The sequence below is a fragment of the Petromyzon marinus genome, chromosome 1 (assembly GCF_048934315.1).
Source record: "Petromyzon marinus isolate PM22_M1 ecotype Great Lakes invasive population chromosome 1, UKy_Petmar_22M1.pri1.0, whole genome shotgun sequence".
Classification (NCBI taxonomy): Eukaryota; Metazoa; Chordata; class Hyperoartia; order Petromyzontiformes; family Petromyzontidae; genus Petromyzon; species Petromyzon marinus.
This window is the reverse complement of record NC_133667.1, coordinates 13,922,748-14,145,351: the sequence shown is the minus strand read 5'-3', so window position 1 is coordinate 14,145,351 and position 222,604 is coordinate 13,922,748. Positions and strand designations below refer to the sequence as shown.

Here is a 222,604-nt window from a genome sequence, read left to right as displayed (position 1 = left end):
TGCACCGCGGCGCCGTGACCTGATTCTAAAATTACGTGGTCACGGCGGAGGCCGTAGAGCCACCGCGGATGAAATCACACACACATGGTACGGGGCGTGGGAACAGCGGTACGCCTTTGTCATAGGTAGAATTAGGGACCCCAATAACAACGAGACAGGAGCATTCCGACATCTGAATGGACAGGGCAGCCCGGGGTGTGGGAACAGTGGAACGCATTTGTTATAAGTAATATTACAGAGCCGAATGTGAAAGGGACGAGAATAACTTGGCCTCCAATTGGGCAGGGCGGCACGGGAACGGAAGCATCTGAATGCCTTTTGTCATAGGTGGGATTATGGACTCGAATATGAAAAGGCATGGGCGAGCAAGTGCAGGGTCCGTGCAATACCTTTTGTGATAGGTAGGATAAAAAGCAGGTGAGGGAGACAGTAGAGGGGTGTTCTTCAAATCATCCCGGTCCACGGAGCAGAAGAGTCAGCCGTTCGAGACGTCCGTGTGACGAGCTCCAGCGCAGCCAGGCTCAACCCTCTACGGAGACGACCCACAGCCTCGTCCTTCTACAGCATTCAGCACAGCAGAGTGGAAGTAAGCGCGAGTGAGAGAGAAGTGAGTTTGAGTGATTTAATCGAGAGTGGAGAGCGGAGCGACAGGCAGAGTAAATTCAGTCTAGGATCCCCGGGGGAATAGGCTGGCACCCACTGACCCACACAATTACGCGTAGCTTAACGGGTTACTCGCGGTAGATAAAATCACTAGTAGGGGGATAATCTGTGTCGTGTGGTCTCTGGGAGTGTGAAGAGGAGGGCAGAGCGTGCTTGGTGTTCGTGTACCTGTACAATCGTTTACAGTAGTGTTTAGCGCCCACGTGCCTACGCGACTATTTTCGGTGGAGTTCAGCGCCCGCGTACCTGTGCAATTGCTTACAATAGTGTTTAGCGCTCACGTGCCTGTGTGACTGTGTTGCGGTCGCCCGCCTGCGCGATTGTCTAATAGCGAGGTAGCGAGCTAAGCGCCTGGCGTGCGCGTATTCGCGCGGCTGTTTAAACGGCCCTTTAAATCGGAGCGAAGTGACCCCCCTCCAATCAGCAGCACGCGCACGGCAGACGCCTCTGGCCTCCCACCCCCGACCCCCCACTACCTCGCGTGTGATTGGTGCACGGGGCTCGGCAGGTGGTAGCGTCGTGTTTGTTATTGCCTGAGCGCGTGGAGCGTGTGTGTGAGGGAATCACACGTCGGCGCGCCGCACCTGTTTGTTCACGTGCGGGACGGGGTTTTACTTTGCGAGCGCGCTCACCGCGGCACGCCGCCCTGAACAGCGTAGCACGTCGTAAGCGTAGAGCAGGCGGCCGCATCCAATTGAAACATGCCTACGCGGGCAGCCACAAAGTCGGGGGCGCAAGGAGGCGAAGAATTGGGGGTTGGTAGCCCGGACCTCACAGAACAGCCGGGGGGTAGTGGGACGAATTTAACGGGGGAGTCGGGGGATAACGGCCCCGACAATTCGGTGATGGCGGGGGACGGTAGCCCCCACAAGTACAACATATAACGATGCAAGACATCACAGCAATACCCTCTGCTGCTCCTAATGCGGTTGTCTGGCTTGGCCACCTTGAATGTGAAATTATAGTTCCTCTGCAGCTACATCAGCCGTACGAGAGAAGAAGTAGGCCCGACTTTGATGATGTGCGGTTAGGTTGTGTGCAACTGGTATGTGTGAGTGGTGGTTTATTTGATCAGTAGACTCTCTCGACTATCCGCGTGTGGTTTATCCGATTTGTGATTTAATCGCGCACCTGAGATTTTGACATAAATTACTAATTGCTCATGGTTTTTCCCTTAAACCCAAATTAATCATCGAAACACAGACATATATAGAGACCAGAGGACGCCAACAGGCGAACAGCACAAAGACAATAATGTAATACTGGCAAAGGAGGTCTCGTGATGTAGTTGCTCACCCCGAGCTCTCAATGTCCTGGTAGTGGCGTTGTCTTTGTGCTGTTCGTCTTTTGGCATCCACCCTCTGATCTAACACCGTTTTCACCGCAAGTATATGTGGTTAATGCAGACATGATTCCTTGCAAAGGTTTCGGTTTGGTGTTTTAACATCTGAACACCTGTTTTATTGCCAGAAAGGGGAAAACCCTATTGTCATGCGGGACGTCCATAAATGACGTCAAGCACCTGGGGGGGGGGGGGGGTCAGACATTTGTGACAATGTGTGACGAGGGGGGGGGGGGGTTGAGAAATGTGACGCCACATCAAAATGCGCAACTTTAAATATAGACAACACGTTCTACTTAATTAAATAGACTTTTTAATAAATGTTTTCTCCTACAACATCAGAGTGCAGCGCCAGATTAAATACGCACAATGACAATAATTGAAAGTTATTTGAAGCATGTTTTATTTTCAAAATGGAAATATGGTTTTGGGGGGGGGGGGCAGAGCTTTGTGACGTCATATTTGAGAGGGGGGGTCTGACTTTGTGACGCCGTGTGACAAGGGGGGGGTCAAAAATCGTCCAAAATCGCGTGACGTCATTTATGGACGGCCCCATACACTAACAACTACCCATAGACTCAACACTGCCCATCAACTCAACGCTGCACCTCCGATTATAATGATCACGGTTGGGCGACGTGCTGTGCGAAAGAAGTTCAACGTGCGTCCCTGGGTGTTGGGTTTCATCGACACTGCCGCAGAATCGAGTGGGTGTCAAATTGCCGCGGTCCCTGACTTTTTTTATATAACAGGTCCCTGCAGGGTGGGCTGGTAGGACAAGTCTCTGCGCTGTCTATTGCTGATTTTACACCCAACAGCACGAGATTTCACTTCGTTAAAGTATTGAAAGGGGACGGACGGACACATTAATCTATTGCAGGCTGGTACACTCAGTTTACAACTTCGTTCCTACCAGTAAAACGTTATCATCCACATCAGCAACAACACCTACTACTACTACAACAACAAATACACATCATCCGTTACAGTAACATCGTCGTAAGCTTCCCTGGGCCCGGAGACTAAACGGAATCGCGTACATAGTCTCTGTCTGTCTGTGTGTGTGCGTGTCTGTGTGTGTGCGTGTCTGTGTGTGTGTGTCTGCGTGTGTACGTGTATGTGTGTTTGTGTGTGCGTGTCTGTCTGTGTCTGTCTGTGTGTGTGTCTGTCTGTGTGTGTCTGCGTGTCTGTCTGTGTCTGTCTGTGTGTGTGCGTGTCTGTCTGTGTCTGTGTGTGCGTGTCTGTCTGTGCCTGTGTGTGTGCGTGACTGTCTGTGTGTGTCTGTGTGTGTGCGTGTCTGTGTCTGTGTGCGTGTCTGTGTGTGTCTGTGTGTGCGTGTCTGTCTGTGTGTCTGTGTGTGTCTGCGTGTCTGTCTATCTGTGTCTGTGTGTGTTTTTGTCTGTGTGAAGAGCGATTGTGTAGCGGTTAGCGCGCTGCACTATGAACCTGGCGACCCGGGTTCAATTCCCGCTCACGGCCAACACCCCAGTGACGATTATTTGAACCGGTCCTGGGCCTCCCCTAGATCGACTCAGCCTTAAATGAGTACCTGGTGCGATGTGTAAACATCGCCACTGGGGAGACAAAGGCGGTCGGGCGTGGTGCTGGCCACCCACCCCCTCGTGTACCGTTCCGGCCTTCATAGGTGCTCGCTAACAGCACTTGCCCCAACATTCTGTTACAGGCTACACGGGGGATCTTTGTTTATGGTGAATAGGGACTGCCTCCAAATGCCCAGCTGCGTGTTAAATTGACTTTGTTAAAAAAACAAAACCAACTGACTTCACCGGGGGCTCTGTCGCATGGGGGTGGTGATTCGGTGCATCAACGGCAGCCATATTACATCAGGATGAATTTCCTGGCAGCTAATTGGCTGGTGTAGTGATGATGTCATCCCTAGCGACCACTGTATGGCTGAGACACAAATACAAATATCGCTGCCTGCTCGGAATTATTATTATCTCGGTCCGGCTATCCGGAGTTTTACTGCAGCTTCAAAGACCAATTCTATCGATGCTACCTCCCCTTGCCCATTACATGCATTTCAGTTAACCTGTGTTAATATGTTTAACTAGACAATGTTCTAAACCTGATCATGATTTTCAGCTGTTTGTCAATGGCCAGGGGACCAGGTTAGACATCATTCGGCACTGATGCTGGCAATTTCCTGGAATGAAATTCGGATAGAAGGGCTCATAAGGCCATCTATCTCGCCCTTAAAAGAGACAATTAGTCTCAATGTGCACTCAACATCATCAGCCATTCTCTATTCACTGCTGGAGGAATTCATCCACATGCCGTCGCCATCCCTCGCAGTTCAATGCTGCTTCCATCCATCTTCGCGTGAACTGATTTCATCGCTGCACCTCCACGGTGGTTATGAGAAGTTTCTTGTCTTCAATGCATTCATCACTGTTTTCAAATATTTACGTCCCATCAGAATGGCATGCATGGTGACCACCCCAGTGCTGGAGCCAAGCGGGGACTTCCCAGCGTGGCTGAAGGCACAGGGCGTGAACGCGGAGGTGGCCCAGGCCATGGACTCGGAACTGGGCATCCGGGACTACGGAGTCCTGCGCGCCTGCGTCGGGGACGGCCTCGTGCGGGCCGAGCTGCTGGCCACGGCGCGCGACCGCCTGCCCTTCGGTTTCTACGCCGTGCTGCGGCAGGTGGTGAAGGCCTTGCAGGGTGCCGAGCCCCGCGACGCTGGGATGCTGCGCTTGGACGACGCCGCCACTTCCTCCCCTGGCGACGTGAACCTGGGAGGCCTGGTGGAGGTGCTGCTCGTGCTGTTCAGCGGCTTGAGCCGGGAACTGCTGCTGTCCGTGCAGAGGCTGGGAGACATTGATAACACTGGAATGTGCGCTGTTGGCTCCCCTTCAGCCAACACTGTCGTTTTCCCTGAGAACAGTGTGATGAATGAAATTGAAGATTACAAAGTGAACGGTAAAGTTGTATTCTTGTTCGCCGACCTTATTTTATAATCTTGGTTCTTTCAGTAAAGTCACGTAAATAGAAAGAAAAAAAAAGAAAAAATGAAAATAAAAGTAAAAATAATCATAAGAGCAAAAACCCACGACGTTTCGATTGCAACACAAGCAGTCTTCATCAGGTGGAGAGAAAAGTGGGGGCAAGCTTCCAAATGTAGCTGCTTATGAGGCTTGTCCCCACTTTTCTCTCCGCCTAATGAAGACCGCTTGTGTTGCGATCGAAACGTCATGGGTTTTTTGCTTTCATTACTTTCAATTTATTATTTTAATTTCATTATTTTCATTTGTATTTTATTTTAATTTATTTTTTACGTGACTTTACCAAAAGAACCAAGAATATGAATTCCTGCAGTCACGAAAGTTTTAAGTATAAACTTATTTTATAACATTAAATATCTCATTATGAGACCTCTTTTGCCAGTAACAAGATATAGGAATAGGTTTTACCCTTTTAACTGGCACAAAAACTGACACCTTTATTCAAGGCATCATGTTTGCAATAACCACAACACAAGCAGTCAAAATGCAAACAAAAAAGACAACTATGATAATAATATGCACTGTCCTTGCACTGTCCTTGAAGAAAGCCGTCTCGGGTGTGGACCAATCAAATTCAAGGACAGTGCATATTATTATCAGAGTTGTCTTTTTTGTTTGCATTTTGACTGCTTGTGTTGTGGTTATTGCAAGCATGATGCCTTGAATAAAGGTGTCAGTTTTTGTGCCAATTAAAAGGGTAAAACCTATTCCTATATTAAATATCTCATTTATGGTATTTAGCCATTGGATTTAGCAAACTTGTAAAAGAATGCATAGGTTTGGAAAATAAACCCGCAAATGCATTATGCTTTATACAGATGAAGGTGAGAAGAACTTCATTCCAGATATGGGAGAATCGCAAGCTGTGGACGCATCACCTTTAATAAACACGGAAGCCCTTGAAGGTAAAACCAAATTATAAACCCAATTTTAACGTTTCCCATTCTCCTCTAATAATAATATTCATCCTTTTGTCAATCTACTTCTGTATGAAGGCCTCCCCACCACACGTTGGTCATGATAATTGTTGACCATACTTCAACAAGCTCCTTGATGCAAGTTGGTGAAGGTGGTTCTCAGGACTGCTTCAGATTTCACCTGCCACAAGTGTAGAGGTGTTACGGGAGGGGGACATGCGGTTATAGGGCGGTGGCCACACACACGTCCGCTACGGCCACCACCCTGGGGGGCTGTGGGGGACGCTGTGATCCCTCCCAGCCCCAACCCTCAGTGAGGAACTGTATAAAAGGGGGGACCCTGAGAGCTGAGGGGCAGTTCGACTCGAGCAAGATGAAGAGCCAGTGACGAAAGAAGATCAACTAGCTAGATCCTGGAACTCCTTTGGCCCGCTGTCCTTTTGAGACCCGATGTCCTTTTGAGGACCGGACTTGTGTGGCCGGTGATCGGGACCTGCGCCGAAGCTGGGCCAGGTCAAATTGCCTCTTAAGAGAGAACCAGGATAGAGGGAACCAGTGAGCTAGCGTGGGCTAAGGCTCGGGAAACGTTCCCTCTATAGAGTACAGGTGAAGAGGCTGTTACCTCTTCAAGTATCAGATTAGCCACTGTAGAGTGAAGTGTCTAATAAATACATGTTGCCTCCAAAGAACAAGTCTCCGTAGTCAATAAGGCCACTACAACTGGTGACAGAAGTGGTTTTTACCTGCACGAGATGGTGTTGCATATGTAGGTGTCTGAAAATTTGATGCAAAATAATGAAAGTTAAATGAAATTTGAAATCTGCCTAATTTATATGAAATTATGTAAATTTATGTAATTATGCTAATTTGAGGGATAACCATATTAATTTATGGGAGTGGGTGTGGCTATGTTAATGACAGCCTTTATGATAATAAGGCCCTGCCTCGTTGACAAGGGTCTGTTATCAATCGGGACAATGCAATTAATCGTATGCTGTTATGCTAGTGTCAAGAGTCAACTCTGCTTCGTGGTTTAAGTTCGTATTATCGATCAGGATAATACAATGATTCTCGCTTTAGCATTTACCGAGTATGGATTAGAGTTTATGTTAGGTCCCCAAGTTCCTATAATTCTCGCTTTAACATTTACTGAGTATGGATTAGTATGTTTATGTTAGGTTACCAAGTTCATATCTCATCGCAGAACCAGATCTTATGCATAGATTTCAGGAAAGAATCACACGACCACTTCTGCATTAATCAATTTATTCTCTAATTAAACCTTAACTTTAAAAGATACAACTCTCGGCTTGGAATTACAACACAGTATCAACACAGTCTCATCAATGACTGGGTTGTTTCACTTTGACAACAGCACCTGTGGTTAATTCCACCACGTAACGCGAGCTCTGTTGGTGAGAGAGTCGTTAAAACATGCATATGCTAATCTAAATAAAAACCTTAACCATATAATAAATGATTATACTTGAATTGTTCACGCAGTACCGCACTTATTCATAGATCCATAAGCAACCCTTATCACATTGTTAGCACATTAGGTCACGGAACAGTTGAGTATTCTGTAGAGTACGCGAGTGCGTGCGCGATCAGTAACGAGAAGTACTTAAAGATTATATGACGATATTAATACGAAAAAGGCGATCAAAAACAGTTATTATTCCCAAAGGCACAAATATCTCAATAGATCCATTGGGTAGATTATATGATTACCAGAATAGCTTAGGGTGAGGGGGTGCAGTGGGGTGTGCTCTCTCCCCTGATATCCTTATCTTGGACTAACGTTTAATTAATTGTGGACCAGATCGCCTGATAAGGAAGCCGGTTGGATACACTATCCCCCCCCCCCCCCACGTGAGCGTTGCTCCGTGGTGAAGGTGTCAAGGATTCATTCGTATTGATGGATCAGTTGGTACTTATGCGATTAGAAGTACAGCCCAAAACAAAATATTAAGGAGGAAATATTACGAATATACTTATAAACAACGGAGTGTTCACTCGATCTGCCGTGATGCCTTCACAGCCACTGATGGCCTATGGACTTGAGTATTGGCTTCTGGTTAAGGACCAGTGCATGTTTGAGTGATATGAATTGTTTTGAATAGTCAGTATTTGGAGTTGAGACTTTAGGTCAAGCGAACGCCTGATTTGTCGTGTAGTGGAGCAGTGTGCGTCATACGTATCAGTTGATTAAGCTCGGCCCACACTGGTTGACGTAGGCTGACCAGCTGACGTTGTTGTAGTTGCGATGGCCTGTCGGTAGATGGCGCACACAGCACACTTGTAGCGTGCGCGGGAGGTGAGTTGGCTTGGCAGCTGGCCCACGTTGTTGTAGTTGCGATGGCGTACACAGCACGCTCGTAGCATGCGCGGGAAGTGACGTTGGCTTGGCAGCTGGCCCTCATTGTGTCGCTGAGTGTTGACCACCGATTGCGCTATCGGCGCTGGCGATGCACGTTCGTAGCCTCGTCGCTAAACAGCGACCCTCGCCACCCCGGCGGGCGGCAGAGACCTCCGCGTCGACAGAGGCCGACCCACGCAGGGGCGATTTGAGCTGTCAAGCGGGTCTTGCCCGCCTGCAGATGAGATGAGGAGCCGCTCCGATGAGTTGAGCCCCGATGAGCCGGCTCCGGTGAGCCGACCGAACTCAGCTGAGTTCCGGACGAACTGAGTTGAGGTAATGAGCTCCTTGCTGAGCAGCTGAGGAGCTCTGTTGAGGAGCCCCGTTGATGAGTTCCCCCGAACTCTTGCTGATGAGATGGCGAGCTCAGCTGATGGGCTCAGCTGAGCTGAGCTCAGCCGAGCCGAACCGGACTCCGATGAGCCAGCCGAACTGAACTTTCAATGCGGCAGCGTCCTCTTTTATGCCAAAATCCTTCCTCTTGACTCCTCCCCACAAGGTGAGGCTTCTTTTGGATTTATCGGTGTGTCTAGGTCTGGAGCGTGTGTCCGTATGCGTGTCCTTGTGTATGTGTATCCTTGTGTGCGTCATTTACGGCCTTGTTCTATTGATTTCTCTTTCCATAGACCATCAAAAAACAGCAGGTGTTACAAATCGTCTCAAGACGTCTTTGTCTGTGTGGCACAACCTTAAGGGAGGCGGAATTCTCCCCTGTGTGACCGACTCTCACCGCTTCCCAGACCCAGGCCCCCTCTTTTCATACCATCAAAACAACAGGTGTTTCAAATCATCTCACAGGCGTCTTTGTCTGTGTTACGTAATCTGGAGGGAGGGGCGATGTTCTCTGATACGACCTTTACCGACGCACGGAGAAATGGTTAAGTTTTTTTTTTAAGTTAACATTTCCATCACAGACTTACAGTTATGATTCTGCACGTGACTCGAGGTCTGCTGTGTTTGCTGTGTCAGTCTTCCATCGTGGCGCTTGACTTTAGCTCCAGGGAAAGTGCTCTCTTAAGCGTATGTATACTCTGAACATGTACGGCAGGAAGACAAAGGTGGCTGGGAGACCCTCTTTTTCCTTGGCCCTCGGTTTAACATCGCTCAAGTATCCGCAAGGCCATGCCAGCGGGACATAGCTCATGGCGAATAGCGTTAACATTAACGCTCTATGAAATTACATGGTTCCTTTAACTGAAACTCCCTGTCTCACTCTCTCTGCCCCATTATCGTGCAACTGCTAGCTTTAGTACAGACACCCGATGGGGTCTCTCCCGCCCTCGCTTCAGGGCTGCGCCTTGAGCTGCTTCTCGGTCTACACACGCCGTTCATCTCAAGGTCTCCATTAATTTCGTCATTCCGTCTGGTTGCGGTGGGGGAGTGTTATCTCCAGACTCTCCCTTCTCGCGAGTACAGGTGGCAGCAATAATGAGTTGGCTCTGATTCTTTCCACTCTTATCTCTAGCGTGCCGAGGTCAGTTTCACATGCTGCATTCAGTGTTGCCTCTCTCCACGCCCTTGGTTTTTCTTAGGCTCTTTGGCTTACGTGTTTTTCCTTCTCTTGCTCTTTGAATTAACACTGCATTATTAGTCGCTTATGTCCCGAGGTTAGAGAATTCGTTTTGACTTAGAAAAATATTCTGTGTCATAAGCTTCGGTCAGGTTGTGCAAAAACTACGAAAGGTGAATTAACATGCAGTATTGGATTAGCAAATGGGCAATAGTTCATTGATGTAGCTCATAGCCTTGTCTCCAATTGGAGCGAGCACGAGGATCGATAGTTTAGCCTACTCCTGTTGTTGAATTTCGAACTTTAACGCTAGAAGATGCAGAATAAATGGTTGAGCTTTTTGACTCACCTATGTCTAGGCTAACGCGAACTCTCCACGACCCTAGGCTCCGCTTACGTCAACCTTGCAGCTTGCGCTCAGCTGTTTTTTTTTCAAAGCGGCCCGTGCTGAGGTTGGGGGAGGTTGTCCTTGGAGCCTATTATTTATTTAATTTATTTATTTAACTATAAGGTGGATAGTGTTAGTATCAACGCTCTGTGTGATCATGCCTTGCAATTTCCCCAACCCAATTATTGCCAAGGTCTGCTGCTGAGTTCGTTAGCACGCTCTTGTCTCCGCTTTCACACGCTACGGGAGGACAAGGCGTCTTTTTGGCTTACGTGTTGTTTTTCAGTTTACTATGCTCTTATATGTTTTATTCATAAAAATATATATAGGTGTATCGGTTAATTTCTTGTTAATATTAATTTTGGAAAAAGGTGCATATCCAACAATGGACATGAGGAGCACAGTTCGTGGGCGCGAATCAGGCCAAGTTGACGACCCTGCAGAGGCGGGTCCGCACGAGCCGGAGACGGAACCTGGGGCGATGCCGGTGCTTCAACAGCCATAGCAGCCGCCGGGCACGCCGCCACAGTCGGGGGATGGGCTTCGGGATGCTCACTCCCGCCTCGCCGAATTACTGCTCGCCGCCGCCTCCATACTTAAAGAAATTACCCATACGGGAGGAGCGGGGGTGGGAGAGAGGGGGGAGAATCGGCGGCAAACTACCGTTCCCGCCATTAACACGGCGCCGCAAATTGAAATTGGTGCCATTTCCGGGGTGGACTCCGGGGGTGGCAGGGGCCGGGCACGCCACGTGGGAGGCGGCACCCAACCACCGCTCGCCACGTCATCCCCAAGCGATGGCCACGGCCGTAGCCAACCAGGAATCTCCGCGCCAGAAGCGGTGCGACCTACGGAGGGGGCCACCATTGCACTGTACGAGAGTCCTGTACGGGACCATCATCGGCAAGCGACGGAGCAGACGTTCCAGCAGCAACTGTCCGTTTTAACAGCGTTCACAGCTGACGCAGGCGACTGGGGAGCCTTCCAACGACGCTTCCTCGCCCACCAAGAGATGTCGGGCTGGTCCGACGATGAGGCGCTGCGCGCCCTCCCAGCGACTATGGACGACGACGCTCTGGCTACCCTAGTGTCAGCCCCGAGATCGCGTCGCTCTACACTGCAGGCAGCGCTACAGTTGATGGCCACTGTCTACTGACCGCCATCTGTGAGTCGCAACCATTTTCACGAATGGAGGAAGGGCGCGAAGGAAATGCCTCTCGCCTACCGCACAGCTCTTTTGGCCCTCGCTAAGGCGGCTTTTCCGCGGATGGACTGCGAAGGCATCGATGCCATGGTAACGGAGAAGCTCCTAGTGTTGGCCCAGGAGCTGGGCATCGTTGTCCTGGCAGCAGATGATGCGGACATATGCTCGTTGCGGGTCGCCAAGAACATTCATGGTCACGAGGTCTTGAAGCGAAACCGGCCTCTCATCACTGCCGCCTCCACCTCGGAGCGCAGCGAGCCCCAAGACGCCCAGCCATCGGAGGAGGTCTTCGCTGCGACTCGTCTGGGGGATTGGAGGTCGGGTGGCCGACAGCCTCAGTATCCGGCGCGCAAGCTGGAGCAACCGAGACCATCGTCAGCCCTCGTCACCTGCTACAAATGTGGCCTCCGAGGCCATGTTGCATCGGGGTGCCGGGCTCCACGGCTGCGTGCACCAGGACCTCGGCCGAACGACGCCCAGGCTTCCAAGTCATCCCAGCAATATCCGGCAAGTCGCGGCACCACACATGCTCGGCCCCCCCACACACTACACACGACTCACCGCGCCGCACATGACACATCACGCACCACGGGCGCCAGTTCAGTGAGGGGTGGTGCGTTTGGACGAGCGCTCGGTCCGGGTCAGTGGTCCGAGTTGGCTCATAGGGTGGTTGCTGCGTCGGCCGGATCGTCTGTGGTTGCGGGTTCCATTGAGGGAGTCGAGGTTCGGGTACTGGTTGACACTGGGGCGTCGGCAACGATTATCTCCGACCTTATCTATAACATACTCCCTGTTCAATGTCGACCATTACTGCCTGTTGACGTCCCGTGCTATGCGGCAAATGCAGGATCCTTGGGCATCATCGGTCAAATCCGGGCGAGAATTTGAATTGGCGATATTAAGCTATCTGGGCCAGTCTTGGTTTCATCCTCTCTCGCAGTCCCATGTTTGTTGGGAACGGATTTTTTGGCTGAAATGCCGATTAAGATCCTCATTGATCAGGGCTGTGTTGAACTTCCTTCGGGCCGCCGCATAGCGTTTTTGGTTTCCCCAAGCGGTATACGCACAACCGCTGCGACTGTACAAGCAAAAACCTCTCGGCATAGGGGTAGCACCACATGGGGTCCAATTGGGTTTATGAAACGGAGCAGTGAAGGAGCTGTAGTTGTTGGTGGCTCAGACGATAGTGCAGGCAGACAGGGATCCCTTCATCATGGTTCTAAATGCGGGTCCTCAAACGGCTGTGGTCCCACAGGGGACCGTGCTCGCTCACGCGTCGTCGGCACCAATGGCAGAACCGGTGATTGGGCATGTGCATGACGGTCCCACTCCACAGCCGGAACTAAGCCGGGATCAGGGGTGGTTGGATTCACTTTGTTCTGAATCCACTGACCTGTCCGGTTCGCAACTTGCTGCACTGCGCGCCCTGTTGCTTGAATTTTCTGACTTTTTAGCAACCACAAATATGATATCAGTTGCACCGACTTGCTACGTCACCATATTGACACAGGTGACACCGCCCCCATCCGGCAAAATCCATTCCGGTAAAGCCCCGCCAAGAAGGAGCATGTCAAATCGGCTGTTAATGACATGCTGTCGGCGGACATCATTTCCCCTTCCACCAGTCCATGGGGGGCCCCGATCGTGCTCGTCAAAAAACACAATGGGTCTCTGAGGTTTTGCGTAGATTTTCGTCGCCTGAATAAGATCTCTGTGGCCGATGCATATCCACTCCCCAGATTGGACGAATCATTGGACGCCTTGGCGGGGGCACAATATTTCTCCACGTTAAACCTGCTATCGGGATTTTGGCAACTTCCCCTGGACGAGGAGTCAAAACCCAAGACCACTTTTAGAACACCCTTGGGCCTATTCCAGTTTAATCGGTTGCCCATGGGACTCCACTCAGCTCCCGCGACATTCCAGCGCTTGATGGAATTGGTTTTGGCCGGTCACCAATGGGATACCTGTTTAATTTACCTGGACGATGTCATTCCTGAAAATGCGGTCCGCTAAATTAAAGTTCAAGCCACAGAAGTGCCACCTCCTCCGGGAATCTGTGCGGTATTTGGGGCACATAGTGAGTCGTTCAGGTATCTCCACTGATCCCGCTAAAACTCAGTGCGTCAGCTCCTGGCCTACGCCCACTTCGGTCAGTGAGGTTCGTAGCTTCATAGGGTTTGCCTCATACTATCGGCGGTTCATTGCAGACTTTGCCACCATAGCCAAGCCCCTCCACACTCTGACGGCAAAGGGCCTAAAATTTTGCTGGGATCCTGAGAAGGAGGCCGCCTTCCGCTCCCTCAGGGACGCCCTCGTGAGTGCTCCGCTCCTGTGTTACCCTGATTTCACTGCACCCTTTGTGCTCGACACGGATGCCAGTAACACCGGCATTGGCGAAGTGCTCTCGCAGGTCATTGGAGGAGTCGAACGTGTTGTCGCCTACGGTAGCAGGGTTTTATCTCTGGCAGAACAGCGGTATGCATTACCCGTCGCGAACTATTGGCTATCGGTTTTTTTATCCAACAGTATCGGCCGTATCTCTACGGGCAGCACTTCACTAACCGTACGGACCACGGGACATTACAATACGCACTCCGTGTTGACCAGCCATCGGGACAACTGTCTCGATGGTTGGAAGTCCTGCAGGACTACCAATTCACGACCACTTACCGAAAGGGTGTTCGCCATACAAACGCTGATGCCCTGTCGTGACTGGCAGTCGGCGGGGAATGTGCATGTTTCCTTGGATCGGGATGTTGCAAACCGAAATGTGTTGTCCCGTCCACTGTTTTGGCCGCTGCCGCTGACACACCGGCTCCGGGTAGCTCTCTCTCTCAAACGGGTGGGGATTTGTTACTTAATTTGACCCTCGCTGACTGGGGCCTGCTCCAAATGGGGGACGCGTCCCTCCTCACGCTACGTTGTAAGGCTGGCGGCTCCACGGACGGTCGGAGAAGGGTCGATTCTTGGATAATGCGGGAGGGTCTCCTTATGAATTGGGATGGAAAAGCCCTCCATTACAGAATTGTTGTGCCGTCCGCCTTGCGGGGTAGGGTCATTCTGGCCGCTCACGAGCGGCTGTTGCATTTGGGGTTTCACAAGACCTTAGTCATGCTCCTCCTTGACTTCTTCTGACCGGGCATGGATAAGGATGTGTCGATTGTTCTCAAAGGATGTGTGCAGTGCGCCCAGCGAAAACCGCCAGCCAAAGCGGCTTGTCCACCGTTACAATCCATTCGAGTCTCTCGTGTCAATGAGCTCATCGGGCTCGACATTTTGGGGCCATTCCCGGCAATGCCTAGGGGTAATAAGTACCTGCTGGTTGGCGTCAAATATTTAACTTGATGGCCCATGGCCTGGCCACTCGCTAACCAGTTGGCAGCGGCCATCGCCGAGGCCTTTGTCCAGGGCTATGTCCTGGACAACGGCGCACCGGAGCGGCTGCTGACCGATCAGGGAAATAATTTCTCGAGCTCCCTTACTGCGTGAGGTGTGCAACCTGTTGGGAACAAAGAAAGTGCGTACCTCCCCGTACCACCTGCAGACGAACGGGATGGTGGAGCGGCTCCACAGGACGTTCACGTCCATGCTGTGCCATCAGGTGTGCGAGTCTCAGGTCGATTGGGACCTCCAAATCCCAGGTGTTCTTGCCGCCTATAGGATGGCTCCCCACGCGGCAACTTGGTATTCCCCCTTCTTCCTGATTTACGGCAGGGATGCTGATCCGCCCGTGGATGACCAGTTGGGGATTTCGGTGCCCCACCCTAAATCCAAGTTGGCCGATCATGTAAAATTCAACCTTTTGAAATTGGCCGAGGCACGGGAGGCTGCGGCACAGCATTCATGCTCTCGCCAATTGGCGAACGAGCAGTTGCGTGCACACCGCACACACACCCACGAGTGGAAACCTGGCGATAAGACATGGCTACACCGTCTGCAGGTACCGTTGGCAACATCCCCTAAACTGCTGAAGCCATGGAGAGGGCCGGTTGAGGTTGTGCAGGTCGCACGGCCACAATGTGTTCGGATTAAGTGGGGGATACGGCTATGGTATGTTCACCCCTCACGACTGAAACCGTTCATTTCACCGCATACATCCCATGGATGTCCTAGTGGCCGAGCATGTGATGTGTCCGTCGACTCGGGGAATGTGGTACCATCACCTTATCCTCACATGCCACTGCCTGTTCCACTTCCAGGCACACCGGAATTGACAGCTGACAAAACACATCGGCCACCGGAGCCGGACAATGAACATGGAACCAGGCAGCCCACACTGTGCCCTCAGGGGCTGCCTGCCTCAACCCTCAGACCACCATTCCCTGCCCCGTACAACGGGCCAACCAGTTGGACTCGGGCTAAATCACGCCGGTTTTCGTGAGGGGTGGTTGCTCACTGTCCAGGCGTTCTTCTTCTCCTCACGAACTACGCGTCGGGTCGGTTACGTTGCATCGCGGGTTCCGGTGCCGGGGGGGGGGGGGGGGATATATTTTTTTTTGTATATATTGTGTATAGTGTCTATTTGTACAGGTGGGTTGGGGTAATTTGTTGTTGTTGTTGTTGTTCTGTTCTATTTTTTTGTTGAGTGTTGTTGCAGCCGGGACGGCTGCGGGCTGTACGGGGGGGGGGGGGGGGGGGGGTGATGTAGAGGTGTTACGAGAGGGGGACACGCGGTTGTAGGGCGGTGGCCACACACACGTCCGCTACGGCCACCACCCTGGGGGGCTGTGGGGAACACTGTGATTCCTCCCAGCCCCGCCCCTCAGTGAGGGACAGCATAAAAGGGGGGACCTGGAGAGCTGAGGGGCAGTTCGACTCAAGCAAGATGAAGAGCCAGTGAAGAAAGAAGATCAACTAGCTAGACCCTGGAACTCCTTTGGCCCGCAGTCCTTTTGAGGGCCGGGCAAAGCAAGCCAGGGTGCGACACCAGAGCCACGAGGCCCGATGTCCTTTTGAGGGCCGAACTCGTGTGGCTGGTGATCGGGACCTGCGCCGAAGCTGGCCCAGGTCAGATAGACTCGGGAAACATTCCCTCTATAGAGTACGGGTGAAGAGGCCGTTACCTCTTCAAGTATCAGATTAGCCACTGTAGAGTGAAGTGTCTGTAATAAATACGTGTTGCCTCCAAAGAACAAGTCTCCGTCTTCAATAAGGCACGACACAAGTAAAAGCCATGGCTGTGAATCAAACTCAGGGCTTGGTTTTTAGCTTAGTGTGTTAATCCACTGCACCATTGCTGCAACATTCACCTCTTTGTGTTTCTATATCTCTATCTGTCTATCACTGTCTGTATCTGTGCTGTGTGTCACTCTGCTCTCTGTACTGCGGCGGGAATGCATACGTCCTAAAGTTCATAATGCCGAACACGCAATACAAACCGAAAACACATCGGAGAAGCGCACATTGATTTGAGAGTCCACAGCAAAGTGCACCATTACCGTTTTCTTGAGGGAAAGTATGTATGTATGTTTAACTTATTTTGCAGACATGGGAGATTCGAACGCTGTGGATGAATCATCTACAATTAAGACAGAGGCCCTTGAAGGTAAAACCGAATTATAGAGCCCACGTTTGAACAATTTTTCCAATATTTGCAGTCATATCACAGATATGTTTCTAGCTCTTCATCATCACCATCAGCCATGATCAATCCACCGATGGGTTAAGGTTTTCGAAAGTCATCGCCATCTCTCAGAGTCTCGCGATGAAAGTCTATCAAACTCCTGCACACGAGATGATTTCATCGCTGCATCTCCATGGTGGGCATCATATCGGACGTGTTGCCTGCTTTGGCTGCCACTCTTTTTAGCCTCGACCACCGGCCCTTATACGTTTTAGCAGCGTGTACTGCCCAAGCCCATTTTTTTACAGTAAATATGACTCGAAACAGGAGGAATTCTCCACGTTTCTGGTGTTGTGTATGTCGGTTATGAAAATTTTTATGAAAATAATCAAAATTAAATGAAATTTAAAGTTTGCGTAATTATCCGAATGTATGTTAATTGATTTAATTACGCTACTCTGCCAGCCTCGCCATCCTCGGTTGATCGCGGGGCCCCTTGGACCCTGCCGCTCGCCGCCCTCTTCTGGCGCTCGCCGAGCTGTGCCTTGTTGAACTGTCGAAAGCGCTATTGTGTGTGTCGTGCTGCTGTTTTATCCGAAAAATCTCCCCCCTCTGCGCGTCTCTTGCGAGAGGAAAAAAACAGATGCTCACTCTGCGTTGTGGGGGGGGGTGTAGTCCGTGTGTTCGTGTGTGTCCGTGTGTGTGTGCATGTCATTTTATTGAGCCATCTGTTCCCCCTTCCTGTGATCACCGTCGCCCTCCTCAAGGTGTTACATTTCTGGCTCTCCCGCGCTGCGGGAAGACAAAGGCGGCTGGGAGGCTCTCTCTCTTTCTGGCTGGCCCTCGGTTTAACCCTGCATCATTATCATTTTGGTTTATGTTTCCCGAGATTATTCCTATAATGTCAGCTTATTCTTGTTGTTAAGTTTCCCTTGGACTTTCTGTTAATTAAAAGTAATCAAATCCTGTCTGTCCGGTTGTTCCACCGTCCTGGAAGCTGCTCGGAAAGAGAAATTCCTTCCCACCCCCTTCCTCCTTTTGATCTCGAAGGGTGTTACATTCTGGCTCTCCCGCGCTGCGGGAAGACAAAGACGGCCGGGAGGCTCCTTCCTATGGAACACAGTCTATCTTGGCTGTGTAAGCTCGTCCCATTCCGCCTCATTCCTTCTCGATAACCCTTGATGTAACTCTGCATTTTCTGTCCCCAAGATTTGTGATTTAAGAGTTCATCATTAGATGTTACCTCCGATATTCCAAGGGTTTTATACTTTTGCTCCCTGTCCGCATACATACACGATGTCGACCTATTTACTAAGTTCTAAACTTTAACCCTCGTATTAATAGCAAAGAAGGGTAATATGTTTAAATCTCTTTCTGTATGGCGTCATTCTGTCTGCGGGCTGACGAAGGGGGGGGGGGGGGGGTCCCTGAAGCCTGGAATTCCCCCTTCCCATTCGGTGACCCGGGGCGGCTGTGTTACATCAAATAGGTTTGTTTGTGAATTGTCCTTTGGCAATCTAGATATTTTGCAGATAGTCACTAACCTCCCTTTGCCCCGGAGTTTATTATTAATATTTTTACAGCCTTTTTAGATCTCCAGCTGCTTTTTGCTGGTCCTTGTCGTAGCGGGTGTTATTTATTTATTTATAATAAAAAACACACATCGGCAAGTCTTATTAATATCAATTTTGGAAAAGGCCTATAGATACAACACATTTTTTTGTATTGTTTTCCCCCACACAGGTGCTAGTGGCATTGAAGAAAATTCGGGGTTCATCGTGCAAGACGTGGTTTCACTACAAGGGATGGGACTGAACTTCACAAATTTCGAAAAAGTTGCTTCGTGTTCACGGCTGCAGCAGTATCACAATCGGCAGAGGACTGGAAGTGAAATGCGTACGGATAATAATTCTGCAAAAACTGGACACTATCACGGGCGACAGGAATCACCAAACGCCATTGAGGATTTGCCTAGGAGTCGGCAGGATCCTGCTGTTGAAGAGGCCGACCGATCAGTTAACCAGCTGGACACGTTAACGTCGCTGGAAGTGAACGGGAATGTTAACTTGGTGAACAAGCCATACGAGTGCACAGTGTGCAAGAAGAGCTTTGTGCGGCTCTCACTTCTTAGATATCACCAACGCATACACACAGGAGAGAAGCCGTTCCACTGCGAGATGTGCAACCGGTCCTTTTCGCATTCTTCCAATCTGAAGGTCCACGAGCGCACGCACACGGGGCAGAAGCCCTACCGTTGCGATATTTGCAACAGCAGCTTCTCGCGCAGTCATCACTTAACAGATCACCAGTGCACGCACAAGCCTTGAGCAGAAATAGTGGTACAAGAAATACGATTGTTGATTTGTGCATAATTGATTTGTGCTACTGGACATCTGTGAAAACTACTGAACATCTGTGAAAAAGTGCTAGCTTATCGAATTCCTCCAGTATAAATACATATTCTGATTTTCAATAATTGTGCTATCAGTATCAGGTCATGAAGCAAATAATCCATTCAGAACTCTCACATAGAAGTGCAACCCTTTGTGCCAGAGAACGGTCTACTTGAGCAGATCAAATCCATCCTCGTGGCCTATGGTGCACACAGTAGAGGGTAAGGTGGTAGTGGTTTTCCCTACCATGTTTCCACTTAGTGAAACATTTTAATTTTCAGAATTACATTTAGCCAAATTAAGTGCTGAATCTAATTTTTTGTGATGGGGTTTTTTTAATGTACAGTTATTGGTGGCTAGACTGAGACCATCTCACTCCAGTTGAGAACCCGTTTTAATGACGGCCTGATTAATCCCAGATTCGAACCCAGGTTCTATGGTACCGGCTCAATACCCGGACTTGTGAGCCACCCGGCCAGCTTGCATTACCGGGATGAAAGCTCGCTTGCGGCAGACCCACATTGGATATGTATGTATATTGAACTTCTTTCTCACCGTATGTAGCTAACTGTGCTAATCGGAGGTGCGGGATATCAGTTGTAATGATGAAATGTGTTACTGTGGACATTTTTCACGGTGTTGTGTAAGGTATACTACTATGCAGTTTTGTTGAATAAAAGACATGACATCAAATAATATCCTTTTGGCTGATTAATTTTGTTCAAGGCATACCTTAATGACTGCAACTGGTAAAACGAATAATACAACTTATCATTATAATTAACAAGTCAACATCCACACAGGTAACGAGACCGTTCCATTTGCAGATAAAATATCATTCTGCAATGCAGGGGACATTTAAGGTGTATCCAGGGTTTTTCCATAGCCCTTTGGGACCCATTCGCTTAACCTTCAACAATGTGAATTCAACCGTGATGAAGCTTGGAAAGCTGAATGGAATTCATAAGAACTTGCAAACACCTTGTGAAAGACCCAACGCAGATGATCCCCCGGTTTTGGTCAACCCTAAAACGTAGATGCAGATATTGTTCGTTAGTTTCTCAATCCACTTGTTCTGGTGAGGGTTGCGGCGGTATCATACTGAATAGGGTGGTCCAGAACTCCCTTTCTTGGCGACGGACTCTTGCTCTTCCAAGGTAATTCCCAGGCGATCCCAGGCCAGCCGAGCGACATCGTGCCGCCAGCATGTCCTGGGCCGGCCCCGGGGGTTCTTCGCCTAGATGCAGATACCTGATGCACAAATGGAAAATTGAAAACCCTCAGTTGTGCGACTGTGGTCATCCAGAACAGACAGTACAACATATAACGACGCAATGCCCCGATCCACAAATACGAAGAAAACATCACAGCGATACACTCTGCTGCTCCTAATGCGGTTGTCTGGCTTGACCACCTTGAATGTGATATTATAGTTCCTCTGCATCTACATCAGCCGTACGAAAGAAGAAGTAGGCCCGACTTTGATGATGTGCGGTTAGGTTGTGTGCAACTGATATGTGTGAGTGGTGGTTTATTTGTCCAGTAGACCAAGGCCGTAATTATAATATATGTTCAAATATGTTCAAAATGTCCCCCCCAATATATTGGTATAAAATATATTTCTGTTTATATGATTGTGGTTATGGTTGTACTTTATCAAACCCTAATCTCTGCCATTACATACAATGAAACAAGAAAAGGTAAAAAAGAAGAAACAGAGCAATGTAATACAAAACACTATTAGACATTATTGTAAAAAATAAATAAAAAGTCCATCCTATGTGTTACTGAATTTTTTATTTTAGGCAGGAAATTCGTTTTTAAATTTAGATTTTTTTTCTGAGGGGGGGGACCTCCAGACCCCCTGGAAGATTTGGACCCCCCAATGTTGACTCCATAGCTACGGCCTTGCAGTAAACTCTCTCGACTATCTGCATGTGGTTTATCCGATTTGCGGTTTAATTGCGCACCTGAGATTTTGACATAAATTACTAATTGCTCATGGTTTTTCCCTTAAACCCAAATTAATCATCTAAACACAGACATATATAGAGACCAGAGGACGCCAACAGGCGAACAGCACAAAAGACAATAATGTAATACTGGCAAAGGAGGTCTCGTGATGTAGTTGCTCACCCCGAGCTCTCAATGTCCTGGTAGTGACGTTGTCTTTGTGCTGCTCGTCTTTTGGCGTCCATCCTCTGGTCTAACACCGTTTGAGACGAGGCTTTAAAGAAAGTTGTCTCTGGTGTGGACCAATCAGTTTCAAAGACAATGCACATACTGTGAGGGCATGCTTTTTTGTTTGCGTTTTCACCGCAAGTATATGTGGTTAATGCAGACATGATTCCTTGCAAATGTTTCGGTTTGGTGTTTTAACATCTGAACACCTGTTTTATTGCCAGAAAGGGGGAAACCCTATTATCATGGGGGCCGTCCATAAATGACGTCACGCACCTGGGGGGGGGTCAGACATTTGTGACGATGTGTGACGAGGGGGGGGGGGGAAATATGACGTCACATCAAAATGCGCAACTTTAAATAAATATAGACAACACGTTATACTTAATTAAGTAGACTTTTTAATAAATGGTATCTCCTACAACATCAGAGTGCAGTGACACATTAAATACGCACGACAATGACAATAGTTGAAAGTGATTTGAAGCATGTTTTATTTTCAAAATGGAAATATGGTTTTGGGAGGGGCAGAGCTTTGTGACATCTTATTTGAGGGGGGTGTAAGAGCCATAAGACAGAAAGTGAGTGTATTATTTCTGTATATAGATTTGATGTACATCCATCATACATTTGTTGACGGACTGGTTATGTTTGATTTGGAATATCTCAACTGTGTAGAAACCCCCCTGTGGTTAGACGCTCCGTTGGTTGAACCCATGACGTCAATTCCGGTTTTTACAGTATAAACGGGGGGCTATGAGAAGAGCCGATGGGGAGCGAGTGGATACAGTCCTTTGGCCGTGCGACGAGGTGGTACAGTACGTGCGACGAGGTGGTACAGTACATGCGACGAGGTGGTACAGTACGTGCGACGAGGTGGTACAGTACGTGCGACGAGGTGGTACAGTACGTGCGACGAGGTGGTACAGTACGTGCGACGAGGTGATACAGTACGTGCGACGAGGTGATACAGTACGTGCGACGAGGTGATACAGTACGTGCGACGAGGTGCTACAGTACGTGCGACGAGGTGCTACAGTACGTGCGACGAGGTGATACAGTACGTGAACAGGCGAAGATATAACTTTAGAAAACGCTCGTTTTTGTGCAACTAAGAAATAAAGAAAGAGTTTGATTTATGACACCTCAAACACGCGTCAGACTTTTTTCTCCCACAACTTAAGGGCGTAGCTTATGTTCTGGTACAAGAAAGCTGCGCCTACAATAGTCAAAAGACTCCTACTCAAGTGGAAGAAACCTACAATAGTCAAAAAACTTCTACTCATGTGGAAGAAACCTACAAAAGTCAAAAGACTTCTACTCACGTGGAAGAAAGCCGTGCAAGAAAGAAGAGAGAACGGCTCTTCACGTCTCACTAACAAGGAGGTGTGGGGGCTGATGCCCCCCCCCCCACTCCCCATTATGTGGGGGCTGAGCGGGGGGGGCGCCACGTCTAATTGGTGGAGGCTGATGCCCCCCTCCACGCGCGGGGGGGGGGGGTGCGATGTTTACCTCCCCCACCCCCGTTCCCTCCGCGTTTGTGTCTTTCGGGGTCCCCCGCGCCCCCGAGCGGGTGACCGGCCCCCCCCCGTACCAGGGTCCTCTCGGACCGACATAACTAGCGGCTGGCCGCCCCTGCCTAGGGGTTGATTACGCGCGTGCCTTCCCCCACTCGCGTGTCCTAACTACGTGGATTACGTAATTGTTTGACTCGCTGTGTTTGGTTTAGTTAATTATTTCCACTAAGCCGTTGTGTCAACAAGGCGACCACTCCCGCGCAGTTCGGATATTAATAAATTAATCGGCGCTCACGCAGCCCCCCCCCACCCACGCGTTTTCTCCGTGCGACACTCGCGCGTGTCCCACCGTTAGCACTGCGGTGCGCGCTTATACATGCGCCGGCGCGGGCAACCGTTAATATTATATGCGCGCGCGTCACACCCACACTGATTTATAGTCACCCACACACCGTCGCACGCCGATCACTGTCCCACCGCTCTTCACACATACACATGCACCAAGCGTCACAACGTCAGTCTGTGCTAAGATTTATTTCCCGGAGCAACTAGGGACCCCCGTTTTTGGCCCCCTCCAGCCAGCACCCTTCGGACCGCACCTAACCTCCTATCACCTAGCCGTCGCAGAGTGCGTCTATCCCCCAAGCTCGAGCTGACTGCGAGCTGGACTGAATTGGCCCCCCTTCCTGTACCTACTCACCTCTTCAGCTGCCCGGTGGGGGCTGGGGAAGATGCTCGCCTTGGGGACTTTTTCTGGCCGATCGTTTCCAGCTCCACCCTGCATGCGTCGCACGGATGCTGAGAATGGCTGGTCTATTCCACCGCGCCAGAAGAACTCTGATCCAATCCGCCCCCTCCGGCCCCCTTATGTCCCCAAAGCCCCTTATCCCCTCCCCCCTTCCCATTGTCTCTGTGCCTGCATTCCTCGCCGTTGACTCATCGATAATCTCCTCGCTCCCTGCAACTTAAGTCAACTCATATCTGTCTAGGGGCTTTTCCCTCCCACCCCGCTGTTTACCCTGCCGCTGGGTACTGGCTGAAGGTCCCATCCCCCTGTGTTGTGTATGCTTCATCGCGGCCGGCCTGTAAAGCTCTATGCCCCCTTTTTGGGGGGGCCGCCATGTAATCCGGTCTGGGGGGCTCAGCCAATTTCCTGGTCCGGGGAAACCGTGGAACGTCCCTGCTAGTGGGGTCCTCGGGTGAAAACCCATCGTACCAGGTGATCCCTCCCTGAGACCCTACGGAGGTGCATGCGTGCGTTCGTGGGGGGGGGGGGGGTGCGAGGAGAGGGTAGCGCCGGCCGAGCTGCTCCGCTGCGGTGGCACCACAGAGGCAACAAGTTCTTGTCTAAGAAGAAGATACCATTAAGATGTACGAGAAAAGATTGTTACCAAGAGTGAAAGACAAGCAAACGGTAATGAGTTACTGAAGCCTGCTAGTTACATAAACAGAACTGTGAGCTGTATTCACTTTGCCAAGCCAAGACAGTGCATATTTTAGGAACGGATCTGCAAAGGTTATTTTCCTTGACTAACTCAAAGTTTTTAAACCTTTTGCAACTCGTTGTGCACTGAGAAAACAAGATGATGGACGACATGGCAAAGTCAGCTACAGTACAAGGCAGCACAAAGGCACGAAGCTGCGTGAGAACACGTCGAGCAGGAAAGTGCGGTATTGGCGGGAGAGCGACGGTGCTGGCACCTAGCCAGGGTGCCTATGGCCATATAGAGTCAGAAAAGCCCATGGAAAAGTGGCTCACAGAAGTATCTGAAGATACAAGTGAACATCGCTCCGTAACTGGAAATGACTCAATAGTTTCCTCTAAAAGCTCCACAATTTCGGCACATGTGCTAGAAGAAGCAGAACACGCAGCTCTGTTAGCCAAGGCAGCATCTTTAAAGAAGAAACAAGAAATCGAGCTTGAAGAAGTACAGCTGAAAGCTCAAAAGGAGCAGTTGGAATCAGAGACTGCTATTGCAGTATCCAGTGCTAAGCTAAAGGTGTTTGGAGAATATGTGGACACTTTGGATGGCAAGCATGAGTATTTCAAGACCAAGACAAGTTCCAGCAAAACCTCAGGACTGGACAAAGAGTATAGAGACAGATCATTTGAGAAAGCCCAGCCGGCCCATGCTATAGGAGCAATTTAGGACTCTTAATCAACTCCTTCAAGAGGTAGAGAGGCTGGTACAAGTACAGCATACTACAGACCAGACCCAAGTCAACACCACCAGATGCCTGAAAGGAATGAAATAGATCTTTATCAAGTGATGCAGCGTCAGAACGAGACTACAGAGATGCTTGTAAAACAGCAAAATTTGTCTCACGTTCCTCAGAGAGACATTCCTGTGTTCAAAGGTGATCCACTTTTCTACAAGTCCTTCATCAGAGCTTTCGAGCACATCATTGACAGTAAGCCAGAGAGTAGCCAAGACAAGTTTTATCACCTGGAACAATTCACCAGTGGAGAACCACAAAATCTCGTGCGCAGTTGTGAACATATGAGTCCAATCAGAGGCTACCAGGAAGCCAGGAAGCTACTTCAGAAGCACTATGATGATGAGCTGAAGATAGCCAGTGCCTATATGGAGAAAGCTTGGCAGTGGCCTCAGATAAAAAATGAAGATGGAAAAGCGTTGCACACGTATGCATTGTTCTTGATTGGATGTCGGAACACCATGGAAGATATTGAGTACATGAATGAAATGGATCATCCCACGAACATGCGAGTGGTCATCTCAAAGCTTCCATATAAGATGAAAGAGAAGTGGAGAGAGAAGGCCTTCAATGTTCAAGAAAGACGAGGAAGAAGAGTCAGGTTTACAGACTTGGTGGACTTTGTCGACAAGCAAGCCAAAGTTGCAATGGATCCGCTGTTTGGAGACATGCAGGACACCAACAGAGGTATTGCAGGAAAGGGAAAAGACAAGACTGCAGACATAAATACCCATCAGAAGAGTGGCCTTAAAGGAAGCAGTTTTGCAATAAGCGTCATGTCTTCTGAAGAGGGACAAGCACCAGACTCACTTCAGAAAAATAGTCGAGACAAGCCTGCTATTGCCTTCCAGAAACCCTGCTTGTTCTGAGAAGAATCACACACTGGATTCTTGCATTAAGATCAGAGAACAACCACAGAAAGACAGAATTGAGTTTCTGAAGAAAAGAGGACTTTGTTTTGGATGTCTTATACAAGGGTACCTGAGCAAGGAGTGTAAGAAAAGAATGACATGTCAAGAGAGTAACTTGAAGCATCCAAGCATGCTGCACGTCATTAAAGAAAACAGTGTCACCTCTAAAACGAATGAAGATGGCACCACTGAACAGAAGACAGCTTCAAGTGCTATTGCATCCCTTAAGCATGAAACTTGTGGCTACACCGGGGCTGGAGACGGACATTGTATTCTCGCCATTGTTCCAGTGAAAATCAAATCCATACGAAGTGCGATGAGTGTGGAGACATACGTGTTGGATATGCGCCTTTTTCCAAAATTAATATTAACAACAAATTAACCAATACAACTATATATTTTTTTTTAATGAATAAAACACATAAGAGCATAGTAAACTGAAAAACAACACGTAAGCCAAAAAGACGCCTTGTCCTCCCGTAGCGTGTGAAAGTGGAGATAAGAGCGTGATAACGAACTCAGAAGCAGACCTTGGCAATAATTGGGTTGGGGAGATTGCAAAGCATGATCACACAGAGCGTTGATACTAACACTATCCACCTTATAATTAATTAAATAAAAATGCCCTCCAAGGACAACTTCCCCCAACCTCAGCACAGGCTGTTGTTTTGAAATTAAAATAATGAAGCAGACAGAGCGCAGCACAGAAAGCTGCAGGGTGACGTCAGCAGAGCCTAAGGTCGCAGAGAGTTCACAGTAGCCACAGACATAGGTAAGTCAAAAAGATCATCCAGTTACACCGCATTGCTTTAAAGTAACGTTAAAGTTCGAAATTCGACAACAGGAGTAGGCTAAACTATCGATCCTCATGCTCGCTCCAATTGGAGACATGGCTACGAGCTACAGCAATGAACTATTGCCCATTTGCTAATCCAATACTGAATGTTAATTCATCTTTAATAAGTTCCTGTACAACCTGACCGAAGCGTATGACAAACACAGAATTTTTACTAAAGTCAAAACGAATTCTCTAACCTCCGGACATAAGCAAATAAGAAGGCAGTGTTAGTTTAAGGTTAGGAAAAAAAACACGTAAGTCAGAGCAGCCTGAATTGGGGGCAGGAGAGGCGCCTGCGGGTGCCCGTGCAAAGCTGACCTCGGCACGCCAAAAATCAGAGCCAACTCATTATTGCTGCCACCTGTACTCGCGAGAAGGGAGAGTCTGTAGATAACACTTCCCCACCGCAGCCAGACGGAGTGACGAAATTAATGAGGAACCTTGAGATGCACGGCGCGTGTAGACCGAAAAACAGCTCAAAGCGCAGCCCTAAAGGGAAGACTGAGAGAGTTACCACAGGCTGTCTGTGCTCAAGGTAGAGTTAAAACCTAATAAACAACGCACACACCACACGATAAACACAACCTTGTTAAACAAATACTACACATACTGGAGCGATGTTAAACCGTGGGCCAGGGAAAAAGAGTGTCTCCTGGCCGCCTTTGTCTCCCTGCCGTACATGATGAGAGTATACATATGCTTAAGAGAGCACTTTCCATGGAGCTAAAGTCAAGCGCCACGATGGAAGACTGACACAGGAAACACAGCAGACCTCGAGTCACGTGCAGAATCATAACTGTAAGTCTGTGATGAAAATGTTTTTAAAAAACTTAACCATTTCTCCGTGCGTCGTTAAAGGTTGTATAAGGGAACATCGCCCCTCCCTCCAGGTTGTGCATGGAAAGAGGAATCAATAGAACAAGGCCGTAAATGACGCACACAAGGATACACATACACAAGGACACACATACGGACACACGCTCCAGACCACGACACACCGATAAATCCAAAAGAAGCCCCACCTTATGGGGAGGAGTCAAGAGGAAGGATTTTGGCATAAAAGAGGACGCTGCCGCATTGAAAGTTCAGTTCGGCCGGCTCATCGGAGTCCGGTTCGGCTCAGCTGAGCTCAGCTCAGCTGAGCCCATCAGCTGAGCTCGCCATCTCATCAGCAAGAGTTCTGGGGAACTCATCAACGGGGCTCCTCAACAGAGCTCCTCAGCTGCTCAGCAAGGAGCTCATCACCTCAACTCGGTTCGTCCGGAACTCAGCTGAGTTCGGTCGGCTCACTGGAGCTGCCCCATCGGGGCTCAACTCATCGGAGCGGCTCCCCATCTCATCTGCAGGCGGGCAAAACCCGCTTGACAGCTCAACTCGCTCCTGCGTGGGTCGGCCTCTGCCGACACGGAGGTCTCTGCCGCCCGCCGGGGTGGCGAGGGTCGCTGTTTAGTGACGAGGCTACGAACGTGCATCGCCCGCGCCGGTTGCGCAACCGGGCCAAGCCGACTCCCCTCCCTCGCACGCTACGAGCGTGCTGTGTACGCCATCGCAACTACAACAACGTGGGCCAGCTGCCAAGCCAACGTCACCTCCCGCGCACGCTACGAGCATGCTGTGTACGCCATCGCAACTACAACAACGTGGGCCAGCTGCCAAGCCAACGTCACCTCCCGCGCACGCTACGAGCGTGCTGTGTGTGCCATCTACCGAGGGGCCATCGCAACTACAACAACGTGTCAGCTGGTCAGCCTACGTCAACCAGTGTGGGCCGAGCCTAATCAACTGATACGTATGACGCACACTGCTCCACTACACAACAAATCAGGCGTTCCCTTGACCTAAAGACTCAACTCCAAACACTGACTATTCAAAACAATTCATATCACTCAAACATACACGGGTCCTTAACCAAAAGCCATTACTCAAGTCCATAGGCCATCAGTGGCTGTGAAGGCATCGCGGCAGATCGAGTAAACACTCCGTCATTTATAAGTATATTCGTAATATTTCCTCCTTAATATTTCGTTTTGGGCTGTACTTCTAATCGCATAAGTACCAACCGATCCATCAATACGAATGAATCCTTGACACCTTCACCACGGAGCTACGCTCACGGGGGGGGGGGGGGGGGGGGGTAGCGTATCCAACCGGCTTCCTTATCAGGCGATCTGGTCCACAATTAATTAAACGTTAGTCCAAGATAAGGATATCAGGGGAGAGAGCACACCCCACCGCACCCCCTCACCCTAAGCCATTCCGGTAATCATATAATCTACCCGATGGATCTGTTGAGATATTTGTGCCTTTGGAAATAATAACTGTTTTTGATCGCCTTTTTCGTATTAATATCGTCATATAATCTTTAAGTACTTCTCGTTACTGATCACGCACGTACTCGCGTACTCTACAGAATACTCAACTGTTCCGTGACCTAATGTGCTAACAACGTGATAAGGGTTGCTTATGGATCTATGAATAAGTGCGGTACTGCGTGAACAATTCAAGTATAATAGTTTATTATAAGGTTAAGGTTTTTATTTAGATTAGCATATGCATGTTTTAACGACTCTCTCTCTCACCAATAGCTCGCGTTACGCGGCGGAATTAACCACAGGTGCTGGTGTCAAAGTGAAACCACGCAGTCATTGATGAGACTGTGTTGATACGGTGTTGTAATTCCAAGCCGAGAGTTGTATCTTTTAGAGTTAAGGTTTAACTAGAAATAAATTGATTAATGCAGAAGTGGTCGTGTGATTCTTTCCTGAAATCTATGCATAAGATCTGGTTCTGCGATGAGATATGAACTTGGTGACCTAACATAAACACACTAATCCATACTCAGTAAATGTTAAAGTGAGATATGAACTTGGGACCTAAGACATAAACACACTACTCCACTCAATGAATGTCAAAGCGAGGATCATTGTACTGATCGATAACACGAAGTTAGACAACGAAGCCAAGTTGACACTAGCATAACTGCATACGATTGATTGCATTATCCCGATTGATAACACCACCTCGTCAACGAGGCGGGGCCTGATTATCAATAAGGCTATCATTCACATAACCATACCCATTTGTATAACTTAATACGATTACCTCTCGAATTAGCATAATTTATATGCTTAATTGCGCAAATTAACATAATTTCGGATTAATTATGCAAATTTCATTTACTTTTCATTATTTGCATCAAATTTTCACACACCCACGTATACAATATACGCGTTCATGGATTCAGGGAGTTCAGCAACGTTTTGTACTGAAACCCTGAGGAAACAACTCAACGTCAGAGGCAGGAAGACTGAAATCCTTCTGCGAACCATGGGTCCGGAGAAGTTGGTACACGGTTATATCCTGTAAGACCTGGAAGTGAGTGGACTTAAGGAGGGAGATTATTTTGACCTGCCAAAGGTCTTCACCCACAGTGACATTACAGTGAAGAAAGAAAACATACCACTACCGCATAATGTCGAGAGATGGCCCTGTCTGAGAGAAGTGCACCTCCCATGCATTGAGGCAGAGATAGGCCTGCTGATAGGAACTAATGCACACAAAGCATTGGAACCATGGAAGGTGATAAATAGTGAAGGTGATGGACCCGATGCAATCAAGACCACTCTTGGCTGGGTAGTTGAACGGACCTTTGAGAACAGGAGATGCCAATGGAAAATGGCAACGTTTCACAGCAAACTGTATCTCCATCTCAAACATTGAAGAACTGTTAGTCCAACAATACAACACAGACTTCTCAGAACGCAGTTGCGAGGACAAACCAGAGATGTCACAAGACGACCATCAGTTCATGCAATCTGTGACAAGGTCAGCTGAGCTGGTCGATGGACACTATACCACTGGTTTGCCATTGAGAAGTGAGAAGATGGAAATGCTGAACAACCGCTGCGTTGCAAGGCAGCGCATCAGCAGTCTCAAGAGAAGGCCGAGCAAGAACCCAGATTTCCATGAGCACCACAAAAGCTTCATGAGAGACACTGCAAAGGGCTTTGCTGTGAAAGTGCCTAAAAGGCAGCTGGAACGAGAAGACGGAAGAGTGTGGTGTATTCCTCATCATTGGGTGTACCACCCGAAGAAAAAGAAGATCCGTGTAGTCTTCGACTGCACTGCAACATACCAAGGAACCTCATTGAATGAGCAGTTTCTCCAAAGACCCAATCTCGCCAACACTCTCAATGGTGTGTTGACCAGATTTGGGAAGGAACTTTGGGGTATGATGGCGGACATCGAGTGGTGGCCCGATGGCGACCTGAGTCAAGCCACAGAGGAGTACAGAATGACTGCGCACCTGTTTGGAGCCACATCATCACACAGCTGTGCATCCTATGCACTGAGAAGAACAGCCGAAGATGGAAGAACCGAGTCAACACCAGAGGCGGTTGACATAGTATGCAGAAACGTCTACAACGACGACTGCTTGAAGCCTGTGTCATCTGAAGACCGTGTTGTCACCCTGTCAAGAGATCTCCGAACTTTGTGTTCTAGTAAGGAATTCAACTTGACAAAGTGGGTAAGCAACAGCAGAGTTGTCATACCGTCTATCACAGAAGAAGAAAGAGCCATAAAGGTGGATAAGATGCTCAGACAAGAACATCAAGTGCCGCTCGAAGAGCCTACCTTTTGGATGGATAGCACTGCAGTGCTGAAGTACATAGAGAATGAAACCACTCGTTCCAAGACCTTTGTGGCAAACAGGATCGCTACAATCCGTGAGGCCACAAAACCGACCCATTGGAAGTATATCAATACCTTTGTAAACCCAGCAGATCATGCTTCAAGAGGTTTGAAAGCTGATAACTTCATAAAAAGTTAAAAATGGATTCAGGGACCCAAATTCCTGGGTGAATGGCCAGAACGACCAATTCAAATGAGTCAAAACTCAGATGATGATGACATAAAGAAGTCGGTAAGAGTCAATCTCCTCAGTATCAAAGATAACTCTAATCCAGTGAACAGACTTGTCAATCACTACTCAAGTTGGTATCATCTGAAGAGAGCAATGGCATGGCTTTTCCAACTGAAAGTGATTCTGCTGCATTTAAGGAATTAAATAAAAGAGTATCGAGCTACAATCAGTCAGGCTGAAAGTAACCCCGAGAGGGAGAATATACTTCTCAAGCAGTGCATGCAGAAACTCAAAGGAACTGCTTACAGTGGAACATTAGACCCAGGCTGAGATCGACCTAATCCGCTTCAGCCAGAAGAATTATCAAGAGCATGCCAGACTCCAACAGTTCAGTCTGTCGTGTGTGTGTGTGTTAAAACGAAGTTCAGCACACTAGAGCGACCTTTTAAAAAGCTCTATCTGTTACAAGAAGCAGCATGAAAGTACATGGATAAGATAAAGAGAAGGCTCAAGAAAGCCAATAAGTGACAGAAATACAATAAATTATTATTGTTATAAGTAAAGATTATTATTTAGAGTTTGTGGCTCTTAAGGTTAAAGTTAAGAGTAATTGGTATGTTCCCTGCCTAGCCAATTAGGGGCTTGTAATGTAAGAGCCATGAGACAAAAAGTGAGTCTATTATTTCTGTATATAGATTTGATGTACATCCATCATACATTTGTTGACGGACTGGTTATATTTGTTCTAGATTTAAAGCTTTCGTGACTGCTAGGATCCATACTCTTTGGTTCTATTGGGTAAAGTCACGTAGGTGAAAATAAAATAACAAAAAATCACGACGTTTCGGCCACAACACAAGCAGCCTTCATCAGGTGAAGGGACGAGCCTGTCTGGAGGACAGCGCTGGAGTGGAAGAAGCCACGCTTAGATCACGACTTTTAAGCTGTGAGAAGATAAAGAAGACCAAGCGACTTGACAAAGGAATTAGCATATAATTTAGCATTGAAATGGCTCATTGAAATAGCTAAGTTAAAGTATACACATCCGCAGAGGTACCCCTTGACAAAGGAATTAGCAACGAATTTAGCATTGAAATAGCTGAGTGATTAGCTAGTAACTGGTTACAGAAATAGCTATGTTAAAGTTAGAGTATATACATTCAACGAGGCACCTAGTACTCATCAAACAGGAGAATTTAGTGAAACACAACCACGCTCAGACATTGGACCTGTGTGCGAGCAAACAAGGTGTTCTGACAAAGAAATTAGCATAAAAATTAGCATTTGATTGGCGGATTTTAGGAAAGAGGTGGTGTACGTGCCACAACACAAGCGGCCTTCATCAGGTGAAGGGACGAGACTGTCTGGAGGACAGCGCTGGAGCGAAAAAGCCATGCTCAGATCGTGACCTTTAAGCTGTGTGAGAAGAAACAAAGCGCCTTGACAAAGGAATTAGCATAGAATTTAGCATTGAAATAGCTGAATGATTAGCTTGTGACTGGTCACAGAAATGGCTATGTTAAAGCATACACAGACTTACATGCACCGAACTCGATCAGTTAGACAAGACACTCTACAAATCACACTTAACATTGACAGCAACAATGTCTACATCGGATTGGGAACATGTAGACAATATGACTACCTCTTCGGCTGCCACTATGTCGACCAAATGTAGGGACAATTTGATTTCCAAATTCAATCAACTCTCCAACAAAAAATCGGATCCACACACCAAAAAGATAGACGTCAACAAAGTCGTAATTAATCGCAGTAACAGTTCCATTTCTGATGGTCTGAAATCCGTTTTAGCTAAAGGTCTAACCTTTGCTGTCACACCAAGACACTTACCGGTTAATGATATCATTGCCCATGTCGACGTTGCACTCAAGGACTTGAGTCACATCTCTGCAGACGTAGCAAGATCTGAAATCGCTGCAACCCTCAAAAGCGCTAAGTTGCCACCCAGCAACATCAGCAAAGACGAACGTTTTGAATTATCTCAATTAAAAAAGAGAGATGGTATTGTCGTCCTCTCAGCCGACAAGGGCAATGCCACTGTCATCATGGACAAAACAGAATATAACAACAAAATTTAAGAACTACTCAACGATGGCAGCTATACAAAAATAAAAAGAGATCCCACCAACAGCCTGGTTACCAAAACGAACAAAATCATCTCTGATTCAACAGCATTAATTGATCAGACCAAACAGTTCTCGTTGAAACCCTCTGCTGCCAGACCACCAAGATTATATGGCCTTCCAAAGATACACAAAGAAGATACACCTCTTCGTCCCATCGTCTCTACTATCAACTCCCCCACCTATAAACTGGCACGTTTTCTTGCTGATATACTGCGACCTTTCACTGGAAAAACCACCTCTGCGGTACCAAATTCTACTCACCTGGTATCGACAATCAAAGGCATTTCCCTGTCCCCAGACGACCTGCTTGTCAGTTTTGATGTGGTGTCCTTGTTCACCAAAGTCCCGGTACCTGACACCATCGCTATCATTGAAGACCTGGTTCATCAAGGACTGCACACTGATGTACCCCCCCTGGTGAGACATTGCTTAACCAACACATACTTCACCTGGATGGAACTTTCTACAAACAGACTAAGGGCACCCCAATGGGCATCCCCCTGTCTCCGGTTGTAGCCAACGTATTCATGGAAAAATTTGAAACTGACGCCATCCAGACTGCCACTCTACGCCCGACCTTATGGAAGAGGTACGTGGATGACACCTTTGTCATCTGGCCACATGGCCAGCCTGCTCTAGACCAATTCCGCAACCACATCAATTCCATACACCCAGCCATCAGGTTTACCATGAAGGTCGAAAAAGATGGCAAACTACCCTTTTTGGATGTCTTAATTAAAAGGAGACATGATGGTTCAATGAGCCACTCTGTTTACAGGAAAGCTACCCATACAGATGCTTACTTGAAACCGGATTCCCATCACCATCCATCCCTGAGGAACTCCCTCATCAAGACTCTATACCATAGAGCCCAATGCATTTCCGACCAGGAACACATTACCAGTGAACTCAAGCACGTACACCAGGCACTCAGGGCTAATGGTTACTCCGACTACACAATCCGCAAAGCCATCACTCCAGTCATGAAGAAGGATCCTCTTGTGGAGCCACTCAAAACCATCACCTTACCCTACATTGCAGGGGTCACTAAAAAGATCTCCAAAATCCTGAATAAACACAAGATCCAGGTCCGATTCAACACAGTACATAAAATCCGTGATCTAGTTCCATCTGTAAAAGATGCTGTTCCAGACATACAGTACCCGGGCGTTTACAAACTAAAGTGCCTCTGTGGTAGTAGCTACATTGGAGAAACCAAACGACATATCTCGGACCGCATCCGCGAACATAAAGCAGACTTGAAACACGGTAGAACGAACTTCTCTGCTGTGGTAGATCACTGTTATAATTCAGTGGGCTCACATGACATTGACTTCTCCAAGACGGAGGTTCTTTGCAAACCAACCGGCTACCATGAGAGATTCGTTCTTGAGGCCATTAACATATACAAGCACAGAGACAATTTCAACCGAGAAGATGGATTCTGGCTTAGTAACCATTGGAAAAATGTTTTAGACCATTTCCGTTCTTAATTAATTGTATTTTACGATGACCTTCAGACCGCAGCTCTTTCACTGGCATTGACTCTTAATACCTCTCACACCACGGTTAATGGTATGGTTTACAACATGGAGTATAACAGCGCCTCGCAGCTGTCTCTCTCCCCCTCCTCTGTTCCGACCATGGATGAACTCGTCCGTCTGAACGGGGCCCGTAGCTATCCGTGTTGCTAAAGTTTAGGGTAAGAATCCACCCATTTTTTCGCCATATAGCATTGTGATATATAACGACTTATTGTTGGTAGCTTAGCTGATTGGAGAATATATAGAGTTTATTGATAACATTGAGGTAATTTATATTTTAGTTTTTTATTGGTTCACTATGTAGTATTCATTATATATTGTAGTGTATACCCGGTTACTGTGAATAGCTCAGATGTGTAGGCTTTGACTTCAACATAGCCATTTCTGTGACCAGTCACAAGCTAATCACTCAGTTATTTCAATGCTAAATTCTCCTAGTTATTTCAATGCTAAATTCTCCTGTTTGATTTGTACTAGGTGCCTCTGTGAATGTGTATGCTCTGACTTTAACATAGCTATTTCTGTGACCAGTCACAAGCTAATCACTCAGCTATTTCAATGCTAAATTCTATGCTAATTCCTTTGTCAAGGGGTGCCTCTGCGGATGTGTATGCTTTAACTTTAACATAGCCATTTCTGTGACCAGTCGCAAGCTAATCACTCAGCTATTTCAATGCTAAATTATCCTGTTTGATTTGTACTAGGTGCCTCTGTGGATGTGTAGGCTTTGACTTTAACATAGCCATTTCTGTGACCAGTCACAAGCTAATCCCTCAGCTATTTCAATGTTAAATTCTCCTGTGTGATATGTAAACCCCTTTGTCAAGGTGCCTCACTTCTCTAAACCAGCTTAAAAGATGCTACGAATCTTAACAACGTTCATTGAAGCTCTGTCGTTCCGACAGGTTTGTTCCTTTCACCTGAAGAAGGCCACTTGTGTTGTGGCCGAAACGTCGTGAGAATTTTATTGTGTTCTTTTATTAGTTTATTATTTTATTCTCATTCTACGTGACTTTACCGAAAGAACCAAAGAAGATGAATCCTTGCAGTCACGAAAGCTTTAAATCGAAATTTAAATGTGGTGCGTGGGCGTGTCTTATGAAGTGAGCCATATTTTGCCACTCCGCGGTCCTGCCTCTGCTGTCCCGTATATTTTTTGTGTTCCATGCCAGCGTGCTGCATTATCCAATAGCACTCCATTCCCATGGTTACCAATCTGTCCTCGGCGTCCCCTCTCCCCCCGAACCTTGCATCACCTCTTCCTCTCACTTCAGCGCCAACTCCATCCCTTCTGTTCAACTATGTCATCCTTCATTCCCTCTCCCACCGTGCCAGTTCCCTCTAATGCCCTGTTTGGGTTCACATCCTCAAAAGCTCATTGTCTTCACACTCGTGCTGTCCTGCTGTGATGCCTCTTTATTTAAACGGCTTGTCTTTCCAATTTCCTGGCCCGCTCTGTCTACCTTAAGGGCACCACGGTTGCGAGATGTTAACTACCTCGGCGAGTATGCAGGAGGTGGTGTGTTCAATCACGAACCTGACGCCTGCTATATATTTGGAGTTTGCATGTTCTCCCCGTGGTCGCCTGGATTTTTCTCCGGGTCCTCCAGGTTTTCCCTCTGTGTTTGAGAGTATTTGGCTGCAATAAATGTGTGGCCAGGTCACTTCTGGAAAAGAGCTATATAGCTCAGTGGGCTTTACCTGGGGTAAAATAATAATGGCTCTCCCATAATTGCCTTGCCCTTTTCCCGTAGTTGTGATCTTTAAATGGGTTATCTTTTCTGTTTCCTGGCCCAATAATTGCCCTTCCTGTCCCCACTGAATCAAAATTGCAGCCTCTTTCATAACCTGCTCTCATTGGTCATCACACCTGCACAAGAACTAATTTCACCACCTGGTTTCCTTGATCGATGGGGTTTTTTTTCGGATTAGTTCCATTCATTGGCTGTCACTCCCATCATCCCTTACAGTCATGACGTGTCCTGCCCAAGTTCACTTGTCTAGAAACAGTTTGAGGGCATTAACCTGCGTATCTTCTGTCATCCACGTGTCGCCTTGTTCTGCCAGCGGAATTCAAAGCACGCATCCCAGTTTTTTAATTCAACTTTCTTCAATGATGACCTGTGCTTCTGAGCCATACAGTCACAGCAGGCAAATGCATTCTGATTCAAACAAAGGTTATCCAGGCACATTGCAATGCTGCTCTTCATGAGTAAGTTCAGTTTCCCGATATTGCTGTTTCTCAGGGGGTTCGTTCAATGGGCAGAGCCCGACAGAGCGCTTCCCCCCACCACTGAACGACCTGTTAGCGCAGAGAGAGCATCGTCCCCGGAGTTCATTGTCTGAGCGTTTAGGCAGGTGCTTCGGATCGTTTAAGGATCTGATTTGGTGGTGAATTTCCACCATCCCGAGACGATCCAACGCGGCCACATAAATCAGAGCTCTCTCTCTCTGACCATGGAATGCACCCCAGTTGCTTCCCCACAAAATATATTGTCAGTTGTTTAGCAAGCGTGGTGTACGTGAGCTTTGTTTATAGTTTATTTCTCATTTTGAGGTCCACTTTGCAGCCTTTTTCTACGGTTTTACTTAACTTGATTCCTCTGTCGTGGTCAAACCTTGTAATTAAAATTTCGTCCACTTCCCGTTGTCCAATCAATTCCACATGTTGCACACGTACTCAGATCTGGTGACAATGCATGCCTGTATCAAAATCGGCATCAAGTAATAAATTACTGTAATTCGCTACTTTAAAGCAATTTACATTTTGTATGGACGCCTTATTTATATATATTTGTGTGTAGGTCAAAAACGCCGCGGTCCCTAAACGGTGGAATCGACTGGCACAAAAAGTAAGCGCCGCGTATCTCAGGCGCCATTGACGTACTTCTCGACCGCGAGTTAAACGAAGTTGTTAATAAAACCGTTGTTTAAAAAAACAACTATTTTAAAGGAGTTTATTAATAATTATTTGACATTTCATTTCAATAGTGGAATATATTTTTTTAAATAAGTTTGTATGTTATTCGACATGTAAATGTCTCAAACTATGTCTACATAATAATTTTCATGAGATCAAATTTGCATGCGATTATCGATGTATCACAACGATGGTAGATAATGTACAGTATTCACATACCAACTGAGCTTGCTCACACGATAGAGTGGTTTTGCCGGCTTGCTTTTTTGTAATATTATTTTTCCACGGTAAATCGCTACGGTCCCTTAGCGCGTTGAATCAGCTGGTGGCGGCGGAGCGATCAACCTCCGCGCTCCGGGCACCAACCAACCCACCAACCAACCCCAATCTTCGACGACAAAGTAACTCGGATTTAAATATTTGTGCAAAATAATAATTATCATTAAATAACGACGGGTATACGTTGATGTCGTGTGTTGTTCGCGATGCTTACGTTATTTTTCGCCACGGTCATTCCGCCTACGCAGTGTTAAAACTGTGCGGTCGCCTTGGGGCACAATTGGTAGAAGTCAACTTGATGGACTTGAATTGCGAATTAGTGTCGCGGCAATAATTATTCCGTGCTGTCACAAGCTACTGCTGGATGTTGGTCACCATGGTGGGTTGGGGGGGGGTGTTTGCCCATACTTCACCACGCTGGTCAATCCGCGGATTTGGTTAAAGGGCAGGGCCCACGTGGTTGGGGTTCTGATATCGCTCGCCACTGATTGAGCCGTGCCCTGGAATCGAACTCAGGTGGCCGGCGTTTTTAATGTATATATGGATACGTTGCAAGGTGTCTAAATGTGCAGCCTGTGACGAAACCACCGGGTGCCCTGATAGCGGTATGTTACCTACCTCGCCTGATATGCAGGAGGTCTTGGGTTCGTTCCCGACCCTGACGCCTGCTGCTGCTGTATATTTGGAGTTTGCGGAGTCTCTCTCTTCCCGTAGTCGCGTGGATTTTTCTGTATTGAACCGGACCAAAAAAAAACCGCCTGCACAGCGTGGCAGGGTCCTTATCCAGCAGTGGATTGACCCTCTATCTCTCCTCCCTTGCTCCTCCCCCCTCTCTTGCTCCTCCCCCCTCTCTTGCCTATATAGCCTCTTGTTACAAGCAGCCCTTTTGCCCACTTCAGCAATTGTTTCCTGCTGTGGTTGTGCCCGAAACGTAGTGATTTGATGAATTTTATTTTATACCTATGTGACTTTCCCGAAAGAACCAAATAGTATGAAAATGACTTGTGTGAACGTCAAATTGCCTCTGCTCAAACAACGCAATGAGGGCAGTGCTCATCGCCATTGGCATTCCCTAACCAGTGTTGGAAATTCCACATTACCATGACAGGATCCTTCCACAACCCAGACAACTGTAGCTTTCTCACAAAGTGGCACTGTACTTATTTGTTCCACTTCGGAGGGATGTTAGGCCTACTCAACACGGATTTACACTCACAACGCTCCTCTTGGGAGCTGCATGCTCTTACCTCAATGCCACCAGGAAAAGGAAGGGTTGCCACCTATCCTGGTGTTCCAGGATCGGCCTCCTAGTGAAGGGTCTCAGTCTTTGTAATTTGCAAAGTCCACTACTCAAGATAATACATTTACATGCAGTTCTCTCTTCTAGTATTGTGATATATTCTGTCCCTGTTTATTGTACCTCACAAGTGGCTACCCTGAGGCCAGTTTATTAACGTAAGGAGTGATAAATATCCCCTAGAGCAGAGGTCCTCAACCTTTTGGCACCAGGGACCGGTTTCGTGGAAGACAATTTTTTCACGAACCGGGGGGGGGGGGGGGGTCATCATTGGGTCTTTCCCCCTTTTCAAGAAGCTCTCCAGCAACGTTTGTTTTTTTACTCATTGTGGCGACTAGGGGTTAGAGCTTGTGGGCTTTCCAAAACTGTGACTGAGACAAGTGCGCAGTGCGGGAAAGAGGCGCGGATGGAAGTGGTAAATAAAATAATGGGCGGGCCACGCGTGGACTCACCGCTCACCTCCTGCTGTGCGGCCCGGTTCCTCAAGGTTTTTATTCAATTGCGGTATAGACCAGATGTATTTTTGTCCAATCACAGTCCTTAGGTTGCAAGTGGTCCTCTCTAATTCGGTCATTGAAATATGCAGGGAGATGTTGCTTCGGTTGTTGCATAAGATTAGCACAATAGCACCAAATTCCTTGCAACAGACAAGTACCCAGTTTTTTTGTAAGATTAGGGGGTTTTATGTCGTGGCTTAGAGTAAAGAGTTAGGGTTTAAGTTACGGGTTAGGATTAGGAATTAAAAGCTTGGATTAGAGGTTAGAGCTAGGACTTAGGATTAGAAGTTCAAGTTATGGTTTAGAGGTTACAGACAGTGGACTGATATTCTTGCCCTGCATTTGCATGGACATTAGACACTTAAATGGTAACTAATGGTTAGGATGTAATTTATCAGCAGAAAAACTTGCCGCTGCCATTTGAATGTGGATTTACACCTTCGCCTACTTGCTGCCAGAGGAAATGAATGCCGTCGATTGCTTACTTGAGTAAGGAATCCCTTTGAATTAACGTTGGTGTCCCAGATGGCGTGCGTAGTGGCCTCCCCGCAGCTGGAGTCGAGCGGGGATTTCCTGGCATGGCTGGAGACGCAGGGCGTGAACGCAGAAGTGGCCCGAGCCATGGACTCGGAGCTGGGCATCCGGGACTACGGGGTCCTGTGTGCCTGCGTCGGAGACGGCCTCGTGCAGGCCGAGCTGCTGGCCACGGCGCGCGACCGCCTGCCCTTCGGCTTCTACGCCGTGCTGCGGCAGGTGGTGAAGGCCCTGCAGGATGCTAAGCACCACGACGCTGGGACGCCGCGCTGGGACGATGCCGCCGCTTCCTCCCCTGGCGATGTGATGCTGGGAGGCCTGGTGGACGTGCTGCTCACGCTGTTCAGCGGCTTGAGCCGGGAGCTGCTGTTGTCTGTACAGAGGATGGGAAACATTGATAACAAGAGAACGTGTCCTGCTGGCTCACCTTCAACCGCTTTGGTTGGCCATCCTGAGAACATTGCGATGAATGAAAATAATGATTACACACCAAACGGTAATTATATCCTCTCAAAACCAGACTATTTGGGGAAATAATCTTTTCAGTTTCAGCAGATACCTGCAAACTACAAACAAAATAATACATGGCTTAATTTTAACTACATTTACAATCAATTAACATTGAATATATTGAAATAACAATAACTTAATAAATCTTTACTTAAATCTTTCGTGACTGCAGGAATTCATTCTTTGGGTCTTTTCGGTAAAGCCACGTACATAAAAAAAAAATTCACGACGTTTTGACCGCATCAGGTGAAAAAATAGCGAGAGAGCTGCTGAGGCAGGATGTGAAAAAGGTTTGAGATGGGTGTAGCCCAAGCAAGGGTCATAAACGACGTGGGCGGAGCTAGTGATGAAATCTGCATGTCAATGTAAGATCGGAGTGCTGAGCTACTTCCACGACCATGAAGCTGCGGAGGTGGCCATTTTATTGTGAGAGCTAGCATGTCAATGTAAGATCATAGAGCCACCGCCACATCAAGGAAAACGAGCAACGGTGGCTGTGTTAGACATTTAACCTGTGCATGTAAAGACATTTAACCTGTTAATGTAACACCAGAGAGTCGAAAATAACTATTAAACTACTAAACATCACTGCCATTTATGACTTAACCTGGTTAATAACGTCCTTCCAATTATTGCTCAACTGAGACGATGGGTACAAACTGAGCAATCGTTGGAAGGACGTTATTAACCAGGTTAAGTCATAACTGGCTGTGATGTGTAGTAGTTATTTTCGACTCTCTGGCGTTACATTAACAGGTTAAATGTCTCACTAACAGCCACCGTTGCTCATTTTCCTTGATGTGGCGGTGGCTGTACGATCTTACATTGACTTGCTAGCTCTCACAATACAATGGCCACCTCCGAAGCTTCGTCGTCGTGGAGGTAGCTCAGCTCTCCGATCTTACATTTACATGCAAATTTCTTCACTAGCCCTGCCCACTTCGCTTATGACCCTTGGGCTACACCCATCTCAAACCTTTAGAACATCCTGCCTCGGCAGCTCTCTCGCTATTTTTTTCACCTGATGATGATTGCTTGTGTTGCGATCGAAACGTCGTGATATTTTTATTATTTTTTCTATCTACGTGGCTTTACCGAAAAGCCCACAGAATAATCACTTCAGAAATAACTAAATATTTACAATTACCTTTTACAGTTTCAAAATACAAAAAATACGTGCAGTTTAATTCTCATCACTGCGACGCAGAGGTGGAAGGATGTGGTTCACTGGATGTGGAAAGCTGAAGATATTTTACGACAGGCTTTACATTTTGTTTATTTACAAAATGTAATTTTAAAGTTCAAAAAGCAAGAGTACACCTAGCATAGACAAATACTCAGCTTTAGAATGACCAGTGCACATACACACACCTTTGCCTACTAAACTAACTTCATTAGTGCACAAACAGTGTTACGGTCAGAGTTCTATTCGTAATTTTTTTGTTAATTTATCAGTGGTGATTTCAAGTAGCCTTTGACTTACTCCAAATTCTAGGTTACTCGAGTCTGGGTTTGAGAGGTTTTACTCTATGTGGTGTATGGATTTAGCAACACATCTGTACATTAATTATTTGATATCACATCTGGCATTAATATGTAAAGGAATACTTTAGTTTTGGGAAATTAAGCTCCTGGCGCATTGTGATTTTATGCAGACGAGGATGGAGAAAACTTAATTTCAGACGTGGGAGGTTCGGACGCTGTGGACGCTATGGACGCTGTGGACGCATCGTCTTCAATAAAATTGGAGGCCCTTGAAGGTAAAGCTAAATTCTGTGTGTATGTATGTTGAAATTCTTCCGCCACCATACTTAGCCAACCATGCTAATCGAAGTCCAAGTTTGACATTTTTCCCTTCACTTAAATATCACGGAAATATCTGCAGTCGTATCATAGGTATTGTTTGTAGTTCATAATCATTAGCCATGATCAATCCATTTCTGGGTGAAGGCTTTTGTAAGTCGTCACCATACGTCACTATCTTGTAATGGAAAATCCATCTAGCATCTGCACACAAGATTATTTAATTGCTGCATCTCCATGGTGGACGTCATCTCGGACGTGGTCCCTCCTTTGGCTACCGCTCTTTTTGGTCTCGACCAATGGCCCTTATCCGCTTTAGCGGAGTGTACTGCCCAAGCCCACTTTTCTTGACGATGCCCACACACAGTTTTTATTCAGTACGTCATCGGAACGGCAAAGGGTTAATGACGCATTTTTATGGTTTTCCCCCATCAAAGGTGCTTGTGGCATTGAAGATGATTCAGGGTTCATCATACAAGATGTGGTTTCTTCAAACGCTGACAACATTGGTTCATGTTCACAGCTGCAGCATCAGAATCCGCATCAGAAAACTGGAGGTAAAATGCAAAGAAACTTTAAAGCAGAAGAGATGCAAGACATGTCCCCGGGTGAATTGCTTATGCCCAATCCCCTAAAAACTCAACACTTCATCGGGCAACAAGAATGCCCGAATGGTATAGAGGATTTTCCAATCGATGGGCAAGTTCCTGCTGCTGATGAGCCCGATGCATCGGACAACCAGCTTTACATGTTAATGGGTGCGACTTCCCGTTCGCCAAAATTAAATGTGACTGCTAAGTCGGCGAATAAGCCATACCAGTGCACGGTGTGTAAGAAGAGCTTTGCGTGGGTCTCGCTTTTGAAGTACCACCATCGCATACACACGGGAGAGAAGCCGTACCACTGCAAGATGTGCAACCGGTCCTTTGCTCAGTCTTTCAATCTGAAGGTCCACATGCGCACGCACACAGGGGAGAAGCCGTACCAGTGCAGGTTCTGCAACCAGAGCTTCGTCTGCAGCGGGAGCTTGAAGTCGCACATCCGCGTGCACACGGGAGAGAGGCCGTACCGGTGCGATATTTGCAACAGCTGCTTCTCGCGGAGTCATCACTTAAAAGCTCACCAGCGCACGCACAGGCCTTAAGCAAAAAAATTACCGGCGGAAGAAATGCGACGGTTGCTTTGCGCGTAATAGATTTTACATGTTTTCCTGATTTTTTTTTATACCAATTTTGCTATTATTGTCATCTCATGAGGCAAAGCATACAAGTGGAAACTTTCATGCCAGAGATTGGACAGTTTTTAAGCAGATAAAATCCCTTCCTGTGACCGATGGTCCACACCAGTAGAGGGTAGGGAGCACTTTCCCTTCCATATTTCCAGACAGTCAAAAGCAAATTTAATTTAGCCAATTTTAAGTGCAGAACACAATTTGATGATGGATTTTTTTGCTGCAGTTATTGGTGACCAGACCGAGACCACCAACTCGCGACACGTGGGAACTCGATTTAATCATGAGTGGATAAAAAACCTGGATTTTAACCCACGAACTAAGTGCAGCCAGCTCAACTACCCAGCCACCTCGCATAATTATCATTTAAAAGCTCACTTGGGGCACCTACATTGAATATAGGTTTTCATGATGAAATGTGTTCCTGTATAAAGTTTGCATGGTGATGTGTAACATATACTAACTATGCAGCTGTGTTTAAATAAAAGCATTACACCCAATAATAACCCCTTTTTGGTTGTGGAATTTTGTACAAGACTTGCACGTGTTCATGCAACCGGTAAACATAAAACATTTACTGTCACAACAAGATCAATGTGCACACAAATTGCATGCTACCGGTCCCTTTTAAGAAACGCCAGTTCTGCAATCCATTTCCGTGCAGACATTTAATGTGTAGCCAGTGTTTTTTTCACCTGGTGCGATGGGTTTTCACCGGAGGACCCCATTGACAGGGACTTCTACGGTTTCCCCGGACCAGGAAATTGGCTGAGCCCCCCAGACTGGATTCCATGGTGGCTTCCCCAAAAAGGGAGCATAGAGCTTTACAAGCTGGTCGATATGAAGCATACACAACACGGGGGGGGGGGGGGGGGGGGGGTGGGACCTCAAGGCCAGCACCCAGCAGCAGTGTAAACAGTGGGGTGGGAGGGAAAAGCCCCTAGGCAGATAAGAGTTGATTTAAGTTGGAGGGAGCGAGGGGATTATCAGTGAGTCAACCGCGGGGAAAGCAGGTACAGAGACAATGGGAAGGGGGGGGTTGACGCGACCCCCCCCCCCCCCCCCCCCAACGGTCAGAGCGCTCAAAACGTCCACAAAGAGGATTCGATTGGATGCGCAGGATGATGTCACATGACCCGGGGGTTAACACGCTTTGGGAACATAAGGGGGGAAGGAGGGCAAATTGGATCAGAGTCAGAGTTCTTCTGGAGTGGGAGAGAATACCAGCCGCCCTCAGCGTCCGTGAGACGCCTGCAGGGTGCAGCTGAAAACGATTGTCCAGGCAAAGTCTCCGAGGCGGGCATCTTCCCCAACCCCCATCGTGCAGCTGAAGAGGTGAGTAGGTACGGGGGGGGGGCAAGTCAGCCCAGCTCGAGCTTGGAGGGTAAACGCACTCTGCGACGGCTAGGTGATAGGAGGTTAGGCGCTGTCCGAAGGGTGCTGCCTGAAGGGGGCCATAAACAGGGGTCCCCTATTCGCTCCGAGAAATAAATCTTAGCACAGACTGACGTGGTGCATGTGTGCCTGTGAAGAGCGGTGGGACAGCGATTGGCGTACGACGGTGTGTGGGTGACTATAAATCAGTGTGGGTGTGACGCGCGCGCATATTAAAATATAAACGGCTGCCCGCGCCGGCGCGTGTCTATGCGCGCACCGCAGTGTTAGCTGTGAGACACAGGCGAGTATCACTAGTGTCTGTGCGTGCACCGCAGTGTTAACGGTGAGACACGCTCTAGTGTCACTAGTGTCTGTGCGTGCACCGCGGTGTTAGCTGTGAGACACACGCTAGTGTCACGTGTAGCTGTGCGCACACCGCAGTGTTAGCTGTGAGACACGCTCTAGTGTCACGTGTGTCTGTGTGCACACCGCGGCGTTAACGGTGAGACACGCTCTAGTGTCACTAGTGTCTGTGTGCACACCGCAGTGTTAGCTGTGAGACACACTCTAGTGTCACGTGTGTCTGTGTGTGCACCGCGGTGTTAACGGTGAGACACGCTCTAGTGTCACGTGTGTCTGTGTGTGCACCGCGGTGTTAACGGTGAGACACGCTCTAGTGTCACTAGTGTCTGTGCGTGCACCGCAGTGTTAACGGTGAGACACGCTCTAGTGTCACTAGTGTCTGTGCGTGCACCGCGGTGTTAGCTGTGAGACACGCTCTAGTGTCACTAGTGTCTGTGTGCACACCGCGGTGTTAGCTGTGAGACACGCTCTAGTGTCACGTGTGTCTGTGTGCACACCGCAGTGTTAGCTGTGAGACACGCTCTAGTCTCACGTGTGTCTGTGCGTGCACCGCAGTGTTAACGGTGAGACACGCTCTAGTGTCACGTGTGTCTGTGCGTGCACCGCGGTGTTAACGGTGAGACACACGTGAGTGGGTGGGTGGGGGGCGCGCGCGAGCGCCGATTAATTTATTAATATCCAGACCGCACGGGAGCGGTCGCCTTGTTGACACAACGGCTGAGTGGAAATTATTAATTAAACCCCGCACAGCGGCGAGTCAAACAATTACGTAATCCACGCGGTTAGGACGCACGAGGAGGGGGAGGAGGTCGGCCCCCACCTAATGGGGAGTGAAGGGGGGGGGCATTAGCCCCCACCAAGTAGACGTGGCGACCCCCCCCCCCGCTCGTGGTGAGGGAGGGGGGGATCGGCCCCCACATAGTGGGGAGTGGGGGGGGCATCAGCCCCCACAAGCGCTCTCTTTGACAAATAAACGTTTAGTTCTGCAAAATGCATTTCTGTGCAAAGACATTTAAGGACACGCCTTGGCATATAGCATGTCTTAATATATTTGTCTGATTTCCATGTCAAAAAAATACAGTTTTATTTGCATAGTTTTATTTGCATACATTAATTTGACCACAGAATCAATCAAATTTGATGTACTAGAGAAAAGTGGGTGCCTTGCATTAAGAAAATTAAACATCGAAAGGAGACCACCCACGTTTATTGAGCATGTCAAATTTGAAAAATGTTTGGGTCAAAATAATGTATCTCCTACTTTTAAGTGCACCTAAAAGTGTCTGCATTGAAAAACACTTTTTTTATACCTAGATTAATGTTATTCTTGTAAAAATAAATATGCATACGTACATATTCATTTTAAGATCACAATAATTCTAATATAATTGAAATAGCGCAAATTAAGTAAAAAAACATTATTTTGGTAAAGTCACGTAGATAGGTTCAAAGAAAAAAACTACGACGTTTCGAACGTAACACAAGCGGTCGTCATCAGGAAAAGGGGGTTAGCTTCTAAAGGAAAACTGTTTATAAAGGTTTAAAATGGGCGTAGCCCAAATGTCAGCAGCATGGGTGGGGCAGCTAATGTTAATGTAAGTGGTGGGCGGCAACCGCGATTGGCGGTGGGTTTCCACCAATTGAAGGGCTGCCAGGTAACAATTAGCATGTTAATGTAAGATCGGTGAGCGGCCTCCATGGCGAGCGCGCTGAGGTGGCTATGTTAATGTGAGAAATTAGCATGTTAATGTAAGATCGCAGAACCACCGCTACGTCGAGGTACGGCACGCAAAGGTGGCTGTGTTAGTGTGAGAAATTTAACCTGTTAATGTAAAATCGGAGAGCCAAAAATAACAACTAACATCGGAAGGTGGCAGGATGGGAACATCACAGCCAGTTATGACTTAAACTGGTTGATAACGATCTTCCAATGATTGCTAAGTGTGTACCCATCTTCTCGGTTGAAATTGTGTCTGTGTCTGTATATATGGATGGCTCCATGAACGAATCTTTGTTGATAGCTAGTGGGTTTGCAAAGTACCTTCGTCTTAGAGAAATCAATTTCATGTGAGCCCACCGCATTAAAACAATGATCAGCCACGGCCGAGGTATTGGTCCTACCGTGTTTCAGATCTTCCTTGTGTTCACGAACACGGACAAGGACATGTCGCTCAGTTTCCCCGATGTAACTACTGCCGCAGACACAGCTTAGTTTGTAGATGCCGGGGTATTACATGTCAGGGATCACATCCTTCACAGATGGGATCAGATCACGAATTTTATGTACTGTGATCGCCCATCCAATGACTATCCAGGATGAACACCCGCTTAGTTTTTGAGATCTGGCACATTCTGGATTGGTTTGATCAAACTTCAGCGGGCTCAGGTTTTGGTCAAATCTTCACGGTCCCTAGGTTTAAAGGGGCAGTGCACTGCTGTACGAGTGCCACCGGTAACAACATCAACAGCAGCGACAGCACCAACAACTGCGACATCATCATCATCAGTATCATCAGGTACAGCAAGTACAACATCATCTCCAGCACCATCAACTACAAGATCATCAGTATCATCATCATCAACTACAGTAACATCAACTAAAGCATCATCAGTATCATCATCATCATCAGCTACAGTAACATCAACTACAACATCACCATTCCAGCTCCATCAACTACAACAGCACCAACGTCATCATCTACAGCACCATCAACTGCAACATCTCTCTACAGCAACATCAACTACAACAGCATTATCTGCTACAGCACCATCAACTACAACATCATCATCGACAGCGCCATCAACATCATCATCTACAGCAACATAAACTACAACATCATAATCTACAGCACCATCAACTGCAACATCTCTCTACAGCACCATTAACTACAACAGCATTATCTGCTACAGCACCATCAACTACAACATCATCATCTACGGCAACATCGTCAACTACAACAACATCATAATCGGTGTCATCATCAGCGACATCGATCGATATCAACGACAACAGCAAGAAGAGAATCGCCATCATCAGCGACACAATCTGGGTAAACATAACTCGCAATGTGCTCGTCGGCGATTGATCTCAATGAGGTGTTAAGGGGCCGTCCATAAATGACGTAATGCGATTTTTTATGATTTTTGACCCCCCCCCCCTTTATCACACGGCCTCACAAAAAGTCAGGCCCCCCCTTTAAATATAACGTCACAAAGCTCTGCCACCCCCCCCAAAAAAAAAATGCTTCAAATCTCTTTAAACTATTGTCATTGTAGTGCGTATTTAATGTGGCGCTGCACTCTGATGTAGGATAAAACATTTATTTAAAAGTCTATTTAATTAATTAGAACGTGTTTATATTTATTTAAAGTTGCGCATTATGATGTGACGTCACATTTCTCAACCCCCCCCCCATCGTCACACATCGTCACAAATATCTGACCCCCACCCCCTAAGTGCGTGACGTCATTTATGGACGGCCCCTAATAGTTTGTCATCTCCCTCTTTTCCAAAAAATTTCAACCCTTAATTCAAGCGCAAACGACATTCGTTCTTTGAGGCTGCTTCAGGTGAGTGACTTTTCTTGAAAGCCGCCAGCTACCCATGTTGTTTATAGTAACACGGGAGGCCCGCTGCCTGGTGTTTGGGCAGCCGCTCATTAGCCACCTGCCGGCCGGCGGAATTCTCGACAGCGGCCTGCCGTGCCTCGCGCAGCTGGTCAAGCGCGACTTTCAAAGGGACCGGCACAGCCGACCCCTTCCTGGAGGACCCCACGTCCAGTTGGACGTGCACCGGGGGCTCCAGCGCCCTCCCGTACATTAAATAAAAAGGCGAAAATCCCGTTGAGGAGTGAGGAGCCAACCGATACGCTGCCAAGACCCCCGGGACGAACAGGTCCCAGTCCAATTGAGACGTGTTCACATGGTGGCACAGCATGGAAGTGAGGGTGCGGTTCAAGCGCTCTACCATCCCGTCCGATTGGGGGTGGTAGGGCGAGGTGCGGATTTTCTTGGTGCCAAGGAGGTCACACACCTCCTTGAGCAGCTTAGACGAGAAATTCCGCCCCTGATCCGTCAACAATTGTTCCGGCGCACCCTTGTCCAACACGTACCCCTGGACGAACGCCTCGGTTATAGAAGAGGCCGACTGATCGACCAAAGGCCACGCCACAGGCCAACGTGTGAGGTACTCAACGCCCACCAAGAGGTATTTATGGCCCCGTTGGGATGCAGGGAATGGGCCCAAGATGTCGAGCGCCACGAGTTCATTAACGCGAGAAACCCAGATGGACTGCAGCGGGGCCCGGTCCTGGACAACTGGGGCCTTCCTCCGCGCGCAGTCGTGGCAACCCTTCAAAATCAGTGCCACGTCACCCTCCACACCTGGCCAGTAATAGTCCCGCTTAAGGGTCAATAGGGTCTTGTGGTAGCCAAGGTGCATAAGCTTCTCGTGAATGGCTCGGGTTAATTTACCACGTAGGCTAGTGGGCACAACCACGCAATAGCGTTCCAATTTGGCATCCCAACGCATGAGGAGTCCGTCATGCACGGCGATCGCTGGGGCCACCGACGAAGCTGAACCCCGGGCCGTACGTCTGACGCGTCGCCGTAGCTTCAGCAGGGAGGAATCCTCCATCTGCAAGCTGGACCATACCTCCCGGGGGAGTCCCAGGCCGAAATCCGCGGATGTCGCCACACCCGGGGGGGTGGCCGTCGCGGCCGACGTGACCAACTGGGCCGCGACGTCCCCTGGGGCCTTGCAACGGCTAGAGCCCAGGGCGCAAGCACACCCGCCGCCTGCCGGCAATCTGGACAAACCGTCCGCATTTCCATGCAGTGCCCCCTTTCTGTGGATTATGTCATAGGGGTAATCCTGGAGCACCTCGAGCCAGCGGGACAGCTGACCCGAGGTCTGACCAATCCTCAGCGAATATTGCAGGGCCGCGTGGTCGGTTCGGACTGTAAACCGCCTACCGTACAAGTAGGGCCTATACAATTGAACAAAAAAAACTATGGCCAAAAGCTTCCTCCGAGTCACGCAGTATCGCTGTTCCGTCAGAGACAGAACCCGACTGCCTGTAGAAAAAGGTCCTGGCCCCCCGACACGGCCGTCAAGGCGCCCACCAATCCCATCGTCCTTGAAAAGTAACTCGACGGGGACAGGAGGATACCTGTCTCCGTGGAGCCCCCTTCGAGCGGTCTGCGCAACCTTAGGGGTAGCAAGATTTGTGATGTCGGCGGCACGGTCACCGCCGCCCTATTCAAGGCCCGCACACTGGCAACCAAGGGAGACAGGACGGTAGGCGATTGTAGGAATTGCAGCCGCCTCCCTGACGGCAATTCCACACAGCCCTGGTCAACGAGAATTTGAATGGGCATTCTAGATAAAAAGTCGGTCCCCAAGAGGCATGGAACTGCCAAGGTCTTGGAGACCAAAATAGGCCCGGCCAACTCAATCTCGTCCACCCGAACCGACGCTATAACTTGGCCCAATATGCCCAAACTGCTGCCGTTCGCGGCGACACAAGCCCCACGAACCGGCCCTAACGGACCGACGCTGCGGGGTAGGCGCTTGAAAATGGCCTCTGAAATAATGGTGGCAGACGCCCCCGTATCCACCAAGAGGCGAACTCGCACCCCCTGCACGCAACCCGCCAACGCTGAGGAGCCAGCAGCTGCCGCCACCATCCGATGCGCCAGCGCGTTCCAGTGGCGGGTCAGCCTGGGCCATCCAGTGGGTGACAATGGTGGTGCACCCGACCCCTCGAGGACAACCACCTGACGATGAACCCTAGCCCCGCTAGATGCATGAGGTGAGGGGGGCGGCCGCGCGGGTGATGCGTCGCGACTCGCCTGGGGCCCTGGGCTCGATGCCGATGAAGGTCCGGGAGGAGTTGGAGCCCCCTTGCTGAAGGCCCCCGGGGCATTCCTACACCCCCGCTCAATGTGGCCCTGCTGACCACAGCGGAAGCAGGTCACCGTGGCAGTGTCCTGCGGGCGGGAAGGTCCCGGCTGCCCCCGCTGCTCCGGACGGCGACCACCCACCCCCCTCCCGCGACGACCGGGCATCGCCAGGGCCGCGAGGGTGTCCACCCCCTGAGAGGCGGCCTCCTCTTCTGGCGCCGGGATCCCCGCGCACGCCGCCATCCGGGGCTGTTGGTGGAGGGAGAGGTGCGCCTGGATGTTTTTGGCCACCGCCAACGACGTGATCTGGCGATCGCTATTTATGGATAAAGCGATCCCCAGCTCACGTGCCAGGTCGAGTAGCCGTTCCAGGGCCATCGAGTCCAGCGCCCTGCCCTGTATATCAGGGTATGCGACCTGTGCCAAGGCCAGGAGCGAGCAGCGGAAAACCAATGGAGATTCCCCCTCCTCCCGCCGCCGTAGTGAAAACTTCTGGCGTGCCCTGGACGGCGGCTCGAGTACATCGGCCATCCGGAGGTACACTGTCGGAAGCGTAGCCTTATCGGCCGTGGGAATGGACTTGAAGACCTGCATCACCTTCTCGTCTAGGTAGGTCGGAAGGGCCCCCAACGCCTCCTCCATGGACCAGCCGACCGACATATACGCCGCGTCGAACCGGTCCTGGAAGGCCAACCAGTCTCCCACTTTCGTGACAAACGGCGCGATGTGGGGTAACCGGCACAGCCCCTGGCCGCGCGGTGCGGCGAGGTATGGAAGCCCCCCGACTCCCGCGGGCCACCCTGCGACCACGGCGTGGTGCGGCAGCGTTGCGGCCCCCATAGGCCACGCCAAAGACGCAGCAAGGTGCGGTGGCGCTGCGGCCCCCATAGGCCACGCCGAAGACGTGGCAAGGTGCGGTGGCGCTGTGGCCCCCGTAGGCCACGCCGGAGACGTGGTGGGTGGCGGCAGAGTTGCGGCCCCCATAGGCCACGCCGAAGACGCGGCAAGGTGCGGTGGCGTTGCGGCCCCCGTAGGCCACGCTGGAGACGTGGCGGGTGGCGGCAGAGTTGCGGCCCCCATAGGCCACGCCGGAGGCGCGGTGGGTGGCGGCAGAGTTGCGGCCCCCATAGGCCACGCCGAAGACGTGGCAAGGTGCGGTAGCGCTGCGGCCCCCGTAGGCCACGCCGGAGGCGCGGTGGGTGGCGGCGGAGTTGCGGCCCCCATAGGCCACGCCGAAGACACGGCAAGGTATGGAGGCGCCACAGCACCCGCAACTCACCTGTCCGCGGCGCCGTACGGAGCTGCGGTGCCGGCGTGCGTGCCTGCGGCGGCCTCCGCATCCGCGGCATCCTCCCGCGACGCGGCGTGGTGCGGCAGCGTTGCGGCCCCCGTGGGCCACGCCGGAGACGCGGCGAGGTGCGGAGGTGCAGCAGCGGCCGCCGCCAACCCCGCCGGCGTGGCGGGATGCGGAGGCACACTAGCGCCCGTGACCCCCCTTGAAGGCACGACGAGGTGCGGGCCCGCGGCATCGCCAACGGCCAGCCCCGCGGCCCCGCCCGCGACGAGGGCCGGCGGCGTTGCGGCCCCCGTGGGCCACGCCGGAGACGCGGCGAGCAACGGCCGCGTTGCGGCCCCCCCGGGCCACGCCGTAGACGCGGCGAGGTGCGGAGGTGCAGCAGCGGCCGCCGCCAACCCCGCCGGCGCGGCGGGATGCGGAGGTGCACTAGCGCCCGTGACCCACCTTGAAGGCGCGACGAGGTGCGGGCCCGCGGCATCGCCAACGGCCAGCCCCGCGGCCCCGCCCGCGACGAGGGCCGGCGGCGCTGCGGCCTCCGTGGGCCACGCCGCAGACGCGGCGAGGTGAGGAGGCGCAGTAGCGCCTGCGAGCCACCTCGCAAATGCGACGGCATATGGATCTGCGGCCCCTCCCGCAATTGCGGCGGAATCCGCGGCCCGGCTCGCCGGTACGGCGAGGTGCGGAGCCACGGCAGCGACATCCGCGGCAGCCTCCGCGGGCAAGCTTGCAGCCACAGCGAGGCGCGGAGCCGCGGCATTGACATCTGCGGCAGCGACATCCGCGGCAGCCTCCGCGGACAAGCTCGCAGCCACAGCGAGGTGCGGAGCCGCGGCAGTGACATCTGCGGCAGCGACATCTGCGGCAGCCTCCGCGGCCAAGCTCGCAGCCACGGCGAGGCGCGGAGCCGTGACAGTGACATCTGCGGCAGCGACATCTGCGGCAGCCTCCGCGGCCAAGCTCGTAGCCACGGCGAGGTGCGAGTCCGCGGCCGCTACGGCCGCAACAATGGCTGCTGCTTCCGGCGCCGCAGCGGAAATGACGTCCGCTTGCGGCTCCCCCACCAACATGGCCGCCACTTCCGGCGGGGCATGAAAAATGGCGCCAACTTCCAAATTGGCGGGCGGCAAAGCGGCGGGAATCCGCCAGTGCCACGCGGAGTGTGGGCTGGGTGGGTGCGTCCGCGCTCCCACCTCTGTAAGGGCGGCGGTGAGCTGCTCGATCGCCCGCAGGAGCAGCTGCGACCGCTCCTCGGCATCGCCCCCCGCCACCGGCGGTGGTGCGCTGGGACCCCCAGCCGCCGACACCACCTGCCCCGCCGAGTCCATCTCCATGGCGACGGACTGCCCCTGGGTCGCAGCCGGAGCCTCCCCGACGTCGTCAGCACTCTCCCGGCGTCCCGCCGCTGGATTCTTACGCCGCCCGCCCGATTTAGGCATAGCGACGGCAGCGTAACCACTCCTGACACCAGTTGTAAAGGAGTTCCCGACGACTCACTTGGAGGCTAAGGTAAGGTAGGGGCTTCCGCCAAGGTTTTATTACAAATTTTTAACAATACACAGGGGTGAACAACTCCCCAGGGGTTAGGGGTCCCGGGCTAGGTCCCGACACAGCCGGCTGCCCTGTGCTGTCTCCTCTGCCCCGGCCGTGGGATCAACCAACACGGCCGAGCGAGGAGCACAGCCACGTCTAGCCTGGCACTGTGCTCTCCCCTATCCCTACCCTCTTGCCCCTGGCTCCCCGTTTCACCCTTCTCCGACCCTACTCTCCAGCTACGACCCCTCTTACGTCACGGGGTCCCCTTTTTATCCTTCAGGAGCCGTGACATCACTCTGCTGCCCCAAGCGCATGACGTCACATCATCGCCCTGGACAGCACAAGTGATGCCAATTCCCCATTCTACTCCTCTACACAAGTAAATTGTGGTGGCGAGCCCTTTTAAAGCCTGTTAATAGCAGTATCTTAAAATACACTCGAAATTTGACGGGTAGCCAATGAAGAGATGAGAGGACCCGGGTGTAATGTGCTCCCGCAATGGTGTAACGTTGGTGTTAAGGGGCCGTCCATAAAAGACGTCACGCACCTGGGGGGGGGGGGAGGTCAGACATTTGTGACGATGTGTGACAAGGGGGGGGGGTTGAGAAAAATGACATCACGTAAAAATGCGCAACTTTAAATAAATATAGACAACACTTTCTACTTCATTAAATAGACTTTGTAATAATTTTTTTCTCCTACAACATCAGAGTGTAACGCCACATTAAATACGCACTACAATGACAATAGTTTAAAGCGATTTGAAGCATGTTTATTTTCAAAATGGAAATATGGTTTTGGGGGGGGAGGGGCAGAGCTTTGTGATGTCATATTTGAGGGGGGGGTCTGACTTTTTGTGACGCCGTGTGACGAAGTGGGGGGGGGGGTAAAAATCGTCCAAAATCGCGTGACATCATTTATGGACGGCCCCTATATAGCTCTTTTTCAGAACCAGCCTGGTCACAAATGATAGCTCAACGAAGTGGCTTATCACGTGGAAATTTTATAGCAGCAAAAATAGTCTAAACGCAGAGGACCTGGAGAAAAATCCACTCAACTACGGGGAAAACATGCAAACACCCTATAAATACAGGTGTCAGAGTCGGGATCGATCCCACGACCTCCTGTATGCCCAGGCAAGGGAGTTAACATCTCGCCACCGTGGTGCACCTTTGCATAGTTTTACAACGTGTTTTAAATTTTTCCACTGACTCAGAGATCCTGAGATCGCGTGGAAGAGAGTTCCAGAGCCTTGGGGCCACACGGGAAAAATCTCGGTCGCCCATCACCAAAATAAGCCTGTATGACCTGGGAACGCAGAGAAGATTTGCATCCCCAGATCTTTCGAGACCTTGAGGGGGATGTATGAGTACAGCATATCTCTGAGGTCAGAATATACCGGAGGAATCTCATGAGCTATAAAGCTATTTTGCACAGATGCCAAATTAGGCTGGGGGCAAGGTTGTTTCAGAGCTTTGTATGTTAGCAATAGGATTTTAAACTGAATTCTACGTGAAACTGGAAGCCAGCACAGAGACACCAACAGGGGTGTAATGTGATCTGAAGACGCTCTGATAAGCACCCTTGCAGCCGCATTCTGAGCAATGCTTCAGATAGTTAAGCACCAGTAGTCGATGCAAGTTGAAATTAAGGCATCGGCCACCTGCTTTGCATCTAAAGCAGATAGAAGGGATCAGATACGGGAGACATTCCCAAGATTGAAAAATTAAGCATTTGTGATCTCTTTAATATGAGCCTCGAAGGGCAGTGTGGGACCACATATGACCCCTAGATTTCTGATTTCCTGTGCCGAACCGATGACCTGGCTATCCGTGGTATTGTTGAATAGAGCAGCTTTTTGAAGTTTGTTGGGGGAAATGATGATCTAATATCGCCTCCGTTTTACCCGCGTTGAATTGGAGGAAACAAAACGTGACATAATATAGGTTTTTTTGGGGTTAGATCGCGTTAACATATAAATGTGTCGTAAAAACCCACCACCACCCGACACAGCCAACTAGTAAGGGTTGTCACGTAAACAGAACATGACAATTCGTCACTAGTACAGCACACCGGTGTGTTGAAGAGCTAAGCCACAACATTTACAATTCGAAACGTTTAGCCAGTAATTACAACTAGCTTCATCAGGCGACAGCCAGATTTGTGCCAATTAGTTACTACTTCAGCCCACACGGTGTGTTGGAGAGTAAATCCACAACATTAACAATTTGAGTAATTACATCCAGCATAATTATTACATCCAGCACAAATTCTGCCGATATCGCCCGATGATGCTGTAATTACCAGCGAAACGTCACAGTACTCAAATTGTAAATGTTGTGGATTTACGCTCCAGCACACCCGGTGGGCTGATGTAGTAACTGATTGGCACATGTTGTTCACGTGACAAACCTTACTGGTTGGCTTCGTCGGGTGGTGGCAGGTTAACGACACATTTATACTGACACGATCTAACCCAAACACCTTTTATTATGAAATAATATTAGTCGCGAAATGCTGCTACGTGTTAAACCAATTTAAGGAAGTTTTTTTTGCTGCGTCCAACTTTTGATGGAAGCCAGCGCCAAAGTGAGCATAGAGGCAGATGAAGGGAGATTGGACTTCGTGTACAAGTACATTTGGGTGTCGTTGCACAACAATTAATACTTTATGCTGAGATGTAGGGGCAGATGACCCAGTGGGACCATATACATACAAAACAGAGGAGGGCCAAAAACATATCCCTGAGAAACCCCAAATGATACGGCACTGGAGGAAGATTTCAAATCTCCCATGGATTCGAACGGTTCCCAATTAGTAAGATAAGACCTGAACTAAGGGATAGCAGTCCCTCGGACCCCCTGTGATGCATGCCAAGTGATTAATCATTATCCGTGGTATCTGTGTACGGAACTGGATAATTGATGTGCATCGTTGTGGGATGCAATTGCATGAATGACGATATATAAAATGAAATTATTATTAATGAAGAAGTCGTGATCGATAGTGTCAAAGGCTGAAGTGAAATCTAGCAACACTAGAATTCTGGTTGAGTCGGCAGCAATTAAAAGGTCATTCACCGCTTTAGCAAACAGCCATCTCAGTGCCGTGTCCGCCCCTGGACCCATACTCTAATGGATCGAGCAGGTCAGGAGAGGACAGATGTTGGTTCCACTGCAAGGCAACAAGGTATTCGAGGACCTTGGATAGGAAGGGTGGATTGTGACCACTGCAAGTTTGGAGGTCGAAGGGACAATATCAGAACTGAGAAATTGATTGCAAATTTTGATTTTTAGGCAGAGGAAATGTATTTTTTAAATTAATTTAGATATATAAATTACAGTTTTACAATATTTTTTAGATAAAACCTGAATATTAACCATGTCCCATCAGGATGGCGTGTGCAGTGGCCACCCCGGTGCTGGAGTCAAGCGGGGACTTCCCGGCGTGGCTGGAGGCGCAGGGCGTGAACGCGGAGGTGGCCCGGCCCATGGACTCTGAGCTGGGCATCCGGGACTATGGGGTCCTGCGGGCCTGCGTCAGGGACGGCCTCGTGCGGGCCAAGCTGCTGGCCACGGCGCGCGACCGCCTGCCCGTCGGCTTCTGCGCCGTGTTGCGGCAGGTGGTGAAGGCCCTGCAGGATGCCGAGCACCACGACGCCGGGACGCCGTGCTCGGATGCCGCCGCCGCTTCCTCCCCTGGCGACGTGACCCTGGGAGGCCTGGTGGACGTGCTGCTCGCGCTGTTCAGCGGCTTGAGCCGGGAGCTGCTGTTGTCCGTGCAGAGGCTGGGAGACAATGATAACACCGGAATGTGCGCCGTTGGTTCCCCTTCAGCCAAACCGGTCGTCTCCCCTGAGAACAGTGTGATGATTGAAATTGACGATTACACACTGAACGGTAAAGTTGTATCCTATTCGCTGAACTTATTAAACACGTTAATTTTGTATTTAAAGCTGGCAGTTGGTCGTGATATCTCAATCCTTATATAGTAGTAGATCCTCTCAAAATCAGAGTAATTAACAGGACCTTTTTAGTTATGGGGGATGTCTGGAATTATGCAAATAATAAAATAATTCTTAAGGACTACATTTGAATGATATTTACACGAAATTAACATCTAATATATTCAAATAACTATTTACGAGTACATTTTTTACAGTGTAATGCAAAATAACATCACTAGGTACAGTTTAACCGTTTAACCGGAGTCAACGTCACCTTAAAACAGAGGGGGAAGGCTTAAGGTTTACTGGTTGTGGAAGGCTGAAGAGAATTTCTGACAGGCTTGAATTTATTTTGTTTATTTGCAATATGAATGTAAAATCAAAGTTGGGAAGAAAAAAATAAAACACCTGGCTAAGCACGAGGGGTTCCAAGTGAATGGATTCACCGAATTCCATACACCAGACAAGAACCCAGCTTTAGAATTACGAATGAACTTATGCACACCATTTCCTACCACGCTAGCATAACAGTGTTGTTTTGCTTATACTGTATATTTTATACTGTTTATTTTGTTGTCCTGCACCTACGATTAGCACGGTTAGCTACGTGCGGTGCTACATAAGGTGCGAAAGTAGTTCAACATACATCAGTGATTATTCAAGTAGCCATCTGGCTTACCCCAAATTTCAGCTTACTACAGGTTTTACTGTATGCTATGTGTGGATTTAGCGACACATCTATATGTTCATTATTTTATGTCAGTCTGGCATTAGCATATGAAGGAATGCTTAGTTTTGGAAAATAAAGCTGCTGATACATTGTGATACGCTAAAGCGTATAAGGGCCAGTTAACCAGCTGGACAAGTTAAGGTCGCTGGAAGCGAACGGGAATGTTAACTTGGTGAACAAGCCATACGAGTGCATGGTGTGCAAGAAGAGCTTTGCGTGGCTCTCACTTCTTAAGTATCACCATCGCATACACACGGGAGAGAAGCCATTCTGCTGCAAGATGTGCAACCGGTCCTTTGCGCAGTCTTGCAATCTGAAGGTCCACGAGCGCACGCACACGGGGCAGAAGCCCTACCGTTGCGATATTTGCAACAGCAGCTTCTCGCGCAGTCATCACTTAAAAGGTCACCAGCGCACGCACAAGCCTTGAGCAGAAATAGTGGTACAAGAAATACGATTGTTGATTTGTGCTACTGGACATCTGTGAAAACTACTAGGTTTTGCTCAAGCAACGACACGCCGCCCAAGGGGTAAACGGTCGGGAGCTCTCATACGGCTACGCAGACGCGGGATCCGAACAGTGCTTCCAAGCTTTTTCCTATCCAACGTACAATAATTCTGCACTGTGCAACAAAATGGACGAACTTCAGATACTGATGGTGAAAAACAGAGACTTTCTTTCATCTTCTGTTTTGTGCTTCACGGAGACATGGCTGTGTGATTTGATTCCGGACACTGCGCTACAACTGGCAGCATTCCATCTTGTAAGATCGGATCGTGACATAGCACTCTCCGGCAAGACGAAAGGCGGTGGTATTTGTTTTTACATTAACAGTGGCTGGTGTGTAGATGTCACAGTGATTCTCAAACATTGTTCTCCGCTCCTTGAATAATTTTTTATAAACTGTAAACCTTTCTACTCGCCTCGCAAGTTTGCGTCGCTCATTTTGGTCGGAGTTTACTTGCCGCCGGGTCCTCAGGTTAAAGAGGCCCAACGCATGCTCGCCGACCAGATTCTGAGTGTGGAGCGAGCAAATCCAGATTCGCTGATTATCGTACTTGGCGACTTTAACAAAGGTAATCTCAGCCACGAACTTCCCAAATACATACAATTCATTAAATGCTCTACCAGAGAAGGGAACACTCTGGATCACTGCTACACTACAGTCAGTAGAGCCTACCACGCCGTCCCCCGAGCAGCACTGGGACACTCTGACCATGCCATGGTCCACCTGATTCCTGCATACAGGCAGAAACTAAAGCTATGTAAACCTGCTGTGAGGACATCTAAACAGTGGACCAGTGAGGCTGTGGAGGATTTGCGGGCGTGCTTGGACTGTACTGACTGGGATATGTTCACGACTGCTACCAATAGTCTGGATTAACTCACAGAGGCTGTGACGTCGTACATCAGCTTCTGTGAGGACTGCTGTATACCAACACGTACCAGGGTGAACTTCAACAACAACAACAACAAGTCCTGGTTCTCAGCAAAGCTCTGTTTTTTCCTCTCTCTCTCTGTCTCGTTGTTGTCTCTCTCTGCTTGTGTGTCTGTCTTTGTGTCTCCATGTCTGTGCCTTGTCTCTCTCCCAAATTTCACACTTAACTTCTAATTGAGCAATCTTTGGAGTGGCGTAATCGACCAGGCCATGTGTTGATTGTGTGTTGACCGACTCTGTATCGCATTACATTACATTTCCAAATTTTACTAAGTTAGTTTGATTTAGTGTTGCCTCCGTCTCTGTCTCCCCTCAGCGTTGGCGGTGGAGCTCTCATTGTGGGATCTCCCATTGACATGCTCATTCTTCTAACCCCCCCCCCCTCTCTCTGTACCCCCTCTCTAGCTATTTAAGGCCTCGACACAGAGACGTTGTTTCTCTGTGTGCCCATGCGTGTCTCTCTCTCTCTCTCTGTGTCTCTGTGTTAACTCTTTCCGCTTGTGTGTCTGTGTATGTCTCCGGTTCTGTGTCTCTTGGACGTAATCAACCAGGTAGAGTGTTGACTGCTGTGTCAGCCGACTTTCTGCGCTGTGTTGCATTATATTTCTAAGTTCACTAGGTTTGTTTCTCTTTCATTTGTACCTGATGATGATTGCTTGCTTTGCAATCGAAACGTCGTATGATATTATGTAATTTATTTTCTATTTCTACGTGACTTTACCGAAAGAACCAAAGAATAAAGCTCAGAAGATTGAGGTTGGAGAAGGAGGAAGCGTTTAGGAGTGGGGATAGAGACAGATTCAAGGAGTCGAAAAACAAGTTTAGCAAGGCGGTGACAGATGCTAAACGACTACTCAGAGAGACTAAAACACCAGTTCTCTGCTAACGACTCTGCTTCTGTCTGGAGAGGGCTCAGGCAGATCACCAACTACAAGCCCAGAGCCCCCCACACCACTAACGACTCCTGCCTGGGCAACGAACTGAACGAGTTCTACTGCAGATTTGAAAGACAATTGGACTGTCCTGAACTACCTCTTCCCACCAAAGAGGCCCCATCCCCCACCCCTACTACAGAGACGACTCTCTCCTTTCAGGAGGGAGAATTTAATAGACTTTTCAAGAGGCAGAACCCACGCAAAGCAGCTGGGCCGGACTCTGTCTCGCCAGCCACCCTCAGGCACTGCGCTGACCAGCTGTCTCCGGTATTCACCAACATCTTTAACACCTCCCTGGAGACATGCCATGTACCAGCCTATCTCAAGTCCTCCACCATCATCCCTGTGCCCAAAAAGCTAAGGCCAACAGGACTAAATGATTATAGACCGGTCGCCCTTACCTCTGTGGTAATGAAGTCTTTTGAGCGCCTGGTCCTGGCACACCTCAAAGCCATCACAGACCCTCTCCTGGACCCCCTTCAGTTTGCCTACAGAGCCAACAGGTCTGTGGACGACACAGTTAACATGGCCCTCCACTTCACCCTACAGCATCTGGACTCCCCAGCATCCTACGCCAGGATCCTGTTTGTGGACTTCAGCTCTGCCTTCAACACCATCATCCCTGCCCTGCTTCAGGACAAGCTCTTCCAGATAAACGTGCCCGACTCCACCTGCAGGTGGATCACAGACTTCCTGTCTGACAGGAAGCAGTGCGTTAAGCTGGGAACACAAGTCTCTGACTCCAGGTCCATCAGCACCGGAACTCCTCAGGGCTGCTTCCTTTCCCCACTGCTCTTCTCCCTGTACACCAACAGCTGCACCTCTAATCATCTGTCCGTCAAACTCTTGAAATTTGCGGACGACACCACCCTCATTGGGCTGATCTCTGGTGGGGATTAGTCTGACTATAGGTGGGAAGCTGACAACCTGGTGACCTGGTGTAGCCAAAACAACTTAGAGCTAAATGCTCTAAAGACAGTGGAGATGGTTGTGGACTTCAGGAAGAATACAGCCCCACTCACCCCCATCACCCTGTGCGACTCCCCAGTCAAAACTGTAGAGTCCTTCCGCTTCCTGGGCACTATTCTCTCCCGGGACCTCAAGTGGGAAGTGAACATCAGCTCCCTCACCAAGAGAGCTCAACAGAGGATGTACTTCCTACGGCAGCTGAAGAAATTCAACCTGCCAAAGACAATGATGATGCACTTCTATACAGCAATCATTGAATCCATCCTCACCTCCTCCATAACCGTCTGGTACGCTGCTGCCACTGCCAAGGACAAGAGCAGACTGCAGCGTATCATCCACACTGCTGAGAAGGTGATTGCTTGCAATCTACCAACCCTCGAGGACCTGCACACCTCGAGGACCATGAGGCGAGCGAGGAAGATTGTTGCCGATTCCTCCCACCCTGGACAATCTCTGTTCCAGCTACTCCCCTCCGGCAGAAAGCTGCGGTCCATCAGGACCAAAACCTCACGCCACAAAAACAGTTTCTTCCCATCCGCTGCTGGCCTCTTCAACAAGGCCAAGGGCTTACACTGACTTTAACATTTTTTCTACAAAATGACACCTTGCCATATTTACACTATGTTAACCTATTTGTATTTTTTTCATTTTTAGATTGTATCTTATAGCTACTTTATATTCAATATTTATTCAAAATTTTACATACTTTAGCCCCTTAGTGTTAGTTAGACTTTGTACCTTTAGTATAGTTAGACTTGTATACCACTTATTTAAGATTTAAGATTCCTATATGTTGAATGTATGCACCTTCCTGCCAAAGTAAATTCCTTGTCTGTGCAACTTTCATCGCGAATAAAACCCTTTCTGATTCTGATTCTGAACATCTGTGAAAAGGAGCTAGCTTATCGAATTCCTCCAGTATAAATACATATTCTGATTTTCAATAATTGTGCTATCAGTATTAGGTCATGAAGCATATAATCCATTCAGAACTCTCACATAGAAGTGCAACCCTTTGTGCCAGAGAACGGCCTACTTGAGCAGATCAAATCCATCCTCTTGGCATATGGTGCACACAGTAGAGGGTAAGGTGGTAGTGCTTTTCCCTACCATGTTTCCACTTAGTGAAATATTTTAATTTTCAGAATTACATTTGGCAAAATTAAGTGCAGAATCTAATTTTATGTGATGGGGTTTTTTTAATGTACAGCTATTGGTGGCTAGACTGAGACCATCTCACTCCAGTTGAGAACCCGTTTTAATTACGGCCTGATTAATCCCAGATTCGGACCCAGGTTCTATGGTACCAGCTCAATACCCAGACTTGTGAGCCACCCGGCCAGCTTGCATTACCGGGATGAAAGCTCGCTTGTGGCAGACCCACATTGGATATGTATGTATGTTGAACTTCTTTCGCACCGTATGTAGCTAACTGTGCTAATCGGAGGTGCGGGATATCAGCTGTAATGATGAAATGTGTTACTGTGGACATTTTTCACGGTGTTGTGTAAGGCATACGACTATACGGTTTTGTTGAATAAAAGACATGACATCAAAAAATATCATTTTGGCTGTTGAATTTTGTTCAAGGCATACCTTAATGACTGCAACTGGTAAAACGAATAATACAACTTATCATTATAATTAACAAGATCAACATCCACACAAGTAACGAGACCGTTCCATTTGCAGATAAAATATAATTCGGCAATGCAGGGGACATTTAAGGTGTATCCAGGGTTTTTCCATACCCTTTTGGGACCCATTCGCTTAACCTTCAACAATGTGAATTCAACCTTGATGAAGCTTGGAAAGCTGAATGGAGTTCATAAGAACTTGCAAACACCTTGTGAAAGACCCAACGCAGATGATCCCCCGGTTTTGGTCGACCCTAAAACGCAGATGCAGATATTGTTCGTTAGTTTCTCAATCCGCTTGTTCTGGTGAGGATTGCGGCGGTATCATACTGAATAGGGCGGTCCAGAACTCCCTTTCCTTAGCGACGGACTCTCGCTCTTCCAGGGTAATTCCCAGGCGATCCCAGGCCAGCCGAGCGACATTGTGCTGCCAGCATGTCCTGGGCCGGCCCCGGGGGTTCTTCGCCTAGATGCAGATACCTGATGTACAAATGAAAAATTAAAAACCCTCAGGTGTGCGACTGTGGTCATCCAGAACAGACAGTACAACATATAACGACGCAAAGCCCCGATCCACAAATACGAAGAAGACATCACAGCGATACACTCTGCTGCTCCTAATGCGGTTGTCTGGTTTGACCACCTTGAATGTGAAATTATAGTTTCTCTGCATCTACATCAGCCGTACGAAAGAAGAAATAGGCCCGCCTTTGATGATGTGCGGTTAGGTTGTGTGCAACTGATATGTGTGAGTGGTGGTTTATTTGTCAAGTAGACCAAGGCCGTAATTATAATATATATTCAAATATGCTCAAAATGTCCCCCCCAATATATTGGAATAAAATATATTTCCGTTTACATGATTGTGGTTAGGGTTGTACTTTATTAAACCCTAATCTCTACCATTACATACAATGAAACAAGAAAAGGTAAAAAAGAAGAAACAGAGCAATGTACTACAAAACACTATTAGACATTATTGTAAAAAATAAATAAAAAGTCCATCCTATGTGTTAGTGATTTTTTTATTTTAGGCAGGAAATTAGTTTTCAAATTTAGATTTTTTTTCTGAGGGGGGGACCTCCAGACCCCCTGTAAGATTTGGACCGCCCCCAATGTTGACTCCATATTTACGGCCTTGCAGTAAACTCTCTCGACTATCTGAGTGTGGTTTATCCGATTTGCGGTTTAATCGCGCACCTGACATTTTGACATAAATTACTAATTGCTCATGGTTTTTTCCTTAAACCCAAATTAATCATCTAAACACAAACATTTATAGAGACCAGAGGACGCCAACAGGCGAACAGCACAAATACTGGCAAAGGAGGTCTCGTGATGTAGTTGCTCACCCCGAGCTCTCAATGTCCTGGTAGTGACGTTGTCTTTGTGCTGTTCGTCTTTTGGCGTCCATCCTCTGGTCTAACACCGTTTGAGCCGAGGCTCTAAAGAAAGTTGTCTCTGGTGTGGACCAATCAGTTTCAAAGACAATGCACATACTGTGAGAGCATGCTTTTTGTTTGCGTTTTCACCACAAGTATATGTGGTTAATGCAGACATGATTCCTTGCAAAGGTTTCGGTTTGGTGTTTTAACATCTGAACACCTAAATTTTGATTTAAAGCTTTCGTGACTGCAGTAATTCATATTCTTAGTTTTTTCGGTAAAGTCACGTTGAAGGGAAACAACAAAATAATAAAATATATATAAAACAATAAAAATTCTCACGACGTTTCGACCATAACTCAAACGGTCGTCTTCAGGTGTGTTGGTTTGCATAACGTTAGCGCTAACGTTTTTTATAAATAAATAAATGTGCCGTTTAAAAATAAATGTATGCAAACCAACACACCTGAAGACGACCGTTTGAGTTATGGTCGAAACGTCGTGAGAATTTTTTATTGTGTTATATATATTTTATTATTTTGTTGTTTCCCTTCAACGTGACTTTACCGAAAAAACTAAGAATATATATCTGAACACCTCTTCTTTGGTTCTTTCGGTAAAGTCACGTAGAATGAGAATAAAATAATAAATTGATAAAATAAAATAACACAATATTCTCACGACGTTTCGGCCACAACACAAGCGGCCTTCGTCGTGAGAATATTATTGTGTTATTTTATTTTATCAATTTATTATTTTATTTTCATTCTATGTGACTTTACCGAAAGAACCAAAGAAGATGAATCCTTGCAGTCACGAAAGCTTTAAATCGAAATCTGAACACCTGTTTTATTGCCAGAAAGGGGGAAACCCTATTATCATGGGGGCCGTCCATAAATGACGTCACGCACCTGGGGGGGGGGTCAGACATTTGTGACGATGTGTGACGAGGGGGGGGGGGGGGGTTGAGAAATGTGACGTCACATCAAAATGCGCGACTTTAAATAAATATAGACAACACGTTATATGTAATTAAATAGACTTTTTAATAAATGTTATCTCCTACAACATCAAAGTGCAGTGCCACATTAAATACGCACGACAATGACAATAGTTGAAAGTGATTTGAAGCATGTTTTATTTTCAAAATGGAAATATGGTTTTGGGGGGGCAGAGCTTTGTGACGTCTTATTTGAGGGGGGTGTAAGAGCCATAATACAGAAAGTGAGTGTATTTGTTCTGTATATAGATTTGATGTACATCCGTCATACATTTGTTGACGGACTGGTTATGTTTGATTTGGAATATCCCAACTGTGTAGAAACCCCCCTGTGGTTAGACGCTCCGTTGGTTGAACCCATAACGTCACTTCCGGTTTTTACAGTATAAATGGGGGGCTATGAGAAGAGCCGATTGGGAGCGAGGTGATACAGTCTTTTGACCATGTGACGAGGTGACGCGGTACGTGCGACGAGGTGACGCGCTACGTGCGACGAGGTGACGCGGTACGTGCGACGAGGTGACGCGGTACGTGCGACGAGGTGACGCGGTACGTGCGACGAGGTGACGCGGTACGTGCGACGAGGTGACGCGGTACGTGCGACGAGGTGACGCGGTACGTGCGACGAGGTGACGCGGTACGTGCGACGAGGTGACGCGGTACGTGCGACGAGGTGACGCGGTACGTGCGACGAGGTGACGCGGTACGTGCGACGAGGTGACGCGGTACGTGCGACGAGGTGACGCGGTACGTGCGACGAGGTGACGCGGTACGTGCGACGAGGTGACGCGGTACGTGCGACGAGGTGACGCGGTACGTGAACAGGCGAAGATATAACTTTAGAAAACGCTCGTTTTTGTGCAACTAAGAAATAAAGAAAGAGTTTGATTTATGACACCTCAAACACGCGTCAGATTTTTTTCTCCCACAACTTAAGGGCGTAGCTTATTTTCTCGTACAAGAAAGCTGCGCCTACAGTAGTCAAAAGACTCCTACTCACGTGGCAGAAACCTACAGTAGCCAAAAACTTCTACTCACGTGGCAGAAACCTACAATAGTCAAAAAACTTCTACTCACGTGGAAGAAAGCCGTGCAAGAAAGAAGAGAGAACGGCTCTTCACGTCTCACCAACAAGGAGGTGTGGGGGCTGATGCCCCCCCCCCACTCCCCATTATGTGGGGGCTGATCTCCCTCTCACTCACCACGAGCAGGGGGGGCGCCACGTCTAATTGGTGGGGGCTGATGCCCCTCTCCCCCTCCACGCGCAGGGGCGGTGCGATGTTTACCTCCCCCACCCCCGTCCCCTCCGCGTTTGTGTCTTTCGGGGTCCCCCGCACCCCCAAGCGGGTGACCGGCCCCCCCGTACCAGGGTCCTCTCGGACCGACATAACTAGCGGCTGGCCGCCCCTGCCTAGGGGTTGATTACGCGCGTGCCTTCCCCCACTCGCGTGTCCTAACTGCGTGGATTACGTAATTGTTTGACTCGCTGTGTGGGGTTTAGTTAATTATTTCCACCAAGCCGTTGTCAACAAGGCGGCTGCTCCCGCGCAGTTCGGATATTAATAAATTAATCGGCGCCCACGCGCCCCCCCACCCACGCGTTTTCTCCACGCGACACTCGCGCGTGTCCCACCGTTAACACTGCGGTGCGTGCCTATACATGCGCCGGCGCGGGCAACCGTTGATATTATAATATGCGCGCGCGTCACACCCACACTGATTTATAGTCACCCACACACCGTCGCACGCCGATCACTGCCCCACCGCTCTTCACACATACACATGCACCAAGCGTCACAACGTCAGTCTGTGCTAAGATTTATTTCCCGGAGCAACTAGGGACCCCCGTTTTTGGCCCCCTCCAGCCAGCACCCTTCAGACCGCACCTAACCTCCTATCACCTAGCCGTCGCAGAGTGCGTCTATCCCCCAAGCTCGAGCTGACTGCGAGCTGGACTGAATTGGCCCCCCTTCCCGTACCTACTCACCTCTTCAGCTGCCCGGTGGGGGCTGGGGAAGATGCTCGCCTTGGGGACTTTTTCTGGCTGATCGTTTCCAGCTCCACCCTGCATGCGTCGCACGGATGCTGAGAACGGCTGGTCTATTCCACCGCGCCAGAAGAACTCTGATCCAATCCGCCCCCTCCGACCCCCTTATGTCCCCAAAGCCCCTTAACCCCCGGGTAATATGACGTCATCCTGCGCATCCCATCAAATCCTCTTTGCGGCCGTTTTGAGCGCTCTGGCCGTTGGGGGGGGGGGGGGGGGCGGTCGCGTCATCCCCCCCCCCCTTCCCATTGTCTCTGTGCCTGCATTCCTGGCCGTTGACTCATCGATAATCTCCTCGCTCCCTCCAACTTAAGTCAACTCTTATCTGCCTAGGGGCTTTTCCCTCCCACCCCACTGTTTACCCTGCGGCTGGGTACTGGCTGAAGGTCCCATCCCCCTGTGTTGTGTATGCTTCATCGTGGCCGGCCTGTAAAGCTCTATGCCCCCTTTTTGGGGGGGCCGCCATGTAATCCGGTCTGGGGGGCTCAGCCAATTTCTTGATCCGGGGAAACCGTGGAACGTCCCTGTTAGTGGGGTCCTCGGGTGAAAACCCATCGTACCAGGTGATCCCTCCCCGAGACCCTACGGAGGTGCATGCGTGCGTTCGTGGGAGGGGGGGGGGGGGGTGCGAGGAGAGGGTAGCGCCGGCCGAGCTGCTCCGCTGCGGTGGCACCACAGAGGCAACAAGTTCTTGTCTAAGAAGAAGGTACCATTAAGTTTGTACGAGAAAAGATTGCTACCAAGAGTGAAAGACAAGCAAAAGGTAATGAGTTACTGAAGCCTGCTAGTTACATAAACAGAACTGTGAACTTTGCCAAGCCAAGACAGTGCATATTTTAGGAACGGATCTGCAAAGGTTATTTTCCTTGAATAACTCAGAGTTTTTAAACCTTTTGCAACTCATTGTGCACTGAGAAAAACAAGATGGTGGACGACATGGCAAAGTCAGCTACAGAACAAGGCAGCACAAAGGCACGAAGCTGCGTGAGAACACGTCGAGCAGGAAAGTGCGGTATTGGCGGGAGAGCGACGGTGCTGGCACCTAGCCAGGGTGCCTATGGCCATATAGAGTCAGAAAAGCCCATGGAAAAGTGGCTCACAGAAGTATCTGAAGATACAAGTGAACATCGCTCCGTAACTGGAAATGACTCAATAGTTTCCTCTAAAAGCTCCACAATTTCGGCACGTGCGCTAGAAGAAGCAGAACACGCAGCTCTGTTAGCCAAGGCAGCATCTTTAAAGAAGAAACAAGAAATCGAGCTTGAAGAAGTATAGCTGAAAGCTCAAAAGGAGCAGTTGGAATCAGAGACTGCTATTGCAGTATCCAGTGCTAAGCTAAAGGTGTTTGGAGAATATGTGGACACTTTGGATGGCAAGCATGAGTATTTCAAGACCAAGACAAGTTCCAGCAAAACCTCAGGACTGGACAAAGAGTATAGAGACAGATCATTTGAGAAAGCCCAGCCGGCCCATGCTATAGGAGCAATTTAGGACTCTTAATGAACTCCTTCAAGAGGTAGAGAGGCTGGTACAAGTACAGCATACTACAGACCAGACCCAAGTCAACACCACCAGATGTCTGAAAGGAATGAAATAGATATTTATCAAGTGATGCAGCGTCAGAACGAGACTACAGAGATGCTTGTAAAACAGCAAAATTCGTCTCACCTTCCTCAGAGACACATTCCTGTGTTCAAAGGTGATCCACTTGTCTACAAGTCCTTCATCAGAGCTTTCGAGCACACCATTGACAGTAAGCCAGAGAGTAGCCAAGACAAGTTTTATCACCTGGAACAATTCACCAGTGGAGAACCACAAAATCTCGTGCGCAGTTGTGAACATGAGTCCAATCAGAGGCTACCAGGAAGCCAGGAAGCTACTTCAGAAGCACTATGATGATGAGCTGAAGATAGCCAGTGCCTAATGGAGAAAGCTTGGCAGTGGCCTCAGATAAAAAATGAAGATGGAAAAGCGTTGCACACGTATGCATTGTTCTTGATTGGATGTCGGAACACCATGGAAGATATTGAGTACATGAATGAAATGGATCATCCCACGAACATGCGAGTGGTCATATCAAAGCTTCCATATAAGATGAAAGAGAAGTGGAGAGAGAAGGCCTTCAATGTTCAAGAAAGACGAGGAAGAAGAGCCAGGTTTACAGACTTGGTGGACTTTGTCGACAAGCAAGCCAAAGTTGCAATGGATCCACTGTTTGGAGACATGCAGGACACCAACAGAGGTATTGCAGGAAAGGGAAAAGACAAGACTGCAGACATAAATACCCATCAGAAGAGTGGCCTTAAAGGAAGCAGTTTTGCAATAAGCGTCATGTCTTCTGAAGAGGGGAAAGCACCAGACTCACTTCAGAAAAATAGTCGAGACAAGCCTGCTATTGCCTTCCAGAAACCCTGCTTGTTCTGTGAGAAGAATAACACACTGGATTCTTGCATTAAGATCAGAGAACAACCACAGAAAGACAGAATTGAGTTTCTGAAGAAAAGAGGACTTTGTTTTGGATGTCTTATACAAGGGTACCTGAGCAAGGAGTGTAAGAAAAGAATGACATGTCAAGAGTGTAACTTGAAGCATCCAAGCATGCTGCACGTCATTAAAGAAAACAGTGTCACCTCTAAAACGAATGAAGATGGCACCACTGAACAGAAGATAGCCTCAAGTGCTCTTGCATCCCTTAAGCATGAAACTTGTGGCTACACCGGGGCTGGAAACGGACATTGTATTCTCGCCATTGTTCCAGTGAAAATCAAATCCATACGAAGTGCGATGAGTGTGGAGACATACGTGCTGGATATGCGCCTTTTTCCAAAATTAATATTAACAACAAATTAACCGATGCAACTATATGTTTTTTTTTTTTAATGAATAAAACACATAAGAGCATAGTAAACTGAAAAACAACACGTAAGCCAAAAAGACGCCTTGTCCTCCCGTAGCGTGTGAAAGCAGAGATAAGAGCGTGATAACGAACTCAGAAGCAGACCTTGGCAATAATTGGGTTGGGGAGATTGCAAAGCATGATCACACAGAGCGTTGATACTAACACTATCCACCTTATAATCAAATAAATAAATAATAGGCTCCAAGGACAACTTCCCCCAACCTCAGCACAAGCCGTTGTTTTGAAATTAAAATAATGAAGCAGACAGAGCGCAGCACAGAAAGCTGCAGGGTGACGTCAGCGGAGCCTAAGGTCGCAGAGAGTTCACAGTAGCCACAGACATAGGTAAGTCAAAAAGATCATCCAGTTACACCGCATTGCTTTAAAGTAACGTTAAAGTTCGAAATTCGACAACAGGAGTAGGCTAAACTATCGATCCTCGTGCTCGCTCCAATTTGAGACATGGCTACGAGCTACAGCAATGAACTATTGCCCATTTGCTAATCCAATACTGAATGTTAATTCACCTTTAATAAGTTCCTGTACAACCTGACCGAAGCGTATGACAAACACAGAATTTTTACTAAAGTCAAAACGAATTCTCTAACCTCCGGACATAAGCAAATAAGAATGCAGTGTTAGTTTAAGGTTAGGAAAAAAAAGCACGTAAGTCAGAGCAGCCTGAAGTGGGGGCGGGAGAGGCGCCTGCGGGTACCCGTGTAAAGCTGACCTCGGCACGCCAAAAATCAGAGCCAACTCATTATTGCTGCCACCTGTACTCGCGAGAAGGGAAAGTCTGTAGATAACACTTCCCCACCGCAGCCAGACGGAATGACGAAATTAATGAGGAACCTTGAGATGCACGGCGTGTGTAGACCGAAAAACAGTTCAAAGCGCAGCCCTAAAGGGAAGACTGAGAGAGTTACCACAGGCTGTCTGTGCTCAAGGGAGAGTTAAAACCTAATAAACAACGCACACACCACACGATAAACACAACCTTGTTAAACAAATACTACACATACTGGAGCGATGTTAAACCGGGGGCCAGGGAAAAAGAGTGTCTCTCGGCCGCCTTTGTCTCCCTGCCGTACATGATGAGAGTATACATATGCTTAAGAGAGCACTTTCCATGGAGCTAAAGTCAAGAGCCACGATGGAAGACTAACACAGCAAACACAGCAGACCTTCGAGTCACGTGCAGAATCATAACTGTAAGTCTGTGATGAAAATGTTTAAAAAAAAAACTTAACCATTCTCCGTGCGTCGGTAAAGGTCATATGAGGGAACATCGCCCCTCCCTCCAGGTTGTGCAACACAGACAAAGACGCCTTGAGACGATATGTAACACTTGCTGTTTTTTATGGTCCATGGAAAGAGGAATCAATAGAACAAGGCCGTAAATGACGCACACAAGGATACACATACACAAGGACACACATACGGACACACGCTCCAGACCACGACACACCGATAAATCCAAAAGAAGCCCCACCTTGTGGGGAGGAGTCAGGAGGAAGGATTTTCGCATAAAAGAGGACGCTGCCGCATTGAAAGTTCAGTTCGGCCAGCTCATCGCAGTCCGGTTCGACTCAGCTGAGCTCAGCTGAGCCCATCAGCTGAGCTCGCCATCTCATCAGCAAGAGTTCGGGGGAACTCATCAACGGGGCTCCTCAACAGAGCTCCTCAGCTGCTCAGCAAGGAGCTCATCACCTCAACTCAGTTCGTCCGGAACTCAGTTGAGTTCGGTCGGCTCACCGGAGCTGGCCCATCGGGGCTCAACTCATCGGAGCGGCTCCCCATCTCATCTGCAGGCGGGCAAGACCCGCTTGACAGCTCAACTCGCTCCTGCGTGGGTCGGCCTCTGCTGACGCGGAGGACTCTGCCGCCCGCCTGGGTGGCGAGGGTCGCTGTTTAGTGACGAGGCTACGAACGTGCATCGCCCGCGCCGATTGCGCAACCGGGCCAAGCCGACTCCCCTCCCGCGCACGCTACGAGCGTGCTGTGTACGCCATCACAACTATAACAACGTGGGCCAGCTGCCAAGCCGACGTCACCTCCCGCGCACGCTACGAGCATGCTGTGTACGCCATCGCAACTACAACAACGTGGGCCAGCTGCCAAGCCGACTCACCTCCCGCGCACGCTGCTAGCGTGCTGTGTGCGCCATCTACCGACGGGCCATCGCAACTACAACAACGTGTCAGCTGGTCAGCCTACGTCAACCAGTGTGGGCCGAGCCTAATCAACTGATACGTATGACGCACACTGCTCCACTACACGACAAATCAGGCGTTCGTTTGACCTAAAGACTCAACTCCAAACACTGACTATTCAAAACAATTCATATCACTCAAACATACACGGGTCCTTAACCAGACGCCATTACTCAAGTCCATAGGCCATCAGTGGCTGTGAAGGCATCGCGGCAGATCGAGTGAACACTCCGTCGTTTATAAGTATATTCGTAATATTTCCTCCTTAACATTTCGTTTTGGGCTATACTTCTAATCGCATAAGTACCAACCGATCCATCAATACGAATGAATCCTTGACACCTTCACCACGGAGCTACGCTCACGTGGGGGGGGGGGGGGGGGGTAGCGTTTCCAACCGGCTTCCTTATCAGGCGATCTGGTCCACAATTAATTAAACGTTAGTCCAAGATAAGGATATCAGGGGAGAGAGCACACCCCACCACACCCCCTCACCCTAAGCCATTCCGGTAATCATATAATCTACCCGATGGATCTGTTGAGATATTTGTGCCTTTGGGAATAATAACTGTTTTTGATCGCCTTTTTCGTATTAATATCGTCATATAATCTTTAAGTACTTCTCGTTACTGATCACGCACATACTCGCGTACTCTACAGAATACTCAACTGTTCCGTGACCTAATGTGCTAACAACGTGATAAGGGGTGCTTATGGATCTATGAATAAGTGCGGTACTGCGTGAACAATTCAAGTATAATCGTTTATTATAAGGTTAAGGTTTTTATTTAGATTAGCATATGCATGTTTTAACGACTCTCTCTCTCACCAACAGCTCGCTTTACACGGTGGAATTAACCACAGGTGCTGGTGTCAAAGTGAAACCACGCAGTCATTGATGAGACTGTGTTGATACGGTGTTGTAATTCCAAGCCGAGAGTTGTATCTTTTAGAGTTAAGGTTTAACTAGAAATAAATTGATTAATGCAGAAGTGGTCGTGTGATTCTTTCCTGAAATCTATGCATAAGATCTGGTTCTGCGATGAGATATGAACTTGGCGACCTAACATAAACACACTAATCCACACTCAGTAAATGTTAAAGTGAGATATGAACTTGGGACTTAAGACATAAACACACTACTCCACTCAATGAATGTCAAAGCGAGGATCATTGTATTATACTGATCGATAATACGAAGTTAGACAACGAAGCCAAGTTGACACTAGCATAACTGCATACGATTGATTGCATTATCCCGATTGATAACACCACCTTGTCAACAAGGCGGGGCCTGATTATCATAAAGGCTATCATTCACATAACCACACCCATTTGTATAACTTAATATGACTACCTCTCGAATGAGCATAATTTATATGCTTAATTGCGCAAATTAACATAATTTTGGATTAATTATGCAAATTTCAAATTTCATTTACTTTTCATTATTTGCATCAAATTTTCACACACCCACGTATACAATATACGCATTCATGGATCCAGGGAGTTCAGCAACGTTTTGTACTGAAACCCTGAGGAAACAACTCAACGTCAGAGGCAGGAAGACTGAAATCCTTCTGCGAACCATGGGTCAGGAGGAGTCGGTACACGGTTATATCCTGTAAGACCTGGAAGTGAGTAGACTTGAGGAGGGAGATTATATTGACCTGCCAAAGGTCTTCACCCACAGTGACATTCCAGTGAAGAAAGAAAACATACCACTACAGCATAATGTCGAGAGATGGCCCTGTCTGAGAGAAGTGCACCTCCCATGCATTAAGGCAGAGATAGGCCTGCTGATAGGAACTAATGCACACAAAGCATTGGAACCATGGAAGGTGATAAATAGTGAAGGTGATGGACTTTACGCAATCAAGACCACTCTTGGCTGGGTAGTGAACGGACTTTTGAGAACAGGAGATGCCAATGGAAAATGGCAACGTTTCACAGCAAACTGTATCTCCATCTCAAACATTGAAGAACTGTTAATCCAACAATACAACACAGACTTCTCAGAACGCAGTTGCGAGGACAAACCAGAGATGTCACAAGACAACCATCAGTTCATGCAATCTGTGACAAGGTCAGCTGAGCTGGTCGATGGATACTATACCACTGGTTTGCCATTGAGAAGTGAGAAGATGGAAATGCTGAACAACTGCTGCGTTGCAAGGCAGCGCATCAGCAGTCTCAAGAGAAGGCCGAGCAAGAACCCAGATTTCCATGAGCACCACAAAGGCTTCATGAGAGACACTGCAAAGGGCTTTGCTGTGAAAGTGCCCAAAAGGCAGCTGGAACGAGAAGACGGAAGAGTGTGGTGTATTCCTCATCATGGGGTGTACCACCCGAAGAAAAAGAAGATCCGTGTAGTCTTCGACTGCACTGCAACATACCAAGGAACCTCATTGAATGAGCAGTTTCTCCAAAGACCGAAGCTCGCCAACACTCTCAATGGTGTGTTGACCAGATTTGGAAAGGAACTTTGGGTATGATGGCGGACATCGAGTGGTGGCCCGATGGCGACCTGAGTCAAGCCACAGAGGAGTACAGAATGACTGCACACCTGTTTGGAGCCACATCATCACCCAGCTGTGCATCCTATGCACTGAGAAGAACAGCCGAAGATGGAAGAACCGAGTCAACACCAGAGGCGGTTGACATAGTATGCAGAAACGTCTACAACGACGACTGCTTGAAGCCTGTGTCATCTGAAGACCGTGTTGTCACCCTGTCAAGAGATCTCCGAACTTTGTGTTCTAGTAAGGGATTCAACTTGACAAAGTGGGTAAGCAACAGCAGAGTTGTCATACCGTCTATCACAGAAGAAGAAAGAGCCATAAAGGTGGATAAGATGCTCAGACAAGAACATCAAGTGCCGCTCGAAGAGCCTATCTTTTGGATGGATAGCACTGCAGTGCTGAAGTACATAGAGAATGAAACCACTCGTTCCAAGACCTTTGTGGCAAACAGGATCGCTACAATCCGTGAGGCCACAAAACCGACCCATTGGAAGTATATCAATACCTTTGTAAACTTAGCAGATCATGCTTCAAGAGGTTTGAAAGCTGATAACTTCATAAAAAGTTAAAAATGGATTCAGGGACCCAAATTCCTGGTGAATGGCCAGAACGACCAATTCAAATGAGTCAAAACTCAGATGATGATGACATAAAGAAGTCGGTAAGAGTCAATCTCCTCAGTATCAAAGATAACTCTAATCCAGTGAACAGACTTGTCAATCACTACTCAAGTTGGTATCATCTGAAGAGAGCAATGGCATGGCTTTTCCAACTGAAAGTGATTCTGCTGCATTTAAGGAATCAAATAAAAGAGTATCGAGCTACAATCAGGCAGGCTGAAAGTAACCCCGAGAGGCAGAATATACTTCTCAAGCAGTGCATGCAGAAACTCAAAGGAAAAGGAACTGCTTACAGTGGAACATTGGACCCAGGCTGAGATCGACCTAATCCGCTTCAGCCAGAAGAATTATCAAAAGCATGCCAGACTCCAACAATTCAGTCTGTCGTGTGTGTGTGTTAAAACGAAGTTCAGCACACTAGAGCGACCTTTTAAAAAGCTCTATCTGTTACAAGAAGCAGCATGAAAGTACATGGATAAGATAAAGAGAAGGCTCAAGAAAGCCAATAAGTGGCAGAAATACAATAAATTATTATTGTTATAAGTAAAGATTATTATTTAGAGTTTGTGGCTCTTAAGGTTAAAGTTAAGAGTAATTGGTATGTTCCCTGCCTAGCCAATTAGGGGCTAGTAATGTAAGAGCCATAAGACAAAAAGTGAGTTCATTATTTCTGTATATAGATTTGATGTACATCCGTCATACATTTGTTGACGGACTGGTTATATTTGATTTGGAATATCTCAACTGTGTAGAAACCCCCCTGTGGTTAGACGCTCCGTTGGTTGAACCCATGACGTCACTTCCAGTTTTTACAGTATAAACGGGGGGCTATGAGAAGAGCCGATGGGGAGCGAGTGGATACAGTCTTTTGACCGTGCGACGAGGTGATACAGTACGTGCGACGAAGTGATACAGTACGTGAACAGGTGAAGATATATCGTTAGAAAACGCTCGTTTTTGTGCAACTAAGAAATAAAGAAACAGTTTTATTTAAGACACCTCAAATACGCGTCAGATTTATTGCTCCCACAAGTTTAAGGCGTAGCTTATTTTCTGGTACAAGAAAGCTGCGCCTATAGGGGGGTCTGACTTTGTGACGCCGTGTGACGAGGGGGGGGTCAAAAATCTTCCAAAATCGCGTGACGTCATTGATGGACGGCCCCATAGACTAACAGCTATCCATAGACTCAACATTGCCCATCAACTCAACGCTGCACCTCTGATTATAATTATCACGGTTGGGCTACGTGCTGTGCGAAAGAAGTTCAACGTGCGTCCCTGGGTGTTGGGTTTCATCGACACTGCCGCAGAATCGAGTTTGTGTCAAATGGCCGCGGTCCATGACTTTTCTTTTTTTTATAAAAGGAGGCAACTGTAGGAACGATTTGGTGATTCAGGTTGGGTTTTTATTTATTTCCTTTTGAGGCCGCCGCTTCCAACATCGACAGCCTTTCGTGAGTGTAACAAAAAAACGTTATCATCCACATCAGCAACACCACCTACTACTACTACAACAAATAAACATCATCCGTTAAGGGAACATCATCATAAGCTTGTGTGGGGGCTAGTGCCCCACTCCCCATTACACTGGGGCTGATCTCCCTCTCACTCACCCCTCGCGCGTGCCTCGCCATTAATACGGTGATGCGCTCACACACGTGTCGGCGCGGACAGCCGTAAGTATTTTAATATGCACGCGCTCGGAAGCAATCAATTAATCTCTGCGCGCTACGCGCACCGCGCGGCAACGTCGGTATCTTAATATGCGCACACTTTTTACTTATACTGATTAAAGCCACCCACACACCATCGTACGCCGATTGCTGTACCACCGCTCTTCACACGCACACAGACACCACGCGTCACAAAGTTAGTCTGTGCTAAGATTTATTTCCCGGAGCGAATAGGGACCCCCGTGTATGGCCCCCTCCAGCCAGCACCCTTCCTCTCCTCACCTACACGTCGCAGAGTGCGTTTATCACCTAAGCTCGAGCTGACTGAATTGGCTTCCCTTTTCCGTATCCACTCACTATTCCAGCCGCACAATGAGGTTGGGGAAGGTGCTTGCCTTGGGGACTTTTTCTGATCGATCGCTCTCAGCTCCACCCCGCAGGCGTCACACGGACGCTGAGGACGGCTGGCTTCTCTCCACCACTCCAGAAGGACTCTGCCGATCTTTCCTCCTGTATGTGTCTGTGTCTGTCTGCGTGTCTGTCTGTATGTGTCTGTCTGTGTGTGTCTCTGTCTGTGTCTGTGTGGTGAGCGATAGTGTAGCGGTTAGCGCACTGCAATATGAACCTGGCGACCCGGGTTCGATTCCCGCTGACGGCCAACACCCTAGTGACGATTATTTGAACCGGTCCTGGGCCTCCCCTAGATCTACTCAGCATCTAAATGAGTACCTGGTGTGATGTGTAAACATCGCCACTGGGGAGACAAAGGCGGTCGGGCGTGGTGCTGGCCACCCACCCCCTCGTTTACCGTTCCGGCCTTCATAGGTGCTCGCTAACAGCACTTGCCCCGACAGTCTGTTACAGGCTACACGGGGGATCTTTGTCTTTGTTTACGGTGAATAGGGACTGCCTCCAAATGCCCAGCTGCGTGTTAAATTGACCTTTGTTAAAAAATAAAACCAACTGACTTCACCGGGGGCTCTGTTGCATGGGTGTGGGGACTTGGTGCATCAACGGCAGCCATATTACATCAGGATGACTTTCCTGGCAGCTAATTAGGCTGGTGTAGTGATGATGTCATCCCTAGCGACCACTATATGGCTGAGACACATACAAATACCGCTGCCTGCTCAGAATTATGTTGCAATTTTTTATGTAATCAGGCCCCACAGCACTCCGCATCTCGGTCCGGCTATCCGGGGTTTTACTGCAGCTTCAAAGACCAATTCTATCAATGCTACCTCCCCTTCTTCTTTGGTTCTTTCGGTAAAGTCACGTAGAATGAGAATAAAATAATAAATTGATAAAATAAAATAACACAATAATATTCTCACGACGTTTCAGCCACAACACAAGCGGCCTTCATCAGGTGAAGGGACGAGACTGTCTGGAGGACAGCGCTGGAGCGAAAAAGCCACGCTCAGATCGTGACCTTTAAGCTGTGTGAGAAGAAACAAAGCGCCTTCACAAAGGAATTAGCATAGAATTTAGCATTGAAATAGCTGAATGATTAGCTTGTGACTGGTCACAGAAATGGCTATGTTAAAGCATACACAGACTTACACGCACCAAACTCGATCAGTTAGACAAGACACTCTACAAATCACACTTAACATTGACAGCAACAATGTCTACATCGGATTGGGAACATGTAGACAATATGACTACCTCTTCGGCTGCCACTATGTCGACCAAATGTAGGGACAATTTGATTTCCAAATTCAATCACCTCTCCAACAAAAAATCGGATCCACACACCAAAAAGATAGACGTCAACAAAGTCGTAATTAATCGCAGTAACAGTTCCATTTCTGATGGTCTGAAATCCGTTTTAGCTAAAGGTCTAAACTTTGCTGTCACACCGAGACACTTACCGGTTAATGATATCATTGCCCATGTCGACGTTGCACTCAAGGACTTGAGTCACATCTCTGCAGAGGTAGCAAGATCTGAAATCGCTGCAACCCTCAAAAACGCTAAGTTGCAACCCAGCAACATCAGCAAAGACGAACGTTTTGAATTATCTCAATTAAAAAAGAGAGATGGTATTGTCGTCCTTTCAGCCGACAAGGGCAATGCCACTGTCATCATGGACAAAACAGAATATAACAAAATTCAAGAACTACTCAACGATGGCAGCTATACAAAAATAAAAAGATATCCCACCAACAGCCTGGTTACCAAAACGAACAAAATCATTTCTGATTCAACAGCATTAATTGATCAGACCAAACAGTTCTCGTTAAAACCCTCTGCTGCCAGACCACCAAGATTATATGGCCTTCCAAAGATACACAAAGAAGATACACTTCTTCGTCCCATCGTCTCTACTATCAACTCCCCCACCTATAAACTGGCACGTTTTCTTGCTGATATACTGCGACCTTTCACTGGAAAAACCACCTCTGCGGTACCAAATTCTACTCACCTGGTATCGACAATCAAAGGCATTTCCCTGTCCCCAGACGACCTGCTTGTCAGTTTTGATGTGGTGTCTTTGTTCACCAAAGTCCCGGTACCTGACACCATCGCTATCATTGAAGACCTGGTTCATCAAGGACTGCATACTGATGTACCCCCCCTGGTGAGACATTGCTTAACCAACACATACTTCACCTGGAATGGAACTTTCTTCAAACAGACTGAGGGCACCCCAATGGGCTCCCCCCGGTCTCCGGTTGTAGCCAACGTATTCATGGAAAAATTTGAAACTGACGCCATCCAGACTGCCACTCTACGCCTGACCTTATGGAAGAGGTACGTGGATGACACCTTTGTCATCTGGCCACATGGCCAGCCTGCTCTAGACCAATTCTGCAACCACATCAATTCCATACACCCAACCATCAGGTTTACCATGGAGGTCGAAAAAGATGGCAAACTACCCTTTTTGGATGTCTTAATTAAAAGGAGACATGATGGTTCAATGAGCCACTCTGTTTACAGGAAAGCTACCCATACAGATGCTTACTTGAAACCGGATTCCCATCACCATCCATCCCAGAAGAACTCCCTCATCAAGACTCTATACCATAGAGCCCAATGCATTTCCGACCAGGAACACATTACCAGTGAACTCAAGCACGTACACCAGGCACTCAGGGCTAATGGTTACACCGACCACACAATCCGCAAAGCCATCACTCCAGTCATGAAGAAGGATCCTCTTGTGGAGCCACTCAAAACCATCACCTTACCCTACATTGCAGGGGTCACTAAAAAGATATCCAAAATCCTGAATAAACACAAGATCCAGGTCCGATTCAACACAGTACATAAAATCCGTGATCTAGTTCCATCTGTAAAAGATGCTGTTCCAGACATACAGTACCCGGGCGTTTACAAACTAAAGTGCCTCTGTGGTAGTAGCTACATTGGAGAAACCAAACGACATATCTCGGACCGCATCCGCGAACATAAAGCAGACTTGAAACACGGTAGAACGAACTTCTCTGCCGTGGCAGATCACTGTTATAATTCAGTGGGCTCACATGACATTGACTTCTCCAAGACGGAGGTTCTTTGCAAACCAACCGGCTACCATGAGAGATTCGTTCATGAGGCCATTCACATATACAAGCACAGAGACAATTTCAACCGAGAAGATGGATTCTGGCTTAGTAACCATTGTAAAGATGTTTTAAACCATTTCCGTTCTTAATTAATTGTATTTTACGATGACCTTCAGACCGCAGCTCTTTCGCTGGCATTGACTCTTAATACCTCTCACACCACGTTTAATGGTATGGTTTACAACATGGAGTATAACAGCGCCTCGCAGCTGTCTCTCTCCCCCTCCTCTGTTCCGACCATGGATGAACTCGTCCGTCTGAACGGGGCCCGTAGCTATCCGTGTTGCTAAAGTTGAGGGTAAGAATCCACCCATTTTTTCGCCATATAGCATTGTGATCTATAACGACTTATTGTTGGTAGCTTAGCTGATTGGAGAATATATAGAGTTTATTGATAACAATGAGATAATTAATATTTTAGTTTTTTATTGGTTCACTATGTAGTATTCATTATATATTGTAGTGTATACCCGGTTACTGTGAATAGCTCAGATGTGTAGGCTTTGACTTCAACATAGCCATTTCTGTGACCAGTCACAAGCTAATCACTCAGTTATTTCAATGCTAAATTCTCCTAGTTATTTCAATGCTAAATTCTCCTGTTTGATTTGTACTAGGTGTCTCTGTGGATGTGTAGGCTTTGACTTTAACATAGCCATTTCTGTGACCAGTCACAAGCTAATCCCTCAGCTAATTCAATGTTAAATTCTCCTGTGTGATATGTAAACCCCTTTGTCAAGGTGCCTCACTTCTCTAAACCAGCTTAAAAGATGCTACGAATCTTAACAACGTTCATTGAAGCTCTGTCGTCCCGACAGGTTTGTTCCTTCCACCTGAAGAAGGCCACTTGTGTTGTGGCCGAAACGTCGTGAGAATTTTATTGTGTTCTTTTATTATTTTATTCTCATTCTACGTGACTTTACCGAAAGAACCAAAGAAGATTAATCCTTGCAGTCACGAAAGCTTTAAATCGAAATTTAAATGTGGTGCATGGGCATGTCTTATGAAGTGAGCCATATTTTGCCACTCCGCGGTCCTGCCTCTGCTGTCCCGTATATTTTTGTGTTCCATGCCAGCGTGCTGCATTATCCAAGAGCACTCCATTCCCATGGTTACCCATCTGTCCTCGGCGTCCCCTCTCCCCCCGAGCCTTGCTCCACCTCTTCCTCTCACTTCAGCGCCAACTCCATCCCTTCTGTTCAACTATGTCATCCTTCATTCCCTCTCCCACCGTGCCAGTTCCCTTTAATGCCCTGTTTGTGTTCACATCCTCAAAAGCTCATTGTCTTCACACTCGTGCTGTCCTGCTGTGATGCCTCTTTCTTTAAACGGCTTGTCTTTCCAATTTCCTGGCCCGCTCTGTCTACCTTAAGGGCACCACGGTGGCGAGATGTTAACTACCTCGGCGAGTATGCAGGAGGTGGTGGGTTCAATCACGAACCTGACGCCTGCTATATATTTGGAGTTTGCATGTTCTCCCCGTGGTCGCCTGGATTTTTCTCCGGGTCCTCCAGGTTTTCCCTCTGTGTTTGAGAGTATTTGGCTGCAATAAATGTGTGGCCAGGTCACTTCTGGAAAAGAGCTATATAGCTCAGTGGGCTTTACCTGGGGTAAAATAATAATGGCTCTCCCATCATTGCCTTGCTCTTTTCCCGTAGTTGTGATCTTTAAATGGGTTATCTTTTCTGTTTCCTGACCCAATAATTGCCCCTCCTGTCCCCACTGAATCAAAATTGCAGCCTCTTTCATAACCTGCTCTCATTGGGCATCACACCTGCACAAGAACTAATTTCATCACCTGGTTTCCTTGATCGATGGGGGTTTTTTTCGGATTAGTTCCATTCATTGGCTGTCACTCCCATCATCCCCTACAGTCATGACGTGTTCTGCCCAAGCCCACTTGTCTAGACACAGTTTGAGGGCATTAACCTGCGTATCTTCTGTCATCCACGTGTCGCCTTGTTCTGCCAGCGGAATTCAAAGCACGCATCCCACAGTTTTTTTTAATTCAACTTTCTTCAACGATGACCTGTGCTTCTGAGCCATACAGTCACAGCAGGCAAATGCATTCTGATTCAAACAAAGGTTATCCGGGCACATTGCAATGCTGCTCTTCATGAGTAAGTTCAGTTTCCCGATATTGCTGTTTCTCAGGGGGTTCGTTCAATGGGCAGAGCCCGACAGAGCGCTTCCCCCCACCACTGAACGACCTGTTAGCGCAGAGAGAGCATCGTCCCCGGAGTTCATTGTCTGAGCGTTTAGGCAGGTGCTTCGGATCGTTTAAGGATCTGATTTGGTGGTGAATTTCCACCATCCCGAGACGATCCAACGCGGCCACATAAATCAGAGCTCTCTCTCTCTGACCATGGAATGCACCCCAGTTGCTTCCCCACAAAATATATTGTCAGTTGTTTAGCAAGCGTGGTGTACGTGAGCTTTGTTTATAGTTTATTTCTCATTTTGAGGTCCACTTTGCAGCCTTTTTCTACGGTTTTACTTAACTTGATTCCTCTGTCGTGGTCAAACCTTGTAATTAAAATTTCGTCCACTTCCCGTTGTCCAATCAATTCCACATGTTGCACACGTACTCAGATCTGGTGACAATGCATGCCTGTATCAAAATCGGCATCAAGTAATAAATTACTGTAATTCGCTACTTTAAAGCAATTTACATTTTGTATGGACGCCTTATTTATATATATATTTGTGTGTAGGTCAAAAACGCCGCGGTCCCTAAACGGTGGAATCGACTGGCACAAAAAGTAAGCGCCGCGTATCTCAGGCGCCATTGACGTACTTCTCGACCGCGAGTTAAACGAAGTTGTTAATAAAACCGTTGTTTAAAAAAACAACTATTTTAAAGGAGTTTATTAATAATTATTTGACATTTCATTTCAATAGTGGAATATATTTTTTTAAATAAGTTTGTATGTTATTCGACATGTAAATGTCTCAAACTATGTCTACATAATAATTTTCATGAGATCAAATTTGCATGCGATTATCGATTTATCACAACGATGGTAGATAATGTACAGTATTCACATACCAACTGAGATTGCTCACACGATAGAGTGGTTTTGCCGGCTTTTTTGTAATATTTTTCGACGGTAAATCGCTACGGTCCCTTAGCGCGTTGAATCAGCTGGTGGCGGCTGAGCGATCAACCTCCGCGCTCCGGGCACCAACCAACCCACATCTTCGACGACAAAGTAACTCGGATTTAATTATTTGTGCAAAATAATAACAATAATAATTATAATTAAATAACGACGGGTATAAGTGTCGCTATACACCCATTATATAAGTTGATGTCGTGTGTTTGTTCGCGATGCTTACGTTATTTTTCGCCACGGTCATTCCGCCTACGCAGTGTTAAAACTGTGCGGTCGCCTTGAGGCACAATTGGTAGAAGTCAACTTGATGGACTTGAATTGCGAATTAGTGTCGCGACAATAATTATTCCGTGCTGTCACAATCTACTGCTGGATGTTGGTCACCATGGTGGGTTGGGGGGGGGGGTGTTTGCCCATACTTCACCACGCTGGTCAATCCGCGGATTTGGTTAAAGGGCAGGGCCCACGTGGTTGGGGTTCTGATATCGCTCGCCACTGATTGAGCCGTGCCCTGGAATCGAACTCAGGTGGCCGGCGTTTTTAATGTATATATGGTTACGTTGCAAGGTGTCTAAATGTGCAGCCTGTGACGAAACCACCGGGTGCCCTGATAGCGGTATGTTACCTACCTCGCCTGGTATGCAGGAGGTCTTGGGTTCGTTCCCGACCCTGACGCCTGCTGCTGCTGTATATTTGGAGTTTGCGGAGTCTCTCTCTTCCCGTAGTCGCGTGGATTTTTCTGTATTGAACCGGACCAAAAAAAAAACGCCTGCACAGCGTGGCAGGGTCCTTATCCAGCAGTGGATTCACCCTCTATATCTCCTCCCTTGCTCCTGCCCCCTCTCTTGCCTATATAGCCTCTTGTTACAAGCAGCCCTTTTGCCCACTTCAGCAATTGTTTCCTGCTGTGGTTGTGCCCGAAACGTAGTGATTTGATGAATTTTATTTTATACCTATGTGACTTTCCCGAAAGAACCAAATAGTATGAAAATTAATTGTGTGAACGTCAAATTGCCTCTGCTCAAACAACGCAATGAGGGCAGTGCTCATCGCCATTGGCATTCCCTAACCAGTGTTGGAAATTCCACATTACCATGACAGGATCCTTCCACAACCCAGACAACTGTAGCTTTCTCACAAAGTGGCACTGTACTTATTTGTTCCACTTCGGAAGGACGTTAGGCCTACTCAACACGGATTTACACTCACAACGCTCCTCTTGGGAGCTGCATGCTCTTACCTCAATGCCACCAGGAAAAGGAAGGGTTGCCACCTATCCTGGTATTCCAGGATCGGCCTCCTAGTGAAGGGTCTCAGTCTTTGTAATTTGCAAAGTCCACTACTCAAGATAATACATTTACATGCAGTTCTCTCTTCTAGTATTGTGATATATTCTGTCCCTGTTTATTGTACCTCACAAGTGGCTACCCTGAGGCCAGTTTATTAACGTAAGGAGTGATAAATATCCCCTAGAGCAGAGGTCCCCAACCTTTTGGCACCAGGGACCGGTTTCGTGGAAGACAATTTTTTCACGAACCGGGGGGGGGGGGGTCATCATTGGGTCTTTCCCCCTTTTCAAGAAGCTCTCCAGCAACGTTTGTTTTTTTACTCATTGTGGCGACTAGGGGTTAGAGCTTGTGGGCTTTCCAAAACTGTGACTGAGACAAGTGCGCAAGGCGGGAAAGAGGCGCGGATGGAAGTGGTAAATAAAATAATGGGCGGGCCACGCGTGGACTCACCGCTCACCTCCTGCTGTGCGGCCCGGTTCCTCAAGGTTTTTATTCAATTGCGGTATAGACCAGATGTATTTTTGTCCAATCACAGTCCTTAGGTTGCAAGTGGTCCTCTCTAATTCAGTCATTGAAATATGCAGGGAGATGTTGCTTCGGTTGTTGCATAAGATTAGCACAATAGCACCAAATTCCTTGCAACAGACAAGTACCCAGTTTTTTTGTAAGATTAGGGGGTTTTATGTCGTGGCTTAGAGTAAAGAGTTAGGGTTTAAGTTACGGGTTAGGATTAGGAATTAAAAGCTTGGATTAGAGGTTAGAGCTAGGACTTAGGATTAGAAGTTCAAGTTATGGTTTAGAGGTTACAGACAGTGGACTGATATTCTTGCCCTGCATTTGCATGGACATTAGACACTTAAATGGTAACTAATGGTTAGGATGTAATTTATCAGCAGAAAAACTTGCCGCTGCCATTTGAATGTGGATTTACACCTTCGCCTACTTGCTGCCAGAGGAAATGAATGCCGTCGATTGCTTACTTGAGTAAGGAATCCCTTTGAATTAACGTTGGTGTCCCAGATGGCGTGCGTAGTGGCCTCCCCGCAGCTGGAGTCGAGCGGGGATTTCCTGGCATGGCTGGAGACGCAGGGCGTGAACGCGGAAGTGGCCCGAGCCATGGACTCGGAGCTGGGCATCCGGGACTACGGGGTCCTGTGTGCCTGCGTCGGAGACGGCCTCGTGCAGGCCGAGCTGCTGGCCACGGCGCGCGACCGCCTGCCCTTCGGCTTCTACGCCGTGCTGCGGCAGGTGGTGAAGGCCCTGCAGGATGCTAAGCACCACGACGCTGGGACGCCGCGCTGGGACGATGCCGCCGCTTCCTCCCCTGGCGATGTGATGCTGGGAGGCCTGGTGGACGTGCTGCTCACGCTGTTCAGCGGCTTGAGCCGGGAGCTGCTGTTGTCTGTACAGAGGATGGGAAACATTGATAACAAGAGAACGTGTCCTGCTGGCTCACCTTCAACCGCTTTGGTTGGCCATCCTGAGAACATTGCGATGAATGAAAATAATGATTACACACCAAACGGTAATTATATCCTCTCAAAACCAGACTATTTGGGGAAATAATCTTTTCAGTTTCAGCAGATACCTGCAAACTACAAACAAAATAATACATGGCTTAATTTTAACTACATTTACAATCAATTAACATTGAATATATTGAAATAACAATAACTTAATAAATCTTTACTTAAATCTTTCGTGACTGCAGGAATTCATTCTTTGGGTCTTTTCGGTAAAGCCACGTAGATAAAAAAAATAATAAAAATTTCACGACGTTTTGACCGCAACACAAGCAATCGTCATCAGGTGAAAAAATAGCGAGAGAACTGCTGAGGCAGGATGTGAAAAAGCTTTGAGATGGGTGTAGCCCAAGCAAGGGTCATAAGCGACGTGGGCAGAGCTAGTGATGAAATCTGCATGTCAATGTAAGATCTGAGTGCTGAGCTACTTCCACGACCATGAAGCTGCGGAGGTGGCCATTTTATTGTGAGAGCTAGCATGTCAATATAAGATCGTAGAGCCACCGCCACATCAAGGAAAACGAGCAACGGTGGCTGTGTTAGACATTTAACCTGTGAATGTAAAGACATTTAACCTGTTAATGTAACACCAGAGAGTCGAAAATAACTATTAAACTACTAAACATCACTGCCATTTATGACTTAACCTGGTTAATAACGTCCTTCCAATTATTGCTCAACCGAGACGATGGGTACAAACTGAGCAATCGTTGGAAGGACGTTATTAACCAGGTTAAGTCATAACTGGCTGTGATGTGTAGTAGTTATTTTCGACTCTCTGGCGTTACATTAACAGGTTAAATGTCTCACTAACAGCCACCGTTGCTCATTTTCCTTGATGTGGCGGTGGCTGTACGATCTTACATTGACATGCTAGCTCTCACAATACAATGGCCACCTCCGAAGCTTCGTCGTCGTGGAGGTAGCTCAGCTCTCCGATCTTACATTTACATGCAAATTTCTTCACTAGCCCAGCCCACTTCGCTTATGACCCTTGGGCTACACCCATCTCAAACCTTTAGAACATCCTGCCTCGGCAGCTCTCTCGCTATTTTTTTCACCTGATGACGATTGCTTGTGTTGCGATCGAAACGTCGTGATATTTTTATTATTTTTTCTATCTACGTGGCTTTACCGAAAAGCCCACAGAATAATCACTTCAGAAATAACTAAATATTTACAATTACCTTTTACAGTTTCAAAATACAAAAAATACGTGCGGTTTAATTCTCATCACTGTGATGCAGAGGTGGAAGGATGTGGTTCACTGGATGTGGAAAGCTGAAGATATTTTACGACAGGCTTTACATTTTGTTTATTTACAAAATGTAATTTTAAAGTTCAAAAAGCAAGAGTACACCTAGCATAGACAATTACTCAGCTTTAGAATGACCAGTGCACATACGCACACCTTTTCCTACTAAACTAACTTAATTAGTGCACAAACAGTGTTACGGTCAGAGTTCTATTCGTAATTTTTTTGTTAATTTATCAGTGGTGATTTAAAGTAGCCTTTGACTTACTCCAAATTCTAGGTTACTCGAGTCTGGGTTTGAGAGGTTTTACTCTGTGGTGTATGGATTTAGCAACACATCTGTACATTAATTATTTGATATCACATCTGGCATTAATATGTAAAGGAATACTTTAGTTTTGGGAAATGAAGCTCCTGGCGCATTGTGATTTTATGCAGACGAGGATGGAGAAAACTTAATTTCAGACGTGGGAGGTTCGGACGCTGTGGACGCTATGGACGCTGTGGACGCATCGTCTTCAATAAAATTGGAGGCCCTTGAAGGTAAAGCCAAATTCTGTGTGTATGTATGTTGAAATTCTTCCGCCACCGTACTTAGCCAACCATGCTAATCGAAGTCCAAGTTTGACATTTTTCCCTTCACTTAAATATCACGGAAATATTTGCAGTCGTATCATAGGTATTGTTTGTAGTTCATAATCGTTAGCCATGATCAATCCATTTCTGGGTGAAGGCTTTCGTAAGTCGTCACCATACGTCACTATCTTGTAATGGAAAATCCATCTAGCATCTGCACACAAGATTATTTAATTGCTGCATCTCCATGGTGGACGTCATCTCGGACGTGGTCCCTCCTTTGGCTACCGCTCTTTTTGGTCTCGACCAATGGCCCTTATCCGCTTTAGCAGAGTGTACTGCCCAAGCCCACTTTTCTTGACGACGCCCACACACGTCATCAGTTTTTATTCATTACGTCATCGGAACGGCAAAGGGTTAATGACGCATTTTTATGGTTTTCCCCCATCAAAGGTGCTTGTGCAATTGAAGATGATTCAGGGTTCATCATACAAGATGTGGTTTCTTCAAACGCTGACAACGTTGGTTCATGTTCACAGCTGCAGCATCAGAATCCGCATCAGAAAACTGGAGGTAAAATGCAAAGAAACTTTAAAGCAGAAGAGATGCAAGACATGTCCCCGGGTGAATTGCTTATGCCCAATCCCCTAAAGACTCAACACTTCATCGGGCAACAAGAATGCCCGAATGGTATAGAGGATTTTCCAATCGATGGGCAAGTTCCTGCTGCTGATGAGCCCGATGCATCGGACAACCAGCTTTACATGTTAATGGGTGCGACTTCCCGTTCGCCAAAATTAAATGTGACTGCTAAGTCGGCGAATAAGCCATACCAGTGCACGGTGTGCAAGAAGAGCTTTGCGTGGGTCTCGCTTTTGAAGTACCACCATCGCATACACACGGGAGAGAAGCCGTACCACTGCAAGATGTGCAACCGGTCCTTTGCTCAGTCTTGCAATCTGAAGGTCCACATGCGCACGCACACAGGGGAGAAGCCGTACCAGTGCAGGTTCTGCAACCAGAGCTTCGTCTGCAGCGGGAGCTTAAAGTCGCACATCCGCGTGCACACGGGAGAGAGGCCGTACCGGTGCGATATTTGCAACAGCTGCTTCTCGCGGAGTCATCACTTAAAAGCTCACCAGCGCACGCACAGGCCTTAAGCAAAAAAATTACCGGCGGAAGAAATGTGACGGTTGCTTTGCGCGTAATAGATTTTACATGTTTTCCTTTTTTTTTTTATACCAATTTTGCTATTATTGTCATCTCATGAGGCAAAGCATACAAGTGGAAACCTTCGTGCCAGAGATTGGACAGTTTTTAAGCAGATAAAATCCCTTCCTGTGACCAATGGTCCACACCAGTAGAGGGTAGGGAGCACTTTCCCTTCCATATTTCCAGACAGTCAAAAGCAAATTTAATTTAGCCAATTTTAAGTGCAGAACACAATTTGATGATGGATTTATTTTGCTGCAGTTATTGGTGACCAGACCGAGACCACCAACTCGCGACACGTGGGAACTCGATTTAATCATGAGTGGATAAAAACCTGGATTTTAACCCACGAACTAAGTGCAGCCAGCTCAACTACCCAGCCACCTCGCATAATTATCATTTAAAAGCTCACTTGGGGCACCCACATTGAATATAGGTTTTCATGATGAAATGTGTTCCTGTATAAAGTTTGCATGGTGATGTGTAACGTATACTAACTATGCAGCTGTGTTTAAATAAAAGCATTACACCCAATAATAACCCCTTTTTGGTTGTGGAATTTTGTACAAGACTTCCACGTGTTCATCCAACCGGCAAACATAAAACATTTACTGTCACAACAAGATCAATGTGCACACAAATTGCATGCTACCGGTCCCTTTTAAGAAACGACAGTTCTGCAATCCATTTCCGTGCAGACATTTAATGTGTAGCCAGTGTTTTTTTTTTCCCCCATAGCCCATGACGGTAAAGCGCCACCACGCCTTGCCTATTATTGGTGTCGCCGAGCGTTGCCCTGGAAAGCGACAGAATGAATCTGTGAATATGGACGCCTAAATTATTATCATGTCATGTAGGTGTGTCGCCCCCAAATGAGATTCTCCTGGGCGTGTGCTTGCCCACCTTGGGAGTTACGGAACAGGAATATAAATAATAGTTCCAATGGCATGCTCAACTCCATGCTGAATCCCACACTGAAAACCTACACTCGTATTCTATTGTACTGTAATCGATGCGATTAATGTGCAGCGACTACGGAATATACACTGCATTGATTGGTTATCGTGTGGCATTGCTTGCAATTGGTGAGATTAGGTTCGTGCACGCACAATCGATTTAAATGTCACTAATTCTACCGTGCCACATTGCAATGTCTCGTTTATGTATCTGTATGATCTTCACATTTAAAAAATATATTACACCCCCCCCCCCCATCAGCCTTTTCAGAGTATATAATTTCAGCAACATTGATTGCAAGACATGCAATAATATTTGGGATTGTTATCGATGTAACTGTCTCATCAGCACATGATGTGTGATTGGGTGTGAGTGGTGTCAATGGAACTGGTAAACATAACGCGACAACCATAATACAAATCAACAAGATCAACGTGCACGCAAATGCAAGAGACCGTGTGGTGCCACCGCAGCGGAGCAGCTCGGCCGGCGCTACCCTCACCTTGCACCCTCCCCCCCCCCCACGAACGCACACACGCCCCACTAAACACACATGCACCCCCGTAGGGTCTCGAGGAGGGATCACCTGGTGCGATGGGTTTCACCCGAGGACCCCATTGACAGGGACGTCCACGGTTTCCCCGGACCAGGAAATTGGCTGAGCCCCCCAGACTGGATTCCATGGTGGCTCCCCCAAAAGGGGGGCATAGAGCTTTACAAGCCGGCCGATATGAAGCATACACAACACGGGGGGGGGGGGGGGGGGGTGGGACCTCAAGGCCAGCACCGAGCAGCAGTGTAAACAGTGGGGTGGGAGGGAAAAACCCCTAGGCAGATAAGAGTTGATTTAAGTTGGAGGGAGCGAGGGGATTATCGGTGAGTCAACCGCGGGGAACGCAGGTACAGAGACAATGGGAAGGGGGGGGGGGTGACGCGACCCCCCCCAACGGTCAGAGCGCTCAAAACATCCACAAAGAGGATTCGATTGGATGCGCAGGATGATGTCACATGACCCGGGGGTTAACAGGCTTTGGGAACATAAGGGGGGAAGGAGGGCAAATTGGATCAGAGTCCTTCTGGAGTGGGAGAGAATACCAGCCGCCCTCAGCGTCCGTGAGACGCCTGCAGGGTGCAGCTGAAAACGATTGCCCAGGCAAAGTCTCCGAGGCGGGCATCTTCCCCAACCCCCATCGTGCAGCTGAAGAGGTGAGTAGGTACGAGGGGGGGGGGCAAGTCAGCCCAGCTCGAGCTTGGAGGGTAAACGCACTCTGCGACGGCTCGGTGATAGGAGGTTAGGCGCTATCCGAAGGGTGCTGGCTGAAGGGGGCCATAAACAGGGGTCCCCTATTCGCTCCGGGAAATAAATCTTAGCACAGACTGACGTGGTGCATGTGTGCATGTGAAGAGCGGTGGGACAGCGATTGGCGTACGACGGTGTGTGGGTGACTATAAATCAGTGTGGGTGTGACGCGCGCGAATATTAAAATATAAACGGCTGCCCGCGCCAGCGCGTGTCTATGCGCGCACCGCAGTGTTAGCTGTGAGACACAGGCGAGTGTCACTAGTGTCTGTGCGTGCACCGCAGTGTTAACGGTGAGACACGCGCGAGTGTCACTAGTGTCTGTGCGTGCACCGCAGTGTTAACGGTGAGACACGAGCGAGTGTCACTAGTGTCTGTGCGTGCACCGCGGTGTTAACGGTGAGACACGCGCGAGTGTCACTAGTGTCTGTGTGTGCACCGCAGTGTTAACGGTGAGACACGCGTGGGTGGGTGGGTGGGGGGCGCGCGCGAGCGCCGATTAATTTATTAATATCCGGACCGCACGGGAGCGGTCGCCTTGTTGACACAACAGCTGAGTGGAAATTATTAATTAAACCCCACACAGCGGCGAGTCAAAAATTACGTAATCCACGCGGTTAGGACGCGCGAGGAGGGGGAGGAGGTCGGCCCCCACCTAATGGGGAGTGAAGGGGGGGGCATTAGCCCCCACCAAGTAGACGTGGCGACCCCCCCCCTGCTTGTGGTGAGGGAGGGGGGGATCGGCCCCCACATAGTGGGGAGTGGGGGGGGGGGGCATCAGCCCCCACAAGCACTCTCTTTGACGAATAAACGTTTAGTTCTGCAAAATGCATTTTTGTGCAAAGACATTTAAGGACACGCCTTGGCATATAGCATATCTTAATATATTCGTCTGATTTCCATGTCAAAAAAAATGTTAAGGTAAAAAAACTAGTTTCATTTGCATACATTAATTTGACCACAGAATTAATCAAATTTGATCTACTAAAGAAAAGTGGGTGCCTTGCATTAAGAAAATTAAACATCGAAAGGAGACCGCCCACGTTTATTGAACATGTCAAATTTGAAAAATGTTTGGGTCAAAATAATGTATAGTGTCTGCATTGAAAAACACGTTTTTTTACCTAGATTAATGTTATTCTTGTAAAAATAAATATGCATATGTACATATTCATTTTAAGATCACAATAATTCTAAAATAATTGAAATAGCGCAAATTAAGTAAAAAACATCCTTTTGGTAAAGTCACGTAGATAGGTTCAAAGAAAAAAACTATGACATTTCGAACGCAACACAAGCGGTCGTCATCAGGAAAAGGGGGTTAGGTTCTAAAGGAAAACTGTTTCTAAAGGTTTAAAATCGGCGTAGCCCAAATGTCAGCAGCATGGGTGGGGCAGCTAATGTTAATGTAAGTGATGGGCGGCGACCGCGATTGGCGGTGGATTTCCACCAATTGAAGGGCTGCCAGGTTACAATTTGCATGTTAATGTAAGATCGGTGAGCGGCCTCCACGGCGAGCGCACTGAGGTGGCTATGTTAATGTGAGAAATTAGCATGTTAATGTAAGATCGCAGAACCACCGCTACATCGAGGTCGACGTGCGGAGGTGGCTGTGTTAGTGTGAGAAATTTAACCTGTTAATGTAAAATCGGAGAGCCAAAAATAACAACTAACATCGGAAGGTGGCAGAATGGAAACATCACAGCCAGTTATGATTTAAACTGGTTGATAACGACCTTCCAATGATTGCTAAGTGTGTACCCATCTTCTCGGTTGAAATTGTGTTTGTGTCTGTATATATGGATGGCTCCATGAACGAATCTTTGTTGATAGCCAGTGGGTTTGCAAAGTACCTTCGTCTTAGAGAAATCAATTTCATGTGAGCCCACCGCATTAAAGCAATGATCAGCCACGGCCGAGATATTGGTCCTACCGTGTTTCAGATCTTCCTTTTGTTCACGAACACGGACAAGGACATGTCGTTTAGTTTCCCCGATGTAACTACTGCCGCAGACACAGCATAGTTTGTAGACGCCGGGGTATTACATGTCAGGGATCACATCCTTCACAGATGGGATCAGATCACGAATTTTATGTAGTTTGTAGACGCCGGGGTATTGCATGTCAGGGATCACATCCTTCACAGATGGGATCAGATCACGAATTTTATGTACTGTGATCGCCCATCCAATGACTATCCAGGATGAACACCCACTTAGTTTTTTAGATCTGGCACATTCTGGATTGGTTTGATCAAACTTCAGCGGGCTCAGGTTTTTGTCAAATCTTCGCGGTCCCTAGGTTTAAAGGGGCAGTGCACTGCTGTACGAGTGCCACCGGTAACATCAACAGCAGCGACAGCACCAACAACTGCGACATCATCATCATCATCAGTATCATCAGGTACAGCAAGTACAACATCATCTCCAGCACCATCAACCACAAGATCATCAGTATCATCATCATCATCATCAACTACAGTAACATCAACTAAAGCATCATCAGTATCATCATCAGCTACAGTAACATCAACTACAACATCACCATTCCAGCACCATCAACTACAACAGCATCAACGTCATCATCTACAGCACCATCAACTGCAACATCTCTCTACAGCAACATCAACTACAACACTATTATCTGCTACAGCACCATCAACTACAACATCATCATCGACAGCGCCATCAACATCATCATCTACAGCAACATAAACTACAACATCATCATCTACAGCACCATCAACTGCAACATCTCTCTACAGCACCATCAACTACAACAGCATTATCTGCTACAGCACCATCAACTACAACATCATAATCTACGGCAACATCGTCAACTACAACAACATCATAATCGGTGTCATCATCAGCGACATCGATCGATATCAACGACAACAGCAAGAAGAGAATCGCCATCATCAGCGACACGATCTCGGTAAACACAACTCGCAATGTGCTCGTCGGCGATTGATCTCAATGAGGTGTTAAGGGGCCGTCCATAAATGACGTCATGCGATTTTTGACGATTTTTGACCCCCCCCCCCCTTCATCACACGGCCTCACAAAAAGTCAGGCCCCCCCTTTACATATGACGTCACAAAGCTCTGCCACCCCCCCAAAAAAAAACACATGCTTCAAATCTCTTTAAACTATTGTCATTGTAGTGCGTATTTAATGTGGCGCTGCACTCTGATGTAGGATAAAACATTTATTTGAAAGTCTATTTAATTAATTAGAACGTGTTGTCTATATTTTTTTTAAGTTGCGCATTATGACGTGACATCACATTTCTCAACCCCCCCCCCCCATCGTCACACATCGTCACAAATATCTGACCCCCACCCCCTAGGTGCGTGACGTCATTTATGGACGGCCCCTAATAGTTTGTCATCTCCCTCTTTTCCGAAAATTTTCAACCCTTAATTCAAGCGCAAACGACATTCGTTCTTTGAGTGAGTGACTTTGTTTGAATGCCACCAGCTACCCATGTTGTTTATAATAACACGCGTGTTCAGTACAGCGTTGTATGCCTGCGAGACATAGGACATTAAAACAAAGACTGGCAGAGATAAGAAGATGATGATATTTATTCAAATGTATTATTGCGCCATTCCATCCTCGGATCCCAATTCGCATTGCATGGAAAGCAGGAACCAAAAACAGAACCAGGGGCAACCGACCAGACGAGAGAGGGAAGGCCACTTTAAAGAGATGGGGTTTTCAAAGCAGACTTAAATCTATCTACCGACTCTCATTGCCCCTGGTTTCAAGTGGAAAAGCGTTCAATAGCTTGGGGTGCCACGCTAACAAAAAGCCCGATCGCCAAAAGAACACAAACCTAAAGACCTGGGAGTGCTGAGCAGTTGGAGATGAGAATATCTTAAGGACCTTGGTAGAATATATAAATGTATTAGTTCATGCAAGTAACTTGTGGTGGCGAGCCCTTTTAAAGCCTGTTAATAGCAGTATCTTAAAATCCACTCGAAATTTGACCGGTAGCCAATGAAGAGATGAGAGGACCCGGGTGTAATGTGCTCCCGCAATGGTGTAACGTTGGTGTTAAGGGGCCGTCCATAAATGACATCACGCACCTAGGGGGGGGGGGGGGTCAGACATTTGTGACGATGTGTGACAACGGGGGGGGGGGGGTTGAGAAATGTGACATCACATCAAAATGCGCAACTTTAAATAAATATAGACAACACTTTCTACTTAATTAAATCAACTTTGTAATAATTTTTTTCTCCTACAACATCAGCATGTGGCACCACATTAAATACGCACTACAATGACAATAGTTTAAAGCGATTTGAAGCATGTTTTATTTTCAAAATGGAAATATGGTTTTGGGGGGGGGAGGGGCAGAGCTTTTTGACGTCATATTTGAGGGGGGGTCTGAGTTTTTGTGGCGCCGTGTGACGAAGTGGGGGGGGGGGGGGTAAAAAATCGTCCAAAATCGCGTGACGTCATTTATGGACGGCCCCTATATAGCTCTTTTTCAGAACCAGCCTGGTCACAAATGATAGCTCAACGAAGTGGCTTATCATGTGGAAATTTTATAGCAGCAAAAATAGTCTAAACGCAGAGGATCTAGAGAAAAATCCACTCAACTACGGGGAAAACATGCAAACACCCTATAAATACAGGTGTCAGAGTCGGGATCGATCCGACGACCTCCTGTATGCCCAGGCAAGGGAGTTAACATCTCGCCACCGTGGTGCACCTTTGCATAGTTTTACAACGTGTTTTAAAAGTTTCCACTGACTCAGAGATCCTGAGATCGCGTGGAAGAGAGTTCCAGAGCCTTGGGGCCACACGGGAAAAATCTCGGTCGCCCATCACCAAAATAAGCCTGTATGACCTGGGAACGCAGAGAAGATTTGCATCCCCAGATCTTTCGAGACCTTGAGGGGGATGTATGAGTACAGCATATCTCTGAGGTCAGAATATACCGGAGGAATCTCATGAGCTATAAAGCTATTTTGCACAGATGCCCAATTAGGCTGGGGGCAAGGTTGATTCAGAGCTTTGTATGTTAGCAATAGGATTTTAAACTGAATTCTACATGAAACTGGAAACCAGCGCAGAGACACCAACATGGGTGTAATGTGATCTGAAGGCGCTCTGGTAAGCACCCTTGCAGCCGCATTCTGAGCAATGCTTCAGATTGTTAAACACCAGTAGTCGATGCAAGTTGAAATTAAGGCATCGGCCAACTGCTTTGCATCTAAAGCAGATAGAAGGGATCAGATACGGGAGACATTCCCAAAATTGAAAAATTAAGCATTTGTGATCTCTTTAATATGAGCCTCGAAGGGCAGTGTGAGACCACATATGACCCCTAGATTTCTGATTTCCTGTGCCGAACCGATGACCTGGCTATCCGTGGTATTGTTGAATAGAGCAGCTTTTTGAAGTTTGTTGGGGGAAATGATGATCTAATATCGCCTCCGTTTTAACCGCGTTGAATTGGAGGAAACAAAACGTGACATAATATAGGTTTTTTTTTGGGTTAGATCGCGTTAACATATAAATGTGTCGTAAAAACCCACCACCACCCGACACAGACAACTAGTAAGGGTTGTCACGTAAACAGAATATGACAATTCGTCACTAGTACAGCACACCGGTGTGTTGAAGAGCTAAGCCACAACATTTACAATTCGAAACGTTTAGCCAGTAATGACAACTAGCTTCATCAGGCGACAGCCAGATTTGTGCCAATTAGTTACTACTTCAGCCCACACTGTGTGTTGGAGAGTAAATCCACAACATTAACAATTTGAGTAATTACATCCAGCATAATTATTACATCCAGCATAAATTCTGCCGATATCGCCCGATGATGTTGTAATTACCAGTGAAACGTCACAGTACTCAAATTGTAAATGTTGTGGATAACTGATTGGCACATGTTGTTCACGTGACAAACCTTACTGGTTGGCTTCGTCGAGTGGTGGCAGGTTAACGACACATTTATACTGACGCGATCTAACCCAAACACCTTTTATTATTAAATAATATTGGTCGCGAAACGCTGCTACGTGTTAAACCAATTTAAGGAAGTTTTTTTTGCTGCGTCCAACTTTTGATGGAAGCCAGCGCCAAAGTGAGCATAGAGGCAGATGAAGGGAGATTGGACTTCGTGTACAAGTACATTTGGGTGTCGTCGCACAACAATTAAAACTTTATGCTGAGATGTAGGGGCAGATGACCCAGTGGGACCATATACATACAAAACAGAGGAGGGCCAAAAACATATCCCTGAGAAACCCCAAATGATACGGCACTGGAGGAAGATTTCAAATCTCCCATGGATTCGAACGGTTCCCAATTAGTAAGATAAGACCTGAACTAAGGGATAGCAGTTCCTCGGACCCCCTGTGATGCATGCCAAGTGATCAATCATTATCCGTGGTATCTGTGTACAGAACTGGATAATTGATGTGCATCGTTGTGGGATGCAATTGCATGAATGACGATATATAAAATGAAATTATCATTAATGAAGAAGTCGTGATCGATAGTGTCAAAGGCTGAAGTGAAATCTAGCAACACTAGAATTCTGGTTGAGTCGGCAGCAATAAAAAGGTCATTCACCGCTTTAGCAAACAGCCATCTCAGTGCTCTGTCCACCCCTGGACCCATACTCTAATGGATCGAGCAAGTCAGGAGAGGACAGATGTTGGTTCCACTGCAAGGCAACAAGGTATTCGAGGACCTTGGATAGCAAGGGTGGATTGTGACAGCTGCAAGTTTGGAGGTCGAAGCGACAATATCAGAACTGAGAAATTGATTGCAAATTTTGATTTTTAGGCAGAGGAAATATGTATATTTTTAATTAATTTAGATATATAAATTACAGTTTTACAATATTTTTTAGATAAAACCTGAATATTAACCATGTCCCATCAGGATGGCGTGTGCAGTGGCCACCCCGGTGCTGGAGTCGAGCGGGGACTTCCCGGCGTGGCTGGAGGCGCAGGGCGTGAACGCGGAGGTGGCCCAGGCCATGGACTCTGAGCTGGGCATCCGGGACTACGGGGTCCTGCGCGCCTGCGTCAGGGACGGCCTCGTGCGGGCCGAGCTGCTGGCCGCGGCGCGCGACCGCCTGCCCTTCGGCTTCTACGCCGTGTTGCGGCAGGTGGTGAAGGCCCTGCAGGATGCCGAGCACCACGACGCCGGGACACCGTGCTGGGGCGACGCCGCCGCTTCCTCCCCTGGCAACGTGACCCTGGGAGGCCTGGTGGACGTGCTGCTCGCCCTGTTCAGCGGCTTGAGCCGGGAGCTGCTGATGTCCGTGCAGAGGCTGGGAGACATTGATAACACCGGAATGTGCGCTGTTGGTTCCCCTTCAGCCAAACCGGTCGTCTCCCCTGAGAACAGTGTGATGAATGAAATTGACGATTACACACTGAACGGTAAAGTTGTATCCTATTCGCTGAACTTATTAAACACGTGAATTTTTTTATTTAAATCAGGCAGTTGGTCGTGATATCTCAATCCTTATAGAGTAGTAGATCCTCTCAAAATCAGAGTAATTAACAGGACTTTTTTAGTTATGGGGGATGTCTGGAATTATGCAAATAATAAAATAATTCTTAAGGACTACATTTGAATGATATTTACACGAAATTAACATCTAATATATTCAAATAACTATTTACGAGTACATTTTTTTACAGTGTAATGCAAAATAACATCACTAGGTACAGTTTAACCGTTTAACTGGAGTCAACGTCACCTTAAAACAGAGGTGGAAGGCTTAAGGTTTACTGGTTGTGGAAGGCTGAAGAGAATTTCTGACAGGCTTGAATTTATTTTGTTTATTTGCAAAATGAATCTAAAATCAAAGTTGGGAAGAAAAAAAAGAAAACACCTGGTTAAGCACGAGGGGTTCCAAGTGAATGTATTCACCAAATTCCATACACCAGACAAGAACCCAGCTCTAGAATTACGAATTAACTTATGCACAACATTTCCTACCACGCTAGCATAACAGTGTTGTTTTTCTTATACTGTATATTTTATACTGCTTATTTTGTTGTTCTGCACCTACGATTAGCACGGTTAGCTACGTACGGTGCTACATAAGGTGCGAAAGAAGTTCAACATACATCAGTGATTATTCAAGTAGCCTTCTGGCTTACCCCAAATTTCAGCTTACTACAGGTTTTACTGTATGCTATGTGTGGATTTAGCAACACATCTATATGTTCATTATTTGATGTCAGTCTGGCATTAGCATATGAAGGAATGCTTAGTTTTGGAAAATAAAGCTGCTGATACATTGTGATTTTATGCAGACGAGGATGGCGAGGAATTGATTCCAGACATGGGAGATTCGAACGCTGTGGATGAATCATCTACAATTAAGACGGAGGCCCTTGAAGGTAAAGCCGAATTATAGAGTCCACGTTTGAACAATTTTTCCAATATTTGCAGTCATATCACAGATATGTTTCTAGCTCTTCATCATCACCATCAGCCATGATCAATCCACCGATGAGTTAAGGTTTTCGAAAGTCATCGCCATCTCTCAGAGTCTCGCGATGAAAGTCTATCAAACTCCTGCACACGAGATGATTTCATCACTGCATCTCCATGGTGGGCATCATATCGGATGTGTTGCCTGCTTTGGCTGCCACTCTTTTTAGCCTCGACCACCGGCCATTATACGCTTTAGCAGAGTGTACTGCCCAAGCCCATTCTTTTTTCCAGTAAATATGACTCAAAACAGGAGGAATTCTCCACGTTTCTGGCTATCGCCTGATGAAGTCAGTTATAGTTACCAGAATTGTAAATGTGGGTTTACTCTCCAACACACCGGTGTGCTGAACTAGTAATGAATTGGCACGCTTTGTTTATGGGACAAATCTTACAAAATGGCTGTGTCGGGTGGTGGCCGGTTTAATGACACATTATAAATTTCCAAGATCTAACCCAAAAATACCTCTTACATTGGTTGCGAAAGCATACGTGTTAAACTGAATATGACTCCCATTATTGCCATAAGTTATCTGATCCATATCTTCATCTTCCTATCTCTTTGTGTATCTTCTTCTCTCCATACTTAATTTTGTACTTTTCAGCTTTTCTATTTTATTCATCTTCCGTGTTTTGGATCCATATAACATAATAGGTAATATACGTTAGACTTAAAGAAAACTGATTCATAAAAAATATATAATGTATTTTTAAATCGGTTATTGAAGTGGCAGTTTTTTTAAAAAAATAATCGCAACGAAATTAAATCAGAGAATAAAGACATGGTGGATGCACCGCTAGAAACCCACTGCTTGGAATCACTTTCAAAATCGACCAAGTCGAGAATTGGACAAGTCATTGTATCCGGTCGAGTGTCAATGATGCTGGGTACATTCTAAAATAAATCAAGCATTTGCTGCAGACGGTGAACTTTAATTGCAGAGTTTACTGCTTTGTTTTCGTGTTTTTTTGTCCTGTATGTATGGACGTTGAACCTCTTTCACACAGTATGTAGCCAACCGTGATAATCAGAGGTCCTTGGCTCATACCCCCTCAATCATGTCCAATCGTGAGATGTCTTCGCCTCTCTGTACAGTTGCCACCGCCTTTCTGTAAATCCAAGCTGCATCTTTCTTGTTAAGGCTCTTGACATATACCCAACATCCTTTGAGAACCTATTTCCTATTTCATCAAGCTTTCTTCTCAGAGAATGTGCCCAATCCGTTTATATTTTCTTTTGTGGGTTGTTCCAACTGTGTAACTCCTTTCATTCCACTCAATTTAATTAATCCATTTGACATCAAAACCCACATCTCAACACTTTACAGCCTTCTTATGCCTTCCTTTCTCAGATCCCCATTTCTGATGCTGCTCTGTTAGTAACACATTTTTTTGTATTGTTTTCCCCCACACAGGTGCTAGTGACATTGAAGAAAATTTGGGGTTCATCGTGCAAGACGTGGTTTCACTACAAGGGATGGGACTGAACTTCGCAAACTCCGAAAAAGTTGCTTCGTGTTCACGGCTGCAGCAGTATCACAATCGGCAGAGGACTGGAAGTGAAATACGTACGTATAATAACTCTGCAAAAACTGAACACTATCACGGGCGACAAGAACCACCAAACGCCATCGAGGATTTGCCTAGCAGTCGGCAGGATCCTGCTGTTGAAGAGGCCGACCGATCAGTTAACCAGCTGGACACGTTAAGGTCGCTGGAAGCGAACGGGAATGTTAACTTGGTGAACAAGCCATACGAGTGCATGGTGTGCAAGAAGAGCTTTGCGTGGCTCTCACTTCTTAGATATCACCATCGCATACACACGGGAGAGAAGCCGTTCCGCTGCAAGATGTGCAACCGGTCCTTTGCGCAGTCTTGCAATCTGAAAGTCCACGAGCGCACGCACACGGGGCAGAAGCCCTACCGTTGCGATATTTGCAACAGCAGCTTCTCGCGCAGTCATCACTTAAAGGGTCACCAGCGCACGCACACGCCTTGAGCAGAAATAGTGGTACAAGAAATACGATTGTTGATTTGTGCATAATTGATTTGTGCTACTGGACATCTGTGAAAACTACTAGGCTTTGCTCAAGCAGCGAAACACCGCCCAAGGGATAAACGGTCGGGGGCTCTCGTACGGCTACGCAGACGTGGGATCCGAACAGTGCTTCCGAGCTTTTTCCTCTCCAACGTACAATAATTCTGCACTGTGCAACAAAATGGACGAACTTCAGCTACTGATAGTGAAAAACAGAGACTTTCTTTCATCTTCTGTTTTGTGCTTCACGGAGACATGGCTGTGTGATTTGATTCCGGACACTGCGCTACAACTGGCAGCATTCCATCTTGTAAGATCGGATCGTGACATAGCACTCTCCGGCAAGACGAAAGGCGGTGGTATTTGTTTTTACATTAACAGTGGCTGGTGTGTAGATGTCACAGTGATTCTGCAACTTTGTTCTCCGCTCCTTGAATCATTTTTTATAAACTGTAAACCTTTCTACTCATCTCGCAAGTTCGCGTCGCTCATTTTGGTCGGAGTTTACTTGCCGCCGGGTCCTCAGGTTAAAGAGGCCCAACGCATGCTCGCCGACCAGATTCTGAGTGTGGAGCGAGCAAATCCAGATTCGCTGATTATCGTACTTGGCGACTTTAACAAAGGTAATCTCAGCCACGAACTTCCCAAATACATACAATTCATTAAATGCTCTACCAGAGAAGGGAACAATCTGGATCACTGCTACACTACAGTCAGTAGAGCCTACCACGCCATCCCCCGAGCAGCACTGGGACACTCTGACCATGCCATGGTCCACCTGATTCCTGCATACAGGCAGAAACTAAAGCTTTGTAAACCTGCTGTGAGGACATCTAAACAGTGAGCCAGTGAGGCTGTGGAGGATTTGCTGGCGTGCTTGGACTGTACTGACTGGGATATGTTCACGACTGCTACCAATAGTCTGGATTAACTCACAGAGGCTGTGACGTCGTACATCAGCTTCTGTGAGGACTGCTGTATACCAACACGTACCAGGGTGAACTTCAACAACAACAACAAGTCCTGGTTCTCAGAATAGCTCTGTTTTTTCCTCTCTCTCTCTGTCTCGTTGTTGTCTCTCTCTGCTTGTGTGTCTGTCTTTGTGTCTCCATGTCTGTGCCTTGTCTCTCTCCCAAATTTCACACTTAACTTCTAATTGAGCAATCTTTGGAGTGGCGTAATCGACCAGGCCATGTGTTGATTGTGTGTTGACCGACTCTGTGTCGCATTACATTTCCAAATTTTACTAAGTTAGTTTGATTTAGTGTTGCCTCCGTCTCTGTCTCCCCTCAGCGTTGGCGGTGGAGCTCTCATTGTGGGATCTCCCATTGACATGCTAATTCTTCTAACCCCCCCCTCTCTCTCTGTACCCCCTCTCTAGCTATTTAAGGCCTCGACACAGAGACGTTGTTTCTCTGTGTGCCCATGCGTGTGTCTCTCTCTCTCTCTCTGTGTCTCTGTGTTAACTCTTTCCGCTTGTGTGTCTGTGTATGTGTCTCCGGTTCTGTGTCTCTTGGACGTAATCAACCAGGTAGGGTGTTGACTGCTGTGTCAGCCGACTTTCTGCGCTGTGTTGCATTATATTTCTAAGTTCACTAGGTTTGTTTCTCTTTCATTTGTACCTGATGATGATTGCTTGCTTTGCAATCGAAACGTCGTATGATATGTAATTTATTATTTTCTATTTCTACGTGACTTTACCGAAAGAACCAAAGAATAAAGCTCAGAAGGTTGAGGTTGGAGAAGGAGGAAGCGTTTAGGAGTGGGGATAGAGACAGATTCAAGGAGTCGAAGAACAGGTTTAGCAAGGCCGTGAGAGAGGCTAAACGACTGTACTCAGAGAGACTAAAACACCAGTTCTCTGCTAACGACTCTGCTTCTGTCTGGAGAGGGCTCAGGCAGATCACCAACTACAAGCCCAGAGCCCCCCACATCACTAACGACTCCCGCCTGGCCAACGACCTGAACGAGTTCTACTGCAGATTTGAAACACAATTGGACTGTCCTGAACTACCTCTTCCCACCAAAGAGGCCCCATCCCCTACCCCTACTAGAGAGACGACTCTCTCCTTTCAGGAGGGAGAAGTTTATAGACTTTTCAAGAGGCAGAACCCACGCAAAGCAGCTGGGCCGGACTCTGTCTCTCAATCCACCCTCAGGCACTGCGCTGACCAGCTGTCTCCGGTGTTCACCAACATCTTTAACACCTCCCTGGAGACATGCCATTTACCAACCTATCTCAAGTCCTCCACCATCATCCCTGTGCCCAAAAAGCTAAGGCCAACAGGACTAAATGATTATAGACCAGTCGCCCTTACCTCTGTGGTAATGAAGTCTTTTGAGCGCCTGGTCCTGACACACCTCAAAGCCATCACAGACCCTCTCCTGGACCCCCTTCAGTTTGCCTACAGAGCCAACAGGTCTGTGGACGACGCAGTTAACATGGCCCTCCACTTCACCCTACAGCATCTGGACTCCCCAGCATCCTACGCCAGGATCCTGTTTGTGGACTTTAGCTCTGCCTTCAACACCATCATCCCTGCCCTGCTTCAGGACAAGCTCTTCCAGCTCAACGTGCCCAACTCCACCTGCAGGTGGATCACAGACTTCCTGTCTGACAGGAAGCAGTGCGTTAAGCTGGGAACACAAGTCTCTGACTCCAGGTCCATCAGCACCGGAACTCCTCAGGGCTGCGTCCTTTCCCCACTGCTCTTCTCCCTGTACACCAACAGCTCCACCTCCAATCATCTGTCCGTCAAACTCTTGAAGTTTGCAGACGACACCACCCTCATTGGGCTGATCTCTGGTGGGGATTAGTCTGACTATAGGTGGGAAGCTGACAACCTGGTGACCTGGTGTAGCGAGAACAACTTAGAGCTAAATGCTCTAAAGACAGTGGAGATGGTTGTGGACTTCAGGAAGAATACAGCCCCACTCACCCCCATCACCCTGTGTGACTCCCCAGTCAAAACTGTAGAGTCCTTCCGCTTCCTGGGCGCTATTCTCTCCCGGGACCTCAAGTGGGAACTGAACATCAGCTCCCTCACCAAGAGAGCTCAACAGAAGATGTACTTCCTACGGCAGCTGAAGAAATTCAACCTGCCAAAGACAATGATGGTGCACTTCTATACAGCAATCATTGAATCCATCCTCACCTCCTCCATAACCGTCTGGAACGCTGCTGCCACTGCCAAGGACAAGAGCAGACTGCAGCGTATCATCCACACTGCTGAGAAGGTGATTGCTTGCAATCTACCAACCCTCGAGGACCTGCACACCTCGAGGACCATGAGGCGAGCGAGGAAGATTGTGGCCGATTCCTCCCACCCTGGACACTCTCTGTTCCAGCTACTCCCCTCCGGCAGAAGGCTGCAGTCCATCAGGACCAAAACTAACGCCACAAAAACAGTTTCTTCCCATCCGCTGCTGGCCTCTTCAACAAGGCCAAGGGCTTACACTGACTTTAACATTTTATCTACAAAATGACACCTTTCCATATTTACACTGTTACCCTATTTGTATATTTTTTTATTTTTAGATTGTATCTTATAGCTACTTTATATTGAATATTTATTCAAAATTTTACATACTTTAGCCCCTTAGTGTTATTTAGACTTTGTACCTTTAGTATAGTTAGACTTGTATACCACTTATTTAATATTTAAGATTCCTATATGTTGAATGTATGCACCTTCCTGCCAAAGTAAATTCCTTGTCTGTGCAAACTTTCATCGCGAATAAAACCCTTTCTGATTCTGATTCTGGACATATGTGAAAAGGAGCTAGCTTATCGAAATCCTCCAGTATAAATACATATTCTGATTTTCAATAATTGTGCTATCAGTATCAGGTCATGAAGCAAATAATCAATTCATAACTCTCACATAGAAGTGCAACCCTTTGTGCCAGAGAACGGCCTACTTGAGCAGATCAAATCCATCCTCGTGGCCTATGGTGCACACAGTAGAGGGTAAGGTGATAGTGCTTTTCCCTACCATGTTTCCACTTAGTGAAACATTTTAATTTTCAGAATTACATTTAGCCACATTAAATGCAGAATCTAATTTTATGTGATGGGTTTTTTTTTTCATGTACAGTTATTGGTGGCTAGACTGAGACCATCTCACTCCAGTTGAGAACCCGTTTTAATCACGGCCTGATTAATCCCAGATTCGAACCCAGGTTCTATGGTACCAGCTCAATACCCGGACTTGTGAGCCACCCGGCCAGCTTGCATTACCGGGATGAAAGCTCGCTTGCGGCAGATCCACATTGGATATGTATGTATGTTGAACTTCTTTCGCACCGTATGTAGCTAACTGTGCTAATCAGAGGTGCGGGATATCAGCTGTAATGATGAAATGTGTTACTGTGGACATTTTTCACGGTGTTGTGTAAGGTATACTACTATGCGGTTTTGTTGAATAAAAGACATGACATCAAATAATATCCTTTTGGCTGATGAATTTTGTTCAAGGCATACCTTAATGACTGCAACTGGTAAAACGAATAATACAACTTATCATTATAATTAACAAGTCAACATCCACACAGGTAACGAGACCGTTCCATTTGCAGATAAAATATCATTCTGCAATGCAGGGGACATTTAAGGTGTATCCAGGGTTTTTCCATAGCCCTTTGGGACCCATTCGCTTAACCTTCAACAATGTGAATTCAACCTTGATGAAGCTTGGAAAGCTGGAGTTCATAAGAACTTGCAAACACCTTGTGAAAGACCCAACGCAGATGATCCCCCGGTTTTGGTCGACCCTAAAACGCAGATGCAGATATTGTTCGTTAGTTTCTCAATCCGCTTGTTCTGGTGAGGGTTGCGGCGGTATCATATCGAGTAGGGCGGTCCAGAACTCCCTTTCCTTGGCGACGGACTCTCGCTCTTCCAGGGTAATTCCCAGGTAATCCCAGGTCAGCCGAGCGACATCGTGCCGCCAGCATGTCCTGGGCCGGCCCCGGGGGTTCTTCGCCTAGATGCAGATACCTGATGTACAAATTAAAAATTAAAAACCCTCAGGTGTGCGACTGTGGTCATCCAGAACAGACAGTATGTGGTGCCGCCTCAGCGGAGCAGCTCCGTCGGGGGCTGTACCCACCGCCGTGACACCACCACCGGGGGGTGATAACCCCCCCCCCCCCCCGCACGAACGCACACACACCCCACGTAGAGCCGGGAGGGGAGGTCACCTGGCCGACGGGTTTTTATCCAGAAGCTCCTAATGGGATCAAGCTTCATGGTTTCCCGCAGCCAGGAAATTGGGCGATATCCCCCCGTAGCTGACGTGCACCGCGGCGCCGTGACCTGATATTAAAATTACGTGGTCACGGCGGAGGCCGTAGAGCCACCGCAGATGAAATCACACACACACGGCACTGGGCGTGGAAACAGCGGTACGCCTTTGTTATAGGTAGAATTAGGGACTCACACACACACAGCACGGCGCGTGGGAACAGCGGTACGCCTTTGTCATAGGTAGAATTAGGGATCCCAATAACAACGAGACAGGAGCATTCCGACATCTGAATGGACAGGGCAGCCCGGGGTGTGGGAACAGCGGAAAGCTTTTGTTATAAGTAATATTACAGAGCCGAATGTGAAAGGGACGAGAATAACTCGGCCTCCGATTGGGCAGGGCGGCACGGGTACGGAAGCATCTGAATGCCTTTTGTCATAGGTGGAATTATAGACACTAATATGAAAAGGCACGGGCGAGCAAGTGCAGGGTCCGTGCAATACCTTTTGTGATAGGTAGGATAAAAAGCAGGTGAGGGAGACGGTAGAGGGGTGTTCTTCAAATCATCGCAGGCCACGGAGCAGGAGAGTCAGCCGTTCAAGACGTCCGTGTGACGAGCTCCAGCGCAGCCAGGCTCAACCCTCTACGGAGACGACCCACAGCCTCATCCTTCTACAGCGTTCAGCGCAGCAAAGTGGAAGTAAGCGCGAGTGAGAGAGAAGTGAGTTTGCGTGATTTAATCGAGAGTGGAGAGCGGAGCGACAGGCAGAGTAAATTCAATCTAGGATCCCAGGGGGAATAGGCTGGCACCCACTGACCCACACAATTACGCGAAGCTTAACGGGTTACTCGCGGTAAATAAAATCACTAGTAGGGGGATAAACTGTGTCGTGTGGTCTTTGGTAGTGTGAAGAGGAGGGCAGAGCGTGCTTGGTGTTCGCGTACCTGTACGATCGTTTACAGTAGTGTTTAGCGCCCGCGTGCCTACGCGACTATTTTCGGTGGTGTCCAGCGCTCGCGTACCTGTGCAATTGCTTACAATAGTGCTTAGCGCTCGCGTGCCTGTGTGACTGTGTTGCGGTCGCGTGCCTGCGCGATTGTCTAATAACGAGGTAGCGAGCTAAGCGCCTGGCGTGCGCGTATTCGCGCGGCTGTTTAAACGGCCCTTTAAATCGGAGCGAAGTGACCCCCCTCCAATCAGCAGCACGTGCACGACAGACGCCTCTGGCCTCCCACCCCCGACCCCCCACTACATCGCGTGTGATTGGTGCATGGGGCTCGGCAGGTGGTAGCGTCGTGTTTGTTATTGCCTGAGCGCGTGGAGCATGTGTGTGAGGGAATCACGCGTCGGCGCGCCGCACCTGTTTGTTCACGTGCGGGACGGGGTTTTACTTTGCGAGCGCGCTCACCGCGGCACGCCGCCACTGAACAGCGTAGCGTGTCGTAAGTGTAGAGCAGGCGGCCGCATGCAATTGAAACATGCCTACGCGGGTAGCCGCAAAGTCGGGGGCGCAAGGGGGCGAAGATTTGGTGGTTGGTAGCCCGGACCCCACAAAACAGCCGGGGGGTAGTGGGACGAATTTAACGGGGGAGTCGGGGGACAACGGCCCCGACAATTCGGTGATGGCGGGGGACAGTAGCCCCCACAAGTACAACATATAACGACGCAAGACATCACAGCAATACACTCTGCTGCGCCTAATGCGGTTGTCTGGCTTGGCCACCTTGAATGTGAAATAATAGTTCCTCTGCATCTACATCAGCCGTACGAAAGAAGAAGTAGGCCCGACTTTGATGATGTGCGGTTAGGTTGTGTGCAACTGGTATGTGTGAGTGGTGGTTTATTTGACCAGTAGACTCTCTCGACTATCCGCGAGTGGTTTATCCGATTTGCGGTTTAATCGCGCACCTGAGATTTTGACATAAATTACTAATTGCTCATGGTTTTTCCCTTAAACCCAAATTAATCATCTAAACATAGACATATATAGAGACCAGAGGACACCAACAGGCGAACAGCACAAAGACAATAATGTAATACTGGCAAAGGAGGTCTCGTGATGTAGTTGCTCACCCCGAGCTCTCAATGTCCTGTTAGTGGCGTTGTCTTTGTGCTGTTCGTCTTTTGGCATCCACCTTTGGTCTAACACCGTTTTCACCGCAAGTATATGTGGTTAATGCAGACATGATTCCTTGCAAAGGTTTCGGTTTGGTGTTTTAACATCTGAACACCTGTTTTATTGCCAGAAAGGGGAAAACCCTATTATCATGCGGGACGTCCATAAATGACGTCAAGCACCTGGGGGGGGTCAGACATTTGTGACAATGTGTGACGAGGGGGGGGGGGGTTGAGAAATGTGACGCCACATCAAAATGCGCAACTTTAAATAAATATAAACACGTTCTACTTAATTAAATAGACTTTTTAATAAATGTTTTCTCCTACAACATCAGAGTGCAGCGCCACATTAAATACGCACAATGACAATAGTTTAAAGTGATTTGAAGCATGTTTTATTTTCAAAATGGAAATATGGTTTTGGGGGGGGGGGGGGGCAGAGCTTTGTGACGTCATATTTGAGAGGGGGGGGGTCTGACTTTGTGACGCCGTGTGACGAGGGGGGGGGGTCAAAAATCGTCCAAAATCGCGTGACGTCATTTATGGACGGCCCCATAAACTAACAACTACCCATAGACTCAACACTGCCCATCAACTCAACGCTGCACCTCCGATTATAATTATCACGGTTGGGCGACGTGCTGTGCGAAAGAAGTTCAACGTGCGTCCCTGGGTGTTGGGTTTCATCGACACTGCCGCAGAATCGAGTGGGTGTCAAATTGCCGCGGTCCCTGACTTTTTTTTTTATATAACAGGTCCCTGCAGGGTCTGGTAGGACAAGTCTCTGCGCTGTCTATTGCTGATTTTACACCCAACAGCACGAGATTTCACTTCGTTAAAGTATTGAAAGGGGACGGACGGACAGACGGACACATTAATCTATTGCAGGCTGGTACACTCAGTTTACAACTTCGTTCCTACCAGTAAAACGTTATCATCCACATCAGCAACAACACCTACTACTACTACAACAACAAATACACATCATCATCATCATCCGTTACAGTAACATCGTCGTAAGCTTGCCTGGGCCCGGAGACTAAACGGAATCGCGTACGTAGTCTATGTCTGTCTGTGTGTGTGCGTGTCTGTGTGTGTGTGCGTGTCTGTGTCTGTCTGTGTCTGTCTGCGTGTCTGTCTGTCTGTGTCCGTGTGTGTGTCTGTGTGTGTGCGTGTCTGTGTGTTTGTGTGTGCGTGTGTGTCTGTCTGTGTCTGTCTGTGTGTGTCTGTCTGTGTGTGTCTGTGTGTGTCTGCGTGTCTGTCTGTGTGTGTGCGTGTCTGTCTGTGTCTGTGTGTGCGTGTCTGTTTGTGTCTGTCTGTGTGTGCGTGTCTGTCTGTGTGTGTCTGTGTGTGCGAGTCTGTGTGTGTGTGTCTGTCTGTGTGTGCGTGTCTGTCTGTGTGTGTCTGTGTGTGTCTGCGTGTCTGTCTATCTGTGTGTGTGTTTTTGTCTGTGTCTGTGTGGAGAGCGATCGTGTAGCGGTTAGCGCGCTGCACTATGAACCTGGCGACCCGGGTTCAATTCCCGCTCACGGCCAACACCCCAGTGACGATTATTTGAACCGGTCCTGGGCCTCCCCTAGATCGACTCAGCCTTAAATGAGTACCTGGTGCGATGTGTAAACATCGCCACTGGGGAGACAAAGGCGGTCGGGCGTGGTGCTGGCCACCCACCCCTCGTGTACCGTTCCGGCCTTCATAGGTGCTCGCTAACAGCACTTGCCCCAACAGTCTTTTACAGGCTACACGGGGGATCTTTGTTTATGGTGAATAGGGACTGCCTCCAAATGCCAAGCTGCGTGTTAAATTGACTTTGTTAAAAAACAAAACCAACTGACTTCACCGGGGGCTCTGTCGCATGGGGGTGGTGATTTGGTGCATCAACGGCAGCCATATTACATCAGGATGAATTTCCTGGCAGCTAATTGGCTGGTGTAGTGATGATGTCATCCCTAGCGACCACTGTATGGCTGAGACACAAATAAAAATATCGCTGCCTGCTCGGAATTATTATTATCTCGGTCCGGCTATCCGGGGTTTTACTGCAGCTTCAAAGACCAATTCTATCGATGCTACCTCCCCTTGCCCATTACATGCATTTCAGTTAACCTGTGTTAATATGTTTAACTAGACAATGTTCTAAACCTGATCATGATCTTCAGCTGTTTGTCAATGGCCAGGGGACCAGGTTAGACATCATTCGGCACTGATGCTGGCAATTTCCTGGAATGAAATTCGGATAGAAGGGCTCATAAGGCCATCTATCTCGCCCTTAAAAGAGACAATTAGTCTCAATGTGCACTCAACATCATCAGACATTGTCTATTCACTGCTGGAGGAATTCATCCACATGCCGTCGCCATCCCTCGCAGTTCAATGCTGCTTCCATCCATCTTCGCGTGAACTGATTTCATCGCTGCACCTCCACGGTGGTTATGAGAAGTTTCTTGTCTTCATTGCATTCATCACTGTTTTCAAATATTTACGTCCCATCAGAATGGCATGCATGGTGACCACCCCAGTGCTGGAGCCAAGCGGGGACTTCCCAGCGTGGCTGAAGGCACAGGGCGTGAACGCGGAGGTGGCCCAGGCCATGGACTCGGAGCTGGGCATCCGGGACTACGGGGTCCTGCGCGCCTGCGTCGGGGACGGCCTCGTGCGGGCCGAGCTGCTGGCCACGGCGCGCGACCGCCTGCCCTTCGGTTTCTACGCCGTGCTGCGGCAGGTGGTGAAGGCCTTGCAGGGTGCCGAGCCCCGCGACGCTGGGATGCTGCGCTGGGACGACGCCGCCGCTTCCTCCCCTGGCGACGTGACCCTGGGAGGCCTGGTGGAGGTGCTGCTCGGGCTGTTCAGCGGCCTGAGCCGGGAACTGCTGCTGTCCGTGCAGAGGCTGGGAGACATTGATAACACTGGAATGTGCGCTGTTGGCTCCCCTTCAGCCAACACTGTCGTTTTTCCTGAGAACAGTGTGATGAATGAAATTGAAGATTACAAAGTGAACGGTAAAGTTGTATTCTTGTTCGCCGACCTTATTTTATAATCTTGGTTCTTTCAGTAAAGTCACGTAAATAGAAAGAAAAAAAGAAAAAAATGAAAATAAAAGTAAAAATAATCATAAAAGCAAAAACCCACGACGTTTCGATCGCAACACAAGCAGTCTTCATCAGGCAGAGAGAAAAGTGGGGGCAAGCCTCCAAATGTAGCTGCTTATGAGGCTTGTCCCCACTTTTCTCTCCGCCTAATGAAGACCGCTTGTGTTGCGATCGAAACGTCATGGGTTTTTTGCTTTCATTACTATCAATTTATTATTTTAATTTTATTATTTTTATTTTATTTTCATTTATTTTTTACGTGACTTTACCAAAAGAACCAAGAATATGAATTCCTGCAGTCACGAAAGTTTTAAGTATAAACTTATTTTATAACATTAAATATCTCATTATGAGACCTCCTTTGCCAGTAACAAGATATAGGAATAGGTTTTACCCTTTTAACTGGCACAAAAACTGACACCTTTATTCAAGGCATCATGTTTGCAATAACCACAACACAAGCAGTCAAAATGCAAACAAAAAAGACAACTCTGATAATAATATGCACTGTCCTTGAAGAAAGCTGTCTCGGGTGTGGACCAATCAAATTCAAGGACAGTGCATATTATTATCAGAGTTGTCTTTTTTGTTTGCATTTTGACTGCTTGTGTTGTGGTTATTGCAAACATGATGCCTTGAATAAAGGTGTCAGTTTTTGTGCCAGTTAAAAGGGTAAAACCTATTCCTATATTAAATATCTCATTTATGGTATTTAGCCATTGGATTTAGCAAACTTGTAAAAGAATGCATAGGTTTGGAAAATAAACCCGCAAATGCATTATGCTTTATACAGATGAAGGTGAGAAGAACTTCATTCCAGATATGGGAGAATCGCAAGCTGTGGACGCATCACCTTTAATAAAGACGGAAGCCCTTGAAGGTAAAACCAAATTATAAACCCAATTTTAACGTTTCCCATTCCCCTCTAATAATATTCATCCTTTTGTCAATCTACTTCTGTATGAAGGCCTCCCCACCACACGTTGGTCATGATAATTGTTGACCATACTTCACCAAGCTGCTTGATGCAAGTTGGTGAAGGTGGTTCTCAGGACTGCTTCAGATTTCACCTGCCACAAGTGTAGAGGTGTTACGGGAGGGGGACATGCGGTTGTAGGGCGGTGGCCACACACACGTCCGCTACGGCCACCACCCTGGGGGGCTGTGGGGGACGCTGTGATCCCTCCCAGCCCCAACCCTCAGTGAGGAACTGTATAAAAGGGGGGACCCTGAGAGCTGAGGGGCAGTTCGACTCGAGCAAGATGAAGAGCCAGTGAAGAAAGAAGATCAACTAGCTAGATCCTGGAACTCCTTTGGCCCGCTGTCCTTTTGAGGCCCGATGTCCTTTTGAGGACCGGACTCGTGTGGCCGGTGATCGGGACCTGCGCCAAAGCTGGGCCAGGTCAGATAGCCTCTTAAGAGAGAACCAGGATAGAGGGAACCAGGGAGCTAGCATGGGCTAAGGCTCGGGAAACGTTCCCTCTATAGAGTACAGGTGAAGAGGCTGTTACCTCATCAAGTATCAGATTAGCCACTGTAGAGTGAAGTGTCTAATAAATACATGTTGCCTCCAAAGAACAAGTCTCCGTAGTCAATAAGGCCACTACAACTGGTGACAGAAGTGGTTTTTACCTGCACGAGATGGTGTTGTATATGTAGGTGTGTGAAAATTTGATGCAAAATAATGAAAGTTAAATGAAATTTGAAATCCGCCTAATTTATATGAAATTATGTTAATTTATGTAATTATGCTAATTTGAGAGATAACCATATTAATTTATGCGAGTGGGTGTGGCTATGTTAATAACAGCCTTTATGATAATAAGGCCCTGCCTCGTTGACAAGGGTCTGTTATCAATCGGGACAATGCAATTAATCGTATGCTGTTATGCTAGTGTCAAGAGTCAACTCTGCTTCGTGGTTTAAGTTCGTATTATCGATCAGGATAATACAATGATTCCTGCTTTAGCATTTACCGAGTATGGATTAGAGTTTATGTTAGGTCCCCAAGTTCATATCATTCTCGCTTTAACATTTACTGAGTATGGATTAGTATGTTTATGTTAGGTCACCAAGTTCATATCTCATCACAGAACCAGATCTTATGCATAGATTTCAGGAAAGAATCACACGACCACTTCTGCATTAATCAATGTATTCTCTAATTAAACCTTAACTTTAAAAGATACAGCTCTCGGCTTGGAATTACAACACAGTATCAACACAGTCTCATCAATGACTAGGTTGTTTCACTTTGACAACAGCACCTGTGGTTAATTCCGCCACGTAACGCGAGCTCTGTTGGTGAGAGAGAGTCGTTAAAACATGCATATGCTAATCTAAATAAAAACCTTAACCTTATAATAAATGATTATACTTGAATTGTTCACGCAGTACCGCACTTATTCATAGATCCATAAGCAACCCTTATCACATTGTTATCACATTAGGTCACGGAACAGTTGAGTATTCTGTAGAGTACGCGAGTGCGTGCGCGATCAGTAACGAGAAGTACTTAAAGATTATATGACGATATTAATACGAAAAAGGCGATCAAAAACAGTTATTATTCCCAAAGGCACAAATATCTCAATAGATCCATCGGGTAGATTATATGATTACCAGAATGGCTTAGGGTGATGGGGTGCAGTGGGGTGTGCTCTCTCCCCTGATATCCTTATCTTGGACTAATGTTTAATTAATTGTGGACCAGATCGCCTGATAAGGAAGCCGGTTGGATACGCTATCCCCCCCCCCCCCCCCCCACGTGAGCGTTGCTCCGTGGTGAAGGTGTCAAGGATTCATTCGTATTGATGGATCGGTTGGTACTTATGCGATTAGAAGTACAGCCCAAAACAAAATATTAAGGAGGAAATATTACGAATGTACTTATAAACGACGGAGTGTTCACTCGATCTGCCGCGATGCCTTCACAGCCACTGATGGCCTATGGACTTGAGTATTGGCTTCTGGTTAAGGACCCGTGCATGTTTGAGTGATATGAATTGTTTTGAATAGTCAGTATTTGGAGTTGAGACTTTAGGTCAAGCGAACGCCTGATTTGTCGTGTAGTGGAGCAGTGTGCGTCATACGTATCAGTTGATTAAGCTCGGCCCACACTGGTTGACGTAGGCTGACCAGCTGACACGTTGTTGTAGTTGCGATGGCCTGTCGGTAGATGGCGCACACAGCACGCTTGTAGCGTGCGCGGGAGGTGAGTTGGCTTGGCAGCTGGCCCACGTTGTTGTAGTTGCGATGGCGTACACAGCACGCTCGTAGCATGTGCGGGAGGTGACGTTGGCTTGGCAGCTGGCCCTCATTGTGTCGCTGAGTGTTGACCACCGATTGCGCTATCGGCGCTGGTGATGCACATTCGTAGCCTCGTTGCTAAACAGCGACCCTCGCCACCCCGGCGGGCGGCGGAGACCTCCGCGTCGACAGAGGCCGACCCACGCAGGGGCGATTTGAGCTGCCAAGCGGGTCTTGCCTGCCTGCAGATGAGATGGGGAGCCGCTCCGATGAGTTGAGCCCCGATGGGCCGGCTCCGGTGAGCCGACCGGTGAGCCGACCGAACTCAGCTGAGTTCCGGACGAACTGAGTTGAGGTGATGAGCTCCTTGCTGAGCAGCTGAGGAGCTCTTTTGAGGAGCCCCGTTGATGAGTTCCCCCGAACTCTTGCTGATGAGATGGCGAGCTCAGCTGATGGGCTCAGCTGAGCTGAGCTCAGCCGAGCCGAACCGGACTCCGATGAGCCAGCCGAACTGAAATTTCAATGCGGCAGCGTCCTCTTTTATGCCAAAATCCTTCCTCTTGACTCCTCTCCACAAGGTGGGGCTTCTTTTGGATTTATCGGTGTGTCGTGGTCTGGAGCGTGTGTCCGTATATGTGTGTCCTTGTGTATGTGTATCCTTGTGTGCGTCATTTACGGCCTTGTTCTATTGATTTCTCTTTCCATAGACCATCAAAAAACAGCAGGTGTTACAAATCGTCTCAAGGCGGCTTTGTCTGTGTGGCACAACCTTGAGGGAGGCGGAATTCTCCCCTGTGTGACCGACTCTCACCGCTTCCCAGACCCAGGCCCCCTCTTTTCATACCATCAAAACAACAGGTGTTTCAAATCATCTCACAGGCGTCTTTGTCTGTGTTACGTAACCTGGAGGGAGGGGCGATGTTCCTTCATGACCTTTACCGACGCACGGAGAAATGGTTAAGTTTTTTTTTAAGTTTAACATTTTCATCGCAGACTTACAGTTATAATTCTGCACGTGACTCGAGGTCTGCTGTGTTTGCTGTGTCAGTCTTCCATCGTGGCGCTTGACTTTAGCTCCAGGGAAAGTGCTCTCTTAAGCGTATGTATACTCGGAACATGTACGGCAGGGAGACAAAGGTGGCTGGGAGACCCTCTTTTTCCTTGGCCCTCGGTTTAACATTGCTCAAGTATCCGCAAGGCCATGCCAGCGGGACATAGCTCATGGCGAATAGCGTTAACATTAACGCTCTATGAAATTACATGGTTCCTTTAACTGAAACTCCCTGTTCCACTCTCTCTGCCCCATTATCGTGCAACTGCTAGCTTTAGCACAGACACCCGATGGGGTCTCTCCCGCCCTCGCTTCAGGGCTGCGCCTTGAGCTGCTTCTCTGTCTACACACGCCGTTCATCTCAAGGTCTCCATTAATTTCGTCATTCCGTCTGGTTGTGGTGGGGGAGTGTTATCTACAGGACTCTCCCTTCTCGCGAGTACAGGTGGCAGCAATAATGAGTTGACTCTGATTCTTTCCACTCTTATCTCTAGCGTGTCGAGGTCAGTTTCACATGCTGCATTCAGTGTTGCCTCTCTCCACGCCCTTGGTTTTTCTTAGGCTCTTTGGCTTACGTGTTTTTCCTTCTCTTGCTCTTTGAATTAACACTGCATTATTAGTCGCTTATGTCCCGAGGTTAGAGAATTCGTTTTGACTTAGAAAAATATTCTGTATCATAAGCTTCGGTCAGGTTGTGCAGAAACTACGAAAGGTGAATTAACATGCAGTATTGGATTAGCAAATAGGCAATAGTTCATTGATGTAGCTCATAGCCTTGTCTCCAATTGGAGCGAGCACGAGGATCGATAGTTTAGCCTACTCCTGTTGTTGAATTTCAAACTTTAATGCTAGAAGATGCAGAATAAATGGTTGAGCTTTTTGACTCACCTATGTCTAGGCTAACGCGAACTCTCCACGACCCTGGGCTCCACTTACGTCAACCTTGCAGCTTGCGCTCAGCTGTTTTTTTTTCAAAGCGGCCCGTGCTGAGGTTGGGGGAGGTTGTCCTTGGAGCCTATTATTTATTTAATTTATTTATTTAACTATAAGGTGGATAGTGTTAGTATCAACGCTCTGTGTGATCATGCCTTGCAATTTCCCCAACCCAATTATTGCCATGGTCTGCTGCTGAGTTCGTTAGCACGCTCTTGTCTCCGCTTTCACACGCTACGGGAGGACAAGGCGTCTTTTTGGCTTACGTGTTGTTTTTCAGTTTACTATTCTCTTATGTGTTTTATTCATAAAAAAATTATATATAGGTGTATCGGTTAATTTCTTGTTAATATTAATTTTGGAAAAAGGTGCATATCCAACAATGGACACGAGGAGCACAGTTCGTGGGCGCGAACCAGGCCAAGTTGACGACCCTGCAGAGGCGGGTCCGCACGAGCCGGAGACGGAACCTGGGGCGATGCCGGTGCTTCAACAGCCATAGCAGCCGCCGGGCACGCCGCCACAGTCGGGGGGTGGGCTTCGGGATGCTCACTCCCGCCTCGCCGAATTACTGCTCGCCGCCGCCTCCATACTTAAAGAAATTACCCATACGGGAGGAGCGGGGGTGGGAGAGAGGGGGGAGAATCGGCGGAAAACTACCGTTCCCGCCACTAACACGGCGCCGCAAATTGAAATTGGTGCCATTTCCGGGGTGGACTCCGGGGGTGGCAGGGGCCGGGCACACCACGTGGGACGCGGCACCCAACCACCGCTCGCCACGTCATCCCCAAGCGATGGCCACGGCCGTAGCCAACCAGGAATCTCCGCGCCAGAAGCGGTGCGACCTACGGAGGGGGCCACCATTGCACTGTACGAGAGTGCTGTACGGGACCATCATCGGCAAGCGACGGAGCAGACGTTCCAGCAGCAACTGTCCGTTTTAACAGCGTTCACAGCTGACGCAGGCGACTGGGGAGCCTTCCAACGACGCTTCCTCACCCACCAAGAGATGTCGGGCTGGTCCGACGATGAGGCGCTGCGCGCCCTCCCAGCGACTATGGACGACGACGCTCTGGCTACCCTAGTGTCAGCCCCGAGATCGCGTCGCTCTACACTGCAGGCAGCGCTCCAGTTGATGGCCACTGTCTACTGACCGCCATCTGTGAGTCGCAACCATTTTCACGAATGGAGGAAGGGCGCGAAGGAAATGCCTCTCGCCTACCGCACAGCTCTTTTGGCCCTCGCTAAGGCGGCTTTTCCGCGGATGGACTGCGAAGGCATCGATGCCATGGTAACGGAGAAGCTCCTAGTGTTGGCCCAGGAGCTGGGCATCGTTGTCCTGGCAGCAGATGATGCGGACATATGCTCGTTGCGGGTCGCCAAGAACATTCATGGTCACGAGGTCCTGAAGCGGAACCGGCCTCTCATCACTGCCGCCTCCACCTCGGAGCGCAGCGAGCCCCAAGACGCCCAGCCATCGGAGGAGGTCTTCGCTGCGACTCGTCTGGGGGATTGGAGGTCGGGTGGCCGACAGCCTCAGTATCCGGCGCGCAAGCTGGAGCAACCGAGACCATCGTCAGCCCTCGTCACCTGCTACAAATGTGGCCTCCGAGGCCATGTTGCATCGGGGTGCCGGGCTCCACGGCTGCGTGCACCAGGACCTCGGCCGGACGACGCCCAGGCTGGGCTCCACGGCTGCGTGCACCAGGACCTCGGCCGGACGACGCCCAGGCTTCCAAGTCATCCCAGCAATCTCCGGCAAGTCGCGGCACCACACATGCTCGGCCCCCCCACACGCTACACACGACTCACCGCGCCGCACATGACACATCACGCGCCACGGGCGCCAGTTCAGTGAGGGGTGGTGCGTTTGGACGAGCGCTCGGTCCGGGTCAGTGGTCCGAGTTGGCTCATAGGGTGGTTGCTGCGTCGGCCGGATCGTCTGTGGTTGCGGGTTCCATTGAGGGAGTCGAGGTTCGGGTACTGGTTGACACTGGGGCATCGGCAACGATTATCTCCGACCTGATCTATAACATACTCCCTGTTCAATGTCGACCATTACTGCCTGTTGACGTCCCGTGCTATGCAGCAAATGGAGGATCCTTGGGCATCATCGGTCAAATCCGAGCGAGAATTTGAATTGGCGATATTAAGCTATCTGGGCCAGTCTTGGTTTCATCGTCTCTCGCAGTCCCATGTTTGTTGGGAACGGATTTTTTGGCTGAAATGCCGATTAAGATCCTCATTGATCAGGGCTGTATTGAACTTCCTTCGGGCCGCCGCATAGCGTTTTTGGTTTCCCCCAGTGGTATAGGCACAACCGCTGCGACTGTACAAGCAATGGCCACCCAGACGGTACACGTACCGCCTGGGTCGCAAATGTTGGTTCCCCTGCGGCTGCAAAAATCTCTCGGCATAGGGGTAGCACCACATGGGGTCCTCTTGGGTTCGTCAAACGGAGCAGTGAAGGAGCTGTAGTTGTTGGTGGCTCAGGCGATAGTGCAGGCAGACAGGGATCCCTTCATCATGGTTCTAAATGCGGGTCCTCAAACGGCTGTGGTCCCACAGGGGACCGTGCTCGCTCACTCGTCGTCGGCACCAATGGCAGAACCGGTGATTGGGCATGTGCATGACGGTCCCACTCCACAGCCGGAACTAAGCCGGGATCAGGGGTGGTTGGATTCACTTTGTTCTGAATCCAGTGACCTGTCCGGTTCGCAACTTGCTGCACTGCGCGCCCTGTTGCTCGAATTTTCTGACTTTTTAGCAACCACAAATATGATATCAGTTGCACCGACTTGCTACGTCACCATATTGACACGGGTGATGCCGCCCCCATCCGGCAAAATCCTTTCCAGTTAAGCCCTGCCAAGAAGGAGCATGTCAAATCGGCTGTTAATGACATGCTGTCGGCGGACATCATTTCCCCTTCCACCAGTCCATGGGGGGCCCCATCGTGCTCATCAAAAAACACAATGGGTCTCTGAGGTTTTGCGTAGATTTTCGTCGCCTGAATAAGATCTCTGTGGCCGATGCATATCCACTCCCCAGAATGGACGAATCATTGGACGCCTTGGCGGGGGCACAATATTTCTCCATGTTAGACCTGCTATCGGGATTTTGGCAACTTCCCCTGGGCGAGGAGTCAAAACCCAAGACCGCTTTTAGAACACCCTTGGGCCTATTCCAGTTTAATCGGTTGCCCATTGGACTCCACTCAGCTCCCGCGACATTTCAGCGCTTGATGGAATTGGTTTTGGCCGGTCACCAATGGGATACCTGTTTAATTTACCTGGGCGATGTCATTCCTGAAAATGCGGTCCGCTAAATTAAAGTTCAAGCCACAGAAGTGCCACCTCCTCCGGGAATCTGTGCGGTATTTGGGGCACATAGTGAGTCGTTCAGGTATCTCCACTGATCTCGCTAAAACTCAGTGCGTCAGCTCCTGGCCTACGCCCACTTCGGTCAGTGAGGTTCGTAGCTTCATAGGGTTTGCCTCATACTATCGGCGGTTCATCGCAGACTTTGCCACCATAGCCAAGCCCCTCCACACTCTGACGGCAAAGGGCCTAAAATTTTGCTGGGGTCCTGAGGAGGAGGCCGCCTTCCGCTCCCTCAGGGACGCCCTCGTGAGTGCTCCGCTCCTGTGTTACCCTGATTTCACTGCACCCTTTGTGCTCGACACGGATGCCAGTAACACCGGCATTGGCGAAGTGCTCTCGCAGGTCATTGGAGGAGTCGAACGCGTCGTCGCCTACGGTAGCAGGGTTTTATCTCCGGCAGAACAGCGGTATGCGTTACCCGTCGCGAACTATTGGCTATCGCTTTTTTTATCCAACAGTATCGGCCGTATCTCTACGGGCAGCACTTCACTAACCGTACGGACCACGCGACATTACAATACGCACTCCGTGTTGACCAGCCATCGGGACAACTGTCTCGATGGTTGGAAGTCCTGCAGGACTACCAATTCACGACCACTTACCGGAAGGGTGTTCGCCATACGAACGCTGATGCCCTGTCGCGACTGCCAGTCGGCGGGGAATGTGCATGTTTCCTTGGATCGGGACGTTGCAAACCGAAATGTGTTGTCCCGTCCACTGTTTTGGCCGCCGCCGCTGACACACCGGCTCCGGGTAGCTCTCTCTCTCAAACGGGTGGGGATTTGTTACTTAATTTGACCCTCGCTGACTGGGGCCTGCTCCAAATGGGGGACGCGTCCCTGCTCACGCTACGTCGTAAGGCTGGCGGCTCCACGGACGGTCGGAGAAGGGTCGATTCTTGGATAATGCGGGAGGGTCTCCTTATGAATTGGGATGGAAAAGCCCTCCATTACACAATTGTTGTGCCGTCCGCCTTGCGGGGTAGGGTCATTCTGGCCGCTCACGAGCGGCTGTTGCATTTGGGGTTTCACAAGACCTTAGCCATGCTCCTCCTTGACTTCTTCTGACCGGGCATGGATAAGGATGTGTCGATTGTTCTCAAAGGATGTGTGCAGTGCGCCCAGCGAAAACCGCCAGCCAAAGCGGCCTGTCCACCGTTACAATCCATTCGAGTCTCTCGTGTCAATGAGCTCGTCGGGCTCGACATTTTGGGGCCATTCCCGGCAACGCCTAGGGGTAATAAGTACCTGCTGGTTGGTGTCAAATATTTAACTCGTTGGCCCATGGCCTGGCCACTCGCTAACCAGTCGGCAGCGGCCGTCGCCGAGGCCTTTGTCCAGGGCTATGTCCTGGACAACGGCGCACCGGAGCGGCTGCTGACCAATCAGGGAAATAATTTCTCGAGCTCCCTTACTGCGTGAGGTACGCAACCTGTTGGGAACAAAGAAAGTGCGTACCTCCCCGTACCACTTGCAGACGGACGGGATGGTGGAGCGGCTCCACAGGACATTCACGTCCATGCTGTGCCATCAGGTGTGCGAGTCTCAGGTGGATTGGGACCTCCAAATCCCGGGTGTTCTTGCCGCCTATAGGATGGCTCCCCACGCGGCAACTTCGTATTCCCCCTTCTTCCTGATTTACGGCAGGGATGCTGATCCGCCCGTGGATGACCAGTTGGGGATTTCAGTGCCCCACCCTAAATACAAGTTGGCCAATCATGTAAAATTCAACCTTTTGAAATTGGCCGAGGCACGGGAGGCTGCGGCACAACATTCATGCTCTCGCCAATTGGCGAACGAGCGGTTGCGTGCACACCGCACACACACCCACGAGTGGAAGCCTGGCGATAAGACATGGCTACACCGTCTGCAGGTACCGTTGGCAACATCCCCTAAACTGCTGAAGCCATGGAGAGGGCCGGTTGAGGTTGTGCAGGTCGCACGGCCACAATGTGTTTGTATTAAGTGGGGGAAACGGCTATGGTATGTTCACCCCTCACGACTGAAACCGTTCATTTCACCGCATACATCCCATGGATGTCCTAGTGGCCGAGCATGTGATGTGTCCGTCGACTCGGGGAATGTGGTACCGTCACCTGATCCTCACATGCCACTGCCTGTTCCACTTCCAGGCACACCGGAATTGACGGCTGACAAAACACATCGGCCACCGGAGCCGGACAATGAACATGGAACCAGGCAGCCCACACTGTGCCCTCAGGGGCTGCCTGCCTCAACCCTCAGACCACCATTCCCTGCCCCGTACGACGGGCCAGCCAGTCGGACTCGGGCTAAATCACGCCGGTTTTCGTGAGGGATGGTTGCTCACTGTCCAGGCGTTCTTCTCCTCACGAACTACGCATCGGGTCGGTCGCGTTGCGTCACGGGTTCCGGTGCCGGGGGGGGGATATATATATATTTTTGTATATATTGTGTATAGTGTCTATTTGTACAGGTGGGTTGGGGTAATTTGTTGTTGTTGTTCTGTTCTTGTTATTGAGGCACATGAAATTCGGGTTCTTGTTAAACAGTTTTGATTTTTTTGTTGAGTGTTGTTGCAGCCGGGACGGCTGCGGGCTGTACAGGGGGGGGTGATGGAGAGGTGTTACGAGAGGGGGACACGCGGTTGTAGGGCGGTGGCCACACACACGTCCGCTACGGCCACCACCCTGGGGGGCTGTGGGGAACGCTGTGATTCCTCCCAGCCCCGCCCCTCAGTGAGGGACAGCATAAAAGGGGGGACCCGGAGAGCTGAGCGACAGTTCGACTCAAGCAAGATGAAGAGCCAGTGAAGAAAGAAGATCAACTAGCTAGACCCTGGAACTCCTTTGGCCCGCTGTCCTTTTGAGGGCCGGGCAAAGCAAGCCAGGGTGCGACACCAGAGCCTCGAGGCCCGATGTCCTTTTGAGGGCCGGACAAGTGTGACTGGTGATCAGGACCTGCGCCGAAGCTGGCCCAGGTCAGATAGGCTCGGGAAACATTCCCTCTATAGAGTACGGGTGAAGAGGCCGTTACCTCTTCAAGTATCAGATTAGCCACTGTAGAGTGAAGTGTCTGTAATAAATACGTGTTGCCTCCAAAGAACAAGTCTCCGTCTTTAATAAGGCACGACACAAGTAAAAGCCATGGCCGTGAATCAAACTATGGGCTTGGTTTTTAGCTTAGTGTGTTAATCCACTGCACCATTGCTGCAACATTCACCTCTTTGTGTTTCTACATCTCTATCTGTCTATCACTGTCTGTATCTGTGCTGTGTGTCACTCTGCTCTCTGTACTGCCGCGGGAATGCATACGTCCTAAATTTCATAATGCCGAACACGCAATACAAACCGAAAACACATCGGAGGAGCGCACATTGATTTGAGAGTCCACAGCAAAGTGCACCATTACCGTTTTCTTGAGGGAAAGGTATGTATGTATGTTTAACTTATTTTGCAGACATGGGAGATTCGAACGCTGTGGATGAATCATCTACAATTAAGACGGAGGCCCTTGAAGGTAAAACCGAATTATAGAGCCCACGTTTGAACAATTTTTCCAATATTTGCAGTCATATCACAGATATGTTTCTAGCTCTTCATCATCACCATCAGCCATGATCAATCCACCGATGGGTTAAGGTTTTCGAAAGTCATCGCCATCTCTCAGAGTCTCGCGATGAAAGTCTATCAAACTCCTGCACACGAGATGATTTCATCGCTGCATCTCCATGGTGGGCATCATCTCGGACATGTTGCCTGCTTAGGCTGCCACTCTTTTTAGCCTCGACCACCGGCCCTTATACGTTTTAGCAGAGTGTACTGCCCAAGCCCATTTTTTTACAGTAAATATGACTCGAAACAGGAGGAATTGTCCACGTTTCTGGTGTTGTATATGTCGGTTATGAAATTTTTTATGAAAATAATCAAAATTAAATGAATTTGAAGTTTGCGTAATTATCCGAATGTATGTTAATTGATTTAATTACGCTACTCTGCCAGCCTCGCCATCCTCGGTTGATCGCGGGGCCCCTTGGACCCTGCCGCTCGCCGCCCTCTTCTGGCGCTCGCCGAGCTGTGCCTTGTTGAACTGTCGAAAGCGCTATTGTGTGTGTCGTGCTGCTGTTTTATCCGAAAAATCTCCCCTGCGTCTCTTGCGAGAGGAAAAAAACAGATGCTCACTCTGCGTTGTGGGGGGGGGTGTAGTCCGTGTGTTCGTGTGTGTCCGTGTGTGTGTGTATGTCATTTTATTGAGCCATCTGTTCCCCCTTCCTGTGATCACCGTCGCCCTCCTCAAGGTGTTACATTTCTGGCTCTCCCGCGCTGTGGGAAGACAAAGGCGGCCGGGAGGCTCTCTCTCTCTTTCTGGCTGGCCCTCGGTTTAACCCTGCATCATTATCATTTTTGGTTTATGTTTCCCGAGATTATTCCTATAATGTCAGCTTATTCTTGTTGTTAAGTTTCCCTTGGACTTTCTGTTAATTAAAAGTAATCAAATCCTGTCTGTCCGGTTGTTCCACCGTCCTGGAAGCTGCTCGGCCCCCTTCCTCCTTTTGATCTCGAAGGGTGTTACATTCTGGCTCTCCCGCGCTGCGGGAAGACAAAGACGGCCGGGAGGCTCCTTCCTATGGAACACAGTCTATCTTGGCTGTGTTAGCTCGTCCCATTCCGCCTCATTCCTTCTCGATAACCCTTGATGTAACTCTGCATTTTCTGTCCCCAAGATTTGTGATTTAACAGTTCATCATTAGATGTTACCTCCGATATTCCAAGGGTTTTATACTTTTGCTCCCTGTCCGCATACATACACGATGTCGACCTATTTACTAAGTTCTAAACTTTAACCCTCGTATTAATAGCAAAGAAGGGTAATATGTTTAAATCTCTTTCTGTATGGCGTCACTCTGTCTGCGGGCTGACGAAGGGGGGGGGGGGGGGTTCTCTGAAGCCTGGAATTCCCCCTTCCCATTCGGTGACCCCGGGCGGCTGTGTTACATCAAATAGGTTTGTTTGTGAATTGTCCTTTGGCAATCTGGAGATTTTGCAGATAGTCGCTAACCTCCCTTTGCCCCGAGTTTATTATTTATATTTTTACGGCCTTTTTACGATCGCCAGCTGCTTTTTGCTGGTCCTTGTCGTAGCGGGTGTTATTTATTTATAATTTAAAAAAAAACATCGGCAAGTATTATTAATATCAATTTTGGAAAAGGCCTATAGATACAACACACATTTTTTTGTATTTTCCCCCACACAGGTGCTAGTGGCATTGAAGAAAATTCGGGGTTCATCGTGCAAGACGTGATTTCACTACAAGGGATGGGACTGAACTTCACAAACTTCGAAAAAGTTGCTTCGTGTTCACGGCTGCAGCAGTATCACAATCGGCAGAGGACTGGAAGTGAAATGCGTACGGATAATAATTCTGCAAAAACTGGACACTATCACGGGCGACAGGAATCACCAAACGCCATTGAGGATTTGCCTAGCAGTCGGCAGGATCTTGCTGTTGAAGAGGCCGACCGATCAGTTAACCAGCTGGACACGTTAAGGTCGCTGGAAGCGAACGGGAATGTTAACTTGGTGAACAAGCCATACGAGTGCGCAGTGTGCAAGAAGAGCTTTGTGCGGCTTTCACTTCTTAGATATCACCAACGCATACACACAGGAGAGAAGCCGTTCCGCTGCGAGATGTGCAACCGGTCCTTTTCGCATTCTTCCAATCTGAAGGTCCACGAGCGCACGCACACGGGGCAGAAGCCCTACCGTTGCGATATTTGCAACAGCAGCTTCTCGCGCAGTCATCACTTAACAGATCACCAGCGCACGCACAAGCCTTGAGCAGAAATAGTGGTACAAGAAATACGATTGTTGATTTGTGCATAATTGATTTGTGCTACTAGACATCTGTGAAAACTACTGAACATCTGTGAAAAAGTGCTAGCTTATCGAATTCCTCCAGTATAAATACATATTCTGATTTTCAATAATTGTGCTATCAGTATCAGGTCATGAAACAAATGATCCATTCAGAACTCTCACATAGAGGTGCAACCCTTTGTGCTAGAGAACGGCCTACTTGAGCAGATCAAATCCATCCTCGTGGCCTATGGTGTACACAGTAGAGTGTAAGGTGGTAGTGCTTTTCCCTACCATGTTTCCACTTAGTGAAACATTTTAATTTTCAGAATTACATTTAGCCAAATTAAGTGCTGAATCTAATTTTACGTGATGGGGTTTTTTTAATGTACAGTTATTGGTGGCTAGACTGAGACCATCTCACTCCAGTTGAGAACCCGTTTTAATCACGGCCTGATTAATCCCAGATTCGAACCCAGGTTCTATGGTACCAGCTCAATACCCGGACTTGTGAGCCACCCGGCCAGCTTGCATTACCGGGATGAAAGCTCGCTTGCGGCAGACCCACATTGGATATGTATGTATGTTGAACTTCTTTCGCACCGTATGTAGCTAACTGTGCTAATCGGAGGTGCGGGATATCAGCTGTAATGATGAAATGTGTTACTGTGGACATTTTTCACGGTGTTGTGTAAGGTATACTACTATGCAGTTTTGTTTAATAAAAGACATGACATCAAATAATATCCTTTTGGCTGTTGAATTTTGTTCAAGGCATACCTTAATGACTGCAACTGGTAAAACGAATAATACAACTTAGCATTATAATTAACAAGATCAACATCCACACAGGTAACGAGACCGTTCCATTTGCAGATAAAATATAATTCTGCAATGCAGGGGACATTTAAGGTGTATCCAGGGTTTTTCCATAGCCCTTTGGGATCCATTCGCTTAACCTTCAACAATGTGAATTCAACCGTGATGAAGCTTGGAAAGCTGAATGGAGTTCATAACTTGCAAACACCTTGTGAAAGACCCAACGCAGATGATCCCCCGGTTTTGGTCAACCCTAAAACGCAGATGCAGATATTGTTCGTTAGTTTCTCAATCCGCTTGTTCTGGTGAGGGTTGCGGCGGTATCATACTGAATAGGGCGGTCCAGAACTCCCTTTCCTTGGCGACGGACTCTCGCTCTTCCAGGGTAATTCCCAGGCGATCCCAGGCCAGCCGAGCGACATTGTGCCGCCAGCATGTCCTGGGCCGGCCCCGGGGGTTCTTCGCCTAGATGCAGACACCTGATGCACAAATGCAAAATTGAAAACCCTCAGTTGTGCGACTGTGGTCATCCAGAACAGACAGTACAACATATAACGACGCAATGCCCCAATCCACAAATACCAAGAAGACATCACAGCGATACACTCTGCTGCTCCTAATGCGGTTGTCTGGCTTGACCACCTTGAATGTGAAATTATAGTTCCTCTGCATCTACATCAGCCGTACGAAAGAAGAAGTAGGCCCGCCTTTGATGATGTGCGGTTAGGTTGTGTGCAACTGATGTGTGAGTGGTGGTTTATTTGTCCAGTAGACCAAGGCCGTAATTATAATATATATTCAAATATGCTCAAAATGTCCCCCCCAATATATTGGTATAAATTATATTTCTGTTTATATGATTGTGGTTATGGTTGTACTTTATTAAACCCTAATCTCTACCATTACATACAATGAACCAAGAAAAGGTAAAAAAGAAGAAACAGAGCAATGTACTACAAAACACTATTAGACATTATTGTAAAAAATAAATAAAATGTCCATCCTATGTGTTAGTGAATTTTTTATTTTAGGCAGGAAATTAGACCCCCTGTAAGATTTGGACCGCCCCCCAATGTTGACTCCATATTTACGGCCTTGCAGTAAACTCTCTCGACTATCTGCGTGTGGTTTATCCGATTTGCGGTTTAATCGCGCACCTGAGATTTTGACAAATTACTAATTGCTCATGGTTTTTCCCTTAAACCCAAATTAATCATCTAAACACAGACATATATAGAGACCAGAGGACGCCAACAGGCGAACAGCACAAATACTGGCAAAGGAGGTCTCGTGATGTAGTTGCTCAGCCCGAGCTCTCAATGTCCTGGTAGTGACGTTGTCTTTGTGCTGTTCGTCTTTTGGCGTCCATCCTCTGGTCTAACACCGTTTGAGACGAGGCTGTAAAGAAAGTTGTCTCTGGTGTGGACCAATCAGTTTCAAAGACAATGCACATACTGTGAGAGCATGCTTTTTTGTTTGCGTTTTCACCGCAAGTATATGTGGTTAATGCAGACGTGATTCCTTGCAAAGGTTTCGGTTTGGTGTTTTAACATCTGAACACGTCTTCTTTGGTTCTTTCGGTAAAGTCACGTAGAATGAGAATAAAATAATAAATTGATAAAATAAAATAACACAATAATATTCTCACGACGTTTCGGCCACAACACAAGCGGCCTTTGTCGTGAGAATATTATTGTGTTATTTTATTTTATTAATTTATTATTTTATTCTCATTCTACGTGACTTTACCGAAAGAACCAAAGAAGATGAATCCTTGCAGTCACGAAAGCTTTAAATCGGAATCTGAACACCTGTTTTATTGCCAGAAAGGGGGAAACCTTATTATCATGGGGGCCGTCCATAAATGACGTCACGCACCTGGGGGGGGGGTCAGACATTTGTGATGATGTGTGACGAGGGGGGGGGGTTTGAGAAATGTGACGTCACATCAAAATGCGCAACTTTAAATAAATATAGACAACACGTTATACTTAATTAAATAGACTTTTTAATAAATGTTATCTCCTACAACATCAAAGTGCAGTGCCACATTAAATACACACGACAATGACAATAGTTGAAAGTGATTTGAAGCATGTTTTATTTTCAAAATGGAAATATGGTTTTGGGGGGTCAGAGCTTTGTGACGTCTTATTTGAGGGGGGTGTAAGAGCCATAATACAGAAAGTGAGTGTATTTTTTCTGTATATAGATTTGATGTACATCCGTCATACATTTGTTGACGGACTGGTTATGTTTGATTTGGAATAGCCCAACTGTGTAGAAACCCCCCTGTGGTTAGACGCTCCGTTGGTTGAACCCATAACGTCACTTCCGGTTTTTACAGTATAAATGGGGGGCTATGAGAAGAGCCGATTGGGAGCGAGTGGATACAGTCTTTTGACCGTGCGATGACGTGGTACAGTACGTGCGACGAGGTGATACAGTACGTGAACAGGCGAAGATATAACTTTAGAAAACGCTCGTTTTTGTGCAACTAAGAAATAAAGAAAGAGTTTGATTTATGACACCTCAAACACGCGTCAGACTTTTTTCTCCCACAACTTAAGGGCGTAGCTTATTTTCTGGTACAAGAAAGCTGCGCCTACAGTAGTCAAAAGACTCCTACTCACGTGGAAGAAACCTACAATAGTCAAAAAACTTCTACTCATGTGGAAGAAACCTACAAAAGTCAAAAGACTTGTACTCACGTGGAAGAAAGCCGTGCAAGAAAGAAGAGAGAACGGCTCTTCACGTCTCACCAATAAGGAGGTGTGGGGGCTGATGCCCCCCCCCCACTCCCCATTATGTGGGGGCTGATCTCCCTCTCACTCACCACGAGCAGGGGGGGCGCCACGTCTAATTGGTGGGGGCTGATGCCCCCCTCCCCCTCCACGCGCAGGGTGGGTGCGATGTTTGCCTCCCCCACCCCCGTCCCCTCCACGTTTGTGTCTTTCGGGGTCCCCCGCGCCCCCGAGCGGGTGACCGCCCCCCCGTACCAGGGTCCTCTCGGACCGACATAACTAGCGGCTGACCGACCCTGCCTAGAGGTTGATTACGCGCGTGCCTTCCCCCACTCGCGTGTCCTAACTACGTGGATTACGTAATTGTTTGACTCGCTGTGTGGGGTTCAGTTAATTATTTCCACTAAGCCCTTGTGTCAACAAGGCGACCGTTCCCGTGCAGTTCGGATATTAATAAATTAATCGGCGCCCACGCGCCCCCCCACCCACGCGTTTTCTCCACGTGACACTCGCGCGTGTCCCACCGTTAACACTGCGGTGCGCGCCTATACATGCGCCGGCGCGGGCAACCGTTGATATTATCATATGCGCGCGCATCACACCCACACTGATTTATAGTCACCCACAAACTGTCGCACGCCGATCACTGCCCCACTGCTCTTCACACATACACATGGACCAAGCGTCACAACGTCAGTCTGTGCTAAGATTTATTTCCCGGAGCAACTAGGGACCCCCGTTTTTGGCCCCTTCCAGCCAGCACCCTTCGGACCGCACCTAACCTCCTATCACCTAGCCGTCGCAGAGTGCGTCTATCCCCCAAGCTCGAGCTGACTGCGAGCTGGACTGAATTGGCCCCCCTTCCCGTACTGCTCACCTCTTCAGCTGCCCGGTGGGGGCTGGGGAAGATGCTCGCCTTGGGGACTTTTTCTGGCTGATCGTTTCCAGCTCCACCCTGCATGCGTCGCACGGATGCTGAGAACGGCTGGTCTATTCCACCGCGCCAGAAGAACTCTGATCCAATCCGCCCCCTCCGGCCCCCTTATGTCCCGAAAGACCCTTAACCCCCGGGTCATATGACGTCATCCTGCGCATCCCATCAAATCCTCTTTCCTGCCGTTTTGAGCGCTCTGGCCGTTGGGGGGGGGGGGGGGGGGGCGGTCGCGTCATCCCCCCCCTTCCCATTGTCTCTGTGCCTGCATTCCTCACCGTTGACTCATCGATAATCTCCTTGCTCCCTCCAACTTAAGTCAACTCTTATCTGCCTAGGGGCTTTTCCCTCCCACCCCACTGTTTACCCTGCGGCTGGGTACTGGCTGTAGGTCCCATCCCCCTGTGTTCTGTATGCTTCATCGTGGCCGGCCTGTAAAGCTCTATGCCCCCTTTTTGGGGGGGGGCCGCCATGTAATCCGGTCTGGGGGGCTCAGCCAATTTCCTGATCAGGGGAAACCGTGGAATGTCCTTGTTAGTGGGGTCCTTGGGTGAAAACCCATCGTACCAGGTGATCCCTCCCCGAGACCCTACGGAGGTGCATGCGTGCGTTCGTGGGGGGGGGGGGGGGGGTGCGAGGAGAGGGTAGCGCCGGCCGAGCTGCTCCGCTGCGGTGGCACCACAGTGGCAACAAGTTCTTGTCTAAGAAGAAGGTACCATTAAGTTTATACGAGAAAAGATTGTTACCAAGAGTGAAAGACAAGCAAACGGTAATGAGTTACTGAAGCCTGCTAGTTACATAAACAGAACTGTGAGCTTTGCCAAGCCAAGACAGTGCATATTTTAGGAACGGATCTGCAAAGGTTATTTTCCTTTAATAACTCAGAGTTTTTAAACCTTTTGCAACTCGTTGTGCACTGAGAAAACAAGATGGTGGACGACATGGCAAAGTCAGCTACAGTACAAGGCAGCACAAAGGCACGAAGCTGCGTGAGAACACGTCGAGCAGGAAAGTGCGGTATTGGCGGGAGAGCGACGGTGCTGGCACCTAGCCAGGGTGCCTATGGCCATATAGAGTCAGAAAAGCCCATGGAAAAGTGGCTCACGGAAGTATCTGAAGATACAAGTGAACATCGCTCCGTAACTGGAAATGACTCAATAGTTTCCTCTAAAAGCTCCACAATTTCGGCACGTGTGCTAGAAGAAGCAGAACACGCAGCTCTGTTAGCCAAGGCAGCATCTTTAAAGAAGAAACAAGAAATCGAGCTTGAAGAAGTACAGCTGAAAGCTCAAAAGGAGCAGTTGGAATCAGAGACTGCTATTGCAGTATCCAGTGCTAAGCTAAAGGTGTTTGGAGAATATGTGGACACTTTGGATGGCAAGCATGAGTATTTCAAGACCAAGACAAGTTCCAGCAAAACCTCAGGACTGGACAAAGAGTATAGAGACAGATCATTTGAGAAAGCCCAGCCGGCCCATGCTATAGGAGCAATTTAGGACTCTTAATCAACTCCTTCAAGAGGTAGCGAGGCTGGTACAAGTACAGCATACTACAGACCAGACCCAAGTCAACACCACCAGATGCCTGAAAGGAATGAAATAGATCTTTATCTTTATCAAGTGATGCAGCGTCAGAACAAGACTACAGAGATGCTTGTAAAACAGCAAAATTTGTCTCACCTTCCTCAGAGAGACATTCCTGTGTTCAAAGGTGATCCACTTGTCTACAAGTCCTTCATCAGAGCTTTCGAGCACACCATTGACAGTAAGCCAGAGAGTAGCCAAGACAAGTTTTATCACCTGGAACAATTCACCAGTGGAGAACCACAAAATCTCGTGCGCAGTTGTGAACATATGAGTCCAATCAGAGGCTACCAGGAAGCCAGGAAGCTACTTCAGAAGCACTATGATGATGAGCTGAAGATAGCCAGTGTCTATATGGAGAAAGCTTGGCAGTGGCCTCAGATAAAAAATGAAGATGGAAAAGCGTTGCACACGTATGCATTGTTCTTGATTGGATGTTGGAACACCATGGAAGATATTGAGTACATGAATGAAATGGATCATCCCACGAACATGCGAGTGGTCATCTCAAAGCTTCCATATAAGATGAAAGAGAAGTGGAGAGAGAAGGCCTTCAATGTTCAAGAAAGACGAGGAAGAAGAGCCAGGTTTACAGACTTGGTGGACTTTGTCGACAAGCAAGCCAAAGTTGCAATGGATCCGCTGTTTGGAGACATGCAGGACACCAACAGAGGTATTGCAGGAAAGGGAAAAGACAAGACTGCAGACATAAATACCCATCAGAAGAGTGGCCTTAAAGGAAGCAGTTTTGCAATAAGCGTCATGTCTTCTGAAGAGGGGAAAGCACCAGACTCACTTCAGAAAAATAGTCGAGACAAGCCTGCTATTGCCTTCCAGAAACCCTGCTTGTTCTGTGAGAAGAATAACACACTGGATTCTTGCATTAAGATCAGAGAACAACCACAGAAAGACAGAATTGAGTTTCTGAAGAAAAGAGGACTTTGTTTTGGATGTCTTATACAAGGGTACCGGAGCAAGGAGTGTAAGAAAAGAATGACATGTCAAGAGTGTAACTTGAAGCATCCAAGCATGCTGCACGTCATTAAAGAAAACAATGTCACCTCTAAAACGAATGAAGATGGCATCACTGAACATAAGATAGCTTCAAGTGCTATTGCATCCCTTAAGCATGAAACTTGTGGCTACACCGGGGCTGGAGACGGACATTGTATTCTCGCCATTGTTCCAGTGAAAATCAAATCCATATGAAGTGCGATGAGTGTGGAGACATACGTGCTGGATATGCGCCTTTTTCCAAAATTTATATTAACAACAAATTAACCGATACAACTATATGTTTTTTTTTATGAATAAAACACATAAGAGCATAGTAAACTGAAAAACAACACGTAAGCCAAAAAGACGCCTTGTCCTCCCGTAGCATGTGAAAGCGGAGATAAGAGCGTGATAACGAACTCAGAAGCAGACCTTGGCAATAATTGGGTTGGGGAGATTGCAAAGCATGATCACACAGAGCGTTGATACTAACACTATCCACCTTATAATTAATTAAATAAACAATAGGCTCCAAGGACAACTTCTCCCAACCTCAGCACAGGCCGTTGTTTTGAAATTAAAATAATGAAGCAGACAGAGCGCAGAACACAAAGCTGCAGGGTGACGTCAGCGGAGCCTAAGGTCGCAGAGAGTTCACAGTAGCCACAGACATAGGTAAGTCAAAAAGATCATCCAGTTACACCGCATTGCTTTAAAGTAACGTTAAAGTTCGAAATTCGACAACAGGAGTAGGCTAAACTATCGATCCTCGTGCTCGCTCCAATTGGAGACATGGCTACGAGCTACAGCAATGAACTATTGCCCATTTGCTAATCCAATACTGAATGTTAATTCATCTTTAATAAGTTCCTGTACACCCTGACCGAAGCGTATGACAAACACAGAATTTTTACTAAAGTCAAAACGAATTCTCTAACCTCCGGACATAAGCAAATAAGAATGCAGTGTTAGTTTAAGGTTAGGAAAAAAAAACACGTAAGTCAGAGCAGCCTGAAGTGGGGGCGGGAGAGGCGCCTGCGGGTACCCGTGTAAAGCTGACCTCGGCACGCCAAAAATCAGAGCCAACTCATTATTGCTGCCACCTGTACTCGCGAGAAGGGAGAGTCTGTAGATAACACTTCCCCACCGCAACCAGACGGAATGACGAAATTAATGAGGAACCTTGAGATGCACGGCGTGTGTAGACCGAGAAGCAGCTCAAGGCGCAGCCCTGAAGCGAGGGCGGGAGAGACCCCATCGGGTGTCTGTGCTCAAGGGGAGAGTTAAAACCTAATAAACAACGCACACACCACACGATAAACACAACCTTGTTAAACAAATACTACACATACTGGAGCGATGTTAAACCGGGGGCCAGGGAAAAATAGTGTCTCTCGGCCGCCTTTGTCTCCCTGCCGTACATGATGAGAGTATACATATGCTTAAGAGAGCACTTTCCATGGAGCTAAAGTCAAGCGCCACGATGGAAGACTGACACAGCAAACACAGCAGACCTTCGAGTCACGTGCAGAATCATAACTGTAAGTCTGTGATGAAAATTTAAAAAAACTTAACCATTTCTCCGTGCGTCGGTAAAGGTCGTATGAGGGAACATCGCCCCTCCCTCCAGGTTGTGCAACACAGACAAAGACGCCTTGAGACGATATGTAACACCTGCTGTTTTTTTAATGGTCTATGGAAAGAGGAATCAATAGAACAAGGCGGTAAATGACGCACACAAGGACACACATATGGACACACGCTCCAGACCACGACACAACGATAAATCCAAAAGAAGCCCCACCTTGTGGGGAGGAGTCAGGAGGAAGGATTTTGGCATAGGACGCTGCCGGATTGAAAGTTCAGTTCGGCCAGCTCATCGGAGTCCGGTTCGGCTCAGCTGAGCCCATCAGCTGAGCTCGCCATCTCATCAGCAAGAGTTCGGGGGAACTCATCAACGGGGCTCCTCAACAAAGCTCCTCAGCTGCTCAGCAAGGAGCTCATCACCTCAACTCAGTTCGTCCGGAACTCAGCTGAGTTTGGTCGGCTCACCGGAGCTGGCCCATCGGGGCTCAACTCATCGGAGCGGCTCCCCATCTCATCCGCATGCGGGCAAGACCCGCTTGACAGCTCAACTCGCTCCTGCGTGGGTCGGCCTCTGCCGACGCGGAGGTCTCTGCCGCCCGCCGGGGTGGCGAGGGTCACTGTTTAGTGACGAGGCTACGAACGTGCATCGCCCGCGCCGATTGCGCAACCGCGCCAAGCCGACTCCCCTCCCGCGCACTCTACGAGCGTGCTGTGTACGCCATCACAACTATAACAACGTGGGCCAGCTGCCAAGCCGACGTCACCTCCCGTGCACGCTACGAGCATGCTGTGTACGCCATCGCAACTACAGCAACGTGGGCCAGCTGCCAAGCCGACTCACCTCCCGCGCATGCTGCGAGCGTGCTGTGTACGCCATCTACCGACGGGCCATCGCAACTACAACAACGTGTCAGCTGGTCAGCCTACGTCAACCAGTGTGGACCGAGCCTAATCAACTGATACGTATGACGCACACTGCTCCACTACACGACAAATCAGGCGTTCGCTTGACCTAAAGACTCAACTCCAAACACTGACTATTCAAAACAATTCATATCACTCAAACATACACGGGTCCATAACCAGACGCCATTACTCAAGTCCATAGGCCATCAGTGGCTGTGAAGTCATCACGGCAGATCGAGTGAACACTCCGTCATTTATAAGTATATTCGTAATATTTCCTCCTTAATATTTCGTTTTGGGCTGTACTTCTAATCGCATGAGTACCAACCGATCCATCAATACGAATGAATCCTTGACACCTTCACCACGGAGCTACGCTCACGTGGGGGGGGGGGGGGTATCCAACCGGCTTCCTTATCAGGCGATCTGGTCCACAATTAATTAAACGTTAGTCCAAGATAAGGATATCAGGGGAGAGAGCACACCCCACCACACCCCCTCACCCTAAGCCATTCCGGTAATCATACAATCTACCCGATGGATCTGTTGAGATATTTGTGCCTTTGGGAATAATAACTGTTTTTGATCGCCTTTTTCGTATTAATATCGTCATATAATCTTTAAGTACTTCTCGTTACTGATCACGCACGTACTCGCGTACTCTACAGAATACTCAACTGTTCCGTGACCTAATGTGCTAACAACGTGATAAAGGTTGCTTATGGATCTATGAATAAGTGCGGTACTGCGTGAACAATTCAAGTATAATCGTTTATTATAAGGTTAAGGTTTTTATTTAGGTTAGCATATGCATGTTTTAACGACTCTCTCTCTCACCAACAACTCGCGTTACGCGGCGGAATTAACCACAGGTGCTGGTGTCAAAGTGAAACCACGCAGTCATTGATGAGACTGTGTTGATACGGTGTTGTAATTCCAAGCCGAGAGTTGTATCTTTTAGAGTTAAGGTTTAACTAGAAATAAATTGATTAATGATGAGATATGAACTTGGCGACCTAACATAAACACACTAATCCATACTCAGTAAATGTTAAAGTGAGATATGAACTTGGGACCTAAGACATAAACACACTACTCCACTCAATGAATGTCAAAGCGAGGATCATTGTATTATACTGATCGATAATACGAAGTTAGACAACGAAGCCAAGTTGACACTCGCATAACTGCATACGATTGATTGCATTATCCCGATTGATAACACCACCTCGTCAACAAGGCGGGGCCTGATTATCATAAAGGCTATCATTCACATAACCACACCCATTCGTATAACTTAATACGACTACCTCTCGAATTAGCATAATTTATACGCTTAATTGCGCAAATTAACATAATTTCGGATTCATTATGCAAATTTCATTTACTTTTCATTATTTGCATCAAATTTTCACACACCCACGTATACAATATACGCATTCATGGATCCAGGGAATTCAGCAACGTTTTGTACTGAAACCCTGAGGAAACAACTCAACGTCAGAGGCAGGAAGACTGAAATCCTTCTGCGAACCATGGGTCAGGAGGAGTCGGTACACGGTTATATCCTGTAAGACCTGGAAGTGAGTGGACTTGAGGAGGGAAATTATATTGACCTGCCAAAGGTCTTCACCCACAGTGACATTCCAGTGAAGAAAGAAAACATACCACTACAGCATAATGTCGAGAGATGGCCCTGTCTGAGAGAAGTGCACCTCCCATGCATTAAGGCAGAGATAGGCCTGCTGATAGGAACTAATGCACACAAAGCATTGGAAGCATGGAAGGTGATAAATAGTGAAGGTGATGGACCCTACGCAATCAAGACCACTCTTGGCTGGGCATTGGAACCATGGAAGGTGATAAATAGTGAAGGTGATGGACCCTACGCAATCAAGACCACTCTTGGCTGGGTAGTGAACGGACCTTTGAGAACAGGAGATGCCAATGGAAAATGGAAACGTTTCAGAGCAAACTGTATCTCCATCTCAAACATTGAAGAACTGTTAGTCCAACAATACAACACAGACTTCTCAGAACGCAGTTGCGAGGACAAACCAGAGATGTCACAAGACAACCATCAGTTCATGCAATCTATGACAAGGTCAGCTGAGCTGGTCGATGGATACTATACCACTGGTTTTCCATTGAGAAGTGAGAAGATGGAAATGCTGAACAACCGCTGCGTTTCAAGGCAGCGCATCAGCAGTCTCAAGAGAAGGCCGAGCAAGAACCCAGATTTCCATGAGCACCACAAAGGCTTCATGAGAGACACTGCAAAGGGCTTTGCTGTGAAAGTGCCCAAAAGGCAGCTGGAACGAGAAGACGGAAGAGTGTGGTGTATTCCTCATCATGGGGTGTACCACCCGAAGAAAAAGAAGATCCGTGTAGTCTTCGACTGCACTGCAACATACCAAGGAACCTCATTGAATGAGCAGTTTCTCCAAAGACCCAATCTCGCCAACACTCTCAATGGTGTGTTGACCAGATTTGGAAAGGAACTTTGGGGTATGATGGCGGACATCGAGTGGTGGCCCGATGGCGACCTGAGTCAAGCCACAGAGGAGTACAGAATGACTGCGCACCTGTTTGGAGCCACATCATCCCCCAGCTGTGCATCCTATGCACTGAGAAGAACAGCCGAAGATGGAAGAACCGAGTCAACACCAGAGGCGGTTGACATAGTATGCAGAAACGTCTACAACGACGACTGCTTGAAGCCTGTGTCATCTGAAGACCGTGTTGTCACCCTGTCAAGAGATCTCCGAACTTTGTGTTCTAGTAAGGGATTCAACTTGACAAAGTGGGTAAGCAACAGCAGAGTTGTCATACCGTCTATCACAGAAGAAGAAAGAGCCATAAAGGTGGATAAGATGCTCAGACAAGAACATCAAGTGCCGCTCGAAGAGCCTATCTTTTGGATGGATAGCACTGCAGTGCTGAAGTACATAGAGAATGAAACAACTCGTTCCAAGATCTTTGTGGCAAACAGGATCGCTACAATCCGTGACGCCACAAAACCGACCCATTGGAAGTATATCAATACCTTTGTAAACCCAGCAGATCATGCTTCAAGAGGTTTGAAAGCTGATAACTTCATAAAAAGTTAAAAATGGATTCAGGGACCCAAATTCCTGGGTGAATGGCCAGAACGACCAATTCAAATGAGTCAAAACTCAGATGATGATGACATAAAGAAGTCGGTAAGAGTCAATCTCCTCAGTATCAAAGATAACTCTAATCCAGTGAACAGACTTGTCAATCACTACTCAAGTTGGTATCATCTGAAGAGAGCAATGGCATGGCTTTTCCAACTGAAAGTGATTCTGCTGCATTTAAGCAATCAAATAAAAGAGTATCGAGCTACAATCAGTCAGGCTGAAAGTAACCCCGAGAGGCAGAATATACTTCTCAAGCAGTGCATGCAGAAACCCAAAGGAAAAGGAACTGCTTACAGTGGAACATTGGACCCAGGCTGAGATCGACCTAATCCGCTTCAGCCAGAAGAATTATCAAGAGCATGCCAGACTCCAACAGTTCAGTCTGTCGCGTGTGTGTGTTAAAACGAAGTTCAGCACACTAGAGCGACCTTTTAAAAAACTCTATCTGTTACAAGAAGCAGCATGAAAGTACATGGATAAGATAAAGAGAAGGCTCAAGAAAGCCAATAAGTGGCAGAAATACAATAAATTATTATTGTTATAAGTAAAGATTATTATTTAGAGTTTGTGGCTCTTAAGGTTAAAGTTAAGAGTAATTGGTATGTTCCCTGCCTAGCCAATTAGGGGCTGGTAATGTAATAACCATAAGACAAAAAGTGAGTCTATTATTTCTGTATATAGATTTGATGTACATCCGTCATACATTTGTTGACGGACTGGTTATATTTGATTTGGAATATCCCAACTGTGTAGAAACCCCCCTGTGGTTAGACGCTCCGTTGGTTGAACCCATGACGTCACTTCCAGTTTTTACAGTAAAAACGGGGGGCTATGAGAAGAGCCGATGGGGAGCGAGTGGATACAGTCTTTTGACCGTGCGACGAGGTGATACAGTACGTGCGACGAGGTGATACAGTGTGTGCGACGAAGTGATACAGTGCGTGCGATGAAGTGATACAGTACGTGAACAGGTGAAGATATAACTTTAGAAAACGCTCGTTTTTGTGCAACTAAGAAATAAAGAAACAGTTTTATTTAAGACACCTCAAATACGCGTCAGATTTATTGCTCCCACAAGTTTAAGGCGTAGCTTATTTTCTGGTACAAGAAAGCTGCGCCTATAGGGGGGTCTGACTTTGTGACGCCGTGTGACGAGGGGGGGGTCAAAAATCTTCCAAAATCGCGTGACGTCATTTATGGACGGCCCCATAGACTAACAACTATCCATAGACTCAACATTGCCCATCAACTCAGCGCTGCACCTCCGATTATAATTATCACCGTTGGGCTACGTGCTGTGCGAAAGAAGTTCAACGTGCATCCCTGGGTGTTGGGTTTCATCGACACTGCCGCAGAATCGAGTGGGTGTCAAATCGCCGCGGTCGCTGACTTTTCTTTTTTTATAAAAGGAGGCGGCTGTAGAAACGATTTGGTGATTCAGGTTGGGTTTTTATTTATTTCCTTTTGAGGCCGCCGCTTCCAACATCGACAGCCTTTCGTGAGTGTAACAAAAAAACGTTATCATCCACATCAGCAACACCACCTACTACTACTACTACAACAACAAATAAACATCATCCGTTACGGCAACATCATCGTAAGCTTGTGTGGGGGCTAGTGCCCCACTCCCCACTCCCCATTACACGGGGGCTGATCTCTGTCTCACTCACCCCTCGCGCGTGCCTCGCCATTAATACGGTGATGCGCTCACACACGTGTCGGCGCGGACAGCCGTAAGTATTTTAATATGCGCGCGCTCGGAAGCAATCAATTAATCTATGCGCGCTACGCGCACCGCGCGGCAACGTCGGGATCTTAATATGCGCACACTGCTTACTTATACTGATTAAAGCCACCCACACACCATCGTACGCCGATCGCTGTACCACCGCTCTTCACACGCACACAGACACCACGCGTCACAAAGTTAGTCTGTGCTAAGATTTATTTCCCGGAGCGAATAGGGACCCCCGTGTATGGCCCCCTCCAGCCAGCACCCTTCCTCTCCTCACCTACCCGTCGCAGAGTGCGTTTATCACCTAAGCTTGAGCTGACTGAATTGGCCTCCCTTTTCCGTATCCACTCACCATTCCAGCCGCACAATGGGGTTGGGGAAGGTACTTGCCTTGGGGACTTTTTCTGATCGATCGCTCTCAGCTCCACCCCGCAGGTGTCACACGGACGCTGAGGACGGCTGGCTTCTCTCCGCCACTCCAGAAGGACTCTGCCGATATTTCCTCCTGCCCCCCCCCCCCTTATGTTTCCAAAACCCTTTAATCCCCGGATCATCTGATGTCATCCTGCGCATCCAATCGAATCCTCTTTGCGGCCGTTTTTAACGCTCCGGCCGTTGGGGGGGAGGGGTCGAGTCATTCCCCCCCCTTCCCATTGTCTCTGTGTCAACAAGCCAGTGACTCATTGATAATCCCCTCGCCCCCTCCCACTTAAGTCAACTCCTTATCGGCCTGGGGCTTTTCCCTCCCACCCCACTGTTTGCCCTGCTGCTGGGTGATGGCCTTGAGGTCCCACCCCCCGCCCCGTGTTGTGTATGCTTCATTGTGGCCGGCCTGTAAAGCTCTATGCCCCCTTTTTGAGGGGGCCGCCATGTAATACGGTCTGGGGGGCTCAGTCAATTTCCTGGTCCGGGGAAACCGTGGAACGTCCCTGCTAGTGAAGTCCCCGGGTGAAAACCCATCGTACCAGGTGATCCCTCCTCGAGACCCTACGGGGGTGCATGCGAGTGTTTTGTGGGGTGTGCGTGCGTTCGTGGGGGCGGGTGCGAGGAGCGGGTAGCGCCGGCCGAGCTGCTCCACTGCGGTGGCACCACACTTGCCTGGGCCTGGAGACTAAACGGAATCGCGTACGTAGTCTCTGTTTGTGTGTGTGTCTGTGTCTGTCTGCGTGTGTGTCTGCGTGTCTGTCTGTATGTGTCTGTCTGTGTGTGTCTGTGTGGTGAGCGGTAGTGTAGCGGTTAGCGCGCTGCGCTATGAACCTGGCAACCCGGGTTCGATTCCCGCTCACGGCCAACACCAGTGACGATCATCTGAACCGGTCCCGGGCCTCCCCTAGGTCGACTCAGCCTCAAATGAGTACCTGGTGCGGTGTGTAAATATCGCCACTAGGGAGACAAAGGCGGTCGGGCGTGGTGCTGGCCACCCACCCCCTCGTGTACCGTTCCGGCCTTCATAGGTGCTCGCTAACAGCACTTGCCCCTACAGTCTGTTGAGGCTATACGGGGGATCTTTGTTTGTCTTTGTTTGTGTGGTGAGCGATAGTGTAGCGGTTAGCACACTGCAATATGAACCTGGCGACCCGGGTTCAATTCCCGCTCACGGCCAACACCCTAGTGACGATTATTTGAACCGGTCCTGGGCCTCCCCTAGATCGACTCAGCATCTAAATGAGTACCTGGTGCGATGTGTAAACATCGCCACTGGGGAGACAAAGGCGGTCGGGCGTGGTGCTGGCCACCCACCCCCTCATTTACCGTTCCGGCCTTCATAGGTGCTCGCTAACAGCACTTGCCCCGGCAGTCTGTTACAGGCTACACGGGGGATCTTTGTCTTTGTTTACGGTGAATAGGGACTGCCTCCAAATGCCCAGCTGCGTGTTAAATTGACCTTTGTTAAAAAATAAAACCAACTGACTTCACCGGGGGCTCTGTTGTATGGGGGTGGGGACTTGGTGCATCAACGGCAGCCATATTACATCAGGATGACTTTCCTGGCAGCTAATTGGCTGGTGTAGTGATGATGTCATCCCTAGCGACCACTGTATGGCTGAGACATACAAATACCGCTGCCTGCTCAGAATTATTTTGCAATTTTTTATGTAATCAGGCCCCACAGCACTCCGCATCTCCGTCCGGCTATCCAGGGTTTTACTGCAGCTTCAAAGACCAATTATATCGATGCTACCTCCCCTTCTTATTTGGTTCTTTCGGTAAAGTCACGTAGAATGAGAATAAAATAATAAATTGATAAAATAAAATAACACAATAAAATTCTCATGACGTTTCGGCCACAACACAAGCGGCCTTCATCAGGTGAAGGGACGAGACTGTCTGGAGGACAGCGCTGGAGCGAAAAAGCCACGCTCAGATTGTGACCTTTAAGCTGTGTGAGAAGAAACAAAGCGCCTTGACAAAGGAATTAGCATAGAATTTAGCATTGAAATAGCTGAGTGATTAGCTTGTGACTAGTCACAGAAATGGCTATGTTAAAGTTAAAGCATACACAGACTTACACGCACCGAACTCGATCAGTTAGACAAGACACTCTACAAATCACACTTAACATTGACAGCAACAATGTCTACATCGGATTGGGAACATGTAGACAATATGACTACCTCTTCGGCTGCCACTATGTCGACCAAATGTAGGGACAATTTGATTTCCAAATTCAATCACCTCTCCAACAAAAAATCGGATCCACACACCAAAAAGATAGACGTCAACAAAGTCGTAATTAATCGCAGTAACAGTTCCATTTCTGATGGTCTGAAATCCGTTTTAGATAAAGGTCTAAACTTTCCTGTCACACCGAGACACTTACCGGTTAATGATATCATTGCCCATGTCGACGTTGCACTCAAGGGCTTGAGTCACATCTCTGCAGACGTAGCAAGATCTGAAATCGCTGCAACCCTCAAAAACGCTAAGTTGCCACCCAGCAACATCAGCAAAGACGAACGTTTTGAATTATCTCAATTAAAACAGAGAGATGGTATTGTCGTCCTCTCAGCCGACAAGGGCAATGCCACTGTCATCATGGACAAAACAGAATATAACAACAAAATTCAAGAACTACTCAACGATGGCAGTTATACAAAAATAAAAAGAGATCCCACCAACAGCCTGGTTACCAAAACGAAGAAAATCATCTCTGATTCAATAGCATTAATTGATCAGACCAAACAGTTCTCGTTGAAACCCTCTGCTGCCAGACCACCAAGATTATATGGCCTTCCAAAGATACACAAAGAAGATACACCTCTTCGTCCCATCGTCTCTACTATCAACTCCCCCACCTATAAACTGGCACGTTTTCTTGCTAATATACTGCGACCTTTCACTGGAAAAACCACCTCTGCGGTACCAAATTCTACTCACCTGGTATCGACAATCAAAGGCATTTCCCTGTCCCCAGACGACCTGCTTGTCAGTTTTGATGTGGTGTCCTTGTTCACCAAAGTCCCGGTACCTGACACCATCGCTATCATTGAAGACCTGGTTCATCAAGGACTGCATACTGATGTACTCCCCCTGGTGAGACATTGCTTAACCAACACATACTTCACCTGGAATGGAACTTTCTACAAACAAACTGAGGGCACCCCAATGGGCTCCCCCCTATCTCCAGTTGTAGCCAACGTATTCATGGAAAAATTTGAAACTGACGCCATCCAGACTGCCACTCTACGCCCGACCTTATGGAAGAGGTACGTGGATGACACCTTTGTCATCTGGCCACATGGCCAGCCTGCTCTAGACCAATTCCGCGACCACATCAATTCCATACACCCAGCCATCAGCTTTACCATGGAGGTCGAAAAAGATGGCAAACTACCCTTTTTGGATGTCTTAATTAAAAGGAGACATGATGGTTCAATGAGTCACTCTGTTTACCATCCATCCCAGAAGAACTCCCTCATCAAGAATCTATACCATAGAGCCCAATGCATTTCCGACCAGGAACACATTACCAGTGAACTCAAGCACGTACACCAGGCACTCAGGGTTAATGGTTACTCCGACTACACAATCCGCAAAGCCATCACTCCAGTCATGAAGAAGGATCCTCTTGTGGAGCCACTCAAAACCATCACCTTACCCTACATTGCAGGGGTCACTAAAAAGATCTCCAAAATCCTGAATAAACACAAGATCCAGGTCCGATTCAACACAGTACATAAAATCCGTGATCTAGTTCCATCTGTAAAAGATGCTGTTCCAGACATACAGTACCTGGGCGTTTACAAACTAAAGTGCCTCTGTGGTAGTAGCTACATTGGAGAAACCAAACGACATATCTCGGACCGCATCCGCGAACATAAAGCAGACTTGAAACACGGTAGAACGAACTTCTCTGCCGTGGCAGATCACTGTTATAATTCAGTGGGCTCACATGACATTGACTTCTCCAAGACGGAGGTTCTTTGCAAACCAACCGGCTACCATGAGAGATTCGTTCATGAGGCCATTCACATATACAAGCACAGAGACAATTTCAACCGAGAAGATGGATTCTGGCTTAGTAACCATTGTAAAGATGTTTTAAACCATTTCCGTTCTTAATTAATTGTATTTTACGATGACCTTCAGACCGCAGCTCTTTCGCTGGCATTGACTCTTAATACCTCTCACACCACGGTTAATGGTATGGTTTACAACATGGAGTATAACAGCGCCTCGCAGCTGTCTCTCTCCCCCTCCTCTGTTCCGACCATGGATGAACTCGTCCGTCTGAACGGGGCCCGTAGCTATCCGTGTTGCTAAAGTTGAGGGTAAGAATCCACCCATTTTTTCGCCATATAGCATTGTGATATATAACGACTTATTGTTGGTAGCTTAGCTGATTGGAGAATATATAGAGTTTATTGATAACATTGAGGTAATTTATATTTTAGTTTTTTATTGGTTCACTATGTAGTATTAATTATATATTGTAGTGTATACCCGGTTACTGTGAATAGCTCAGATGTGTAGGCTTTGACTTAAACATAGCCATTTCTGTGACCAGTCACAAGCTAATCACTCAGTTATTTCAATGCTAAATTCTCCTAGTTATTTCAATGCTAAATTCTCCTGTTTGATTTCTACTAGGTGCCTTTGTGAATGTGTATGCTCTGACTTTAACATAGCTATTTCTGTGACCAGTCACAAGCTAATCACTCAGCTATTTCAATGCTAAATTCTATGTTAATTCCTTTGTCAAGGGGTGCCTCTGCGGATGTGTATGCTTTAACTTTAACATAGCCATTTCTATGACCAGTCACAAGCTAATCACTCAGCTATTTCAATGCTAAATTCTATGCTAATTCCATTGTCAAGGCACTTTGTTTCTTCTCACACAGCTTAAAGGTCGCGATCTGAGCGTGGCTTTTTCGCTCCAGCGCTGTCCTCCAGACAGTCTCGTCCCTTCACCTGATGAAGGCCGCTTGTGTTGTGGCCGAAACGTCGTGAGAATTTTATTGTGTTATTTTATTTTATCAATTTATTATTTTATTCTCATTCTACGTGACTTTACCGAAAGAACCAAAGAAGATGAATCCTTGCAGTCACGAAAGCTCTACCTCCCCTTGCCCATTACATGCATTTCAGCTAACCTGTGTTAATATGTTTAACTTGACAATGTTCTAAACCTTTTCATGATTTTCAGCTGTTTGTCAATGGCCCAGGGACCAGGTTAGCCATCATTCGGCACTGATGCTGCCAATGGCCTGGAATGAAATTCGGATAGAAGGGCTCATAAGGCCATCTATCTCCCCCTTAAAAGAGAATTAGTCTCAATGTGCACTCAACATCATCAGCCATTGTCTATCCACTGCTGGAGGAATTCATCCACATGCCGTCGCCATCCCTCGCAGTTCAATGCTGCTTACATCCATCTTCGCGTGAACTGATTTCATCGCTGCATCTCCACGGTGGTTATGAGAAGTTTCTTGTCTTCGATGCATTTATCACTGTTTTCAAATATTTACGTCCCATCAGAATGTCATGCATGGTGACCACCCCAGTGCTGGAGCCAAGCGGGGACTTCCCAGCGTGGCTGGAGGCACAGGGCGTGAACGTGGAGGTGGCCCAGGCCCTGGACTCGGAGCTGGGCATCCGGGACTACGGGGTCCTGCGCGCCTGCGTCGGGGACGGCCTCGTGCGGGCCGAGCTCCTGGCCACGGCGCGCGACCGCCTGCCCTTCGGCTTCTACGCCGTGCTGCGGCAGGTGGTGAAGGCCCTGCGGGGTGCCGAGCCCCGCGACGCTGGGATGCTGCGCTGGGACGACGCCTCCGCTTCCTCCCCTGGCGACGTGAACCTGGGAGGCCTGGTGGAGGTGCTGCTCGCGCTGTTCAGCGGCTTGAGCCGGGAACTGCTGCTGTCCGTGCAGAGGCTGGGAGACATTGATAACACTGGAATGTGCGCTGTTGGCTCCCCTTCAGCCAACACTGTCGTTTTCCCTGAGAACAGTGTGATGAATGAAATTGAAGATTACAAAGTGAACGGTAAAGTTGTATTCTTGTTCGCCGACCTTATTTTATAATCTTGGTTCTTTCAGTAAAGTCACGTAAATCGAAAGAAAAAAAAGAAAAAAAGGAAAATAAAAGTAAAAATAATAAAATAAATTGAAATAACAAAATAAATAAATGTAAAGTCATAAAAGCAAAAAACCCACGACGTTTCGATCGCAACACAAGCAGTCTTCATCAGGCAGAGAGAAAAGTGGGGGCAAGCCTCCAAATGTAGCTGCTTATGAGGCTTGTCCCCACTTTTCTCTCCGCCTAATGAAGACCGCTTGTGTTGCGATCGAAACGTCGTGGGTTTTTTGCTTTCATTACTTTCAATTTATTATTTTAATTTCATTATTTTTATTTTATTTTCATTTATTTTTTACGTGACTTTACCGAAAGAACCAAGAGTATGAATTCCTGTAGTCACGAAAGTTTTAAGTCTAAACTTATTTGATAACACTAAATATCTCATTTATGGTATTTAGCCATTGTATTTAGTAAACTTGTAAAATAATGCATAGGTTTGGAAAATAAACCCGCGAATGCATTATGCTTTATACACATGAAGGTGAGAAGAACTTCATTCCAGATATGGGAGAATCGCAAGCTGTGGACGCATCACCTTTAATAAAAACGGAAGCCCTTGAAGGTAAAACCAAATTATAAACCCAATTTTAACGTTTCCCATTCCCCTCTCATAATAATATTCATCCTTTTGTCAATCTACTTATGTATGAAGGCCTCCCCACCCCACGTTGGTCATAATTGTTGACCATACTTCACCAAGCTGCTTGATGCAAGTTGGTGAAGGTGGTTCTCAGGACTGCTTCAGATTTCACCTGCCACAAGTAAAAGCCATGGCCGTGAATCAAAGGGCTGGGTTTTTAGCTCAGTGTGTTAACCCACTGCACCATTGCTGCAACATTCACCTCTTTGTGTTTCTACATCTGTGTCTATCACTGTCTGTATCTGTGCTGTGCCTCACTCTGCTCTCTGTACTGCCGAGGGAATGCATACGTCCTAAATTTCATACTGCAGAACACGCAATACAAACCGAAAACACATCAGAGAAGCGCACATTGATTTGAGAGTCCACAGCAAAGTGCACCATTACCGTTTTCTTGAGGGAAAGGTATGTATGTATGTTTAACTTATTTTGCACGTACGTAGCCAACCGTGCTAATCAGAGGTGCGGGGGAAGGACAACATACTAACACAAAAAGCAGGTTTGGATACTGATCCAATGTTAGTGGTGGTACGGTGTGGTATGATATGGTAAGTTGTTTTGATGGTCTTTATGTGGCGACGATAGTGATGTTGTGTTGGGGGTGGTGTTGTGGTGACAGCGCAGAGGCAATGGTGGTCATGATCGTCGTGATGGTGCCAGGGGTATGTTGTGGTGGCGGTGGTATTTTGGTGGCATGAGCAATAACGATGTTGCGAATGGTAACGGTGTAATTGTGCTTGTGATGGCGTGATGATGGGGAGGGTCATGGCTTGGGCTCGTGCATGATGCTTGCTTGCCTGCTGACCTTTCAGGTGCCGAGTCGTGAGATCGACAAGGGCGAGGGAAAGTTCTGGAGGCATTAGAACAAAGAGACCAAGCAGGTGAGTCCATCTGTCAGTCTTGTCAGTCTATCAGTCCGTCCTCCAGTCAGTTAACTGCCTTGGTGTTATGGCAATTACACAAATTACACTCCCTAAAATCATCCCAATAATACATATGGGGGTGTCAGTTTGAAGGGAAATATCTGTAGTTTTAGAAATGTCTTTTTTATGGAATAAATTGGCACTTTTGACACGGATGAAAGATAACTCACCGTCACCATCCCATCGTGGATGGTAAAGTCTGTTCATCTGAGTGTCTAACACTGAGCATGTCTCAGTGTATGGGCCCAATGATGGGGACGATGGTGGGCCACATGGGCATGCCCCCTCCGGGCATGGGGCCCCCGCCTCCACCCCCACTCACCGGGCCCCTCCCTCCGCCGCCGCCGCCCCCCCTGATGCCCAACAGGCTGCCGCCCCCTCCCCCGCCCCCGTCAGGCATCCCTCCGCCGCCCCCTCCCTCGGGGGGGCCGCCGCCACCCCCGCTGCCGCCGCCGTCCACGGGTGGTCCTCCGCCGCCCCTGCCACCCGGGGGGATGCCCCCTGGGCCACCCCCACCGGGACCCGTGCCGCCGCCCCGTATGCTGATCCGGCCGCCCCCACCAGGTCCCCCTCACATGCAGGGGGTCCAAAGACCCCAGGGTGTGCCGCCTCCTCCGCCGCCATCGTCAAACTGATGCCAGTGGTAGTGGGCGGGTTATTTTTGTTTATGTTATTCCCCCCGGTTTGTTACTGTCCGACGTTGCTTTTGGGTTGTTAACCGCGTGGTTGTTCGGCGCGATCTCTGGAAACGAATGGAGGTTGTAGAGGCAGCTCTCCCCAGCACAAGGGAGAGAAATGTCCGGACATCGTGCCGAATAACATCTTAGCCCTGCAGCAGCCTACGACACCCGTTTGATACATGGAAGTCCGCACATTGAGGCGCTATTCGGGCTCAAGCCTGCTTAGTATCCACGATTCTGGGTGATTTGGTTCGATGCAAATGCTGTTTAATCAGTCAGTAAATGGCAAAAAAATAATTCACCCGAACGAGACGTGATACATGTACATTCCCATATAAAAAATATAGTAAAGACCTCAAGTTTGGCCTCAGACTAGCCTGCCGTGGAGCAGCTCGGCTAGCGCCACCTGCTCCTCGCACCCCCCCCCCCCACGAACGCACGCACACCCCACAAAACACTCGCATGCACCCCCGTAGGGTCTCGAGGAGGGATCACCTGGTACGATGGGGTTTCACTCGAGGACTCCACTAACAGGGACGTCCCACGGTTTCCCCGGACCAGGAAATTGGCTGAGCCCCCCAGACCGGATTACATGGCGGCCCCCCCAAAAAGGGGGCATAGAGCTTTACAGGCCAGCCGCGATGAAGTATACACAACACGGAGGGGGGAGGGGAACCTTTGGCAGCACTCAGCGACAGGGTAAATAGTGGGGGAGGGCGAGGGGATTATCATTGAGTCACCGGCTTGTTGACACAGAGACAATGGGAAGGGGGGGGGATGACGCGACCCCTCCCCCCCCCCAACGGCGGAGCGTTCGAAACGGCCGAAAAGGGGATTCAATTGGATGCGCAGGATGACGTCAGATGATCCGGGGATTAACGGGTTTTGGAAACAAAAAGGGGGGAAGCAGGGGGCAAAAATCGGCAGAGTCCTTCTGGAACGGCGGAGAGAAGCCAGCCGTCCTCAGCGTCCGTGTGACGCCTGCGGGGTGGAGCTGAGAGCAATCGATCCAAAAAAGTCCCCAAGGCAAGCCTTTTCCCCAGCCCCATCGGGCAGCTACAGAGGCGAGTGGATGCGGAAAAGGTAAGTCAATTCAGTCAGCTCGAGCTGAGGTGATAGACGCACTCTGCGACGGGTAGGTGAAGGGAGGAAGGGTGCTGGCTGGAGGGGGCCATAAACGGGGGCCCCCTATTCGCCCCGGGAAATAAATCTTAGCACAGACTGACTTGGTGACGCGTGGTGCGTGTGTGCGTGTGAAGAGCGGTGGTATAGCGATCGGCGTACGACGGTGTGTGGGTGGCTTTAATCGGTATAAGCACGATGTGCGCGCATATTAAGATAGTGACGTTGCCCGCGCGGCGTGCGTAGCGCGCACGAGATTAATTGATTGCTTCCGAGAGCGCGCATATTAAAATACTTAGGGCTGCCCGCGCCGACGCGCGTGTGTGTGAGCGCGTCACCGTATTAACGGCGGGGCACGCGCGAGGTGGGGGGTCGTGCGGAGAAAGCGCGTGGGTGGGGGGGGGGGAGCTGCGGGGGCGCCGAGTAAATTTATTATTATCCGGACCGCCGCGGGAGTTGGCTTTGTTTACCCAACGGCTTAGGGGAAATTATTAACTATCCTCACACAGCGGCGAGTCAAACGCTCACAGAATCCCCGCAGTTAGGACACGCGAGTGGGTGAAGGCACGCGCATATTCAATTCCTGAGGGAGTCGGCCCTTCGCTCGGTATGTCGCCCCGAGAGGACCCTGGTACGGGGGGCGGGGACGGGGAAGGCAAACATCGCACCCCCCCCCCCCGCGCGTGGAGGGGGAGGGGGGCCTCAGTCCCCACCAATTAGACGTGATGCCCCCCCCCCCCGCTCGGGGTGAGGGAGAGGGAGGTCAGCCCCCGTGTAGTGGGGAGTGGGGAGGGGGGCACTAGCCCCTACACAAGCCCCCGAGGAAAGGGTGCCTTAATGATTTCACTTAACACGGAATGATATGACATAGTACCTTGTTAAAACTGGTGGTTGTCATTAAAAGACCAAGCATTAGTTTCTTAGTAAGGTAATGACAGGCAGCTATGTTTGCACACATGCTTACCAAAAGAGAACATCTGGAATGTTTTATGGCTTATTTTTATAATGCCCGACTGCCAACTGTTGTGGAATCGGCCATGGTCAATCCACTGCTGGATGAAAGCCTCCCCAGGCCGCCACTATCTCATGATCCTATGATCTAATCCTTTAACACCTGTTTAATGACAGTTTTAAGTCGCCGAATCTGGTCCACATAGACGCTTGTATCATAAACAATTCACACACTGTACTCGGAAATCTAAATAAAAGATATTTGTCTACATGTGGTGCATCTTCTTTGATTCTTTCGGTAAAGCCACGTAGAATGAGAATAAAATAATAATAATAAAATTACACAATAAAATTCTCACGACGTTTCGGCCACAACACAAGTGGCCTTCTTCAGGTGAAAGGAACAAACCTGTCGGGACGACAGAACTTCAATGAATTAAGATTCGTAGCGTCTTTAAAGCTGGTTTAGAGAAGCGAGGCACCTTGACAAAGTTGTTTACATATCACACAGGAAAATTTAGCATTGAAATAGCTGAGGGATTAGCTTGTGACTGGTCACAGAAATGGCTATGTTAAAGTCAAAGCCTACACATCCACAGAGGCACCTGGTACATGGACGCTAAAGGGGCTGCAACAACTCAACTATCATACAGTAAACCGATGTGAAAAAACCTAAGTCTAAATTACATCAATACACTACACTATATAATGAAACAATAAAAACTAAAATATAAACTACCTCAATGTTATCTATAAACTCTATATATTCTCCAATCAGCTGCGAAAAAATGGGTGGATTCTTACCCTCAACTTCAGCACCACGGACAGCTACGAGCCCCGTTCAGACGGACGAGTCCATCCATGGTCGGAACGGAGGAGGGAGGAGAGTGGGCTCACATGACATTGACTTCTCCAAGACGGAGGTTCTTTGCAAACCAACCGGCTACCATGAGAGATTCGTTCATGAGGCCATCCACATATACAAGCACAGAGACAATTTCAACCGAGAAGATGGATTCTGGCTTAGTAACCATTGGAAAGATGTTTTAAACCATTTCGGTTCTTAATTAATTGTATCTTACGAGGACCTTCACACCACGGTTAATGGTATGGTTGAGTATAACAGCGCCTCGCAGCTGTCTCTCTCCTCCCTCCTCCGTTCTGACCATGGATGGACTCGTCCATCTGAACGGGGCTCGTAGCTGTCCGTGGTGCTGAAGTTGAGGGTAAGAATCCACCCATTTTTTCGCAGCTGATTGGAGAATATATACAGTTTATTGATAACATTGAGGTAGTTTATATTTTAGTTTTTATTGGTTCATTATATAGTGTAGTGTATTGATGTAATTTAGACTTAGGTTTTTTCACATCGGTTTACTGTATGATAGTTGAGTTATTGCAGCCCCTTTGGCGTCCATGTACTAGGTGCCTCTGTGGATGTGTAGGCTTTGACTTTAACATAGCTATTTCTATGACCAGTCACAAGCTAATCCCTCAGTTATTTCAATGCTAAATTCTCCTGTTTGATTTGTACTAGGTGCCTCTGTGGATGTGTAAGCTTTGACTTTAACATAGCCATTTCTGTGACCAGTCACAAGCTAATCCCTCAGCTATTTCAATGCTAAATTCTCCTGTGTGATATGTAAACCCCTTTGTCAAGGTGCCTCACTTCTCTAAACCAGCTTAAAATACGCTACCAATCTTGACAACCTTCATTGAAGCTCTGTCGTCCCGACAGGTTTGTTCCTTTCACCTGAAGAAGGCCTCTTGTGTTGTGGCCGAAACGTCGTGAGAATTTTATTGTGTTATTTATTTTATTATTTTATTATTTTACTCTCATTCTACGTGACTTTACCGAAATAACCAAAGAAGATTAATCCTTGCAGTCATGAAAGCTTTCAATCGAAATTTAAATGTGGTTGCGTGCGGCGTGTCTTATGAAGTGAGCCATATTTTGCCACTCCGCGGTCCTGCCTCTGCTGTCCCGTATATTTTTGTGTTCCATGCCAGCGTGCTGCATTATCCAAGAGCACTCCATTCCCATGGTTACCAATCTATCCTCGGCGTCCCCTCTCCCCCCGAGCCTTGCTCCACCTCTTCCTCTCACTTCAGCGCCAACTCCATCCCTTCTGTTCAACTATGTTATCCTTCATTCCCTCTCCCACCGTGCCAGTTCCCTCTAATGCCCTGTTTGTGTTCACATCCTCAAAAGCTCATTGTCTTCACACTCGTGCTGTCCTGCTGTGATGCCTCTTTCTTTAAACGGCTTGTCTTTCCAATTTCCTGGCCCGCTCTGTCTACCTTAAGGGCACCACGGTGGCGAGATGTAACTACCTCGGCGAGTATGCAGGAGGTCGTGGGTTCGATCGCGAACCTTACGCCTGCTATATTTTTGGAGTTTGCATGTTCTCCCCGTGGTCGCCTGGATTTTTCTCCGGGTCCTCCAGATTTTCCCTCCGCATGAAATAATATGCGTTTGAGAGTATTTGGCTGCAATAAATGTGTGGCCAGGTCACTTCTGGAAAAGAGCTATATAGCTCAGTGGGCTTTACCTGGGGTAAAATAATAATGGCTCTCCCATCACTGCCTTGCTCTTTTCCCGTAGTTGTGATCTTTAAATTGGTTATCTTTTCTGTTTCCTGGCCCAATAATTGCCCCTCCTGTCCCCACTGAATCAAAATTGCAGCCTCTTTCATAACCTGCTCTGATTGGTCATCATACCTGCACAAGAACTAATTTCATCACCTGGTTTCCTTTATCGATGGGGTTTTTTTCAGATGAGTTCCATTCATTGGCTGTCACTCCCATCATCCCTTACAGTCATGACGTGTCCTGCCCATGTCCACTTGTCTAGAAACAGTTTGAGGGCATTAACCTGCGTATCTTCTGTCATCCACGTGTCGCCTTGTTCTGCCAGCGGAATACAAAGCACGCATCCCACAGTTTTTTTTAATTAAATTTTCTTCAATGATGACCTGTGCTTCTGAGCCATACAGTCACAGCAGGCAAATACATTCTGATTCAAACAAAGGTTATCCAGGCACATTGCAATGTTGCTCTTCATGAGTAAGTTCAGTTTCCCGATATTGCTGTTTCTCAGGGGGTTAGTTCAATGGGCAGAGCCCGACAGAGCACTCCCCCCCCCCCCCCGCTTGTTTAGCAATCGTGGTGTACGTGAGCTTTGGTTAGTTTGTTTCTCATTTTGAGGTCCACTTTGCGGCCTTTTTCTACGGTTTTACTTAACTTGATTCCTCTGTCGTGGTCAAACCTTGTAATAAAAATTTCGTCCACTTCCCGTTGTCCAATCAATTCCACATGTTGCACACGTACTCAGATCCGGTGACAATGCATGCCTGTATTAAAATCGGGATCAAGTAATAAATTACTGTAATTAGCTACTTTAAAGCAATTCACATTTTGTATGGACACATTATTTATATATTTTTGTGTGTAGGTCAAAAACGCCGCGGTCCCTAAACGGTGGAATCGGCTCGCACAAAAAGCAAGCGCCGCGTATCTCAGGCGCCATTGACGTACTTCTCGACCGCGAGTTAAACGAAGTTGTTAATAAAACCGTTAAAAAAAACAACTATTTTTTAAAGGAGTTTATTAATAACTATTTGACATTTCATTTCGATAGTGTAATATATATTTTAAAAATTAAGAATGTGTATGTTATTCGACATGTAAATGTCTCAAACTATGTCTACATAATAATACTTTTCATGAGATCAAATTTGCATGCCATTATCGATATATCACAACGATGGTAGATAATGTACAGTATTCACATACCAACTGAGCTTGCTCACACGATAGAGTGGTTTTGCCGGCTTGCTTTTTTGTAATATTATTTTTCGACGGTAAATCGCTACGGTCCCTTAGCGCGTTGAATCAGCTGGTGGCGGCGGAGCGATCAACCTCCGCGCTCCGGGCACCCACCAACCAACCCCAATCTTCTACGACAAAGTAACTCGGATTTAATTATTTGTGCAAAATAATAACAATAATAATTATCATTAAATAACGACGGGTATAAGTTGATGTCGTGTGTTGTTCGCGATGCTTACGTTATTTTTCGCCACGGTCATTCCGCCAATGCAGAGTTAAACTGTGCGGTCGCCTTGAGGCACAATTGGTAGAAGTCAACTTGATGAACTTGAATTGCGAATTAGTGTCGCGACAATAATTATTCCGTGCTGTCACAATCTACTGCTGGATGTTGGTCACCATGGTGGGTTGGGGATGGTGTTTGCCCTTTCTTCACCTGCTGTGTATCCTACTGCTGTCCCTCCCGGCCATATCTAGTGCCACACTCAAGTCTACAAACAGCTACCCTCGTTACTTTGCATCCATACTTGTTGCTCGATTTGGCACTACACCTGCAAATGAAACAGCTCATAGACACTTCTACACTCCATCATTGTATCCTTTTAAACCCTATCTTTTTCCCATTACTTCACCAGCACTCCTTCCAAACTTCATTCTGCTCTTTAAAAAAAACACCATCTGCGAGCTACTGCTATTTGTCCAAGGTTCGCCGCTCTTCATCCTTTCACAGAAAATACTTGTGCAAACTATTCTACTTTTCTTATTTCTGGGTGGTATTGAGCTTCATCCTGGCCCAAATGAAAATAACTCGTATAATTCTGTAGATTTTTCTGGCAGGAAAGGTGTTGGTGTTCTACATGTCAACATCAGAGGGCTTGTGATTAAATTAAGTCAACTAAAACTAGAAGTGGCAAATCTTGACTCGGACATTTTTTGCCGAACAGAAACATTTCTCACTCCTGCCGTCAATGACTTGCAGATTGTGATTGACAACTACAACCTTTTTCGGCTTGACCGAGGATCTAAAAGAGGTGTAATTGACATCTATGTTCGTAATACTATTGCATGTTCACTAGCTCACTCTTTGTTTAAAAAACGTTGCTTTGAAGGCCTGGCTCTCAGAATAACTCCCAAATAACCAACAGATATTGGTAGTGTGCTGCTATCGACCGCCTAGTGGGAAGGATGTTAAAGCTGCATCTGCACTGAGAGAGCTTTTTGGAGGCCTCCCTAAAGGTGAAATAGTTTTAGTGGGTAATCTAAATTGGAATTGGCTAAACCCGCCGGCCGTGGCCACAAATTTTGCAGATGAATTTAATCTGTTTCAATTAATAAATGTCCCCACAAGACCCAACCAAAAAATCCGGGACAGTCATCTCTGCTTGACGTCCTATTGACAAATGCCCCTCACAGTTTCACACTGACTGGTGTTCTGGGCAATAACCTTAGTGATCACTGCTTCATTTTAGGGGTGAGATCATCAGCCAGACCCAAAGCCCCCTCTAAATTGGTGGAGAAGCACTCAATGAGACACTTCAGCACTCAGGCATTTACTAATTATGTGCTTCACTCGGATATTGACAAGGTCTGTGATATCCCCAACCTGACTACGGCTTGGGAGACCTTCAGGTACACGTTTCTCCAAATTCTTAACAAGCATGCTCCGTTGGTTAGATTTTAAACTAAAGGCAACCGCCCACCATGGTTTGATCTTTTGATTAGAAAGGTCATGAAAACTAGGGACAAGGCTTGGGCATGTGCTCAGAAAAGTAATTTGGTCAATGACTGGCTAGAATACAGGATTTTAAGGAATAGATGCGTCAAAAAAATACGGCATGCAAAAAATGCCTACTTTTCCTCCACTCTCCTGGAATCACATGGAAATGCCAGGATTTTCTGGAAAACAATCAAATGTATCGAAAAGGCATCCAAAACAGACAATCTGCCCGTTGAGCTTAACCATAATGGGGAATATTTTTCAGATCCCAAAAAAATAGTTGACAATTTTAACCTGCATTTTTCTGAAGCTGGTAATATTTTTGAAAATGTATTGGGAGTCACCCCTGCTCATGCAAATTCCTACACCCCTGTCCAAACATTAAACGAATTTAGTTTCCAGCCAATCCACGAGAGTAATGTTCTGCAACAACTGTCCTACCTCAAAGGGTCCTCCTCTACCGGAGCAGATAGTATTCCTGTCTTTGCTCTACTAACTGTTGGTCACTTAATATACAAACCTATAGCCCATATTTTCAACCTGTCCATCAAAGAAGCCTCAGTTCCTCTAGAATGGAAACATTCCTATGTCCATCCACTTCACAAAAGGGGCCCTAAAGATGATCCAAATAACTACCGACCTATCTCAATTTTGTCCCCGTTGATGAAATTTATTTTAAAAATTATTAACCTACCAAATTAGCAGTTTCTTGCCCACCAACAATCTACTACATCTAAAACAATCTGGGTTCCGAAAAAAATACAGCACCACATCTGCTGCATTAGACTCTCTGAATAACATTTACAGTAGCCTTGATAATAAGCAGTACTGTGCCTGTCTTTTTCTAGACCTGCCCAAAGCTTTTGATACAGTAGACCACAACACCCTGCTTAGTAAACTAAGTTGCCTCGGTTTTTCCAATAACGCAATAAAATTGTTACAAAATTACCTCTTTTCTCGCACCCAAATTGTATTCACAGATGGTTGGAGGTCAAACAGTGTTAAGATGACAAAAGGGGTTTCACAGGGTTCCATCCTCGGCCCCCTTTTGTTCTCTCTTTATGTCAATGACTTGGGCACTGACCTGGATCATTCCAGGGTAAATTTTTTTGCAGATGACACGATACTGATTACTGCTGGCCGCTGTCCGGATGACGTGATTGCTAAGTTACAGGGTGATTTCAACAAACTACAACATCAGCTAGTTGCTCTTAAACTAGTCCTGAATACCTCCAAAACAAACATATCCAAACCAAACAACGTTTTCCAAATCACCAAAAAATAAAGCCATAATTGCAACGTAACAGTGATCACAAGGACTGTGACCGAATTTTTTACAATAAACTACATAAATAACATGTAACACCAAATCCTAGAGCCATAGCTGGCTGCATGAGTTACTCCATAACAACAGAAGCATCAGTCGGAGTATCAAATTTTTCAATGCACCTTTAAGATCAGCACGCTAAATCAAAATACAGATAATACTTTGCAACGTCATCCGGAGCGAAACATTTTGTTTTATTTTACGCCAATGAATAGCAGTGGCAGCTAGGGGTGTACAACTCCTCTAGAGCAGTTTTGAGAGACGATCTCATTGGTAGCGATTCAAGGTGCAGTTTATTGGTTGCAAGTGGTCCTCTCTAATTCAGTCATTGAAATATGCAGGGAGATGTTGCTTCGGCTGTTGCATAAGATTAGCACAATAGCACCAAATTCCATGCAACAGACAAGTACCCAGTTTTTTTGTAAGATTAGGGGGTTTGATGTCGTGGCTTAGAGTAAAGAGTTAGGGTTTAAGTTACGAGTTAGGATTAGGAATTAAAAGCTTGGATTAAGGTTAGAGTTAGGACTTAGGATTAGAAGTTCAAGTTAGGGTTTAGAGGTTACAGACAGTGGACTGATGTTCTTGCCCTGCATTTGCATGGACATTAGTTTCAGACACTTAAATGGTAACTACTGGTTAGGATGTAATTTTTCAGCAGAAAAACTTGCCCCTGCCATTTGAATGTGGATTTACACCTTCACCTACTTGCTGCCAGAGGAAATGAATGCCGTCGATTGCTCACTTGGGTAAGGAATCCCTTTGAATTAACGTTGGTCTCCCAGATGGCGTGTGCAGTGGCCACCCTGGTGCTGGAGCCGAGCGGGGACTTCCCGGCGTGGCTGGAGGCGCAGGGTGTGAACGCGGAGGTGGCCCGGGCCATGGACTCTGAGCTGGGCATCCGGGACTACGGGGTCCTGCGCGCCTGCGTCAGGGACGGCCTCGTGCGGGCCGAGCTGCTGGCCACGGCGCGCGACCGCCTGCCCTTCGGCTTCTACGCCGTGCTGCGGCAGGTGGTGAAGGCCCTGCGGGGCGCCGAGCACCACGATGGCTCTGGGACGCCGCGCTGGGACGACGCCGCTTCCTCCCCTGGCGACGTGACGCTGGGAGGCCTGGTGGACGTGCTGCTCGCACTGTTCAGTGGCTTGAGCCGGGAGCTGCTGCTGTCCGTGCAGAGGCTGGGAGACATTGATAACACCGGAATGTGCACTGTTGGCTCCCCTTCAGCCAAACCGGTCGTCTCCCCTGAGAACAGTGTGATGAATGAAATTAACGATTACACACTGAACGGTAAATTTGTATTCTTTTCGCTGAACTTATTAAACACGTGAAATGTTTATTTAAAGCAGGCAGTTGGTCGTGATATCTCAATCCTTATATAGTAGTAGATCCTCTCAAAATCAGACTAATTAACATGACCTTTTTAGGTATGGGGGATGTCTGGAATTATGCAAATAATAAAATAATACTTAAGGACTACATTTGAATGATATTTACACGAAATGAACATCTAATATATTCAAATAACTATTTACGATCACATTTTTTACAGTGTAATGCAAAATAACATCACTAGGTACAGTTTAACTGTTTAACCGGAGTCAACGTCACCCTAAAACAGAGGTGGAAGGCTTAAGGTTTACTGGTTGTGGAAGGCTGAAGATAATTTATTTGCAACATGAATGTAAAATCTAAGTTGAGAATAAAAAGAACGAAAACACCTGGCTAAGCACGAGGGGTTCCAAGTGAATGGATTCACCGAATTCCATACACCAGACAAGAACCAAGCTTTAGAATTACGAGTGAACTTATGCACACCATTTCCTACCACGCTAGCATAACAGTGTTGCTTTGCTTGTACTGTATATTTTATACTGTTTACTTTGTTTTCCTGCACCTACGATTAGCACGGTTAGCTACATACGGTGCTATATAAGGTGCGAAAGAAGTTCAACATACATCAGTGATTATTCAAGTAGCCTTCTGGCTTACCCCAAATTTCAGCTTACTACAGGTTTTACTGTATGCTATGTGTGGATTTAGCGACACATCTATATGTTCATTATTTGATGTCACGTCTGGCATTAGCATATGAAGGAATGCTTAGTTTTGGAAAATAAAGCTGCTGATACATTGTGATTTTATGCAGACGAGGATGGCGAGGAATTGATTCCAGACTTGGGAGATTCGAACGCTGTGGATGAATCATCTACAATTAAGACGGAGGCCCTTGAAGGTAAAGCCGAATTATAGAGCCCACGTTTGAACAATTTTTCCAATTTTTGCAGTCATATCACAGATATGTTTCTAGCTCTTCATCATCACCATCAGCCATGATCAATCCACCGATGGGTTAAGGTTTTGAAAGTCATCTTCATCTCTCAGAGTTTTGATTTAAAGCTTTCGTGACTGCAGGGATTCATATTCTTGGTTCTTTCGGTAAAGTCACGTAGAAGGGAAACAATAAAATAAGAAAAATATAAAACAATAAAATTCTCACGACGTTTCGACTCCAACACAAGCAGTCATCATCAGGTGTGAAAACCACAGCAAGAAAATTTGAAAAAAGTGGCATTTTATTTTTAACGTTAGCACCACGGAGAGCAATTTGGCACTTATTCAGATGGACGAGTCCATCTATGTTCGGAAAAGAGGAGGGGGGAGACGAAAATAATGGATGCGGTCTGAAAGCCACTGTAAGCGTGAACAATCAATTAAGACCCGAAATGGTTTATCAAATCCTTCCAATGATTTCTAAGCCAGAATCCATCTTCTCGGTTGAAATTGTCTCTGTGTTTGTATATGTGGATAGCCTCATGAACGAATCTCTCATGGTAGCCAGATGGCTTGCAGAGAACCTCTGTCTTGGAGAAGTCAATGTCATGTGAGCCTACTGAATTATAAGTGATCTGCCACGGCCGAGGTGTTGGTCCTACCGTGTTTTAGGTCTGCTTTGTGTTCACGGATGCGGTCCGAGACATGTCGTTTGGTTTCTCCAATGTAACTACTACCACAGGGGCAACTTAGTTTGTAAACGCCAGGGTACTGTATGTCCGGAATCACATCTTTTACAGACGCAACCAGATCACGAATTTTATGTAATGTGTTGAATCGGACCTGGATCTTGTGTTTATTCAAGATTTTGGAGATCTTTTTTGTGATCCCCACAATGTAGGGTAAAGTGGTGGTTTATAATGGCTCCTCAAGAGGGTCCTTCTTCATGGTTGGAGTGATAGCTTTGCGGATTGTGTAGTCGGAGTAGCCTTAAGAGCTTGGTGTAAGTGCTATGTGTTCCTGGTCGGATATGCATTGGGCTCTATGGAGCAGGTCGGCCATGTGGCCAGATGATAAAAGTGTCATCCACGTACCTCTTCCATAAGGTTGGGCGCAGAGTGGCAGTCTGGATGGCGTCAGTCTCAAATTTCTCCATGAAAATGTTGGCTCCAACCGGAGATAGGGGGGAGCCCATTGGGGTGCCCTCAGTTTGTAGAAAGTTCCATGGCCGGCCTGCTCTAGACCAATTCCTCGACCACATCAATTCCATATACCCAGCCATCAGATTTACGATGTAAGTCGGAAAAGATGGCAAGCTACCTTTTTTGGATGTCCTAATAAAAAAGATACCTGATGGTTCAATGAGCCACTCTGTCTACAGGAAAGCTACCCATATGGATGCTTACCTGAAACCGGATTCCCACCACCATCTATCCCAGAAGAATTCCCTCATCAAGACTCTGCACCCTAAAGCCCAATGCATATCCGACCAGGAACACATAGCCAGTGAACTCAAGCATGTACACCAAGCTCTTAAGGCTAATGGTTACTCCGACTACACAATCCGCAAAGCTATCACTCCAACCATGAAGAAGGACCCTCTTGAGGAGCCATTCAAAACCATCACTTTACCCTACATTGCGGGGATCACAAAAAAGATCTCCAAAATCTTGAATAAACACAAGATCCAGGCCCGATTCAACACATTACATAAAATCTGTGATCTGGTTGCGTCTGTAAAAGATGTGATTCCGGACATACAGTACCCTGGCGTCTACAAACTAAATTGCCTCTGTGGTAGTAGTTACATTGGAGAAACCAAACGGCATGTCTCGGACCGCATTCGTGAACACAAAGCAGACCTAAAACACGGTAGGACCAACATCGCGGCCGTGGCAGATCATTTATAATTCAGTAGGCTCACGTGACATTGACTTCTCCAAGACAGGTTCTCTGCAAGCCATCTGGCTACCATGAGAGATTCGTTCATGAGGCTATCCACATATACAAACACAGAGACAATTTCAACCGAGAAGATGGATTCTGGCTTAGCAATCATTGGAAGGATTTGATGAACTATTTCGGGTCTTAATTTATTGTTCACGCTTATGGTGGCTTTCAGACCGCATCCATTATTTTCGTCTCCCCCCTCCTCTTTTCCGAACATAGATGGACTCGTCCATCTGAATGACTGCCCAATCACTTTCCGTGGTGCTAACGTTAAAAAAGCCACTTTTTTCAAATTTTCTTGCTGTTGTTTTCACACCTGATGATGATTGCTTGTGTTGCAGTCGAAACGTCGTGAGAATTGTATTGTTTTATATTTTGATTATTTTATTGTTTCCCTTCATGACTTTACCAAAAGAACCAAGAATATGAATCCCTGCAGTCACGAAAGCTTTTAATCAAAATGTAACCACCTCTACGGGGAGGGTTTCCACATAACTTTGAGATCCTTCAACCAACTCCAGGATAAGAAGGCTCAGCTGATCGAGTCTCTCACCTTTCTGAAGAAATGCCGCGACTCTGGGGTAATACCAATCGCATTTACACTGACCTCTGCTGCTGTCACTTTTTCCAATGTGAAACGAATTCTTTTCAGAACCAGCTTAGCTCTTATCTCAGAGAAAATCAGACGTATATACACCGAACTAGATCAGTTAGACAAGACACTCTACAATTCACACATATCATTGACGGCAACAATGTCCACATCGGATTGGGAACATGTAGACAATATGACTGCCTCTTCATCTGCCACTATGTCGACCAAATGTAAGGACAACCTGATTTCCAAATTTATCCTCTCCAACAAAAGACCGGATCCACACACCAAAAAGCTAGACGTTAACAAAGTCGTAATTCATCGCAGTAACAGTTCTATTTCCGATGGTCTGAAATCCGTTTTAGCTAAAGGGTTAAACTTTGCAGTCACACCTAAACACATACCAGTTAATGATATCATTGCCCAAGTAGACGTGGCGCTCAAGGGCCTGGGTCACATCGCTGCAGACGTAGCAAGATCTGAAATCGCTGCAACCCTCAAAAACGCTAAGATGCCAGCTAGCAACCTCAGCAAAGATGAGCGTTTTGAATTATATAAATTGAAAAGGGATGACATTGTCATCCTCTCATTTGACAAGGGCAATGCCACTGTCATCATGGATAAAATAGAATATAACAACAAAAATAAAAAGCGATCCCACCAACAGCCTCGTAATACAAACCAACAATCATTTCTAATTCAACCGCATTAATTGATCAATCCAAACAGTTCTCGTTGAAACCTTCTGCTGCCAGGCTACCAAGATTATGTGGCTTACCAAAAATACATAAAGTAGATACACCCTTTCGTCCCATCGTCTCTACTATCAACTCCCCCACCTACAAACTGGCTCGTTTTCTGTCTGAAATCCTGCGGCCTTTCACTGGAAAAACCACCTCTGCGGTACAAAATTCTGCTCACCTGGTATCGACAATCACGGGTATTTCCCTGTCCCCAGACGACCTGCTTGTCAGTTTTGATGTAGTTTCCTTATTCACAAAAGTTCCTGTACCTGACACCATCGCAATCATTGAAGACTTGGTTCATCAAGGACTAAACACTGAGGTACCCCCCCTGGTGAGACACTGCTTAACCAATACATACTTCACTTGGAATGGAACTTTCTACAAACAAACTGAGGGTACCCCAATGGGCTCCCCCCTATCTCCGGTTGTAGCCAACATTTTCATGGAGAAATTTGGGACTGACGCCATCCAGACTGCCACTCTGCGCCCAACCTTATGGAAGAGGTACGTGGATGACACTTTTGTCATCTGGCCACATGGCCGGCCTGCTCTAGACCAATTCCTCGACTACATCAATTCCATACACCCAGCCATCAGATTTACCATGGAAGTTGAAAAAGATATGGCAAGCTACCTTTTTTGGATGTCCTAATAAAAAAGAGACCTGATGGTTCAATGAGCCACTCTGTCTACAGGAAAGCTACCCATACGGATGCTTACCTGAAACCGGATTCCCACCACCATCTATCCCAGAAGAATTCCCTCATCAAGACTCTGCACCAAAGAGCCCAATGCATATCCGACCAGGAACACATAGCCAGTGAACTCAAGCACGTACACCAAGCTCTTAAGGCTAATGGTTACTCCGACTACACAATCCGTAAAGCTATCACTCCAACCATGAAGAAGGACCCTCTTGAGGAGCCATTCAAAACCATCACTTTACCCTACATTGCCGGGATCACAAAAAAATCTCCAAAATCTTGAATAAACACAAGATCCAGGTCCGATTCAACACATTACATAAAATCCGTGATCTGGTTCCGTCTGTAAAAGATGTGATTCCGGACATACAGTGCCCTGGTGTCTACAAACTAAGTTGCCTCTATGGTAGTAGTTACATTGGAGAAACCAAACGACATGTCTCGGACCGCATCCGTGAACACAAAGCAGACCTAAAACACGGTAGGACCAACACCTCGGCCGTGGCAGATCACTGTTATAATTCAGTAGGCTCACATGACATTGACTTCTCCAAGACAGAGGTTCCCTGCAAGCCATCTGGCTACCATGAGAGATTCGTTCATGAGGCTATCCACATATACAAACACAGAGACAATTTCAACCGAGAAGATGGATTCTGGCGTAGCAATCATTGGAAGGATTTAATAAACCATTTCTGGTCTTAATTGATTGTTCACGCATACGGTGGCTTTCAGACCGCATCCATTATTTTCATCTCCCCCCTCCTCTTTTCCGAACATAGATGGACTCGTCCATCTGAATAACTGCCAAATCGCTCTCCGTGGTGCTAACGTAAAAAAAGCCACTTAAATTTTTTTTGCTGTGGTTTTCACACCTGATGATGATTGCTTGTGTTGCAGTTGAAACGTCATGAGAATTTAATTGTTTTATATTTTTATTATTTTATTGTTTCCCTTCTACGTGACTTTACCGAAAAAAACAAAAATATCTCTCAGAGTCTCGCGATGAAAGTCTATCAAACTCCTGCACACGAGATGATTTCATCGCTGCATCTCCATGGTGGGCATCATCTCGGACATGTTGCCTGCTTTGGCTGCCACTCTTTTTAGCCTCGACCACCGGCCCTTATATGCTTTAGCAGACTGTACTGCCCAAGCCCATTCTTTTTTTTACAGTAAATGACTCAAAACAGGAGGAATTGTCCACGTTTCTGGCTATCGCCAGATGAAGTCAGTTGTAGTTACCAAAATTGTAAATGTGGGTTTACTCTCCAACACACCGGTGTGCTGAACTAGTAATGAATTGGCACGTTTTGTTTATGGGACAAATCTTACAAAATGGCTGTGTCGGGTGGTGGCGGGTTTAACGACACATTTATAAATTTCCACGATCTAACCCAAAAATACCTCTTACAGATAACATTGGTTGCGAAAGCATACGTGTTAAACTGAATATGACTCCCATTATTGCCATAAGTTATCTGATCCATATCTTCCTATCTCTGTGTATCTTCTTCTCTCCATACTTAATTTTGTACTTTTTAGTTTTTCTATTTTATTCCTCTTCCGTGTTTTGGATCCATATAACAGGTAATATACGTTAGACTTAAAGAAAACTGATTTATAAAAAATATATATAAAATGTATTTTAAATCGGTTATTTAAGTGGTAGTTATTTTTTTAAATAATCGCAACGAAATTAAATCAGAGAATAAAGACACGATGGACGCACGGCTAGAAACCCACTGCTTTGAATCACTTTCAAAATCGACCAAGTCGAGAATTGGACAAGTCATTGTATCCGGTCGAGTGTCAATGACGCTGGGTACATTCTAAAATAAATCAAACATTTGCTACAGATGGTGAACTTTAATTGCAGAGTTTACTGCTTCGTTTTCGTGTTTTTTTGTCCTGTATGTATGGACGTTGAACTTCTTTCGCACTGTACGTAACCAACTGTGATAATCAGAGGTCCTTGGCTCATACCCCCTCAATCATGTCCAATCATGATATGTCTTCGCCTCTCTGTACAGTTGCCACCGCCTTTTTGTAAATCCAAGCTGCATCTTTCTTGTTAAGGCTCTTGACATATACCCAACATCCTTTGAGAACCTATTTCCTATTTCATAAAGCTTTCTCCTCAGAGAATGTGCCCAATCCGTTTATATTTTCTTTTGTGGGTTGTTCCAACTATGTAACTCCTTTCATTCCACTCAATTTAATTAATCCATTTGACATCAAAACCCACATCTCAACACTTTGCAGCCTTATTACTTCTTTCTTTCTCAGAATCCCAATTTCTGATGCTGTTCTGTTAGTAACACATTTTTTTGTATTGTTTTCCCCCACACAGGTGCTAGTGGCATTGAAGAAAATTCGGGGTTCATTGTGCAAGACGTGGTTTCACTACAAGGGATGGGACTGAACTTCGCAAACTCCGAAAAAGTTGCTTCGTGTTCACGGCTGCAGCAGTATCACAATTGGCAGAGGACTGGAAGTGAAATGGATACGGATAATAATTCTGCAAAAACTGGACACTATCACGGGCGACAGGAACCACCAAACGCAATCGAGGATTTGCCTAGCAGTCGGCAGGATCCTGCTGTTGAAGAGGCCGACCGATCAGTTAACCAGCTGGACACGTTAACGTCGCTGGAAGCGAACGGGAATGTTAACTTGGTGAACAAGCCATACGAGTGCACGGTGTGCAAGAAGAGCTTTGTGCGGCTCTCACTTCTTAGATATCACCAACGCATACACACGGGAGAGAAGCCCTACCGTTGCGAAATGTGCAACCGGTCCTTTGCGCAGTCTTGCAATCTGAAGGTCCATGAGCGCACGCACACAGGGCAGAAGCCCTACCGTTGTGATATTTGCAACAGCAGCTTCTCGCGCAGTCATCACTTAACAGGTCACCAGCGCACGCACAAGCCTTGAGCAGAAATAGTGGTACAAGAAATACGATTGTTGATTTGTGCATAATTGATTTGTGCTACTGGACATCTGTGAAAACTACTGAACATCTGTGAAAAAGAGCTAGCTTATCGAATTCCTCCAGTATAAATACATATTCTGATTTTCAATAATTGTGCTATCAGTATCAGGTCATGAAGAAAATTATCCATTCAGAACTCTCACATAGAAGTGCAACCCTTTGTGCCAGAGAACGGCCTACTTGAGCAGATCAAATCCATCCTCGTGGCCTATGGTGCACACAGTAGAGGGTAAGGTGGTAGTGCTTTTCCCTACCATCTTTCCACTTAGTGAAACATTTTAATTTTCAGAATTACATTTAGCCAAATTAAGTGCAGAATCTAATTTTATGTGATGGGTTGTCCTGTCCCCTTAGCAGAAAAACACCCCCAAAATCATAATGTTTCCACCTCCATGTTTGACGATGGGGATGGTGTTCTTGGGGTCATAGGCAGCATTCCTCCTCCAAACACGGCGAGTTGAGTTGATGCCAAAGAGCTCCATTTTGGTCTCATCTGACCACAACACTTTAACCCAGTTGTCCTCTGCATCATTCAGATGTTAATTGGCAAACTTCAGACGGGCATGAATGTGCTTTCTTGAGCAGGGGGACCTTGCAGGCGCTGCAGGATTTCAGTCCTTCACGGCGTAGTGTGCTAACAATTGTTTTCTTGGTGACTATGGTCCCAGCTGCCTTGAGATCATTGACAAGATCCTCCCGTGTAGTTCTGGGCTGATTCCTCACCGTTCTCATGATCATTGCAACTCCACGAGGTGAGATCTGGCATGGAGCTCCAGGCCGAGGGAGATTGACAGTTCTTTTGTGTTTCTTCCATTTGCGAATAATTACACCAACTGTTGTCACCTTCTCACCAAGCTGATTGGCAATGGTCTTGTAGCCCATTCCAGCCTTGTGTAGGTCTACAATCTTGTCCGTGACATCCTTGGAGAGCTCTTTGGTCTTGGCCATGGTGGAGAGTTTGGAATCTGATTGAGTGATTGCTTCTGTGGACAGGTGTCTTTTATACAGGTAACAAGCTGAGATTAGGAGCACTCCCTTTAAGAGTGTTTTCTTAAGAGTGTGCTCCTAATCTCAGCTCGTTACCTGTATAAAAGACACCTGGGAGCCAGAAATCTTTTTGATTGAGAGGTGGTCAAATACTTATTTCCCTCATTAAAATGCAAATCAATTTATAACATTTTTGACATGCGTTTTTCTGGATTTTGTTGTTATTCTGTCTCTCACTGTTCAAATAAACCTACCATTAAAATTATAGACTGATCATTTATCAGTGGGCAAACGTACAAAATCAGCAGGGGAGCAAATACTTTTTCCCCTCACTGTATGTGTGAGTGGTGGTTTATTTGACCAGTAGACTCTCTCGACTATCCGCGTGTGGTTTATCCGGTTTGCGGTTTAATCGCGCACCTGAAATTTTGACATAAATTACTAATTGCTCATGGTTTTTCCCTTAAACCTAAATTAATCATCTAAACACAGACATATATAGAGACCAGAGGACGCCAACAGGCGAACAGCACAAAGACAATAATGTAATACTGGCAAAGGAGGTCTCGTGATGCAGTTGCTCACCCCGAGCTCTCAATGTCCTGGTAGTGGCGTTGTCTTTGTGCTGTTCGTCTTTTGGCGTCCACCCTCCGGTCTAATACCGTTTTCACCGCAAGTATATGTGGTTAATGCAGACATGATTCCTTGCAAAGGTTTCGGTTTGGTGTTTTAACATCTGAACACCTGTTTTATTGCCAGAAAGGGGAAAACCCTATTATCATGGGGGCCGTCCATAAATGACGTCACGCACCTGGGGGGGGGGGGTCAGACATTTGTGACGATGTGTGATGAGGGTGGGGGGGGGTTTGAGAAATGTGACGTCACATCAAAATGCGCAACTTTAAATAAATATAGACAACACTTTATACTTAATTAAATAGACTTTGTAATAAACGTTTTCTCTTACAACATCAGAGTGCAGCGCCAGATTAAATACGCACGACAATGACAATAGTTGAAAGTGATTTGAAGCATGTTTTATTTTCAAGATGGAAATATGGTTTGGGGGGGCGGCAGAGCTTTGTGACATCATATTTGAGGGGGGGGTCTGACTTTGTGACGCCGTGTGACGAGGGGGGGTTAAAAATCGTCCAAAATCGCGTGACGTCATTTATGGACGGCCCCGTACACTAACAACTATCCATAGACTCAACATTGCCCATCAACTCAACGCTGCACCTCCCGAGTATAATTATCACGGTTGGGCGACGTGCTGTGCGAAAGAAGTTCAACGTGCGTGCCTGGGTGTTGGGTTTCATCGATACTGCTGCAGAATCGAGTGGGTGTCAAATCGCCGCGGTCCCTGACTTTTTTTTTTATAAAAGGAGGCAGCTGTAGGAGCGATTTGGTGATTCGGGTTGGGTTTTTATTTATTTCCTTTTGAGGCCGCCGCTTCCAACATCGACTGCCTTTCGTGAGTGTAACAAAAAACGTTATCATCCACATCAGCAACAACACCTACTACTACAACAAATAAACATCATCATCCGTTACAGCAACATCGTCGTAAGCTTGCCTGGGCCCGGAGACTAAACGGAATCGCGTACGTAGTCTCTGTGTCTGTCTGTGTCTGTGTGTGTGCGTGTCTTTGTCTGTCTGTGTGGGTTTGCGTGTTTGTCTGTGTCTGTCTGTGTGTGTTTTTGTCTGTGTCTGTGTGGAGAGCGATCGTGTAGCGGTTAGCGCGCTGCACTATGAACCTGGCGACCCGACTTCCATTCCCGCTCACGGCCAACACCCCAGTGACGATTATTTGAACCGGTCCTGGGCCTCCCCTAGATCGACTCAGCCTTAAATGAGTACCTGGTGCGATGTGTAAACATCGCCACTGGGGAGACAAAGGCGGTCGGGCGTGGTGCTGGCCACCCACCCCCTCGTGTGCCGTTCCGGCCTTCATAGGTGCTCGCTAACAGCACTTGCCCCGACAGTCTGTTACAGGCTACACGGGGGATTTTTGTCTTTGTTTACGGTGAATAGGGACTGCCTCCAAATGCCCAGCTGCGTGTTAAATTGACTTTGTTAAAAAAACAAAACCAACTGACTTCACCGGGGGCCCTGTCGCATGGGGGTGGGGACTTGGTGCATCAACGGCAGCCATATTACATCAGGATGACTTTCCTGGCAGCTAATTGGCTGGTGTAGTGATGATGTCATCCCTAGCGACCACTGTATGGCTGAGACACACATACCGCTGCCTGCTCGGAATTATTTTGCGATTTTTTTTTATGTAATCAGGCCCCAGAGCACTAAGCTTCTCGGTCCGGCAATCCGGGGTTTTACTGCAGCTTCAAAGACCAATTCTATCGATGCTACCTCCCCTGCCCATTACTTGCATTTCAGTTAACCTGTGTTAATATGTTTAACTTGACAATGTTCTAAACCTGATCATGATTTTCAGCTGTTGGTCAATGGCCAGGGGACCAGGTTAGACATCATTCGGCACTGATGCTGGCAATTTCCTGGAATGAAATTCGGATAGAAGGGCTCATAAGGCCATCTATCTCCCCCTTAAAAGAGAATTAGTCTCAATGTGCACTCAACATCATCAGCCATTGTCTGTTCACTGCTGGAGGATTCATCCACATGCCGTCGGCATCCCTCGCAGTTCAATGCTGCTTCCATCCATCTTCGCGTAAACTGATTTCATCGCTGCACCTCCACGGTGGTTATGAGAAGTTTCTTGTCTTCAATGCATTCATCACTGTTTTCAAATATTTACGTCCCATCAGAATGGCATGCATGGTGACCACCCCAGTGCTGGAGCCAAGTGGGGACTTCCCAGCGTGGCTGGAGGCACAAGGCGTGAACGCGGAGGTGGCCCGGGCCATGGACTCGGAGCTGGGCATCCGGGACTACGGGGTCCTGCGCGCCTGCGTTGGGGACGGCCTCGTGCGGGCGGAGCTGCTGGCCGCGGCGCGCGACCGCCTGCCCTTCGGCTTCTACGCCGTGCTGCGGCAGGTGGTGAAGGCCTTGCAGGGTGCTGAGCCCCGCGACGCTGGGATGCTGCGCTGGGACGACGCCACCGCTTCCTCCCCTGGCGACGTGACCCTGGGAGGCCTGGTGGAGGTGCTGCTCGCGCTATTCAGCGGCTTGAGCCGGGAGCTGCTGCTGTCCGTGCAGAGGCTGGGAGACATTGATAACACTGGAATATGCTCTGTTGGCTCCCCTTCAGCCAACACTGTCGTTTTCCCTGAGAACAGTGTGATGAATGAAATTGAAGATTACAAAGTGAACGGTAAAGTTGTATTCTTGTTCGCCGACCTTATTTTATAATCGTGGTTCTTTCAGTAAAGTCACGTAAATAGAAGAAAAAAAATCAAAAAGTGAAAATAAAAGTAAAAATAAAATAACAAAATAAATAAATGTAAAGTCATAAAAGCAAAAAACCCACGATGTTTCGATCGCAACACAAGCAGTCTTTATCAGGTGGAGAGAAAAGTGGGGGCAAGCCTCCAAATGTAGCTGCTTATGAGGATTGTCCCCACTTTTCTCTCCGCCTAATGAAGACCGCTTGTGTTGCGATCGAAACGTCGTGGGTTTTTTGTTTTCATTACTTTCAATTTATTATTTTAATTTTATTTGATTATTTTCATTTGTATTTTATTTTCATTTATTTTTTACATGACTTTACCGAAAGAACCAAGAGTATGAATTCCTGCAGTCACGAAAGTTTTAAGTCTAAACTTATTTGATAACACTAAATATCTCATTTATGGTATTCAGCCATTGTATTTCGTAAACTTGTAAAATAATGCATAGGTTTGGAAAATAAACCCGCAAATGCATTATGCTTCATACAGATGAAGGTGAGAAGAACTTCATTCCAGATATGGGAGAATCGCAAGCTGTGGACGCATCACCTTTCATAAAGACGGAAGCCCTTGAAGGTAAAACCAAATTATAAACCCAATTTTAACGTTTTCCATTCCCCTCTAATAATAATAATATTCATCCTTTTGTCAATCTACTTCTGTATGAAGGCCTCCCCCACCCCACGTTGGTCATGATAATTATTGACCATACTTCACCAAGCTGCTTGATGCAAGTTGGTGAAGGTGGTTCTCAGGACTGCTTCAGATTTCACCTGCCACAAGTAAAAGCCATGGCCGTGAATCAAACTCAGGGCTGGGTTTTTAGCTTAGTGTGTTAACCCACTGCACCATTGCTGCAACATTCACCTCTGTGTTTCTACATCTCTGTGTCTATCACTGTCTGTATCTGTGCTGTGTGTCACTCTGCTCTCTGTACTGCCGAGGGAATGCATACGTCCTAAATTTCATAATGCCGAACACGCAATACAAACCGAAAACACATCGGAGAAGCACATTGATTTGAGAGTCCACAGCAAATTGCACCATTACCGTTTTCTTGAGGGAAAGGTATGTTTAACTTATTTTGCACGTACGTAGCCAACCGTGCTAATCGGAGGTGCGGGGGACGGATAAACTAAACAAGAAAGACAGTTATAAAGAAATGAGTTTCCAAGTGGACTTTTTATAGTGCAGATGCACAGCATGGTATGCACGTACAGCTGGTGACAACAACATTTGGATATCCAATGCATGAAATGGTTAAAACTGGTTACCTAAATTATGTATAATGGTTTTTGTTCCTTTGTGAAAAGTAAATTCATTTTGGTTTTTGATTAGAGTCCAAAATCGAAAGCAACTACAGTAAAACCTTGGATTTGCGAGCATAATTCGTTCCGGAAACGTGTTTGTAATCCAAAGCACTCGTATATCAAAGCAGTCGTATATCAGTTGTGATCACGTGACGCTCGGCAGACAAAGCGTATACGTACTACTCGTATTTCAAGACCTCGCTCGTTTATCAAATTAATATTTATTTAAAAAATTTGCTCGTCTTGCAAAACACTCGCAGACCAAGTTACTCGCAATCCAAGGTTTTACTGTATATCTTGTTAACGGTTGAAGTTTTTAGTTCAGTTCTACTCTGGTCGCTACTAAATCAAATGGGAGAATAAAGAGACAACAGTTGGCATGGAGTCCCTTCCAGAACTGGCCACAAGGGTATGAAACAGAAGTTACTGTATCAACTCAAGTGCAAATGTGAAGCATTTTCAAATGTCTGATTTTTGTTTGCTTAACTGCCTATGGCTTCTTAATAACATGTTCAATGGTATGCCCATACAGGTTCAAGTGACATCGAAGGCAATTCAGTGCAAGATGTGGTTTCACTCCAAGCAATGGGAAACCATTTTGCGAATGTTGGTGACATTGGTGAAGTTGATGATGTTGATGACGTTGGTGACGTTGGTTCATGTTCATGGCAACAGCAGCAGCAGCAGCAACAACAGCAGCAGCAGACAGGAGACAGAATGCGAAGAAGCTGTCAAGTTGACGAGGTGGAAAACATTTCTCTGCGCAGCTTGTACACGTCCCACCCTCCAGCAAATCGACATGTTCACGGGCGACAAGCGCCACTGAACATTACCGAGGCTCTGCCGAGCGATGTGCGGCAGAATCCTGCTTTTGCAGAGGAAAATCCAGCGGAGCGCCAGCTTTACATGGTGGGGTGCGGTTCGCGACAAGCGAGCGCGAACGTCAACTCGGCGAAGCCGTACGAGTGCACGGTGTGCAAAAAGAGTTTCGCGTGGCGCTCGCTCCTGCGGTACCACCATCGCGTGCACACGGGAGAGAAGCCGTTCCGCTGCAGCGTGTGCAACCGGTCCTTCTCAAACTCTGGCAATTTGAGGGTCCACGAGCGCACGCACACGGGGGAGAAGCCCTACCGGTGCAAGATCTGCAACAAATGCTTCAAACAGAGTCAACACTTAAAAGGTCACGAGCGCACCCACAGGGCTTGAGCAAGTCGGGGGAGCGAGAAATGCGACGGTAGTTTCGAGCATAATTATTTTTTTGAATGGAACGAGGTAAATGGTGAAGTTGTTAAATCACCGAATCTTTATTAATTTACACTGGAGAAATCCGATGAGCTATGAAGCTCTTTTTTTCCACATGTCCAGTGGTCACAGAGGATCTGGAGTACGTTAGGGCAAGGTTCCACACAGTACGCAAAATGGGATTGGCTATCAAGAAGTTTGGTACGCTATAGCGAAAGCACAAAATGGGAGGGCCTAAATCTGGGTATTACTGTAAAAGAGAACTACCTCCCAAGATACATTTAAGTGACCACTGATCCACACAGTAAGGGGGTAGTATTTCCTCAACAAACACACGTTATTTTATACACACATTAATTCGCACAGATGTACATGTGCACACAGTCTCCACTCGTGATGAGTTTCAAATTAACATTTTCTCAGATATTGGTTTCTGAGGGCAAATCCCTATTTTTGTTTAGTTTAGTATTTTCAGATTGGATGCCTGCCCTCTGGTGTTTAGGCTCCACCTCTTTCTCTTTAGGCTCTGCCCCTTTCCTTTTGGACACGAGCTTGACATTATTTTGGTGGCTGCTTTGTAAAGACAGTGCTGCTTATTTTCCCACGAGACTTGGGAACTCTGGGCCAAAGTCAATTTGATTTTGTAATTTTACAATGTAACTCTCATGTGCTGCGGGCCACTGGTGGCCTTTAGTGCGGCCCCTGGTGGCCTTTAGTGCGGCCCCTGACGTGCGGCCCCCAGCAATACACAACATTTGAAAACACCCCTTCGTGTTGTCGAACCCAATGGTTTCAAATGTGTGGCGGCCTTCACACTTATGTCATATCTGCGAAAGTGGCCCCCTCCCTCTGAAAACTAGTGAAGAACACCTTGCTATGCTGACTCCTTGAAGACAGTGAGTGCCCGCGGTGGAACTTGTGCTAAGTGTACTGCACAACGACATTGCATCTCTTGCAAAGCACCAGGGTGGTAGGATGCCTTGCGCTGAGGCTATGGATAGCCTGTTTATTACTGGCCATGACTAATTCGTACTACCGCATCTACAAATAAAATTAAGGAATCGTGCGCAGTAATCTAAATTTATGAGTTGCATTTTTTCCATAGACTCCCAGCGCATAATACATTTTGCAGCTAGTACATTTATCAGTAATTTGCAAATAATTAAAGTCAATCAAAACATACTTGTGTGATAAAGACTTAAAAGATGTATGTGGTCTGAATGAGGCCCATCCAGAGAGTTGGAAGGCAAAAGATAACAAAGAGACGGACGGCGATGAAACGCAGCAAGAGACGGCTACGGTCATTGGCTGTTCACCAGGACAGTGTTGTCGCTCTGGAGATCGATGATCGATGTTCGATGGTTGCCGCGTTGAAGGCATTCTCACTTAACAGAGCGGGCCCCGTGAAGGCTACCATCTTCCACTCCCACCAGGGCAGTAGGCGACAGGGAGAGGGGGGGGAGCCACAGAGCTTCCACAGGCCGAGCTGAAATCCTCTTTTCACGAGTGGCCAACACAGGCACGACTATGTAATACAGTACTGCGAGCAAAACTGGTTTTTCGACAAGCTATTTCATTGCGAGAACAGCGTGACTGACTTTAAATTGCCGGGAGCGCTGTGCGTCCTGAGTGCTTCCTGTAATCTCCTGGACAAATCTGTGGAAAAGAATTGCTTTATAGCTCATCGAATTTTTCCAGTTATAAATATTCTGATTGTGAATTGATGACGCTCATCCACTACTACTGCTGCTGTTCGCCGTTCACTACTGTTGGGTGCTTTTCACTGTTGCTACTGCTGGTTTCCTGATGCGTGTTCCTCTTACAACTGCCGAATCCACTACTACCTGGTATTCTCTGGTGCTTGTCGTTGGGATGCGTAGATTGTGCTCGCGTGGTCTTGACAAATGTATGTAAGTTGAACTTCTTTCGCACCGTACATAGCCAACCGTGCTAATGAAGCTCACCGACCGGACAGTATTGGAGTCAAAGGCTATCACTTTACCCACTCCCATGTGCCTGCCTATCAAACAAAATTCAACTTTACTCCAAAGTGCGAGTTTGGTTTGTGCGATTTCTCGTATATGCGGGTAACTTATTTCTTTTAGAACTGCTTTTTGTGTTTAGTTTGTTGTCTTTCCCCCGCATATCCGATTAGTACGGTACGAAATAAGTTAAACATACAACATTAAACCTGTTTCCACCCAAAATTCAGAATTGGCGATTTAATTTCACCCATGCGGCTATGGCGGTCGGACTTGGGAAATTGTGTTCTGTATGCGCTACCGGGCAGGTTTTGCGTTGCGTCCTTTTTAAAAAAAAATGCATCTACTGCATGTACCGCATGTTTAACTTCTTTTGCACCGTACGTTGCCAGCCGTACTAATCATAGGTGGTCGGGGAGGACAACAAACGAAATACAAATAATTAAAAGTTGCATAGCTCCAGTGGCTTCCTAATATCGGAAGGAAGAGCGTTCCAGAGGGCCGCAGAAGTGCATCTGAAAGCGCGCAATGCGGTTAACCGCCTTTGTTCGATCACTTCGCCAAAAGCCGCTGCTGCGAGGATGACCGGAGTTTGCGTGATGGTTTATGCTCCCTATACGAGATCGGCAAGGTAAAGCGAAGGAAACCTCGAGTCCTGCATCAGGTTCGTAGTCCGTGGGTAAAACGTCGGAAAAGTGGATGATTTTATTTAGTTGGGAGCTCACTTGTGGAAGGTGGGGGGGGGCGGGGGTGCCCGGGAAGTGAGGTCAGGTACCCTGCCCTGATCCAGGACTGGGTGACCTTTAGTGCGGACTCTGACAATAACCCTAATGTGAAAACACCCTCCACAATCGTGCTGTGAAACCCAATGGTTTCAAATGTGTGGGTGGCCCTGACATTGATGTCTTATGGGCGAAAGTGCTCCCCGCTCTTAACATTCGTGAAGAACGCTGGAGATGGAACCACTGTGCTACCACTCCCAAACTCTCAATCGAGCAAAAAAATCAATCGCTCCCAATGTGTTTGCGCCTTTACGATGTTGCTGTTTGTTGTTTCGTGGTGATGATGATTGGCTTTTTTCTCCCCAAGGTAGGCAAGTGTCGTACTCGGAGTATAATAAAAGAAACGTATACCTTTTGTCATCGAGATTGCCTTGCAAACACCGAGAAAATAAGTTGAAATGCATAGAAAATGTATACGAAATGGGATCCGGACGTTTGGCAATGGTAATTATTCAGAGCAGAACTATGGATTGCCTCTTGAATATGACCCTTAACATGCGTCGACTCGCTGCATATTTAAGTGCAATCGCAGTGGTTTGTGTACAGCAGTGGTTCTCAACAGGAGAGGGGGGGTACGTGAGGTTATTTGTGTGAAATTATATAATACGCGAGTCATTGGTGAATAATAATTTTTGAATTTGCCAATATAAACAAACTATGATGAAACTTCAAATCAAAAAGGTAACCTAGAACGATATAAGAGACTTAAACTCATTAATCATAAACAATGTGGTTTCCAAGAGTTGAATGTCTGTTCAATGTCTTTTATTCACTTGCAATTACTAGCTAGTTAGGATACCTCCCAAAATGAACAAGTGAATCGATGGTGACCCGAGTCACAATCGTGACCCGGGGGTGCCAAACCTCCATAACTCCGAAACCAGAAGGCCTATGAAGACGGGAGATGTCACTGAGCCCGATACGCAATGCCAAATATGGAAATAAAAAAACACGCAAAACACTCATAAAAAAGGGGGGCTGCTGGGGATTTGTGCGTGGCAACGGCTGTTTATTTCTTGTTTTGAAAGTACAGCAGGATGCTGGTCTGGTCATTCCCCAGCACGTTCTGCTTCTTACGGGGGCGGCCACCCTCCTTGTCTTTGGGAGCGAGACCACTTGGAGGCAATGGCGCACCAGGCGCTCTCTTGGTACGGCCTGCGGTCATGGTCGTGCTGGCTGGATCGACATCGTCGTCATCATCGCTCCCCGCGTCGCCCTCCGGCAGGACAGGGTAGTACCAGCGATGCTCCCAGAAAAAAACCTTAAACTATGCCCGACCCACCAATATTTGGCGGTGACCCGGGCTACCGCCAATCGATTCAAGTGGTCAAAATATTTAAGTTCATTATTCACTTTTATTTTTCAGAATCATGGAGGGCCAGGTAAGGGGATTACTCTGTTGAAACAAAAGTCAGTAGGCAAACAAGGTTGAGAACTGAACTAAATGGCTTTTATTTTACCAGGTGAGGCCCACTGAGCTATGTAGGTATTTTTCAGAAGCGACCTGGCTATCGCAAATGTTGAGAACCACTGGTGTACACAAATGTCCCGTGGCTTCCACCCAGCGCACTCATCACCACCGGAAATGGCATAAAATGGACTCGGCCACCCCTCTAAAGAACAATCTTTATTGAACAAGCCAGTAAATCTAAAAGAGAAAAATCATCATGAAAAACATGGAATAAACATCAACGTGTGCATGTGTAGCCGGTCTGCCATGCCCCCTCTTCCTCCCATCGTGAATATTTGCGAGGTGGGGGGGGGGCGAGTCGGTTGGCTAAATCGACAATACAATTAATACAGTTCTGAGACGGATGCGTTGATGCGTACTCTGCGTCGTGGGCGACTCCACAACAGCTGACATACTTGTCAACCCATACGGTTTACCCGTATTTTTGTACAGGAGAAATTGAGTTTTCAGGTCCATATGGCATACAGCCGTTTCAATCCGGACACATTTTTTTGACCATGTGTTTCTCCGTTGTGATGGGACTTTGTAGGATGAACGTTGAGATTTAAAAGGGGCACTGTGTTACCAATAAGGTCTGAATTGGTCTGTAATAAGGTAGGCACTGATGAGGGGTTGACAGGTATGAGCTGAGCACCCGGGTGGGATTTGTGAAAAGGTGAAACTTATTTCCAAGTGTTCCTCAGAAGAACAGTGGTGCTATCTGCAATGGCGATCAGAAACACCACTCCCCATCAACACCGCAGCTCAATTTCTGTCCGAAATTTGCCCAAATCTAACTTGGCAACGTGCGTCGTACACCGTAAACTGTTGGGCTTTTGGGTGCAATCTCTGATCACCATTGCATTCACTTTAATGATAAAACGCACCTTGCTCCCCGTAGCTATTAGCAGTGCGCAATTATTCGTGTGATTAAATTACAGGTAAGCTCACACCGGCTCCATGTGCAAACGGGAATCTCTAGCCGTCAGACAACTTTCAATATCAGCATCACCAACAGCGTGTTCAGTGTCTGCTGGTGTACAATACCGCCGCGACTAGCACTTGACACGCAGAGGTTGGCCAGGTGGCTCAAAGGGACTTGTTAACTGTCGGAAGCACCGAATCGGCACTGCTCAGACCCTGGGTGTGAACGTCGGGCAATAGCCACACGAGCCTGTGACTAAAACTGGGTTCTCAAGTGTAGCAGGTGGATGGATTCAGGTCGGTCACCGTTGACTGGAAAATACCCAATTTATTACATTTTCAGTATTGCAGCATATTCCAGCTCTCACAAAACGAAAACTATTTGATTTGTCATGCGATGAATATACTCTGCTTATAAAAAGTGACCCTTGTGTGGACAAATGTCATCTTCTTGGTCCCGTTCTATGCCACAAGGTGGTGCACCGACAGCTGCGCGAGTTCCAAGTGGAATTTTCTCACCCCGTGCCATGATGGCAACAAAATAAGTGTGTACACAAATTAGAATAAAACGCAAAAACTTAAAAATACTTTAGAACAGTAACCAAGCGTTAAGTCTGCAATCCAGCTCAATGAGGCCCGCATTTTCCCACTTTCCGCATTCGCTTGTGAATCAAATGGTCGTCGGTTTAACTATTCTACAGACAATTAGCCTGACATTCTTCACGAATGCTACGTTGGTCTGACATCCATTGGCTCCTCTCGTTTAAACCGCTTGTGCGAGTCCCTGTGGGCTGTTATGTGCGTAATAAACGACTTCCACGACGATTGTTGCAAGAGTGCTTCTTTATTAACTGTAGCACTGCAACGGTTCCTCTCCTTCCCTCTCCGGGTAATTTCCCTTTTCACAACGCCATGGACGAGGCGTCTCTCTCCGGTCCACCAGCGAGGTTCGCTCCGCTCCCCCCGTCTCGCCCTCAGTTGGCGGCGTGCCGGAGAGAAGAGGCGAACTTCACTGGGGAACCCGCTACGTAGTCGGTGGCGAAGAGAGGAAATGACGAGCAGCGACGCAGTCCGGATCCCAGGCTCCCCACACCGACCTCGAGCCCTCCCCTGCTTATATTTTCCCCAGGTAGAGCTAGGCTCCGCTTCGCAGAGCTAGGCTCCGCCTCTAGCCATGCCCCCTCGTGGAACCTTCCCGATGGTTCCCGAAGCATCTCTCGACTCCGCCCGTCACCTTTGGCCCAGATGTTATTTTTTTCTTCGGACTGGATGCCGATTACATAATAGTGCCTGTACCCAGTTATCCTCTGGCACCCACTGGATGGCGCTCTCTCATTACAGGTGTTTAAAACTGTACCGCGCAAGAAGGTTTGAGTGGGCGTCTTGCATCATAACTTGTCCCCACGGCATGCATGAACTGGTGGATGTTAAGACTTTGGCTACGGGAAGCTCTAATCGCCCACCCTGCGCTTGTAGGGCTTCTCGCCCGTGCGTGTGTACGCTGGTGGGACTTCAAACTATCGCTACGCAAGAAACTCTTACTGCACATGCTGCACTTGAATGACTTCTCGCCCGTGTGCATGCACTCGTGGACCTTCAGGTGGTAATTTTTCACGAAGGTCTGGTTGCACACCGTGCACTTGTATGGCTTCTCTCCCGTGTGTTTGCGCTGGTGGGTCTTTAGGCTATCGCTGCGCAAGAAGCTTTTGCTGCACAGCTCACACTTGTACGGCTTCTTGCCCGTGTGCGTATGCTGGTGTGCTTTCAAATTGCGACTGCGCGAGAAACTCTGACTGCACAGACTGCACTGGTAGGGCTTCTCGCCCGTGTGCGTGCGCTGGTGCGCTTTCAGGTGGGACGACTGGGTGAAGGAATGGTCGCACATCTTGCAGCGGAATGGTTTCTCGCCCGTGTGCATCCGCTGGTGGTACTTGAGAAGGCAGTTCTGCGCAAAACGCTTTTCGCATACTGCGCACTGGTAAGGCTTCTTCTCCGCTGCCACGTCTACTCCCTTGTTCAGGGAACCGGACGTTGTAGGCCACTGCGCGCAGGACTGGAAATCAAATGGTTCGTGATTTTCAAAGGCAAAACCTTGCTCGTCGCTTGGCAGAAAAGCATTTCTGTTCGGCATCTCTTCCTCGTTGGAGCAATGGCCGCTGAATGCCTCAGTTGAGCACTTGGTGCTCTGAGACCTGTCAAATTCATCGGTGTCGTCTTGCGTTTCGTTGTCCATTCGCTGCAGCTGATTCGCCTGTGGGTGAGTGCCAACCTTGGTGGAGTTTTCCACACATATTCCTAGCCCCTGAAACGAGGTCTCCTCTTGATGGACGAATCTTGGAAAATCTTCAATAGTACTTTTACCTATAGTGCGAATACAAGACAGATACTCCATCAATAAGACAACCAAAATTCAATTCTGCTCGTAAGAGGATACATATAAATGGGCTGGGCCCTTGGAATGTACTCAGGAGCAATGGACATCATAACAGATATAATTACCGAAGTGTAATGGAATGTTAACTAAAATATGTATTTATTACCTAGAAATATCCTGAATGGCTCTCGAGAAAACAGTCAAGATCAGAATTGTCCTCATCTAGAATGCTTAGTAAGTTCCTTTTTCAAGTATTCTTTTGGGTTTGGGAAGATATAGGAGTGCCCAGAAAACAAGCTGAAAATATATATACATGCCTTAGTCATTCGACTGCTGGATGAAGGCCTCACCACACTGTCAACCATGGCAGTTGTTTGACCATACTTGGTCTGTGTTAGTTGATAAAGGGAGGATATTTAGGATCGGTTCAGATGTTATTTGCCACTGATTTTTCTCACCCAGTTGTGACCCATCCAGGTACCAACCAGGTTAAGACCTGCTGAGCTTCCAAGATCCAAACGAGATTTGGCAAATTTAGGGTGATTTGGTCATAGACAATATGAATGGTGCCGTGGTGGCGAGATGTTAACTACCTCTTCTGGTATACAGGTCATGGGTTCAATCCCCACCCTGACGCCTGTATATTTGGAGTTTGCATCATCTCCCCTTGGTCGTGTGGATTTTTCTCTGGGTCCTCCAGTTTTTCCCTCATTTAGAATCAACGTGCATTTAAGAGTATTTGGCTGCTATAAATTTCCACGTGATAACCCAACTTAGTTTAGCTATAATTTTTGGCCAGGTCGCTTCTGAAAAAGCGCTACATAGCTCAGCAAGGCCTTACCTGGTAAATAATATTTTTATAGAATGTGTGGTCAGTGATGATAATCCAACTCTACCATCAAAGGGCTCCGTCTTTAAATTACGTAGCACCGTGATGGGGTCCGAATCCTCCGCGCTTGATGTTGGCCTCTCTCCATCGTCATCTGGTAAAAAGTTCCGAAAAACATCGCACCGTTCTACTTGAATTCACCGTTGTATAGTCCCATCGCCGATCTAGTCGCTGAAAACTCTGGTTTTCGATACCCATTTGTCCAATCTGAACAAAATGTCTGCGGCCTCTGAAAAAAAACCCACCCCCCTACAAAAAAAGAAGCGTGGCGATGCGCGTTTGGAATAACACAAGACAGAAACAGGAACACTGGGATTAAGAGAAAAGGCACATTCGAAACGATGTCCATCCAAAAAAAGTGGGCTAGGGAAAGTTTGCCGTGCGACAAAGGATATCCAATGGAGGAGACTGGCGACGGCATGGAACCCAGAGAAACATGCCTGAGAATGTTGGTATATGCTGTACCAGTTACAAACGGAAGATCATAAAGCTTAGTGTTTTAAAAGGCCTTATTGAAGAATCTGCTAGCCAAGCAGATGATTTATGGTGTTTGGATTTGTTTGGTTTAGTGCAGCCTTACCTGCACTTTCCTCTACTTTAATCATTTGTAATGTCTGCCTTGGGCTGATGACTTCTCTCTGCCAGTCTGCATTCCCCCCAGCCTCATCTGGGAAGATTCAAGAACACGACAGTGACATCTTAGACAAGGTAAACCCAAACAGGTGATATTATTTATATGCCACTAAAGACATGGAGACATGTTACACTTTAGGCACTTAACATTTCCCCATCCCCCCCCCCTTGCAGATGCAGCCAGTTTACCCTCATATTCTGAGGATTAATTACCCCCTGATAATTTACAGTGGAAAATAAGACGCAATACATTGTCTATAAAGTAGTATTTTGTTAAGAGCATGGGGATCGAGGGGATAGTGAGTGAATTGTTAAGTTCATTGTGTGAACATGATACGTAATTTTTTTTAAATCAAAAGCAGATCGTGTGTTTCAATGAAGCCAGGATGTTACCGAATGTGGGTTACCAAGTTTTTACAGGATTGCATCGTTCCAACACAATGGATTGAAATAGCATTTGAATGCGACGGTATCTCAAAGACACAATACCCAAAACCAGTGGGCGTATTTATTTTTAGAGAAAGAGGCAGTCACAGGGAGAGGGGAAAAAAAAGGTCTTCAGCCTGGAATTTACTAAGGACAGCGAGTCAGCTGCACAGATAACTGACGGGAAGCGAGTTGCAGACAGTAAGGGGAGCAGAGAAGAATGAGTGACCTCTCAATGAGGGACAGTTGACTGCAATTTCTAAGTCTGGCTGTGGCAAAAATATGCATTTTAGAAACCTACCACTGCATTATTATTTACACATGGCTTATCTTAAACATATATTACAGGATAATCAGTATGCCACGAGCATTCACGAATATATACGAAGCACCTCCACTAACTGAACGACTTTACCATGAGCCGCATCTTCACCTGTCTCGTCAACCACATTGTCCTCAGGAGAAATCAAATGCGAATCCACATCTACAGCTCCGACATTTTCCATGGTTCCTAGCCTCCGCACGGACAGCAGCAGTTCCCGGCTCAAGCCACTGAACAGCGCGAGCAGCACGTCCACCAGGCCTCCCAGCGTGACGTCGCCAGGGGAGGACGTGACGGCGGCGGTGGCATCGTCCCAGCACGGCGTCCCGGCGTCGTGGTGCTCGGCGCCCTGCAGGGCCTTCACCACCTGCCGCAGCACGGCGTAGAAGCCGAAGGGCAGGCGGTCGCGCGCCGTGGACAGCAGCTCGGCCCGCACGAGGCCGTCCCCGACGCAGGCGCGCAGGACCCCGTAGTCCCGGATGCCCAGCTCGGAGTCCATGGCCCGGGCCACCTCCGCGTTCACGCCCTGCGCCTCCAGCCACGCCGGGAAGTTTCCGCTCGGCTCCAGCACCGGGGTGGCCACCGCACACGCCATTCTGGTGGGGCTTGGTACACGGGCAGCAATTTTATAAAAAAAATACTTTAACCACATGGACGCATACAAAACAAACAACCTTTCAGCTGCAAAGTGAATAAATTTTTCATTTTAAATGTGGACACTATTCTTTCGCGATTCTGGCATATGGGAGTTACATAATATGATTGTGGGGAGTAACCCAAACACCACGATGTCTTCCCCGAGGCGTTCAGAGCTTTGTGGCCAGATCACAGTGATTCACCATGGGTGAATGTTGGGCGTTGTAAAGCTTTAAGGTATTCCCGAGTCACGTTTCATAGATATGGTACACGTTTCAGGCTTCACGTCATACGGAAACACTGGCCTGCCATCAACAGTGAAAATGATAAAAAAATATATATAGCACACTATTTTGTGATGCTGCACTTTAGCATGTCAATAGCACCGCCTTAAAATGAAATGATATAATAGGCGACGTTTTGGGCAAGTGACCCTTCAGTTTAACACAGAGGTTGTCGCGACCAATATCCACAAGAGGTTTTTGGGTTAGATCGCGGAAATATAAATTCGTCTCGATTTAAAGCTTTCGTGACTGCAGGGATTCATATTCTTGGTTCTTTCAGTGAAGTCACGTAGAAGGGAAATAATATAATAAAAATAAAACATAATAAAATTCTCACGATGTTTCGGCCACAACGCAAGAACAGAGCTGTCGGAAAGACAGCGTCCTAATGGACGCCGAGGACAACTGCTTGCGTTGTGGCCGAAACGTCGTGATAATTGTATTGTTTAATTTATTTTATTTTATTATTTCTCTTCTACGTGACTTTATTGAAAGAACTAAGAACATAAATTTGTCGTTAAACCCGAGACCACCCGACACAGCCCATTGTAGTAAGGTTTGTCACGTAAACATGCCAATTCCTTACTAGTTCAGCCAGGCTATTCGCCTGATGAAACAACGTACTCGAATTGTAAATGTTGTGGGTTTTACTCTCCAACAACATCGGTGTGCTGAACTAGCAACGAATTGGCGTGTTTTGTTTACGTGACAAACCTTTACTAATTGTCTGTGTCGGGTGGTGGCGGGTTTAACGACACATTCATATTTACGCGATCTAACCCAAAAACCTCTTATGGACCCTTCCTCAGCGAAGGGCCATCGCCCGAAACGTCGCCCACTGTATACTGTCGTCGTCGTCGTGTTCAAAGCGGCGTAAATGACGAGTGTGTTGCGATTTTAAAAAATATCACACGATAACTATAACATGACCTCCATATCGTGGCTTTTTTTAGTTTTACACAGGGCTGTTAAGTTGCGAGTTCAGGTTAAACAAAGTCACTTAAAGCCTTAGGGGCCATCCATAAATGACGTAACGCACCTAGGGGAGGGTCAGACATTTGTGACGATGTGTGACGAGGTGGGGGGTTGAGAAATGTGACGTCACATCAAAATGCGCAACTTTAAATAAATATAGACAACACGTTCTACTTAATTAAATAGACTATTAAAAAATGTTTTCTCCTACATCAGAGTGCAGCGCCACATTAAATACGCACTACAATGACAATAGTTCAAAGCGATTTGAAGCATGTTTTATTTTCAAAATGGAAATATGGTTTGGGGGGGGGGCAGAGCTTTGTGACGTCATATTTGAGGGGGGGTCTGACTTTTTGTGACGCCGTGTGACGATGGGGGGGGGGGTCAAAAATCGTCCAAAATCGCGTGACGTCATTTATGGACGGCCCCTTACCCCCGTGGCTGACCATTTCAACACGTTATACAGTGGTGAATAAGCCAGCCCAACGTTGTGCGAACGTTGCCACATGGATTGTTGGCAACGTCGGACCAACAACACTGGGAACAGACTTTGCATTATTATTTTAAAATCGGGTTATACCTCATGCAAAAATAAATCCCATTCATACATAACCGGCGACATTAACACCCGTGTTTTTAATAACTTGCACTTTATTAACGACAGAACACGCACGTGCGTCGTAAAACGCGTGAAAATACAATTTAAATTCACAATCCTGCGTTACTAATATTCATAGAAGGGGCAGTTTGCACTGTTTACCGGAGCATTATAACGGGAGGGCTTCGCCACTGAACGCGACCCGCCCGTTACGCGTACAGCCGTGATTAATTCGCTTAATTAAGAAGTGTGGGTTTAAGTTTACCAGTGCACGCCACTTTTGGTGCTTGCGTTCTGCAGCCGACGATGTTGATGTTATCGCGGTTTCATGCCGCCGCCGCCGTTAGCCTATGATGTTGTTTACTTTCCGTACCTGATGTTGTTGTTGTCGACGACGATGTTGTTGTTGTTGTTTTTGGAAGCCGCGGTCTCGAAATGGAAAAAGAAACAACCGGAGGCCAAAATGCCCGCTGCTTCTTCACACGGCCAGGCGCCGTTTCCGGGACCCGGTGAAGTTAGGGAACGCGGCAATTTGACCACATCTACACGGGCGGCGCTCTTTGGACACGCCGGACGTTGCGGTTTTCTCTTTGGGGCCGTCCATAAATGACGTCACAGCGATTTTGGACGATTTTTTACCTCCCCCCCCTCTTCATCACACGGCGTCACAAAAAGTCAGACCCCCCCTCAAATGACGTCACAAAGCTCTGCCCCCCCCCCCAAAATAAAACATGCTTCAAATCGCTTTAAACTATTGTCATTGTAGTGCGTATTTAATGTGGCGCTGCACTCTTGTTGTAGGAGAAAACATTTATTAAAAAGTCTATTCAATTAAGTAGAACGTGTTGTCTATATTTATTTAAAGTTGTGCATTTTGATGTGACGTCACATTTCTCAACCCCCCCCCCCTTGTCACACATCGTCACAAATGTCTGACCCCCCCCCCCCATGCGTGACGTCATTTATGGACGGCCCCTTTGCTATTCGGTGAAGGGCTTGCCCCCCCCCCGCCACCGACACCACCATGCGGTGTCGTCCACGTGGGGTTGTTTTGACCATGGTTCAGCACGTTGGTCACAGTGGGTTGGTGGAGGAAGGGGTGGGGATTGTTCAGGACCGGTTCCAATATCTCTCGCCACTGATTGTTAAGCCGTTAGATGGTCGTTGGTTCATAATACAGAGAGGGGGCTGACCATGTCGGTGACGGTCCAACTGACGCGTACACAGTCTATTCATCTATATTAATAACATTTTCGTAACTTTAATTTGGCCAAAGCAAATAGAAAAAAAAATATTTTTTGTTGGTATACCATCAACTCACTGCACATGAGAAGCCGGTTTAACTATGGGCTGCTGCTGCTCAGACTTGAACCCAGGTTTCTAAGCGGTTTGCGAGCTGTCACCTTACTCCTGGAGCAGTCTACTATTTTGAATGACTAATTTAACAACAAAAAAATTACAACCGGTTACAAACATGTCAGTTAAAGTCTTTATTTAACACGTGGCTAGAAAATCTAAACCTGGACATATCATTTACAGACTTTCTTTTTTGTTTACGAGGTCAGGCCCACTGAGCTAACGTAGCATTTTTTTCAGAAGCGACCTGGCCACAAATGATAGCTCAACAAAGTGGTTTATCGTGTGGAAATTTTAAACAGCCAAATACTCACAACGGATGTTTCTAAATGTAAAGGGGAAAACTGGAGGACCCGGAGAAAAATCCGCACGACCACAGGAAGATACGCAAACGCCAAATACACAGGCGTCACGGTTCGTGATCGAACCCACGACCTCCTGCACACCAGGCAAGGGAGTTAACATCTCACCACTGCGGCGCCCTTCCCAAACACTATAAGATTTAACACAATGGCTTTCACAACCAATGAGCCATATTTGGTTCATATCGAGTAAAATGAGTTGTACACCCTGTTCCAACCGACAGACAACAAATGTGTCACGTGAACATGCCACTGAGTGCTTCTAGACACCGGTGTGTTGGAGAGCTACCCATAACATTTAACAATTTGCAACGTTTCACTGGCAGTTACAACCAGAATTTTCAGTCAGTTTTAGCTGCGTGATAATGCTGTGTCAGGTGGAGTTTTTTACGACACTCATTTTACTTGCACGATCTGATCCATGAAATCAATTGAATCAAAATGTTTGCAAAAAAAACATTTTCTTAAAAGCTGTTGTATTTAATCTGCAATTAGCAATATCAAAGAGATGAATCTGCTACTTGTACAATGTAAAAACAAACTGGATCAGCCAGGTCAAATCCCCCAAAAACGGAGGTGCAAGCCAGACAGAGGACTCTCCGAGCTAAGATCTCCTCAGCCCATCATCTGACAGACCCCTGGAGGGCCTTGAATTCTGGGGAGAGAGATTACACATACGTGTCTAGAGTGCACGGTACGTTATCAAGGATAGACAACTTTTTGTTGTCAAACACCCCCCTCTCAGTCACAAAAGTAAATATTCTGGACTTTCAAATGTGTGATCACACCCCAGTCCTTACACAATTGGTATTGGACCCGAAGGAGTGGATACACAGGACATAGGCCCCAGATGGAGGCCTGCTTAGGGATAAACGGTTGAAAAGATAAAATAGGAAAGTTGAAAATAGGGTCGTTAATGGAAAAGTAACACTTTCCCGTTCCAAGACGTCTGCAAGTTGTAGGGTGGGTTCCATTCGCCTCCGAGGGACACTTGGAACACGGAAGCGGGTCAAGCGTACATTTCATTTAGAGGCATAGCGCCATTTCGATTTAAAGCTTTCGTGACTGCAAGGATTCATCTTCTTTGGTTCTTTAGATAAAGTCACGTAGAATGAGAATAAAATAATAAAATAACAATAAAATTCTAACGACGTTTCGGCCACAACACAAGATGAAGGCCACTTGTGTTGTGGCCGAAACGTCGTGAGAATTATATTGTTATTTTATTTTATTAATTTATTATTGTATTCCCATTCTACGTGACTTTACCGAAAGAACCAAAGAACATAGCGCCATTGTTTTTAAAAGACATTGTAGTCAACGCAGAGAACTGTAGGCACACGACCGCATGGCCTTGTGGGAGCCTCGGTACTGATGAAGTTATTTTAGTTTTTCTTCCGGTTTCGTTTTGATGATGTACACGTATGTCATGGGAATGGAATCGTAATAAAAGGTGATGACATACACGTACGTCATCAGAATGGAAAAGGGTTAAGTGCGTCACCTCCCACATCGCCTTTGCCCACCTCATAGAGGTTCTTATAGCAAGGGCTGCGTAGCTCAGGAAAGTAAGGGGACAGAGGCTCCTCGATAACTAGTATTAAGACACTCCCAAGGTAAGGAGACGTGGGGTTGAGATCTGTCGAGCAAGAGAGGAGCGAGATAATATTTCTAACGATCAGCCCTCCCGGCCGTTTGAGGACCCATTTCATGACCCCTCCCACGCCACTGGTGGAATACTTGCGAGAATGGTTAATGTGGGAGCAAATTGCAAATGGGGCAATCCCCAACCAGACATGGACCCACATTTAGAAATCCATCTCCCAAAGGGCCAAATCCTTCCACCTGAGAACTGTCCAATTCAAGCTCTTACATGGGGCCTACAAACAACCAGAGGGCCAAGTTTGGTGCAGCCTCATGTCCGAACTACCCCCCCCCCCCCAAGATATATTACACAATTACAAACGTGCTTTACGGTCATGTCCGACTATTGCCGAGCTCTATCAACATATCATGGTAGTTTTCAATAAGAATAATACATCTTGTCAATATCAGTATGGAAACTACCCTGTCGAGCCTAAGCGGGGCTGACCTGAGCATTGAAAGCTTTGTTCAGGACTTTCCATACATCGGGCCAGGAAAACCATATTGAGTACGTGAAATAATCAAACTCCCCTCCCATACTCAATGGCTGAATTAATTAGGCCCAATCTAGATCCTGTAGAATGAGAGCTAGAAGCTCAAACGGAAAAACCCAGAATGAACCCAGAATGGTAATGTCCAGCTAACACTCACTCCCCGCCCAGAGAAAATCCCCCCTCCTCCCACCACCTGCTCGGAAGAGTTCACTGTGGGAGTTATGCCTGATACCGCTGATGCCCCAAGAACCAACACCCGGAACATCAATATATGATGTGAGGGAGGATGTGGACTCAAATTTATTTATGAAAATAAAACTGCATCGGCTGACAAATGGGCTCAATTCTTAAGGGTTGTCAGAGGAATAGCTTTGCAGTGTGCAGGCGGTGCAACTGCACAAGGGCCAACGGGGCAGAAAGGACCCAGAGGTTTGAGGCTACAAAGAGGGAAGGGTGATTGAGACAAAGGTTCCCATTTCTCTTCTTTCACTATGGGCCTGTGCCATCCACACCTACGCCACAGGGGCTGGTACTCAAGAAACTAAATAATTTGACACACTTTGTTCAAATTGCCATCACGGTCCACAGTGCTTGCGCTCGTGGACTTTTAAGTGGTGACTACATATGAAGGTCGCATTGCACGTCTTGCACTGGTAAGGTCTCAAGCCTGTGTGCGTGCGCTCGTGAACCTTTAAATGATGACTACGCATAAAACTTCTCGTGCACACCTTGCACTGATACGGCCGTAAGCCTGTGTGCGTGCGCACGTGCATTTGCAAGTGATCATTACGGAAGAAGCTGCTGTCGCAAATCTTGCACTGGTAGGGCCTCCACTCCGAGTGCAAATGCATGTGGTCCGTGAGCATCGATTTGTATGCGAAGCTTTGATCACAGAACTTGCATGGGTGCGTCTCCTCTCCCTCTTCATCCTCCTCCTCCTCATGCGTCTGCTCATGGGACCCAAATTCGGAAGACTGGGGATAAGAAAGGTCGCACATGGAGTGAATCATCTTCTCCTCACCCGTGTGCACACGCTGGTGGGTCAGGAATTGGTATTTCCGTGAGAACTTCTTGTTGCACACTGTGCACTCAAAGGGCTTCTTTTCGGATTTTTCATTCACGTTTCTCATCGAACTAGATCTTGAAGATTTCGGTTCATCATGCTGGAGCTCTAACGGCATATCCTTGTCATTCAAGGGAGTAAAATTATGATTCAGGTTCTCCTGGCTTTCAGAAGTGTGTTGTGTATCAGCTGGCATGTGCGTGTTCACTTTGCATGAAGACATTTCTTCAGCGTCGGCGTTGATTTGTATTTCGTCACCAGCCTGCTGCTCCAGCTGCTGCTGGTGGATCTGTGGATCTTCCTTAACGTGTTCTAAGTTTGATTTTCTCTCGACGAGCGACAGCACGCCTGTGATGGCGAGTCCTACATCACCTTTGATTTTATTGAGATATAGAAAGAAAACAATGAAAACGAAGTTAGTTACGGTATGGGGGATTTCAGTTGATAAAAATCAGATCTCAGCAAAGACACTGCCACTCTTTCAATGTAGCCTGACCTCACACACTTGACTTGATGCTGTGGGTCAAAATGTATCACTGTGGCGATCTGCCATGTTGGTGATGTAGACATTCAGTAAGCATGTGTGGAAAAACTGGATCAATAAGAGACATTCACGGACACTTGAATTGGGGATTAAATAAAATGTGTCTATTTTTCTAATGTAAATGTATGGCCCTTTGTCAGATCCACTGCTGGATGAGGACCTCCTATGGTATGTGCGTCATGGTGGTTATTGACCATACTTCTCACCACAATGGTCAGTGTGGGTTGAAGGCATGCAGCATGGACGATGACGTACGATATATTTTACTGCACTTCCCTTTTATTACATGTGGGGGTCGACTGAAAGTGGTTCCATAAAAATTGTCGGTCCTGTAAACTTGCATCCTTTGCTACGTATGCTGCAATTTGACCTTGTTGTGACTTTCAGATTAGCACTACTTCCTCTAGTTTGTCTGGCAGTGAGGTCAAATTAAACATGTTGAAATGTATTGTTGCAATCCTGATTCACCTTCATAGCAATTCAGTCTTAAATTTGTGCGATATACGCTCTGGGTCAGAATTTCCCATGTCCATACGTGTGTTTCCTTTCACCTACATAGTCAAAAGTTACAGTATCAACACTGAAGTGGCTGAAGCAATTTGTTCACAACACATTCTCCAAACAAATTGAACCATGAATCAACAGCAAAGACAGCTGTATAAGCCACTATCCTAAACCTCACTTATTTTCCCGTGCAATTTAAATGCAGTTGTATGTTGAATTTTTTTCGCACCGTCAGTAGCCAACCGTGCTGAATCTGTTGGGTGAAACAGAACAATTTAAATGTTTAAATACAGATCATTATGTAAGGTTTACCTCTGAAGTGCTCCGTTTTAATCGTGTGCAATATCTCGCTGGGGCCATCCTCTTCTCTTTCCGAGTTTTGGTTCTCTCCAACCTCATCTGGGGAAATTCAAGGACACAGCATCAATTACCTTTTGATGAAGCAGCATCAGTAAGGTTCAAGGCTACATCTTCAGATGTCCATATAGCCAAAACTCTATACCCTTCTACAACATACTTTTTTTCTCATTGTGCTATCGACATCAGGTCATGGGATGAATACTCCATTTGGGACGTAGATCTAGAATTATACTCGATAACTATGACAATGTAAAGAGATGGGCCTACTTCTAAGAATGCAAATTTACCAGTGATGTTGCAATCATCAATTTCATGCATTGCACCGTCCTCCAGGGTGACTGCCGTAGTAGGTGAAGGGGAATACTCGGTGCACACTTCATTTCCATCCATGCCTCCCAGCCTCTGCACACACATCTGCAGCTCCCGGCTCAAGCCACTGAACAGTGTGCGGAGCACATCCACAAGGCCTCCCAGCGTCACGTCGCCCGGATAGGAGGGGGCGCCGGTGGCAGCGTCCCAGTGCGGCGTCTCAGGGTCGTGGGGCTCGGCGCCCTGCAGGACCTTCACCACCTGCCGCAGCACGGCGTAGAAGCCAAAGGGCAGGCGGTCGCGCGCCGTGGACAGCAGCTCGGCCCGCACGAGGCCATCCCTGACGCAGGCGCGCAGGACCCCGTAGTCCCGGATGCCCAGCTCGGAGTCCATGGCCCGGGCCACCTCCTCGTTCACACCCTGCGCCTCCAGCCACGCCGGGAAGTCCCCGCTCGGCTCCAGCAATGGGGTGGCCACTGCACACGCCATCCTGATGGGGTGTGCAATATGTTCATTGGACACCAACATAAGTTTTAACAGTTACAATGCGCAGTTTTCATTTGCCACCAAAATGCATTTGCATTTGAGACACCATTGTTTCACAAAACCAATGATTAGAAAATGTGAATGCATTTGCTGGTGGGAAGAAATCCTCTTAAGAGACAATATAACGAATAACCCTACTGCTACCAGTGATTTGATAAATACAGTAGTCACGATTTGGGATTGAGATTTAATTCAAACAAATGGCCCTGAATCCTAAAGTGATTGAAAAAAAGGGCTAAATATGTGTACGCACAAATTATTTTTAAAAATATTAAACAATAGACATCAGTGATGATTAGCCAAATAATCTGCGCCCTGCGGTAGTCCTACCGCTGCTCGCATTCGTCAATGATAACATTTGCCATTAAAGAGAATTGAAAAGTGCACATAGGTAATTAATCTATGTGCATTCTATTGACAATATACAGCATGCAACTGTGTGCACTATATGCACAGGCATTAATAGAGTAAAAAAATAACGATGAAAACGAGACGAAAGAGAACGGATTCTTAAACCGAATCGCGACCCTGAATCTTGACAATTACTCGAATCGGCAGAAGAAAAGTAATCCTTATTATTGTCCATGCCCCTTCCTACAAAAACTTGATAGGGTCCTTCTGAGTGTTGAGACGCAGCGAGGCTTTCCTGGGTAAACAAGTGTGGTTGATACCAATGAAGGGTCATAGCCCGAAACGTCGCCTATATCGCTTCCTTCTAAGGCGGTGAGCGACGTGCCATGGGCGATTACAATTCATGCTTATTGCGCCATGTCCAACGCAGCACCACAAGACAAATGTATTGGGTGCAACTTGAACAGTCAACGTTGTAGAAGGTCCCCAAGCAAAATATGCGGAAGACGCAGAGTAAGTAACATTTGAATTCAACACCTACCCCCAACAATGTCTCCCACCGATCTCAAGCGCTTTCCCGGCCAGAAGTCACCTGTTTTAATCAATTACCGACTCAGCCATTAAGAAGACTTCAGTGGCCTTATCGATAGATGGATTTTCCTGGATTTTTTCTGTTTTGCACATAGTCACTTTAAGATGTTTTCTTGTTCCTGCTTTGGATTTTTTTGTTTGTTGCGGTTGCACCCGATTCAAGAGCCGAATGGCTCACAAGGGGGCAATAACCAAATAAATGAAACTGAAACACTGAAATCTCTCCCTGTGCAAATACGAACACGGTATGCTGCATGTCACACAACCCTTATTGTCAATCCACTGCCGGACGACGGCCTCCACGCGTCGTGCAGGTCACGTGGAGGGATTTATTGATCACACTTCACCACGTTGGCCATCAATGTAAGTTTGGCGAAGGTGGAAGAGCACGTGCAAGGTGGGGAGGGGAGGGGCACAGGACAATGGTCAATGCACGCGTTGTTACACTTACACGAAACCAAAACCATCACGGCCACTCTGCAGCCTGTAACACCTTTTATGCACGGTGGTTTACCCCCATCCAACAAGCTCTCAATCAGGCTCAACAGAATGCTTTTTAGCATCCGAGATTCTGAAGTTGCGCTGTAATTCGTGGTCACAGACGACACTTTCATGTTGTTGGTTGTGTGTATATATATATTTTTTAAAAACCGGAACACATGAAACCCAACACTAAAACACACGGGTGTAATTCATCCAGCGGTGGAACTTGAATAAAAGCGCTGCGCGTTATCATTTAATTCACGACCGCACATTTAAAACAAAACAAAACCGACGCAAACACACGTGCTTTTGTACAAGCCTACAAAAGAGCATTGCTCGTGAGGAACATTTGTCCCAACTTGCCCGTGAGCGGACGACCGATCCACATTGCTTATCCACTGCTGGATGAGTTCCCCCCCCCCCCCGTCGCGCCGTGCCGGTCGTAGGGTGGTCGCTCAGACATACTTCACCACGCTGGTCAATGCAGGCTGTTGACGGACGGGCGAAGCAACCGGAATGAACGTTGTTGTTTTGTTTTGTTCTCCTCGGGAGGCCTGCGAGTGTCAAAGATGTCTCTCTCTCTCACGCTAGCGATGTTCGTCAGCCAAGCGGGCGCCGATAAATCCCAACTCCGATGATGGTGAAGATGATGATGATGGTGGTGGTTCACGATTTTCAAAGAGTACAAAGTGCGCCCAACCAACGTAACCGCTCCAACCACCGAATACGATGGAAGTTGTTCTTTTAAAGCTGGTGGAGAGGTGATGGGGGGGGGAGGTTTTGGGGGGGGGGGGAAGGGCAAGTTTGTAAAATAAACAAAGTTAGCTAAAATTGTCTGCTTGCTACTGCCTGCTGCTGCTGCCGTGTGTGTGTGTGGTGGCGTTCGTTCGCTCTGGGCCGCAGTAGCCAGGGGAATGCGGATGGCGAACTCCAAAAATAGCGACGAGACTTCGCCTCCTCCTCCCCTTCTTCTTAACGAATGAAAGAGGCGGCGAAGGGACCGCGGCGATTTGCACGCGGGGCGGGGGGCAGGGGGCGGGGGGCAGGGGGCGGGGCGAGGGCAGGAGGCGGGGGCAGGGGGAGATTCACAAGGGTAACGGGGAAACAAATACAGTCTGAGTTATTCTGTAATAAGGTAGGCACTGATAAGGTGGTTGACAGGTATGATATACACTCTACACGACTATACACTGCATTGCTATACACGACTACACTAAACACTATACTAATATACACTGAACGATAACCGTACCCGTCAACCCATACAGGTTACACCGTATTGTGTAGGGAAATTTAGTTTTCAGGTCCATACGGCGTACAGACGTTTCAATCCTGGCAAATGTTTTGTCTATTTGTTTGTGTGTTCTCCCTTGTGATGGGACTTTGTAGGATAAACGTTGAGATTTATAAGGGGCACGGGGTGACTAATAAGGTCTGAATTGCTCTGTAATAAGGTAGGGCACTGATAAGGGGTTGACAGGTATGAAATTATGAAAAAATAAAAATAGGTTTTACTCTTCGCTGCCAATAAAACAGGTGTTAAGGTTTACAAACACCAAATGGATTCCTTTTGCAAGGAATCAAGTACTGCACCAACCACAATACAGTACTTGTGGCGAGCATGCAAACAAAACACGCTTGATTCCTTGCAAAAGGAATCTATTTGGTGTTTGAACATCTTAACACCTGTTTTATTGCCAGAAAGGGTAAAACCCAATATTATTTTCCCTTACCAGGTAAGAGTAAGACCCACTGAGCATTATAGCTACTTTTTTCAGAAAAGGCCTGGCCACAATTGATAGCTCAACGAAATGGCTTATCGTGTGGAAATTTCTAGCAGCCAAATGCTCTAAACTGCACCTATTATTTTTTAAATGTGGAGGGGGCAGGGGAACCGGGAGGACCTGGAGTAAAATCCTCGCGACCATGGGGAGAGAGACACGCAAATTCCAAATATACAACAGACGTCAGGGTCGGGATCGAACCCACTACATCATGTATAACAGGCAAAGGAGTTCACATCTCCTAGCCACCGACTATAAACTATAAACCATTTCAGGTCTTAATTGATTGTTCACGCTTACGGTAGCTTTCAGACAGCATACATTAATTTTTCGTCTCCCCCCTCCTCTTTTCAGAACATAGATGGACTCGTCCTTCTAAATAAACTGCCAAATCGCTGCACGTGGCGCTGACGTTTTTTATATAAATAAAGAAATACCCCGTTTACAAAATAAATAAATAAATGCGAACCGACACACCTGCTGACGACCGTTTGTGTTATGGTCGAAACGTCGTGAGAATTTTTATTGTTTTTATATATTTTATTATTTTATTGTTTCCCTTCAACGTGACTTTACCGAAAGAGCTATGAATATGAATTACTGCAGTCACGAAAGCTTTAAATCAAAATGTAACTATATACCAAGTTATATCTCAACTGGGGGGTTACACGGACCCAGAATCATCAGAATATTGATTTATACGAGGAGGAATCCGATGAGCTATGAAGCTCTTTTTACAGATGTCCACTTGGGGTACGGGGTAAGAAGGTTACTACAACAAACGATATAAAAACACGATATAGTAAGTGCAAAGAAAGGCAAACAAAATCACCCAAACATTTACAAATAAAACTAAACCATCCCCATCCTACCCAGGCAAAGCCCACTGAGGTCTTAATTTAGTTTTCATAAGCGGCCTGGCCATCACAAATGATTGCTCAACAAAGTGGGCTTGTTGTTTTTGGCGGGGCACGTGAAGTGACTTCTAAATGTGTTAAATTATATCATATTGTGAGAGTCATTGGTGAACAATCGCATATGAATCTGCCAATATAAAATAACTACGATAACGTTTCAATACATATGGTACCCTAGAACGAAATAAAATACCTTTCTAAACTCATTGATCGTAAACAATATTTGGTTTCCAAGAGTATTGCAGCAAATTGCGTCACGCGTGCAGAAGGTCCATTGGAGTTTTGTTTTATTCGCTTGGTGAAACTATTGGTGCTAATTATTCCTACATTTATTTCTCAGAACCACGTTGGATCAGGCACGGGGGTTTACTCTCTTGAAATAAAAGTCAACACGGGGTGCAGTAGCCGAAAAAAGGTTGAGATTCACTGAACCCAATATTATTTGTATTTTACTAGATAAGACCCACTAAGCTATATAGCATTTTTTTTTCAGAAGCGACCTGGCGATCCCAAACGATAGCCCAACGAAGTGGTTTATCATCGTGTGGAAATTTATAGCAGCCAAATACTCTCAACGCGTGATGTTGATTTTTACATGTGGAGGGAAAAACCGGAGGACCCTGAGAAAAATCTACGCGACCACGGGGGGGAGAGAGAGACACGCAAACACCAAATATACAGCAGCAGGTATCAGGGTTAGGATCGAACCCAGGACCATCACGAGGCGAGGTAGTTAACGTCTCGCCACAGCAGCGAGATCCCCTTCGCCTTCCAATACCCAATCCAAAAGAGGGTCAGTTACAGAGTGGTCCAGATGTCTTGTAAGCCCAATTTAATTCTCTAAAACGTAAGCATTTTAAAGTAATGTTTATTTAAAATGGAAATGAATATGCAAAGGGAAACCATTTTCACGGTCAATTAATTGGGGGGGGGGAATCGCGAGACATCTGGACCACTCTGTAAATGAAAAGGTTAACGGCGCAGCCCTGCAATCAATGGCTCACGCCACCGCTGACAGAAGGGGCCTCCGCAAACACATAGGTCGAGTCTTCGAGATCCACTCTATAGTGGGTATTCTAGCTTACTCTTTCACGCTTTGTGCATTATCGATATTAGGCTCACGATTCAATGCATTGAATCTCGTGTAAGAATCAGTTTTTCAATTGTATCATCAGCCAATCAACCGATTCATGAAATGTTGATTCGTATTGATTGGATGCAATAGTTTCACGTGGTCCCTGAAACCACAAGATGCTGCTAGGTTCTCAAGGGTGGTAATTATTATTGAATCGAATGATGACATTCATGTAGGTCTTATAAAAGACCGAACGCAGAAGATTCCTAAATTTAATCTTCCACGAAACTCATGGTCCATTCCAAACCGCATCAGTACAAACCTTGGCAGATGCGGATACCTGATGCACAAATGGAAAATTAAACTCTCCAATGTGCGACTGTGGTAATCCAGAACAGACCGTACAACGTAAAACGATGCGATGCCCAATCCACGAATACGAAGGAGACATCACGGCGATACACTCCGCTGCTCCTGACGCGGTTGTCTGGCTTGACCACCTGAATGTGAAATTGTAGTTGTTGCTCTGCATCTAACGAAGAGGTCATGGGGATTGTTAGAGGTTACATTGTCACACAGACCAGTCAGTGTGGGTTGGTGAAAGGTGCATCCAGGAGACTTTTCAAGATATCACTCGCTACTGATGTTAGCTGTGGCCGGAATCAAACCCAGGTGGCTGAGTTCATAGCGTAGCACACTAAACCATTGTTCCACCAATCCATCCCCAATAATTCACTGGGATTAATTTATTACTGTATTCGTTGATGTGAGTGCATGCACACTACTCCGAATTATCTGAGAGGGGAAAACTGAACTGCATTCACAACCAATGTATTTGAGAATTGTGGGTCACTTGGAAGTAGTTCGTAACATGCATTGTCACGGGTGGCTACGTACGGTGCAAAAGAAGTTCAACATACATACAAATCGCGCGTATGAGTATTGAGATTCAGTGTCGATGCCGCAGGCGTAATTGCAAAAGGAAATTACATCAAGTCGGCCAAATTAAAACATGAAAGTTCCTAACAGTAGCGGGAGAAATATCCCAAGCCACCCCAGAAAGGCTGCCTTGTGAAGGAAGTCATATGCACAGATCACGAGACTTGTAAGGAAGCGCTTAATAAAGCTCAAACGGAAGACAAAATTTCGATTTAAAGCTTTCGTGACTGCAATGATTCATCTTCTTTGGTACTTTCGGTAAAGTCACGTAGAATGAGAATAAAATAATAAATTGATAAAATAAAATAACACAATAATATTCTCACGACGTTTCGGCCACAACACAAGCGGCCTTCATCAGGTGAAGGGAGCGAGACTGTCTGGTAGGACAGCGCTGGAGTGAGAGAGCCACGTTCAGATCACGGCTTTTAAGCTGTGTGAGAGGAACAAAGAGCCTTGACGAAGGAATTAGCATAAAATTTAGCATTGAAAAGGCTGAATGATTAGCTTGTGACTGGTCACAGAAATAGCTATGTTAAAAGTTAAAGCATACACATCCGCAGAGGCACCCATTGTTAAAAGGAATTAGCATAGAATTTAGCATTGAAATAGCTAAATTAAGGCATTCGCTTGTAACTGCTACAGAAATAGTTACGTTGAAGTCAGAGCATACACATTCACCGAGGCACTTAGTACAAATCAAAACAGGAGAATTTAGCATTGAAATAACTGGGTGATTTGCTGGTGACTGGTCACAGAAATGACTACACATCTGAGCTATTCACAGTACTATATAGTGAACCAATAAAAACTAAAATATAAATTACCTTCATGTTATCAATAAACTCTATATTCTCCAATCAGCTAAGCTACCAACCATAAGTCGTTATATATCACAATGCTATATGGCGAAAAAATGGGTGGATTCTTACCCTCAAATTTCCGTACCACGGATAGCTACGGGCCCCGTTCAGACGGACGAGTTCGTCCATGGTCGGAACAGAGGAGGGGGAGAGAGACAGCTGCGAAGCCCTAGTATACTCCATGTTGTAAACCATACCATTAACCGTGGTGTGAGAGGTATTAAGAGGCAATGCTGGCGAAAGAGCTGCGGTCTGAAGGTCATCGTAAAATTACAATTAATTAAGAACAGAAATGATTTAACACATCTTTCCAGTGGTTACTAAGCCTGAATCCATCTTCTCGGTTGAAATTGTCTCTGTGCTTGTATATGTGAATGGCCTCATGAACGAATCTCTCATGGTAGCCAGTTGGTTTGCAAAGAACCTCCGTCTTGGAGAAGTCAATGTCATGTGAGCCCACTGAATTGTAACAGTGATCTGCCACGGCCGAGGAGTTCGTCTTACCGTGTTTCAAGTCTGCTTTATGTTCGCGGATGCGGTCCGAGATATGTCTTTTGGTTTCTCCAATGTAGCTACTACCACAGAGGCACTTTAGTTTGTAAACGCCCGGGTACTGTATGTCTGGAAGAGCATCTTTTACAGATGGAACTAAATCACGGATTTTGTGTACTGTGTTGAATCGGACCTGGATCTTGTGTTTATTCAGGATTTTGGAGATCTTTTTAGTGACCCCTGCAATGTAGGGTAAGGTGATGGTTTTGAGTGGCTCCACAAGAGGATCCTTCTTCATGACTGGAGTGATGGCTTTGCGGATTGTGTAGTCGGAGTAGCCATTAGCCCTGAGAGCCTGGTGTACGTGCTTGAGTTCACTGGTAATGTGTTCCTGGTCGGAAATGCATTGGGCTCTATGGTATAGAGTCTTGATGAGGCAGTTCTTCTGGGATGGATGGTGGTGGGAATCCGGTTTCAAGTAAGCATCTGTATGGGTAGCTTTCCTGTAGACAGAGTGCTCATTGAACCATCATGTCTCCTTTTAATTAAGACATCCAGAAAGGGTAGTTTGCCATCTTTTTCGACCTCCATGGTAAATCTGATGGCTGGGTGTATGGAATTGATGTGGTCGCAGAATTGGTCTAGAGCAGGCTGGCCATGTGGCCAGATGACAAAGGTGTCATCAACGTACCTCTTCCATAAGGTCGGGTGTAGAGTGGCAGTCTGGATGGCGTCAGTTTCAAATTTTTCCATGAATACGTTGGCTACAACCGGAGATAGGGGGGAGCCCATTGGGGTGCCCTCAGTTTGTTTGTAGAAAGTTCCATTCCAGGTGAAGTATGTGTTGGTTAAGCAATGTCTCACCAGGGGGGGTACATCAGTATGCAGTCCTTGATGAACCAGGTCTTCAATGATAGCGATGGTGTCAGGTACCGGGACTTTGGTGAACAAGGACACCACATCAAAACTGACAAGCAGGTCGTTTGGGGACAGGGAAATGTCTTTGATTGTCGATACCAGGTGAGTAGAATTTAGTACCGCAGAGGTGGTTTTTCCAGTGAAAGGTCGCAGTATATCAGCCAGAAAACGTGCCAGTCTGTAGGTGGGGGAGCTGATAGTAGAGACGATGGGACGAAGGGGTGTATCTTCTTTGTGTATCTTTGGAAGGCCATATAATCTTGGTGGTCTGGCAGCAGAGGGTTTCAACAAGAACTGTTTGTTCTCATCAATTAATGCTGTTGAATCAGAGATAATTTTGTTCGTTTTGGTGACCAGGCTGTTGGTGGGATCTCTTTTTATTTTTGTATAGCTGCCATCGTTGAGTAGTTCTTGAATTTTGTTGTTATATTCTGTTTTGTCCATGATGACAGTGGCATTGCCTTTGTCGGCTGAGAGAACGACAATATCATCCCTCTTTTTTAATTGAGATAATTCAAAACGTTCGTCTTTGCTGATGTTGCTAGGTGGCAACTTAGCGTTTTTAAGGGTTGCAGCGATTTCAGATCTTGCTACGTCTGCAGAGATGTGACTCAAGCCCTTGAGTGCAACGTCGACATGGGCAATGATATCATTAACCGGTAAGTGTCTCGGTGTGACAGCAAAGTTTAGACCTTTAGCTAAAACGGATTTCAAACCATCAGAAATGGAACTGTTACTGCGATTAATTACGACTTTGTTGACGTAACTATTTCTGTAGCAGTTACAAGCGAATGCCTTAATTTAGCTATTTCAATGCTAAATTCTATGCTAATTCCTTTTAACAATGGGTGCCTCTGCGGATGTGTATGCTTTAACTTTTAACATAGCTATTTCTGTGACCAGTCACAAGCTAATCATTCAGCCTTTTCAATGCTAAATTTTATGCTAATTCCTTCGTCAAGGCTCTTTGTTCCTCTCACACAGCTTAAAAGCCGTGATCTGAACGTGGCTCTCTCACTCCAGCGCTGTCCTACCAGACAGTCTCGCTCCCTTCACCTGATGAAGGCCGCTTGTGTTGTGGCCGAAACGTCGTGAGAATATTATTGTGTTATTTTATTTTATCAATTTATTATTTTATTCTCATTCTACGTGACTTTACCGAAAGAACCAAAGAAGATGAATCATTGCAGTCACGAAAGCTTTAAATCGAAATTTAACCGCCTCTACGGGGAGGGATTCCACACATCCTTAAGATCATTCAACAGACTTCGGGATAAGAAGGCTCAACTAATCGAGTCTCTCACCTTTCTGAAGAGATGCCGCGACTCTAAGGTAATACCAACCGCATTTACACTAACCTCTGCTGTTGCAACTTCTCTCAATGCAAAACGAATTCTAGCTAGAACTAGCTTCGCTCTTATCTCGGAAAAAATCAGACTTACACGCACCGAACTCGATCAGTTAGACAAGACACTCTACAAATCACACTTAAAATTGACAGCAACAATGTCTACATCGGATTGGGAACATGTAGACAATATGACTACCTCTTCGGCTGCCACTATGTCGAACAAATGTAGGGACAATTTGATTTCCAAATTCAATCACCTCTCCAGCAAAAAATCGGATCCACACACCGAAAAGATAGACGTCAACAAAGTCGTAATTAATCGCAGTAACAGTTCCATTTCTGATGGTCTGAAATCCGTTTTAGCTAAAGGTCTAAACTTTGCTGTCACACCGAGACACTTACCGGTTAATGATATCATTGCCCATGTCGACGTTGCACTCAAGGGCTTGAGTCACATCTCTGCAGACGTAGCAAGATCTGAAATCGCTGCAACCCTCAAAAACGCTAAGTTGCCACCTAGCAACATCAGCAAAGACGAACGTTTTGAATTATCTCAATTAAAAAAGAGGGATGATATTGTCGTTCTCTCAGCCGACAAAGGCAATGCCACTGTCATCATGGACAAAACAGAATATAACAACAAAATTCAAGAACTACTCAACGATGGCAGCTATACAAAAATAAAAAGAGATCCCACCAACAGCCTGGTCACCAAAACGAACAAAATTATCTCTGATTCAACAGCATTAATTGATGAGAACAAACAGTTCTTGTTGAAACCCTCTGCTGCCAGACCACCAAGATTATATGGCCTTCCAAAGATACACAAAGAAGATACACCCCTTCGTCCCATCGTCTCTACTATCAGCTCCCCCACCTACAGACTGGCACGTTTTCTGGCTGATATACTGCGACCTTTCACTGGAAAAACCACCTCTGCGGTACTAAATTCTACTCACCTGGTATCGACAATCAAAGACATTTCCCTGTCCCCAAACGACCTGCTTGTCAGTTTTGATGTGGTGTCCTTGTTCACCAAAGTCCCGGTACCTGACACCATCGCTATCATTGAAGACCTGGTTCATCAAGGACTGCATACTGATGTACCCCCCCTGGTGAGACATTGCTTAACCAACACATACTTCACCTGGAATGGAACTTTCTACAAACAAACTGAGGGCACCCCAATGGGCTCCCCCCTATCTCCGGTTGTAGCCAACGTATTCATGGAAAAATTTGAAACTGACGCCATCCAGACTGCCACTCTACGCCCGACCTTATGGAAGAGGTACGTTGATGACACCTTTGTCATCTGGCCACATGGCCAGCCTGCTCTAGACCAATTCCGCGACCACATCAATTCCATACACCCAGCCATCAGATTTACCATGGAGGTCGAAAAAGATGGCAAACTACCCTTTCTGGATGTCTTAATTAAAATGAGACATGATGGTTCAATGAGCCACTCTGTCTACAGGAAAGCTACCCATACAGATGCTTACTTGAAACCGGATTCCCACCACCATCCATCCCAGAAGAACTGCCTCATCAAGACTCTATACCATAGAGCCCAATGCATTTCCGACCAGGAACACATTACCAGTGAACTCAAGCACGTACACCAGGCTCTCAGGGCTAATGGCTACTCCGACTACACAATCCGCAAAGCCATCACTCCAGTCATGAAGAAGGATCCTCTTGTGGAGCCACTCAAAACCATCACCTTACCCTACATTGCAGGGGTCACTAAAAAGATCTCCAAAATCCTGAATAAACACAAGATCCAGGTCCGATTCAACACAGTACACAAAATCCGTGATTTAGTTCCATCTGTAAAAGATGCTCTTCCAGACATACAGTACCAAGGCGTTTACAAACTAAAGTGCCTCTGTGGTAGTAGCTACATTGGAGAAACCAAAAGACATATCTCGGACCGCATCCGCGAACATAAAGCAGACTTGAAACACGGTAAGACGAACTCCTCGGCCGTGGCAGATCACTGTTACAATTCAGTGGGCTCACATGACATTGACTTCTCCAAGACGGAGGTTCTTTGCAAACCAACTGGCTACCATGAGAGATTCGTTCATGAGGCCATTCACATATACAAGCACAGAGACAATTTCAACTGAGAAGATGGATTCAGGCTTAGTAACCACTGGAAAGATGTGTTAAATCATTTCTGTTCTTAATTAATTGTAATTTTACGATGACCTTCAGACCGCAGCTCTTTTGCCAGCATTGCCTCTTAATACCTCTCACACCACGGTTAATGGTATGGTTTACAACATGGAGTATACTAGGGCTTCGCAGCTGTCTCTCTCCCCCTCCTCTGTTCCGACCATGGACGAACTCGTCCGTCTGAACGGGGCCCGTAGCTATCCGTGGTACGGAAATTTGAGGGTAAGAATCCACCCATTTTTTCGCCATATAGCATTGTGATATATAACGACTTATGGTTGGTAGCTTAGCTGATTGGAGAATATAGAGTTTATTGATAATATGAAGGTAATTTATATTTTAGTTTTTATTGGTTCACTATATAGTACTGTGAATAGCTCAGATGTGTAGTCATTTCTGTGACCAGTCACCAGCAAATCACCCAGTTATTTCAATGCTAAATTCGCCTAGTTATTTCAATGCTAAATTCTCCTGTTTTGATTTGTACTAAGTGCCTCGGTGAATGTGTATGCTCTGACTTCAACGTAACTATTTCTGTAGCAGTTACAAGCGAATGCCTTAATTTAGCTATTTCAATGCTAAATTCTATGCTAATTCCTTTTAACAATGGGTGCCTCTGCGGATGTGTATGCTTTAACTTTTAACATAGCTATTTCTGTGACCAGTCACAAGCTAATCATTCAGCCTTTTCAATGCTAAATTTTATGCTAATTCCTTCGTCAAGGCTCTTTGTTCCTCTCACACAGCTTAAAAGCCGTGCTCTGAACGTGGCTCTCTCACTCCAGCGCTGTCCTACCAGACAGTCTCGCTCCCTTCACCTGATGGCCGCTTGTGTTGTGGCCGAAACGTCGTGAGAATATTATTGTGTTATTTTATTTTATCAATTTATTATTTTATTCTCATTCTACGTGACTTTACCGAAAGAACCAAAGAAGAGGAAGACAAAATATTTATAAAAGTGTTTCAATGTGTGAAAATTGCAATGAACGTTGTCAGTGTTTGGTGACAACAAAAGTACTTGTGTCATTCCAAAACAATCAGCCATTCAAGTGTCACACAATCAAGGTTCGGAGATAAAATGCCTTTATTTAAAGTTCCATTGTTTAAAAATGTCATTGTGTTGAATTTGTAACGTTCAAATATTAATAATCAGTAAAATACACTGTTCACCGCCACCACCACCGTGCAAGCGTAACTCCACAGCTATTGTTAATTTAACTTGTGTAAGCTTTTGCAGAACCATGCGTGGTCTTCGAGGTTAGGACCACCTTTTCCCACCTCCGGCTGGCGTTTCCCACTGCATAGGCGCCTTGCAGTGCTGTCATCAAATTTTCTCCACCGCGTCTTAAAGTGTTTTCTCATATAGCATTTTAACATGTTAGCGAGCACCTATTAAGGCTGACACAGCACATCATATACACAGGCAAGTTCAATAAGTGTAAAAAAACACTTTCTCACACACACGCAAATGGACGTTCCCACAAAAAGGAACATACATCAGGAATTACATACACGCATTCATACACTTGCACAAATAACTGGGTACAAAATCACACGTTACTTAAAAAAATACACAACTGACATATACCCGGCTGAATGGACACGATGGCCTCATGGTGGCCATTCTTCTTCTGTGAACAAGGGCCTGCGTCGATATCTTCAACGTGCTGGCAACGCTTCCCGTGGCTATTCCTGCAAGTTTCTTAATAATATTCACTCGTGCTTTCGTTGCACAGGGACTTAATGCAACGCTAGCCATGCGACATCAAAATTGTTTTCCTGGCTGCCGATTGGCTGGTGTGTCGGGAGTGGTGACGAAATTCACAGCAACCACTGACACACGTCCATCTTTGCGAACTGGCTGGGACTCGCACAGATACTCTGGGTTTTATGCACGATGCACATTTTTGGAGGCCAAGCAAAATTGTTGTCTGTACTCACGGGCCCCTTTATGTCCACTATTATGTTATGTGTTTTTGTCCTGGTTATCCTGTTGGCTCCCAGGACTATGATTGCATAGAAACTGGATGGTCACCACCCACATTTATAATTGGTTGTCCTGGGCCTGGCTGGACCTATCCGGGCACGTGCAGTTGCGCATCTGGAAAGGTCTGGAATGGAATAGCTGCTTTAGAGTTAAACTCGGCTTCTATCTTCCTGATTTAAATGTTATGGCATATTTTCAATTCCAATGGATTATATTATGAGACAAGAGCAAGTGTTGTTATTGATAGGGCCTCGGCACTGTTAGACAGTACGTTGTGTTAGACCCAACCAGCCATATTCCACATTGGCTGATTGAACGCAAACCTGGTGTTCCTTGATACGACATGTTTGCATCTGCAAGTTTGTCCCACATAGTTTTTGAATCTGTCGATACACACCCTCTGCCTGCGGTGCAGGCAGCTTGTCCTTACTAGAGGGCAGGAACTTAAGCATGCCGAAGTGAAATAGATTGGCTACCACTGGGGAAATCGAGGACTCCCGTGGCAGTAATCTCTTATTGTTCGTAAAGCACTCAATCCCACATGAAATATTTAGACTTTAAAGGATAACTCTGCGAGCACAGGATAGTTATTGGGTAGTCCTCTTAGCACGAGTTATCTAACACCTGGACAGGGATTTTAGTGAACAGACACACATCACAGCTCACCAATAAGGCTCCTGTAACGATACTTCTCCTGTAGTATTATTATGGATTGTGCAGTTCTTCACATGTGATAGTGTCTTGACAATGAAGGGCTGTAACCCTCTTGTCAAGTGTTGAGCCAATGGTTGCTTACAATGAGAACATTCAGAGGCCATCAGCAACAAACGCTGTTGGAGAACTGGAGGCTGTTGGCCATAACTGAGGGTCCTGGTTTCCTTCTGAAATTAGTTGGTTGGGATCACTCCTTTTTTATTTACTCTTCGTCCGATCAAGCCACTCCTCAATCTTGTTCAAATGAAAGCTGTAAAATCTTGACTTAAAGCTTTCATGACTGCAGGAATTCATATACTTTGGGTCTTTCGGTAAAGACCCAAAGAATATGAAAGCTCCATTGGAACCTCCTTTGCCAGTAGCAATATATAATTGTTTTTTTACCCTTTTATCTGGCAACAAAACTAACACCTTTTTTTTTCAAGGACAGTGCATACATTATCAGAGTTATGTTTTTTGTTTGCATTCCGACCGCAGGTATTGTGGTCAATGCAAACATGACTCCTTGTAAAATAGGTCAGTTTTATTGCCAGATAAAAGGGTAAAAAACAATTATATTATATTATTATAATATGAAAGCTGTAGCCTGCCTATTCCTAAAATGCGGCCAAAGAGGGTTTGTCCATCAGCTCACAGCATTGGCCTCAAACTCCTTGTGGTAATTCCTAACCGTCGGGGGGCAGACGTAAACACAAAGCATCAAGACACGAGCACACACACATATATACACACACCTCACTGCTGCGAGTCATTTCCGACGTGCATGCGCTCGTGAACTTTCAAGTGATGACTACGCATGAAACTGCTGGCGCACACCTTGCACTGGTACGGCCGGAAGCCCGTGTGGGTGCGCTCGTGCACCTGCAAGTGGTGGCTACGCAAGAAGCTGCTGTCACACATCTTGCACCGGTAGGGCCTCTCGCCCGTGTGCGAGCGCTCGTGTGCCTTCAGCATTCCCGTCCGTGAAAAACTATGATTGCAAATCTTGCACTGGAACGGCCTCTGGCCCGTGTGCATGCGCTGGTGCGCCTTCAAGTGGTGGCTACGTGAGAAGCTGCGGGTGCACGTTGTGCACAGGTAGGGCTTCTCGCCAGTGTGCGTCCGCATGTGCGTCTTCAAGTGGCACGACTGCACGAAGGACTGGTCACACGTCTTGCAGCGGTACGGTTTCTCACCCGTGTGTATGCGTTGATGTTCAACCAGGTGCGAGTTCCACGTGAAGCTCTTTTTGCACACGGAGCACTGGTAAGGCTTCTTCTCCGTGCCGCTGTTAACGTTTGCTGTTAGAAAAACGGGAGGGCTTGTGGTTTTACTTAAAGGCTGCTGTTGCTCTAATGGTGTGTTGTCTTCAAAAATGTTTTGCCCATCATTTGGTAGACGGTCATTGATGCTCGGAGCCCCCACTCTCTCAGGAATGTGCTCTGTTGCCTTGATAAATCTGGTCACATGCACGGTGCTCTTGTCTTCAACTTCAGTGTGGCTCTCCGTCTGCTCCTCAATCTGTGAAACTTTCACAACGTTCATGACGTCCAATCCCACCTCTTTACACAAGAATGCATCTTCGATGATGAATCCTGAGTGACCTTCGCTGTCGTCTCTACCTACACAGAAAACAACAATGAAACCAACTTTACACAATTTTAACTTATTAAATCCGACGCCAAAGCACAAATAGAGGCTCACGAACAGTTTAGCATCACAATTACACGTCGTAAATTTGGCAACAGCATACATTAACTCTATCTTGAGGATGCAGTTTCAGCATTGGTGGCGGCTCACGCCTGTAATCCAGCACTGCAGAGGCAAGGGTTGGTGGATCACATACATGTTTATCAAACTCCCTTCCCATGGATGTCGAGGTGCCATGCCCTGTCTTGCCAGAAGTATACGTGGAATCCATCCGCTCCATCGGTATGGGATAGAGTGTTGTCCCCTCACAAGTGTCGGTTTTTATCTGGGTGCTCTGGTTTTCATTCCACATTCACTCTCATGAAATGGTTGATAACATCTTCATATATAGACCACACAGCCTGGGCAATTGTTGGCAACAGCTCACCAGCTGGCTGCCTTTCTGTGTTTTTGTGGTTGCTTGCACCTCGGGGTCGTCTCTCATCGACAAGGAGAAACTGTGCGCACTGCAAGTTGGAATTATTATTACAACCTAAGGCATGCAGTGTGTCAGTTGGTAATTGTTTCCAAGCTTGTGTAATAATCGTGTAGACCATAGAGCATTTTCGGCAGGTTTACACATTATAAATGGAATTGTTGTTACCTTTATCAACCTCTGATTTTACTGGAAAAAATGTATGGTGGGGCTCCATGTCGTCCTTGTCTGGAGATGAGTTCTCTCCACCCTCATCTGGTCAAAACCACAAACACTCCGTCAAGGCAAAATTCTCAATCAAATACTGGAATACTTTAGATTTAAAGGGTTGCTTAGTCTAGTGTCTTTCAACCAGCAGAGGTCACATTTCTCTAAATATTTGTCCATTTAGCACTAAGATGTTGCAGTATCATGCAAAAAAAATATGAATAAACATTGGAAGTGCAATAATTAACGATCATGTATTTTAAAGTTTGTACAACTTAGGAGCTTCGTCAATGGAAAGCATCTTACCATTTACTGCGTAATCATTCATTTCATGAATCTCATTGTCTAAAGGTGTTTCAGCCCCGGCGGCTGAAGGGGAACCAACAGCGCATGTTCCATTTTTGTCCATGTCTCCCAGCTTCTGTGCGGACAACAGCAACTCGCGGCTCAAGCCGCTGAACAGAGCGAGCAGCACGTCCACCAGGCCTCCCAGCGTCATGTCGCCCGGGTTGGAGGCGGTTGCGGCGTCGTCCCAGTGCGGTGTCCCAGCATCTTGGTGCTCGGCGCCCTGCAGGGCTTTCACCACCTGCCGCAGCACGGCGTAGAAGCCGAAGGGCAGGCGGTCGCGTGCCGTGGCCAGCAGCTCGGCCCGCACGAGGCCGTCCCCGACGCAGGCGCGCAGGACCCCGTAGTCCCGGATGCCCAGCTCCGAGTCCATGGCCCGGGCCACTTCCGCGTTCACGCCCTGCGCCTCCAGCCACGCCGGGAAGTCCCCGCTCGGCTCCAGCAACGGGGTGGCCACTACGCACGCCATCCTGATGGGGTAAACAAGACCTTTGTTGGCCATAGCCCTAAATATCCTTTGCATCTTAGGTAAGAAACATGTTTTATAGCTCTAAAGCTTAAATTTCTTCTAGAATGTATTTGCAATGTGAATACCATAATTTTATAATTCATACATATTCTTATTTTAAGCCTGAAGTCCCATTATTGAAAGGGTGTTTTATGCTATGTTCACAGTGGTGCATAAACACAAATAACACTTTCGGCAATAACACTGCCCTAAAAGAAAAATATTTAGTAAAAGGTGACGATTTGAGCAATAACCTTCGTGAAATGTGCTGTGAAGTACATTAGTTATGCTTATATAGTTTCTTTGTAGGGCAGTCTTATTGTTCAATGTGTTGTTTTTATTATTGCATGGGGTCGGCTGCTCCAGAATTTATTTTGATTGGCTTTTCCTTTAAGCTCGGTTGGACATCCCTGATGTCACATCCACTATTGTGGTCAATGCGGGCTATTTAAATCATACCATATGGCTTCCTCCCCTGCCCCATCTTCATTGAGGTTGGATCTTCTATGCTTTTGTGCCAACAGGTTCACCTCCAGCAGGTGCACTGAACCGTTTTAGTTTAAATCAGGACATTTATTTATACTGGAGAAAACCAATGAGCTATAAAGCTCTTTTTTTCAGAGATGTCCAGTAAGGGCATGTCAGAACGTTACAACAAACAATGCATAAACACGATAGGTGTGCAAGGTATAGCAAAGGAAAACAAATTACTTCAAAGAATATTAAAATAAAACTAAACGATCATTAGACCTCCTTTGCCAGTACCAAAATGTAATAATAGGGTTTTCCCCTTTTTTCTGGCAACAAAACTGAAACCTTTTAACAAGGATTCATGTCTGCATTGTTAAAGCTCACTGAGCTATTCGCTTATTTTTCAGAAGCGACCTGGCCACAAATATCACGTGGAAATTTTTTGCAGCAAAATCATCTAAACGCACGTTTCTAGATGAAGACGCCTTAGGACAAACGTCAGAGCTAAACACTGCACGACTGCTCCCACTGGAATGACCGTAATGTTGCTGTATCGTTCATAGTACAGTGCGCTTATCACTCTTATATTATCCCACTCAACTTAAGGAGGGAACACGCCTTGTGGTTGATCGCACCTTGAAGTGGCCCGCTCAATACAACTTCAGGCTGTCAGCTGCAGACCGTATCCTGAGCTTAAGCTCAGCATTGAGCGTCAGAGTGAATCTATGCCATGCACGGTGGCGCAACGGTTGGCGCGCTGCGCTACGGACCCGGCGACCCGAGTTCGATTCCCGCTCACGGGCCACCAACACCAGTGACGATTATCTGAACTGGTCCTGGGCCACCCCTAGGTCGACTCGGCCTCGAGCAAGTACCATGGTACGTGGTGCTGGCCACCCACCCCCTCGCGTGTCGTGCCATTCCTTCATAGGTGCTTGCTAACAACACTTTCCCCACAAGTCTGTTAAAGCCAGCCATTCTCAACACACAGCATCAGTCATGGTATTTTTTTTCTTTTACCATAATTTACCACACACTAGTAGTCAGCGCAAATTGAAGGATGGAACGGCATGACCGGTACAGCTATCACTTGCGACTGATTGTTAGCTGGTAATCGAACTCGGGTCAATGGCTTCATAGAGCAGCGTGCTAAACCACCGCAACCACCGCTCCACCCACCGCCATTTGAAAATAATAAAATAAATGTTGCCATTCATAATTTATTGTTGAATGAATGCCCTCTCTGGATGCACAGCGACAAACTCCGATACTGCTTCACCGGTTGCAATGAACGCAATCGTGTATTTTTCTCTCGCACAGGGCGGTAACAACTGCACCACCGCTCCTCGCTAATGTTGAATTCCCCTCCCCCCCCCCAAAAAAATTGGAGCGCTTCAAGCGACAACACGAATATATCCCTTAAGGGTCACGCACGTTTAAGGGTCACGCTAAGTAAGGATGGCCTGGCAGGGTTCAATTGGAATAAACAGCGGGAAAGCAGGAGGACGTGGTAGAGGAGTGGTTCGGGGTGGCAGAACAGGAAAGGCGTCGATAAACGAAACTATATACACATTTTAATCTTGATTTGAAGCTTTCGTGACTGCTGCAGGAATCCATACTCTTTGGTTCTTTCGGTAAAGTCACGTAGGTAGAAAATACACAAGCGTCCATCATCATCGCCTGATGATGGTACGCTTTTGCTGCGCCCGAAACGTCGTGGTTTATTTTCTTTTATACTTACGTGACTTTACCGAAAGAACCAAAGAGTATACACACATTTTTGGTTTTTTTTTACCAGGTAAGGCCCACTAAGCGATAAAGCTCTTGTGTCAGAAGCGACCTGGCCATCACAAATTATTGCTCAACGAGTTGGCTTATGGACATTAATAGCGGTAGCCAAATAGACTCAAAGGTATGTTTGTCGATGTGGAGGGGAAACCACGGAGGACCCAGAGAACAAAATCCACGCGGCCAAGGGGAGAGAGAGAGACACGCAAACTCCAAATATACAGCAGCAGCAGCAGGCGTCAGGGTCGGGATCGAACCCACAACCTCCTGTGTACCAGACGAGGGATTTAACATCTCTTAGCCACCGTGATGATGATGAGAGAGACACGCAAACTCCAAATATACAGCAGCAGCAGCAGGCGTCAGGGTCGGTATCGAACCAACAACCTCCTGTGTACCAGGCGAGGTTGTTTACATCTCCTAGCCAACTTGATGATGATGAGAGAGACACGCAAACTCCAAATATACAGCAGCAGCAGGCTTCAGGGTCGGGATCGAACCCACAACCTCCCGTGTACCAGGCGAGGGATTTAACATCTCTTAGCCACCGTGATGATGATGGAGAGACACGCACACTCCAAATATACAGCAGCAGCAGGCGTCAGGGTCGGTATCGAACCCACGAATCTCCTGTAAACCAGACGAGGCATTTAACGTCTCATAGCCACCGCGGTGCCCATGATGAGATGCGGATGAACCAGACGGAATATTTTAGTATGGAGGAAGGAAACGGGGTGGGAGGTTGTTGAGAGTGGCGGTAAAGCTTCCTATGGAACAATAACGTAGTTTCACCTTACCGCACCGACGACTCGCGTGGACTTTACTTTATAGTCAGGCAAACAACTGTCTTGGCACACAAGAGAAACAACTGCGGAAAACCAAACACACACGCGGCGCACAAGTGCACAGGGGTACGAGCGTTTCCCCCCCCCCCCAATTTTTTTTTTTTAAACATTAAAACTTTCAAAGCGCAAGTCGCCTCAAGAAGACTTACTGTAATCGCGACGACAAACTCTTTGTGTGTTTTTTTGTTTTGTTTTAACCCCCCTCTCTCTCTCTTTCCCCGGAATTAAACGCGAGCGGCGTGGGGGGGGTGCTGACGAGCACGTGTGTTTCCGCAACGCGCTGCAGTCAGGGGGGAGGGACCGCGGCGATTTGAAAAAAACTTCGTTGAAGCAAATTTGCAAGCGCGGTGTAAAATGCTGAATTAGTTTTAAATAAATAAATGTAGCGCTGTACTTTGGCAACGAATTGGCGCGTTCTGTTTACGTGACAAAGCCTCTCTCCCGCCCCCACCACCACCCCTTCTTCACGAATTCATGAGGTTTTTTTTTGTTTGGTTTATATCTCGTAAATAAAGACGACGCCACCCGACACGGCCAGATAGTAAAGGGGGTTTGTCACGTGAACAGAACGTGGCCAATTCGTTAGTGTTGTTGGGGCGTAAATGATGACTCGGAGGCAGATCTTCATGTAGGGGCTTGCGCCAGTTGTTTTTTTTATTAAAGATTTCTCTTCGCACACGACTCCGTGTACTGCCCACTCACTGCTTACACTCCACAGCCCAGGGGAAGGGTACTGGGGGAGGTCACTAACACACCCACAGGCTACCCTGGCCTGGTGCCAATTTCCCCTTACCCTGGGTCCCATCGCTGCCCCGGGGGAAGGGTGCTGGGGAGGTCCCTAGCACACCCACAGGCTACCCTAGCCTGGTGCTAATTTCCCCCTACCCTGGGTCCCATCGCTCCCCCAGGGGAAGGGTGCTGGGGAGGTCCCTAGCACACCCACAGGCTACCCTAGCCTGGTGCCAATTTCCCCTTACCCTGGGTCCCATCGCTGCCCCGGGGGAAGGGTGCTGGGGAGGTCCCTAGCACACCCACAGGCTACCCTAGCCTGGTGCTAATTTCCCCCTACCCTGGGTCCCAACTCCCAACTTCACACGTTCCTGGCTCCTCGCAACGACCTCGAACACGTCACGGGTCCCAAACTAAATATCCCAGGGGGACATGATGTCACCATACGTGACGTCATCATACTGGAGGGCGAGCGTGACATGACGTCACTAACTGCTACTCTACACTATTATGACAGGGTGACACCTATACGAAACCAAAGAGTATGGATTCCTGCAGTCACGAAAGCTTCAAATCAAGAGTGCACACCTGTCGGCCGGGAGTGGTAATTACGGTCATATCTGCATTACAAAATGCCTTATTCTAAAGGGGGGGCGTATCTGGGGTAAAGGTAAAAGGCGGAGTCATTCGAGAAGCTCCGGGAATCAGCTCGAAGGTTCTCGAAAGGGGGCGTGGCAAGAGGTGGAGCTTGTCCGCGCTGGGACAGATATAAGGGGGACCGACCAGAGGTTCGTGGCTGTTACGGATCCTGGGTCCTGGCTGCATCGCTGCTCGTCGTCACGTCTTCGTCTCTGACCATGTGGCTGATCTTCCGTCGCTGCGCTGGTCAAACAGCTTACATAGCGACGCCGGAGATGGGGCTATGTGTTAGGATCGCCTATTGTGTCGCTGCATTACACAATGTATCGCCCAGTGTGCTCTTAATAAATAAGAAGCCTTCCGTTCGACGTGTCTCGGAAGCCGCTCACTACACTAGTATAGCAGCACCGGTTGTGTGTCGGAGAGTAAAACTCACAACAACTACAATTCGAGTATGACGTTTCGCCAGTAATTACAACTCGCATCATCAGGAAATATAAATGTGTCGTTAAACCCGCCACCACCCGACAGCCAATTAGTAAGGTTTGTCACGTAAACAGAACGTGGCCAATTCGTTACTCATACAGCACACTGATGTGTTGGAGAGCAAATCCACAACATTTACAATCTTGTGTACGACATTTCGCCAGTAATTACAACTAGCTTCATCAGGCGGACAACCATCATCATGCTGGATAGTCAAAACTGGCCAATTAGTTAAGGGTTTGTCACATAAACAGAACGTGGTCAATTCGTTACTAGTAGAGCACACCAGTTGTGTGTTGGAGTGTAAACCCACAACATTTACAATCTGAGTACTCGGTGTGATGGAGAGCAAATCCACAACATTTACAATCCGAGTATGACGTTTCGCTGGTAATTACAACGAGCATCATCAGTCGGACAGCCAGATTGGTTTAACGACACATTTATATTTATGCGATCTCACCCAAAAAAAAACCCTATATTATGGACAATTGAAAGCCTGTAAATGTTGTTGCGGGTTTTACTCTCCACCACACACAACCGGTTAGTGCTGTACTAGCAACGAATTGGCGTGTTCTGTTTATGTGACAAACCCCTTACTAATTGGCCGTGTCGGGATTGGGTGGCCAGCAACCACGCCCGGCCGCCTTTGTCTCCCCCAGTGGCGATGTTTGCTACACACCGCATTAAGTGCTCATTTGAGGCTGAGTCGACCTAGGGAGGAGGCCCAGGTCCGAGGGAATCGAACCTGGATTGCTGGTTACACTATTGCTCCCCACTGAAAAGAAGATACATATATACACACAGTAACAAGGCGACGTTTCGGGAAATGGCCCTTCATAGCACATAGCGAGGGCCAATGTGTATTGCTGTATAGTGGATAAGAAGAAAGACCCAAAGCGTATGGATGAGAAGAGTTGAAGGCTGTAATGGGATGCTTTGGCCAAGACCAGTTGCATTGTATGTTTTGTATGTACCATGTTGAACTTCTCTCGCACCATCCGTAGCAAACCGTGCTAATCGGAGGTGCGGGGAGCGGGGGTGACAAGAAACCGAAGACAAAAAAGCAATTCTCAAGAAATGAGTTATTCGTGTTGATAACTTAAAAGTGCACCGGGTATTCCAAATTGCTTTGGCGATGCGTGGGAATTGGATAACCCGGGGGGGGGGGGGCGCAGGAAACAGTTTCGAGGCACAAGCGTTGCTTTCCTAAAGCGGTTGTTGTGGTGATCATAATTATTATTTTCAATGAAAACATTTTCAATTAAAACATTTTTAAAAAGCGAGGCCCCCTGTGAGATTCCCCCCCCCCCCCACCGCGTGTCATAACCACGGCGACCACGAGGATTTGCTTCTGCATCGAGGTTTATAATAAGGTAGGCACTGATAAGGGATTGACAGGTATGCTATGCACTACACTATACACTACACTATGCACTACATTATGATACGCTACACTACGATACACTATACACTACATGATACCATAGGGGCCGTCCATAAATGACGTCACGCGATTTTGGACGATTTTTGACCCCCCCTCGTCACACGGCGTCACAAAAAGTCAGACCCCCCTCAAATATGACGTCAAAACCATAAAACATGCTTCAAATCGCTTTAAACTAGTCATTGTAGTGCGTATTAAATGTGCCGCTGCACTGATGTTGCAGGAGAAAAAATTATTAAAAAGTCTATTTAAGTAAGTAGAAAGTGTTGTCTATATTTATTTCAAGTTGCACATTTTGATGTGACGTCACATTTCTCACCCCCCCTCTCGTCACACATCACAAATATCTGACCCCCCCCCCCCCTAGCTGTGTGACGTCATGTATGGACGGCCCCATAACCGTCAACCCATACGGTTTACCAGTATTCTTTTACAGGGGAAATGTAGTTTTTACGTTCATACGGCGTACAGCCGTTTCAATACGGGACATTTGTATTTGTGTTTCTCCCTTGTGATGGGACTTTTTAGGATGAACGTTGAGAAAAATCCACGCGACCACTGGGATAGAAAGAGACACCGCAAAGTCCAAATATACAGCAGCAGCAGGCATCGTCAGGATCAGGATCGAACTCACCACTCCTTCATACTAGGCGAGGTAGTTAACATCTCCTAGCCACAATGCGCATGCAAAGTCCAAATACACAGCAGGCATCGTCCGGGTCTGGATCGACCCCACGACCTCCTGCACACCAGACGAGGTAGCCAACATCTCCTAGCCACCACTACTGCTGCCCACCACGTTTCAGTTTAATTTATTTTGGTATAGCCCTGTGAGCCATTCGGCTCTTGAATCGGGTGCAACCGCAACAAACTAAAAACAAAAACATGAACAAGAAAACATCTTAAAGTGACTATGCGCAAACAGAAAAATCCAGGAAAAAAACAGCAAAAAATATTGCAGAAAAAGCACCGTACACCAACGCTGTGTGCAAATAATCCCAGTGGGATGCAAATCAAACAACAACAACAAACCACAAGACAACTTCGATTAAAGCCATCAGCCTAACTCGGTACTACAACAAACAAA

The 222,604-nt window shown here is 47.2% G+C and overlaps 11 protein-coding genes and 1 long non-coding RNA gene across 37 annotated transcripts; 8 read left to right on the top strand and 4 right to left on the bottom strand.

Moving 5' to 3' along the window:
* Positions 1-2,466: 2,466 nt before the first annotated feature.
* LOC116942538 (uncharacterized) lies at positions 2,467-20,129 on the top strand. Of its 5 annotated transcripts, none has more exons than XM_032954599.2 (5): positions 2,467-2,776; positions 4,446-4,951; positions 5,853-5,939; positions 16,961-17,020; positions 18,782-20,129. In XM_032954599.2, exons 2-5 carry the CDS (start codon positions 4,447-4,449, stop codon positions 19,363-19,365), a joined length of 1,236 nt encoding a protein of 411 aa, XP_032810490.2. In that variant the 5' UTR covers positions 2,467-2,776; position 4,446; the 3' UTR covers positions 19,366-20,129. The 5 variants fall into 5 exon arrangements, 4 of the variants coding, with proteins under 4 accessions (XP_032810490.2, XP_032810499.2, XP_032810482.2 ...); XM_032954608.2 differs by having other exon boundaries at positions 2,467-2,889; XM_032954591.2 differs by having other exon boundaries at positions 2,467-3,041.
* Positions 20,130-28,166: 8,037 nt separating this feature from the next.
* LOC116942845 (uncharacterized) lies at positions 28,167-45,227 on the top strand. 4 transcript variants are annotated; one of them, XM_076068936.1, is made up of 4 exons: positions 28,167-28,884; positions 41,169-41,673; positions 43,343-43,447; positions 43,928-45,227. In XM_076068936.1, exons 2-4 carry the CDS (start codon positions 41,169-41,171, stop codon positions 44,632-44,634), a joined length of 1,317 nt encoding a protein of 438 aa, XP_075925051.1. In that variant the 5' UTR covers positions 28,167-28,884; the 3' UTR covers positions 44,635-45,227. The 4 variants fall into 4 exon arrangements, with proteins under 4 accessions (XP_075925051.1, XP_032811106.1, XP_032811096.1 ...); XM_032955215.2 differs by lacking the exon at positions 28,167-28,884 and adding an exon at positions 37,155-38,971; XM_032955205.2 differs by lacking the exon at positions 28,167-28,884 and adding an exon at positions 38,978-39,228.
* Positions 45,228-48,877: 3,650 nt separating this feature from the next.
* LOC116943143 (uncharacterized) lies at positions 48,878-64,776 on the top strand. Its single transcript, XM_076070969.1, has 3 exons — positions 48,878-48,977; positions 55,476-55,574; positions 58,589-64,776. Exons 2-3 carry the CDS (start codon positions 55,543-55,545, stop codon positions 59,184-59,186), a joined length of 630 nt encoding a protein of 209 aa, XP_075927084.1. The 5' UTR covers positions 48,878-48,977; positions 55,476-55,542; the 3' UTR covers positions 59,187-64,776.
* An 8,956-nt stretch (positions 64,777-73,732) lies between these two features.
* On the top strand, positions 73,733-92,293 carry LOC116942828 (uncharacterized). 4 transcript variants are annotated; one of them, XM_076069075.1, is made up of 4 exons: positions 73,733-74,435; positions 88,208-88,712; positions 90,404-90,508; positions 90,995-92,293. In XM_076069075.1, exons 2-4 carry the CDS (start codon positions 88,208-88,210, stop codon positions 91,699-91,701), a joined length of 1,317 nt encoding a protein of 438 aa, XP_075925190.1. In that variant the 5' UTR covers positions 73,733-74,435; the 3' UTR covers positions 91,702-92,293. The 4 variants fall into 4 exon arrangements, with proteins under 4 accessions (XP_075925190.1, XP_032811065.2, XP_032811056.2 ...); XM_032955174.2 differs by lacking the exon at positions 73,733-74,435 and adding an exon at positions 85,903-85,994; XM_032955165.2 differs by lacking the exon at positions 73,733-74,435 and adding an exon at positions 86,001-86,286.
* On the top strand, positions 83,682-172,112 carry LOC116943106 (uncharacterized). Of its 8 annotated transcripts, none has more exons than XM_076069373.1 (5): positions 83,682-85,979; positions 158,742-158,768; positions 162,457-162,961; positions 163,821-163,907; positions 170,294-172,112. In XM_076069373.1, exons 3-5 carry the CDS (start codon positions 162,457-162,459, stop codon positions 170,875-170,877), a joined length of 1,176 nt encoding a protein of 391 aa, XP_075925488.1. In that variant the 5' UTR covers positions 83,682-85,979; positions 158,742-158,768; the 3' UTR covers positions 170,878-172,112. The 8 variants fall into 8 exon arrangements, 6 of the variants coding, with proteins under 6 accessions (XP_075925488.1, XP_032811589.1, XP_075925514.1 ...); XM_076069440.1 differs by lacking the exons at positions 83,682-85,979; positions 158,742-158,768 and adding exons at positions 158,777-159,033; positions 168,937-169,000 and having other exon boundaries at positions 170,294-170,432; XR_012945247.1 differs by lacking the exons at positions 83,682-85,979; positions 158,742-158,768 and adding exons at positions 158,779-159,033; positions 166,417-166,476 and having other exon boundaries at positions 170,294-170,433.
* LOC116942967 (uncharacterized) lies at positions 96,278-108,296 on the top strand. 2 transcript variants are annotated; one of them, XM_076069830.1, is made up of 5 exons: positions 96,278-96,413; positions 96,775-96,947; positions 100,928-101,433; positions 102,319-102,405; positions 103,915-108,296. In XM_076069830.1, the coding sequence occupies exons 3-5, from the start codon at positions 100,929-100,931 to the stop codon at positions 104,496-104,498; spliced, it is 1,176 nt and encodes a 391-aa protein (XP_075925945.1). In that variant the 5' UTR covers positions 96,278-96,413; positions 96,775-96,947; position 100,928; the 3' UTR covers positions 104,499-108,296. The 2 variants fall into 2 exon arrangements, with proteins under 2 accessions (XP_075925945.1, XP_032811394.2); XM_032955503.2 differs by having other exon boundaries at positions 96,282-96,947.
* LOC116942319 (uncharacterized) lies at positions 112,362-130,189 on the top strand. Of its 4 annotated transcripts, none has more exons than XM_032954093.2 (5): positions 112,362-112,958; positions 114,399-114,904; positions 115,788-115,874; positions 127,048-127,107; positions 128,842-130,189. In XM_032954093.2, the coding sequence occupies exons 2-5, from the start codon at positions 114,400-114,402 to the stop codon at positions 129,423-129,425; spliced, it is 1,236 nt and encodes a 411-aa protein (XP_032809984.2). In that variant the 5' UTR covers positions 112,362-112,958; position 114,399; the 3' UTR covers positions 129,426-130,189. The 4 variants fall into 4 exon arrangements, with proteins under 4 accessions (XP_032809984.2, XP_075925366.1, XP_032809993.2 ...); XM_076069251.1 differs by lacking the exon at positions 128,842-130,189 and adding an exon at positions 127,258-128,835; XM_032954102.2 differs by lacking the exon at positions 127,048-127,107.
* LOC142929820 (uncharacterized) lies at positions 117,133-127,259 on the bottom strand. The gene is made up of 2 exons (XR_012945975.1): positions 121,939-127,259; positions 117,133-121,888 (listed from the first exon to the last, which is right to left on the bottom strand). It is a non-coding gene; the product is annotated as an uncharacterized LOC142929820 (long non-coding RNA).
* A 950-nt stretch (positions 172,113-173,062) lies between the features above and the next one.
* On the top strand, positions 173,063-180,961 carry LOC116942899 (uncharacterized). 2 transcript variants are annotated; one of them, XM_032955340.2, is made up of 4 exons: positions 173,063-173,396; positions 174,709-175,214; positions 175,780-175,866; positions 177,133-180,961. In XM_032955340.2, exons 2-4 carry the CDS (start codon positions 174,710-174,712, stop codon positions 177,804-177,806), a joined length of 1,266 nt encoding a protein of 421 aa, XP_032811231.1. In that variant the 5' UTR covers positions 173,063-173,396; position 174,709; the 3' UTR covers positions 177,807-180,961. The 2 variants fall into 2 exon arrangements, with proteins under 2 accessions (XP_032811231.1, XP_032811220.1); XM_032955329.2 differs by having other exon boundaries at positions 173,066-173,525.
* A 1,259-nt stretch (positions 180,962-182,220) lies between these two features.
* On the bottom strand, positions 182,221-190,712 carry LOC116942446 (uncharacterized). Of its 2 annotated transcripts, none has more exons than XM_032954400.2 (5): positions 190,494-190,712; positions 187,736-188,229; positions 186,824-186,910; positions 186,251-186,337; positions 182,221-185,341 (listed from the first exon to the last, which is right to left on the bottom strand). In XM_032954400.2, the coding sequence occupies exons 2-5, from the start codon at positions 188,217-188,219 to the stop codon at positions 184,326-184,328; spliced, it is 1,674 nt and encodes a 557-aa protein (XP_032810291.1). In that variant the 5' UTR covers positions 188,220-188,229; positions 190,494-190,712; the 3' UTR covers positions 182,221-184,325. The 2 variants fall into 2 exon arrangements, with proteins under 2 accessions (XP_032810291.1, XP_032810274.1); XM_032954383.2 differs by having other exon boundaries at positions 187,718-188,229; positions 190,494-190,694.
* Positions 190,713-191,597: 885 nt separating this feature from the next.
* LOC116942648 (uncharacterized) lies at positions 191,598-199,722 on the bottom strand. 2 transcript variants are annotated; one of them, XM_032954830.2, is made up of 4 exons: positions 199,193-199,722; positions 196,735-198,585; positions 196,400-196,486; positions 191,598-195,411 (listed from the first exon to the last, which is right to left on the bottom strand). In XM_032954830.2, exons 2-4 carry the CDS (start codon positions 197,282-197,284, stop codon positions 194,552-194,554), a joined length of 1,497 nt encoding a protein of 498 aa, XP_032810721.1. In that variant the 5' UTR covers positions 197,285-198,585; positions 199,193-199,722; the 3' UTR covers positions 191,598-194,551. The 2 variants fall into 2 exon arrangements, with proteins under 2 accessions (XP_032810721.1, XP_032810730.1); XM_032954839.2 differs by having other exon boundaries at positions 196,735-197,246.
* A 10,591-nt stretch (positions 199,723-210,313) lies between these two features.
* Positions 210,314-221,841, bottom strand: LOC116942723 (uncharacterized). Of its 2 annotated transcripts, none has more exons than XM_032955008.2 (4): positions 218,366-221,841; positions 214,566-215,074; positions 214,221-214,307; positions 210,314-213,549 (listed from the first exon to the last, which is right to left on the bottom strand). In XM_032955008.2, exons 2-4 carry the CDS (start codon positions 215,071-215,073, stop codon positions 212,684-212,686), a joined length of 1,461 nt encoding a protein of 486 aa, XP_032810899.1. In that variant the 5' UTR covers position 215,074; positions 218,366-221,841; the 3' UTR covers positions 210,314-212,683. The 2 variants fall into 2 exon arrangements, with proteins under 2 accessions (XP_032810899.1, XP_032810908.1); XM_032955017.2 differs by lacking the exon at positions 218,366-221,841 and adding an exon at positions 218,169-218,324.
* Between the last annotated feature and the right edge of the window lie 763 nt (positions 221,842-222,604).

What these genes read in the sequence shown, in the direction of transcription:
- LOC116943143 (XM_076070969.1), top strand. Translation starts at nt 55,543, where the DNA reads ATGCCAATTCCCCATTCTACTCCTCTACACAA. An exon ending in CATTCTACTCCTCTACACAA is followed by an intron (nt 55,575 to 58,588) that starts GTAAATTGTGGT and finishes ATGTCCCATCAG; the next exon opens with GATGGCGTGTGCAGTGGCCA.
- LOC116942319 (XM_032954093.2), top strand. Translation starts at nt 114,400, where the DNA reads ATGGCATGCATGGTGACCACCCCAGTGCTGGAGCCAAGCGGGGACTTC. An exon ending in TGAAGATTACAAAGTGAACG is followed by an intron (nt 114,905 to 115,787) that starts GTAAAGTTGTAT and finishes TGCTTTATACAG; the next exon opens with ATGAAGGTGAGAAGAACTTC. An exon ending in TAAGACGGAGGCCCTTGAAG is followed by an intron (nt 127,108 to 128,841) that starts GTAAAACCGAAT and finishes TCCCCCACACAG; the next exon opens with GTGCTAGTGGCATTGAAGAA.
- LOC116942446 (XM_032954383.2), bottom strand. Translation starts at nt 188,219, where the DNA reads ATGGCGTGTGCGGTGGCCACCCCGGTGCTGGAGCCGAGCGGAAACTTC. An exon ending in AGGTGAAGATGCGGCTCATG is followed by an intron (nt 186,911 to 187,717) that starts GTAAAGTCGTTC and finishes GAATCTTCCCAG; the next exon opens with ATGAGGCTGGGGGGAATGCA. An exon ending in TAAAGTAGAGGAAAGTGCAG is followed by an intron (nt 186,338 to 186,823) that starts GTAAGGCTGCAC and finishes ACTTTTTACCAG; the next exon opens with ATGACGATGGAGAGAGGCCA.
- LOC116942845 (XM_032955205.2), top strand. An exon ending in TAATGATTACACACCAAACG is followed by an intron (nt 41,674 to 43,342) that starts GTAATTATATCC and finishes GATTTTATGCAG; the next exon opens with ACGAGGATGGAGAAAACTTA. An exon ending in AAAATTGGAGGCCCTTGAAG is followed by an intron (nt 43,448 to 43,927) that starts GTAAAGCTAAAT and finishes CCCCCATCAAAG; the next exon opens with GTGCTTGTGGCATTGAAGAT.
- LOC116942828 (XM_032955165.2), top strand. An exon ending in TAATGATTACACACCAAACG is followed by an intron (nt 88,713 to 90,403) that starts GTAATTATATCC and finishes GATTTTATGCAG; the next exon opens with ACGAGGATGGAGAAAACTTA. An exon ending in AAAATTGGAGGCCCTTGAAG is followed by an intron (nt 90,509 to 90,994) that starts GTAAAGCCAAAT and finishes CCCCCATCAAAG; the next exon opens with GTGCTTGTGCAATTGAAGAT.
- LOC116942648 (XM_032954830.2), bottom strand. Translation starts at nt 197,284, where the DNA reads ATGTTGGTGTCCAATGAACATATTGCACACCCCATCAGGATGGCGTGT. An exon ending in TGATGATTGCAACATCACTG is followed by an intron (nt 196,487 to 196,734) that starts GTAAATTTGCAT and finishes GAATTTCCCCAG; the next exon opens with ATGAGGTTGGAGAGAACCAA. An exon ending in TAAAACGGAGCACTTCAGAG is followed by an intron (nt 195,412 to 196,399) that starts GTAAACCTTACA and finishes ATAAAATCAAAG; the next exon opens with GTGATGTAGGACTCGCCATC.
- LOC116942967 (XM_076069830.1), top strand. Translation starts at nt 100,929, where the DNA reads ATGGCGTGTGCAGTGGCCACCCCGGTGCTGGAGTCGAGCGGGGACTTC. An exon ending in TGACGATTACACACTGAACG is followed by an intron (nt 101,434 to 102,318) that starts GTAAAGTTGTAT and finishes GATTTTATGCAG; the next exon opens with ACGAGGATGGCGAGGAATTG. An exon ending in TAAGACGGAGGCCCTTGAAG is followed by an intron (nt 102,406 to 103,914) that starts GTAAAGCCGAAT and finishes TCCCCCACACAG; the next exon opens with GTGCTAGTGACATTGAAGAA.
- LOC116942899 (XM_032955340.2), top strand. Translation starts at nt 174,710, where the DNA reads ATGGCATGCATGGTGACCACCCCAGTGCTGGAGCCAAGTGGGGACTTC. An exon ending in TGAAGATTACAAAGTGAACG is followed by an intron (nt 175,215 to 175,779) that starts GTAAAGTTGTAT and finishes TGCTTCATACAG; the next exon opens with ATGAAGGTGAGAAGAACTTC. An exon ending in AAAGACGGAAGCCCTTGAAG is followed by an intron (nt 175,867 to 177,132) that starts GTAAAACCAAAT and finishes ATGCCCATACAG; the next exon opens with GTTCAAGTGACATCGAAGGC.
- LOC116942538 (XM_032954574.2), top strand. Translation starts at nt 4,159, where the DNA reads ATGCTGGCAATTTCCTGGAATGAAATTCGGATAGAAGGGCTCATAAGG. An exon ending in TGAAGATTACAAAGTGAACG is followed by an intron (nt 4,952 to 5,852) that starts GTAAAGTTGTAT and finishes TGCTTTATACAG; the next exon opens with ATGAAGGTGAGAAGAACTTC. An exon ending in TAAGACAGAGGCCCTTGAAG is followed by an intron (nt 17,021 to 18,781) that starts GTAAAACCGAAT and finishes TCCCCCACACAG; the next exon opens with GTGCTAGTGGCATTGAAGAA.
- LOC116942723 (XM_032955008.2), bottom strand. Translation starts at nt 215,073, where the DNA reads ATGGCGTGCGTAGTGGCCACCCCGTTGCTGGAGCCGAGCGGGGACTTC. An exon ending in GAATGATTACGCAGTAAATG is followed by an intron (nt 214,308 to 214,565) that starts GTAAGATGCTTT and finishes GGTTTTGACCAG; the next exon opens with ATGAGGGTGGAGAGAACTCA. An exon ending in AAAATCAGAGGTTGATAAAG is followed by an intron (nt 213,550 to 214,220) that starts GTAACAACAATT and finishes TTTTCTGTGTAG; the next exon opens with GTAGAGACGACAGCGAAGGT.
- LOC116943106 (XM_076069319.1), top strand. An exon ending in TAACGATTACACACTGAACG is followed by an intron (nt 162,962 to 163,820) that starts GTAAATTTGTAT and finishes GATTTTATGCAG; the next exon opens with ACGAGGATGGCGAGGAATTG. An exon ending in TAAGACGGAGGCCCTTGAAG is followed by an intron (nt 163,908 to 170,293) that starts GTAAAGCCGAAT and finishes TCCCCCACACAG; the next exon opens with GTGCTAGTGGCATTGAAGAA.